At 37.9% G+C, this 261,800-nt stretch overlaps 26 protein-coding genes and 1 non-coding gene across 35 annotated transcripts; 18 read left to right on the forward strand and 9 right to left on the reverse strand.

The window, feature by feature from the left end:
* Positions 1–17,267: 17,267 nt before the first annotated feature.
* Positions 17,268–28,264, forward strand: LOC126792855 (alpha-glucan water dikinase 1, chloroplastic). Of its 2 annotated transcripts, none has more exons than XM_050519345.1 (33): positions 17,268–17,426; positions 17,934–18,212; positions 18,313–18,357; positions 18,503–18,612; positions 18,714–18,792; positions 18,896–18,987; positions 19,081–19,234; positions 19,784–20,176; positions 20,262–20,372; positions 20,530–20,625; positions 20,730–20,870; positions 20,964–21,052; positions 21,361–21,495; positions 21,686–21,848; positions 21,959–22,048; positions 22,128–22,313; positions 22,678–22,740; positions 22,821–22,883; positions 23,008–23,067; positions 23,160–23,312; positions 23,465–23,548; positions 23,658–23,834; positions 23,939–24,045; positions 24,247–24,460; positions 24,537–24,640; positions 24,730–24,862; positions 24,978–25,103; positions 25,972–26,079; positions 26,556–26,654; positions 27,019–27,192; positions 27,265–27,357; positions 27,742–27,857; positions 27,985–28,264. In XM_050519345.1, exons 2-33 carry the CDS (start codon positions 17,964–17,966, stop codon positions 28,187–28,189), a joined length of 4,212 nt encoding a protein of 1,403 aa, XP_050375302.1. In that variant the 5' UTR covers positions 17,268–17,426; positions 17,934–17,963; the 3' UTR covers positions 28,190–28,264. The 2 variants fall into 2 exon arrangements, with proteins under 2 accessions (XP_050375302.1, XP_050375303.1); XM_050519346.1 differs by having other exon boundaries at positions 18,316–18,357.
* A 109-nt stretch (positions 28,265–28,373) lies between these two features.
* LOC126792856 (uncharacterized) lies at positions 28,374–29,390 on the reverse strand. The gene is made up of 2 exons (XM_050519347.1): positions 28,903–29,390; positions 28,374–28,829 (listed from the first exon to the last, which is right to left on the reverse strand). Exons 1-2 carry the CDS (start codon positions 29,139–29,141, stop codon positions 28,412–28,414), a joined length of 657 nt encoding a protein of 218 aa, XP_050375304.1. The 5' UTR covers positions 29,142–29,390; the 3' UTR covers positions 28,374–28,411.
* Positions 29,391–40,947: 11,557 nt separating this feature from the next.
* On the forward strand, positions 40,948–44,450 carry LOC126790591 (uncharacterized). Its single transcript, XM_050516893.1, has 7 exons — positions 40,948–41,491; positions 41,616–41,702; positions 41,792–42,004; positions 42,433–42,597; positions 42,839–42,892; positions 42,985–43,131; positions 43,803–44,450. The coding sequence occupies exons 1-7, from the start codon at positions 41,159–41,161 to the stop codon at positions 44,178–44,180; spliced, it is 1,377 nt and encodes a 458-aa protein (XP_050372850.1). The 5' UTR covers positions 40,948–41,158; the 3' UTR covers positions 44,181–44,450.
* Positions 44,451–52,472: 8,022 nt separating this feature from the next.
* On the forward strand, positions 52,473–55,610 carry LOC126790812 (uncharacterized). Its single transcript, XM_050517160.1, has 8 exons — positions 52,473–53,145; positions 53,236–53,330; positions 53,444–53,547; positions 53,653–53,753; positions 53,860–53,963; positions 54,403–54,840; positions 54,933–55,064; positions 55,172–55,610. Exons 1-8 carry the CDS (start codon positions 52,891–52,893, stop codon positions 55,329–55,331), a joined length of 1,389 nt encoding a protein of 462 aa, XP_050373117.1. The 5' UTR covers positions 52,473–52,890; the 3' UTR covers positions 55,332–55,610.
* Positions 55,611–59,132: 3,522 nt separating this feature from the next.
* LOC126791764 (L-tryptophan--pyruvate aminotransferase 1) lies at positions 59,133–61,485 on the forward strand. The gene is made up of 5 exons (XM_050518238.1): positions 59,133–59,263; positions 59,514–59,817; positions 60,464–60,765; positions 60,891–61,192; positions 61,286–61,485. Exons 1-5 carry the CDS (start codon positions 59,148–59,150, stop codon positions 61,483–61,485), a joined length of 1,224 nt encoding a protein of 407 aa, XP_050374195.1. The 5' UTR covers positions 59,133–59,147.
* Positions 61,486–63,966: 2,481 nt separating this feature from the next.
* On the reverse strand, positions 63,967–68,186 carry LOC126790294 (AP-1 complex subunit mu-2). Its single transcript, XM_050516483.1, has 11 exons — positions 67,837–68,186; positions 67,526–67,672; positions 67,370–67,432; positions 67,096–67,272; positions 66,900–67,003; positions 65,645–65,752; positions 65,450–65,546; positions 65,250–65,347; positions 64,941–65,082; positions 64,706–64,828; positions 63,967–64,353 (listed from the first exon to the last, which is right to left on the reverse strand). Exons 1-11 carry the CDS (start codon positions 67,963–67,965, stop codon positions 64,255–64,257), a joined length of 1,287 nt encoding a protein of 428 aa, XP_050372440.1. The 5' UTR covers positions 67,966–68,186; the 3' UTR covers positions 63,967–64,254.
* A 454-nt stretch (positions 68,187–68,640) lies between these two features.
* LOC126790191 (lysM domain receptor-like kinase 3) lies at positions 68,641–72,462 on the reverse strand. The gene is made up of 10 exons (XM_050516346.1): positions 71,558–72,462; positions 70,901–71,104; positions 70,637–70,776; positions 70,431–70,520; positions 70,248–70,353; positions 69,996–70,147; positions 69,721–69,818; positions 69,475–69,613; positions 69,089–69,187; positions 68,641–68,921 (listed from the first exon to the last, which is right to left on the reverse strand). Exons 1-10 carry the CDS (start codon positions 72,204–72,206, stop codon positions 68,757–68,759), a joined length of 1,842 nt encoding a protein of 613 aa, XP_050372303.1. The 5' UTR covers positions 72,207–72,462; the 3' UTR covers positions 68,641–68,756.
* Positions 72,463–75,116: 2,654 nt separating this feature from the next.
* On the forward strand, positions 75,117–76,436 carry LOC126792395 (peroxidase 66-like). The gene is made up of 2 exons (XM_050518824.1): positions 75,117–75,509; positions 75,654–76,436. The coding sequence occupies exons 1-2, from the start codon at positions 75,117–75,119 to the stop codon at positions 76,434–76,436; spliced, it is 1,176 nt and encodes a 391-aa protein (XP_050374781.1).
* A 696-nt stretch (positions 76,437–77,132) lies between these two features.
* Positions 77,133–78,240, forward strand: LOC126791882 (peroxidase 5-like). Its single transcript, XM_050518380.1, has 2 exons — positions 77,133–77,369; positions 77,455–78,240. Exons 1-2 carry the CDS (start codon positions 77,133–77,135, stop codon positions 78,238–78,240), a joined length of 1,023 nt encoding a protein of 340 aa, XP_050374337.1.
* An 86-nt stretch (positions 78,241–78,326) lies between these two features.
* LOC126791413 (protein POOR HOMOLOGOUS SYNAPSIS 1) lies at positions 78,327–81,173 on the reverse strand. Of its 3 annotated transcripts, XM_050517864.1 has the most exons (8): positions 80,847–81,173; positions 79,999–80,115; positions 79,809–79,874; positions 79,581–79,684; positions 79,212–79,480; positions 79,063–79,115; positions 78,846–78,873; positions 78,327–78,595 (listed from the first exon to the last, which is right to left on the reverse strand). In XM_050517864.1, the coding sequence occupies exons 1-8, from the start codon at positions 81,123–81,125 to the stop codon at positions 78,537–78,539; spliced, it is 975 nt and encodes a 324-aa protein (XP_050373821.1). In that variant the 5' UTR covers positions 81,126–81,173; the 3' UTR covers positions 78,327–78,536. The 3 variants fall into 3 exon arrangements, with proteins under 3 accessions (XP_050373821.1, XP_050373822.1, XP_050373820.1); XM_050517865.1 differs by lacking the exon at positions 78,846–78,873; XM_050517863.1 differs by having other exon boundaries at positions 78,327–78,873.
* Positions 81,174–83,030: 1,857 nt separating this feature from the next.
* Positions 83,031–86,356, forward strand: LOC126791726 (uncharacterized). The gene is made up of 9 exons (XM_050518194.1): positions 83,031–83,990; positions 84,096–84,253; positions 84,330–84,413; positions 84,503–84,555; positions 84,649–84,730; positions 84,980–85,087; positions 85,237–85,360; positions 85,488–85,573; positions 85,704–86,356. Exons 1-9 carry the CDS (start codon positions 83,132–83,134, stop codon positions 85,944–85,946), a joined length of 1,797 nt encoding a protein of 598 aa, XP_050374151.1. The 5' UTR covers positions 83,031–83,131; the 3' UTR covers positions 85,947–86,356.
* Positions 86,357–86,471: 115 nt separating this feature from the next.
* LOC126791744 (ribose-phosphate pyrophosphokinase 4) lies at positions 86,472–89,158 on the reverse strand. Of its 2 annotated transcripts, none has more exons than XM_050518217.1 (7): positions 88,709–89,158; positions 88,307–88,622; positions 88,112–88,207; positions 87,919–87,987; positions 87,493–87,621; positions 87,051–87,150; positions 86,472–86,910 (listed from the first exon to the last, which is right to left on the reverse strand). In XM_050518217.1, exons 1-7 carry the CDS (start codon positions 89,059–89,061, stop codon positions 86,777–86,779), a joined length of 1,197 nt encoding a protein of 398 aa, XP_050374174.1. In that variant the 5' UTR covers positions 89,062–89,158; the 3' UTR covers positions 86,472–86,776. The 2 variants fall into 2 exon arrangements, with proteins under 2 accessions (XP_050374174.1, XP_050374173.1); XM_050518216.1 differs by having other exon boundaries at positions 86,472–86,913.
* Positions 89,159–93,600: 4,442 nt separating this feature from the next.
* Positions 93,601–97,698, forward strand: LOC126791727 (protein PECTIC ARABINOGALACTAN SYNTHESIS-RELATED). The gene is made up of 11 exons (XM_050518195.1): positions 93,601–93,915; positions 94,006–94,056; positions 94,134–94,224; positions 94,333–94,409; positions 95,077–95,165; positions 95,435–95,554; positions 95,815–95,931; positions 96,135–96,278; positions 96,356–96,479; positions 96,582–96,773; positions 96,997–97,698. Exons 1-11 carry the CDS (start codon positions 93,601–93,603, stop codon positions 97,354–97,356), a joined length of 1,680 nt encoding a protein of 559 aa, XP_050374152.1. The 3' UTR covers positions 97,357–97,698.
* A 432-nt stretch (positions 97,699–98,130) lies between these two features.
* Positions 98,131–102,409, forward strand: LOC126791724 (uncharacterized). The gene is made up of 14 exons (XM_050518192.1): positions 98,131–98,301; positions 98,738–98,876; positions 98,981–99,238; positions 99,520–99,694; positions 99,869–99,930; positions 100,051–100,214; positions 100,317–100,414; positions 100,670–100,728; positions 100,820–100,954; positions 101,044–101,309; positions 101,405–101,564; positions 101,718–101,793; positions 101,936–101,986; positions 102,117–102,409. Exons 1-14 carry the CDS (start codon positions 98,243–98,245, stop codon positions 102,335–102,337), a joined length of 1,923 nt encoding a protein of 640 aa, XP_050374149.1. The 5' UTR covers positions 98,131–98,242; the 3' UTR covers positions 102,338–102,409.
* A 1,095-nt stretch (positions 102,410–103,504) lies between these two features.
* Positions 103,505–105,523, forward strand: LOC126791758 (sufE-like protein 2, chloroplastic). The gene is made up of 2 exons (XM_050518231.1): positions 103,505–104,504; positions 105,070–105,523. Exon 1 carries the CDS (start codon positions 103,772–103,774, stop codon positions 104,465–104,467), a length of 696 nt encoding a protein of 231 aa, XP_050374188.1. The 5' UTR covers positions 103,505–103,771; the 3' UTR covers positions 104,468–104,504; positions 105,070–105,523.
* Positions 105,524–107,343: 1,820 nt separating this feature from the next.
* On the forward strand, positions 107,344–110,855 carry LOC126791730 (eukaryotic translation initiation factor 4B2-like). The gene is made up of 3 exons (XM_050518197.1): positions 107,344–108,526; positions 109,930–110,445; positions 110,542–110,855. The coding sequence occupies exons 1-3, from the start codon at positions 107,406–107,408 to the stop codon at positions 110,564–110,566; spliced, it is 1,662 nt and encodes a 553-aa protein (XP_050374154.1). The 5' UTR covers positions 107,344–107,405; the 3' UTR covers positions 110,567–110,855.
* Positions 110,856–111,340: 485 nt separating this feature from the next.
* On the forward strand, positions 111,341–113,711 carry LOC126791745 (GDSL esterase/lipase At5g14450-like). Its single transcript, XM_050518218.1, has 5 exons — positions 111,341–111,935; positions 112,260–112,469; positions 112,561–112,733; positions 112,996–113,266; positions 113,369–113,711. The coding sequence occupies exons 1-5, from the start codon at positions 111,653–111,655 to the stop codon at positions 113,626–113,628; spliced, it is 1,197 nt and encodes a 398-aa protein (XP_050374175.1). The 5' UTR covers positions 111,341–111,652; the 3' UTR covers positions 113,629–113,711.
* A 40-nt stretch (positions 113,712–113,751) lies between these two features.
* TRNAR-ACG (transfer RNA arginine (anticodon ACG)) lies at positions 113,752–113,824 on the reverse strand. The gene has a single exon. It is a non-coding gene; the product is annotated as a tRNA-Arg (tRNA).
* Positions 113,825–115,287: 1,463 nt separating this feature from the next.
* LOC126791749 (GDSL esterase/lipase At3g26430-like) lies at positions 115,288–117,419 on the forward strand. Its single transcript, XM_050518221.1, has 5 exons — positions 115,288–115,599; positions 115,981–116,190; positions 116,318–116,487; positions 116,623–116,893; positions 116,985–117,419. The coding sequence occupies exons 1-5, from the start codon at positions 115,362–115,364 to the stop codon at positions 117,245–117,247; spliced, it is 1,152 nt and encodes a 383-aa protein (XP_050374178.1). The 5' UTR covers positions 115,288–115,361; the 3' UTR covers positions 117,248–117,419.
* Positions 117,420–117,640: 221 nt separating this feature from the next.
* LOC126791748 (GDSL esterase/lipase At3g26430-like) lies at positions 117,641–119,663 on the forward strand. The gene is made up of 5 exons (XM_050518220.1): positions 117,641–117,884; positions 118,342–118,548; positions 118,642–118,811; positions 118,941–119,211; positions 119,328–119,663. Exons 1-5 carry the CDS (start codon positions 117,641–117,643, stop codon positions 119,603–119,605), a joined length of 1,170 nt encoding a protein of 389 aa, XP_050374177.1. The 3' UTR covers positions 119,606–119,663.
* A 1,035-nt stretch (positions 119,664–120,698) lies between these two features.
* Positions 120,699–122,834, reverse strand: LOC126791740 (polygalacturonase At1g48100). The gene is made up of 7 exons (XM_050518209.1): positions 122,583–122,834; positions 122,361–122,489; positions 122,063–122,281; positions 121,753–121,960; positions 121,406–121,487; positions 121,182–121,290; positions 120,699–121,106 (listed from the first exon to the last, which is right to left on the reverse strand). Exons 1-7 carry the CDS (start codon positions 122,832–122,834, stop codon positions 120,699–120,701), a joined length of 1,407 nt encoding a protein of 468 aa, XP_050374166.1.
* A 4,668-nt stretch (positions 122,835–127,502) lies between these two features.
* Positions 127,503–130,358, forward strand: LOC126791722 (cysteine-rich receptor-like protein kinase 3). Its single transcript, XM_050518188.1, has 7 exons — positions 127,503–128,349; positions 128,436–128,549; positions 128,637–128,776; positions 128,868–129,078; positions 129,186–129,420; positions 129,508–129,652; positions 129,759–130,358. The coding sequence occupies exons 1-7, from the start codon at positions 127,578–127,580 to the stop codon at positions 130,089–130,091; spliced, it is 1,950 nt and encodes a 649-aa protein (XP_050374145.1). The 5' UTR covers positions 127,503–127,577; the 3' UTR covers positions 130,092–130,358.
* A 10,434-nt stretch (positions 130,359–140,792) lies between these two features.
* On the forward strand, positions 140,793–144,779 carry LOC126791723 (cysteine-rich receptor-like protein kinase 2). 3 transcript variants are annotated; one of them, XM_050518189.1, is made up of 8 exons: positions 140,793–140,976; positions 141,159–142,869; positions 142,961–143,074; positions 143,207–143,346; positions 143,436–143,646; positions 143,736–143,970; positions 144,050–144,200; positions 144,291–144,779. In XM_050518189.1, exons 2-8 carry the CDS (start codon positions 142,122–142,124, stop codon positions 144,630–144,632), a joined length of 1,941 nt encoding a protein of 646 aa, XP_050374146.1. In that variant the 5' UTR covers positions 140,793–140,976; positions 141,159–142,121; the 3' UTR covers positions 144,633–144,779. The 3 variants fall into 3 exon arrangements, with proteins under 3 accessions (XP_050374146.1, XP_050374147.1, XP_050374148.1); XM_050518190.1 differs by having other exon boundaries at positions 142,061–142,869; XM_050518191.1 differs by lacking the exon at positions 140,793–140,976 and having other exon boundaries at positions 141,027–142,869.
* A 37-nt stretch (positions 144,780–144,816) lies between these two features.
* LOC126791755 (2-phytyl-1,4-beta-naphthoquinone methyltransferase, chloroplastic) lies at positions 144,817–146,613 on the reverse strand. The gene is made up of 8 exons (XM_050518228.1): positions 146,412–146,613; positions 146,268–146,332; positions 146,075–146,165; positions 145,874–145,962; positions 145,633–145,766; positions 145,485–145,546; positions 145,275–145,374; positions 144,817–145,103 (listed from the first exon to the last, which is right to left on the reverse strand). Exons 1-8 carry the CDS (start codon positions 146,544–146,546, stop codon positions 145,003–145,005), a joined length of 777 nt encoding a protein of 258 aa, XP_050374185.1. The 5' UTR covers positions 146,547–146,613; the 3' UTR covers positions 144,817–145,002.
* A 589-nt stretch (positions 146,614–147,202) lies between these two features.
* Positions 147,203–156,435, reverse strand: LOC126791752 (homeobox protein knotted-1-like 6). Its single transcript, XM_050518224.1, has 5 exons — positions 156,062–156,435; positions 155,787–155,915; positions 155,526–155,649; positions 147,727–147,965; positions 147,203–147,607 (listed from the first exon to the last, which is right to left on the reverse strand). The coding sequence occupies exons 1-5, from the start codon at positions 156,374–156,376 to the stop codon at positions 147,449–147,451; spliced, it is 966 nt and encodes a 321-aa protein (XP_050374181.1). The 5' UTR covers positions 156,377–156,435; the 3' UTR covers positions 147,203–147,448.
* A 50,984-nt stretch (positions 156,436–207,419) lies between these two features.
* LOC126791739 (type IV inositol polyphosphate 5-phosphatase 9) lies at positions 207,420–210,521 on the forward strand. The gene is made up of 8 exons (XM_050518208.1): positions 207,420–207,686; positions 207,788–207,996; positions 208,160–208,261; positions 208,366–208,693; positions 208,809–208,993; positions 209,579–209,687; positions 209,787–209,941; positions 210,049–210,521. The coding sequence occupies exons 1-8, from the start codon at positions 207,663–207,665 to the stop codon at positions 210,305–210,307; spliced, it is 1,371 nt and encodes a 456-aa protein (XP_050374165.1). The 5' UTR covers positions 207,420–207,662; the 3' UTR covers positions 210,308–210,521.
* A 6,306-nt stretch (positions 210,522–216,827) lies between these two features.
* Positions 216,828–220,280, forward strand: LOC126791756 (cyclin-J18). 3 transcript variants are annotated; one of them, XM_050518229.1, is made up of 9 exons: positions 216,828–216,934; positions 217,034–217,113; positions 217,194–217,293; positions 217,384–217,482; positions 217,587–217,604; positions 217,696–217,766; positions 217,860–217,986; positions 218,125–218,185; positions 219,799–220,280. In XM_050518229.1, exons 1-9 carry the CDS (start codon positions 216,863–216,865, stop codon positions 219,918–219,920), a joined length of 750 nt encoding a protein of 249 aa, XP_050374186.1. In that variant the 5' UTR covers positions 216,828–216,862; the 3' UTR covers positions 219,921–220,280. The 3 variants fall into 3 exon arrangements, 2 of the variants coding, with proteins under 2 accessions (XP_050374186.1, XP_050374187.1); XM_050518230.1 differs by lacking the exon at positions 219,799–220,280 and adding an exon at positions 218,345–218,953; XR_007671851.1 differs by lacking the exon at positions 219,799–220,280 and adding an exon at positions 218,345–218,416 and having other exon boundaries at positions 217,860–218,185.
* The last annotated feature ends 41,520 nt before the right edge of the window (positions 220,281–261,800 follow it).

The following is a 261,800-nucleotide window of genomic DNA, read 5'->3' on the forward strand; positions in this document are numbered from 1 at the left end:
CTCATTTATGGTTGCTTTTCCTTCTAAATATGACATTGCAACTTTTGCATCCTTTTCAAGTATAAGCTTTCGGCGTCTTGAGTTCAACTTATTGTACAAACCTTTGATTGTGAAACCGACTTTTGGATGGCCTCCCGCTCTATCAACCATGTATTGGAATGTATGACATACTCTAATAGGTACTCTTTGCATAGAAGTAGCCAATGATAAATCACCTTCTGGGACAAATCTATGTGACTTGAGAAAATGTGACTCATGTGGTCGTGCAAGACAATGAGAATGCTCTGTTTTGAAATCAACCACGACATCTAAGTATCTTATCTTAAACAAACATTGACATTGGCATCTTGTCAGCTTTCTGGGCGTACGTACCTTGTTATTATTATTCACTCGTCTTTTTCCTTGTGCAGAACAAACCCATTTCCTAATAGTCACTCTCCCAATTCTAGTACTGATTCTCTTGTCATCTTTTCTGACATCAAACCCCATTGCTTTTGCATATGCATAGTAAAACGTATGTGTAGCCTCAACTGTTTCAAACATCTCGCCTATAAGGTCTCCTGAAGATAACTGGTCGAATCTAATGTCATTATATTTGGAACTCACTAATGTCACTTTGGGTTTTTTGGGAACTAACTTGAGGCTGAAGTTCGTTTACTAAGTCTTCACTTGACATCTGAAAATGATATAATAAAATACATTCCATCAAATAAATGTGAGTGTGTTATGACTTTGAACATTTAAGATCAATAATGAAATGTCACTTCTACAATGCAACAATTAGTACCTCAAAACAATACATTCTATAGGCCTTTTGTATATTATAAATTAAACTCTTTTGTGTCATATAAGCCAATACAATCATGAATAGATATATAGACTCATAGATACCCCCAAAACAATTTATACCATATATTCCTTTGACACCCCAAAACAAAGCACACAAGCTACATCCACCATTGTTGAGGAAAAAGATGATACAAATTTCCTTCAATTATGTTTATACTATAATTGTGCCATATCCTTGATATTCATACTTCAGTTGTTATAGGTTATAGTAATAGAGTTCATTCTCTAACTAGCTATATCTGATGACTTATTTTTCTCCTCCAATGCATGTCATTTTGTTGGGAATTAATGTTCTTGATATAGCTATATTCATGCAATATATTCACAAACATGAAGTCAAATACAAAGATCATGAAGTGCATAGCCCATTCCTCTTCTCTGACCAACTGATAGCAGGCTAACAACTATCTACCCCAAGTCCTGGATTAGTATATCATATATGTAAACATGAGGAAAGATGCTTCCTTCTGTCTCCAAATCAACAATTTATAAAATTCAACTTCTTAGGTTTCTCAGAGATCAAAGGGTATTGGGGACAATGTAATAAAAGAACATTTTCTTTTTTCCTACTAATGTAAAATAGACATGAAATCAAGCACAAAGAACCCGGCCAACAACCATTAACCTAGCTACAATCGTGAGAGAATGCTATTTAAAAATCAAAGCCTCTAACACCCAAACACCCAGTACATATGCTGCAATTTCCAATCTCTACCACTCATATCTATAAAATCCATAAAGAAATTCTTCTCAAAATTTATCAAAATCCAAATCAAAGAAAATAAAAATGAATACCCTGAATCAAATCACCAAAGACCTAGTTTTGCATTTGGAATTCGAAATTAGGAGTGGTGGTACCTAAAGCTTATCAAACTTTAATCAATCAATTCAACCACTGCTGAATTTTTGTTTCTTTCTCCAACAATCAAAAGTCGTCGACGGTATCATTTGTCGTTCGGGTTCTGAATCCGATGGGGGAGGGAAAGATGGAGGTTGGGATGGTACTGAGACGGGGTGGAGGAGGTGAGCCAAAGTCAAGGCCGATCTCAGATACAATTTCGGAGAAGAGCGATTGTATTATGTTTTCTTTTTTATGGGTGAGTAACCGGGTCATTAGGTCACAACTCTTCCAATATTTATGACTGTTAGATATATTAGCAATCCAATTGACAAAAATATTTTAAAAAGCCACAGTATCATATACCCACCAGTATTGTAGAAAATTCCTGAATAACGATCAAGACCACCTAGCCTGCATGTATACTAGCTACCGTGTGCTCTCCCCATCTCCATTGAGTTGAAATGTCCTCCACTTAATTAGTTGGTACGTACGTACGTAATTGGAAATGGTAAACACATGCATATATATATATATATATATATATATATATATATATAGGCCGGATCAAGAGCGGACGTCTGTATGGTGCAAATTCGCCCGTTCCGGCAACCGGTGACGCGCAACTACAGCACGGATGGTGTCGACCGTGCTCCCACTTCCGGCGCTCCTGTTTGTGTCGACGGGAGCTCTATCGCCGGCTCACGGCGGCCGAAATCTACAAATCGCCGATGTCCGTACTCGATCCTCTTCCTATATATATATATATATATATATATATAATTTAGTTGCATATATGATTTATCTCTGTACTCAAGGTACTCGGAATAAATTATGAAAAGGACAACAGTGAAGACTGAAGTACGTCGATAGTCGATAGAGGTCATAGATTCATAGAGCTTCCATTTTTACCTCACAAACTGGTTAAACTTTTCCACCAAGAAGATATTACTCGCGAGCAGTAAGAGGTGAATGTCATAGGATTTCCTTGATTTCATTTTTGACTATGCATTAGCAGAAGATGGGGCTCCTCCTTCCGGCCTGGAGCGAAAATTCGGGCTTAGCAATATATTGACGGCCTGCTTTGCCAAATGATAAGGCCGGTGTCCAATCAATATCCTTTAGTTTCCACTTCTTTGGCAGTATAATCAAGAAGACATGTAACATGTTACACAAGAAGAGCAGACCAACCTTGCATCAAATCGATCCATGGTGTATTTCAACCTTGCATCAAATCGATTCTTCGACTCTTCAAGTTATATGTTAACGATACATGTATTTTGCATTGATGATCTAGTATACATACAAGTACACTGTGAGAGCAAGACAATATTGATACCCAGCAATAAAAATGAAGTAAATACATCGAGTAAAGATAGATTAAGTGTGAGTAATTGTTGCGGTGAAATGATTATGACAATGAATGTAACAATGAATGAGGTGGTTGATTGAGACTTAAATGACAATCATAATTCAATTAATGGATCATAAAAGCTATTTAGTGACAATGGAAGAGCTCCACTACATAAAGGAGGGGATAGACAAGAGGTAGGAGATCTGATTCTAATTACTTGAATTGAGAACATCTAAGATAAACACTGACTTTGACATTAGAGGGTTTTCTGCAGGTACACCCCTCCTTGCCAAAAGACGATTGTCCAAGTCAAGTGAAGAGCAAGACAAACGACAATCCACGTCATTTTCCTCCCACTAATATTTAGTTTGGTGAGTCAAAGGCCCTTAAGGAATTTTTCATCACCAACAATTGGCGCCGTCTATGGGAACCTGCTTCTCCCTAAAAAGCGATGTCGGGGGCTGATCAAGATGGATTCATGTTTCAATTGCTCAGCTTGAGAGGTAGTTAAGGCATCAATGATATTGGTGAATTTAATCTACCTCTCCCTGACGAAACTCAAAGCATGAGACAAGAATTGGAGCAACCCGAAAGGAGAAACAAGACCGAGAAGAACGACGACAAAATAAAGTTGATTGTATTCTACACATGGTTAGCGAATTGTCAGATGACGAAGCAGAAGCACGTCAATTAGATAGCATGACGAACGTCGAGATCAACCATAGAGTCACTAGCGAAATCCTACATTAAGGTACGGTTGGAACGCATCATGGAGGAAAAATTAGCGGGAAGGAGACGCATCGATCCAAGATAGCACGGAGAGAAGAGTGGCGCTAGAAGATGATCAAGGAATGCAAATGTAAGAAAAAAGATGAAGGTGCGTAACAAGATTACTAAAAGCATGTTCAAACCCAGACAATGGTTTAAAAAAAAAGAATAGAGAAGGGGTGGATAATTATTCTTGACGCATTACGAATATTGTCATATTGATCTTAAAACAGAGATAAATTTCAACAATAAAGTTGTGACGTGATCGCAATTATCAATACGGTAATAATGCGTTTAATGGCTATTTATAACGTACTCTAGTATTACTTGTTTTAAGTGCAACAATATGGTTGCAACAAAATTTGAATAAATTTATGTTTATGTGATACACATTTCCTTTCAAACGGTGTAAGTATCTTCTATGATTTTAACCTAAAAATGGAGGAGGTAACGAATCCTTAATTTCAATGGTAAAAGTATGGAAACCCTACTCTGTATAGGTAGGGGTTGAGAAAACTTTACTTTTAAGGATAAAGTGTGTGGAAACCCTACTGTGAATGGTATGGGATTGAGAAAATTTTACTTTCATTGGTAAAATATGTGGAAACTCTATTCTGAATGGGTAGGGGATTGAGGAAACTTTACTTTCACTGGTAAAGTGTGTGGAAACCCTACTGTGAATGGTAGGGGATTGATATGACGTTACTTTTCAATGGTAAAGTGTATGTAAACTTTACTCTCAATGGAAGGAGGAAATGATTCTTTTCCTTTTCAAACGTTATAAACGGCGCATGTTACAACGTTATGAACGATTGAAATATGTGGCACGTTCTAAACGGTTCATGTGGTAACGTTATGAACGAAACAGTGAATGCGAAAATGGTTCAAGCTTAAACAGGTGGCTCGGGGGAAATTCCGAAGGTAACGTAGTTAGAATCATGGCGTTCATACTATTTTTGTGAATGTTGATAGAGAGAGATAAGGGGACAAACGAGAGTTAAAAAAAAAAGATAATCAAAACAATCGAAGTCTTGTTTAAACGAGAGAGGAAACAAAGAAAAAAACGAGAAAGTATTTTAAGAGAGGAAAAAAGAGATAACGGGTAAAGGAGATGAATGCAAAATACTTCGCGAGGAAAGACAAATGCAAGGAGACGAAACACCTCTTCACGAGAGACGACGAAAGGGAGGAGAGGAAGCGCCACCATCTCAGGAAAGACGATCGCAAGGGGATGAAGTACCTTCTTCTCGCATAAAAAGACATATGTGATGGAGACGATGCAACTCATTCTTGTAGAGATTAACGTTAGCAAGTAGATGGCTCATCTCATCCTCATAAGAAAAAAAGAATAAGAAGAAGAAGAAGAAGAAGAAGAAAAAGAAATGATCGTCTAAAAAAAGAGACGTTCTTCTAAAAACAGAGATAATCGTTTAAAAAAAAATACGTTCGTCTAAAAAAAAGAGACGATCGTCTAAAAAAAAGAGATGGTCGTACAAAAAGAGACGTTTGTCTAAAAAAACAGAGAGGATCGTTTAAAAAAACTGAGACGTTCTCCTTAAAAACTAAAACAGAGCGTTTGTTTAAAAAAGAAGATCATCTAAAAAAAGGACTTTCGTCTACATAAAAGAGAGATGATCGTCTAAAAAAAAGCCTTCGTCTAAAGAAAAGACAATCATCTAAACTGTCTAAACCACCTATAAAAAAGAACGTTTTCGGAGAGATGGAGAGGTGAAGATCGCTCAGCTTAATTTATAAATGTTCAAACCATTCGCAAATATAAGATGATCATATGTTTTGCAAACAATGTTCTTTCGCGAAAAGGGAGATAGTGAATTTAACAAAAAATATTACATGCCTCCTCTTGGCAAGAAAAGATGATCGTATTTAGACCAAGTGTTTCCACGCGCCTCTTCATAAGAATAAAAGGAACGTGAGGAGACGATGTATCTCCTCGTAGTGAAAAGACAATGAGACTACACGCTACTTCCTTGAGCAGAAAGTTATGAGTGCTTCTTCTTCACGTAGAAAGGCAAAGATGAGACTCTTCCCCGTTGAGAGAGACTATCGCGAGGAAGCGATGCACCACCTAGGAGGAACACACGAACGTGGAGAAGGACATGCATAATCCATTGAGGGATAAGAGGAATTTAATCAAGCACAGGCGCATGGCCGACACAAGGAACATGGCAAATCAAGGAGAGCATGCGTCTACGTGAGAACTAGAACGTGGAAAAGTGCAAATATAAAGTGTGCATGTCACTTTGGAAATTTCCCTTTGGACAAGTGTCCGAAAGAGAAATTAGAGGGCATTATGGGAGCAAGAAAATATTAGTACCCAACAATAAAAATGAAGTAAATACATCAAGTAAAGATAGATTAAGTGTGAGTAATTGTTGCGGTGAAATGATTATGACAATAAAAGAGGTGGTTGATTGAGACTTGAATGACAATCATAATTCAGTCGGTTGTAACGACTAATGAATGCTCGGTGTGAAACCGACACATTAAGGAGATATGAATGTTGTAACCAACGGTAGAATGAATGTGCATTGATGGAAAACAAACATAAGTGCACATGAATGTCTCAATTAATGGTGATCATAAAAGCTATTTAGTGACAAAGGAAGAGCTCCACTATATAAAAGAGGGGATATATAAGAGGTAGGAGATCTTATTCTAATTGCTTGAATTGAGAACATCTAAGATAAACACTGACTTTGGCATAAGAGGGTTTTCTGCAGGTACCCCCCCCCCTCCTTATCAAAAGACGATTGTCCAAATTGAGCGAAGAGCAAGACAAACGATGATCCACGTCAGTTCCTTCCCAAGAATATTTAGTTTAGTAAGTCAAAGGCCCTTGAGGAATTTTTCATCACCATCATACACCAACATTGCATCAAGTTGATTCATATATAAGAGGACGTCCGTACAGCCCTTAAAGTGCGGACGTTTCAGTTTTTTTCGACGATCACGCGCCAGTGACGAAGATTCTACTGGTGTACGGAGTCCAAGCCTCTACTTGGATCCGTCGCCGACTAGTTTTTATTCTATTTCGACGAACTAGTAATTTCAAGTGAGACAGTTGCTCATAAACTTCAAACTTGCTCTCCTTGGGCCATCATCTTCATGGTAACGATGTCTAGGATGCATCTGCAGTTGCTCCAGTAATAAAAACGTCGTCGCTGGCGTGTGATCATGGAAAAAACTGAGATGTCCGCACTTTAGGGGCTGTGCAGACGTCCGTCTTGGATCAGGCCTATATATATATAATATTATATATATATGGCCCTTATACTGTGGAATCCTTCTTTTTTTTTTGTTTAAAATGAATAGGTCACTTGATCAACTTCTCGATTATATTTTCACATCTCCACCGTTCAATTTGTAGAGTCTAATAAATAGATCACCTCTGTACAATTTCAGCCAAAATGAAGGTGTTTAAGGCATTCAAAACTGGAATTTAAACTTATAAACATGAACGGTTCCGATTTGACAGATTTGTTGTATCCATTGTTTTCACTAAATTTGATATCTTAACGATCACCATTTTGGCTGAAATTTTACAGAGGTGATCTACACATTAGACTCTAAAAGTTGAACGGTGGAGATGTGAAAATGTAATCGAAAAGTTGGTGAATGAGCTATGCCTTTAAAATACCCAAAAAATAGATCCCTTAATAGAAGGGTCATGTATATATATATAAACTTCCCAATCATAATGCTTGTGACATATTAAAATTTATAATCATAGACGTAGTTTCTTTTTCCTAAGTTACTTCATTCTCCGTCATTATTATTATTAATAATAAGCTTAAGTGCTTAACCTTCCTCTAGACAGGGACACGAGGAAAGAAGGCACCCCTTCACAAATGGGAGACAAACTAATCCCATATGCTATTCTTCTGACTTGTATGGAAAATTGAACAATCAATGTATGCACATGAATCTCAGTATCAGAAAATGTAAGCACATGAATCATAAGCTTCCCTCCAGGAAAGGAAGTAACACCAATCCCCCCAAAAGTGATCAAACTGCTTGCGTGCATCAGGTGCATGGTTGGTTAGCTGTCTTCCCCCTTCACATGAATCGAACACGCCAATTTCTATCCCTAACCAAACTTTCATTCATTGGTGATCAAAGTTTTGACTTAGTTTAGTTCTAAGCGATCCCTTCCGTTATCCTCACACTAACGTGTTGTGTATGTGATATGTTCATAATGTGCTATGTTTTTATGCCTCTTAATTGTGATAATCATGTCTAGTTCTTCTTATTTTTAGTTATTTTACTTAGTTTAATGTTTTATAGGTGTGAAGAGCAAATTTGAGGAGAAAGTATCAGAACAAGAGGAAGTACATTGAAGAGTAATTTATAATGCTGAAACAGTAGCAGTCTCTACAAAACTGCCAACTTTGAGGATTGAACTGTACTGATCCAGGAGGAACCAGAGAACGTGTCTTATATCAAAAGAAAGCCCTGTATATCTACCTTACGTAGACTTTTATAGTTCATGATAATTTAAGTACGAGCAGCTCAGTTTACATGCGAATTTGTTATCTGTTACATTAACTCGAGTTTTGAAGGCTTGAATGACTTGGCAAAGTTCCAAGATAATTAAGACATCATTGTGGACTGTCTAATAGTCCAATCCATACTATCTTGGAGGTTGACCCGTGTTGCAATACCTTACTGGAGTCTATCTTCTCAAAGCCTAAAGTAAGAAGGAAATGATGCATATACATAGTCAAATCTTCAAGGCACAAAGGGGAACCATTCGATACCAACAGGGACCAAGGGCTACTGCCATCACATCATTCCTCCATCTTCATTCAATTAGTGTGTTTATGTTTTTGATTATATTAGCTATATTTTCGAGTAACATGAGTAGCTAAACTCCTTTTTAGGGCTAGAATGAGGTCCTAGCATGATTGTCTACATGTTTTGATATTCAATTGATGGATTGCTAGTTTTTAAAGATAAATTCTTAATCTCTGCATGATTTTTTGCTTATGTTAAAGTTTTATAGATTCGCAACCTTTAGGTTTTGCATCTAGCTATCAAAAGAAGAATATGAGGCGTATCTGCAATATAATTCTATTTAGCTTTTTGAGATTAAGTATTGTGAATTATATTATTGTCGTAACTGGAGTAGTGGTTTGCATGATTCCCTTGTTTTCTAAACTTAATGAATCTTATGTGTTAAATTTATGTCGTACCTAGATAGACTGCATGTTAGGATATACGACTTTTGTATCATACACTTGAGGAAAAAATTGGTCTAGGTGTCGTACCTAAACTTAGATACATGAATTGTTATCTTTAGAATCAAAAGAATCCATTAGTTGTGTCAAATAGTATATAAGATTGTTTGTGGTTGATTACGACACCCTAGGCTCATCATCATCATCATATACTTATTTGTAATCTTTAGACTTATCGTGTTATCGATTGTTGACTTTATTTTCTAGTTATTTTCTTCTTATATTAAAGTCTTTCGAAATCCCAAAATCATAAGAACAATTTTATTTCGAGTCATTTTGTAAGCCTCATCATTTAGCCTGCGGATTCGAAAATCCCGCGGAGGCCCACAAGTCCGATGGGCTTTTACCCGACCCGGCCTGCGAAAAAACCCGCTTCCGTGGGTAGATGGCCGGGCTTAGTTTAGAAGTGTTAAACCCGACCCGGCCCGTGAGCTTGGCCCGCCAAAAGCTCGCAAAGCCTAGGCCGCCAAAATCCCTCAAGCCCGGCCTGTAAAAACCCGCCAAATAATAAAATATTATACATACATATTCAATTAGTTTTATAATAAAACTATCGCATTATAAAGCAACTATATGAAGGAAACTTATTGGGATTAATCGACATCAGCCGATATGATCGGTATATATATCTAGTGACCCTGTAAAAATTTCATCTAATTTGGACCTCGTTTGACCATCGGAATTTCCGGTAAACCAAAAACACTGCTAATATGCCCTAAGGGAGAACCCATTACCAAGATGCGAATGCCGAAATCTGTTTACATATTTGAAATCACCTAATTTTTGTCACCGATCATGAATGGTCGCAACGAGGAAACTCATTTGGCAAAGCCCCGGTCAATGAGGGTTTTAATATGTTAAAACACCTTTTTTTTTGTTAATCATAAGTACGAACGGTCAAACCATGTCCAAAATAGACGAAATTTTTATGGGATCCATAAATATATGTATCGATCACATATGCTGGTGTCGCTCGACCATATTTCGAACTGGAGTTGTCAATCACCAAAGTGTCCACTAATGTATCATAACCTTTATATTAGGTTTAAAATAAAACGATCGCATTATGAAGCAACTATATGAAAGAAACTTCTCGAGATCGATCTACACCAGCTGATGTGATCGGTATATATATTTAGAGATCTTATAAAAATTTCATCTAATTCAGACCTCGTTTAACTATCGGAGTTTACGGTAAACCAAAATCACCACTATTATGCCCTAAGGGAGGACCAATTACCAAGATGCGAATGCCGAAAGTTGTTTACATATTTGAAATCATCTAATTTTTGTTACCGATCGTGTGTGGTCGCAACGAGAAAACCATTTGGTAAAGCCCCGGTTAATGGGGTTTTAAATATGTCAAAATGCCTCTTTAACGCCTCTTTTCTGGTTGACCCTAGGTACGGACTGTCAAACCATGTCTAAAATGGACGAAATTTTTACGAGATCCCTAAATATATATACCGATCACATCTGCTGGTGTCGATCGACCATATTTCGAACTGGAGTTGTCGATTACCAAAGTGTCCACTAATGTATCATAACTTTTATATTAGATTTAGAATAAAACTATAGCATTATGAATCAACTATATGAAAAGAAACTTCTCGAGATCGATCAAGACTAGCTAATGTGATCGGTATATATATTTAGTGATCATGTAAAAATTTCATCCAATTCAGACCTCGTTTAACCGTCGAAAATTATGGTAAACTAAAATCACCACTAATATGTCATAAGGGATGACCCATTACCAAGATGCGAATGGTGAAAGTTGTTTATATATTTGAAATCACCTAATTTGTGTCACCAATCGTGTGTTGTTGCAATTAGGAAACCCATTTGGCAAAGCATTGGTCAATATGAGTTTTAATATGTCAAAACGCATCTTTTTTGATACGGACGGTCAAACCATGTCCAAAACGGATGAATTTTTTACAAGATCCCTAAATATATATACCGATCACATCTGTTTGTGTCGATTGACCATATTTCGAACTGGAGTTGTCAATCGCCGAAGTGTCCACTAATGTATCATAACCTTTATATTAGGTTTAGAATAAAACGATTGCATTTTAAAACAACTATATGAAGGAAACTTATCGGGATCGATCGACACCAGCCGATGTGATCGGTATATATATTTAGTGATCCTGTAAAAATTTCATCTAATTCAGACCTCGTTTGACCGTCAGAATTTCCGGTAAACCAAAAACACCACTAATATGCCCTAAGGGATGATCCATTACCAAGATACGAATGCCGAAAGCTGTTTACATATTTGAAAATCACCTAATTTTTATCACCGATCGTGCGTGGTCACAACGAGGAAACTCAGTTGGTAAAGTCCCGATCAATGGAGTTTTAATATGTCAAAACGCATTTTTTTTGTTGACCATAGGTACGGACGGTCAAACCATATTCAAAACGGACGAAATTTTGACAGGGTTCCTAAATATATATATATCGATCACATCTACTGGTATCGATCGATAATATTTCGAAACTAGAATTTATTTGTGATTTTTTTTTATGTTTTCTAATATTTTTTTTATTATTACAAACCCTAAAATAATAGTATAATATTTTTTTCTAATACAAGCCGGCAAGGCCTGGCCCGCAAAAGCCCGCAAGGCTCGCTTTAAGTGGGCGGGTTTGGATCTTTATATTTGTGAAAATAACCAGCCTGACCCGGTCCATCACTTTTTTAAATATACTTAGGCACGGCCCGTTAACGAGTCATATCGTTTTGTTTGTTGTAGTTACTGTGTGTTTCTTGTTTTGTGTTTTTTTTAATCGTGAATAATTTATTTTTTCATACTTTGAATTACACTGATATCCATGTAGAAAAGACAACCTCTCTCTTCCATATATTATATTACATCCACTATGTATACTTGTGGGAATTACATCACATGCCATTTTCCTTTTCTTTTTTTACTGAAAGTGACTGATTTGTTTTCGATGTCCGACTTGTTATTTTTGGACCTGATTATTGCCAAAATCTAAACTAATCGAGAAACAGAGAAAGGAGAAAAGTAGTGCATGGTAGATTGGTAGAGATTGATGACCGACTTGGTCCTTAGAATAATGGATTCCAGCGAAGAGAAGATATTGTATTGTATAATATCTGTCCCTCATAATAAATATCTTAGTAATCTTGTATCCATCAATGAGCGCAGGGACTGAATCTAAGAGAGTAATGCTGTGCATTTTTCAGTATTGAGAAATGGCAATTCTTGCAACTTGACAATAGATAGCGATAGTAAGATACAATAAATTATCTTACGCTGAAGGCTGAATCTGCCTAGCCTCAATAATATGGTCTAAATTCTACAACCCCATGAGAGACACGAGTTAGTGCATTCGACGGTTCTACCTGTATGATGAAATTATGACAAGTAAAATCAATGTTCTACAGGGATGGAGCCGGGATTTTAAAATAATTTGGGCTAAATTTTCATTTAATAAAATTTTAATGATATACATTTTGTGTCATTTATGGGATCACAAACGAAAATGTATATAGTTGGCTTAATTGTGAAATATGAAAATTTTGAGAGTTTAGGATTGGGGTAAGCACCATGAATTGAGTTAAAATGGCTTGATTTACTCTTGAATAAAACATAAACTTTCCAAATCTTTCTTTGTCCAAGATAAGATGCTCATGATATATATATGGTTAATTATATATGTCATTGACTACTAATCTTTCTACACGCGCATAGAAAGATATATGAGAAAACTGCTTATGCACCGTGCGTCGTTTATTCACCAGTATATAAGTAATCTTTATATCAGTCATCTAAAGCATAAATGTTGGCATAAGCTTATGTCCAGCCATAATCAGTGTGACTGTTAACACACTAAGGCTAAAAAATAACCCAATCCCGCAGTATCAGTAGAAAACCAGCCACATTAGCCCTGTAACGAGCCGCCTCGCGGCTCGAACCGACTACGAATGTGTCCTCACGCGCATCTCAAATAGAGCTCAAGAAAACACTTTAACTGGACTTAGTCCCACATCGGAGGATGAGTGAATAATCTACCTCAACTCAACCATAAAAGGTCAAACTCTTGACCTCATAAGGTAGGCAAATTGATCCACCTATTGTTACTCTGCATAAATTACTACCTACCTGACTTAAACATCGGAGAGTTGAAGACCACGTTGCCGTGGTCTCGACTCTAACGAGTTGTGCTACTTGTGACAGGAACGAGAACAAGGAGCACGACATATTCAGTAAACGGATAATGGAGCGTATTGCCATAGCGCAGTACACTACATTACCAATAAATAAACTCGAAATTAAGCCTCACTCCTCTGATTAATTACTTATAATGCACACTCACTTCAATTGAAAAAAAAAACTGAAAAGTCTTATCGAAATTGCAAACTCCATGTGACGTACGTATATGTTCAACATTCAATCTAATTCTAAAGAAGAACTATGATTAGGGATGGGGAAAGAGAAAAATAGAGAAGTTGATTAAAGATCAGTGGTTTAATACATTCTAAATTTCTAATGGTTTAGATTCGCAACAGAGACTGTGAAAGAGAGAGATTAGGTTTCTTTCATCATCTAGTGAACAACATAAGGATTTCATACCTGAATTTAATTTTCCTCTAGCAACTCTTTCTGTTGTCTTTCTGGATTGCGTTCTTCTACTAGGAAACCATGTTTACCTGCTCCAAAATTACCAGAGCGCAAAAGTCCTTTTATGATTGTGCATCTGACTATTTGCATATATTGTGGAAGTTTATTTGGAACAGTTATCTCATCCTTAGCCAATTTTCTTTCTTCTTTTTTTTTCTTTTTTTTTTCATATTTACTATATTACCCATGCAATATGATAAAACATATATTTGAATAAGGGCAATACGGGTATTAGGTGCAAGACAGTTCCATAAGGACTGTTTGCTTAATTAATACCGATGACAATTTGATTCGGCTAAAAATCATTGTGAATATGTGAGGTTTTAAAGATAATTAAGCATATTCAATGAAGGGCGTGTTCTTTCAAAAAAAAAAATGAAGAGCGTGTAACGAACTCAAAATTTTTACTGGGCTGTAATTGCAAGGTATAGGATAATCGAGTGGTTTAATTAGACAAAACTCAAAAAGTCACATGTGCTACAACCATTGGTGGAGGAAGTATATGACGCCGGGGGGGGGGGGTGGGAAAGCCGTCCCTGAGTATATAATTTTGGTGCGTTTGGACACAAGCCCTCCCAGTGATTACAATGTTTTACCCATATATGTTGTAATGCCCTCCCAGTGATTACAATGTTTTACCCATATATGTTGTAATTCATGTTTAACCAAAGTGAAAAATTGAACAACCCAATATCTATTTCTAAGAAAATTACAAACTAAAACCACGGATACAACTCATACAAATCATATAACCATATAATAAGAAATCAAAAAGAAAACATTTTGTGCAACATGAGGTGTCCATAAGTAGCCAAACAACCCAATATCTATTGTGAAGCTTCTTGTGGATTCCAACTAATAAATAATTAAAAGGCCCACTTTCCCTCAAGTGCAATTGTTTCACGCCCTCCTTCAGTATTCCAAAAACTTCTTTGTGTGCCTGTTTCTCAATTCAACCCTCAAACATCAATCTTTCCATATCAACAAGACAACAAGTCCTTCCAGTTGGGGCAAAAAAGCATTAGACTTATCAATATGTATATCTACTCATTGCAACAACCACATTTAAAATGACTTTCTCTGCAAAATCAAATGCTTAATCAAATGGGAGATCTAGTAGTTGAACAGTAGCTTAATAGTGTACATTGTGAAAAATACGTTCAATGTCATTGACAATAATTCAATGATTTCAAAATGTAGCCCTTCGTCGAGGACAACTACGGATTACTTGACCAATATTTTTTTATGAATTTTGGTTATCTTTTGCGTTGGAAATATTTTGTGTGTGGTATATGGATTAATAAGAATTCATTGGGATATATTGATTTAAATTGAGTTGGAGCATTTTCAATGTTATAAATCTATATGGCGTATGTATCAATTTGTTAAGGAATTTTTGTGAGAACAAAAAAGTGTACCACAATCAAATTTTTTTTCTCCCTCTGCCACTGGCTACAACAAGAAATAAAATATCGGTAATTACGGAAATATCGAGAGTCTAAAAAATAGAAATTTCGACGGAAATTTCGGGGAAATATCGATTCTCAAAAATAATTGAGAAAATTAATGGAAATTTGAATAAAAACATGGAAATTTTGAATAGAATTTTAAGTGATGTTACTTTAATCAATTATCTACTATATTTCATAAGAAAATATCATATAACTATTAGTCTATAATGAGTTACAGTAATTTAAGGTGAAACAGTCGTCCAGAATTATGAAAAATTGACACTTTAAAGTTTAAACATCTAAATTTTTTATGATTGAGAACCCAAAGAAAGACTAGGTCATCACATCTTATATACATATGAATATGATACATTGAGCATGAAATTACATGGGCGATTTATATCAACGTAGAAGATATGTGAGATATAAAATTTTAAATTATTAGGCCTTTGTACAAAATTTTAATTATTAGAACCTTATACCACATAGAGAATATGATATAAATATTAATTTATAGTTATAGTGAGTTGTATTATAAGTTAACATGATACGGTACATACTTAACTATTGAGAATTAACAATATTTTACTTTATGACCAATAAGACATGAAAAATAGGATAATGATCATGAAATGTGTAACTAAGAATGTAGTGACATTGAATTTAATTATATATAAACTATATTAAAAGGTACAAAAAAATTTAAATTTATTGCAAATATCGGAAAATATCGAGGAAATATCAAAAATATCAGGAAATATCGGTAGTGAAATTGAATTGAATTTAAATTTATTAGAAATATCGAAAATATCGGGAAATATAGGAAAATTTCAAAAAATTCGGACAAAATTAATTTGGTATGACAAATATATATTCTTACTCGAAAAAATAAAATTATCGGCGAAATATCGACGATAATTTTGATTTTTTAGTATATGAAGATCCGTCACTGATGTTCTACTTATCTAAATGCCAGCTAATTCTTCAAGTATATGTACATTCTTGTAGAGTAACCGCTTGAGAAAGAGAAATGAACTCACATTAGACTAGTTATTAGGGGTGGGCACGAGACGGGACATAGCTCATCCCACGTCCCGTCACACTCTTTTGAATCGGGACGGGATCGGGAAGGAACGAGGATTTTTAAGAATGCATCACATTCGGGATTAATCCCGGTTGGGACGGGACGAGACAAATCTCACCTTCATATGAAGTTAAATAAAAACCTATATTTTTACTTTTTTATTAACAAAGTAACATTCAATAATGAAATTTTAACAAAAAAACATATTATGTTCACAATATTATAATTTACCATTATTATTTGAGTTGATATAATTTTGGAGTTATTAAGAACATAAATTAGTTTCATTTTGATACAAATATATAATAATTTTTAAGTTTTTATTAAAGGTGGGACGGGACGGGACAAAGCGGGATATAAATTATTCGTCCCACGTCCCATCCCACTGTTATGAAACGGGACGGGATCGGGACAAACATTTTTAGACCTCCGTCTCGTTCCGTCCCTATAAATTTCGGGACGGGATCAAAATTTCCGTTTTTTATGCCCATCCGTACTAGTTACTGTGATAATTGATAAAGAACAACCTTCTTCAAGTAGTTTCCCTACCAGCTGAAAGTAGCGAACGTATTTGATGATTTTGCCTCAGAATGCAATATGGTTATTTCTTTTTTAACCATAATATCGAGGTAATTGCAGTCATTTTCGCTTCGTGTACATACGAGGAGCTCAAAGGAACCAAGCGATCCAAATATCAGAGGGGAGAAAAGGGAGACCATTATTGAAAATACGTCTCACAATGAAGAGCAAACGAAACATTTTGCAATTAAATATCCAGTGTAATGAGAGAACCGTACACCTCTCTGGTTTTCCGGTGAGGTCAGGAGACTCAGGACGACCGCAGACATCTCTTTCAGGCCGGGGTCAGCAGCTCCTCAAGTCGCACGTGAGAATCTCTCCAATTTGGAAATCACAGCCACGCGTCGTCACCTTGACGGAGATAAAAAACGCCATGTCACTCGCTTAGACTCGCTCTCTGATTTCCAGAACTGGTGGGAAAACGCATGTGATTCATGATCTCCCGAAACTGCCTCACTCACTGAGACTCTCTCTCTCTCTCTCTCTCTCTCTCTCTCTCTCTCTCACAACATTCATCTTTTCTCTCTCATAGAATCTCATCGGATATTCATCAGAATCCAGAGCTCCAATCACACAATTCCCAGGTACTTCTTTTCCTGCAGTTTCCGGATCCAACTGGTTTAACTGTCTAGAGCTTTTGTCTCTGCAACTCAACCGTTTACAGTCTCTTCCTCGTTTTCTCTTTGTTTTTCAATTCTGCCGAGAGTTTCAGAGAAAAAAAAACGAAACTTTGATTCCTATCTGCGTAAAGGATGCGCCTTTATTCAGCGTAACAGATGTAATTGGATATCACTTTCACCTGTTACAATCCTGTTGTTGTTTACTTTTGATTTTCAATCTTACCCAGCAAGAAAATGTACCCAACAAGGGAGAGAACGAAGCTTTGATTTCGGATGATTATACTAAAGCAACTTCCTTTTTCTTTTTATGTTGCTCAGCTTTTTGGTGACTTAAGCAAATACATAATTAGTATGGACTAATTTACTCAGTTACTTGATATAGAATGATTCTTGATCCTGTTTCTAGCTGACTATGATTCTTTTCTTTTTCATGGAGTCTTACTTTGTTTCAATTCTATATGGTATCTTCAGAACTACTACTGTAAAAGTGTATCGAATAATATGAGCAACTCGGTGAGCCATAATTTGCTCCAGCAGAATCTGCTTCAGAGCAAAATCAATTCTTCAGGCATTCCTGCCAACACCTTGTTACGGCCCAAGTGTGTACACCAAGTGCAGCCGCCGCGCAAGTCTTCTATATCCAAGAAGTTTTGTGGCAACAGTTTGCAGAAGACTAAGCTCGCCATGGGGTCTCGTCCGCCTGCTACATTTGTTCCTTGTGCTGTGCTAACCACGGATCAGCATTCTGATGTAATGTGTTCACATAGCTTGAAATGTCTTTTCATGGTGTTGTTGTTGGTATGGAGTATGGACCATGTCTTAATGCTGATTAAGTCTTTCCTTGTTGCAGCAGCTTGCCGGGAAATACAACCTTGATGGCAACATTGAATTGCAGGTACATGTAGTGGAAATGTTGGACACTTACTGATCCGAGCCAATGTTACTGCTTAGAAAATGGATTTATTGAATTTAACATTACCAAATATATGATACAAGAGTCTATGTTAAGTTGTTTACAGAAGCTGTATATATATGAGCAGGTTTATGTAGATGCTTCCTCTCCAGGATCTGCCACTAAAGTAGATATTCAGGTTTCATATGGTGGTGATTCTTTGGTTCTGCATTGGGGTGGATTACAAGATAGAAAAGAGTGAGTTAATCTGCATTTACTTCATTCAATGAGTACTACACTCGAGATATCAACCTTGCAATTTGATCAGTCTACTTTTGTTTGGTCATTTGCGTTTTCAGTAACTGGGTGCTTCCTTCTCGTCGCCCAGATGGAACCATAGTATATAAGAACACAGCTCTTAGAACTCCTTTTGCAAAAGTAAGTTCTTAAAGTAGCACAGATGTGCCTTACCATATGTCTCTCATTTGATTTGATTCTGCTGCTAATTTAAAGATTTTTTGTTTATCCATTTTGTCTCTAGTCTGGTTCCAATTCCTTACTTAAAATTGAGATTGATGATCCTGCAATACAAGCTATAGAGTTTCTCATAGTTGATGAAAGCCAGAACAGATGGTAATCTATTTATTGGGTTTTTTTTTTACCTTGAATATTTTCTATGAGGAAACAATATAGGTTTTATTTTCTTTATATATTCTCTCTTCACAGGCTTAAGAACAATGGTGGCAACTTTCATGTTAAGTTACCTTTGAAAGAAAAGTCGATATCCAATGTTTCAGTTCCTGAAGATTTAGTGCAAATTCAAGCCTATCTAAGGTGGGAGCGAAAGGGTAAACAGATGTATACACCAAAGCAAGAGAAGGCATGTGAACTATACTCTATACAAATTCCCAACTGTCGTTTCTTTTACATTTCCAATTATAGTGTATCTCCTTTTCTTACTGTGGGGAGAAAGAAACACTAGCAGAAGAGAATGCATAATGCATGTGAAAAGCTACAATGTTTGCCTTCATTCTTACTCATTTCCAACTGCAATTTTTTTTATTTCATGTTTTGCTGGGACAAAGAAATTCATTTCTATTAGAGAGTTTCTTATAGTGTTAGAAACCCATTATTGTCCTTCTTCTTGTTAAATTTTCTTTGCGGCCTGCCAGACTAAAAGAAGTCTTTGTTACCAGTCCTCTTTGAGTTCCAGATGGAACTTTTCCAGAGATGATTACTCATAAGAGCTCTATTTTCATGCTGTCAAAAGTCTGGGCAACGGAAATTGACTAGGCTTAAGAGAATAAAAGAAAGTTAGGTTGATTTATAGACTTGTATGTTTTTTTTTCTTGGAAAAAAAAAGCAGAGAAAGATTTGTATGTTTCTTTTGCTTACTGTCGAGTGTTAATGAATATATCTTGTCATATAGGTTGAGTACGAAGCAGCACGAACTGAGCTATTGGAGGAAGTAGCCAGGGGTGCATCCGTACAAGAGCTCCATGCAAGGCTGACTAAGAAAGATTCTGATAACAGTCATGAATCATCTCAAGCCAGTAACAAAGAGGTTTCCAAGGCCGCAAAGAAACAAGAGAGTAAACAAGTTTACAGAAACAGAAGAATTAGTCGGAAGCAACGAGACTTAATGAAGATTCTCAACAAACATGCTACTAAACCTGTTGATGAAGCTAAACTCAGAAGTGAAGAATCAGCGCAACCAAAAGCTTTGAAACCAGTTGAGCTTTTTGCCCAGGAAAAAGAAGAACAAGATGGTGCTTCCATTCTGAACAAAAAAATCTACAGGCTTGGTGATAAGGATCTGCTGGTGAGGGATTCCTTCTTATTTTGTCAGTCTACAATACGATCTTGTAGGATCAAACTAATTTTTTGCATCCTGAAATGTTCACAAGGTACTTGTGACTAAGATCGCTGACAAGACAAAGGTTCATCTGGCCACAGACATCAGAGAGCCAATTAACCTTCATTGGGCTCTCTCTGTAAACAGGGCTGGAGAGTGGTTGGTAATTTTTTGGACCTATTAACTGAAAAGCGTACATGACTGCTAAATATTTGACCAATTATCATTTCTTACATTTATATGTCTCTTCGGTAGTTCTATTAACATGTATTGATTGTTAAGAACACAACATTAACAAGTAAACTATATTGCAATTTCAGGAACCACCTCCAAATGTACTGCCCCAGGGTTCAGTTTCTCTAAACGGGGCTGTTGAAACACAATTTGTATCTGGTTCTGTTGATTCTACTTATGAGGTATGCCCAGGGGAACATGCATGTTTTGTTGGCTTGGAACTTAATCTGGCCTATATTTCCAAATCCCTCAGACAATAGTCTTGATATTCACAATCATTGTACAGGTTCAATCTATAGAAATAGAAGTGCAAGAGGAAAGTTTCAAAGGAATGCCCTTTGTCCTTTGTTCTTCTGGAAACTGGATTAAGAACCAAGGGTCAGATTTCTATGCTGACTTTAGTGCTGCAGTCAAGAAAATTCAGAAGGTTGCTCCTTTTCGTTGGTCATAATATGTGTATCTTAGACTTCGGATTCAATTACCTTAAAAAAATTCTGTCACTGAATTTCTCCCTTTGAAGGATGCTGGTGAGGGAAACGGTACTGCAAAGGCTTTATTGGATAATATAGCAGATCTGGAGAGTAAGGCGCAAAAATCCTTTATGCATAGGTCTGTATTCTGTTGGGAATCAGACAACCAAAACCTTTGATGATGAGCTATATTTTGTTCCACTTTATGCGATTCTGCTGTATTTGTACCCAAATATTTCAGGGTTGTTATAATGAGTTCTATATAATTAACTAGAAAGTTTAGAGCTTGAAAAATGGTTTCGGTTGCTTTACTTGGGTATTTTAAACGGTTTGGTCATGACGATCAAAACTGGAACTACATTTCAAACAAAAGACGTTTTATTCCTTGATATAAGTCCAACATATTTCATCTGATTCTTTATAATTCATTTGTTCTTTTCATTTCAGGTTTAACATTGCAGCAGACTTGATAAGCCAAGCCAAAGATGCTGGTGAATTAGGTCTTGCAGGTATTCTGGTGTGGATGAGGTTTATGGCTACAAGGCAGCTCATTTGGAATAAAAATTACAACGTCAAACCACGGTAAAGTTCTTTTCATTTCAAGAATAGGATTCTTTAAAATATTGATATCTTTTTGGCTTCTGGACACTAAAATATGTGGATATTTTCTTAAATGTCCCATGTAGCATCACTTACAATTTCCACGCACCATATCACTCATATCAGCTTATTTAACCCATTAATAATTCTTACTCTTACTCCTTAAATGCAGTGAGATTAGTAGAGCACAAGACAGACTCACAGGCTTGCTCCAGAACATTTACACAAGCCATCCACAGTATCGAGAGCTTCTACGGATGATGTTGTCAGCTGTAGGACGAGGAGGAGAAGGAGATGTGGGACAGCGAATTCGAGATGAGATCCTTGTCATCCAGGTGGAGAGACTTCATTGATATATTGGCCATTCTTTAAGAGGTTTTTAATCAACTCCCCTCATGTATGGGCATGTTCAGAGTTGCTCATATAAGAATTTTGTTGGTGACAGGGAAACTGTGATTGTAAGGGTGCAATGATGGAGGAATGGCATCAAAAGTTGCATAATAACACTAGCCCAGATGACGTTGTTATATGTCAGGTACTGGACTCATGAGCTGGTGAAGATCTATTTAATGTCTTCCTTTGTTTGAAGTTTTCTCACATAAATGTCACTGCAGGCACTAATTGATTACGTCAAAAGTGACTTTGATATTGGTGCTTACTGGAAAACTTTGAATGATAATGGAATTACAAAAGAACGTCTTCTAAGCTATGACCGGGCAATCCATAATGAACCAAGTTTCAGGGCAGATCAGAAAGACCGTCTTCTGCATGATCTGGGGAACTACATGAGAACGTTAAAGGTTGTGATCCCTAAACCTCCAATTTTAAGTTTTATATTTGACCTGGTTTTCTTCTTTATATGCATATCGGCATCATATTTTCGCACATGAGTTATTTCAATGAGCAGGAAGATTTGTTGGGTTGTGAATCTCATGATATTGTGTGTTCATTCATGCTGTTTTTTTTCTTATACTAAATGATGGGTTGTGACAAATGCATGTCATCATAGGATTCATGATACATTTTTCCATTTTTATTATGAGAAGGGATATATCCAAGTTCAGATACTTAAAATGTGGACATGCTTTGACTCCTATTGCTTCCTTCGTATTATGTTACTACTTGTTTGCGTGATAAATTGTACACATAAATGTTGCATTGCAGGCAGTTCACTCAGGTGCAGATCTTGAATCAGCCATCACAAATTGTTTGGGTTATAGTGCTGAGGTAGTTTGTTAACTAATTGCAATAGCTCAACACATTGACAATGTGTTTTTAGCATTTGATTGGACTTTAATTCTCTATAGGGTCAAGGCTTCATGGTTGGAGTACAAATAAATCCTGTATCTGGCTTGCCCTCTGAAGTTCCAGTAAGATTCTTAACTTCATAATTTGTAGTTGTTCAGTTCTAAAAGTTCTTGATGCTTTAATTGTATTGAGATAAGTTGGATAATTATTAGGAAGTTTCACACTGACATTTTTTTTTTCAAACAGGGGCTGCTGCAATTTGTAATGGAACATGTTGAGGACAAGAATGTGGAAGTTCTTCTTGAGGTTTTGCAAAATTTTGTAATTTGACATTATATTCCAAACTTTCTCTTGCGCTTCCCATCTGATTGTGAATGCTCTTTTGAACTTTCATGTAGGGTTTGCTTGAGGCTCGTCAGGAGTTGTGGCCATTACTCTCTAAGCCTAATGATCGCCTGAAGGATCTCTTATTTTTGGACATTGCCCTTGATTCTACTGTGAGAACTGCCATTGAGAGAGGATATGAAGAATTGAACAATGCTGGGCCAGAGGTATCTTTTTGTTTATGCTCTCTACACCTTTCTTCCTAGCTTTCTTCTTCTCCATAGATGCGTCAGTTTTGAGTCTAATTTGAATAGCTGCAATGACATACTCCCAACTTAAAAACACATTATCTTGATCATCTGATTTATGTGTTATGCAGAAAATAATGTACTTCATCTCAATGGTTCTAGAAAATCTGGCATTATCATCTGATGATAATGAGGACCTCCTCTACTGTTTGAAGGTAAGTCAACCACTACATATTTATCCTGGTAGAGATGAGGTGTAACATGTCTCAGAAGTTAAACATGGTCAGAGTTTTTGTTGACTGACTTCTTTCATTGTTCATGAAGGGATGGAATCATGCTTTACACATGTTAAAGAATAATACCGATCACTGGGCGTTATATGCGAAATCAATTCTGGACAGAACCCGCTTGGCACTTGCAAACAAAGCAGAGTCATATCACCGTATATTACAGCCATCAGCAGAGTACCTTGGATCAAAGCTTGGAGTGGACGAATGGGCCGTATGCTTTTTAGCCATTTTCTTCACTTGTGCCTTCACTTCAAAATTTTCACGTGTTGTATGAGATAGATTCCTTGTTTCTGTCCTCATGATTTCTTCTTGCAGTTGAGCATATTCACTGAAGAAGTTATCCGTGCTGGATCAGCTGCCTGTTTATCAGCACTCATCAATCGACTTGATCCGGTTCTTCGAAAGACTGCTAATTTGGGAAGGTTGATTGCATTGCCATTTCTTAGCCAATCATATCATTTTTATCTTGATATCAATTAGTTAGAGAATTTGGAATGGCAAATAAAGAGAAGACAATGATGTTTTAGAGCTAAGAAGTTCAACATGTCCAATGTCTGCATCAATCTCTTAAATGCTATGAGCCTAGGATATGTGTTTAATGTTACTCTGGTTGGTCTGGACAGTTGGCAGGTTATCAGCCCAGTTGAAGTGGTTGGTTATGTTGTAGTTGTGGACGAGTTGCTCACTGTCCAGAATAAAGTATACGATAAGCCAACAATTTTGGTGGCAAGAAGTGTGAGAGGCGAGGAAGAAATTCCAGATGGCACAGTTGCTGTGCTAACACCTGATATGCCAGACGTCCTATCTCATGTATCTGTCCGAGCAAGAAATAGCAAGGTCATTTGTTCAATAATTATAGTTTATTTCCTCTATAATTGATGTGCTTGGTGAAATAACAAACTATCATTTACAGGTTTGTTTTGCCACATGTTTTGACTCCGATATTCTAGCTGACCTCCAAGCTTGTGAAGGGAAATTATTGTGTGTAAAGCCAACTTCTGTTGATGTAGTTTATAGGTATTAGCCTCTGTTTTTTTATGTTGAAAGATGTTCAAATGTTTGATGAGGGTGAGCTGGTAACAATTTATCTGCATATATAACTGCAGTGAGGTTAATGAGAGTGAGCTAGGAGATGCAAGTTCAACTAATTTAATTGAAGACATCCCAGCTCTGACATTAGTGAAAAAACAGTTTACGGGTAGATATGCGATATCGTCTGATGAGTTCACAAGTGAAATGGTAAGGCTTAAAAAGGTTTTATCATACTGCCAGCAAAAGAAAAAAATATATTTGCCTTAAAAACAGGCTTCTTAAATTCTGACAGATATCTATAACATATATTGTCATATGGCAGGTGGGAGCTAAATCACGTAACATTTCTTATATAAAAGGAAAACTTCCCTCTTGGGTTGGAATTCCTACATCTATTGCCTTACCATTTGGAGTTTTCGAAAAAGTTCTCTCTGAAGATTCAAATAAGGTTGTTCACCCTAAACTTTGGTATAAATTTTCTGCATATATATAGCTCATGCAGCTGTCATTTTCTACTAATACGTTTACCAGAAACAGTCTGAAATATTGATTTAAATTGTTTGGATTTGTGTTTTTAATAGTTAACCTGTCATTTTCTACTATTACCTATTTACCTTAAATTGTCATTTTTTTAGTTGACCAAAAAAAAAACTGTCATTTTAACTATGTTAACAATAGAAATTTAATTTTCATAATAACGTTACCAATGTGATTGCTTCTTTTTAGTGCTAATGTTCAAATTTACTATGGAAGTCCTCCAAATATGTAAAAAGACAAATGTACTTTCTAATAAATATATATATGAAATCAAGTTGAATCTTAATAAGGTGGAACTTTATTAATCTTAAATATTTGAGTGTAGTAGATACAATAGAAATGCAGCTATTCGCAGTGCAGCTTCACTGTTGTATCTTTGCCACATGCTCAATTGTTAAAGCATTTGTAGTTTAAAATTATTGAATTAAATGCACCAATGTCTTGATTAAGCTGAAACTCCTGAAAGAGCTGCGTTTTACTAGTCAATTGAAAAAACAAAAGAACTTAGGGAATTTGCCTTATGACTGGAAACTGTACTACAAATGGCTCTGGTTCTGTGCCTGTGATCATTCTTATCTACTCGTTCTACAGTATCATAAGGGGACAACAGAGATTTCATTTAATCTGCATGTACATGCATAATGTAGGCATGCTCTCTTCATGGATCTATTTGCTAATTAAAACCCATGTTCTATTTGTAATTTATTGTGTATCCAGGGTGTCATAGCCTGACTTAATCTGTGTGTGCACTTGTGTGCACATGGTTATTTATTTTATAGGCTGTTGCTGACAAGTTGGAAATTCTGAAGAAAAAGTTAAAAGGAGATTTTGGTTCGCTAGGGGAGATTCGAGAGACAGTTTTACAGTTGACAGCCCCACCCCCATTGGTATGAATTTATTATTATTATTATTTTTCCATTGAAGGCTTTACTGTTGAAATTTGATTTCATAACAGATGATACCTTACAAATGCATCAATTTTTAGTTCATAGCCTGCACTACTGCAATTGCATGTTCTTATGGAAATGTGTTTTTTAATCATTCATTTTCCAACATAAATTGTTACTTCCCGTCCCAAAAAAAAAACATCATTTGTTACTAAAGCAGACAAAATAATGACTTCTCTAACTTGGGCTTCAATCAAGAACTAAAGATTTGTATTGGTTTTATAAAATTCTTAACTTTTTCAAATGAAAGTTTGGAAGTTCAGTCGTTGTTTTTATTGAATCATTATTGTCTTCAGTCATTCCTTTTCTTGATATCATATATAACCAGTAGTTGTACCTGTATGTAAAAGAACCCTAGAGCTCAGCACGCAGAACGAGCAATTTAAGTGAAATCTGATGTTGTGAGTTATTTTCAGGTGCAAGAGCTGAAGAGTAAGATGCAAAGTTCAGGCATGCCTTGGCCTGGTGATGAGGGTGAACAGAGATGGGAACAAGCATGGCTGGCTATAAAAAAGGTAAGAGCATTTTGCTGCATGTGCCCATTTGAAGTTACATAGATCTAGGAATCATGTGTTCTTAAATCCTTCAATGCTTGAATTCCATGTCTCAAATCAAACTTTTTACATTCTAAGAATCTTTAACGTTCCTACTGTACTCTTTTTAATTGATTGTATATTCTCTTTGTTTCCTATTGATGCTTCAGTGCAGTATGAATTTTTTGGCTTTCGTTACATGGCTAAAGCTTTCTGAAACCAGTAGAACTCACAAACATCAGGACTTGATTTCATGGCTCAAGATGCATATCAATTTAATGCTGATCAATTTGTTTATCTTAAAGTTTTCTGATACACTGGGACATGCTCAACTCTTATAATACAGGTCTGGGCTTCGAAATGGAATGAGAGAGCATACTTCAGCACAAGAAGAGTAAAATTAGAGCATGATTATCTTTGCATGGCTGTCCTTGTTCAAGAAATAATAAACGCCGACTATGCATTTGTTATTCACACAACCAACCCATCTTCAGGAGACTCATCAGAAATATATGCTGAGGTACTTAAATATAGATATAAGATATAATTTCTATTTAAAGAGCCTTTGATTTGGGTTGTTTGGCTGTAATAGGTTGTCAAAGGACTTGGAGAAACCTTAGTCGGAGCTTATCCTGGACGTGCTTTAAGTTTTATTAGCAAGAAAAATGCTCTGGACTCTCCTCAGGTAATGCATTTCAATGTCCATTTGCCAACATAAGAGTGACGGACCATGTTTGTAATGGATTGCATTGATAACTCCCACATTAGTAGCTATCAAATTACCTAAGATGGTCATTGGCTTTCACAGGCGATATGATCAGTGAACTGCAAATATCTACACTATTATCTGCATTTACACGTGGATTTTTTCATCCACACTCCTTTCACCTTTAAGTAATTAAAATTTTGCTTTTAGTAACATGTGTTGGGGAGTGTGGACTGTAAAATGGGCAGTGCACATACGAGTGCCCTCTCCAATTTATTTATAGTTTATCAGTGATAAAACTTTCTTTACCGCAGAATAAATTGCTACTATTGTTTGCACTCATGAATATGTGGATATTTTCAGCTGTTAGGTTACCCTAGCAAACCGATTGGCCTCTTTATCAGACGGTCCATAATCTTCCGTTCTGATTCCAATGGTGAAGATCTTGAAGGTTATGCTGGTGCAGGCCTTTATGACAGGTAACTTACTATACAGCTGATCCAGGTGATATGCCTCAATCAATAAATGATATACGATCGCCATAAACTCTCTTTTATATTATAATCATCTAATCTAGTGTTGTTTTATGGTCATGAATCATGATAGTGTGCCTATGGACGCGGAAGAGGAAGTCGTGCTCGACTATTCATCTGACCCACTCGTTACTGATGCAAACTTCCAAAAAACTATTCTGTCAAGCATTGCTCGTGCAGGAAGTGCAATTGAGGAGCTATATGGTTCGGCACAAGATATTGAAGGTGTGATCAGAGATGGAAAACTGTATGTTGTCCAGACAAGACCCCAGATGTGATTTTTCTTTTTATTCTCGGATTCTTTTATAGGATTTTCAGTATAGACTATCCTCTTTTATAATAAGGAGAAGAGGAGAAACAAATAATAAGGACCTGTGAGAAACTTGCATCCATTTGTATTTTACAAGGTGGTCCAGTTTACATGAAGCAATGAGCAATATGTCCATTGATTTGACTAGGACCCCGTAACTCTAGGACGTTATTTTACCATTATGCATTCCTCAGCAGTTGATAGTAAACCCCGAAAGATCCATCCAAACTTCATTCAAGCGCCCAGAAAGGTGATACGAAGCATTGTACTGAGCGACTGCATAAGCATTCTTTTCTTTCAGGATTCCTGGTTTTCCACTCAAGTGTTTTTTTAGGCTGCTCATAAGAGTTTCAAGTTCTTCATTAATGTCATCATCCTTAGCGAACCCTGGAAACTTTCTGACTGCTATGCAGTGGCTTCTCCGCTTATCTAACTGCAAGTTCAGTTCAGTGAAAGGCTGCGGTGGTGTTCTTTCGAATTTGGCAGGCAGATACAACCTTACATAGTACTCAGGTCCATGAACAGATGGCACAATGCTTGTTAACACCGGAGCCGTGATGGTAATCTGAGACGAGTTCAGGTTGTCACCATGAATGTACTGATACAACCTGTGAAAAGCAGAAGTGAGAAGAAAACATGGAATCAACTAACGAAAGAAAACGTAAAACGGAGTTTGAGAACCTGTGAAAGCCATCTTTAGTGGCTTTTTCGAATGAAGTTGTTTCTCGGACTTGAGCTGACATCCATGCGGATTCTCTATAGAGCCTGACCTCAAAATCCGATTCTGAAAGCACCACTGTGTACTGAGGCGACTCAACAGCTTCACCAGAGAGTTCAACTATACAACCACAGAGGTAGCATATTGCTATGGTCATCATGAGTAGCCTCTCCATTATTTGATAATTAGTGGTATGTCCCATGAACGGACCTCTGCGTCTATAAGTAGCCGGCCAAGGCAAATCTTATTTTGTGATCAACTAGTACGCGACTGAAGTCAGTGGCTTCAGTTCCACCACCATTTTCTTTAATCTATTTCCCACTTATGCACGACTTGAACCAAAAATATTCCTCATACCACTATAGATTAGAGCCAATACCAAATATATTTGTATGGAAATCATAAGTGCGCCATATATGAGAGCAGTGGAAGCGTGCGTACATTTGAATTTGAAAACAAAAGCAACATTTATATTCTTTTAGAAAGACACTATTGAACAAAAGCTTGAAAATCGACTATAGAAGGAGACTACCATACCTAAGTCTTTGTTTAGATGGGTTAGTGATAATTGATGAAGATGAGGAATACCATCCAAGAACCAAAGCTGAGGCTTATGTTGACGGTTCAGAGGTAGAAGTTCATAAACTACACGCGGCTAACAGTAAATATACTCCAATCTTCACGTCAACTAAGCTGATATTGATGCTTCCGAATGTACGTGAGATGATGGCATCTTACTGTTCATGTCATATAAGGCTTTAAACCTTCTACCCATTACTTCTTTAACTGTGCGTGAAGCCTAACATGTTGAAAGTTTTGATGCCTTCACTACAAGTTGATCGCGGTATAAGCTAGAAATCTATGCACGCAATTTGTCATGTTTCTCTATCTCAAGTTCTCAACATTGTTTAGTTATGATATGATGTTTACAACAACAAGTTGATGGAAAATCGAAGAGTAACAAGAATCAACTAGGGAAAGTCCCATTAGAAAGTGCAAGGGGCACCGCAGATGACTTCCTTAGTCTAGTTCCGTGCTGTTCTCATTAATAAAAAGAAGAATGGCAGGAAGAGCGGTTAAGCTTCGTCAAAACCTTTTAAGGGGCGTGAGGTCATTTCATTAGGTGAGTTTTCTCTTAGTATAAAAGCAAAATTCATTAAACAATTAAACCGTTTTCTTTTCGATTAAACAAAACCGTTTGACGTATTGGTGTTCTGCAAATTCTGGCATATTCTAAAATTCATGTTTTACACAATTAAGTTCAAGAGACATGTGATGGAGTTTTAACGTAACACATGGAATTTGTAAGATAATTAACCCCATGAGGCCATGACACGAACGATCTGAACGAACATGCCATTTGGCAATTGCCAAACCATTTTGCAATAAGCATCTTCGCTAGTAGCATTTGCTGAGTCTTTGATGCAACTTTAAATCCTTTAATACTTAGGTCATACAATTGGCTTCATTTGAAGAAATTGATAGTAATTAATCGAATGTACTTTAAAAAAAATCTCAAACCGCAAAGAAGTGCACGTCCTGATTTGAAGAATTCTCATAACCCTGCATGTTAATTTGATAATGATCAGGATCAAACTTCCTGCATGTGCCGGTGAATCGAACATATATAGGATTGATCATCATCCTTGTGTTCTCTCCTTAGCGAGCAATGCGACGAGACTCTTAAAGACTATGCACTTGGTTGGAGTGACATAATGATGATGTACGTATTAGAGAGACCTAGATGCCAATGTCCGCATGATGAAGATGATTGCCAAATTAAGCATGCAAAATAGTAGTGGGTAGAGAATTATATTAAACACACATTATTCTCTTACAAATCCCACCTCCTAAGTTAATTAAATTAATCATGGTTTTATTCAGCTCTATTCAGCTCATTAATGGCTGTGTTTCTTTGTTGTATTAAGTAGTATTAAGCTCTAGGATTAACTTGAAGCATTCTTATCTATGATTATATCTCGAAAGCTAGCTAGGTCATGACCATGCATACTTGTTAGACAAAATCATTGCTCAACAACACTGTTCCACTCTTTGGTTAGCTTTATATATCTTCGTTTTTCCCACTTTCAAAGTCCCCTTTAAAACTTGTAGAATTCATAATTAAATAACATGCACACAGACCCACTTAGGTATGAGTATCATTGTATAGTATGTATTGTTCTATTGTATTCTACTATATATATACGTATAGTACAATAATACAATAAACATTCAAAGGATCAAAGATACAGAGATCTGCTCACTTCAAAAGAAGTCACGAACGCTCTCATAAGAGTGTTAGTTATCGGTTTCAATATATCGTTCTGAATCTAACAACCACCACCGTTCTTTCTCATGATCGAGTATATTCCATCTTTTCTTTTATGCTCGTATCAGTTCAAAAATAGACCGCTAATTCTTTGCTTGGTTCCTAGGAGGATGGACAAAGATGTTCTTGAAAGGCTTATACGCGCGTACAATACGTATGAAATTGGATGGGGCAAATGCAAGGCATCATTTACATAGAGTTCCAAATCCATTCTTAGGTATTGTAGCTATGTTGGTTCCCAGTCCCAGAATTCCATAATTAGCATGCTCGTTTTCTAGTGGGATCGGATAATTATGCAAAGGTAGTAAATCTTCTGTTGGAGCCCCTTTTAGACTTTGAATTCAACCCCGGCCATTCCACATTCAGAATGAAAGATATAATGTTTTACTATAAACATATAAGCGGCTCACATAAAATAGGTCAAGGAATTACAACTGTGTCATCATGATGATCACAACTAGCTATATGCTATATTCCTTTGTGAGTTTAAGCTTTAATTACAAGCACACAGCAGCTAGGGCAGCCTCCTAGTTCTGTCCGCGAAATGTGGCAATGAACCTAAACCTCTTATTATGTTTCACAATTCCATGCCGCTCATTCTGTTAAAGGTCCTTAATCCAGGAATCGAGACTCGAAAAGCTCACCTTTGATTTCTTGTGGGGTTCTCAATCGGCATGTACACCCTGGTCGATTCACCATAGTAGTCATGTTGTCTCTATTTATTCCCACTTATAGTGATTCCTTCCGTGTTTTTCCATGGTTTTCAGGAAATGAATTTTGGTCAATTCCTGTAAACTTTTGGCCGATGATACTTCTTTTTTTCTTTGTTTTCTACATTGAATGATTGAATCCCATTTATGCAGAAGTTACATATCACACAAAAACTATAGGTAAAGACTAAGGAGTCTCATCATTTGATATATCTGATGAAAAACGACCACTGTACGTACGAGTGAAAATATATATTCGAGGTCTAATGTCTGAACTTCATATACAGTATATCTTCATATCACAATTCTTGGAATTAAATCTCTATTTTGACAATTACCATAAGCAGGTCTGAATTAGTGAATGGATTATGTTTTTAGTACATTTTCAGTTAGTTTTTCGTACATAAAGCTGAAAGCCTGAAATGGTGCTGGTATATGCAGCTTCAAAAAATTATTCAGACATTCGATCAGCATTTGAATTCTGGAGAGATCGAATTAATCTTTATGCTGATATTAAGTTTGACATATGTATCAATGTACATGTGCAAGCTTATTTTTGGAGGTTTAAGGACGTACTATTGCTGGCAGCACTTGATCGAATCATATCAATTAGCATTGAGATGGAGCTATTTTGCTATCAAGTAGTAGATGCATGCCATACACGATGTTGAAAAGATGAGAGATTAACATCGTAAGTAGACCTGGAAGTGACCCTCGTGATCATGTCATATGTTGAACTGGCATGGATCGATTTTCTAGAGTCAATGCAACAAATTATACAGCATTTCTGACCCTGAGACGTCAAAAAGGTTAACTTTGGCTCCTATTCTGAGAGATATATGCAAAAATCATGACCCTACCTTGCTGTTGTTTATGTGAAAACCTAAAACGACATTCCTTTTCCTTTTTCCAGATGACTCCTATACACATGCATGTATAATATAACTATACAGCCACTTATATCATGGCTCGAAGGCATCATTATATCACTGTATCAAAATATCCCAGATTGAAAACTGAGTCTAAATTAGATAAACATATGAATATAAATATATATATATAAGGCTTTTCAGGTGCGGATATCTGAATCAGGTGTCCCGTTTCTGACGACGGCAGACCGCAACGGCACGACGCACCAGCACAGACGCATTACCCACCTCCTGGCGATCTTGTTTGTGTCGGCCGGAGCTTTATCGGCGACCCACGGAGGCCGGAATCGCGAAATCATTGGAATCTGCCCAGAAACTTAATTTTTGCACATTTCGTCCGCTGTGGGTCACTGATGGAGCTCCGACCGGCACAGACAAGATCGCCGAGAGGTGGGTAGTGCACATGTGGTGGTGTGCCGCGCCATTGCGGCCTGTCGTCGCCAAACTCGAACCGGTTCTACTGCCCGTCATTAAACCTTTCTTGTCGGCCGTCACTGCAACCCTCCAGATAGGCCTCCTTTGACCGTTGCAGCGCCTCCGCCCTCTCCTTCTTGAGCTCCTCCACATGATCTTTATCCGCCGCCTGCCGGCGCAGAGCGAAGTCGGCTTCTTTCGCCGCTAGCTTCTTGGTCAGGTTCTCGGTCCACTCTGCATCAAGCTTCTCCTTCCACTCCTTCTTTCGGGCCTCCAAGGCCGCGGCCGCCTGATTCCAGGCCTTCTCCTTCTCCTTCAAGGCCACGAGCTCCTTCTCCCTCTCCACCAGTTGCTATTCCAGCTCGAGAACCATGGTATCGCTCTCCGCGAGAGAATTCTTGCTCTTCTGGAGCTTGCCCCGCAACTCCCCAACCACCATACTGGCCTCGGCCAGTCGGGCGTCGTCGACCACCTGCTTGTCTTCTAACTCCTTCTCCTTGAATGACTCGCTCGTCCTCGGGCGCCTTCGCCTGGAACAAGGCCTCCAAGTAGTCTCGAGCGTCGTGCACCTCGTCCGCCACCTGTAGGTAATTTTAATTAGATCATCACCTCCAACACATCAGAATCATAACTGAGACAACGCTTACCCGCGTGAGCCGCTTCTCCACCTCGTGGAAGTCGAGCCATGCATCATCGATGTGCCGGATCATTGGCCCCTGACACCTATGCCTCATGTGCCCCGCCATCCTCTTCAAATGGGGCGCTAACTCTCCGACCTCGGCCAGGACCCCGGCCCTTGGCGCTTGCTCCGTTACGCAGCAGGCCCCCTCCGGTGGCATGTGAAAAAGCGTTTTTCCTCACGATAATCTCCGCCGGGATGTGGTACACCTCTCGGATGCCCTCCAACTCCTCAACCGTCGCAACGCGACCATGCGGGTCCACATTCTTGTCCCCCAGCCACCATCTGCGGTATTCGCCACTGGTCCCCGCTTCTTGGGCTGCTTTCCCCGCCATTTCAATGCTCTATAACAAAAGACCGTGTGGGTTACTAGATGACCACACATCGCTCATATAAGGCACGCCCCCCAATTCAGACTTTCCCCACCTCACAGCCCGCTTCAGTGTGTTGGTAGCTGGCGAATTTGAGCGCAAATCCTCAGATCCGCAACTCCCAACAACTCCGACCGACTTTCCCATTTTCTACAACTCCCAAATCACCACATATCAACCCCATGCTCCCAAACCCAAAAAAAAAAAAAGTAAAGAAACGAGAGTGATACCTTTGGTAGTTATGGACGAGCGGACGTAATGATTCTCGTGGTTGTAAACGCTGAGATACCTACTCTTTTCCGATCACAATCGCCGGGAATTCTTCTATTGCTCTCTACTTCTACTCTAACACTTTTTTACAAATGAGACCCAACGACTCCACCCCTCTATATATAGCCGCTAGAGATGATCTCGACCGTCGACAAAAAATACCCCCAGCCCTCAGATCATCGCCACGTGCCCCACTACTGTAAAACCGCCTCGGTTGCTCTCCCCACACGCCCCACTCGTGCGTATTTATCTACAACCCATCGATCCTCCCCATATGCCATCATTGCCGCTGACGTCACCGTCGCTTCACGTCCTGGAGGGACCCACGTTTGTCCCCTGTATTGATTGTCCAAGCCCCCGGGACGAGTTGGCCACTCGTGCAGGGGGGCTTCGGCCATTGCAGCGGGGGACATTCCTTGAATTAGGACTGTGGGGACTCGCCACATAACTCCGGAATGAAAAAAAATATCCAACCCTGGCTGATCTCCAGATCCATGAATGCTCTGAGCGTGTTAGTTAACCCGCGAGCCTAACCCCGATATCCTAGGTCACTCAAGGTCTAGTGATGCTCCAATGTTAGTTAACCCACATGCTTAACTGCGTTTGTTAATTAACTCTTGTATAACATTGAGGTCCTGGCCACTCTCTAAGCCTTAGGCCACACTCCAGGTCGACGATGCTCGCGCACTTGGTTAACCCATTCGTCTTATGCAAAGGTCCTTGACCAGAGCCATGTGTGCCCTATACGGTCGGCACCCGACCGAGTGGTCGGTACCTAACCTAACAGTTATAACCTGACCCTGGCATATCTAGGTCACGCCAGATCAACAGACGCCCTTAACACACTAGCTAACCCATGTGCCTAGCCCCGAGGTTCTAGATCACTCTCCATGGCCACATATAGGCCGGTCCAGGTCCCGAGCAATTTGAATTCAGATATTTGCACTAGAGATGAAGATATGAAACTCCCCACCCAAGGAATCTCCTCGATTGGGGACTTGGGGACTTATTAACGCCACCCCATGAATGGGGTGATCTACGGCTTAATCTCCTCTTACCCCGGTCACCGGACCGGTTGGCGGAGACTTGGAAAACCAGCAGGCAGACATGCCGATTCGGCAACCCCTCTGCTTGCTCGGGTATCGCCACTAACGCCGCCCACGGTGGTTCGCCTCCAGAGATAAATACAACGTACTGGCATATATTCCCACATCGAGGGAATGACCAAACACATTCCCAAGTGCACCTATAAATAGGCTGCTAGTGACACCTAAAAGATGTAACGTATTCCTAAGTCCTTAACTCCCGAACTTATTCCGCTCCGGATATTAACTTAAGCTTCGGAGGGTCGAAGGCTGGCGCACCGCTGGTCCTTTGACTTTTGATTTGTTGTGTGCAGGTCCCATTTAGCTGACACATCGGAATACAATGATACGAGAAGCTCGGTGCCCCGAATTTAGCTCTCGTAACAATCACCATCAGCTTAATCAGCAATTCAGACACGAGGGTTTAATATTTTGACTAATATCAATTAGTTTCCTTTAATTTGTATGGTGAGTGGCAACGAGAATGAGACCGGTGGGCCATTTCCTAGTTCTATATACATCAAGTTTTCAATATATAGGATTTTTCTAAGCTAAGGAGGTCTGCACCAATGGTTTTGGTGCGAATATCCATTTTTCTACAACTTTTCAATCGAATTTTCTTATTTCCACCTTTTAGTATCTAGATAATATTGTGTATATCATATCTGCAAAATTTCAGCCAATTTGGTGATCGTTAAGACCCTTAAAATTGAAAAACAAATGGACTGACTGAATTCTGTCAAACATGAATCGTTCATATTTTTAACATAAAAATGCATTTTTGAGAGCCTTAACGATCACCAAATTGGCTGAAAATTTGCAAAGATGATCTACACAATATTATTTAGATACTAAATGGTGGAGATGAGGAAATTTGATCGAAAAATGATGAAAAAATTGAAATCCGCACCAAAATATTGGCGCGGACCTCCGTAGCCAAGAAGGGCTTTATATATATTAATTAGGTATATAAGGGCTTCTTATAAAAAAAAGCTATTTTGATATATGTACTTATACAAAATTCAAGCAAGGTTTAAAAATTATAAGAAAGTCATTTAAAAAAAATACTTAAGTCGTTGGCCCAAAGTTTCACAAAAATTACAAAAGATGCCACTGGATCTTCTCTCTCTCTCTCTCTCTCTCTCTCTCTCTCTCTCTCTCTCTCTCTCTCTCTCTCTCTCTCTCTCTCTCTCTCTCTAATCGATCTCCCAATTGAATAACCAAGTTCAAGTTTGCATTTTTAGTTGATTTTAGTATTTGACCGCTAGCAATAACACCGACCGGAAAAATGAGGGTTGTATGGGCTTACGTCATCTTCAGTTCATGCGTAGCGGCGGCGATGGGTCTTCATCGATCTAGTATGTAGTAGCGCGCTGGGCTGGGTCGTCATCGAAGCTGGCGGTGGCGGTAGCTCAAAAGGTTGTCTCGGCTCAAAAGCTTGGGTCTGCAACTTCACCGTGCATGTTGTCTGCAACTTCGTCGACTTCGGCACTGCCAGTAAGAATCTAAAGCACAAAGACGTGCCATAGGACCGTGGGATTCATATTGGGGTAGGAGCTTGCGGCGAGAAAGGAAAGGAGGTTGATGGAATTGAAGTTGTATGAGGCTTTGAGTAGTCGGAGGTTGATGACATGGGTGCCCAAAGCAGTTTTTGGGCGCCAATAACAATTTCTTCTTCTTCGACTTTTTGTTGTGGGAATAATCACATAAAACAGTGATAGGTAGTGTGATATGAGTTGTGATAGAGGGCGTGACAGTTAGTGTGATAGATAGTGTGACAGATGTTGTGACAGAGGGTGTGATAGGTAGTGTGACAAGGGTTATGACTGATAATTTGACATGAGGTGTGACAGCATGTGTGACAGAGGGTGTGATAGGTAGTGTGACATCGGATGTAACAGTGTGACATGTAGTATGACTGGGGGTGTGACAGTTAGTGTGATAGGTAGTGTGACAGCGGGTGTGACATTGGGTGTGACAACGGGTGTGACATTGGGTGTGACAACGGGTGTGATAGGTAGTGTGACAATATGTGTGACATGTAGTGTGATAGTAGATATGATACTAGTTGTGACAACATGTGTGACAGTAGTTGTGAGAGGTAGTGTGACAACAAGTGTGACAATAGTTGTGATAGGTAGTGTGACATCAGGTGTGACATCGATTGTGATAAGTAGTGTGACAACATGTGTGACAACGACTGTGATAGGTAGTGTGACAGCATGTGTGACAACGATTGTGGTAGGTAGTGCAGTAGCATGTGTGACAGTGGCTGTGATAGGTAGTGTGACAGCATGTGTGACAGCGACTGTGATAGGTAGTGTGACAGCGAGTGTGACATGCCAAGAGAAAATGTCTAAATATGTGAAATTATGTTAAAATTCAAAGCAAATTGGTATTAGTATACTCAGAATGAAGATAATAACTAGAAGTATGGAACTTTGAACTTTGGTTTTGCCGGAATTGCTTAGAGCATCGCTATTAACGACGGAAACCTTTTGTGAGGGTTGCTACACCTTGTACGATTGGCAGTTCGAAGTGAGTAGTGTATCAAATAAAACAGGGGAGATATTTTTCCAATGGTACCAACCACTCTCAAATTTATCACCGGACGATAAAGTTATGGCCAAAATTAAAAGAAGAAAAATATGAATAAGAAATGGTAAGAGTGTCTGAAAAATATTTTAAAAGTGACTATTTTCTAATTTTGTTTTGATCTTTTTTATTATTTTTTAATTTATGATTAATTAAGATGATTTTTATAATTGAAAAGTAAGTGGGGATATTTTTTTAATATATATTTAAAAATAGTACTATTTATAATTTGTCATATTAAGAGGGCGACCGGTTAAGTAGGGGCGAAGGACTGGTATAAAGGTATAGCTGGGAGAAGCGGCGAGCATCATCATTACCAGAGCCCTAAAAAGAGAGCCTAACTAGGGATTTCTGGAGGAAGCTACCCCAGCCTTGGTCCTTATTCCTTCATTTATCTCCCGTAATGTTACAATTGTTTCAATTGTTTCAATTTTATCTACACATTATATATATATATATTTTTTTTTTTAGAATATGTTATCTAACTTTACTGCAACGTATACCTCATTGTTCCATCTATTATGTATAAGCCGGTTACTGGCTCTCCGCGCCGGTTACATTCTCCCCCCAAAAAAGGAGGAATTATCAAAGATGGTATTGATTAGGACCAAATAATCAAGTGCACGATTAATTGAACAATCTGATTCATCGATCGATAGATGCATAAAACAGATAGAATTCCAAGTCCATGCTGATCGATTAGTACTGTAGTTGACGTCGTTACTAATTAATTCGTGACTTCGACCTAGGCTGTTATGCATGGCCGGCCTGCATATCAGAATCTATTATTAATTCCCACAGCTAAGTTAATTTAAATTATATTCTAGTTAAACAAAGAAATATATGCATGGTTGATTCAGGACTAGATTGATCTGATCACGACAAGATGCTTACGAACTTGCTGATATCTTCTCTCATACTAGAACATATATACCATCTCTGGGAATTGAATTTTGATCAGTGGAAGTTGGGGGGTCTTTGTTGCTCATTTGTTTCTTGTGGCTTTGTATTCCAGCAATAGTATTTTTGGATAATAAGCTAGAAAATGAAGGTCGAGCTAGCTGGAACGTGGGATCCTTCCATTTAAAGGTGATATATAATTAGCAAGAACTTATATATATATATATATAAGTAACACCCCACGTCTCTATCATTTAGTTGAGTGACTTAAGTCAACTATCTAGTTAACATTAATTATATTGTCCATGACTTAAAGAAACGATTTGATAATTGTTACAGTAATCTACTACAACCTAATTACAGAACTGATCAATTGTTTAATTATAATGCAGATGGAAGCTAAGCCAGTAAACAATAGGAAGTGACGAGTAAGATTAGGAATAACGCATATATATCTCTGTTTAAGGAAGAACGAAGGGGAAAATGAAATTTAATTAGACAATAACTCGTATCTACAATCGACATCAATAATTGCTAGCTAGATTATATATATACAACCATTGATTAATAATGAAATAAACTCAATTGGACATTGCAAAGTTGTATAAATCGAAGCACCGACAAATAGATATTAATCATAATATGAACTTGCGGTTGCGGATGAGAATCAAGGGTTTAATTCGTACAAGCTGTACAACTAAATCAAGATTGAGCCCCTAAACGCTAAATCGCTAATTACGTAATTTGAAGCATAATAATACATAATTAATCAGGTTAATTGCATGGGATTTGTACATTCACAATAAGCATGCAGAATCGCTGCACAAGACCAAGTACGCATGCCGACTGCCACCGCCACCTCAGCATTCCCAACACAATGTCACCATGACGTACGCCATTCTCTCCTACCTTCTCTCAAATCGACGTCGACACCTTCAAAAAGCCAAAGCACGGCTAGCTAGCTACTTACATTAGATTGTGAAAATCACCTTGATTGATATTGCACTATCTCATTTATCTTTTCCCCTAATTATCCAACCTAATATAATATACTAATTCTCAATTTTTCAAATACTTAAAATTTAAAAACTCTAATATAGAGATATTGATTAGGAATGCGTTAACATCTACAATGTATTATTTGTCAAAATGAATGGTATACGATTCTTTATTACGATATGATAAATTAATTCTCATTTATTAAATACACTGAAATTTTATAAGTTCTAAAAATTAATATAGAAATACGGCCAGTCGGAATAGAAACTCATTAGCATCTACAATTACTTGTTCAAAATGAAGAACTCAAAAACTACTTAATTAGATAATGAAAAATTAGAGTAAATTAGGAACTTAATAGGAGTAATATAGTAACAGAACTACAGAAGTGGCACAAAGAACATCTAGGGAAGTGAGAAAGGAAAACCCCCAAAAGCAGAGGACTTTGGAAAACCAGACTCAAGTGAAATTCCCACATCTCTCTCTTTCTCTCATATCCACAGAGCAAGAAGTAAAGAATAACAGAAATATATCAGTAGCATTTTCCCCTATAAAATTAGCAAAAAAGCTAAAGTTTCAGTCATTGTATTGGAGACTGGAAACACTACCCTCTCTCTCTCTCACTTCTTTTTCTTTTTTTTTCTTTCTTTTTCATTTTCTCCAAAAAAGAAGAAGTATGAAGCATGATTTTATCACTGCCCAGTACCCAGCATATATAACTCTACTCCCACATTGCCAAAACTTTAACTAAACATAACCTCCTATTTCCCATTTGTATCTCTCTCTTTTATTTTAATCAGGGTCGTGCTCGGAAGCTCAAATTCTCAGAACATAAACCCCAAGAAGCCTCTTAGAATAGAATAGAAGCTAACTTTCTCTTATTCTGGGGCTCAAAATTCTTGAGAATGGCGAGGGAGTGAGAGTTGGTGTTTCTTAGAATGGTCGTCATGTGTTGGAAGAGCAATAGATTGTGTTATTTTGATGACACAAGAAGACAACTTCATCATCGACGTAAACAACAAAGGGATTCAACACAAGAAACAGGACAAGAAGTTTTCACAGCCATGGCTTCTAGCAGCTGGTCTAAGATTTCCTCCCCAATCATTTCTCTTCTTGTTTGCTTCCTTCTTGTTTCTTCTTCAATGTGTTCGGTAGCCCACGCCTCCGAAATGGCTAATCAGACTTTTAATCCGGAGCAGCAGTTAAAGAAGTTGAAGAACATGAAGGCTCGTCTCAGAAGAATCAACAAGCCTGCCTTCAAGACATTTCAGGCATATTTTTTACCTTCACTTCCTCTGTTTTTCCTCTGTTTCTGTCTCTGTATTTATCTGTTTCTGGCTCTGTTCCTGCTCTTCTGTTCTTGAATTGTGCTCCTTTGTTTGTTGATGAGTGCAGAGTCCAGATGGTGATCTCATAGATTGTGTTCACTCTCATCTGCAACCAGCTTTTGATCATCCTCGATTAAAGGGACAGAAGCCATTGGTATGTAACCCGGAGCTCTCTCCAAAATTGTTAATCCGAGCTCAGAAGTGATGGAAGACTGAACTTCTCTTTGTACTTCTAATCTGCAGGATCCACCGGAGAGACCAAAAGGGCTTAATCCCACTAGCATGATCCATGAAAATTTTCAGCTGTGGAGCTTATCAGGCAACATATGCCCCGATGGAACAATTCCGATTCGAAGAACAAGAGAGCAAGACGTGCTCAGAGCTAGCTCGGTTCAAAGATACGGAAGAAAATCAGTAAGGCATGTTCGAAGAGATTCATCAAGCAATGGCCACGAGGTTAGTAAATAGTAATTGTTAGAATACTAGGATGAATGTACAAAACATGTAGCAGAGAAAATCCCAGAATTTGTTGGAAAGGTCGCAATCATGTTATACAGTTCAGTCAATTTAGACCTTATTATTGAAATGAGAATGGAAGAGTGTCGGAACAGAAACCTGCTTTACTAATGTTCATTGTGTAGTCATCTTCGTTCTTTTATAGCCATGGGAACAAAGTCAGTGATTTTTACTGCTTTTGTTGTCCACCACTTTGTTTTTGTATTTTTCTGGTTTGAAACTTTGAAATTGAGACACAAATAACAAATTAATTTAATTACAAAACAAACAAAAACAAATACAAGTAGCATGAATTTCCATACATGATGCAGACTTTCATGGTTCTTCTACTAATTTAATTCTGGGTTTTTATTTTCATTTGGTTACAGCATGCAGTTGGGTATGTGAGTGGAGATCAATACTATGGAGCAAAAGCAAGCATCAATGTCTGGGCACCAAAGGTTTTGAATCAATATGAATTCAGTTTATCTCAAATGTGGGTCATTTCTGGTTCGTTTGGCAACGACTTGAACACCATTGAAGCTGGCTGGCAGGTATCATTGAAGTTAGCTTGTAAAATTTCTCTATTCCATTCTTCATTAAGGACCATTCAAATAATGTAAGCCCATGAAAGCTACACTCTAACGCGTAATTCCATGGTTGCCGAGATGCACCAGAAATCGCGATTTCACATTTAAAGCAGTAGTAATCACTAATCACAGCTCAACCACCTTGCTCTGATTTTCTTTAGCGTATAGTAGCCATGTAAGCTAATATCATTTAATTTTTCTGCAGGTTAGCCCAGAGCTATATGGGGACAACTATCCTAGATTCTTTACTTACTGGACTGTAAGTCTTTGAAGAATAATTTCTCGTTTTCATACTGTTAATATTAATCACCGGACCAAACGTAATGTTTTCGAAATGTTGTAAATTTCCAGACAGATGCATATCAAGCAACTGGGTGCTACAATCTGCTGTGTTCGGGTTTTGTTCAGACGAATACTCGAATCGCCATTGGAGCTGCAATTTCCCCAACTTCTGGTTACAATGGTGGACAGTTTGATATCAGCTTATTGATTTGGAAGGTAAATAACTAACCCTTAATTAACCTTTATTCTTTCTGCTATATTTAGACTCCAATTAGCTAGCTAGGACATTGCCACATTGGCCTATGGTTGATTCTGCAACAAGCCAAAACCAAATGCTAACAACACACAAAACCCAGAAAGGAAAACACATATATGAATGTGCGTTGAAGCATAGATTTTCAGATTTTCACTATACAAGCGTGCAGGAGAGCATTGGAAAATTTCCCAAAAGATGAGAAATGGGCTGTAATTCCCTTGTGCTTTCAGATTCCTTTCTTTATTAGAGATAAAGCTTTTTGGCTATACCTCTACCACTAAACACCATTCAAGTTGGCCGGTGGTTTAGTGGTACTTAACAATGTTTCTCGTTACGCTACAGTCATTATAATTAATTATGTCTCATGAAATTAAAGTTAATCCATACATTGTTACAATTACGTGATAGTGTCGAGTTAATGGAGTTATAGAACAAGTTAGTTTTAAGATTACATGTCTACTCGAAACAAAACTTAAGTAATCATAATCGTCTAGTCTTGACTGAACTGTTCTGTTAGTCAACATTGCTGCTGAACATAAACAACCTACTGATCAATGTTACTGATGAGTAATGATTTTCAAAGGTGAGTGAGAGTAAAGAGGACATAAAGTGAAAGTGTATTGTTTTGTAGGATCCAAAGCATGGAAATTGGTGGCTGGAATTTGGGAATGGGGTTCTAGTAGGATACTGGCCATCATTCTTGTTCACTCATCTTCAGAACCACGCAAGCATGGTACAATTTGGTGGAGAAGTTGTAAACTCAAGACCTTCTGGATCTCACACTGCAACACAAATGGGAAGTGGCCATTTTGCAGGAGAAGGTTTTGGCAAAGCTTCTTACTTTAGAAACTTGCAAGTTGTGGATTGGGACAACAGCCTAATCCCATTATCAAACCTCAAAGTGTTAGCAGATCATCCAAATTGCTATGACATCCAAGGAGGGATTAACAATTTTTGGGGAAATTACTTTTACTATGGTGGTCCTGGAAGAAATGTGAGGTGTCCCTAAGGGAAAAGAAAAGGTATAGAGCTAGGGTTTTATATTCATTTTTTTTACATAATATTAAATTTTCTCGTTTTCATTTTCTTCTCTTGGGTTGATTTGGGTTTCTCTTGGAAATCCATTAGCAATTGAGTTTGGGGTATTCTTGTATTTGTTTTCCTTCCCTTTTTTTCTCCCAACTAACAGGTGATCCATTAATCACACCACCCTTAGGGACTCATGTAAATTTGGAGGAAAACAAAAGGTAATAGTGATTATTCTATGGCTTGTGATTTTCATTTCCCCTCTTCATACTTTCTTGCAAAATAGTGAAAATACAAATCATAATTGTTGCAAAATAAGGTGGAAAATGCCTCTGAAGTTTGAAGCCTTAAAATTATATTGTGACTCTGGTATATATAATGATATATCATTAGGCTTTTCTTGCCTTTGAAGACAGCACTGTTTCACACACACAGAAAAGCAATAAACAAACCCCATTTGAGTATTCATCTAGCTAGCACCCCAAAGAAAGATAAATTATTCAATCATAATGACTATCTACATGAATATGATAGTAACAGCTCACACTTTGCGTTACCACATGAACTTGTCGAAATGGCCTCCTCTTGATGCATAATTTGGGTTATAGTCTTTTTCTTAAAGTTTACTTTAGCTCTTAATTGTCATGATTAAACTTCATGCAGTAGGGAAAAAAAGCGTCGACAGTATCATATTGCCCAGATTCGTTTACAATGAGAATCAATCGATCTCTTGAACTCATTCTTTCTTATACCCCAGACCAATGTTGGTGGTAAACGAAGGGAAATATCCTCTGTAATCTATAAGTGGAGTGTCCATTTTTCCTTGTACTCTAGAAAAGTGAAGCTCACCAAGTCACCATATATAGAAGCCAAAGTCGGTGGTTAAGAGTTGAAGACAAACAAAGTGAAGACGTGGAATATGATCAATTAGGTATTTGAGAAAATCGCATGATATATATATCACATGGGATATGGTATTCCATATTTGCAGTAGTGGATCGAGTATTGACTTTGGAATTGAATGACGACTGCATTCCATCATACTCGTGAGTGCAAATATGTAAGGTCAATCGATCGCGATGATATGCATGGCCCAAGTACGAATGCCTCCTGGCTCCTGCTCTTCCGCAAACATCTTAATCCGATCACCGACTATACAGCAGGTGGCTCAGCTCAAGGGCTTTCAATTCCAACATCATCTGAAATCACGTATCATGATTCAGAACTCTATCGAAATTAAATGGGTGATCGAACCCGCACGTACTATATATGAAATTAAGAACATTAATTAAGTTGACAAAGACATCTTTCAGTCTTTTCTGGTATATATATACAAGCTAGTTAGCTAAGCTCACTTCAGAAAGGTTATTTTCCTGTGTGCATGCAGTTAACTGAAGATTATGGAAATGGGCCGGGGCGATCTTCACGTCTAGATTCCTAAAAAGGGTGAAACCATCTCAGCATACATTCCTTCATCTTACAAGGTGAAGAGCTAGCTGATCACCTTCTTCGATAGGTCATCATTTCCCTACAGTAACACTTCAGCTGGCCACTACTGTTAGTCTGTAACTTAGATCGAGATGTATAGCCTTCATCAGGAACAGTCTAAGCTACAGTTCAAAGAGCTGTTCGTAAACCAAAGACATGTCTCGCAACTAGGGGTGGGTATAAAAAGCCTAAATTCCGATCCCGTCCTGAAATTTATAGGAACGGGATGTGATTCAAGTTTAAAAACGTATGTCATGTCTCGATCCGGTCTCGTTTCGTAATAGTGGGATGAGACGTAGGATGAATAGTTTATATCCCGCTTTGTTCCGTCACATCTCACTTCAAATTTCATTTGAATTTAACCATCAAATATTTCATCATCATCATACATTTATAATTTATGAGAACACCTTAGATGCATTTAATAAGGAAATGACTAACTTCAAAGAATGAATCTTGAACATTGACTCATTTTCTAAAGATAAACAAGTCCCGGTTAATTTTCTCATTAATATATGGTTCGAGTTATATGATATAAATAAAGACGATTTGTATATTGCAAATTTCTATAAACTTAGCAATCAGAACCTATATAATCTTATAAACAATATATAATTACATATGTTTCTCTTTTATGATAACACTAGAATTTTTATGTATAATATCTATAACGCTATAATTCGAATGATTAATTTAATTTTATAATAATTAAACTCATGATATCGAAGTAGATGATGAAAACAATTTGGAATAATCTATATGTTTCTTCTATTACAATTTTATTTATTAAATTAAGTATTTATTATTTAAAGTCTGAGAATGTGGGATAGGCCCGGTCTCATCCCAATCCCGTCCCGATTCTGACGGGATTGATCTCGGGTGGGACGAACTTTTAAAAATACAAATCTCGTCCCAAATATAATTAGTGGGACGGGACGCGAGATTAGTCTCATCTCGTCTCATGCTCACCCCTACTCGCAACCTTGTTGCAATATCTTAGGGTTTACTTTGGGCCTAAAGTCAAGTTTCACAACAACATTGGTGTTGGTCTACGCCCAATATTGTTCATACAGTAACAGGTTCAAGTGGTTTCTTGCGAAATAAGTCACGCAACTCGATCATCGATCATCTGCAATAATAGGTTTAGGACTTCGGGCTATGTAGGAATCCTCAAAAACACATAAGAGCGTGACATTGATGACGACAAACTCAGTTGAACCAAAGCAAAGACCTGAAGAAGAAGAAAGATATGAACTCTGTTGGGAACTTGGGAAAAGTTGAACCCAGTATGAACTTTGGAAAATAAGAAAACTCTGGAACAAAGGAGATCAATCATGAATTACGTCACGGACGAGTGGTGATAGACAATTCTCTATCGAAACTAGAAGCTTCCAATTCCATATATGATGGATTTGATTTTCCACCTTCTCAGATCTGCTCTGTGGCTTGACGTGGCACAAAGCATCCGACGACGTCGTTTTCCGCTTACCCAATTATTCCATTTTCGTGTAATCTCTCGTCCACATAATCCAAATCTTCCATTTCAGACTTATTGCTTGAATGAATGAAATGAAAACAACAAAAATTAATCTTAGTTCATTAAGGACATGTGAAGAACGATCGCGAAAAATTTGACTTTTCGGCGGCATGTTTAAAAATTAAAATGCAGTCATGAGCTTTACTCTATGAAAAAGAAATAACAAACAGACAATTTAAACTAATGAATAAAACTTTAAAATATTATTAGATATACTTGTAAAAGATGCTAAATATTCAATACAAAGTTAACGTAATTACAAAAAGACATTTCAATGATTTCATTGAAAATCTCTTACATTCTATATCTCTTTGCCTTCTTAGAGCATCTCCAACCGAGGAGTCAAATCCACGGTGGAGGCTCCAACGGTATTAATTTGCTATAATAGAGCCTTCCAGTAGAATAGCCAATGCTGATAAGGATTTGACATATTGATCAGGTTAGTCAAATTTGTCATTACCAAAAGTTAATGTCAATTTGTTTTATCATTTGTTTCTCTCTCTTTTTCCTTCCCGGCTTCTCGTCTCTCTTCTTCTTCTTCTTCTTCTTCTTCTTCTTCTTCTTCTTCTGTTTTAGTAAATTCAACTGATCTACTCTTGGTCATCACTATCACCAAAAAATTCTAGTCAATTCAACTGATCTACTCTTGGTCATCACTATCACCAAAAAATTCAAATGATCTACTTCTCTTCTACAAACTCAACTTCTCCTCTTTTATCTTTCAACAACAAAACTCATGAATAAATCAAAGTTCTACAAAACCCCAGAAGTTCCAAGCTTTACTCAAAAACAACCAAAACGAACCCACCCTTGATTTTCCTCCTTATTCTGATCCAATTTCTAGAAGGAAGATCTCATAATTGAACCCATCTTCAAATCACCTATCCTCTACAGAGACTCATTCACCAAACAAGAAAAACGTGCATATTTGAGTTCATATGGTTTTTAGCTTTGGACAATCAATTCCCATTGCTTCAATTTGAAAATGAAGAAGATAGATCGATAAAGAATGAAAGAGAACATAAGAAACAGAAGGACGAAATGAAGAAGAAGATGAAACAACAATTCGGCAAATAAATGAAAAGAAATCATTCTATATCAATTGTGAATGAAAATGGAATATAATAAGGTTTGGAATTTGACAATTCGGTTGGAGCATGAATTTGTTAAAACTGACTAGTCCACGTCATGTGTCAAATTTAAAGTTGACAATTTTTTTTTGACAATTTTTTTTTGCCAAACCACTGGAGATGCTCTTAGCAGAAAAATCATCAATAAGTTTATCATAATTGAATTTCCCAAGATAATCATTTTTAATTGAAATCAAAACAAGAGAAGAGAACAAAAGACTTATGAAAAGAAGAAGATGAACTAAGGAAGCAATAAAAAAAATTATGTTGTATGTTATTGGCGTCCACTAGTCAACTACTTTAAATATAGTTCTTTATTCAATTGGACAATTAATCCATAAAAGAAACTGAGAGATTACCCATTTTTTTATTTTGCATGGTCAAACTTGATAGAAGAGAGACCTCATATATTGCACTTCTTAGTACTAGCCTTCCTGCACGCGCATGCGTTTATAGGGTTATCTATGACTTTGGATATGTCATTCACTCTTAATACTAACTACAAAAATAACAGATTTCTCTTAAATGCGATCGTGTGTGGAAGAGCCACACTCTTGAGTATAAATAAACTACGCCAGCGGAGGTTATTAAATCATGTTTCTTACTATGTTCAGTCACTAAGAAATAATCATAGAATGCAACTGGTATGCTTTCTACATAATCGACATGAAGGGCGATATATATGCAGAGGCTTACAGTAGGGCAAGGAAAAGGAAGCGCTGATAACATTTCCTGCACACGTAGAATCCAACAAACATAGTCAATCAACTTCTCCTAGCCATTATCAGAATCTGGTCTAACTATCATATATATTAGTCATGAAAGGACAAAAGTAAATGAATAATCCCATGTAGAGAAATAATCTCAATCAATTTGTTAGCAAACCTTATAATTCAAAGAAAATGTCCAGTTAAGCTCAATGGTTCCTCTAAATTATTGTCATCATAGAAGGGACCTGCTGCAGTTGTTGTGGTTCGCAAAGGAAGGATTGTACTGAGAAAGAATAAAAGTAAATGAATAGAAACCCTTCAATTGCAAAACCACATCACAATTGGTACTAACCCAGAACAACAATGATGTCTGGAAACAATAAGAAATAAGAATTAAGTTCTCACCCAAAATGTTTTGTCGGCCTAGGCTCCTTCTCCTTCCTTTTTGGCCTCGCATTGCCGCCTTCTAACTCATACGATGACGTCGGCAGGTCACGGTGGGTCCAATCCTCCTCCTCGTCGATGAAGTCGCCGAAATCCTTGTGATGCTGGCAGCAATCGCGTCGTACTCGTCGTCGTCGACACGTCGTAGATCGACTTTTACTTCTTATCTTGATCTGGAACCCGTCGTCAGCGTTTTCTGAGTGGCGGCCACCTTGCCGGCGAGTCCGTAGATGCTCCAAGGCGCTAACCCGTGCGTCCGCCTTGACTTCGCCGCCTCCCAGTCCTGGTCCGATCGGCCATGGCTTTCTCTATCCTCTGGATTTGAAAGTGTTTCTCTCTCTATGGGATGGATCAAGAGAAGCGTATGATGATGATTCAATCCTAAAGAGGTGATCATCTTTCGCTCAGTCTATAGAACGCGGGAGTTGTAGTTTTTGACGTAAGATAATCAGTTTTTGATAAGAGGAGAGAACGTGCAACGTTAGTATATTACTTTTTGTCCTTCATTTTATGCATTTATGTATGTGGAGTTTTATTTGAAGAATATAAATTTTAGGTATTTTCGGCAATTTAAAGATTTAACCATATCTATTTTCTTCTGACTTTATTAATAGTATATTATTTAATTTTTATTCAATAAAAAAAATTTTGCGGCCCTAAAAATTTTGAGCTGTCGGTCGAGCTCCTGGCACGTGTGCAGAGACTCTCAGAACGATGGGTGAATAACAGTAATTAAAGGGAATCAAGGGAGAGGGGTTGGTGGATAATCCTACTTAACAAAGGTGGCGTATCTAATTGTAGTCAAAATGTCACCCATTTTGAACAAACAAAAGACAGCGCGAAATGGCTCACCGTCCACCAAACAAGAGAGTTTTCTATTCCTTGTTTCATTTCAACTTGTAGTGTTTTATTCTCTGTGGCTGAGAGAGCACACCGCTGCCCGCACGTTTCTTTCTTTTTCTTTATTTCCATTTTTTGGAAAATGGTTTTGAGTTTTATTCACACCTAACAATGAATTGCATGTGCAATAAACCACTTGGTATGAGATGGAAAATGATCAATCCTTCCCCACCACGGTTTTGCTCTTGCGTGTAAGCCACATTTCATTATTGCCTTGATAAATCAATACATCATTTCATTAATTCAAGACAAAAATTGTATTATTATTTCATGCTATACAACGAGTGAGGGGTTCTCTTAGAGCATCCGCACCGGCGAGCAAATGTGCCGGCGTGCTCGAGCAGGAGGAGGGACCAGTCGGAGGAGCTCGAGCAGGAGAAGGGGAGGCTCGCACCGGTGAGCAGGAGGAGGCGAGCTGCTCGCCCAGTCAACCCAGCCGCGGTGCTCGTCCGATCGCTCGAGCATATTTTGCTCCGACGTTTGCTCGTTCGTCTGGCGGAGCCCACCGCCCGTGGGTGACGTCAGGCATGGGCAAATTTTGATTGGCTGACACGTGTCTCTTTGATTGGCCAACGGTCCAATACATATGGGCCTTCTATTTTGAATCAGAAATTTCGATCCAACGGCCAGAATTAATTGGCAACGGCTACTATTTGATCATAACGGAAATAAACCCAAAAAATTGTAAAAAAATCCCAAAAATTTCAAAATTCTCCCAAAAAATTGCCTATAAATACTACTTCAATTTGTTATGAACTCACACCAATTTGTGCACAACAAATTTCACATCTTCCTACATCTCCTCTCTCATTTCGTTTAGCATTTTTTTCCAAAACAATGGGCACCCATTGGCTTCCTTCCGAATATTTACAAATGTGCATTTCTTTTGTCCGTCATAGCATTGATGAATATGACGGTAACAAACAAAAGAAGGACAAATTGTGGGAGACAATTCATGGCGATTATATGCAAAATTGGGTGCTAGCACCGGGTGAGAAACCTCTGAAGGAGCCGAGAACCCGAATCGCGCTCGCTTCTCACTATAATAAGTTCAAGCTACTCTTGCAAAAATGGGGCGAATGTTTGGCGGCATCACGAGGGGTGAATTTCAGAGTGAAGTTCCAATTTTGGAACACTTTTCGGTCAAATTTTTTCAGCATAAGCGATTCAATATTTAGGTATGCTATTCAAGATCATCTCTACAAAATTTCATCTAATTCGGACATCGTTAAGGTATTGAAATTAGATTAAATCAATGAATGAATTAAAACTGTTCAACGTGAACCGTTCGTGTAAATCTCAATTTTGAAAGCTCAAATCATTATCAAATTGGATGAAACTTTATAGAGATGATCTTGAATAACATATCTAAATATTGAATCTCTTATGGTGAAAACATTTGACCGAAAAGTGTGCCAAAATTGGAACTTCACTCTGGATAGGGACTATATATATATATATATATATATATATATATATGAACCTAGTGTGGGAAGATCGATCGCTCTGACTATTGTATTAAGATTCTCAACTTGCATCAACACATGCTAATTTGATTCAAATATCTGCTATCATTACAACAAACCCTCGTCTCTAGCGTTCAATTCCTAAAACTAAATGATTTGAAATTACTCAATTTGAATGGCATATTTTTGTGTCTTCGTGAGAGTTGGTCTTGGTCTGATTTTACTTCGATATTTATATAAAATGTAGTTTAAAAAATGACTGAATCGGTGTGATATATTAATGATTTTGGGCCTGAGCACTCTTATAAATCATAAGTCCGTAATAGTGACGGGATTGACGTACTGCTAACTTGCCAAAGTAACCGAGTAACTGAGTTTACCTCACCCGCAATTTAACACAAAATACAAAATAATTAAAGAAAAATATAAAAAAGTTATCCAAAAATCCGAATCTTTGGAATTTTTCCAGCCTATAGCCAAACCAGGGGTCCCCACCGGAGGGTTTATAATTTCTGGAAGCGTACTTTCCAAGGGGCACGTTGCACCAATCGCAGCCAGCGTTTTTTTACCTCTCTTCCGTTTCGCAGTTTTTTTTACCTATTCTGGCTTCTTCTTCTCCTTCTCCTTCTCTATTCTTCTCTCGCTCGTATGAACAGAGAGCGAGCCAAACAAGAGAGAAGGAGAAGTCTTATTTTTGGGGAGTAGCCTTGTTTGTGTGAGAGAGAATATAGTTGGGCAACGAGAAATTTGTGGGGTTGGAACATAAACAAACCCATTTCCCCTAGAACACCCCGCATTCGTCTATCTCTTTTCTTCTCTTCTGATTCTTGTTCCTCTCTTCGGTTTGAGAAAGACAAAACAGGCCCGCGGAGTTTCAGAGAGGCAGCTTGTTGTCCCCTTCTCTTTGAAGGAGGGGGTTTCAAGTGTTTAGTGTTTCAATATAAAGAGGCCTTCTTTTGCGTTTTGGTGAAGAACGATAAACAAAAGAAGGCTCTGAAGGCTCCGGTGTGGCGGTAAGATGATCAGGTTATGGATTGCCGCACTTCAGTTATCGGAGCTTTTCGTGAGCACCATGGTTCATGTGCTTTACGGGTTTTACATATTCAGCTCCGCCGTCGCCGGCGACCTCTCGCTGGCATTGAATGAGCTCTTGTTTAGGCCCAGCGCTAATGCTGAGTTGGTGCCGAGTGAGACATCGGCGACGGTGGCTACGGCCAATGGGACTCTGCCTCCTATTGTTCTGGTTCATGGGATTTTTGGCTTTGGCAAAGGGGTATGTTTGTCATCATTGTTTCGATGTAATTAGTTCTGTAGTTTTGGATTGTTTCGATTGGTTTGTGTAAATGGGGATTCGATTTTGCAGAGGTTAGGAGGTTTGTCGTATTTCGCTGGAGCTGAGAAGAAAGACGAGAGGGTTCTGGTGCCGGATTTGGGATCTCTGACCAGCGTTTACGACAGGTTTGTGACTTCCTCCTTAAAAATTGGTTCATTGTCCACAATCGTTGTTGTTATATGTTTTGTTGATATTTGGGGTGTTGGTGGGATTTATGGGTTTTCTTGGTGGTTTATAGGGCTCGTGAGTTGTTCTACTATTTGAAAGGTGGGCGGGTCGATTATGGTGAAGAACACAGCAAAGCTTGTGGGCATTCCCAGTTTGGCCGTCTATATGAACAGGGTCGGATTCTCTTTTTCATCATGTTTCAGTGTTTTGTTGTGTTGTTTGATGAAAAAGCTAGAAATGAAATTGGGGCTCAAGGTTTAGGTTGTGGTTGAATTGCAGGGCACTACCCTGAATGGGATGATGATCATCCTATTCACTTTGTAGGCCATTCCGCCGGAGCTCAGGTCGTCCGTGTTCTGCAGCAAATGCTTGCTGATAAGGTGAGGACAAATCTGCAGAACCAAATTTGTGTGGAAAGAGTGAAAGGAACTGTGCAATTGTTTACATTGGATTAGGAATTAATTGTTTCGTTGATTTTGTTTTCAGGCTTTTGAGGGCTATAAGAATACTAATGAGAATTGGGTATTGAGCATCACATCATTGTCTGGAGCGTTCAATGGGACTACAAGAACTTACTTGGATGGAATGCAGTGAGTTTCATTTCTTCAGCTTATTCTTTTTCCTGTAGTTGAATCCTTCAACTTTGTTTTTCTCAAGTCTCAAGTCTGACCGATGAAATGCTTAAAAGAAAAAAAAAAAAAAAAGGATAAAATTTCTGACTACAGAAAAAAATAGAAACTTCTTTGTGACCTCAGATGTACTGTCTTTTTCCATAGTAACCCTTTGCACAGATTCAAGAGAAAGAGTAGAATCAAAGCAACAAAAATTGAAATAAAACCTGTAACTTGCTGATCGCTCTCAAGAGGCACTTACACCTGAAATATTCATTAGAGTGATCTTTTGGATTTCCTAATGGGGGAGTTTATCATGTCCTAGAAGTAAAACCAGTCATATGCTACAAATGATAGTAAATTTATCATTTACTAAATGAGTGCTAAAACACTAAATGTGGTTTTCATGCTTCATTAGGTCTGAGGATGGCAAAACTTTGAAGCCTATATGTCTGCTGCAACTATGTCGCATAGGAGTGATTATTTATGACTGGCTAGACATTTCCTGGCTGAAGGAATACTACAACTTTGGGTTTGATCACTACAATATCACATGGAAGAAAGTCGGTGTTTGGGGTCTCATTGATTGCCTCTTGGGAAATTCGGGACCATTCGCATCTGGTGATTGGATCCTCCCTGACCTTACAATTCAAGGTTCCATTAGACTCAACAGCCATCTACAGTCTTTTCCAAATACATACTACTTCAGCTATGCCACAAAGCGTACTAAGAAGGTATGGGGTGTCACACTTCCTTCTACCATATTTGGAATCCACCCCCTGCTTTTCATCAGAGTACTGCAGATGAGCCAATGGTGTCATCCTCCTGATGCCTCTCCCCCGTATAAGGGATACAAGTATGTTTTCAACTGCACATTATGCTATGGTTTGTTATGCATCAATGTAAAGAGCATTTTGTGACTCAATCCTTGTGTAATTTAATGTGCAGAGATGAGGATTGGCAAGAAAATGATGGGGCGCTCAATCTCATCTCCATGACTCATCCTCGTCTCCCTGTTGAGCACCCAAGCCGTTTTGTGAAAGATGATTCAGAGTGTCAACCCTTGCAACCAGGCATCTGGTTAGTATTGCTTCTTATTTGAGCATCATTTCCTATCTTCTTATAAATGAAAATGAAATGATAAATGTTGCTAGGAACATTAATCATGATGGGTTTGCTAAATGCAGGTACTACAAGATTGTGGAAGCTGATCACATATTCTTCATTGTAAATCGGGAGAGAGCTGGTGTTCAGTTTGATCTGATATATGACAGCATTTTTGAAAGGTGCAGAAAGCATGTATATAGGAAAACCCCACCAACATTACCCAACCAAACTCAACATTAGTTCAGCAGCCATTGCTCTCACTCATAACTAGTCTAGAAGCACAAAGCAAGTACTAGTGAATTGTACCCTTTCTTTTTCCGTCTTCATGTAAATATCCATTTTCTATCTTATTCTTTCCCCTGTAGTCCATCCTGCGGGTACATGTTGTCTAGCTTGTAGGTGATGTAGTGAGAGATGTTAGAGATTTAGCTTATACATCAGATTTCTTTGATCTTTCCAACGTTAAATGATGTATTTTCGAGACAGTCATTTTCACATAAGCATAAGTATCAAATTCCTTGGTTATGAAATCGAACCTCAACTTGTGATTTTCATGTATGAATTGGGAAAAGATGGCGCACCTTGATTAAAATTACTCAACTTGGCACTGTTTTCGTGATTTCTATATCTGAATTCATTGGTAGGTTAGTTCCATAGTTGGATCACTGGTTACACACTTACACCGTTACATGCAACTTAACAATGTACAGTATATTGAAAAAAAAAACGATGGACTTCGATCCACGATTGGAATTCTGAGTGGTTACTATGAAATGATAGCAAAATAATACAGATAATATGAGGGACGAACTACTGAATTCTCCTCTCTATTACACCAACACTAATTCAGTTTATACAGTAGAAGAGAATAACCAAATGAAAACATGGATTCATCTTGATTATAAAGCAATGCCTGTCAAGTACGATCTGCATTAGTTGTTCTCAAATCTGATTGCAACGAAATCTGATCGCAATGAATATTCCATGTAGATTGTAGAACATAACAGACGCTGAATGCCTGAATCTTATGTACAAGATGGTATTTTCCTTATTATGGGCTTAGGTACGAACTTAAGTCGGGCTCCAAACTGGGTTTTGGTTAGGCCTTCTGGCCTTGGACGGAACCGAAAGGTTCACTTAATTTTTTTTTTGAGCCTCTGATCATGTTGCCAAGTTTGTGCCTGAGTTTGTGGTACCAATTGACCCAAAAAAAAAAAAGAGTTTGTGGTACCTTGTTCACTTGTTCTGTTGTTCATTACATGATCATATTATCTTCGACATGCTTTAAGGAATCTTATGTAAATGAGATCGGCTGATGTTTTCTCATCGATAAGAATTAGAGAGCGTTATATAATTATTGATAGTGTTTCACATTTAACTCGACACATTTAGATAAATCTCGTCTTTAAATAAAAACACAGTTGCATAACAAGAGTAATGTAAATAAGACACCGATCAGTCACAGTTGGGATGATCTCATGGAGCATAAGTCGGTTTAACGAAGGGGTGGAATAGTTGGACTTCTATGAGCTCCTTTGGTTCTCCTCACTTTCAGGTTTGCAGTCGATTAAAAGTTTGGAACCATGCCTATTACCAAACAACAAATTTCGTAAACTATATACATTCTAGAGTACTCCACTGTGCTCTAATTCGATCGACACAAATAGGGTCATCATGTTAATGTGAAGCTCGTTCAATGAACAAGAGCACAATCTCTATTACAGCTACAATTATGAATACTTTGAGTACATTACTCAATGTGATTCAAAGTGCAGTGGAATTAATGATGCAGATCAAAGGATTATCGAGCATGAATCATGCTCAATCACGTTGTAACTATGATCAGTTAGCACATGAATCATCACTCGTGGCATATGGGGACATCCGTTTTAAACAGTGACAAGCATGGCTCGTGGACCAACTGTACTGATACTGTCTCAACTTAGTCACTTTACATGTGTTGAGTTTTAATCACAAAAGGCCTCGATACAATTGAGTATTATTCACTCACTTATAATCTCTATTTTATTTGTCATTTCTTAGATGTGGGATATCTCATCTCCAACACGCCCCCTCACGTGCAACCTAATTTTTAGGTCTGCATGTGACAGATTAACATCCCACATACTGGGACGAAATAAACTAAGGTCCAGTAACCAACGACACTTAGTGACTATCCAATCGGAAACCCTCCGATGACATGATAATGACACCCATCTTGGGACCATGACAAAGTGGCACCCAACTCGGGCCTACGACAGATTGGAGGCGCGACTGGAGAGTGATCCGCTCTGATACCATGTTAAACAGTGACAAGCGTGGTTCGTAGACCAACTGTACCGATACTGTCCTAACTTAGTCACCTCACATGTGTTGGGTTTTAATCACAAAATGTCTCGATACAATTGGGTATTATCCACCCACTTATAATTTCTATTTTATTTGTCACTTCTTAGATGTGCGATTTATTCTCTCCAACAATCCGATGTCGATGTAACACAAATATGTCGGAACCAGACATGTTTCTTGAACCAAATTTACGTTTAATTGAAAATTTAGGAGACTTGCTCCAAAAGTGTACATATTTTGATTATTTTCCATGATTAATCCACGTAGTTAATTTGCTGTCTCTTAAAGACCAACAAAGCTCCCAGATGAACGATTTCATGTAGCCTGCAGGTCTTACAGACCGATGATATAAACATAAGGTGACTTGTGTCAAGAAAATTAATGTAAGATCGGCCGACCAAGTATATATCTAAGCATGAGCACCATGGCAAAACAAATTAAGAGTCGATCATTGGAAGGTTTATAACCCATGGAAGACCGAATATATAGATAATATATCCCATGTTTTGAAAAAATCAAACCAGTAGATCGGAATGTTAACAACTTAAGCTCCGGTCCTCCGGATCTACAATTGCCAGAACTCTTTGTGCAAACTTCCGACTATGATGTAAGAACATGTAGACTAACCCGGGAACCACGGCCTTTATCTAACACTGCAACTCTGCTATCATTATAATATTTGAAGTATATATGAAGATTTCATCCTAGCTCAGTACGTTTTTCTTTGATGTGACAGTAAATGCTAAACACTTTTTTTCTCAAAAATAAAATAAAATGCTAAACACTTTATTCTTTCAGGGTTAATTTGGTCAATTTATTTGATGATTCGAAGTTCTCCGACAAATGTTTGCTTCCAGCTTAAATGCTTGTACCAGCTTTATTGCTTGTAATGATATTTCTCGATCAGACGACCTGTTATGTTTCATTTTTTTTTTCACGAAGGAAATAGCCTTGCTCAATAGCCCGTAGCCACAATGCATCAGTGGTCAGATTGAGTCCGAAATTAATTTCGTAACCAATTTTGTTTTGTAGGGAGGGTATAGTTTGGACACCTCCAAGTTTGTTATTTTAATATATTGCAAAGATCGGAGGTTACTTTTAAATTAGATATCAGAGTTTACAAGATCAAAAATAAGTGTCGCAGACGCTTTCTTTGGGAGTTGGGACACAATGATCTCGCCTAACGGTATCAGTTATTGAATAACCAAGATTAGTCGATCTATCAGCAACGAAATTCGCCTCTCTAAACACAAAGATTGGAGGCTGTTGCAAAGTTGACCAGATTGTTGTGTCTCCAAACACAACAACGCATTAATGAAACAGATTAAGAAAAATAATAAGCAGAAAAAAATCTACCCATGTTGTACATCTCAATGATCTCATTATACACCGAATTCATGTATGATAAAATTGTTCATTGATAGATTCATACCAGATTTGCTATTATTAGATACTGCCAGATTTGCTGCCAATTGTTAAATGTATAGTTACCGGCTTTGACATATTATTATCCTATTATGGTCAGAACTCCTTCTTTATTATGGAATAAAACCAACCATAGAAGCAACCAAAACAAGTAAGTTTGATGCACCCCTCCACACACTCGACTGCTATATAATAGAGAAGCATGAACGAGGAGAAGTAACATTGAGAGCCTTTTCAATTCAAAATCATCAGCCTATTCGTGTTCTTAGAGAAAGAGACAAAATGTGCGGCACTGATCAAAACCCTAATTCTGCAAGCGCTAACAAAACGCCAACAGCTAATGGCAATGGCTTTAGAGGGTCTAGCGTTTCACCAGACACTGTCCTGAATCTCGAACAGTACGTCGTTCTTTTTCTTTCATCGTTCACTATGCATGTATTTTGTTCTTTTGGAAAGCTGTCATTAGGTTCAGATTCATCGAGCATTAGATACACATCTCATCGATTTCTATTGTCTCATGCTGAATGCAATGAGAGCCGATTTGTGGACAATGAAAGAGAACAAGTTTCACGATTATTATCACACAACATGGGGCATGTGATTCAACATTGTAGGATGATGTTTAATATATGATATTTTTGACGGCAGGGGCGACCCAACAGTGTTCGAACCATACTGGAAAAAGATGGGAGACAAGTGTTCTCTGGTGATATCCGGCGGCCAATGGATGAGCTATGTCAGCGATTTCACCAACGTCTGCTTTTTTCTGGAGCCACAATTTGAGGATGCGGTTAGAAGACTTCACCGGACGGTTGGGAATGCGGTGGTGGACGGTCGTCATATTGTGGTGGGCACAGGCTCCACACAGCTTTACCAGGCGGCACTGTATGCTCTCACTTCTCCTGGTGGGGCTGAGCCGATCAGTGTCGTGTCTGCCGCTCCTTACTACTCGGTAAGCCTCATTGACCCCTTCCTTAATCGATCGTCAATATATATTTAGATAAGTACGTTCTTGAATAATTATATCCTACATCTATATATTTTTCCATATTAAAGTCAACTGACCAATAAAAGCAAGGGAGGGCCTCTGGAACCCTAATCTGTTTTTTTTTCCTGAATTTTTTCTAATTCTGTCGTATTACGAATACTGTATATATTTATTCAATTATATACCAAGGTTTGTCACCCTATATAAATGCACCAACTAAGCACAGCTCAAAACTTTTATTGGAATTGGATTTATTCATATCGAAATTCAATCCTTGGTGGGGTGACATTACGAGAAGACTGTCAATGGAACATGCAGATGTTTGCATGGAAGGAGAGACAAAGCGGCAAATATGTCTTCTGGGAAACACAATCTTGCTTCGTAACATGCGGCAAATTCTAACCTGTGTTTCGAGTACGTCCTTAGCCATTTTGAATATAGTAACATGGGCATGTCTGGCTAGTTTGCTTGACAATTAACCAGCTAGCTGTTAGGTCAAGGTCAACCTTAATTAGATTCTCCTAGCAATTGTTTTCTGTTTAATTTTCATGGATCCATTCCCTTGTGTTGATTCAAACTAGCTTGCTGACTATTCTTGCTTCCATTGCAGTCATATCCAGATGAGACAGACTATCTCCGTTCAGGGCTTTACAGATGGGCAGGTGATGCATATGCCTTTGATAAGAAGGAACATGGAGACTACATTGAGGTGGTGAACACTCCAAACAACCCAGATGGAACTAATCGAAAAGCCGTGGTGAGAAACAGACCAGATGATCAAGTTAAAGGGAAGCTTATTCATGACCTTGCCTACTACTGGCCTCAATACACTCCTATTACTGCTCCTGTCGATGAAGACATTATGTATTTCACATTTTCCAAAAGCACGGGACATGCTGGTTCCCGCATTGGGTAAGTTTGTTGTTCTTTGGTCTGCTAGAGGTTAAACCCTTTTAGTTTATGTTGTACGTTAAGCGTTAAATAATGGTACTCTTATGAATAAATGTGACTTCAACTTTGTTGTTGCGTTCTTTCAGATGGGCAATTGTGAAGGACAAAGAGATTGCTAAGAAGATGGCTAAATTTGTAGAGCTGAGTTCGCTTGGTGTGTCCAAGGATTCTCAGCATCGAGCTGCAAAGATAATGGGCGTGATTTGTGATGGCTATCAGAACTGCAAGGCCAAAAACCCTGAGCTCTTCTTTGAGCAATGCCAGAACCTCATGACTCAAAGGTGGAAGAGGCTGAGAGAAGTGGTCAATCGCAATGAAATTTTCAGTCTGCCAAAGTATCAGGAAGAGTACTGCCTCTTTTCTGGTGGACTCTATGAACCACAACCAGGTTAGGATGGCATATTTATATGACTTTGTAAGCAGCAAATTGATATTAAAGATACTAATGCATTACTTGGTTCACTTTGATCTGTAAATGCAGCGTTCGCCTGGTTGAAGTGCAAGGAAGACATAGACGCGGAGAAGTTTATAAGAGGATGCATCAAAGTGCAAGGAAGAACTGGGAGAAAGTTTGGGACTGATCAAAAATATTTAAGGATCAGCATGCTGAGCAAGGATGAGGTGTTCGACCAGTTCTTGGAGAGATTGTCAACTATTAAGGCCATTAGTAATGGGTATTAATCTCAAGCGTTATTCTACAGTAACCCTGAGATGATAAGATCATAAGAGTAATATGTATGGACGTATGGTGCATGATCTTGAGCAAGGATTAGGTTTTTTAATGGTTCTTGAAGAGATTATCAACTCTTTCTAGTGCCATTAGTTATGGCCATTACCACAGTATTTTTTTCTACCTATTCATAATATAAAGTCTAAACTTTATTTCCGCGTGTTTTATATGCTTCTTTTAATCAAAATGTCAACCATATATATTCAGTAAGCAAATCAAGATAGCACACCCCTAAAGGCCAACAAAAAGAGTTATCTCTTAACTCTAAAGTCTAGACAAAACTAGCTAATATGACCACGACTTACATACTTTTTCAGCACTATTTATAACACTTTAAATAGCAAGCCTAAACCAATATATATAAAAATTAAAAGGTACCAATCACACCAAGTTCGGCAGAAATAGGTTGCCCCATCTCTATTGTATTTCTTCGCATGGATGAATCTCCACATGCTGCACTTTAACCACTGTCCCATCAAGGTCCAGTAATTCTTTCCTGAGTACAAGCCCCACCACCAAACTCCAAGGAGTCCAGAAGAGCCCACTAGAATTCTAGTCAAATCCAGATCTACTCAGCCCCAAAAGGACCGACCAAAAACCAAAGAAGTGCACTGGTGCCATTGCCTGCCTCAAGCGTCATAAGGCCTCAAGTTGCCTAAATGATGCCTCACTTCTCCAACATCACCATCAAGATCTTTTCCCATCCCGAAAAAAAGATCGAAACTTATCGAGCCCCGACCAAAGCAGACCACCATCACCAACGTCCCAGATAATGCCATGAGAGCCACCAAGACAAGCCGGAGGCATCTTTTTCCGGAGAACCTTGCCAATGATGTGAGGAACAAATCCTCTCCACCGCCACAGTTCCACATCACTAACACCAAAACTCCCACACGGGTCCGAATCTCGTAGAGTCCCATTGTCAAGGCCAACCTGACCAGAAACACTGCGGCCAGAGGACGAACCACCGTGGTCAAAGGAAGAAACAAAGTGGCCAGAGAAGCCACCGCTTAAAAAACTTTTCTACGACCAACTAGGTAGAAATGCCGGTTTTGGTGACCCAAGGACCGCACGCGTCGATCTAGAAGACCTAACGAAGGTGCTATCACGGACATAGGTACCAGCAGGAGAATAGGATTGATCGGCCATGGCAATCAATCAGAGATGTGGTCGTACTCGCATAAACCCTAGCGGCTAGGGCTGAGAGAATACGTTAAAAACTGCTGCAATTATATGCACTTAATTAAATCCTAAACAAAAGACAAAATATTATTTGTGTGTGTTTTACATGCTTCATCAACTTTAATAGGATATGTTTACATAATCACATACACATTAAACGTTCTTCACGAAGTGAGGTTCAAGGTAGAGCACCTTAATGACTTCCCCATTATTTCCGGTTTTCTCTCTAAACTGATGAGCAAATTTATATCTTTACTTTTTACACGGTAAATTCCTTTAGTTCGTTTAAAGTTCAACCTCGACTACCGGAACTTGTTCATCGGTTCATCGCGGTAATGATCACGTAGATTCACGTGATCAAAGTCATGAAGCTGTTACCAATCAAAGACCCAAAGTGATGTTTGGGCTCTGTCAACAGTGTTTTGGAGGAAACAGTCGCATCACAAAACCAAGTTTAATCCCAACAATTTGGAAGAGCCCCGATCTAATTTAATATATGCCCAGACTGAGAGGGTGAAGCAACTCTAGAAGATGAGAATTTTCGTAGAAACATCTCCAACAATATCTCTAAATCCAAATAATTTCTATTATAAATGAAAAATATCAATTTTTAACTCAAATAATCATGCAAACCATCTTCTATAATAGAGTAAGTGTGAAGAAAGAGAAATAAAATCTCTAAATTTGTAGAATTTATATAATTTTAAAAACAATTTATAAATTTTATTTCTTACAAAAACAAAAAATTCACCCTCCATTCCTACAAAATAACCAAAGAAAAAAATCTTTATCTCATTTCTATGTCTTGATATAAATTATAGCATTACTGGATTTAATTTGATTTGCATATAATTACACAGATTTACATTTAATTTTCTACAATAGAATAGAGGAATTGGAGTTGAGGTCTTTTTTTTGTTTGTTAGAGATTTGGTGTTTTCATCATTTATAATATAGAGAATTTAAGAGGAATTGTTGGAGATGTTCTAAATTTATCAAAGTCTCAATTGACTCTCAAAGAAAAAATAAAGAAAAAGAAAACAAAAGGGATAACCAACATATGTAGCTCGTTCAAAATATTTAGTATATGTATGAACACATCCATCCAGAAGAAAAATTATGAATTTGGTAAAACTTGAACACAAAATAATCTTGATTGATGAAGTCGTACAGGAGTATCTAGTCAATATTATTGACATCTTTGGGAAAAAGAAAATGATGTAGACTAATGATGACTACTAAAAAAATAGTGAGCAGAAACAAACAAGAATTTAAGCAAACAAAATCCATAATAACATGGCTCGGTTCTTAATTCCATATATAGAAAAACCCTATCTTCTGGTAACCATAACTCACAACACTGGTGGACAAACATTCACACTGCATGGACAAAATCAAAGAGAAAACTCAATGTTTACTGATCCCAGGCAACTGGCTATCCAATTAAGGTCTTTAACTTATCCAGCAGTCTTACTTTAAAACCATTCAATATCATACATGAATATTCTTGATCCGAAAACATCAACCACTTGCAGATTTCATATAAGCCTTAATTCATACTCGCCTGCCATGGTTATGTATCTCACCCATGGAAGAGCTTGGTATCCACTCTTTTCAATAATCTTCAGGTAACGAACCTACAAAACCCAGCACTTACATAAATTAAAACTACTTTGGTTTTGATTCTCCGTGTTTCAACATAATCATGGCAGTGTTATTAGAAGACAATTTTTTTTCTTAATAAGTAGCTTGTCTACTCTATGGCTGCTTACTATATCAACTTGACATCCTAATATTGCACAGCACACTTAAGTTGTCTCTGTTGCATACTAACAGCCGGTTGAGAATACTTTGAATCAAACAAACCTTAAACCACCACCTTGAAATTTTATCCTCTTTTCTGCCTAGGAGTCCTTAGCAAAAATGGTGGTCTAATAGAGATCTAGACGTTCTAAATGTAGCAAAGCAATCATGTCCTTAGAAGAGTACCTGTATTCCGGAAACAGTAAAATAAGGTATCTCAAACTTCACACGTATAGGAGCTTTTCTTTCAGGAGTAGATTCTTCAGCAGTTACACTTGGAAGGTGAAACTCTGCTCTCAACAGATACTCCTATAACATTCCAATTAAGAGCCGGATTATTGAAAAACTGAAGTATGCCGCACAAGAAACAATAGCTACAACTCCTGAAGTGAATGCGGAGATATATAAATAATTCTGTTACCTTGCCACCAGGAAAAGATCGTATCTTCCATATTAGTGCATCATTTTCAGGTGCATATGTTGCAGATCCTAATGATGTCCGAATATTTGGGTTAGTGGCATCCGTTTGCACAGGTACCTCAATCTCAACATTCGTTGCAGTGCTGTGCATTTAGATTTTCATAAGTACTATGGAATCTCAGACATTAGGGTTCCAATAGCACAGAGCAATTGACTTGACAAAAGGCACAATTAATGCAGCAATAAGTTATTGCCAATAACTAGACCCCAAACCCTCCCAAATCCAGATAATAAATGAAAAAAAATTTACCTGCGCTCCTTGAACTGGCTACGAGCTTTTACCAGGATCTCAATGCGACTTTTTGAATGCCTTTCAATTTGAGCTTCAACCCAAATTAGAGGCTTAACCTGAAAGAGATACAATGAAACTCCTTAGAATTAGAAATCCATAGAAAACTGCCAAAACAAAAAGGAAACCAAGAAAAGTGCTGTAACAGAGCATGAGGTTACCTGCGTACTCAGTCTATAAGTCATGAGATCAAAAGCTCCATCAGGTGGAACAAAGGATATTGTCCTATCATTTTCAAACCGGGCCAAACGCACACACCTAAGCAGATTTTAATATTTAGTGTGAGGTTGTAGGAATTTTGGTCGGGTAACCTCTCAAACAGAAATAAAAGTAGCACAAACATTAAAACGACATACTGATGAAATTTGATGTCTTCCAAATCAATGGCCTTTCCCTTTGTTGTTCTCCCTTGTGCCTCCAATAACACTCTATCATTTAAGCCCAGTTTACATTCAGGCATACCACTGCAGCAAGAATAAGTATATACACCCAAGTCATTATATGAGAACACAAGATACTTGAGCATGCAATTATAATTAGCAAAGACTACTATATATTATTATTTTAAATAATAGACACTGCAACAGTAATTACACCAAAGTTATCAGATGTGAAGACTGAAGACTATATACTCACATTAAGGTCTACACGATATATTAGGGAAAAGAAAAAGGAATGGTTAGCATTTAGCAGAGACATTTAGCAGAGACTACATGCACCAATAAATGGCTTTTTGGCCAGGAAAAGTAATAAACAGGAAAGTGATCAAAAGCATATGTGTACCTTAAGCCTGGAATAAGAAAATTACGAAAGAGTACATTTGTGCATAACCAGTGCTAGAACATCACAGTGAATTGATGCTACATGCTAGGAAGTCCCAAAATACCAAAGGAATTCAACATTTACATGTGCAGAGGGGACAAGCATTTTAAAATTGTTACAGCCACACGTCAAATTGAGAAAATCTGCAGCTATTCAATTAAAGGCAGTCCTCGATAAAAGAGTAAGTAAAAAAATCCAATGGGTAATTAGAAAATTTTATTAATCTGAATTGCCCTTTACTGTCAAATTTTTGTACAGATTTATACAAAGACCTCCACATTTTCTCTCCTGACGTCCGTGTGTGTATATATATATATATATATATATATATAGAATGCATGATATAATTCATTTTACTTGAGGTAAAATAAGGAAAATTCTGGGTTTTAAAATTACGTGGGAGGTCTATCAATGGATTTGGAGGTTACAACAGACTTCTTTATCTATAATAAACCAAGGGTTTACTAACCGGCTTTTACAACAACAACTGATTGTTTATTTCAGAGAGCAGCATTTACCAGGATTTAAGATTTAATCACTGTCCTCTAAACATGAGTTTCACCTCAAAATGGATTTGTGCACTAGCATACGGCAAACAAACTATAAGATCCTGAAATATTATCTCACACTAAATATTTATGTTTACAAAGAATCCAGTAAGAAACTAAGAACATAATCTACCAATATGTCCATTTACACAAATAGGAATTAGACTACTAAACACACTGGTTAAAAAAACTAAATAGAATACACATATTTGCTAGATAAAACATCAAAGCGAAAACACACCTCAAATAAGTCCTCATCTTTAAAGCTCCAACAACATCAGACCTAATGATTTGTCCATTGCTGTTGACGAGTATGTTAACACTCTCCACCACATCAAGAAAAACCTGCAATAATCAACAAAAACACCAAAAGAAAGTCATCCACTGTCTATTTCTACAAAGAAAGATAAATTTCTTCCTTTTTCCAGTGTAAGCACCTCATTTTTCTTGTAACGTATTCCTTCACTGCGCCAAGACACTGCATTTGTTACGGCCATTGGGGGCCTCTGATTAACTTCCATCCTGTAAGCATCCGTCTTAATAAATTCACTCAGAATCTTCGCCTCAGTAAACTGGGGGTATCCAAAGTCCATCATTTCATCAAGCAACTCATACTACAAGAAATGACACGGAAAAAAAAAAACACATCAAACCACAAAAACATCCGAGAATCAAAACTGAGCAAAACAAACACCACAAACATCTCCTCACCACAACGACAAAGTTATCCCTAAGTGACTCCTCCTCTAACTCTTCGAAATAATGCTTGAACACCTGCCAATCACATCACCAATTTACGCAAAGTTCATACCCTAAACCAAAATGACAATGCAGGCACGAAGCTCATATTTTAAGAATGGATCATACATCAACAATGCGGTGCAAAAAGAAGAGAATGCTGGCAGCATTGCAGTTCTGCCTCGATGCCGCCATCAGGTACACATTGTTATGCTGCAGAAACATGTAGCTCACGCCATTATCGTGCACTACCGGATCGTGTGACTCTGCATCAGCCTGAACCAACCAGAGATTGCCATCCAGAATTCCAGATCAATATAAACCACAATTACCAATCCACTAATTAATCACAGCTAACTCTGAGATTCTAATCACAATTAGCAAAAGCAAAGCAGCTGAAGAATTTGTGAAATTGAGAAAGTGAGAAGGAAGAAGAGGACCTCTTTGTCGATGAGCTTAGTGAAGAAGCGCTCGGCCTGGACGGCGGAGACGTCGCCGCGATAGTCGCGCCAGATGAGAACGCGGCCTTTGATGTCTAGGAGGAACAGCGCCGAGACTGCCCCTGCCATTAGGTTTCCGGCGAGGCGGCTCAGATCGGGAAAACACAGTGGATGCGATCTGTGATTTCTGGATTGGTAGTAAGCTTCAGCAAGAAGAAAGAAGAAGAAGAGCTCAGGTTTAGATCTGTGATTTCTACGACGTCGTTTCTGCCATGAAAGGTTCAGTCTTTCACCGTGAACCGGCTCCCTCCTCCGTCCTCGGTCTGAGTTTTGGGAATGAAGGTGAACATTTTTGCTTCTTTCAGACGTTAGAAGCCAGCGAGTGCTGCGAGTCAGTCTATGTTGCGACGTCGTTTTGGGTTAGTTAGTTAATAAAGACTTGACACTGTGAATGATAATTACCACCCAAGAATTCCATTTCTTGATATTAATTGGAAAATGGAATTTGTGATACTACAATGTGGCAACAAGGCATATACATTTGTGATTTGTCCAAGGGTTCAATTCTCAAATGAATCTCGCAATAAATATTCAAATTTCATTGTTAATGTGTGTAATATTTAAATCTAATCAAGCCGTTTTTTTTTAATTATCAGTATTCACTATATATTTTTCTTTTTATTTGCACTCAAATAATTAGATCATTATCACCTTAATGACTAACAAGAGTAGATAAAGTCTATAACGATGTAGTTGATTATTCACAAGGAAGTCCAAAAAATATGTGCGTACTAATGTACTATATAGGAGTTTCTATGTACTACGAAATACAGATGTGACCAAAATTCCAGAAGTTGCGAAACTGCAGTGATCATTGAGCATGCGAACATGCTGTGTAAAGTATTAGGTCCTTTTGATCATCATCTTCCATTAAATAGGCCACTGAAAACCTGACTGTTACCGCCAAGCTGAGCTTCCCATTCAATTGAAGCCGTCGCAATTTGAGAGAGGAGCACTACAATCTCTCTCATCTCTGGCCTCCCCACCGCTTCTTCACTCAAACACCACTCTGATATTTCTGCCATCTGCAACACTCATCAATTTCACATCTATATCAGAAACTGATATCCCAAAGGTAATCAACAATACCCTTTTTGATCTACTCTATAGAACTGTATGTCTGTATATAAGATTGAAGATAATCCCTGAACTGCAAATGGATGTGTGTTTGTATGTCCCTGAAATTAGATACCTTGTATATCTCTTGTATGGGATAGCTGTCCTGGAGATTAGGGTCTATGACAGCTTCCAAAGCTGATACTGGGTCACCATCTTGGAACACCTTCTTTATCTGTCGATGTGAAAGATATCAAATTTTGATTTGCAGTGAGTGAGCAACCAAGTACAAAGATAGATACTTTGATTACATTTATGCATCTATGTTCATGTTCACTTATGCATTGATTGGCATTTTTACCTCAGGGGTTGGGGTGTTTGAGGTTTGAAAGTTTGGCATTTGGGGATTAGGGTTTTCTTTGATTCAGGATTTAAGATATTGGGTTTATGGGGGTGGGTTTTTGGAGTCTGGGACATTGTAGCTTAGATTTCTGTGCTGTTGAAGACTTAGTTAAAACTTACAACTGTGATCAAAGATTTCAGTTTTGCAGGCTCCCAGTTGTCACGGAACAGCGCACGCTGCCCTGTAATCAGTTCTGCAACTACCACTCCAAATGCAAATACATCAGTCTTGTGAGTCACCTGGAGCTCCTGCACTGATCTTTCACAGTAATGAAAGGTAAGCCGCATATACTTGGAAAAATTAATATTTTCTCTAGTGTCATTTGCTAGTAGTATAAAGTAATAAACCAAAGATATTAATCTTACTCTGGGGGGAGATATCCCGGTGTTCCAACCAGTCGTGTGGCTATAATATCCTCTTCATTGGTTCTTCCAACAAGCTTTGCCAAACCAAAATCTGCTACCTATGGATATGCAATTAAAATTAACTAAAGAACTAACCATGTATGGTAACAAGTTGCAGATAAGATGGTTTCAGTAAAGCATATTGTCTTCAAATAAGTTATTGAATATAGATAACTTAGTCAAAGCCTACAATAGCGATGGACTAGATCATGTTTAATAAGTCATGGATTTGGTACCTTTGCTCTGAGACCCTCATCAAGTAGTATGTTACTTGACTTTATATCACGGTGCACATATCGGGCTTTTGTGTGGTCATGAATGTATTCAATACCTTTTGCAGTATCCAGTGCAATTTGTGTTCTTGCAGTCCAGGAGAGAGGCCGATGACCTGATTTAATGAGATTGTAGTGTCTTTCAACAATGCATTGTATGAAATTCCTTGTGTTAAGCAATGTATTTCTGTACATGTGTATCCGTGATTTGAGTACCTTTAAGCAATGGATCATGAAGATGTTCACTCAGTGATCCATTCTGAACATACTCATACACCAGGTAGAGGTGGTCTTCTCCACTGGCATACCCCAAAAGCTCCACCTATAACAACAATTTTACGAATGAATGTACAAAAGTCTACCATATCGGAGAACATTTATTTAGAATTGGTGTCTCACCACATTAATGTGATGGATCTTGCATAAGACCTTCAGCTCTGCAAAGAATTCTTTGCACTTATTAGATCTCATTTTCTTTATGGCGACCTCCTGAAAGTTGAAAGAAGGGTGTTATCTTCTGAAACTTGGTGTAGGAAGATACAGATAGCCTAGTTTTATGGCTCTGTTGGGTAGAACTATAGAAAATTTGTGGGGTTTAGCCATACCTTTTCCCCTAGTACTCCGAAGTATACTTTACCATATCCACCCTCTCCAATGATCTTATGTTCATCGAAATAACTAGTAGCCTCTTCAATCTCCTCAAGAGGAAATACTACCGGTCCATCTGACTCAAAAACTGCCGCATCTGTAAATTAACAATGTAGTTTACTACAATGAGCAAGTTGTCCATGTTTATGTTTTCAGGCTTTTTGTGATTCAACATGCATAAAGTAGTATATTTCAGTGAGTAATTTGAAGTTATATCTGACCTTCCATGTATTGCTGATGAAGTAACTGATTACGCAATGAAAAAGATTTATTGGCTGACAGAGTTTTGGAAACAACTTTTGGATCTTCAATATTTTCTTTGGCAGCAGCTTTTCTCCTAAACAGTAGGAGGACAAATATGCTTAGTGAAAGCAATGTCACACCTGATAGTATGCCAACCACAATTTCCCACTTGTGTCTGTTTCCTGGTGATGAAAACAAGGTATGGTCAAGCTCTTACAGAAAATTACCTGTGAATTTTTGAAATCCTGTATCTGATGCTTTTCTATTGTCAAAATACAGCTCTGATTATTGGTATATAGGCATTTAACTACAAAATTGTTGGGTCCATGTAACTCAATAATCTCTAGGATGTTGATCTCAAACTATATGTAGTATATAAAGATCAGCAACCGAGAGAATAAAAAAGCATTACTAGATTGTAGTTATCTCATTCTTGTAGATTGGCTCTTGATGATTCAGATAGTCATTTTATAAAAATTGCTGACCAACAAATTCATGATACACCAGCATGCAACAAACATCTCTATATTGAGCTGAACATAAAGCAAATGTAAATCTCTCTATCTTCTAAACTGTGGATAGACTCCAGACAATATCAAATAAGTATGAGTCAATTGATCTGAAATAGAGCTCACCTGGCTTTTTTAGTCCATTCTTTTCCGAGGGCACAAACAGCACCCAACCAAGAACAATGAATGACGGGTTCACAAGCAGTTTCTTGTTCATAGTTTCTATATTTTCTATCTTGGCAGACAGCAGATTGTCAATATCTGTCAGTGTATCTTTCTCTTGAACTGTGTATGTTACCACAATCTGAGAATCAGTATCTACACACCCACAAGGAAGATGAATGGGAAAATCAGCTCCTATAACAAAGTTCTTCTGTTCTTCTATGACAGATAAAGCTTGTCCACTGTAGACTTTATCGGAAACATCATAAAAAGTGTCTGACAATTTCACTTGGTAGATTGCATCATAGAAATAACCAGTAGTGCCAGATATGTTTTTGCAAGAACAAGGTACACTTATGAGATAATCTTCTCTGTTGCTATACTTTATTGGTTTGAGTTGAGATGGATTGACAGAGTAATAAGATGCAATTTCTTCTTTCGGAAAACCTCTGTTGATGTGGTATAGTGAGGCATTACATGTAGCGATTGTCGCAGAGCATTGGAAAGGAACTATGACAGAAGTTGTGGGCGATACAGCAAGCGAAGGAGCTTGAGGATACAGACTAAAAATTAGGGTGACAATCAGACAATGAAGGAGATAAACCGATGCCATGGTTGTTCAATATGGAACCTCTCCCTATGCAGGAAAGAAAGAACAGAAATATAGGAGACTCTCAAACCATACCCTTCTTAATTTGTCATTAGCCTTTTGTTTTTCATTCAACACTAATGGAGACAATTGGTTGCAACGTCATTTCTTTTGATTTGTTAACTGCTTGGTTTTCTCACAGGTTTATAATAGAGTTGAATTCATGTATACAGTTCTATGTAGATGAGTTTATGAGAACTACACCTTTTGTAAGCATCGACGATTACTTAATATACAATTTACTGGTCATTGTCATATATTTGTCTGACTCTATCAGAGGCTTTTCATGGTATCAGGACTGCCAGATCATTTCATTCAAGTGATTCAACTATAGTGTTCATAACTGGTTACTAGTTTATATATTTGCACACCAGCTGTTCATTGAAAATATGTAGAAAATATGAAATATATAAACAGATTACTGGTTTTACATGTAGTTGCAGAAATGAATATGATTCTTGTATGAGTTTTTATTCTTTCACAATTTTACTACTGCATTACAGCTAATGGTCTAAATAGCGGTTATCGGTATCGTATCGGTTTTGTAAAATAAAGATATAACGGAGATATATCGAGATATATCGAATTATATCAGATTTATCGTTTTTGTTAATTTTTAATTTAAATTTAATATATTTATAAACATATATTTCAAAATATTCAAAATATACTAAATAATATTAACTACTACGTACTAATTGAACAAAAATAGGTGCACAAAACATAGATTGAGATATTGATTATGCATTCATGCATTATAAATTCTCTCATTATCAGAATCAAAGTCAAACTCATCTTCTCCATTATCTTCATCCTCATCTTTTAAGATAAAATCATCTTCTGCCTATTTACGTTGAAATTCCTCAAAACGACATCATCTCCTTAAAAAAAATCACCGAAAAAAAAGTCCACCAAAAAAAAGTCAAATGAAAAAAAAAGTTCACCGAAATATCGGGTCAAACTCGATATATCGCATGTTGACCCGATATTTTGAGTTGACCGATATATTGAGGCGATATGACATTTATCCTATCGGTTTTTAAATATTGCCGATATTTAGAACACTGATTATAGCCAATATGAAATGATAATTGACATGGCGTAGGCATACCTCATGCACATATATGAGAGCGTTGTATTGACCGTTTTGTACAGCATGTTTGGATGTTTCGAGCTTGTTTCTTTAATTAGTCCTTGAATGGATGGCCGGCTGTCTCTTTGGTCTGCTACCGAATAACATTTTTTCTTTCTTCTAAATCAGATATATCCAAATTTTGCTTTCATTCATCATTGAGATTCACACCTTCAAGAAATATGCCTTTAACAGCTCTGCTAAGGGCCCTCACGCTCCTGTTATTCTCTAGTACTAAAAACTATTTTTATTGGGAGCTAGGTAGAAGAATTTTGCATATGTTCTTCTCTGCATGAATAGAATGCTCCTCAAACTCTTCTGCCAAGAAATAATCTTTGGAAGCAATTAGTGTAATACCGACCTCCATCTTTGTTTAAGTGAAATAAAGAGGAAAAATTAGCGGTGTAATACCGACCGGCAGATAACATCTAACCGGACACAACATCATAAACTCAGGCCGAAAAGTGGTGTCTGAACACTGAAACGTTATGGTCTGTGATTTCCTTTCCGGCCAAGAAGCGGAGTTGAGAGTAGTCAGAGTACGAGTCAAAGGTACTATACTCCATGACTTTGGGATAAAGCCGGCTAAGACATGGCCTATAGAAGATAGCAATTTACTGTCAACATTAGAATTGCATAGGAAAGCTACTTGCTTGGAGCATACTCCGGTTTACTTCTCAGGTCTCTGAAGCTTTGATTCTACAATGCCTAGTTATTGGAATCTAGTGTGACATCCAGTTATATAGACGAAAATCTGCTGTACTCAAGTAAGCATGTTAATCCAAAAATAACTAGCTACCACTCTTGGATGAGATTTTTAGTTGTTAATTTGTTACAAATGATACCGGAGCACATCCCTATATGTAAGAGTCCAGTAGAGATAAATCGCTCGTTTCACATAGGATCAGACTCATCGGAGAAGCTAGCTCGTCCGGCCGCTACTGGCCACCCCATCCTTAGTTCGCCTGCTGGATTTTATGAAGTATTCATGTACTAACTTATTCATCAACTTTAACTTGTACTGCTTATGAAATTGATGACGATATTCTTGATTCTTCAAAAAAAAAAACTAATTTATTACCATCCTCATCTCCAAACAAAAACTTATCCATTACTATCCTGAGTACTCATCCATATCTAATTACTTCCGGACTGGCCAACTTATCCATTACTTTCCTCTTCGATCTCTAACACAAGTGGCAGTGTCGCCAAAGACCTCAATAGTGAGCAGTATTTGGTATTTCATTAACAGTCTACCTATCTAGCTTGCTAAATTGTACATGATCTAGTATGCAACTGTTCTTAAAATATTTTTGTACGACATAGTTTAATACCAACTGAAAAGGGATTCTCAAACTCAAAAAAAAAAAATATATTAAGAGATCCAAGTTTAGAACGTACAATTATTATCTGTTTCATCTTTAGGCTCATGGCTAACCTCACTACTACCAGGAATCTCCAAACTTGAGTTCCAAAATAGAACAGTAGCTTTACAAATTTAGAAAACCCCATCGTTTTTCTATTTTTGAATGGAAGAGACTAGACCACAAACTAGTAAGAAAGAAAAAATGGATCTGGCAGCCAAATTCGGCTGTTGCATTCTTTTCTGTGAAGACGCAGTCAAGCAATTTGTGATGGTATATAAGGAAGTCTACACATGATTCAAGTGGGTATCATAGGAAGAAAAGCAGGTGACCTCAATCAAAATACATCGATCCCAGTACTATTGACATAGCTCAGAGATGGGTTGGCGCCAATATAGCACACCTATCCTCACCTTCACCTTGTTCACCATCCTCATCATCCTTCCCTCCGAGGCCCAGCCGAAGCCGAAACCACAGCAACCGGGGCCTCAACCGCAGCAGCCGAAACCCCAACAACCGGGACCCCTGCCGCAGCAACCGAAACCCCAGCAACCGGGACCCTTACCACAGCAGCCGGCAGCCGTATTGCAGCAGCCGGGGCCTCAGCAACCAGGTCCGCAGCAGGATGATGGCTTAACTCTAGGGTTTTACGCAAAGACTTGCCCCAAGGTTGAGAACATTGTCGCTGATACTGTGAAACGTGCTCAGCAGAAAGATCCCAAGCTTCCTGCTGCCTTCATCCGCCTCTTGTTCCATGATTGTTGGATCAAGGTGAGAACATTACATGTATCTGGAAAGTTCGTACTATATACGTACGTTCAATAGCATGCGATGCGTTATAAAACGTATGTACTCATTCTTATTGAGATCATGAGATGTTAGTTATAATTAGGGTTTCATGTGTACGTGCAACAGGGTTGTGATGCCTCAATCCTATTGGATTCCTCACTGAATGGTAAGGGGGCTACAGAGAAAATGAATGATGCCAATGGTTTAACAATAAGAGGTCTTGAGGTTATTGATGAGATCAAGACCCAGCTCGAGAAGGAATGCCCAAAAACTGTGACATGCGCTGACATAATTGCATTTGCTGCTCGGGAAGCCGTTATACTTGCCGGCTTACCACGTTATGATGTCGTTGCCGGTCGCTATGACAGTCCGTATTCACGTGCACCTGATGCCGATAATCTCCCTGTTCCTAAGGATAAACTTGATGACATTATACACGAGTTTGCTGTGAGAAAATTATCATTAGAAGATCTGGTTGTCTTGTCTGGTGCACACTCCATCGGACGATCACAATGTACCAGATTTTCAGAAAGACTATACACGTTTAAGCCAGGTGTGCCCAGAGACCCTGACATGGACCCAGCCTTTGCTGATGAGCTAGCCAAAAAGTGCCCGGCACAGGTGCCTAAGGGGAAAGAAATAGAATTCATGGTGGACTTTGATCCCACATCACCTCTGAAACTCGACGTTCAGTACTATTTGAACCTGCAGAAAAAGAAGGGCTTGCTTGCAACGGATCAGGTGCTGGCCACTGATCCCCGCACCTCAGGGATTGTGAACAAAATGGCTGCTGATCCTCAAGGTTGGGGAAAGAAGTTTATCGATGCCATGGCCAGGTTGGGGAGAGTAAATACTCTCAAAAAAGATGAAGGACAGATAAGGGTAAACTGTCGGGCGCCCATTGGATAAGAGTCATAACTCATAAGACTATAGCTTGATGTAATTTGATTTTTCGCAGAAACATTTGAACGTACTTTTTACATTGACATTTACCCAAGTTTTTCGTTTCTCACATTGATGGTCCAAGACCTTGCTCTACCTTATAAGATGTAAATTGTAAATTTTCCTTAAATTGCCGACTTCTTGTAGTTCATTCACTTCATTGTCAGAAAACATGAAAAATTAGGATGTCACACTGCAAATTAATAATGCTCAAAAGTACAGTATTACATTAAGCCGCAAGGCATGATGTGGCGATTGGTAGTCGTTACCTCTCTCTAGCTATGTCCGCAAAAGGCAACTATATTGATACTTTGCTCATTTGTTTATTTTGTTATATTACCAATTCCAAACTTGAGTTTTAAAACAGAATAATACCCGAACAAGCTCTACGTTAGGAAGAAGATTACCAACTTTTGGAAACCAAAAACGGAAGAAACAGATTTGGCAATTGGTCAATAGGATAACGAATTTCACAGTTCCTTTCTGTTATATGAAGATCATTACCACCTCCAAAACCAAAAGCTTAAGAACTTCCAATAACCACGCGGTTTGTTATATATGAGCATATAAAAGAATCCCGCACAATGTCTAAGTTGTAACATTTCAAGAAGAAGACGAGCAGTAGTCACTGATCAATATAACCAAAAATTAATCGACCCAGATATGGGTCGTCGCCTAATTGCCGTAGCTATCCTCATCTTCACCTTGTTCACCATCTGCAACCTTCTCGCCGAAGGCAAGGGAGAAGGCCAAGGAAACGGCTTACATGTCGGGTTTTATGCTTCTAGTTGCCCTAAGGTTGAAGACATTGTTGCTGAGGTTGTGGCTCGTTTTCATGAGCAAGAACCCAAGCTCCCTCCTGCCCTCCTCCGCCTATTCTTCCATGATTGCTTTGTTAAGGTAAGAATAATTCCCTAAGAAATATTCATGCATCTGTTTTAATTATGCTGTCTAAATGAGGTTTAACAATTAATGTACGAAACAGGGTTGTGATGCCTCGATCCTATTGGACGCAACACCATCTGGTGAGCCTGTAGAGAAAGAATCACCAGCCAATGGTGAAACACTCGGAGGTCTTGAGGTTATTGATGCGATCAAGGCCAGGGTCGAGCAAGAGTGCCCGCAAACTGTATCTTGCGCTGACTTATTAGCATTTGCTGCTCGGGAAGCCGTTCATCTCGCCGGCCTACCCCGTCATGAAGTCCCAGCCGGTCGCCGCGACAGTAAGACTTCGCGTGCCACTGATGTCAATTTCAACCTCGCTGCACCTGAAACTACTCTGGATGAAATTATACACATCTTCGCCATAAGAAACTTGTCATTAGAAGATATGGTTGTCTTATTCGGTGCACACTCCATTGGTGAAGCACAATGCACCCAAGTTACAGACAGACTATACAAATATAGCAAAGATAGTCCCCGAGACCCTTCCCTGGACCCAACCTATGCTGATGAGTTGGCCGGAAAGTGCCCCGCACCGGAAGCAAGGCCTGCGGAGCAAGCATTACGGACCATGGTGGAGTTTGATCCGACAACACCACTTGACCTCGACAATCAGTATTATGTTAACCTGTTGAGAGGGAGAGGCTTGCTTCAATCGGATCAAGTACTCACTACTGATGCCCGCACTGGAGCAATTGTGTACAGAATGGCTGCTAGCCCTGAAACTTGGAGCAAAATGTTTCTCAAGGCCATGATCAAGATGGGGAGAATAAATGTTCTCACCGAAAATGAAGGAGAGATAAGGACAAACTGCCGGGCATATCTCTAAAGAATACGAGTCATTTGTTCCTGGGCAAAGCTTATACTAGCTACCATATATTATATTTTCTATTACGATTGAACAAAATGGTACCATTAACTGACAGAGCTATTAAACGCCAGGAGTCTGCTTGGCTATGATACCCTAATATAAGGATTTAACTATAACATGTACGAAATAAGAGAGATGGGGAACAATTCAGGATGAACAAGTTATGGGACGTAGGTTGCTAAACTAGCTCATGGCTGTGAGGTTGGAACAATAGGAATGCTGTTGACTGCCATAGATAATTCAGGTACAGATAACTACAGCCTCAAATCTGCCCCCATTTCGCTCATAACTATCTCGACTTGGTTCAATATATCTGGAGAGAAGAAAGAAAGAAGTAGAAACAAATTAGCATTATAAGCAGTAGTGGAACTTGAACTACTTTTACCATGTACATTAGCGGCTTCTGAACCTAATGTTCTTCAAGTTGTTACTGTTAAATTTTATCCGTACCATATACACTTACATCACATCAAAGATAGGTTAGAATCAAGACTTGGCAACAATTAAACTTGAACATGAATTTTGAAGGTGTGCATGCCGTGAGATATCAAACAGTAAATTACCTTGAAAGGAAGTGTCCTCCATACATCTCTGCAGCGCAACAATGGTTAGAAAATCAGCATTGCTGACAAAATGTCAATAACTCTTGTGATGTTAAACAGTTGCAGTGTTTACCAAAGCATATATTGAACAATTTTATGTACTCTCAAACAATGATAACAATACATTACTGACCAAGACTACACCCTAAGCCTTCAAAGAAAGCAGAGAAAAAGGTACCGCAATTAAGGCCTTCATATCGACTTTCTTTGATGCAGTTGACTGGACTGGAGCTACATCGAATTAAGGAACATGGGTCATGGCATGGAATCAGAAAACAGATTTCTGAGACAAAAAAGTTAACAAATGTCTTGAATAAATAAATCTACCTTGTTCAACCACAGGTTGACAGTTGGACACTAATGAGCTGAAACTAGGAGGAAAGGCAGCAAAGTTGCTCTGAAAGTTCTGAATAGGTGACATTTGCTGAGTCTGTCTGTGTTGAACTGCTTCAGTATTCCATCTTGGTGACAATTGAGGTGTATAATCATTCATCAAGCTTGGTGACGTTTGAGGAGTATGAGCCTTCATTAAGCTTGGTGAGATTTGAGGAGAATGAGTGTGACCAGGAGTCATGACAACCAAGTCCTTGGAAGTTCTGAAACACATAAACGAACAATTTTATTACTTCTCATTGCCATTGAAATCCCTGCAAGGGGGAATCAAGTATCTAAGGAGATAGGAAGTAATGGGTTTACCCGTGCAAAGGTCTATTAGAAGACATGAACTCAGAATGTGATGAAATTTCAGATCCATAGTCAGTAGTAAGAGGTTGAATATCCCTCCCTTCCTTGAGAATCTCCTGAAGAACAAAAACAATTAACCATAAGACCCCCCGTTGCATAGCAAAGGACAAAGTCTTGCACCACAGTATGAACGAAATCTATATCATGGTTTGACATTCTAGATTGTTGGCAGTAAATCACCTTCATAAGTTTCATGAACTTCTCTGCTTCATTAGCTGACAAAAACCGAAACGCAAATTTCTGAATCTGCAAAGGTACAACCAAAGACATTGTGAGCAAATATTGTCTCATGTAGCCCAAAGTGACTGTTACTGCCTCTTACATTCACCACACATATTACAGCTTAAAACTAACTCATAGAGCAGCTTACCTGGCCCAAAGAATCTCTGTAGCTGGCCAAAACGGATCTACTCCCCCTGGCAGGAAATCCAGACATGCATGCAACTTGAGGCCAGGCAAAGAGTAGCTTCGACACATAGTGCTCCTCCTGAAATATGTTAACAATAAAAATTCAAAGGACTTTAAAAAGCAGAATGAAACTTCCTATGAAATGTTGAACAATGGGGCGAAAAATTGAAACCAGAGCTCAGTTACCGCACAACACAGCATGGTATTCATTCTTCACACAAGTGAGAGTCTGAAACTCACTAAAAAAAAAAAGCCATCACAACAAGGCCTCGAAAGTACGAGTATCTTGTATCCAGATTGGGAATAATCATGACATTCCAACCACTATCTTTGCCAATACACAAAATTACAATAAAATTATGAATTGAAGCCAATACAGCTTCTGAGTTGCGACATTAATTTAAGCCTTTGGCCGTGAAGTATTAAATGGAAGTCCACACAGATTTAATACTTCACGGCCAAAGGCTTAAATTAATGTCGCAACCCACAACTATGGAGCTGATCATTCTCGCCGAAACGACGTCACACTGTCTCAAAGTAATCTCTCGCAAAAGCTTTCTACATCATGTCACGCACCTCGCCGTTAAATTTCAAAGAATATCTAATCTCCGGTGCCGTTTGGTCACCGTGAAATTGTACATTTACGGAAAACTATACTTAATAATTTCATTTCATGCTAATTCAAGTCCGATTTCGCATGGATTTCTCAGCAAACGAACGGAATCAATAGTCGGAAACCACATAGCTTTTGAAGTCTTTAACCACAACAACAATTCTATAAGGCAAAGGAGAAGGTTCTAGAGGAGTGACCTGGATCTTTCCGCTGCAGCAGACAGTGAGGATGACGTCGGAGCTGGCGTGATCGGAGATGAGCTGAAGCATGGCGGCGGAGGTGGCAGAGATCCAGGTACCACCGGGGCGTCGATTCCTGACCTTCATAGGCAGAGGGACGAGATCCGGACACGTGGAGGTGAGCGGAGGGTAGCCGAAGAAGCGAGAGAAGTCGACCTCCCAGCGCTCTCGGACGGAGCACAGAGACGATGACGTCACCTGAGGATTGCTAGGTAGCAGAGCTAGAGTGCCCGCCATTTTTGTTTTGTTTTCAGGGTTTGCGCTTTCTCTGGAATTTTTGGAGAAAACGAAAATGGGATTGAAATGGTGGGGAAAATTCGCTTAAAAAGCGACTGAGAGAGTGAGAGCTGCGGATCGCATGACTAGACCGGGCCGCCACGTCCCCTGCACTTTCTATAAAGTAATAAAACCATGGTCCATCATGATCGCGTGACAAATCTTGGTTGATGTAAAATGGTAAGAATTACGATTAGAAAAAAAAGTAAGAATTACTGCATGGTAAAAAGTATTTGAGCAGTGTAATTCTTGTGCGAGAGGCTTGATTTGGGCGGTCAGAAATGAAACCTTCATATTTTGGATGGTGTAAAACAAATTGGTGCTCATAATTCATAGAGAGAGGAAAAGTGTGAAGCTTGGCTTACTGATTTGGGACTTAGAACTAAATGACCTACCAAAACCATAGTCATGAAATATTAAAAATACATGACAACGCGAAAATTACAATTGCTTGCTATATATAAAGTAGTCTCTGTATTCTCTATTTGCATTTTATTGCAGTTTTCCATTGTTGTATTGGTGCTCTGGTTTGTAATATCATTCACGTTGCTAATTCATTTGTCTCACATTGCTTCACTTTCGTCAAGAGCAGCATTGGCAATGTAGGCGCGGTGGTGCAAGTGAAAGCAGTGGGGATGGGGGACATGTGTCATAGGGGAAGTCAAAACCATGCCGTCCTTACGGTGTGGAACCAGTATGTATGAGTCTATTAGTACTGTAAAATGCTCATATGATCACGATCACCAACAGTTTACTCTTTATCGTGTTTTTGAGTTTAAGTTATACTTACATAATATTAGGGCGGTTATGATACAAAATTTAATTCCAACCACATAATATTAGGGCGGTTATGATACAAAATTTAATTCCAACCAATTCATATACCAATCGTGTCAAATATATTGGTATATCATCAAGTCGTACCATGGTACACAATACAGTATACCGTATCATACTTTAAAATATGGTTGGTAGGTGGTATAAATTTTTTGTGTACCATGTTATGCCATACCAACCAAAATATGAGCTTTATGAAAAAACTCCAATATATGCATTTATGGTGAGTTGAACTTGCTCTTTCTCTATGCAAGTTGGAGTCAACTACCACTAGGTTATCATTACAATTACAACAACTAATGCAAAACAATATATATATTAATAAAAACTATATATATCCATAAATGTTTCAACCGTAAATTTAGTGAAAAAGAAGTCTCAATCGTAGATTTTTGTTAAATTTATTATTTTTGGACTTCGACATATTTAGTTTATGACTTTGTATTTGGTAATTTGGTTGAAGTTGTATACAATTTTGTATTTGTGTTGTTATTTGTTATTACTTATTTGAATTGAACCTTTAAATTTTCAAGCCATAAACATGTTGGTAAAAGCTCATTACCAACCGTACAAATTAATTGGTATACCAACTTGATTGGTTGGTAAAAATAGTGGAATTTTATATGTTGGTTAGTATGCAGTATTAAGAAAATGATATTGGTATACCTACCAATCCACCCCTATATAATATAAAGGGTGATATAGTTATTTAATTATAGTGATAAAATAATGATTGTACCACTGTAGCTTGATTCAGTTCATTATATACGTGTAATAGTATTGTTTATCAAAAATTTAAAATTATTAAGACATTCATAATTAAATAAGTATTTGAACGGCTCAAATTTGATTATTTAAATTTAGATTCGTTCATCAATTTCATGTATTTAACATTCTAATTATCATAGATTTAATTGAAAGTTTAGATTTGAATAAAAACTTATAGAATATATATACTTAAATAAATTTAAAATCTAAATGAGGGTATAAAAATGCTCGAAGCATCACCGCATCACGTTGGCACCAGTACTGCTGCGAGCTTCCCAGAGCACCAGCCCAGAAGTCTCTCCTCAACAACTACACTATAGAGAAATCGAATCCACCATCACCTCTTCGATTTCTTCACAACAATGAAATCTCTTCTCTATCCCCTCCCTCTTCCTCTCACCTCCTTCTCTTCCTCCACCTCCACCTCCACCGTTAAATCTCGCCACCTCACTCCATCTTTCCTCAAACTCCCCGCCAATCACGCCGACTCTCCCGCCCTCAAAACCCCCACTCTAACCGTCCGAGCCGCACTCGACTCCGTCACCGTTAACGGAATCTCATTCCCTGATACCAGAAACCCAACCGTTTCATCTTCGTACCGGAGCTCTAGTCTCTCGAAGCCGAATCCGACGGTGCTGGAGGCTCAGACTAGAGTCTGCACCGGGCCTACTCAGACTAAACCTCTCGGCGAGGACCAGGCCTTGAAGGTGCTTGACACGATTCTCCGATCCGCCACCGGGGAGCTGAAAGACGATGAGGAGCCAGTCTCACGCGCGCAGCTCGGCGCGTTCTTCGCCGCCATGACGATCCGAGCCAACTGCTTCCCGGAGGCGACGCAGTGGAGCGAAGGCGAGACGCGAGCGATGAACAAGTACTGGCCGCTTCTGGTCCGGGCGCTCCCGCCGGACGTGGTGTTCGTCGCCGACCCCGAGGGGTCGTTGATGGGGATTGGGAGCTCGATCGGGCCGCAATTCGTCGGGAACGGGACGAGTGAGATGAGATTGGTCGGCGCTCTCAGGGAGGTCTTGGCCGGCGGCCACCTAGGGTTTGAAGAAGTGCAGGGGTGTTTGAGAGACGTTCTGCCGTTGAAGTCGACGGAGGATGGGACGGCCACCGGAGTAAGTGAGTCATTGCTTTCGGCATTGTTAATAGGTCAGCGTATGAACAGAGAAACCGACCGTGAATTAAAAGCTTACTGCCTTGCATTTGATGATGAACTTGGTAATAGCTCTAGTTTAATTGCATTTGCTTTAGTTTTTTTTTTACTGTTTTTTTTTACTTTCATGTGGATGATTTTTGTTGTGTATTGAACTATTGATTGATTAGGTGAAACTCCGATTGCTGATGTGAAATCACTGACTCACTATGGTGAACCTTATGATGGGAATACTAGGTTCTTTCGTAGCACATTGTTTGTTGCTGCAGTTAGGTCCTGTTATGCTGAATCTTCCCTGCTTCATGGTGCTGAATGGATGCCACCCAAGGTAAGGTTTTGGCTGTTCGAACATTATTGATGATGGAAATCGGTGAGCTCTGGTTGATCAGGTTTATGTTTTTCAGGGAGGTGTTACTGAAGAACAAATGCTCAAGTTCATGGGAGCAGATACGAGCTTAACCCCGTCACAGGCAAAAGTACTTCTAGAGGTCTCCTTTATTCCCAGATACTATTTTCTACACTTTCTCAGTTCCTTTTTGTTTTGCTATGTTTACATTCTCTGAACTTCTTATTTCAGGATGAAGGAGTTGGGTTTGCCTATATAAGTCATCGTGAAGCCCGCCCATCTCTGTGTGAATCTCAGTCTTTTGCCAATTTGTGAATTAGTTAGGAATGTAATATAATCTGGGTGAAACTGATAACAAAACTCACATACATTTGCAGATATTCATTGGTAAAGTTAAGGGAGCATATCAAGAAACGGCCCCCACTGGCAACATCTGAAAAGGTTCAGCAATTCGTGAAGGTATCAAATAAACGTCTAAATTCCATTTTGGAGAGAGAGAGAGGAGCTGTGATATATCTCATAAATAATAGAATTTCTCTGGAGAACTTTTCGTCTATTGGTGTTTTAATTACTAGTAGGGTAATTAATTTACCATAATAACAAGATTGTCATCCCTTCTCATGGTGTCTAAAAGAGCAAATACCAATAGTTAGCATGTAAGTTTGGTTCCACTATACATAATGTGAATATGTATCTATGTGTTGACAGGCCCGGGGGAAGGAAGCAATTGTCACTGGATTTTATCATGAAGGTTATGAAGATCCACTCTTAATGCTTATGAAAAGAAGAGGTGTTCATTCTGGCTTGGTTGTGAAGGTTGGAACTTTGCCAATTGTGACCTTAATCTTATATTCTTATGAAATGCAAAATATTAAATTGAAATATATATACATCAAAACTTCTAAAAGAATTTCAGAAATTTTTCTGATTCAAAGAAACTAAATTTTGATTTATTGTTGATGCAGGGTGAGGAAGGGGCCCTCTCAATGACAACAAGATTGCGGGCAGCAACTTCATCAAAAGGGATTCCTGTAAACTACTGTTCAGGGTTCCGTTCACTTAGCATGGCGTCTGCTTGTGAAATCGATGGTTTGTCTCTATACTATCTCACTCCTTTGTTCACTCAAGTAGATGTAGATTCAAGTTTCCAGATCTATAGGGGTTTATGAAGCAATTTTCTGTCATGAAAACTGAAGTTGGTAACTTTGGTTTTTAGGGGTTTCACGTGAGAGTTTTAAGCTGGAGGTTAATGCCGTTGACTATGGTTTCGAATCCACTGATACCCCAAGAACTGACAGATCGGTAAGGAACTTGAAGTTCTTAGTTATCCCTTTTGCTCCCTCTTCTCTGTGTGTGAGGTTGTGTATTCTTGTGGCCCATGAATATGATGCTCATATTTTTTCATCACATGTATTCCTTTTGTTCAATTTAGGTCTTGAAGAATATAGAGTTGGGTTTAAATGCTCTTCATGGTCAAAAGGGACCGGCTTATGATCGAATAGTCTTGAATGCTGGAATGGTTGATCACTTGCTCGGATGTGATGGTGCAGAAGACATATCTGTGGCCCTGGATAGAGCCAGAGAGGCTATTGACAGTGGCAAGGCCCTAGAAAGGCTCTGGAATTACATAAAGGCATCCAAACAAGTGAGACACCGGCATGTCCTGTGTGTTTAATAGATGAGTAGATGAGATAAAGGAATAGAGGAGGGATATGGTTTAGCATATCTCCAAATACAGGTGTAGCATACAGATCATACGTTTGTTCCTCATATTTCTACAGTAGGTGGCATCAAAGCGTTATTGGTTTTTGTAAGTATCTCCTCCAGGATATCAATGAAATATCAGTTTTGGATTCAATACATATCACATTGGAGAAAGTCTCTTATCGAATTATGATGGACTCGTAAGGACAGTATGCATACCAAGTCGGAGAAAGTCACCTGAGATCTCGAATTCCCAATACAAGAGTATGGTCAAGAAGCAGTGACAATAGTGCAAATTCCATTTGCAAAATCCAGATGACTAATATGAAATTTGATGTAAACCTTTCCATTGATCATTAATGTTTTTAAGTCATTCATACAGATCAAGTATAGTTCTATTTCATCTTTTTAAGTCTGCTTTTTTATATACAGATGTATAGGTTTGGTTAATGTTCAAAACTTATATGGTTGGATGTTCAGAACTCAACACCAAAGCAATAGGCGACTGTATTCAGTCATTTATTAACTCCCAGTAATTAAAACCGACACTTAGTGTCATAAAAGTGCAACAGTTTGTACAGCGAAGGACAAAAAAAAAAGTGTTACTTGCACAACAGTTTTCAAGTGCCGCAGATAGTTGGCATCATTTTGGTCATCTAATTGCTGCAAGTGAAAAATTCTCAGCCGCATAACTACTCAGCCGCATGCGTTCTCTAGTTAATGACTCCAAAATTCATCGAACACTAAAAAACAGGAAGGAGTTGGGGGTGGTAAAGGACATTTATCCACTGGTTGTTTCACCTACTTTTGCAAAGTAGTTGCTATGGAACCGGCAAGGCTAAGAACTTCGAATGGTGGATTGTACATCACATCTCTCACTGTTGTGGGACATGAATCTGTAATCCAGAAGTATGTGAGGCCCTGCTCAGGGTTCCCTGCTTGCAACAAGAAAAATAGCACACATTGACAAAATGATCAAAATAGCTACTTTGAGAGTTAAAACCAAATTCGCACCAAAACTACTGATCTAAACTTCAGTGAGATTATATAAGGAGCAAAGTAAAGATTGTAATACCTCCTTTATCACTTCCGAAGCGTTCCCATGATCTATTAGGGAAAATCCCGTGTGTTACATAAGCGCTTATCTTTGCTGCTCCATGGGCGGCTAATACTTTCTAAAACAATACAAGGTAATAAAGCATCTCAGATGACCTTATTAAAAAGTGGACTGATTTTTTTCATCAGAAAATGAACCTAAAGCAGGAGTATGTGTCAACTAGCAAGAAGGAGCAAATGTGTAACATCCATTTTAGTCTGAAGTTCCAACCTTATTGACCATACTGATTCTTTTTCCTGAACTGAATTGTTCAGTTTCTTATGTCCAAAGTTACAGGATGAATGATTAGGCATTAGGCAGCCAATTAGGCAAACTAATTATTTTCCCACCTTTTCATCTTCTTTTCAGAATTATGAACACAAGGAAGCACGCAAGAAGTTCATTTCAGGATAGGGATTACCTGACATTCAATCAGTGTGCCACCAGACTGAACCAAATCATCAACAATCACAACATGCCGTCCTTTAGGATCTCCTTCTTTAATACGCACAATCCGTTGGTCACCTTCTCGAACTTTAGCACAAACGATCTGCATTTCAAAAGATGACAGGTTAAGTATTTAACATATAAGGGAGCCCTTGTGCAGTAGGTGTACAACTACAAACAGTTGGCTAATGAATACGGCAGTAAAAGACTTTTGATTGCGTCTTAAGATGAGATCAAAGGACAGAATGTGACTAGTGTATCTTGCAAAGAGAAACTTACTGGCATAGATTTCTTTAACAAAACAAATTCAGATACCAAAACAATCAGACCCTTCAAAGTCCAAACAATCAGACAAGAAGTAACAGATCCTCAATGATATACAAAAAGTGAAAACACATACCGTTGGGAAGTGCTGCAGCTGCTTATTAAATCGCTTCCATGCACCATCATCAGGAAAACAAATGGATATCTGAACAATGGAAAACCAGCACATCATGTTAAGGATAAAACATCTTCCAAAATTTGTTCTTCTTATAAAACATCCAGACTCCAAAACTCAACAAATCAGGAAGGAAAAGAAAAGGAAAAACCACATTGTCGGAATCACGGAGCTGTTGAAGTCTAGCTTTAAGCAACGGGATACCACTCTCAAAGCACGGCAATATATTATCACCAAAGTAAAACCTTTCCTACATATGCACAAAACAATAGCAACAATCCAGTCACATTTTCATCGAAAAAAATTATCAACTAAAGTTATCAACAATGCATTTCTAAAGTACAGAAACCTGCAAGGCATGGATATCATAGATAACCAAACTAGTAGGCCCTCCCATCGAAATCGGAATATTCGACAATGCCCTGGCCAGTGTGAAAGCAGTGGCCACATCTCCCTCATCCTCCATACGCTCCGACGTCCCCGTCGGAAAAAACGGAAGCACAAGCGTGAACGAGGCTATGAACAGCTTAGGCAACGCGTAGATCACAGACAGCTGCTCGAAAATCACCGACGGCGAGTTGAACGACGCCAGGAACGCCACGTGTTGGCCGCGAATCGCATGAGCATTGGGTATGAAAATGTTAGGAAATCCATCAGCAAATTTCCTGATTAAGGAAAATCAAACACCAACATTTAACGAGTAATTGATTTGAATTGCGAAATGCAGGGGTTTAGAGAATGAGAGATGAACCTCCAGGTGATGCTCCGGAGCTCAATTCCGTCGGACTCGGCGGCGACTTTCTGAGCGAGCTCTTTGGTCTCGGCGCAGTAGAAGAGGCAGACTCGCTTGGCCGTCTTGACGGCCGATTCGGAAGCCATTGGGACCGTAAGATGCTCCGGCGGGAAGAAATGGACCTTGGGGTCCGGCTCGGCGGTCCAATTGTTGGTGCTGGTGATGTCGCACCTGATGCTGTTGGCGTACTGGTTCTTCTTCCTCGGTGGTTTGAGGATGACGAAAGCGGTGGAGGAGGAGGATTTGAGCGAGGGTGGGAGGTTAGGGTTTAGGTAGGAGGAAGAAGAAGGAAGAGCTCGAGTGGCCGCCATGTGGCGGTCACAGCGTACGTGGTGGCTTCTTCAAGACTCCAAAGGCTGCTTTGCTATCCTTGCTAGGCGCTCTCTCTCATGCCATTTCGGTTAGTTTTACCCGTACATGAACCTTTTGAAACTCCAAAACTGCCCGTTCCCTACTCTTAAACGCAGCCGTTTTGGCCATAGAGTTTTGGTTTTTCTATTTTGGTTCTTTGATGATTTTTGAACTATTGTCATATGAGTCGAAACAAACTGATACTTCTAGTGTTACAACTAGTCTCGATATTCTCTTGGATTTTTATAAGTTTGAAACTATTATATGAGTTGAAACGAAACTGCTACTTCTAGAGTTACAACGTACTACTGTAGTATCGAGATTCTTTTGATCTTTGATAATTTTGGAACTATTTTTATATATATGAGTCGAAACAAACGGCTACTTCTAGAGTTACAACTCGTATCGAGATTCTTCTATATACTTGAAATTTGTTTAATTACAATATGTTTCAACATCGAGATTCTCGAAATAGATTTAGTTATACAACTGAGCCATATTGATTTATGATGTTGCAAGGGCTGGTTTTTATTGATGGTATGAGTTAACACTAGTGGCGGAGCAATAAAATCCAATTTACTAGTGTACAAAATCTCAATTGTTACAAAAGTTTGTAAATTTTAATTATTAATGATTACATCTTCTTTAATTGTAAAATTCCACGGAATATATAGTCTAATATTTAATGTGAAAGTAAGGCAAAAAAAAAAACAAGTTGGTGTTCTTGTGACTAGGAAAAAACTTTAGAGTAGCTCACCACTATACCAAGGAGGCGGCTATTCTGGTATCAAGTGAAACCAACGGTCTAAATATCGTTTATCGGTATCGTATCGGTCGAGAGGTAAAACGATATATCGAAGATATATCGGTTTTATCGGATTTGCTTATTTCAATAAAATTTATAAAACTATACTTCAATATGTACCAAATAAACTAAAAACGATACTAAGTAAACTAATAAAAATAAATACTTGATTTTGTGACAATTAAAGTACACGAACGACATCTAATAATAAAAATAGGTATTTAAGAATGATTATTTAGACTTGAAATTCATCATATATATTTAAAATATATATAAATTAAAAATATATATGAAAAATGAAGAAAAATATATATAAGTTTTTCAAAAAAAAAGGAAATAAATATTAAAAAATTAAATAAAAAAATCAAAATTTAACCGATATTTTACCGTTGACCATTATTTATGCGTTGACCGATAAATTTTAACCAATATGCCTTTATTGTATTAGATTCAAAATATCGGCCGATATATCCGATATTTCGAAAACTTACGGAAACCATGTGTATTTTAACCTTGCTGGTGCACGAGTAGGAGTCTAGTAGGGGTCTAACGTGGCTTGAGCAAATAAGATACAATATATCTAGAGATTGTGAAGTACTTCTCAAAAAGAACTTTATTAGCTGATAAACTGTGGTATTCGAATCATTACATCATGACCTCAGTAAAAGGCTCAAAAAATGAGTTTTTCTAATCCTGAAGAACTAATAATAAAGAGAAAATTAAAAATATACCCAATATTGGAGACCCAGTTTTATATCAAATCCACACTCAAATGTTTTTTCAATCTAAATCCAAATTCTTTTTCTACAACCCTATTTTGCCATTTTGATCATTTTAGTTTCCTTAATTGTAGCATCTATTTATTGTACATGTTTAATTCAATCTTACCATTGATTTTTCACTACTTTAAATTGCTGAAAGATTTAATTTCAAATTTTTTTAAGAAAAAATTCTTTATATAGCTCATATGAGAGTTTCAGAATACAAACACTACTCCAGTTTTTATAGATCGTGCGAGAGAACTCAAAGGTTGTTGTGTACTTGTATCATTTGTCATTTTTTTCAATCTTTTAAATCTATCAATAAGGTACGTATGTTATTCATTATATATATATATGTTTTCTCAAATCTTTTCTTTTCGTATCATTGTACCATGAATATTTTTCGTGTGATGAATCTTTTGTTCTAGGTTTCAACCTTCATATTTTTTCACCCTATGTTGTTACCTAATAGATAGAAACATGCATATTAATATAAATATTCAACCTATCGAAGAAATCTTTAAAATTAGAGAATCTCTAATAACCAGGTTGATGTAAAAATTACCTAATAGATAGATACATGCATATTAGTATAAATTTCAAATTCAACCTATAAAAGATATATTTGGAATGATAAAATACCTAACAAAAGGTTGATGTAAAAATTCCTATAAGAGATGTTAGTTTTAAAGATAAATACCTAATTTTTAGGTTGTAATTAAAAATAAAAACCTACTAAATAGGAATTAAAAAAACTTATCTCTACCTCAAACTAAGATTGTAAATAAATGATTGAAATGAACTAAATTACCTATGAAATTTTAAATTTTAAATTATTCAACAAAAAGAAAAAAGGAAAGTTCAAATCACCATAAAGTGATTTTGATTTTGAATTGATTTAAATTTAAAAAACTTATGAATTCTAGATATGTCAAAAAGAAAATGCTTCATTATTTCTAAATTTGTGATGAGTAAAAGAAAATCTATAATTAAGGTAGTTAATGAGAGCACAATTTATTGATTGACTAATCACTAATTTTTATCAGATTTTAATAGTAACATTTTGTAATTTAGATTTAAACGAATGGTTATAATTCAGTGTATAATGAAAAAAATAAGTGGGTTTCTTTTAAAAGAACTTCTAAAAATTGGGTATACATTAAAATACTCCATTAATAAAACATATCAACAAGCTTAAGAAATTTAAACCAGATCAAATTGCATTTTTCGGCTCGACTTGATGAAAGATTAACGTGCAATTGGAAATCATCGCACCCTGTAACTTCTTAATGATATCATCAATTTGATTGGGAAATCAATATACGTTCATCCGCCGCAACTTCGGAGCATGTTTGAGGATATACCTCACCAATTCGAAAGCTAATCCATTATGCACCAAAATTTTTACTTTCTTGAGGTGTATCACGAAAGCAAGGTTTTGTAGTTTCCAGAACTCCATATCAAATCCTTCAAATCCACCAAGATTCAATGAAGATTGACATGCATACGGGCCAGAAAGTAATCGCAAATACTTCAAACTAGGTGTTCTTCGGAGAAGAGAGATCAGCCCAGAGACATGACGATTTCTTAAATAACATGCCACATCCAAGTAACGAACTTGCTTAAATGAGGTAAACATGAAACCATCTCTTGATAGAGTCGTGAGAATACGCTGATCGATACTTAACCCAGCGCATGCTACAAAGAACATCAACCAAGGTAGCAAACTCAGTTACTCGACCAGGGCTACTGAGGGTTGAGAACTTTAGGCACCTCATTTCTCCAAATTTTTGGTGACTCGAAAAAGTCCCATCTAGTTCGAGAAATCTAGCATTTGGAGTTGAAATGTGCGGTGAATTGTTGCTTGGAGTATAATCCAACTTGATTATTATCTTTTCAAGTCTGTTACCGCAGATGCTATGATTCCAAATCAGCCTCATACTGAAAAATCTGAACTGTTTTCAACGACGGGCTTTCGATTACTATATTCTTCGACCCATGAGTGCTTACAACAACCAAGGTCTCAAGGTGTTTGCACGAACTGGAAACCCACTTCCAGAAGCTCTCATCTGTATCAAAAACACTTGACAGATGCAACGTTGTAAGATTAGACATGGAAGGGAAAGACGATACTTCATCAATCACGCATTTCAAGTCCACATAGAGATACCTCATACATCCACAGCCAAAAACAGCATCAAATGGGAACGAAAACAAAGTTGTAGAATCAGGTGGTGATTTTACTACAACATAAAGCTCTTCAACGTCATACCTCACAGCACTGTTAATCCAGCCACTCAATCGCAATGACAACTCTAATTCCTCGTCGTCATGATTATCATTGCGATTGTCATCCAGTCGCAAATCTGACAGTTTCTTCTCGACATCATCATCAGTGCCATTTCCTAGATTGAACCGAAATTTCTCTATCCTATTTTCGGCGTGCTGAATCATGAAATTGTTGAAAGAATCCAACATCTTTCCTACATTATCATCGCTTCTAAATCCATCAAACTTGGCGAACGGAGCTGAGAGTTTTAGATCTTTGCATCTTTTGGACACACAACCAAAACAAGTGAGGTCTTTGAAGGAGAGGCGATGGAGAATCTCATACCCAACGTCATCAGGAAGATTACTAAGTCTATCAGCTTCACAGGAATCACAACTAATTATTGAAACAAAAACGAACTAACCTCCTCTGATATAGCCGGCTATGTTTCATGCATGTTTTTCACCCTCTTGAAGCTGCATGTAGGCTATTTATACAGCGCGGGGCCGCTTCTACAAAAAAAAAGTTTTTATTTACTATTATACCCTTTCTTTGGTTGCTGACACACGGAAAGAATCGTGCTCTTGCCCGCACTGGATCACTGTGAGTTCTTTCACGTTTGTTTGCCTTATGCCCCACTCGGGTGTGGAAAAGCCCACAAAGCATGACTTACAGTCCGAAGCGAGCAATGGCGGAGCTCCGCCACACCATCTCCTTCGGCCCGCGCGCCACTTCCTCTCCGATGAAGCGCGACGAAGACTCCTCCCCCTTGGTTGCCGACGCTCAGCCGCACCAGGACGACGACGACGGCCGCGGTCGCCCTCCTTACAAAGATCGCGACCGTCCGTTCTGGTCTCATCTCCAATCCCTCTGCCCCTTCCTCGGCGACGACGCCAAGAACTCGAAGATCTCAATCTTCGTCCTCATCGTAGTCGCGCTCCTCGGTTTGCTCTCCATTTTCGCAATCGTGAAAAGAGTGGTAATCGATTCTTCTTCTTCTTCTTGAAATTTCATAGCTTAGGATTTGGATTCGGTGTTTGACTTTGCTTTGTTGTGTGTTGACTTGTAGAATGCTCCTTACTTGTGTAAAAAGGATGGCATTACTCTCCACTGTCCTCATGTAAGTGTTTTGATTCTGCTAATTTCGAATGCGTGTAATGAAGTGGAAATGTTGAGTGGTTTTGGTTACTGTTTTAGGTCAAGGAAGCGCCGTCGCTGTGGGAGAATCCATATTCGGCAACCACATCCTGGAAGCCCTGTGCCGAGCGTCGCGCCGGTGGGATTTCAGGTGAGCTGAGCTGAGCTAGCTAGTTTTTCTTGCTCAAAATTACAATGTGCACTAGATCTATGATGGTTCTTTAATATTGTTCGAGTGTGTAATGCTGGTTATGTGCAGATCTTCCGCCGGAAAATGAAACGACTGGCTACATATTTATTCATGCAGAGGGTGGTCTAAATCAGCAGAGGATTGCTGTAAGTGAAACTTGTTTACTTGGACGTTGATAAGAAAGCTTACGCTCTTTCATTTTTCGCTTTTCGCAGTGTTAAGATGAAGTAGATATAAGTTAGATACTTGGTAACTGTGCCTCTAAGCCGACAGAGTAGCCTGTTAGTTTATTGATGGTTAAGGATGATTAGTTGGAAGTAAATAGGTTTGACCGTCAGTCATTTACAGCCTGAATGTTAATATGATTTTCAGCTTATGTTCTGCTGGATGGCTTGGATAGATGTGGGGATAGATAATCACTCTGTCTCTTTTATCAGCTTTTCTCACTTTCTGTGCTGTAATCTCATTTGTTTGCTCCTCCCTCTGTGATGAGGAGAGGTCCCTTGGTCTTTGCTTTTAACGTTGTAGCTTGTCTGACCTCTCTTACTCACAAACCGTTCACTAGTTATATTTTCAATTTTGCATTGCATTGATTATTTTTGATCTAGAAGGATATGGGGAAAGCATCTAACTTCCTTAGGAGTAGGATAAGGGTGGAAATGTGTTCTAGTCTGGTTGGTTATTTGCATATTGGTATGAGTCCTGTTATTGGATTTTATAAATTATCTCTGGATGATTCTGCTTTATTGTTGAGTGTAAACTTGTAGGCCATGTCTTGCAACGTTTGACCATTGTGCAAATCCTTTGATGCAGATCTGCAATGCGGTAGGTGTGGCCAAAATAATGAATGCCACCCTTATTTTGCCAGTATTGAAGCAAGACCAGATTTGGAAAGACACAACGTGAGTTGACTGTCTTTTTCTTATTAATTACTGGGATGGGTGTGCTAAAACAGTGTTTACAGAATAAAACAACACGAGGGCATCATTATTGATAGTGTCTCTGTTACTAATCTTGAAAAATTGTAATGATCCGCCTCTAAAGTTTTGCCCTTTCTGGTTAGAAGACTTTTGCCGAGATGGATCAAGAAAGGATTATGTTGCCTACATTTATTTTTAATTGTTTATGGTGTACTGTTTTGGAATTCATTAAAATTTCATGATATTTGCAGGAAATTTGAAGATATCTTTGATGTTGACCATTTCATTGATTACCTGAAGGATGATGTACGAATTGTTCGTGACATTCCAGAATGGTTTACTGACAGAACTGAGCTCTTCTCTAGTATAAGGTTAATTACTTTGATCTCTCTCTAATGGCGTGACAGCCTTTTACTAAAAATGGAGAAGACGTGTAGTAATGAAAGGTGTATTCTTTACATTGTACTTCTCCATAGTAATACTCATCCTAAGCAACACCACTATGAATCTCAGTAAACCAACCCATACTGTGATACTGACAGTACTTATTACCTCTTCTAGAATATCTTTTTGTGTATGTAATTTATTGCTGCTGCAACTGACATTTATCTGTGAAATGTTTTTCTTTTAGGCGAACAGTTAAGAACATTCCAAAATATGCACCAGCGCAATTTTATATCGACAATGTTCTGCCTCGTATCAAGGAGAAGAAGATAATGGCCCTGAAGCCTTTTGTTGATAGACTCGGGTTAGTCACGAATTTTATACAAGTGTGGCTGACCTGAACTATAGTTATGTGTTACTTTTAGAAAAAAAAATTACATGCTACTTTTCTATTATGAATTTTGATTATTGATTGGTTAAAGCTGTTATATTTCCTTCAGATATAAGTTATTAGGTAATAACCTAACTATATTTAAACCTTACAATTTCATTCCACTTTTGTTTCAGGTATGACAATGTTCCTCAAGAAATCAACAGGCTGAGGTGCAGGGTGAACTATCATGCTCTTAAGTTCCTTCCTGAGATAGAGCAGATGGCTGATTTATTGGCATCAAGGATGAGAAACCGCACTGGAAGTTCCAATCCTTATATGTATGTACATTTCCACTTAATAGGAAAAGCTGCTCAAACCCATTGTAGGATCTCACTAACAGCTTTCCATTCGGCAGGGCCCTGCATCTTAGGTTTGAGAAGGGGATGGTAGGTCTATCCTTTTGTGATTTTGTGGGGACAAGGGAAGAGAAAGCTTTAATGGCAAAGTACAGAGAAAAAGAATGGCCGAGACGATATAAGGTACGTAGCATATGCAGTTGGCTGACCTTTTGGCATCAGTTGGAAGCTTAAAGTACTTCGTTTCCATTTTTTAAAACTCGTCTTGATGATTTCGGTATGCAGAATGGTACCCATCTCTGGCAATTAGCCCTTCAGAAGCGGAAGGAAGGGAGATGTCCCCTTGAGCCCGAGGAAGTAGCTGTCATTCTTCGAGCAATGGGGTATCCTAAAGAAACACAAATTTATGTTGCTTCAGGGCAGGTCTATGGTGGCCACAACCGAATGGCTCCACTGAGAAACATGTTTCCGAATCTGGTATGTACGTTTAAGGAAGCTTTACTAGGTGATCTTTTCTTCTGTAGACACAGTTCATGGCTTTTGAAGAAACTATATCTTTTGAAGTGCTGTTTCCACTGTTTTGAAAGTGACTTGTCAATATTGAAATCTTTGCTGAAAAATGTAGCTGGGTTTGTTTTGGATCACCACATAAGCCTATGGAAGTTGAAAATTAGCTGATAAACATAATCGTTCATAATAGGTAACCAAGGAGGAGTTGGCAACCAAACAAGAGTTGGATCACTTCAGGAAGCATGTGACTAGCTTGGCAGCACTTGATTTCCTGGTCTGCTTGAAGTCTGATGTATTTGTAATGACCCATGGAGGAAACTTTGCCAAGCTGATCATTGGAGCGCGCAGGTACATGGGTCACCGGCTCAAATCCATAAAACCAGACAAGGGGCTGATGTCTAAATCCTTTGGAGATCCTTACATGGGGTGGGCAACCTTTGCCGAGGAGGTGGTGATCACCCATGAAACACGGACTGGATTACCAGAAGAAACCTTCCCTAACTATGACTTGTGGGAGAATCCTCTAACTCCTTGCATGTGCAAAGCTTGAAGAACAAAGTATTAAATGGAAAAAAAAAGTCAAAAAATCCACACTGATTATTAGAAGCACCTCCCCCAAGAGCTCGGATAGACGGATACCATGGATACCATATTATGAGATGAAATGTGTCCTGGACAATTACGGAGGAAAGATTAGGGTATACAAAGCATTTTGGTCCGTGTTGAGAAATTCAGATAGCTTCAATGTATCATCATAAGTTCATAACTGTGTAAATTATTGGAGGAATGTGAAAGGTGTCTGCATCAGTCCTTTGTTGAATCATCCAAAGAAGGATAAAGCCTACACAGAAGACAATGTATAAACCAACATTGAACATTGTAGACTCATCTTCAAGTTCGATTTTTCGATTGTAAGAATCAGTCCACTTCCGCATAGCACAGCCGGCGCTGGCAGGCTGTGTTTATTGCCAATGCGTGAAGGAATCGGCATCACAAACCAAGCTTATTACTGCCTCAATAGAATGAGATAAATCAGATAATGATGTTTCTATGACAGAGAGATTACACGATTGCTGGCACAGAAAAGGAAATGCATCAAGAGTTGAAGACAGACCCAGTACTCGATAACAAATCCAAATTTCCCTTCTGCATATATTTTTCCTGGCGATAACGAATCAGACTTTCGTTTCTGTATAAGTAGTTATATCATAAATAAGTAATAAACTTGGTCATTCTCAATTATTACATATTTTAAATTCGGATAGGACCAAATAAAATAGACAAGCTGAGCCAGTAACTTGTCAGCATCGGAGTTTGCCTCCATTTAACTGCCCTCGTCTGATACTTTGGTTTCTCTCAACCCTCTTCTGTTCTTGGTTTCTTCTCCTCAAATCAGATTCCCAACACTCCCACTGAGCTCAGCTCAGTGTTCAGTCATGAAGATAATCTTGGTCTTCAGCTCTCTTTGCTTGTTCCTCGGTTTACACAGCCAGAGGTAATCTATTCACTTGTATCCTTTCAATAGTCATCTTCATCTTGCTCAGTTTTTAGTGCTTTGATCGATGATCACTGAGCCTTTCTGTTCATGATCACGATGAGAATCTACTTCAAAATTGTCAACTCCATTTGTTTATTGTATAATGTGCATCTGGGTGATATATTGCTGTCTAAATATTTTATCTTTTGGAATTTTGAGCTCAAATTGTTGTCCTTGTGATACCCAGTTTCCAAAACTTTGTTTCCAGATTCCATGGAACTGGGAATCAATGCTCTGTGTTGGAAACATTAAATGTTTTTCTTTATTTGTACTTATTTTTATACCATTTTTAATGAATTCACACATTAGTACTGTATCATTGTTTGTGTTGATGCATTTAAATGAATGATTCCATGATGCAACATATGTTTGTTGAATGGTGTTGTTAATCTAGGGTATCATCACAAGGACATGCTAGCACCCCACCCAGAGGTTGGAATTCCTATGACTCCTTCTGTTGGACTATTTCCGAAGAAGAGTACTTGGAAAGTGTTGATGTCATAGCTAAGCAGCTACGTCCATATGGATATGAGGTGCTCATTCAATTCTTGTGAATTACATTTGCTTTTGTTTTGCTTCATTTGTCTAAAGTATGAGTGTTATAACTTCTGATGTAATTTTTTCTTCTTCAATGTAGTATGCTGTTGTGGATTACCTGTGGTATAGGAAAAAGGTTCCAGGTGCCTATGTTGATTCTCTTGGATTTGATGTAATCGATAAATGGGGGAGGCCTATACCTGACCCAGGTAGGTGGCCTTCGTCCAGAGGTGGGAATGGGTTCACTGAAGTGGCATCAAAAGTACATCAGTTGGGTTTGAAGTTCGGGATTCATCTTATGAGAGGAATTAGTACACAGGCAGTAAACGCGAATACCCCTATCTTGGATGTCACCAAGGTATTGCTCCCTAATTCTACAAAGGAAGCCTTCAATTTATGAATCTATGATCCCACTTTGTATTGTCATTATATTTTGCATTAGTTTCGAGTTACATCTTTCATTGTAGCCATTATGTGTGATGAGGAAACTGAAAGCACACACTATGAATACTGCATGTCATATGGAGCATAAGTAATCCAACAAGAGGATTTTAAGACTAGTTATAAGAATTGATCTAACTGCTCCGAGTAATTTTTATTCAGAACGACGTTGTAATATTTATTTTGTTATCTTATCAGGGGACTGCTTATAAAGAAGCTGGAAGAATATGGACTGCAAAAGACATAGCAATTCAAGCACGGCGTTGTGCCTGGATGCAAAATGGTTTCATGAGTGTCAATACTACATTGGGTGCTGGGAAGGCCTTCTTAAAATCTCTTTATCTACAGTATGACGAGTGGGGTGTTGATTTTGGTGAGTAGGTTGTCATGAGTGGAAACTATTGTGCTTGGTACAATATTGTCGTTGCTTCTGTTATTTTTCATCACCTAACATTTAATTGATATTTTTCTCCTTACATGGTTGCTAAGACCATACTGTATATGTGAACCTTGTTAGTGATTTGCTTCTTCCTTCTCCCTCTTGCAGTGAAAAATGACTGTGTGTTTGGTGAAGACTTTGATGTTGGTGAAATAACCGTTGTGTCGGAGGTATGGTACCCCATCTCTCACACACTCTCCCACAAACATCCTAATGATCCTATAACCTCCACACTATTATGGTGGATAGTGATGCTTAAGATTGATAAATAATGCATGTTTTTCTCCCAGGTTCTAAAGCAACTTAACCATCCTGTGGTGTATTCTCTCTCACCTGGAACCCAAGCATCACCTGCTCTGGCCAAAGGTATAACTGGTATAGTCAATATGTATCGTATAACAGGGGATGATTGGGACACATGGGACGATGTTGGAGCTCATTTTGATGTTACCAGGTGAACAGCATGTGGTTTTCAGTCAAGGCTTAAATTCACACAATTCATTTATCTTTCATGTTTAGTAACCTGTGATCATCACACTGTACATTGGAATATCAGGGATTTTGCTGCTGCAAATTTGATAGGAGCAGACGGCTTGCTGGGAAAATCATGGCCCGACTTAGACATGCTTCCCCTGGGATGGCTCACTGATCCAGGTAATAGAACTCAAAAGTTATTCCTTTCTTTAGTAATGGATGTCCTTTCAGAATCTTCAAATAGATGAAGGATATTAGTTTATTTATGCCGTGCGCCAGTCAATAAATAAATAAGACTAAGGTTTCATCGTATGGCTTTATATGGGTTATAATGCAAGGTTGTTCAGTTGTTCACCTTAGTTTGAACTGTTTCAATTGGGGATTTACTTCTAATGGATGAGAACCATAACCTCTCTTTGATTTATGTACTATTAGGTTCAAATGATGGCCCACATAGACAATCAAAACTCACTTTAGATGAGCAAAGAACTCAGGTATTTACTATAGGAGGACAATCAAGTCTTGTAAGTCCTTACAATTGGCTGTGGAATCTGAGTCTCTAACCAAGTGTCATTATTTTCACAGATGACTTTGTGGTCTATTGCCAAATCTCCTCTGATGTATGGAGGAGATGTGAGAAAGCTTGATGATGCCACAATTAGTCTCCTCACAAATCCTACCTTGCTGGAGATTAATTCCTTTAGCTCCAACAATAAGGAGGTGTGCACCACCATTTTCTCAAGAACCCCAAGATATACAAAATTCTTACTAATGGTAACAACAGGAAGCTCATTGTGTTGCATATACAGTTTCCATTGATTTCAGGTAGTTCGAGTAAAGGTGACATCAAGAATGCTGATCTGGGTAACACCTGGAAATCAAGAAGACAATTAAAAAGTTTGCAGACTTCAGATTCACAGGTTCTTCATCTCACTAGCTGTGCAGATGAGAAAGCAATTGGGTGGTCCACTAAAGCTCTAGACCAAGATCTTGAACACATCTGCTGGAAAGAACACTCGAGAAAGAAATATCAGACACCTTTTTGCTTAAACAAGAGAGAATCTCTTTTGGCAATGTAAGACTGCTTCATCTATCCTTCATCCAATTGTCTTGCATTATAGTAACCTTCTCTGTTACAAGTTGATGGTTCTTATTAAAATGCTTATATAGGAAAGAGGACATAATGTACAAACAGCAATACCAGGGGAAGGTCAATTTGTTAGCTAGTGACAGGGAGGACATGTGCTTGCATGGTTCTCCAAAACGGAAGCTTACTTCAAACGAGCTAAAGACAAGCTTCTTTTCACCTTGCGAATGGGATGCAAATCAGGTAACTCGAGTCCTGATCCATATATATATACAAATGTGATATCTCTCGACTCTTGCACACACGGCTGACTGCTGAGGGTTAAATGCTTTGTATATATTAGCTTCTTGAACTTAAATTAGCTCAAATGGAACCTGATATACTTAATATTAACAGATGTGGGAGTTGAACCCCAATGGAACCTTGGCAAATAGCTATTCTGGCTTGTGTGCGACAGTAAATTCGGTTAAAGGTAGTGATTATTTTTGGAAACTGAGCGTCTTTATCTATGTGATTTTGTAGTGAACTTGAAGCTTGTTTTTTTTTTCTTTTGGCCAATTGAAGCTTGTTGTTTATATGATGGTTCTAACTTGCAAGTTTCATCCTCTGTTCAGGTAAAGCCAATCCTGTTGGAGTTCGTTCTTGGATAGCCACCGGAAGACAAGGTAGTCATTTTCTAAACTTGATTCAACAAAGATTCTTAGCCAGTAGGAGTCCACTACCGGATCCACCTGGACTTTCACGTGCACATATCTCAGTTGGAAAATCTAACTGAATCTCTTTCTGGAACTACAGGAGAAATATATGTAGCTTTCTTCAATCTGAACTCAGCAAAAACTACCATAACTGCAAATAAATCAAACTTGGCAAAAGCACTTCCGGGCTCGAGAGTAAGTGCAGGTTCCTGCAGAGCCAAAGAAGTATGGAGCGGACAAGACTTGGGGATCATAGACAAGGCCATATCATTTGGTGTTGAATCTCATGGAACTGCCCTAATTGTCCTATCTTGTAGTTAGTGACGATAAACCTGATAGGGGTTTAGGGAGATATATGGATGAGAAATGAAATAAAAAAGAAAATTTGTTTTAGCTTTACCAAATTGTTATCCTAGTGTTCATTTCACATGTCTTGCATACTATTCACATCTCTCGATATTATCACAACAATTGAAGAGGCTCCTGTTTGAATTGAGAATTCCCCATTATTTAGAACCCAGTAAGTTGCAAATAGAATCATGACCGGCCAAAGTGGTGCCAAAGTTTTAATCTTAAGTGTCATGGATTACAAGAGCAAGTGGATTAACAAAGAGGATTTAAAGAAATAAAGAGGCTTTTCCACCCACAATTTGATCTATTTGTCCTTAGTGGTTTGGCTACGTAAGCGCTTACTTGAACTAATACTGTATGATATGATCTGTATTAAGTTCACTACATACCAATTTCGTTTTGGTTTAAAATAAGTGAATTCTTGCCTCTTTCATGAGTGATAGGACCGGCGGCTGGAGGCGTAAGGCTATGAATCTAATAGAAAACCCCAAAGTATAATAACTTCTTTATATGAATATGTGATGAAAAATTTACAACTTTTAAGCTATCATCATATATCACGATCGAACACAACAGATATTTAGAACTATTAAAAAAAACAGATATTTAGAAACAGATATTTGAGTAACCATAGACATTTTGTAAGGTTTACTGCCGTGCAAAAGCATGAGTTTATAACAGATGAAATGCGAATGTATATAGCTAATGAATTTTGTCACCACTGCATGTCCATTTCTTTCCTCTAATATTTTCTAAATCTGCAAAAGTCTAGTGTCTGTCTTCAGTCCACAGTGCCAAGCAATTTTGGTTACTCCAATCCAAAAATCTATGAATTGCGTACTCAATGTAAATACACTATTCAAACAAAGACGGTACTTCCATCGCTTTAAACTTGGTCTTGTTTGATACAAGTTCTTTGTCCACACGAAAATACCATTCAAGCTGGTTATATCTTTCACCCAAAAAAAATTGCGGCGAGGAACAAACTACATATTCATCCACATAACTAGAGTATTTTCATACTCTAGTTATGTGCATCGCATGACGATGCCTGATGCTACCATGCAATGCGTTTACATTTCGTCTTCATGATTTGATATCTCTACGGATCAAAACCACGGCTTCAGATAATTCTTCAATATATGATTTTCTTTTTGGCGCCTCCAACTATGCTCATACGTGGCACTCTCTGTTTGCTATTAATACTCCCATTGAAATCTTCAGCTCTGCAAAAGCTTAGCAGATCGAGAGACTAAACAGACGGTGCGCGCTTCAAGGATCCATCTCCAATTTTCTTGCTCTGTCTTCCCCTTCCCTCTTCCTTCTCTTCCTCAACTAACTAACTAACTTTGCTCCTCTCTCTAGCTCTCAACATCTCCTCCCCCCTCTCCATTTCACACAGCCATGAACTCCACCACCACCCAATTTGCATTATCACCAACACTCCTCCCTAATTTCTCTCCCCCCTCCTCCTTCACTCACTCCTTAAACCCTAAAACCAAACCGAACCTCAAATCCAAACCAATCAAATGCGTCCGCAACAGCGGTGGGGCTTTCAGTTCTAACTCTCCTCATTGCAAACCTAGTACTATTCAAAACCCTTGCGCCATGACGTCGTCTTGCTTTATGGAGGCTCCAGCGCCACCGTGTTTCACGGAGCCTCGACCGCCGCCGGTCGTTGCGGACAAAGTGAAACGACTGGTTTTGGAATTTAAGGCCTTGCCGGAGCCGATAGATCGGGTGAAGAGGCTGTTACACTACGCGGCGAACCTGCCGCCGTGTAGTGAGTTGGCTAGGGCGCCGGAGAACCGGGTCCCGGGGTGCACGACGCAGGTGTGGCTGGCGGCAGAGGTGGACGAGCTGGGGCGGATGAGGTTCTGTGCGGATAGCGACTCGGAGATATCGAAAGGGTTCTGCTCGTGTTTGATATGGATGCTCGACGGCGCAGAGCCGAGGGAGGTGTTGGAAATAAGAGGGAAAGATTTGGAGGACGTGAACGTGGGACTGTACGGCAAGGCCAATTCCAGAGTGAACACGTGGCACAACGTGTTGTTGGCGATGCAGAGGAAGACTCGGGATTTGGTTTCGGCGGAGGAGTGATCGGAGCGGCCGTCTGCCTTCTCTGGTTGTGAATGAGGTTAGCAGTTTTACTCTCTCTCTCTCTCTCTCTCTCTCTCTCTCTCTCTGTGACTCGATCTGTGTGTCATGTTAGCAACCTAATTAATCAACCTTTCAAAAGCTTGGAAATTGATGAATGTGGCCTTGATTTTTATATGTGCCACTGGTTTTGGAGCTAAATGGTCTAAGATGGGGATGGCTGAGTTTGGCTCCAGTGTTATGGGGAAGATTTGAGTGCTGTGTTTGTGATATAAAAATAGGAGAAAGGTGAAGTGGAACTAGTTCGGTAGAACAATGCACAGGAAAGTAGATATTATTGTGATCGAAATTGATGTTGTAGAAGAAAAGTGATATATATACTACTGATCGATCTAAAAGAGAAATAAGAGCTCTGATCGATTTCTTTCTTTGCATAATCGATCTATTCCTGCAAATGGTTTTGTGCGAGTATATGTTCTACTTCTTCTGGCCTCTGAAACTACTATATATATGTTTGCAGATAGTCACCTATATACAGAAATTAATATCGATGCTCGGGTGTGTAGGATAACAATGTGCCTTTAACTCTATTGATCAATGTACAGGTCACCAGGACAGTAAAAGGGTTAATTGATTCGGTTGCCAGTATCAATAGTTGTTGAACGTGACAAACATTGATTTGGCCGGTTAGGTCACCGATCGCGATATATGATGCCAGATGAACGTTCAGTGCGTGATTAGCTGGGTTTACCAAGAGTGAAGGATGCTCCGGCATCATTATTTGTGTATTTGAGAGTTGAGACGCTCTAGGCTTCATGCTTCTTTTTGGTCATGAATCCAGTTCCCGTCTTAGACTAGTCCTTCTGGCTTTGAATTGGCTTGGTGCCGTCCTTGGTCAGCAAACAATTGTTCTTCAACACTAATTAGTACAGATATTGATAGAATGTCTTTGACGCCCTAGCTATTTACGATTTTCTTTTAGATTATGTGATTAAGCTCTGCAATGTACAGAGGGGATGTGATAAGTTCGTCGATATGACAGATTCAATTTGCTCTTCAGGCGAAAATTGCGCTAAGCATAGAAGTTCCTTGTTTAGTAAGAACATATGTGGACTTTTGGACAGTAATAAGATCTGATCATGATGCTTATGAGTTATAAGATGGGCATCAGCTCGATCATGTCCCTTATTTCATTTTATAGATTATGCCAGTATAGCTTTTTCTTCTTTTATCAAGAGAGCTGCAATATTTCTGTACTGGAAATTGATTGAAACATAACCCTGCTTCCCCTGCCCGTAGAAAAATCAATTCCTAGGGAAATCATTCGGGGTCATTTTCTTCTTATGAATACCTGTAATAGACTCAAACAAGCTAGATATGGTCTCCCTTGCTCCCCATAATTTCAATTTTCAGAGCCATCAAGTATATTGGACTGAATTATAGATTGCTCTCCATGCTGCTTTGTCCAGTGGATCTGTGACTACCGAGGCCCTAGGCCTTGATCTAATCATGTATAGTTCTTTAGCCCATATCGATCATTAAACTACTACATTAACTGTCTTTAAATATTTAAAATTACTTGGCCCAAACACATTTACACCTGAATTGTCAATTGGTCCCTGACTCCTAGTAGCGGGATGAAATCTAAAATTACCAAGTTTTATATTCAATGACAATATGGTGAGGAAATTATTTATATCATAATTTTTGGGTTTCGAGTGAGCATTATCTTTGACGACATACTAAAATAGTTAAACATATGAAGTTGTCAATGTCACCCTCTTTACTAATTGGTATTTGATATGATAAATAAGTTGGTTAGTTGAGATTGTATTTTGGGGTTTTGATTATGTATTATCCTCTTATATTTTGTGTTTTTTTAATGGTTATTGCTTATGACTTACAAGCTACATTTTTGGATTTACTTAAAAAATATCGAATAAGAGAAGAACATGTATTCCACTTGTGCGAATTGTGTTATAAGTGAATATTGGATATTAGAAGAGCATATATTCTGATGTGTATTGTGCCATTTGTGCGAATTGCGTGATTCATGACTATATCAATTCACTAAATCGATAACTAGAAAAAAAACATCATAACCATTGACCATGATGTATCAATAACCATTTACCATAAGCATATCGATTAGAATGAATCGAGCTTGATTGAGTTGAACCATGTGGTTGATTCTTGTAAGACAATCTCAATAATTTCTCAATTTCTCTTTTTAAATTACAAAAGATGACGGAGTGAGTGTGAGTGGTCTAAATATGACGGCCCACATACAATGTTTTCCACAAGCTAAAATTCAAATAAAAAAAACCTCTTATTATCAAACAAAGTTCAATTGTTACACCGTATCAACCTCATTAAATTTATTTTCTCATTTTGTTTTACTTAAGGAAGAACAAATTTTTCACCTAAAGAAATTAAGAAAAATAAGTTCAACCTACAGAAAACAGTTCCAGCAGATTTCAATGAAAGAAAGCAGGTGGCATAAACCTAAAAAATGAAAGAAAACGAAGAAAACGAGGGTAAATGCATTAACCAATCAGAAAATGGCTGTCCCGAGTGTACTCTACAATGACACAACAAAATGAAGAACGAGGGCATCACAACCGTCAACAACCGAGAAGTCAAAAAAGCATCAGGTTCCCCAATGTGGGCCCAAAGGTCCTCATGATCAACGGTCCACAAGTGAAGCATCGGGGTTGAAAGGGAGTGGGACACGCGCACAGAGAGGTTTCTCTTAGCCACGAAGTCACGAACTCCCCTTTCCCCTCTTATTTTCGGAGCCCCGACCCGTTTTAATATTTGAATATTCTCAATTTATAAAAGTCCGTATCGTTTTTTTTTGTTTCGCTGTTCAAATTTTTCTGGTCCATTTTGCAGTGGTTGTTCTCACACACAAACACACAGATCTCGCAAACCGTCGAACATGTCCAAACCCTGGGGTGTTATCGGCGCCTGGGCCGCCGAGGCCGAGCGCGCTGAGGCTGAGGAGCTCGCGGCAGCCCAAGCCGCCGAGTCCCAGAGCTTCCCGAGCCTCAAGGAAGCCGTCACCGCCAAGCCCAAGAAGAAGAAGACCACCCTCTCCCTCTCCGAATTCACCCTCGGCTCCGCTTACTCCTCCGCCGCCCCCACCTCCGGCTCCACCCGCCTCACCCCCGACGAGATGCTCCGCCTCCCCACCGGCCCCAAGGAGCGCACCCCCGAGGAAATGCAGTACGGCAGCCGCGGCTTCTCCTCCTACGGCCGCCCCGGCCCCAATCCGGGTCGGGGAAGGGACCGCGACGACTCCGACGGGTCCTGGGGCGGAGGTGGTGGCGGCGGCAGAAGACCCTACGGCGGATTCGACGACGACCGGAGGGGCCCGCCTTCTAGGGCTTCAGATTTGGATTTGCCGTCTAGGGCTGACGAGGTCGACAATTGGGCCTCCGCTAAGAAGCCTCTTCAGTCTTTCGATTCGGGTCGGCAGAACCGCTACGGCGGTGGCGGAGGAGGCGCGATCGGCGGAGGGTTCTCTAGGGCTGACGAAGTTGATAACTGGGGCGCTGGGAAAAGGCCTGTCCAGCAGCCAGCTAGATCATCCACATTCGGGTCCGGGTTTCGCGATTCGGGCCCTGAACCCGATCGCTGGGCTAGAGGCGTACCTGTTAGTGGTGGTGAGAGAGAGCGGCCTAGGTTGGTTTTGGATCCCCGGAAAGACGTAAATGACCCTGCAGTTCAGGTGGTGAAGAGCAATAAGCCGAGCCCTTTCGGCGCGGCGAGGCCGAGAGAGGAGATTCTAGCTGAGAAGGGATTGGATTGGAAGAAGCTGGACTCAGATATTGAGGCCAAGAAGACGAGTAGGCCGTCCAGTGGGCATTCGAGCCGGCCCACGAGTGCTCAGTCGAGCCGGTCTGAGGGTGTGGGGGTGCATGGGACTGACAATGTGGTGAAGCCGAGGCCGAAAGTGAACCCGTTTGGGGATGCCAAGCCGAGGGAAGTGTTGCTGGAGGAGCAAGGTAAGGATTGGAGGAAGATTGATCAGCAGTTTGAGCATCGCGTGATTGACAGGTATGTTGTGCTTGTATATTTGTTCATTTGCATTCCTTATGTATATCTTGTGCAATGATATTAATGTTGTATAGTGGTATGAGATTAAGAAGAAATAATGTGTAGTGTATTAGTGGACCTGATCTGTGTAGTTTTGGGCTTAAGTGAACTGTAAATGAACCCTTTAGTGAAACTTGAGTTGCTTTCTAAAACTGGAAAAGCTCTCACGAAGCTGTTATTAGCTTAACGTATGCGATATTCTGTTAATACAAATTTTGACTTATCATGCCGTTTAATTGTCAGCAATAATATTTTTCTTTTCCCTTTCCTCAAGTAGTGTTTCCAATCCTGCTTATATATTTACTGAGTTTAGTTGTTACTTAGTGTTGTATTAAAGGTTTACAATAGGCTGTTGTAATAGTTATTAGGGGGAGGATATTGGACCAGTTTGAATTTATGTATATCAGATTCTGCTGGACTTCAAATGTACGGGCATAATTATTGTGCACTGAGATGTTAACTTATAACTTGGTGTTGGAGTTGATTCCACTAGCCTGTGCCTAGCCAACACTGAGACGGAAGACCTAGAGGCGATTTATCTCAACTTGGGAAGAATGTACATGATGAAATACTTGTCCTAGGGATCTCAACCTCCTATGACATTTTGGCCATTGCATATTATTAAGTGACATTTCCCTTAATATGCTTACTTGAAAAAAAAAAAACAAAAAAACTAGTTATTATACCCCTCCCACTCTTCGTGACATATACACATAGATTGTTTGTGGTGTTTTCTTTGTCTTGCCATTTGTGGTGACTGATATCACAGAGCACTGTGCAAAGAAATGTCAAGGGGAATATCCTCTGTTTTCTTGTAACAAATGTGATTTCATGATTAGGAATTATCAGGATGTTGGTTTGTGTAGCTTGGTGTCCTTTCTATGTCAAGATTTTATATTATAATAAGATGCTTGTTTTTTGAATTATTCAGAGCTCTGAGCTTTTATAAGTATTCCCTTTTCGTTCTTAAATGGTAACATAGGAGATTTACGTAGTGTGAAAAGAATACTCGACTTAGTAAGGTCAACTTGCATCATGATCTGGGAATTGGTTTCCGAGGTAAACATAATTGCCAATAATTTCTTGGGTACTAGAGATGTCACTTAGATTGACTGGTAGGCAATTTGCACCTGGATTTGAGATCAACTTTATGTGCCAACAATCACACTTTACATCATGGTCAAGTACATTAATGCATTAAAATCCTGGGAGTAAGTGAACTAGCAAGTTATTTCCTTTTAGGCTGCTGCATTTTACTTTTAATTTGTCTTTTCTTCGTTTTTGTTTGGAGGTTTGCGTGCTCATATGTGACCTTTGGTTTATGGAAGTTTATGTTCTTGAGCTCTTACGGAAAAATCTTTCAGGATTGAAACTGAGGAGGAAAAAGATTTAAAGGAAGAAATAGAAGGTTTAAAGAAGGAGCTTCAATCAACAAATAACGTGAACAATGAAACTGTGCAAGATTCTAGTGCCACCCAGCCAAGTTTACATGATATAGTACGTCAAAAGGAAAGGGATTTAGAGTTGCTGATCCGTGATTTAGATGATAAAGTCCGATTTGGGCAGAAAGCTATTGACAGGCCTGGGTCTGGAGCAGGAAGGCCTGGGTCTGGAGCAGGCAGGGCTGGCAGCTTTCTTGACAGAACTCCTTTTCAGTCTGGATCGTATGAAGATTCTAGAAATATGGAATATATGGATAGACCACGTTCACATGGCAAAGGAGATGCATGGGGAAGGCCGTCTGATGACAGAAGGGGATTCCAAGGTAACAGGGAAAGGGGATTTCAAGGTAATCGAGAAGGGGCATACCAGAGTAGCAGGGAAGGAGGATACCAGGGTGGCAGGGAAGGAGGATTTCTAGGGAACAGAGACTTCCACAGGTCAGGATTCCTTAGTATGTGTGTGGTTAGCCTTTTAGGAGCTTGATTGTGGATGTCTCAAATGGGACATGATATTTGAACCTTGTTATTTTGCAGGTCAAGTTCAAGAGAGAGATGGTGAACAACGAAACTGTGCCTAATGGATTCATTGAATTTATCTTCTACCTTTGACAAGCAGAATCAAATAATTTTGGCGTCTCTCTTTTTGTTTTCTTCATTTTGCTCCGGAAAATGGAGCAAGCATTATTGATTACTGGCACCGGGAGAAAGTCTTGCGTTGATCTATTGTTACTGCTCGAACCCATGTAAAATTGCGATTTTCCCTACCTTTTTATTTGTCTGTTCTATATCAGGGAGCCTGTATTGATCTTAGGATCCAATTTTACTAAACACTGGGACTTGCTAGACTATTTCTGTGACTATAAACTCTGTCTTATACATATTATTTGATTCTTACTGTTCTGGAAAATCTTGCACTCATTCTCATTTTCGTTTTCATTCTCTTCCTTTGTTGCCTACTGGCTTAACTTTTGCAGTACAGAAAGATAAACAGGTTGCAGTTCTCATATTTCAACACTTCGCCAACGTGTCTAGTGCACCAAGCCCTGGTAATTGTTTGTATGCGTTCAATTTTACCCAAAACCAATTTAATCACTTCTGTTTATACGGATTCGTTATTTGAAGCTGTTACCTACAAGGGCATTTAAGTTGAACAGAACTGTTCTTTGTCCTAGGTAACGCACAAGGGCATTCAAGTTCAAGGAAGCTATGATTAATACAAAAAAAAAAGACAATTTCTTATAAAATGGAAAGTGAAGCCTAACGCTCTGTAAGGAAACTGCTCTGTATGTCAGTAACGATTACGACACTGGTATTTGGTACACAGTATATATGATGTCGGAGATTGACCAACTCAACGAGGCAAGCATTGACTTAAAACAAATGAAACCTGAATATTGTAATGACGATGAGATCACCTTGGCTTTTTTGCTTTTTATTGTTTACGTTTACATCTACTACCAGGTGACCTTAAGCCCAAGACTCTCTCTTCAGATTTTATGAACATTCCATGTCAGTTTCTTCAACCTCTTGATCAAGCTAACTTCTCAGCCTCAGATCTGTAAAAAATTGTACGAACTGATTCTGTGATTCTCAGAATTGTACTGCACATACATATATTTCTTGTTTGCTGAAAGATCTGATATATATGGACCCTGTGAGAAGGCAACGGGGATTGAAGAGGAGTGTTGAAGCAGTAACAGTTGGAGTTGTTTTAGTTGGTCTGGTTTTAGCTTTTCTGGGCCTTAGACCCCAAAAGATTCAATCAAGTGGTTGTCACATTCCGGCAATCTATAACTTTGGCGATTCAAATTCCGACACAGGAGGTCTATCAGCTGTGTTTCATCAGCTTCCTTCTCCCTATGGCAATACATTCTTTGGCAAACCTTCGGGAAGATTCTCCGATGGGCGTCTCATGATCGATTTCATAGGTTTGTAACTTTGTATGTCAACTTTGCTTATATGACTATTGCAGTTGCAAGTAGTTTATAAAAATCTTGGATGCTTTTCTTTCTCTCCTGTGAATTTTCATATAGTGACTGATGTATGTAATGATCCTTAGTGTCTTATAAGCATGATTGTTTTCATTTAGCTATAAAGACAATGTATTTCATGGCCTATTTAAAGTTATAACTCAGAATCCTACGTAAATAGGTCTAAGCTTGTGTTGCTATAACCTTTGCAGTATGTTTTCATTGTGTTTCTTGTATCAAGGATAATTGGGGATCTAAATATTCTATTTGGCAATCTTGCAGCTCAGAAGTTAGGTTTGCCGTATTTGAGTGCGTATCTTGATTCTTTTGGAGCAAACTTCCATCATGGAGTAAATTTTGCAACTGGAGGATCTACAATTATGCCAATAGATGGAAGATTGTTTGAAGGAATATTTAGTCCCATTTCTCTGAACATACAGTTTTCACAGTTTGTGCAGCTTAAATCTCGTGTAAATGAGGTTCTAAGTCAAGGTTAGAGACATTTTCTGAAAATGATCCTGTTGTGATAGGGAGTTGGGGGAGTTACCTCAATATGTTGCACTCAATTGTGGTTGATTTTCAGATAAAAACTCATATGTCAGCGCCACCATCCCAACACCAGAGGACTTCTCGAAGGCATTGTACACCATAGACATAGGACAAAACGATATTCATGCTGGACTAAGGTGGAAAACGTTAGAACAAGTCCTGGAATCCATTTCAGACATGACTGCCAAGTTAGCTTTGACAATAGAGGTAAAAGTTTCATGAGCATATAGTGTTATTTCAGGATTGCCTCTTTGGGGTATACATTGTAGTTTATCTTAGTATTAAAATAAAGAAAGAAGTTCTAAGTACTAGATTCTTTTCAAAGTCATTTGTCACATGAATTCACCAAATATGTACCGTTAAATAATGCAGTTCAGTCAGAAGAGAGCCTAGCTATATTTCTGTTTTAACTTTGATGTACTCAATAAATTATGTTCTTAAACAGCATAATGAGATTGTATTTTTGCAGCAACTATACCAGCAAGGCAGTAGAATATTTTGGATCCATAACACAGGTCCACTCGGCTGCTTGCCTTTGTGTCTTGCACATTCGCAGCCAGGAGACAGTGACCTGGATCAGAATGGCTGTTTGAAGACTTACAATGAGGTGGCCCAAGAATTTAACAGACTGCTCAAAGAGAGAGTGCTTGATCTTAGAGCCAAGCTATCGGATGCAGTTCTTATTTATATCGATATCTATACAGCAAAATACACACTCATTAGTGAAGCAGAGAAGTATGGTAAGCTTCTTCCTCTTTATGCCTAGAACAAATTGAAAGTAGCATTTCTGTATGTCATTCTTTGGCATGTCCAAACCTCTCTTGTTTGGACATATATTTCAGGTTTTAGTGATCCTCTAGGCCAATGCTGCGGAGGCCAAGGTGATTCTCCTTTCCATTGTGGGGTTAATACTACTACTAGTGCCAATGGCACTCAAGTATTTGGTGGCTCCTGTAGCAATCCTTCAAAGTACATTAACTGGGATAGTGTGCACTATACAGATGCTGCAAACGAATGGATAGCCAAACGAGTACTAGACGGCTCATTCTCAGACCCTCCAGTTTCAATCACTGAAGTGTGTCGAAAACCTCCACAACTTTGATTCCTCCTGTGTTGTATTTTGGCATCAGATTTATGTTGTACATGGATTAATGCACATGCATGAATAAACGACCATTTCTGACTTCTGAGTTCTTTTTTCCCATAAAAAAATAGTGACTAAAATCGACTTCACTGGGGATCGAACCCAGAATCTCTGGTTTCGTAGACCAGCGCCTTATCCATTGGGCCATGAAGTCATGTTGCTGGTTTGCATCCACTTTTTATTTTTCAACACTTGCCTTCTTCTTGTCAAAGGAAACCTAAAGATTCCCTCATGAAAAAAGCTGGACTGCTTTGTGTCAAAACGCTAAAAGTGGCTCAAGAAATTTCAAAAGGTGCCAAATTTGGTCACAAAAGTTGTTCTAACAGTCTAACAAAAAAAAAAAGTTGTTCTAGCAGCAATTTCAAGTGAAAAAAAGCTGCGGAGAGATTAGTTCCACCAATTTGAGTTTTTTTCACCAACAGTCCCTCAACTCTGGTGTACCTACCAATGTGATACCTCAACTCTTAATCGTACCAATGTGATACCCAGACTCTAGTATTGCTATCATTGAAGTACTTCCGTTAGTTTTTTTTAACTTTTTCGTTATCTTAGTGACGTGGCAGGTACGTCAGGCCCACAAAGAGGGTTAAAAGACAAAATTAACCTCATCTGAGAGGAGCAATGTTTTTCCCGCCCTTTACCTTGAGAAAGACACCCAACAATTCCAATTTTGGCGCCAATTTTCCCTCTCTACTCCTTAATTTGTGTCTCTTATCTAAACTAAAGAACTACCGCCAACCAGTCGACCACAATCTGATAAAACCTAGATCAATCTCATTTTCTATTTTTACCCTAGCACTTGTTAAACTAACAAAATAAATATAGAAATTTATATGGAACATCTCATTTCCACAATCTCATAAGAATATAAAAACACATAACTTAACGAAATTCAAATACATGTTTAAGTACCATTAGTTGCCACATTTTATGTTGATCTGTCATGATTTTTGCTTGTAAGAACTAATGGTACATGTAGTTGAATTTCGTTAAGTTATGTGTTTCTATATTCTTATGAGATTGTGGAAATGAGATGTTCCATATAAATTTCTATATTTATTCTGTTAGTTTAACAAGTGCTAGGGTAAAAATAGAAAATGAGATTGATCTAGGTTTTATCAGATTGTGGTCGACTGGTTGGCGGTAGTTCTTTAGTTTAGATAAGAGACACAAATTAAGGAGTATGGAGGGAAAATTGGCGCCAAAATTAGAATTGTTGGGTGTCTTTCTCAAGGTAAAGGGCGGGAAAAACATTGCTCCTCTCAGATAAGGTTAATTTTGTCTTTTAACCCTCTTTGTGGGCCTGACGTACCTGCCACGTCACTAAGATAACGGAAAAGTTAAAAAAAACTAACGGAAGTACTTCAATGATAGCAATACTAGAGTCTGGGTATCACATTGGTACGATTAAGAGTTGAGGTATCACATTGGTAGGTACACCAGAATTGAGGGACTGTTGGTGAAAAAAACTCTACCAATTTAAAGAGTTGAGTTACAAATTATTAATTACCTGATGTAGCAGAGCTTAACCCTATCCCAGCCCATCATACACCTCACCCTTGGTTGGTGCAGTTCTCATCTATAAAAGTAGTGTACTATCACTCCCTTTTGTCAGTTCTCACTAGTCGGTAGTGTGCATCAGTGCATCACTGCCTCAGCTCTCTTCTTCATTATCTCTACCTCTCTGAAATATGGAATCACATTCTTCAGCAATCCTAGTAGTCCTCGCTCTTCTGGTGTCACTGTCTCCGGTGAGCTTGGCCCCAGCTTCATGTGACTTCCCAGCTATATTCAACTTCGGCGACTCAAACTCCGACACCGGTGGCTTGTCTGCAGTCTTCGGCCAGGCACGTTCACCTGAGGGCATGACCTTCTTCCACGCCCCGGCTGGCCGCTACTGTGACGGCCGCCTCCTTATTGACTTCATAGGTACCTCATTCTACGAGACTTTACCAATAATTTCTCTTCTAAAATCCACCGACATGATCATATACAACTATGTACGTCTTTATCTTTCTCATTATTTCCGTTTTAACTATACATTTCCAAGACGAGTTGTTGCAGACTTGCAGCCTTGAAATAAACTAAGACGTCTGCACTCTCAGCTGCTGGTCCTACTTTGTTACAGTTACATTTTTTTCTTGATAGCTAACACACGTTTTATATAATTGAAGCTGATCTGGAAGCTCCCAAATGCCAAAATTATTGATAATTATGATAAGTAATCACATGCATAATGCATTAAGCAAAAATAACAAATCATAGTGTTTAGTAATTAAGGGTTTTGATTGATTGAATGCTCTGTTTCAGCTGAGAGCCTCGGACTACCATTTCTTAGCGCATATCTCGACTCCGTGGGAAGCAACTTCACTCACGGAGCCAACTTCGCGACGGCCGGATCGACCATCCGGCCTCAGAACACGACTCTTCAGCAGAGTGGGTTTAGTCCCATCTCCGTGAACGTTCAGTACAACGAGTTCTATGATTTTCGTCCTAGGTCTCAAGTGGCTCGTGCTCGAGGTCATAACACTTTTTACTTCCCTAGTTCTATTTATTTGGACTTTCGAGTGAATTACTACAATATATGATTATTACTTTTCTTAGTTGAATCTGAAGCAGAGGATTATTACTTGTTATTCAAATGTAGGTGGTGTTTTTGCACAGCTGATGCCTAAAGCTGAAGATTTCTCTCGTGCATTGTACACCTTTGATATTGGTCAGAACGACTTGACAGCCGCTTTGTTCTTGAACATGTCCGTCGCCCAAGTTAAAGCAATTGTTCCTGATGTGCTCGATCAGTTCAAACAAGTCGTCAAGGTAATTCAGTAGCACTAATGTTAGAATATCATGATGAATATGCAAGTGCTTCCTAATAAGTGCTACGCTTTTGATAGTTCTGAAAGCAATGTTAAGCTTTAGAAGTATTCACTAATTTCTGGTATGTGTGAGTAGTGGGTACACAGTCAAGGAGGTAGAAACTTTTGGATACACAATACCGGACCGGTGGGTTGTCTGCCGTATGTACTGGACCGCCTACCGGTCTTAGTCTCGGAGATGGACCGTTACGGTTGCGCCACTCCTTTTAATGAACTAGCTCAGTTATTCAACCGTGGATTGAAGCACGCTGTGGTCCAGTTAAGGAAAGAGCTACATTCCTCTGCAATCACTTATGTTGATGTTTACAAGGCCAAGTTCAACCTTATTAGCCAACCACAAAAGCATGGCAAGTCCTTGGACCCCGGCACTTTCAATTTTTGGATGAACCAGCACTTAGTGAATGAACTTGTTTATCTTATATGAACATTATAATGCAGGAATTGAAGAGCCGATAAAAGCATGTTGTGGCCACGGTGGGAAGTACAATTTCAATATTCATCTTGGATGTGGAGGAAGAAAGAAGGTTCATGGCAAAGAAACATTAGTGGCGAAGGCATGTAAAGACCCATCGGTTCACGTAAATTGGGATGGGGTGCATTACTCCGAAGCTTCTAACAAGAAGATCTTCGATCAGATTGTAGATGGTTCACTTTCGGACCCTCCGGTCCCTTTGAAAATGGCTTGCCACAAGCACCATTGAATCGCATAACCGCATGCGCGACTATTTTTCAGTATCGTTCCAATTTTATCAGATGTCTTATTCCCAAAAGTATCAATCGGGTGTATCCAAACAAAAAGAATCAAATGGGACACTCTTTCCATTGTTCAAATTAATAATTTTATTACATGCAAAGCGCAATCTCCTTTGTTTATGTTTGAACGCTTGAAATCAGGAGGATCAGTCATGTATTCTAGTTATGAAAGAGGCAGGTCCATGCAACAATCGAGCAACAATCATAGGAAAAGGATAAGAAAGACCCAAGTGGACACTGCTCTCTTTTTTCTATCTTCTCTAAACAATTCACGATCCCATTGATCTTGACCTCTCTCTCTCTCTCTCTCTCTCTCTCCGACACACACAACTGTTAGACATATGGAAATTCAGTTTCAAAGACATGTCATCTTTGGGGCTGTGATTTGGGCAACAACGCTTCTGAGTCCTAGCACTTGTTCAAAACCATGTTATTTTCCGGCCATATTCAACTTCGGAGACTCAAACTCAGACACCGGAGGCCTGTCCGCGGCGTTCGGGCAAGCCCCTTACCCCAATGGAGAGACATATTTTCGAACACCTTCCGGGCGTTATTCCGATGGTCGTCTTATAATTGATTTCATAGGTATTTCTCCAACACCAGTTTCTTACATCTTCTTGTTTAATTCTGTTCAATTTGGGGTTTTTACTAGCATCAAATCTGGAACTGTTATACATGTGAGTGAAGTAACTGCCATTTTATGAAGGGTTTGGATCAGTTCAACTTGATCTGGTCGTGTATGTATAAAGTTGAAAAACAGGACCAGTTGTTCTGCTTTTGCATATGCATTATTTAACAGCAATGCCAATGCCAGACATGTATGCCAAAAAAATTGGGTTCTTTCTTATCCTATACTTACTAGGAACACACTACAATGCCACTCGTGACCTGAGGCATTGTAACTTTGAACTATTTTGCTACAGAATCATAGGTTTATTCTAGGGTGAATTCTTCTAACTTTAGATCTATTTACATGACTAACATGAGCAAAAAAAAAAACTTACTGAAGTATATGCATCTTATTGCTCTCGTTGTTTTGAAGCTGAAAGCTTGAGACTACCTCATCTGAGTGCATTTTTAGACTCGGTTGGATCAAACTTCAGCCACGGAGCGAATTTTGCGACTGCAGGATCAACCATTAGACCCCCAAACATGACCATCCAATATGGACCTAGTCCTGTTTCCTTAGATGTGCAGTCTGTCGAGTTCTCAGACTTCCATAGAAGATCGCAAATTTATCGCAAAAAAGGTTACTCATTTTCACTTCTACATCTGTTCTAGAATAAACTGTTGCATTCTAACTGTTGTTGATGAAGTTGGGATTGTTTGTAAACTGGTGTAGGGGAGATTTTTGAGAAAATGCTTCCCAGAGAAGAGTTCTTTTCTCAAGCACTATATACATTTGACATTGGCCAAAACGATCTCACTGCTGGTTACAAGCTTAACATGACAATTGAACAAATCAAGGCCTATGTTCCAGATGTGCTAGTCCAGTTCTCAAATGTCATCAAGGTTCGTTTTTTCTTTTCTTTTGGTTTTACATCAAGGGAACCTAAAGAATGAATGATCTTGAATCAATGGATGTTGCATATAGACATCACTGATCACTCCATAAGCTTGACATGTTGTTATGTGATACAGAATGTGTATAATCAAGGAGGAAGGACATTTTGGATCCACAACACAGGCCCAGTGGGCTGCTTACCCTATATTCTGGATCGCTTCTTTGTAAACCCGGCCGAATATAACAAGTACGGATGTGCAAGTCCGTTCAATGATGTCGCCCAATTCTTCAACCAAAGATTAAAGGAAGCTGTGGTTCAGCTTGAGAAAGAACTTCCCATGGCTGCAATCACCTATGTAGATATCTACTCAGTGAAGTACACCCTCATTACTCGTGCCAAGAAATATGGTACTAGTAATTCACATTCCTTAATCACGTAATGAGTTTTCTATATATTTTGAATTTAAGATGAATTTGTATGTGTAAATTCACAAATGAAGTCATGAATTTGAATGAACTTGTAGGATTCGAGAAGCCGCTTGTAGCGTGTTGTGGTCATGGTGGGAAATACAATTACAACCTACATGAGAAGTGTGGGGCGAAGAAGACTATCAACGGCAAAGAGGTTGTAATTGCTAACTCATGCAATGATCCAACGACTAAGATTAATTGGGACGGGACGCATTTCACCGAGGCCGCCAACAAATGGATTTTCCGACAAATTGTTAACGGAGCTTTTTCCGATCCACCAAACCCTTTGGATATGGCTTGTCAAAGAAGAAACATAAAGAATCGTGTTTAGACAGTGGATATGAGTTCGAGTTGTTTCTTCTTGGTTTTCAAATATTATGCAGAGTTGTTTTACAATTCATAGTATGTGATCTTCTGATGCCACAAAACATGATCCTAGTGCTCATTAAAAACATTATTACACCAAACTCCACACATTCGTTTGGTACTTCTACTTTTCATGTTGGATAAGTGATCGCAAACATGTGTGTGTGAAAATACTTCAACATGATCAGAGATAATAAAATGCTAAAGCAACATTACGGTATAGAAATTAATTTGCAAGCAACTGTTAACATTTGAAATAAGATGTTGGCGGATACTAAAATCACATCATCTTCATCGATGTATCTCTACGCATCTAAGATCAATTTGAAAGTGTAAATTTGAAACATTAGAGGACAATTCATTATAAGCATCAACACGTCTACTGAAGTCAAGAACATATAATTATAGAAAGACAACTATATATATAATTAGAACTTGATGTATATATTTATATAACTACTAGAACAAAATCTTCTATACGCCTCTTTCGAATGCAATCTTTCGATGAGCAAGAACCGACTTGCTGGTGACGAGAAGAGTACAGAGACCAGGTATTTATAGTGAAAGCATCATAATATACAAAACCCTCTCGTAGAAGGTGTTAATATCTCACATAGCTGAAATAACTATGTTTCGTTTGAGTCATGTTCTTTAGTTATTCTCACTATATTCATACAGTAAATGCATAACAATAACTATTGTACTATATATTTAGTAATAATAACTTGTAATTGTTCAACTTCAGTCTACACAATTTCCTCAAATATGCTCATCGCAAGTGTGCAATGATTCCAAATGAGTTGATAACATTTTCTCTCTGTGAAGTTGCCTGTTACTCGTACTTACAAACACTTCTCTACAGTACTATCTAAAACATGCATTACAACTAAACTGGATGCTCTAAACTTGGTCTGAACTCAACTACTCAAGTACATTACAGATATAAGATTGATCAGAAAAAATACATGTATACCATCACCTTCCAACTGTGGAAAAATATTATCGAAGGGAAGCTCATGAATCAAATACAAGGAGTTTAATCAGAGAAGCCAAAGTTGCTAGCATAGATGCTGATGGTCATGTGATTTTGCTATTCTCTTGACTGGGTTTGCATCTCTTCTCAAGCAGTAGTCTATGCTCGACGGAACCAAAGGAGCTTGTGATTTTCCATAAGAGTTCCAACACAGAGCGTGCTGAAATCTCTGATACACTGCTGAAGGCTTGAGCTGAATATCAATAAGATCAATATCTATGCATGGAACGTCGCTGCTGCAAGCAAGATGTACAGGCTGCACTGAAAAAGTGCCAATTATTTGGTCATATTTCACACCTGAGATTGCTACCGCTCCTGTTTGGTTCTTGCAAGACTTCTTGTCACAGTAGTACTGGTCTATCATCATAGGAACCTTCACATTCAAAACTTGGATATTGGAAAACGATACGTTCTTCACAGACCCAATGCCTCCCTGCGGAAGGGTTTAATCAGAAAAATGAGCTGGCGGTTAAGGTGTTTATATATTTGTAAATTTGGTGGTTAGTACCTGCCAAGTTTTGATCCTGACTCCTGAAAGAGTGTTCTGAAATGAAATGTCATTGACAATTATATCTGAGACACAAGCAACACTTCTGTCTTTTCCTAGTCCTCCTAGACTGTGAAATGAGAAGAAAATTTGTAGAGTTTCAGAATCAGAGATAACATGAAATATATACCAAGAATTAGAAATACCATGATCGTTTCAAAATTTAGTATTCTATGTGAATGTACCTTATGCCATGGCCAGGGCCACAACTGATATGGTGAACATGAACGTTGGAGCAACCAGTTTGTATGGATATACAGTCATCTCCTGTTAGAAAGAGAAACAACTTTAGAGTTTAATAATCTGGATTCTAAGAGTTGCAATGTAAGTTTGGCAAATTGTATTTGTTTTTTCTCTGCTTACTTTACAGAAGTTATGTTTCAATGATACTTTACTGTCAAAAAGAGTTTCAGATATATGTTTCTGTAATCTTTACAGGTCCAAGTGCGCAACACAATATATAGGCACTCTCTATAGTTTAACTGGCACTGACAACTTTAAAGGTGAAAGTTACTGCCTGATCGATTCTTACCACAACCAATAGTAGAATGATGAATTTCGACGTTTTGGGTGTTCTGCAAGTGAATTCCATCAGTATTTGGGCTATTTTCTGGTGAAGATATGGTAATGTTGTCAACTTTGATCCCGCTAGAGCTGTCAAATTTCAAATGGCACTGAGGGCTGTTTATGATTCTAATATCTCGTACCGTCACATCATAGCTTGAAAAGAATCTTAAAGCCTGCATTTAAATGTGTACAAGTGAGCAAATTATCATAAAATCATTAAGTTGAAAGTAATATTTTGTATTTTTTTGGAACTAGGTAAAATAAAGAAGATTTACAGTCGGTTTGGATTTAGGGATATGCTTATTGGACTTCTTCTGCAAGTAATAGACTTTAGAGGAAGAGGAACTACTAGTCCACCAGTCAGAGCCCTGGCCATCAACAACGCCGGTGCCCTGAATGGTGAAGTTATGAACCCATTTGAAGTTTATCCACTGGAACAGACTGGACTTTGACCATAAACCAACTTTTGGAGGAGCCATTAGAGTTCCATCTATCTGTTTAGTACAAACTCACATTAATACTCAGTTAATTGTTAATTCAGCAACAGAGTTAAAGAGATGAATGTAAATTAACCTGAAGAACAAGGTCAGGCATACAAGGGCCTTGAAGAGTTACTGGCTTGATGAGGAACTTGAGTCCTGAAGGGATTTCTACAGTAGCCCCATTCACTTTGCAGGCAGCTTTCCATGCCGCTATGAGCGCCTGGTTTCATCTCAAGACTATTTAGAAGATATTCTACCAGAAAACACACAAAGATGAATGCAAATTAACACATACAAGTATCCGTTCTTTTACCTTAGAATCGTCGGAGACACCATCGCCCTTGGCTCCAAATGACAAGACAGAAAAGGAACCATATTGAGGAACTGGAGTTGGAGAAGGACAAGGCAAATGTGAATCATGAGTGTTATTACCACCTTTTTGATGTTTATGAGGTTTGCTCTTCTTAGTTTGGTGCTTTCTCGCCTCAACTGAAGTTATGGAAAATGTGACAAGAACAAACAAGAAAAATAGTAGTAGAGTAGATGAAATTATGCTTCTCTTCATCTGCATTATGTGCTTCTGCTTAAAGTCGAGAACTGCACGTTCTTGTTTTCGAGTTTCAGGACGCTAGAAGTAGTCTGCCTCTTGAAGCAGAATGGAAGTTAAGGCAGTTATAAACTTATAAACAGTTTATATAGGGGTCACTGGCCTTGCTTGGATTCTAATTAATAGTTGATACTGATCATAAATAAATAGAAATACCCTTCATTTCTAGTAGTACTTTCTAGACTGCTAGCTTTTTCTTCAATGAGCATGCCTTTAAATCCGTTTAACTCTAACTGATCATGGCACTTCTTGGCCGGCTGCCTGGAATATACACTGTACTACACTAGCAATGAGATGCTCGCTCACTTTTTAATTTTTATACAATATGAAGAAATCCGAAATATATTCATAATATCAATATCTGAGCTCTGAGTCACACCAAATTACCTCTACCAAGATTATACAATGATTTTGAACTGTATAAGCCATTTCTGTCTGTCTCTGAATGACTAGCTATTCTCATGTAACATCAGAGCTTAGTCCGATCTTCATGCAGCATTAAGCATTGTGCTTTCCCATTCACCATACCTTCTTAATTGATATAAATAGTAATCATGAACATGTGCAAATTAACCAATGCCTTCGATCATCTGTTTAGCTATAAGCTAGGTGCATATAAACCATCGATGATCGATGAGGTAGTCTGTTCCCTAGCCTCCATCTAAGTTAATCGTGACAAACCATTATTTTCTGTAGTGGAAGCTGGATGAGGAACAATTATGCTTGAGTGAATATATAGGATATTGGATAACATTCTTCAGCCTTAATGACCTGGTATCATAGTATATATGAAAGTGCTGCAATCTAAATGTTCAGTGATCTGGATTCCTGCACTAATTCTCGTCTTGTATGCGAAAGATGACAATTATTATTTTGGCTTCACCGATTAAAGACAAACATATATCATTATTGAAGAACAACATTGCCATTTCAAGTCGATTAGGAGTTCTTCTACCATTTAATAAGGGGTGGCACTATAACCTAACTTGTATAATAAAATCAGTGTCATCACGAAGTGCATGTTTTACTTTCCAGTAGAAGTTTGATGTAAATTGAGAAGGATAGTAGTTGGTGGTCCTAGGTTTTGAGTTAAAAACTGCAAGCAGACAAATGAGAGTTGGTGACTCGAGAACTGACCAATTCCTGCTGCGAGTGTCCTATATAATAGTTACAATGTTAGAAACCAACTTAGCCGGAGAAGAATAATGCTGCACAGGAATGGCAAAAAGGTTGAACAAGAAGACTACTGATGCAGTAGAGAAAGTGGTGAATCTCTCTGTTCTTTTTGTTTGGAGCATGAACAAAAGGAGTGGCAGGTATTTTAGTTACAAGTTGGAGAAGCCATTAGAAAATTACTCCCGGTTCGGTGGTGCTTTTATTTTAGTACAGCCGGCCGGCCTGGAGCTCCTTTTTTCTGGTGAAAAGAGAGAAGAGACCATGGTGGTTCACACGTTCAGGCAAAGCTAGGTTAAGCAAGTGTGATTATTGGAAAAGGGAAAAAGGAAGCAAAAAATGATTCGGGGTTTTCTAGTTCTTGTTTGTCTGTGTCTTCTTGTTCTCGCACGCCGAGGGCCACAGGTGTGTGGGTCACTGGTCGGTGCCATTATGCAGCGCAGCATCATCTTCATCAAGTTCTGCCCTTCTGCATGAACAAGTCAGTCATGAGTTCATGAATCATGAACCTATGGTTACGAACTTACGGGTGTGCCAATGTTATGCTGTAGAGATGCAGGTACTTTCAATATAACACACCAAGTGACACAACTATATATGAGAAAATCTAGCACCGAAAGTGTAGTGTTATGTATTGTTGGAAAATAGGGTGTCATCTTGCAATAAGGTGTTGGAGTGAATTAAATTTGCCCTCCCTAAGACTCTAAACACAATTATTAAAAATTTACTATGAGATTTCCAAACTTTTATACAAAAATAAAAATTCCCACCGTTGTTTTTGTTGTAGAGATATTCGTAATTTCGTTACTAATTAATTTAAAATCTATAACAAGTTTGATATATTATAATATGATTTTGAATCAGAACTAAATGTAAATTTAAATCTTAAATTAAAGCTCCACTAACAGTCTAGCATTAAGCAGCAGATTGGAGATTACAATTATTGTAATAGCAGTCAATCAATTAAATATGTTTAGTACGAGATGGACTCACAACATCACGGTGCTTACACTTTTTGGTACAGGAACATTGTTTATTACAGGTGATCAATAATGTTCTACTAGCAAGCTGATATATATATATATACAGGCCTTCTTGGCTGCGGAGGTCCATATCAAGATTTTGGTGCGGATTTCCATCTTTTTATCACTTTTTAATTGACTTTTCTCATCTCCACCGTCTAGTATGTAGATAATATTGTGTAGATCATCTATGCAAAATTTCAGCCAATTTGGTAATCGTTAAGGCACTCAAAATTGTGTTTTTATGTTAAAAATATGAACGGTAACGGTTCGACAGAATTCGGTCCGTCCATTTGTTATTCGATTTTGAGGGCCTTAACGATTACCAAATTGGCTGAAATTTTGCACAGATGATCTACACAATATTATCTAGATACTAGACGGTAGAGATGAGAAAATTCGATCAAAAAGTGGTAAAAAGATGGAAATCCGCACCAAAATCATTGGTGCAGACCTCCTTAGCTGAAAAAATCCGTATATATATATATATATATATATAAAGTTTTTCACATAAGGAGGTCTTTATCTTAGCTTAAGGTATGAATTTTCATTTTTGACCAACTTCTCAATCGAGTTTTCACATCTTCACCGTCCAATATCTAGATTATAACGTATAGATCATCTCTACAAAATTTCAGCCGATTTCATGACCGTTAAGGTATCGAACTACTCAAAACAATGGACATATTGAATTTGCCGAACCTGAACCATTCATATTTTGAGTAGAAAATCGAAGTTATAAGTAACTTAACGGTTATGGAATCGGTTGAAATTTTGTGGAGATGATCTATACGTTATTACCTAGATATTTGACGGTGGAGATGTGAAAACTAGATCGAAAAATTGGTCAAAAATAAAAATACGTACCTTAAGCTAAGATAAATACCTCCTTACTTTAAAAGCTCTGATATATAAAGACCTCCTTATGTCAAATTAGATGAAATTTTGTAGAGATAATCCTGAATAACATACATAAATATAGAATTGCTTATAGTGTGTATATATATATATATACAGTCCTTATCCAGAGTGAAGTTCCAATTTTGACACATTTTTCGATCAAATTTTTTCACCATAAGCGATTCAATATTTAGGTATGCTATTCAAGATCATCTCTACAAAATTTCATCTAATTTGACAATGGTTTGAGTTTTCAAAATTGATATTTACACGAACGGTTCACGTTGAACATTTTTAATTCATTCATTGATTTAATCTAATTTCAATACATTAACGATGTCCGAATTAGAAGAAATTTTATAGAGATGATCTTAAATAGCATACCTAAATATTGAATCGCTTATGGTGAAAAAAATTGACCAAAAAATGTGCTAAAATTGGAACTTCACTCTCAATAGGAACTATATATATATATATACGGATTTTCTCAAATGCGGAGGTCCGCACCAATGGTTTTGGTGCGGATTTCCATTTTTTTACCACGTTTTGATCGAATTTTCTCATCTTCACCGTCTAGTATCTAGATAATATTGTGTAGATCATCTCTGCAAAATTGCAGCCAATTTGGTGATCATTAAGGCTCTCAAAATCGAATAACAAATGGACGGACCGAATTTTGTCGAACATGAACCGTTCATATTGTTAACCGAAAAACGCAATTTTGAGGGCCTTAACGATTACCAAATTTGCTAAAATTGTGCAGAGATGATCTACACAATATTATCTAGATACTAAACGGTGGAGATGAAAAAATTCGATCAAAAAATGGTAAAAAGATGGAAATCCGCACCAAAATCTTGGTGCGGACCTCCGCACCAAAATCTTGGTGCGGACCTCCGCAGCCAAGAAGGGCTATATATATATATATATATATATATATATATATATATATATATATATATATATATATATATATATATCTCTCTCTCTCTATCTGCACGTCACAAAAATGTATTAATTGTTCCTCCCTACGAGCTTCCAGTGCACTTGGGCTAATGGGCCTTGTATTGGTGGCATTGTCCCTGCTCATAGTGCTCAGCCTAGTCTCACTGCAAGCGCACAAGTACCCACGACATGTCGTACATTCCACACACCACGGCGAGTCGCCGCGTGACAGTTAACAGTAGTAAAGCCCCCACATGGCTCCTCCCCACCATTTTTCCCGGTCAAACAAATCAGCAAGCTCTACTTACTGTTTTCCTGATCATTCTTTACACGCTCACACCTTCCGTCTCCGTCACGGCGTCACTCCCAGCCGTTGACGCTTTACTTTGACTTTCTCTGCAAAACTAAGTATCTAACCCATCCCATCGATCATCATCAATAAATCTTTGCCCTTATCACACTACTATATTAATTACCTGCAGGGTACGTAACCGAGTCAACCCAAGTACCCAACCACCATTCGTCCATCCGGCCCTGTTCTCACCACCACCACCACCATCATCATCTAAGCTATGCTAGTAATTAATCATATCCAGCAACCCATAATTACCTACAGAGATTGAACCAATCAAGCCTTTAGAAGCTTGACTGCAACTTCAGAATGTTCAACTGCTCCCCTGTTCTTCTCGTTTTGTCTCTGTTTCTGGTCCTCATCAACTCCGCTATCGCTGATCCACGAGCCACTGAGGCAGCTCTGATATGCACAAACGACACCGCTTTGATCATACAGAGACAGTCCTTCATAGCCAACTTCCTGGCAGCCCTAGACACGCTGACACCTCTCATTTCCCGCCAAAAATACGCTGCCGTCGTCAACGGCACCGGGAACACCACCGTCTACGCTTTCGGCGAGTGCATGAGAGATCTTTCCCAAATAGACTGCAACCTCTGCTTTGCTCAGTGCAAGACGCAGATTCTGAGGTGCCTTCCTTTTCAGAAGGCCACTCTTGGAGGTAGGCTTTTCTACGACGGGTGTTATCTCCGGTACGACAACTTTGATTTCTTTAACCACAGCTTGAGCGCCGAAGACAAGAGTGTCTGCGGGGCTGAAAGTTTTGGTGGGAATCAAAGAGTTTTCAAAGCTAATGCTTTGGAGTTGGTGAGGAATTTGAGCTTGGAAGCTGCGAAGAATGATGGGTTCTTTGTTGGGTCCATGGATCGGGAGAATGTGACGGTTTATGGGTTGGCTCAGTGTTGGGAATTAGTTAATGGATTTGCTTGTGAGAAGTGTTTGAGTGACGCGGTCGTTAGAATAGGGTCGTGTCCTCCTAAAGACGAAGGGAGGGTTTTGAATGCAGGCTGTTACTTGAGGTATTCGACCCAGAAGTTTTATTACAACAATACTAAGACGGATGATGGGGGAGGAGTTGGAGGTTGGTTGGTTCTAGATTTGATCTTGTTAGTCCTATTTTATGTTTCTGAATTTCTGGATGGTGATTTCATTGTGTAATTGTTGCAGGACGCCATGACTTGGCTATGATTTTGGCTGTAACATCTGCTGCATTGGCTCTTGTCCTAGCTGTTTCCGCCTTTGCTTTCTTGACAAGGAAGAAATCGTTGAAGAGGAGGAAAGGTACAAGGTCTTACCTTGAAATTAATTGTAGTATCATCTGTCTCTAAACATGGAACTTTGAAGTGATACCATTTCTTCTATTTTCAGAGAGAGAGCAATTCGGTGCTCTGTTGTCCATTGTGAACAAGTCCCGACTCAATTATTCATATGAAGTTCTGGAAAATGCCACCAATTACTTCCATGATTCTAACAAGCTTGGACAAGGAGGATCTGGTTCCGTTTACAAAGTAAGTTTACATTTCAGTGATATCTTTCCTACTCTTATATGATTCATTATGTGGAATTTTGATTAGGTGAATCATCCCATTGTCAATGCAGGGAGTTCTGTCAGATGGAAAGGTTGTTGCCATAAAGAGGTTGTTCTTCAATACAAGGCAATGGGTGGATCATTTCTTCAATGAAGTAAATCTGATCAGTGGAATCCATCACAGGAATCTTGTTAAGCTATTGGGATGCAGCATTACAGGCCCTGAAAGCCTTCTTGTTTATGAGTATGTCCCAAATCAAAGCCTTCATGATTATTTTAGTGGTAATAATCTCTTCCTATGTCATGTTTTTATTAAGACTATATTGGTTTACATCATCAGTCCATTAACTTATTATCAGTTTGACACTAATTTTTTCTTTAATTTATAGTGAAACATGATCTTGAACCACTAAGTTGGGAACTGAGGTATAAGATCATATTGGGGACAGCTGAGGGCTTGTCCTATCTTCATGAAGAATCCAAAGTGAGAATTATTCATAGGGATATAAAGTTGAGTAATATTCTGCTTGATGAGGACTTCATGCCAAAGATTGCAGACTTTGGACTTGCTAGATTGTTTCCTGATAATAAAACCCACGTTAGTACTGCCATTGCTGGCACATTGTAAGTTCCAACAACTGCTTCTGTTTTGTTTCATAGATGTCTTTGCTGTTATACAATGTAGAGAAAATGATGTAGTTGCTTCTTTAGAGGTTACATGGCTCCTGAGTATGTCACTCGTGGCAAGTTGACAGAGAAGGCAGACGTTTACAGTTTTGGTGTTCTTGTCATTGAAATCATAACTGGAAAGAGGGTCAATAGCTTTGCATCTAATTCTGTTCCGATCCTACAGACGGTAAGTGAAATATCATAGTCATGCTTCATTACAATTTTTTCTGACTACGTTCAGTTTAGCATACCTTAACCTTGATTATGCTTGATTATGGTTTCATATCATACAGGTTTGGGACCTGTATGGAACAGATCAGCTATGCAATGCAGTTGATCCAATTCTAGTGGGTAACTTCATAAATTCTGAAGCATCTCAATTGCTTCAAGTTGGACTACTTTGTGTACAAGCCTCTGCAGAGTTACGACCATCAATGTCATTAGTAGTGAAAATGCTCACTAATCAGAATCTTGAAATTCCTCAGCCTACACAACCACCATTTCTTAATACCGGTAGTGCAGAATACAGCAAACGTACTACTTCTGGGACTTCTAATTTGCATCTCGATTCTCGCACACATTCTGAAAGGAATAGTATGACACAAAGCTGGATTGAGCCTAGATGAGCTACATATAGGACCTGCATCAAAACAATCGTTTCTAAATTCTATCTCCCCAAACTCTTGAGGAAGAGATGGTTCAACTCAAGTAATGCACTTGCTGCAACAATCAGATGATGACTGATACAACCCTGCAGCTTTTGAGTTTGTTAAATTCTGGATTAGGATATATCAAATTTTCTGTAGACACTTTCGATAGGGCAGGAAAAATATGCCTACACCATGTATCTTTTATGTGAATATGTTTCAGTATATATTCTCAGAGTAAAATTTCATGTATATACTTTTGTCTTAATCAAATCAGCAATTAATTCAAGTAGGCGAATGATCAAAGAATTTGACTTTGTTGAAAGATACGTACACAGTTGCAGTCAGCAGTCAGCAAAAGCAATTGGTCGTTTTCTTATTGCAAATTGCAAAGAAATTTCAAGAGTATCATGTTAAGAATTGCGTGGCTTTCGTGTAAACGAAACTCAAATTAGCTCACAGTTGATTATAGCTGTAACGACCCCAAAATTTCGAGCTTAAAAACTCAAAATTCTAAAGTCGTTAAACACAGAATAATCTCAATAAAATCGAAATCATTTAAGTGCACATCGGATCATCACTGAGTTATCAATACAACTCAGAAAACCAATTATTACAACCCAAATTTATAATTTACATTACGTAAGTTGGAATGTAATAATCCTCACAATCTCTCGCAAAATAGTCACACAAAATCCTCACACAGGCTGGAGGTAAATCACTTCAAGTCCTCTGAGCGGTCCGTTAATTCCCGCTAATCTACACCTGCGGAGTCATCCACTACACCATCGAATTGGTGCACCGGGATTGTAAACACAAACCCGGTAAGCTTTACAGCTCGTATGAGTAAAATCAAAATATAATTCGCATATCAAAATATACGAAAGATCACAAAACAACAAATATAAATGCCCTCATGAGTCACTCGTCAGCCCATCTGGTTGACCCAAGAAATATGTAATAAAACGCTCATGAGGAAATTAAGTAACCCTTCTGGTTACCCAATGCATTTATAATACGGGTACCAAGAACGCTGGTACACATCTGTTACCCCTCTCGTAATACACCGTTGATATTGGATAGCCACCCGCTACCCAACATCCAAAATACACCGAGTACCCATGAGCAGATAACCACCCGTTACCTCGCATGCAGTACTAAGGCAGACAGACTAGAGCTCTAACTGTATCGTAACTTTCGCCCGGCCAAAGGCTAGGTTCCGACTTGCCTCACATGTACAATAATCTCACATCATATTGTACCACACATCACGTCCGAAGACAAATCACAATATTTCACATTTTCCGTGATAAAATCACATGTACAATAATCACTCATCATATTGTACGTTTTAAAACTTTCACAATATATCATAATAGAAATCATAACAGTATATTATATAGCAAACTATATATATTTGTATTTATTTACCATTTATACAATATATACATAGTCCACTATATCATATACATGTCATATTTCATAAACACCTGAAAAATTACGTACGATAATCTCACATCATATCGTACCATTAAAATCACACATGCACAATTTTTCTGTCACCGAAATGACTATTTTTAATGAATTAATAACAGTATGTAATTTAATGAACTATATATATATATATGTATTTATTACCATTATACTATATATATACGTAGTCCACTAAGTTATATACATGTTGTAATTCATTAAATAAACACACTTGCAAAAATGTTGAATCACCGCGAGGGTAGATTCGTAATTCAGTGAGATTTTACTCACCTTATTGACTTGAGCGTAATTCCTCAATTCGCGATGCTAATTCCTTTCCTCGATTTAACGATCACCTTAAAAGAATAAGAAAAGAATTTAGAATCGTTTCGTAAACCTTTAAATGCCAAAACAGTAATATACGGTACTGTTCAGCAATTTTGGTTATACGAAGTTACTGTTCACTGTTCACTATTCACGGTTACTGTACAATACTCCATTAATACGTATTTCTGTACGTATAAATATTATATACGTATTTCTGTACGTATAAATATTAAATACGTATTTCCTGTACGTATAAATATTAAATACGTATTATCTGTACGTATAAATATTAATACGTATTTCTGTACGTATAATATTAATACGTATTTCTGTACGTATAAATATTAATACGTATTTCTGTACGTATAAATATTATATACGTATTTCTGTACGTATAAATATTATATACGTATTTCTGTACGTATACGTACGATTTAAAGTAAATACAAATTCAGTAAATAAAATTTACTAAATTACCCTTTTTACAAAATTACTTTTTACAATTACTGAAAGTAATTTATAATTACATTTACCGTAGGTAAAACTTAATTACATTTACCGCAGTAAATAAAAATTACATTTACTTTTACCGTACACAGTAAATTACCAAAATACCCTTCTGTCAAAACTGTCCCACCTCCACATGTGGCGGCGCGTGTGGCACACGCGCCACCTCCGGCGGCCGCGCGTGGGGCCCACGCGCCGAGGCTAACCACGGCGCGTATCACGCCACCGCCGCCTCCAAAACCACCCTCTCCCTTCCCTCTATCCTCCTACGGTCCAAGGCAGCCCCTCCGCCACCTCAGACCTCCCCACGCGCCGCCTAAAGCGGCGGTGTCTCCAAATCGCCTCCACCCCGATTCTTCCCCAAATCTTCAACAATCAAATCCCAATCCATCCACACACATCACAACATCAATTTGAATGTATTCTTACCCAGATTAGTGCTCTAAACGCGTCAGGAATGGTAGATCGTCGACAAGCTCCTCGCTGGATCTTCAATAGTCGACCCGGCTTCTTGGCGGCGGAAACGAAGCACGGCGTGCTTGCGGGTGGCAGCTGAGGGTCGTGCGGTATCCTAGTGGGCGGCGGTGAACGTCTCCGCAGCTTGGAGGCAGCGAGCAAGGGGCGAGGCAGAGGGAGGCTCGGGGACGAGTGAAGCCTCTCGGCGGCGAGGCAGCGCCGCTAGCTCGGGTTGCTTGCGAGGTTGTAGGGTGCGGTGGTGCTAGCCACGATGGGCTGGGGGCGGCAGATCGGCGAGGGAATTCGAAGGGGGAGAAAGGAGGGTCGGGCCGAGAGAGAGAGAGAGAGAGAGAGAGAGAGAGCGGCGAACGAAAGGAGAGAGGGAGGGTTTCTGAATAAGGAAACCCTAATCCCCTAAATGTCTATTTATATTAGTTTCCAAATCGGAAACTAACTTCCGGCGTTAATAACTTTTACGTACGTCGTCCGATTAGAACGCGTCACATATCCACGAACTCGTAACGACGAGCTCTACAACTTTCATGAAGGAAGTTTTTGCAACCGAGCGACGGAATAAAAGTCGATAATTTAGTTCGGAAACGTAACGTTTTTCTTAATAAACGTTCCGAAAACGTTTCCGTTTTTTCGTTTCAAAACCTCGCAAACAATCACATTCGATAAAAATCAACTTCACGACTTAATAGAATTCAAAACAAATCACACATTGTTTTTGAAAATCTAGGGTTATTACAATCTATCCCCCTTAAAGGAATTTCGCCCCGAAATTCAAGCTCACTCAACAAATAACTGTGGATATCTGGTCATCATGTCTGACTCTAGCTCCCAAGATGCATCACCCTCATCATGGTGACTCCACAGCACCTTGACTAGCTCAACTTCTCTCCTCCGAAGCTTCTTTGTGGATCTATCCAGAATACGAACCGGCTCGACAACAAATGGTATTTTCCTTCACCTCAATGGTATTATGATCGATCACATATGCGACACATCAGGATCATACTTCCTCAACATGGAAATGTAGACGACATTGTGAACGTCCGACATGCTAGTAGGCAACGCTAGTTTTCCCACCTTCTCGAGAATCTCAAAGGCCCAACATACCTCGGCCAACTTTTCTTTCTTGTCAAATCTCACTACACCCAACTTTGGCCCAATAGATAGATGATCGACATGGTCTACCTTAAGTGTCTCATAGTGTACCATGTCGATGCTGGAATGGTAACTGTCGTTGTAGGCGAACTCAATCATTCTCAATGATTTCACAGCTACCTTAAAATCCAGCATACAAGCTCCCAACCTATCTTCCGTTACCTCAAACTTCCTCCATCAGACAATTTGTCACATGTCCTAACAATAATAGTCGCATGTGAGCTACTCCAAATATAATTATCCTCCCGAACATAATGATGTTTTCAGCATGGAGGCGTCGACGCCCTCTTTTGTCTAGTTCACCACTCTCTTGCGATTTGACATACTATCCTCACGTCAAGAGTTAGCTCCTACCACTGAGCGTGGTCAAAACTCTCAACATCTAACATGAGTCAAATCAATGATTAACACATGCCTACTACTTACATTACACATAGTGGTTTTCAAATAAACATGCTTTATCACGACAATAACTTCATGACTTCACCACAATGCATCGCTAGAATAACGAACCTACCATTCCTTCCAATCAACAAAATAATCTCATTTCAAGATCATCTTATTGTAACCATAAAAAGTTGTCGTGCATGATACTCACCCAAGTACCCTATTTGTATTGGTAACACGATAAGGAAATCTTAGCTCATCGAGTTCACAACCACCACAGCACACCACCTTGGATTAAGAATTACTCTCCAAAAATTTCACCAGAGAATCGACTAATATACGCACAAGGCAGTAGAGAACCTCTACCGCCACCACAAGAGCGACACATCACGCATCCCATCATACTCACCAAACTTACCGTCGAAAATTAATTACAACTTCTTGCTTCCATGAGTGGTATGCCACAATTTGGGGTTCAGACAAGAAGGTGATTATCTCACATCGGTGGAACGTGAAAATCAGGCGAACTTTACAGCGCGAAATCCAACACGACCACAACTGAGACATACTTTACCCCCTGGTTCATACATGCCTCAAATGCAAGACATATGGTCCACACAAATGCACCAGTGGCATCATCTAACATATTTATTTCCCCCACCGTCGTAGTACTAATAAATTCTGCAATTAATTCAACAACAGAAGTTGGTTATTGGGTCTATTGTCTCCTCAAAATCAACCCAAAAATGGTTGCTACACCACCACTCTAAACAGTTGTTTCTTTACTTTCATTAAGAACTCTCATGGCCGACACATTCGGCCAACATAACTTCTCTGCAAACATCAATATAATTGATTACTCTTTATCGTAGAATTATCCCTTGTTGAACACTTCAGTCAACTTCGCCTTATCCAACAATAATAATCTGATGCACAGAGGGAAGAAGAGCATCTAAGTCCCCCCATACTAACACCACTTGCACTTGAAAAGAAAATTTGATTCTCAACCATTTCTTTACCGGTTGGAAGGTGCTTGTCACGAAAAATTCGTCAAAACACCTATAAGCTAAGGTCATCTCATACCTTACCTTCAATAGAGTTACTTCACCGCCATTGCGTCTCATTTGGACCAGTGGCATTGTGAAGTTCCAATCCCTAACACCAAAATAAATAAATCCTGAAAGATCAGCGTTCTCATTTAAATGCTCATCTAGCGAATAATTAATTCATATCGCCACATTGAGATTTCTCCATCACCTTATATTTCTTGCTCAGCCAAGAACAATGCGTAACATCAATTGTCTATAGTTGAACCAAAACAAGTTTGGAATGTCACGTCGACAAAATGTGAATCTCAATTCAATAATTGTATTACCACTTTATGGACGTATCATACGCCCCACCACTCTGTTACCAATAGCGTTAGAGATGCTAGTCACTAAAATTTTCGTTAACCACCTCCAACCTATGGTCTACACATCTCTTACCTGAACATAATATCTCAACCTTGTTAGGCTTCAACTTAGACTAGTTGCATAACTAAAATCTAGTCCTTAACATTTAAACACTGAACATCCCTCAACATAGGGTCAACGCTCTCTATCAAGACTCCTCGACAGTTCTCTGCCCTGATAGGGAACTATATACTCAGACATGTTAGCATTCCAGTATCTGGATCGCATGTCAAACTCAGAGAGTATTGTAGCCTCTCTAAACCGATCGCACCAGTCAATTAAGTCTTTGAATTCATTTGTCTCATCCATACGTCGTCTTCGTTATAGGTGTTATAACACAGTATCTCCGGAAACGTCTCACTTTACTCAGACATCACAACTATGTCTGTGATAGCTACTTCATATCCACATACACAACATATGTTATGACTCAAGCTCTCATGGCATTATCCGACTCGAGTCAGCGACACGAAACTCTGGTTCCCTGGGTCTACGAAAGAACCCACCATGTCAAAACAATCAACCACCGCGTACTGCGGCCTCAACTAATCGATTCCTCAGATCACATCATAGTGTGGTCCGGAATCACTATCAAATAAGCAGAGAACTCTCTACTCCCAATCACAATAGGATAGCCTTTCATTGTCTCCAATTCGAGGAACACTCCAAATGCGAAGTGACACATAAAGAGTTTCTCATAGATGTAGGAGTCAATCCTACCATCTCTTCTACCGAACTATCACTAATAAGTGTCGATATCATCTTCTTCTCTCTCAGGGTACTCAATCATCTCAAAGTAGATTATGATGTCCTCGATCCAGTGGTCCACTACCATATGATCCAGGCCTCTATGAAATAAGACGTTGACAGACGATTAAAGTCCTTGATCAACTTAACACATGACTATCGTCGTCTCTAACGACAGTAGCACGGTCAACCTGTTCTGCCCGTGGAGCAGCCTCCTCGTAAAGGTTCTCCACATTGCGGACTCGGCCTGCAACCCTACCTCGGCCGCGACCTATCGTCCGTCCTCGACCCTGTCCACGACCATTTTCCAAATTCATCACCATTCAACAATTAACACTCAGTCATACATGTGAAGTCTCGAATTCGACAAAATAGATCCAACCAATATCAATCATAAAACTTCAGAAGAAGGTGAATCATCGGAGTATCGTCACAATACTCTCTACAGGACCAAACCATAAGGTATGGCTCCTAACACTCTCGCGTACCCGACAACATATCTATACCGAGGAGCATGTGATGGGAGCCCGCCTGCAGTCGGATCATCGCTCCTGGATGGTATTGATAATCGCCAAATACGCACTTAGGCTCTGATACCAACTGTAACGACCCCAAAATTTCGAGCTTAAAAACTCAAAATTCTAAAGTCGTTAAACACAGAATAATCTCAATAAAATCGAAATCATTTAAGTGCACATCGGATCATCACTGAGTTATCAATACAACTCAGAAAACCAATTATTACAACCCAAATTTATAATTTACATTACGTAAGTTGGAATGTAATAATCCTCACAATCTCTCGCAAAATAGTCACACAAAATCCTCACACAGGCTGGAGGTAAATCACTTCAAGTCCTCTGAGCGGTCCGTTAATTCCCGCTAATCTACACCTGCGGAGTCATCCACTACACCATCGAATTGGTGCACCGGGATTGTAAACACAAACCCGGTAAGCTTTACAGCTCGTATGAGTAAAATCAAAATATAATTCGCATATCAAAATATACGAAAGATCACAAAACAACAAATATAAATGCCCTCATGAGTCACTCGTCAGCCCATCTGGTTGACCCAAGAAATATGTAATAAAACGCTCATGAGGAAATTAAGTAACCCTTCTGGTTACCCAATGCATTTATAATACGGGTACCAAGAACGCTGGTACACATCTGTTACCCCTCTCGTAATACACCGTTGATATTGGATAGCCACCCGCTACCCAACATCCAAAATACACCGAGTACCCATGAGCAGATAACCACCCGTTACCTCGCATGCAGTACTAAGGCAGACAGACTAGAGCTCTAACTGTATCGTAACTTTCGCCCGGCCAAAGGCTAGGTTCCGACTTGCCTCACATGTACAATAATCTCACATCATATTGTACCACACATCACGTCCGAAGACAAATCACAATATTTCACATTTTCCGTGATAAAATCACATGTACAATAATCACTCATCATATTGTACGTTTTAAAACTTTCACAATATATCATAATAGAAATCATAACAGTATATTATATAGCAAACTATATATATTTGTATTTATTTACCATTTATACAATATATACATAGTCCACTATATCATATACATGTCATATTTCATAAACACCTGAAAAATTACGTACGATAATCTCACATCATATCGTACCATTAAAATCACACATGCACAATTTTTCTGTCACCGAAATGACTATTTTTAATGAATTAATAACAGTATGTAATTTAATGAACTATATATATATATATATGTATTTATTACCATTATACTATATATATACGTAGTCCACTAAGTTATATACATGTTGTAATTCATTAAATAAACACACTTGCAAAAATGTTGAATCACCGCGAGGGTAGATTCGTAATTCAGTGAGATTTTACTCACCTTATTGACTTGAGCGTAATTCCTCAATTCGCGATGCTAATTCCTTTCCTCGATTTAACGATCACCTTAAAAGAATAAGAAAAGAATTTAGAATCGTTTCGTAAACCTTTAAATGCCAAAACAGTAATATACGGTACTGTTCAGCAATTTTGGTTATACGAAGTTACTGTTCACTGTTCACTATTCACGGTTACTGTACAATACTCCATTAATACGTATTTCTGTACGTATAAATATTAAATACGTATTTCTGTACGTATAAATATTAAATACGTATTTCCTGTACGTATAAATATTAAATACGTATTATCTGTACGTATAAATATTAATACGTATTTCTGTACGTATAATATTAATACGTATTTCTGTACGTATAAATATTAATACGTATTTCTGTACGTATAAATATTATATACGTATTTCTGTACGTATAAATATTATATACGTATTTCTGTACGTATACGTACGATTTAAAGTAAATACAAATTCAGTAAATAAAATTTACTAAATTACCCTTTTTACAAAATTACTTTTTACAATTACTGAAAGTAATTTATAATTACATTTACCGTAGGTAAAACTTAATTACATTTACCGCAGTAAATAAAAATTACATTTACTTTTACCGTACACAGTAAATTACCAAAATACCCTTCTGTCAAAACTGTCCCACCTCCACATGTGGCGGCGCGTGTGGCACACGCGCCACCTCCGGCGGCCGCGCGTGGGGCCCACGCGCCGAGGCTAACCACGGCGCGTATCACGCCACCGCCGCCTCCAAAACCACCCTCTCCCTTCCCTCTATCCTCCTACGGTCCAAGGCAGCCCCTCCGCCACCTCAGACCTCCCCACGCGCCGCCTAAAGCGGCGGTGTCTCCAAATCGCCTCCACCCCGATTCTTCCCCAAATCTTCAACAATCAAATCCCAATCCATCCACACACATCACAACATCAATTTGAATGTATTCTTACCCAGATTAGTGCTCTAAACGCGTCAGGAATGGTAGATCGTCGACAAGCTCCTCGCTGGATCTTCAATAGTCGACCCGGCTTCTTGGCGGCGGAAACGAAGCACGGCGTGCTTGCGGGTGGCAGCTGAGGGTCGTGCGGTATCCTAGTGGGCGGCGGTGAAGGTCTCCGCAGCTTGGAGGCAGCGAGCAAGGGGCGAGGCAGAGGGAGGCTCGGGGACGAGTGAAGCCTCTCGGCGGCGAGGCAGCGCCGCTAGCTCGGGTTGCTTGCGAGGTTGTAGGGTGCGGTGGTGCTAGCCACGATGGGCTGGGGGCGGCAGATCGGCGAGGGAATTCGAAGGGGGAGAAAGGAGGGTCGGGCCGAGAGAGAGAGAGAGAGAGAGAGAGAGAGCGGCGAACGAAAGGAGAGAGGGAGGGTTTCTGAATAAGGAAACCCTAATCCCCTAAATGTCTATTTATATTAGTTTCCAAATCGGAAACTAACTTCCGGCGTTAATAACTTTTACGTACGTCGTCCGATTAGAACGCGTCACATATCCACGAACTCGTAACGACGAGCTCTACAACTTTCATGAAGGAAGTTTTTGCAACCGAGCGACGGAATAAAAGTCGATAATTTAGTTCGGAAACGTAACGTTTTTCTTAATAAACGTTCCGAAAACGTTTCCGTTTTTTCGTTTCAAAACCTCGCAAACAATCACATTCGGTAAAAATCAACTTCACGACTTAATAGAATTCAAAACAAATCACACATTGTTTTTGAAAATCTAGGGTTATTACAATAGCTGGTGGGATTCAACATTATCAAATGGCGGTGAAAATTTCTGCATAATAAAGCATTTCTTAAATCATACTTAACATGAACACAGATGGCCTATCAAATGAACGAGGAGCCATCACTGAGGATCTGGACTGTGCCCTGTATAATATACATGCACATATATTTTGTAGTATATAATTTTCCGCACTTGAATTAGGAAATGTTTTTAGTAACGTTTGATCTTATGAGGGTGAAACCAATACAGTACTACTTCACCTAATCCCTTATGAAGATCAGTCAATTGGCTAAGCTATACTAATTACTTGCATTGTTGCGTAGTAGTCACGGGTAGAACTTTCATAATCACAAGTTATCAAATTTCAAAGTCAATAACGCACCCAGTTTGTCATATGATGTTGGATTTCTGGTCGCCCCGTTGTTTCCAGTATCTTTCTTGTTCTTATCAGTGGTAGTTAGTCTTGCTTTGAAGTTGAACAAAGAGGAGACTAATCATATTTAGTACATTCCAAACAATGTCTCTTCCAATTTTCAATATCTGCTGCTTGTTTCGCTCTCGGTTTCTATAGCGATTAGTTGCTGGTTTCTTTTCACAACATCTACAGCGGATAAATGCAGAAGATAGCTTAAACTGCTTCACCTCGTGATCATATCAGCTCGATCATAGTCCCACCAAATCCAATGCAAAAACAAAACTCCGAAGGTAAGTGTTTCATACATTCAGATAGACCTTTGAGTTTCATATATGATAGCCGTGATTACGATAAATATATCCACCATCAAGGTCATAGTTATCGATGATATATGATGTTCTGGGATTGAACAGAATCTTACATAAATGAAAATAATTTATATATTTAGGCTAATTAGTCTGTTTCTCTGAAGTCTGTATTACAAGTCTGGCTAGCTACCCGACGTGGTTCATCCTCTAAGAGAGAGTAGATGCGGATCGAAGATCTTCGCGAGACGGCCCAAGCGAAGATCGGCACTCGAAGGCTTGAGGAGGTCTTCAACCTATATGTGGTTACAGAACTAGATTAGTCATGTAGAAGCTGCCTCTTTCGATTTCTTTTCCTTAATTTGATACCCTGCATCCTAACTTAGCTAGATACTTGACAAGTTGGTGATAATGGTGAGCAGGACCTCATGGTTTCGGTATTGAATGCTGGGGTCTCATATTGTTGGATCTTTATGGGGGGCTTGAATCATTTTTAGATCAATAGACTAAATTAACCGCACAGTGTGGAGTCTTCGTTTTCACATTCATAGTCGACGTCCTCTAGAACTCTAGATGCAGACCACTCGTACATGTAGATGTCCCCTTACTTCCAATCCCATACAACTCTTCGCATTTGTTTGCTGTACTAACAATATTATGCAATATGAACCCACATCAAAGCTCTGGTCTTTAACCATTTCTATGCATGCATAACCACAAAACCAGTTAGTCAACCCTTTGTGACTTTGGAATTTATACATTCCACCAACCACATGATCCAACTTCAAAGCCGGTGCCTACATATGAATGCTAACAATTTACCCTTTTTCCAATATTTGAGCAAAGCTATATGCTTCAAGATCAAAACTTGATTGGAGCAAAGAATGTCCAAGTGAATCCAAGAATGATGCTTTAACTTTATATTTGTATACTGAAAGTCTGAAACTGTGCAATTGCTGGTTTGGTTCTTCATATTCTCTCTGCCTACCCAATAATGTCCTCCTACACCTGTCCCCATAAACAATTTAGTTCAAGCATCACTAAAAATGTCTTATTCCTCGTCAAACAGCCTCATCATATAAATTGGAGATAGCTGACAAGTTAACCGAAGTCTCCATTCATCACCAGAAATGATGAACTCCATCAAGTTATTCATTGCTCTCATCAACACCCTGCTACTGCTGGAAATTTCTCTGGCAGATCCAAGAACACAAACAGTCCAAATAACCTGTGGCAACCAACTTGAGCATAACTCCAGCGTCTTTGTTCCAAATTTCGTTGCTACAATGGCAAAAATCAGTGAGCAAATGACAGCTTCTGGGTTTGGGGTGGCAGTCACTGGTTCAGGTCCTGACATTAACTACGGCCTGGCTCAATGCTATGGAGATCTTTCTCTACAAGACTGCACGCTGTGTTACGCTGAGGCTCGCACAGTGCTACCCAAATGCTACCCTTATAATGGTGGTAGGATATTCTTTGATGGTTGCTTCATGAGGTCCGAGAATTACAGCTTTTATGAGGAGTTTAAAGGGCCAAATGACACGGCTTTGTGTGGGAACACGACTAGAAAGAGTTCGTTGTTTCAAGCTTCGGCTAGGCAGGCTGTGATGAATATTGTTCAATCTGCGCCGAGCAACCGAGGGTATGCAAGGGCTCAGGTTGGTGTCAGTGGGAATTCGAATGAAACAGTTTATGTTCTGAGTGATTGTTGGAAGAGTTTGAATGAGAGTTCTTGCAAACAATGTTTGGAAAATGCTTCTGACTCAATATTGGGTTGCTTGCCTTGGTCTGAGGGGAGGGCATTAAACACTGGCTGCTTCATGAGGTATTCAGATACAGATTTTCTCAACGAGGAATTGGGAAGTGGAAGTTCTAGAGGTAAATGAATTACTAATCTGTTTTTTTTTTCTGAATGAATTGTAGTAATAAGTTTGGCTTGATCACACATTTGCATATATGAATTTTGCAGGTACCATAGTTGTGATAGTGGTCTCAGTTGTCAGTTCCCTGGTGGTTTTAGCAGTTGGAGGAGTTATTGGATTCTATATCTGGAAACACAGATACATACAAAAGAGAAGAAGAGGTAATTAGCATGTTCTTTTACAGTTGATTATGGATAAGGTTATCCCAAACCCCATCCTCATTCACTCATGAGTAACTAGTAGTATCCCTGATATGTTGTCGTAATGTATTGATCCTTGGCTTCTTTTTTTAGGTTCCAATGATGCTGAAAAGATGGCGAAAACCCTAAATGACAGTAGCTTAAACTTCAAGTACTCTACAATTGACAAGGCCACAGAATCTTTTGCAAATGATAACAAGCTCGGACAAGGAGGATTTGGAACAGTTTATAAGGTTAGATTTTCTCCATATGCCTCTCTTGCAGCGGAACAGATCATGGTATTGGGAATGCAGTAACTAAATGGATAATTTCATCTTTGCAGGGAGCTTTGCCTGATGGGAGAGAGATTGCAGTGAAGAGGCTTTTCTTTAACAATAGGCATAGAGCAGCAGATTTCTATAATGAAATCAACATTATAAGCAGCGTGGAACACAAAAATTTGGTTAGATTGTTGGGTTGCAGTTGCTCAGGACCTGAAAGCCTCCTTGTCTATGAATACCTAGCCAACAAGAGTCTTGACCGCTTCATTTTCGGTAATTTACTTCACTTTCATGTTTAAGCATGAGTTTGCGGGTCCTTTTCTATATGTTGGATCTTTAATCAACATCTTCACTTTCCCCAGATGATACAAAAGGTAAAACACTGAACTGGGAGAAGAGATATAAGATCATTACTGGAACAGCAGAAGGTTTAGTCCATCTTCATGACAACTCTAAAACACGGATTATCCACAGAGACATAAAAGCCAGCAACATCCTTTTGGATTCACGCCTTCGTGCTAAGATTGCAGATTTTGGGTTAGCTAGGTCTTTTGAGGAAGATAAGAGTCACATTAGCACAGCTATTGCAGGAACATTGTAAGTATGCTAACACATTTGGGATCTTAAAGTGAAGGTTGTAGGTTTAGTCTAATTCATATCTTTTATGGACACTTAGGGGGTATATGGCTCCAGAGTACCTAGCTCATGGCCAGTTGACAGAAAAGGCAGATGTCTACAGTTTTGGGGTACTGATAATGGAAATCATAACTGGGAGGCAGAATAACAGAAGCAAATCAGCAGAATACTCAGACGGCCTAGTTACAATTGTAAGAGTTTACAAATAATTTCTTACTAAGTAGTAGCTTATGTACTTTCATCCTCTTACTTTGTTGTTGATGTGCAATTCGGTCAAACAGACATGGAGGCATTTTCAAGCAGGGGCTGCGGAAAAAATATACGACCCAAATTTGATGTTGCAGAATGACAACAATGACAATGTTAAGAATGAAATATTGAGAGTAGTACAAATAGGACTGCTATGCACCCAAGAGATCCCTACATTACGACCATCAATGTCAAAGGCACTGGAGATGCTAACAAAGAAAGAGAATAACCTTCCTGCACCCAGCAATCCACCTTTCATAGATGAAAAGACCATGGAACTAAATGACACATACGACAACCCATGTTACCCCTTAAATGCAGATCGTTCTGGTTCTGTTGCTACTGTTTCACACAGTTCTTTCTACCCCAGGTGATGACAACAACAGTTGAAGTGTTTACACACAAACATCATTACAGCAGTGCTTACACCTTGCAAGCACTTCGCTCGGCTTCTAGCAGGCATTTTATAGAGATCAATATTTGTAATGAAGCCATATTTTTGATGCACTGCAAATGGCATTCGAGGATTTGTACATACATTGAGAATGGTTGACCTCTAATTTCCAAATATATTAAGATTTTTTCCTCATTTCTTCAAAGTAACAATGAACACTAGTAATTGTCTTAAATATTGGTACAACCAAAACAAGATAAGTGAAAAAAGAAGTTTGAAGCTCAAGAACTTTCTTATTTATGAAAACACATGCTTAATTGTAAACAGAACACAAAAAGATATCATGAATTTTAGCGGGTGGCTACTAAGTTTCCCATAAGGCCTCCACCAATCTCATAATATCTTGCATCAGAAAACCCTACATCTAAAGCAAGCTTCTCCAATTCCTCCCCTGCATTCACATGAATTTCTTAATCTAAGTACCTTTCCTCTACTCAACTACTGATAAAACAAGCCAAAATGCCAAGGGAAAAGAGAGCTTCAACTAAAAGAAACAATGTTGGATGCAGACGCCTGAAAGTCTGGTAAAAGTTCGCTGATAAAAGAAGACTGAGAAACTTACCTGTCAAAAATTCCCTGATTGATCTCTTTAAGTATTTGTAATCCTCTTCAAGGCCAAAACCAGAAGCCACAGGGACAACAACATTGTCAATAATCATTTCCTAGTGAATTAGAAACATGCAGCGCGTCTAAATCGTCAACTCAATATATATGATAAAACTTTTAATGAGCACAAAAAAGGTGACAGATTAATGTATCAAGTTAAAAGTACCTGAAATGAGGCAGTTACTGGATTGGCACTCTTATTAAAATCAAGAATGGACACTCTTGACCCTGTAAACCCCAAGGACTAATTAGGTAATGCAAACAACCAAAACCTTCAGTTCCATTGGAGTGAGAAATGGCTAGAAAAAAAAAACCTGTTTTCAAAACTCGAAAAATTTCCTGCATTGCCTTGTGTTTGTCTAATACATTGCGTAGCCCGTAACCCATAATTATAGCATCAAACCGATCATTAGGAAATGGCAAATCAAGTGCATCACTTTCAACCCACCTAGTATGCAAATGCAAAAACATTATCAATTATAGTCATTCAATTGATCTGAATAGAACTTCAAAGCTTACTGTGGCTGATTCACCACTAGAATTACCAGTGCTCACTCTATGTTCATGTAGCAGGCTTTGGACTTCAACTTTTGCCGGGAAGATGCAACTGATAACTGTTCCTTCGAAAAATCCAAACCAATCACCTGCCCAATAATACCATCATTAACTCCAGACCCAAACAAAGTTACCATCTTTAACAAATTAAACTCTGGTAAGTGGTAACTTAACAGTACATCACATATTCACATAACAAACCTTGCCATTGACCTCAACTTTCTCAGACAACAGAAACGCTATATCCCCACTTCCACAGCACAAATCCAATACACTATCACCCATCTTTGCACTATCAAACACAAAATTCAAGCACAAACAAAAAAAATTAACTCAGGTAAAGTTTAAAACTTGGAACAAAATGAACAAACTGAGATAAAGTTTAGAACTTTACCCACTCCATGACACAGCCATCCTTTTCCATATTCTGTGCTGACCCAAGCTCAGCAAGTCATTTAACTACAGTGCAAAACATGTTTTTAACAACGTTGATGTTTTCAAAGAACAACTAGAGGAAGGAAGAGGAGAGAAACCGTACGTTGTCGTAGACAGGAGCAATGCGGTTAAAGAGAGCCTGTCGTTCGCTGGAGTATTGGATCGGAGTGCTTCTGAACCGGAAATCGGGTAGAGATGGGCCGGTGGAGAATGGAAGGTTCAGCTGGAGCGAAGCCATTGCTGCTGTTCTCCAGCTTTGAAGCAGGAGCGCAAATTTGACGAACCAAAAGATAGACCCCCGTGATTTTCAAATAAAGAATTAATAGACCCGTGAGGCTATCGGGTCACGGTGACCCAGTGAAACGGAGAAATTATAATGCCCCAATGTGAGTGTGCACTTTTGGTAGCCCACTTTTAGATGTTTTCTAGAGCAAGGCCAATAATGTTTGCTGCATGTAACAAAAACTTTGGAGTCGATTTTGCTTTAGGAAGCCAGAGAAATCATCAATCGTCTTTTTATTTTTAGTTATTAAATCAACATCTTCTTACAAAAATTTATTTTAAAAAAAATGTTACAAAAAAAATCACCATATGAAAATTTAATTCGAAGGCTTGTTGATGCTTCATAGTATCTCACAATTGCACCGTACGGATATAGCTTTCATCGATACGGTGTTCGAAATTTCCACCATCAATTTTTACGCCTAGAATCTGTTCATGATATCCTCTATCACATTAATAATATAACAGTTACAAGTATATAATGATATGATATATAACGGCTGGTATGTCTAAGAGACATCGGTTATTATAATGCATTGGATACAAGTATTGTTAGAAGCTTCTGCCTGGCCGCATAAGCATTTCATTACTTTCCCCAGCGTCAGCCAGGGCTTGAAACTAGAATGACGCAGTAAGCGTTTCTTTATCTTGAACCTTAATCGGTGAAATAGCAGATTACAATAATTAGACCTTCTCCCCTTTTGGTGTAGAGGAAGGAGATCAATGTCGCCAAATAGTTTGCATTTTTAGATCATCACGTACACTAAATTAAGGTAGGACAAACTACTTGTAGCAATATAGATTATGATCATGATAATTCATGGGCAGAGGCATTTGAGAATACATAAATACAGCACCTCAATCATCTGCAAAAAATGCTCCAGAAAGGTTATCCATTGCGGCGAATTGCATGTTTTCGGATGGTCTCCAGTGTCGCTTGCGTTGATTGATGAACCAGTTGTTAATTTGCCTCTGATCGAGCCCCGTCGATTCCGCCAGTGCAATCTTATCAGCCTCCTGAACGCATGAATGAGAGGTTACAGGTTATGTTTATTATTACAATTGGTCATAGAAATTGAAATGTAAAGCAGCAGCTCATATATATCATAAAACAGATCGAGATGATTTAGTAGTACCGTCGGGTATGGCCATTTGTAGTGAACGCTCCACCAATGAAGTAAGGCTTGTCTTGCTTCCTTCGGAAGCTTTCCCTTCTTCTTTTTCTTGGAAAATTCCAGCTTCAAGGTGCCAATGTGACTGCCAAACTTACGTAAAAGTCTGTCTTTGAGATCTCGATCTTCTCCTCTTGCTTGAGCTTCCTGTACCTCCAATTCACCTCCGCTGAACTCCTCCTCTGATGACACAGCACCTTCATCTGCCCACATAAAATTAATTGACAAGTGACTAAAGATGATTGGTAAATTTTTCACTGAGAATATATCTAGCTAGGAACACGGGGATCGTACATACCCAATATACGATACAGTTTTCAACTCTGATACAGTTTTCAACTCTAATATAAACTCACGTCAGATCAAAGTTCAGGATCATCCACCAAACCCTCAATGTATTGAAATTATCATTCCTATGGGCTATGATCCATTAGGTCCCTAATCAAACAAGCAAGACTGAAAAACAAGCAAGACTGAACTCTTGAACATTTAGGACATCTCCAACTCATGGGCTATTATGCCACAATTTCCACATTGTGACACTCTATCTCCAACCCATGGTTCGGACTACTTCTAGCACTTTGAGACACACTAGCACACGTGAATCTCGTATCATAAACTATTTGTATTGTTGTTTTAATAAATAATTTCATAAATATATATCAGCATTGTTTAGTTAATCTACATATTTGATTATTTGAAAAAACAAAAACTATATTTTTCTTTATTGAAATAATATACAACACTAAACTCGAATTAAACTAGTATTTTTTAATGTAATACCTCCTTAAATACACAACACTAACGAAATAAAACTAAAAACATTTAATAGACCAACAAAAATCACTTATTAAAACTAATAACTAAATTACAAATGAAAGCAACAAATAATAATCATTTAAAATATAATAAATAATATCCAACTTTGTTTCCCGAAATAAGTATAATTAAAATACATGCAAATGACTATTATTCTTAGGGGTGGGTGCAGGTCGGGTCAAGTCGGGTTTGACCCAAACCCGTTTTCGACCCGCATCACTCAATTTGCAAAATTTTTGAATCGACAAAAGTTCGGGTCACCCGAATTATCGATTCGGTGCGGGTCGGTGTCGGGGCAATCACCAGAGACGAGATTCTTCTTTCTGGGTTTGAAGATCTTGAGATTTCTGGGTTTACATCATTACATGAGAGGACTGAATGAGGGAGGCTGCAATTGAGTAATGGGTTTTGAAATTGGCAGAAGAAGTAGAGGTGGTTGTGGGTTGCATTGATTTAGGGTCTGATGATTGAAGACTTCTGGTTCTAGATGTGGGTGATGATGGACGAAAGTGACGAGGTTGGTTGTGGCTCTGATTATTGAGGAGGTGGGTGGTAGTGGTGGTGGTGGATGAAGGATGTGAGAAAAGACGAGAACATCATCCATTTTTTGATTGGTGTACACGATTTAAGGATTTATGTACAAAACCCATAAACTCATTGTCATAATTTGATGATAAATCTTAGATTATGGAGGTGATGAGGAAAGAGGCAGCGACAATGTTGATGGAGGATCATGTGAACAAGGTTAATTTTGAGTTGGATAAAGCTCAGCGGGTGAGGATCATGAATTAATTAATAAACCTGCCAAATGTTGAATTATGGTTATGATTTTGAGGAATTTTTGTGGAGGATTCAATTGCATGCTTCTCACACTTAGTGGGGCTCTTTTAGCATGAGCATTCAATTAATCATTTAATCAAGTCCTTAAAATTATGGGTTGGTGCTAGTTGCTTCGTTAGTTTCACATTATATTTCTATGGATCACCATCTTACTTCTCAACTTGTAAAATGGATAACGGGTGTGGTTTGTAATTGCATTACAGTATGGTTGTAAGGTGAATGTAATATTTTTGATATCACACTACTCGTCACACTACCAGCCACACTACCAGTCACACTAACTTTGTGTTGTGTCAGGTGGTGTGACAGGTGGTGTGATAGGTAGTGTGAGTGTGGTGTTATGTACGACAACATAAGTATCGATAGGTGAAGCATATTAGTTGATTTAAGAAGTTGAAGATCACATAGAATAATCAAAAATTCGTTATTTCTAGCAATTTCTTCTTCTTCTTCTTGTCAGAACATAGTCACAGAAAAATATTGCGATAAGGGTTGTGACAACGGGTGTGATAGGCGGAAGACACTTAGTGTGATAGAGGGTGTGACATGAGATGTGACAGTGGGTGTGATAGATAGAGTGACAGAGATTGTGATTGGTAGTGTGACAGGGGATGTGACAGGTAGTGTGACATGTAGTATGACAACGAGTGTGATAGTATAACATGGGGTGTGACAGCATGTGTGACAATGGGTGTGACATGCCGTGAAAAAAGGTCTAAATATGCGAAATGATGTTAAAAATAACAAATATTGGTATAAGTATGCTCAAAATGAAGAGAATAACTAGAATTGGAGCACTGATTTCGCCAAAATAACTTGGAGCACCACCATGGATGGCGGTAACCCCCTCCGAGGTTTTTTGCGCCTTATACGGTAGTCGGTTTGAAATGTGTAGGGTATCAAATGAAAGAGGGAAGAGAGAAATCGATCGTTAGACGGTAAAGTTATTACCGAAATTAGAAGAATAAGGAAAAATAAGAAGAATAGTAGTGTAAGAAAGAGCAAAAATATCCGGAATATATTTTAAAAGTGACTATTTTTTAAGTTGATTCCAAGCTTGTTGACTATTTGCTAATTTCTAATCAATTGAGATAACCTTTTTATGATTGAGAAGTGGTGATTTTTTTTTAATTTATAATGTGAAATAGTACTATTTTATAATTTGACTTATAATTTATGAAATTTAAATTAGTTAAATTGTCATGTAATTTTTTTATGAAATAAGATAAAAAGTAATCGTTCGTTATAAGATAATTTTAATTAATCTTAGTTTTCATAGTCTTTTGTCTATAATTATAAAAAAAATTATTAGAATAAAATTGTAATTAAATGATAGTATATAAATTAAAAAGTACAAAACATATTAAAAAAATATGAAATGGATACATTGTTGCACACTTCAGTTGCATACGGTTGATATCAAATCGATGAACAAGGTCAATTTAGTGTTCTATAACGTAGCCCAAGGACTGCAAATAGCCCTTTCACGCTATTTCTGGCACGTTTTTGTATCACATTAGTCCATGTGGATCCCGTCTTAAAAACTATTTTATACTGTAATTTGGTGAATAATTTAATTGTTTAGTTAATATATATTTCATTATTTAAAAAAGAAAATCGTATTTTTCTTTTTTTAATAATATAATACAACATTAAACTCGAATTAAACTTATATATTTTTAGTGTAATAATTATTTAAATATATAACAACACTACCAATATAAAATTAATAATTTTTAATTAACCAACAAACAATAATCACTAGCATTTTTTAATAATTTAATTATAATTTATGTAACTTAAATTAGTTTAATTTCATGTAATTTTAAATTTTTATGAAATAAAATTTCAAGTTTTAATTTTTCATAATACATTTATTAAATTCATCATTGATAAATATATTGTTATGATTAAATAATAATATAGAAATTAAAAGATATATAACCCATTAAAAATATTAAAGAGCACAATTAAATTGAAAACGTTTGATGTCAAAATGATAAATAGTAGTGATTTAGTGTAGTAGCTTAAATGGGATACAAATAGCGCTACGGGTCTGAGATGACCTTAAGAAAGCTCTAACAATAACTAATACACTAAGTAGTTCTCGGTGACTATCATTATCTTTACCTAGCGCCCCGTAGTTTCCTATCTGAAGTAACAACATTCAGTAAAGGTTAAAAGGTCTGTCTCATCTAATGAGCATATTCGATGATTGCGGATTCGCAGGCTTTGAAATTTCAATACACCCGGAAGAACTGTACACTTTTCAGGAGAGTGAGGAGACCCAGAACTCTTTAATGGAAAAAAAAGACACCAAAGTGCAGACCAGCAAAAGTAGTGGAGTGGTAGTATTGGTTAGGTCAGAGAGGGTGACTCAGACACTCAGAGTAGACAAGACTTGGTAGAGCCCATCAATCAAATCAAAACTGACACAAAGATAACCCCACAACCACCGCAATAAGCTAGCCGTAGTTTCTGGGGTTCAGATACGCAGTCCCACCACCCACCCCAGCACTAGGAGTATCTCCGATTAACTTCCTCGATCTTAAACCCTAATATCATATCAATCATAGAAGGAGAGTATTGGGGACCCGAGTGCACACGCAGGAAGGAGTAGTTAAGAGACACGTGTGATACAGTAATCAGAAACCCAGGCATGAAGAAGAAGAAGCCATGGAAGGACAAGCACAGCAAAGGCACCCAGGTGCATGGTGAAGACTGAAGACACGCAGCGGAAAACGCGGGAGTCCATGTGAATTTGTGTGTGGGAGAAAACTTCGACCACCCGCTCAACCCGGGCTTGGATTAGATTGGATTGAATTGGCTCTTTCGAAAGCTCTCTCTTCCAAAAGCTCTCTCTCTTATCTCCATCTCCAGCACTGTGTGCGTATGTGTATTTTCCACAAGTTCCCAATATGCCCCTGACGATCTCCATCACCATCATGCCCCAGTTTGGCAGCAATGACTTGAATAGAACCCTAGATTTCTTATGAACAAACATGATAGCAAAGACAGATGCATGTGCAGAACCTAAATGCCGTGCGTTCAAGGTATTCAAGCCAAACTAGATTCATATTCATAGAGCAGTACAAAGGTAGTGCATGCCCATATTTGGGATACAAAACAAGAAGGGAACACAGCCATAATACACTGATGCATGTACTATATTACAGACTGTTTCACAAGAAATGTGAGATGAAAAAATTTCTGTACCATCGCCCAACTGCTAGTTGCATAATGTGTATGGTAACTCATGATCATGCAAATGATACCATACGAAATGGAGAGCTATATTGGAATCATATAATCATATATGGTGTTTTTCCCTTCCCGAAAATAATATCTAAGATATATATATATATACATATACATGGAGGAATATATGAGACTTCAACCACACTACATTTCCTACATTAATTACTACTATCTAGTTATTGGAAGAGGGCTTGGCACTCCTGCAGCAAATCAGATGATCACATAAACCACCATAGCACGTGAATATATGCGAAATATTATCCCTAAACTACCATAACATATACACGTGGACGTGTCCTACGGTCGCATGTTATTGTTTTAAGAATGTTCTCTCCTCGCTCTTTCTCTATTTTAAAAACTAGGGTAAGTACATTAAGGAATTCAAGTTAGAAAAAGAGGATTAAGCAGAACCAACTGACACAGCAGTAAACACGAGGCTTAATTGAATACGAAAAACGCATCACTGGAAAGGTATTCTGTACTTCCATTGAAATAACAAATAATAGTACGTTGCCAACCATAACCAACCAGGATTACGATAAGCCTTTACCAGAGGGATAATGATATTCTATAATGATCCATCCCGGCCAGCTATAGCTGCTATTAGATTACATTACAGTTACAACCACCACTCCACGCCTACATATGCAAATGAAGCTTTTCTTTCAAACGAGATGCCTAAATTAACGGACCCTTTTGCTAAAAGAAGTAATGAAACAACAAAAGCAACTGTATATCATCATACCCTTCAAAAAACTGTATATTATCATCCACATGAGATTTTGCCGAGTTTATGTTTGGTGCGCGCTCAACTATTACATAGAAAATACAGCGGTAAAACATATAAACACGTGATTAGCAAGATTCGTAATGTTGAAAATAACTTCAGCTCTATTCTGGCTTAGATCGAAAAACAACTTTCAAGAAGATTTGAATGTAGCACTCTATATTATATTTCTGCAAAAAAGCCAGATACTAGCTACTCAGACAATTTCCTATGACATTTCAGAAACCACCATATGTACAACTCATGATGCACCTTGGAAATTGAAATTAATGAGAATCAATAAAGGATCGAGCCTACACATGATTGCCTTGTCATTACCAAACGTTAAAAAATCACAAGCAGTAAATAACTTCCAACAGCTATTCCTTCAATCAATATATCATCGAATATAAATCTAGCTTTTGAACTTGATCAGAGTAATGGTAACAATAGATGGCTTTGTGTGAAATACACTCCGAATACTAGAATCAGAAATGAAATAAATCTAGAATACACTCCGTATACTAAAATCAGTAATGCGTTAGAAATTAATAAGTTTGTGTTCTTAGGCTAAATAAGGTTAAAATGCTACAAAACATTCACCAACGCACCATGCAACTAAACATTGTGTGCTCGATTATATATTCATCAAACCAAATTAGAAAACTTTTGCGTATGTCTACCGTTGTTTAATATGGATGATAATTATTTACTTTCCCCGAAACATTTCTGTTGTTCAGATAGTTATACATGTCACCTTTAACTGAGTATCTTGGTCTAATAAAACCATTTCGAAATCTAATTCCTGCTCGCCACAGCTTCAACCACATCAGGTGATTCGGGCAATGCAATATGCAACTTTCATAATAGCCATTTAATAAAATGAGTGAACTTCTATGAAAGAGATCACATCCCTCAATCTATCATATACGTTCATACGTATATATGACTGATCAAAACAGGCAATGATGAACTATGTTTTCATGAACTCAAAAAGATTGGCCATACAGCCGACTTGAAAAGCACCAGATGAAGTATTTAAAGTAAATCTTGATAGATCATGGTTTATGCTTAGAAAGCATTAAGATGAAACATCCATCTTCCCTCACGAATTAATGATCCATCAGAACTTAATTTAAATAATACTGCTAATTACTATTTGAAATGTCACTGTATAGAACCAATCAAAACAACTATTTTACATATCTGCAGCAAATCTAGCTATCTCTGAAACGTCAAATCAGAATCTCTTATACAAAAGAAAAGTTTTACTTTCAATCTAGTTCTCCTTATGGCGTGCATTTACTATAATTAAAGATAAAAATAAAGGCAGAAGAACATTGCAAAGAACATGGTAGGTGGACAACTCAACTAAACGTACGTATTAGACTAGTAGTGTAGTACCAAGCTAGCCTGATCATATATCACGTCAAAAACAACTGAAAAACAGAACTCAAAACTGTAACAAAGTTCCTCAATTACTCCACGACCCAGATTACAAATTTTATATATATATAGCACACCGGAGAGAGAGAGAGAGAGAGAGAGAGAGAGATGAATAAGAATGCAGGCGATGGATAATATATATGTACTAGTGTACTACTCGATAAACCATATTTCTTCAGATTAATTCCGAGTAACGACTCAGAGAGCAATAAAGTTTGAAGATGTGTATGTATGTCAATGAAGGGTCTGCGTCATCAGTTTCTAGGGTTTTGTTCGCCTTTGTTTCATGTCTCACTATTGACAGGCCCCTATTATCATGAGAACTAGATAATTATTCCGCAGGTATGTTTTAAGTTTATTCTTATGTAAGTACCCTTCAGGAAGGTTAATCTTAGCCTTGGAAAAAATAAAAAACCAGCTGCTAACTGATAGCTAGTTGCAGCTTATCAATTCTTGTGCGGCCTGGTGGGGTATGATCGAGCCTTACCAAACGCTACTGTGTGTCTTCAACAAAGAGCAAAACTAACAGTTCCCGCCGTTCTCCGACTGATCGCGGCGGCCGATGACGTCACAAAAGAAAAGGAGAGAGAGAGAGAGAGAGAGCAGAGATACGAGAGAGCAGAGAGAGACTGACCGGAGAGAGTTCGAATGCAGAGATTGCTGAGTTGCGTTTCAATCTTGTTCAAGAAGGTGGTGGCTTCATCAAAAGGCCTTGAGAGATCTGATTTGTACTTGACCAGCATATCGCAGTAGGTTTCCTACCATCATAAAATATAAGGGACAATAAAGATGGAGAATTTAACCAGAAACAAATCTAGCAGAGACTAAGCGCCCAAAATCTAAAAAGTAAAGAGAGAGAGATAACTGAAGAGGGGGGGGGACCATACTAACTTACCATGAACTCGTCGAGCTCGGGATCGACTCCTAAACACGTGGGCATAGCTGCGTCTCTTTCCCGCTTACATAGGTCGTTTTCTCGGCGGATTTCCTCCAAGAAGCTCGCTATTTCCGGAGGCGCTCCCACCTACAACACACAAAGTTTTAGTCATCGATCAATCTCTACAAGTCGAGCAGTACTACTGACTCAGTGATCGAGTCCGCTTTTGATTATGAACCGATATAAAAGAAACAAAGTTGTTGAAATCAAACAAGGATGATTTGGTTTTTCACCTTCTGGCAATCGATATAGGCCTCAATGAGTCTAGGGTAGCTTGGATGGGAAGCAATTTTGGCTTTGATTGCACCAAACACGTCTTCCTCTGCGCGTCGAAACTCTGGCGCGGAGGATATGGCCGAGTACAAGTCGCCGACGTCGGATCCGAACATCATCGGCACCCGATGATCGCGGAAAGCTCCTGAGGAGAGCAGACTCTGGTAATCCATTGGTAGCATCAGATTCCCCGGGTTCATAAGGGCCTTGTCGGCGTAGTCCGTCGACTTATCCCCGTAGTCCACCGCGGATTGGAATCCATACATTTCCTCCATGAACAAGGTACACAAGGTTATCTTCACTCGGCTTCTTGGAAAATAATATGAGCCAACAATAAACAATACAACTGCCCGATGGCCGATGACGCTAGAAAACAAATTAACCCTATTGAAAATGATTGTTTTCTTTTATCCAATGAATTTATCAGAAGTTGAATTTTTAACTGAGATTACTGGAGTTGCAGGAGTAAGTACAGATCAAACTTAACGATTATACACATCCCTTTTTCTTCCACCCTTGTTTTTACTTGTCTTTCTTTTCTTTTTTTTCCTTTTTGTTTATAATTTCATTTTACAGCAAAACGGCATTTGAGATGAGAAACCTAGGCTAAATTGTATAGTCACAATAATGTTTTTTTCTTGGGTAAACACTCTATAATGTATATACTGCTGCATAACTAGGTATTTAGGTAAGTTGGAGCTTGCAAGTTGCAAGGTTTTAGGTCAAGAACTCGATTTCTCTCCTTAACCGCTTTTAGCTGATGCATGTGCTTTGATTATAAAACTACTGAGAGTCTTTTGTGGCAATTTGATATTCAGAAAGTAAAACGAATTAGTTTCATCATGATTTCATCGATCCCTCAACATTTTGTAATAATTATCATATAATTTTGTTGATTAATGTTGGAACCTTCATTCTCAAACCGATCTTCTAGATCGTCTAATTACGAGTCTACCGTATTACTGTTGTTGATCATTAGCTTAGCAATGCATGGTAATAAGTAATAACTAATGACGATGGCATGTGTTTTAATGTAGTCAATCGATTTTGTCAAACAATTTCCAGCGGTAGGTCAAGCATTGAGAGAGGCGGCCATCACTTGTGGGACTCTCGCACGTGAAGGACACGCAGTCCTTTTCAGTAAGGGAACCCACCAGATCGATATGCATGGCATCCTATCCTAGTTAATTTACAAACTAATTACTCCTGATATGGTAAAATTGAATAATCAAGGAGAATCCTTAAGATGAGAATATTGAAGAATTCTTATTAATTAGGTTAACTGGATCAGTCGCTGTGTATTTTCCCGGTAATTGAAAGAACAAAAAAAGTTAGCTATTTCATTTTGTACGTATAAAAGTTGATCGGCTCATTAGTGATGAAGTAAACATTGGCGTAAGAAAAAAAAAATTAAAACGACAAGATAAAGGTGACTGTGTCTCCTCAAAGTCCAACTAATAGAAGAGACCAATCTTTAAGGTAACTCAAAAAACGGTACTAAACTTTGTTTTCGATGTTAAAATATAACTTTTCATCTCAAACATCTTGTTTTAAGGAGTTTTCGTTTTCGTTTAATAGGATTTAGATCTAAAATAAGTCTTATATTTAGTGATTTTTCAAGACCAATACTTCAACAGTGCATGAGCCTGTATCAATTCAACTATATCATAACACTTTCATATAACACACATAATCATATTTTAATCAATAATTATGTATATAGCACCTCATATAACACATAATTATTGGAATAATAGTGCAATAAGAGGTGCTAAAATAAAAATAGCACCTCAAATAGAATTCATGGTTGGAGTTACCCTTATGGTCCGGGATAAATAGCACTATTGTCTACGCGTAAGAAATCAGATCAGAAGAGCAAATTTGATACGTTTTAGGTGTTTGTGTGTTTGTGTGTGCATACATCGTTAACGATTGCTACTGACTTGAATACGCAGTTGGCCCCAGAAGCAGGCGCATTTGACTAGTACTCTTAATTACAGACCTGTGTGGTGAGTTTTTCTTCATTATTGGAAAATACGGCAGTGGCATGGTGAGTTGCGTATCTAGCAACCTACGTATATTGGAGACTTGGACCTCTGTTTCCTTAATCTCATACGTTGATTCAACTAAATAGGATTTTAATTATTGTTCATTCTGACTTTTAATAATTCATATTTAAATATTATCGTATTGGTACTTTAAGTCTTTATTTCAACATAATTTTAGTTCATTATGTCAATTAACAGCGTTTTTGGTTTTATCTCCCACTAACTTTTAGGGGCATTTTCATCACTTCATTTTCCACTAATTTAAGTTTTCATTTCACTTCATTTTTGTCACCTAATTGTTATATAACTTTTGCATTAAAAATATTTAAATGTCTATGATAGAGCTTATGAGCATTTTTATTGTAATAATATGGTTATTAGTTAGTTGATGAACATATACAATATGAAATATATGCAAGTTTATTTTGTAATTGCGAACTTTAGCTTGTTTATAATAGTTGTGATAAACTTATCAATTTTGTTAGGAAAAAATGCCAATTTACACCCCAAACTTGGTCATAATTGTCAATTTGCTCCATGAACTTACATTTGAGTCAATTTACCTCTTAAACTTGGTAAAAATTGCCGATTTGCACCATATCCGTTAAATTTAATGTTTTCCATCAAATTTTAAGTCAGATGTCATGCATTTGAGGGACAATATTGTCATTATATATTTATTCATATTTAATAATGAAATAAATTAATAAAATTACTTAAGATTAACTCTTGTTATAATTTTTTTTTTCGAAACATGTTATTGATTGATATATTTATTATTTTACGTGATATAGTATGTTAAAAGATATTAGAACAATATAAATAAATACATTGAAAATTAAAAATAAATATGTGTTATGGGAGAATTACTATTTTACCATTATGTGTGTCTTAGCCTTATTAGGTTTTCTGTTAGAGATAGATTCGCATCTATGTAAATGATTAGGACTCCGTATCCTACGGGATTGTAGTTATGTAATGCCTATATATAGACCACATTATCAATAATTAAATGGTTACGTTTTGTTCCATTACGTCGTTATTATTCTCGTTTCGTTGCTCCTCTAACAATCTGTACATATATATATATATATACGCAACACACTATATTTGAATGAGTGTGTATGTTGAATATATAATTAGAATTAGAATTAAGTATGTAGAAAAAAGATGTAAATAAATATTTTGATTAAAAAATAATCATCCTTTTAAAGAATATTTGTATTTATTTTTAAGAAAAATATAAATAGAAAATGACAACATTACCCCTCATATGCATGACATTTGACGCAAAATTGGATGAAAACAGTTAAATTTAATGGATGTGGTGCAAATCGGCAATTTTCACCAAGTTTAAGAGGTAAATTGACTCAAATACAAATTTGGGGTGCAAATTGACAATTTTAACCAAATTTAGGGTATATTTTGACAATTTTGCCATTTTGTTATAAAATGATATATATAAATCGACTTGTTTTTTTTAAATAGAATTTGACTTTAGAAGGAAATGAAAGATGAAATTGGAGGAAAATACAGTGATGAAAATAACTCTGAAAATTAGTAAGAGATGAACTTACTAACGGTGTTAGACCGAATAAACTAAAATTAGAATAAGATAAAAATTTAAAATATCAATACGATAATTTCAAAATATAAAGTATATAATGAACAGTAAGTTGGTTACTTTGAAGTGAAATCACCCGATCTCGTACGATTGATATGAATATATTATGTAATTGCGTTACATGCTTGAATTAAAGTATTATACTGTCTAAAAGCTCATTATTAGCATCATCATGTTTGAAGCTAGCATCATCGTGGACCAAGCTCATTGGAAACAAACTGTTTGTTTTGCAACCTAGATATTATTTCATTTTTTATGTTTGATTTGATTGATTGATAGATAGATCATCTCGGAGAAGAAAAAGTGACAGGAATGGAGAACCAGCCTCCCCTCACAGACCCCTGAGAGTTCAGTAGTAAAGATAAAAATGAAAGAAACTTTCAGAGAATCCAATGGGCGACTTAGATTTTACACTAGTGAACCCTCAAGTATTCAACTCTCAACAACATCATCCTCTTTTATATCACCTAGATTGCTTGAATTCAGAATTCAGAATTAGCTAATAGCTGGTATGTAAGTAGGTCGATACGCACAGGGTTAAGTTATAGTATGATCTTACTGTCTAACAGGGTTAGATCAGCGGGAAACAATACAGTCTTCTTGCAATCATTGTTGCTCTTTTCTATTTGATCTTTAACCCCCAAAACAAGAGAAAATGTATGCATAAACCATCTCGTTATTACACATTCTACTTAACATATATATATATATATATATATATATATATATATACACTGTGCTTTTCAGGTAAGGATGTCCTTATCTCAGCTTAAGGTACGTATTTTCATTTTTGACCAACTTTTCGATCGAGTTTTCACATCTCCACCATCAAATATATAGGTAATAACGTATAGATCATCTCCACAAAATTTCAGCCGATTCCATAACCGTTAAGTTACTCATAACTTCGATTTTCTACTCAAAATATGAACGGTTTAGGTTTGGCAAATTCAATACATCCATTGGTTTTGATTCGTTCGATACCTTAACGGTCATGAAATCGGCTGCAATTTTGTGGAGATAATCTATACGTTATAACGTAGATATTGGACGGTTGAGATGTGAAAACTCGATCGAAAAGTTGGTAAAAAATGAAAATCCGTATCTTAAGCTAAGATAAAGACATCCTTATGTGAAAAGCCTTATATATATATATATATATATATATATATATATATAACTCAGAGTTTTATATATTGAATTTGCAAAAATCCAAAACTATACGACTAGTTCATAGCATGCGAACCTTTAAACAAGACGCGGTCGCTCTGATTTGTAGCCAAGACTCGAGCTCATTCCATGCTCTACGTAGAAGCAGGGGCGGATCCAAGGCATTGCCTGGTGAGGCTCAAGCCCACCCAAATTTTTTGGGGTTTAAAAAAAACTAGGTATATATCATTATTTTTGTGGTATTTATATTTGTTCTCAGCCAAATTTTTCCTAATTATACTCATTCTACACCTCTGGTCTTTGTTATTTCCCGCAACCCTAACATTCTTGACGCAGTTCACATCATGTTCGTTATTGAACGTGAAGAGAAAATGATATTCCCAGCGCCGTTTTGGTTCTATTATGTCTTATAGTTTCTTATTGATATATATATATATATATATATATATATATATATATATATATATATATGAATATATATATTGTAAAATAATTGTCTTCTTCTTAAATAATCAAAATTTCTTAAGTAAAAACTCTTTTAATTATCTTCCTTCTATCTATTGATTTTGAAATTGTAAATACGAGTTATTGAGGTTCAATCTAATCAATTTGAAAACAAAAAATTAGTGCGCTTTCTAATATCTTTAATTTTTATAATATTCTTCTATTTGTATTCACGCCTATTTTTAATTTAAAAACTCATTTAATATATACTGTTTACATGGTTGTAGCGGTAAAAAAATATTTTCCTTCGCCCAAACTTAAAGCCCACTTCATGTCCAAATCCTGGATACGACACTCCATAGGAGTTTATTCTTAACTATTTATAAGAACAATTTCAATCTATCCACGATAGATCTGAATTCTGAAACGTTGTAAAACTAAGAACTTGACATAAGAAATTGAATGACAAGTGTTAGTTATAACCGATCGAGCACCCTAAAACTTGGACTATGGAATGTAATCAAGTACGTGCCAGATAATTAATAAAATCACCCAAAAGTTGGAGAACCACAACCCTAAATCATCGATGCTTTTCAGAAACTTATCTCGATGATCCCACTGAGTCAAACGATAAAACGTGTTACTTGGTGATAGATTCATGCAGAATGTCAACTCATTTTCAATAGATGCCGGATATAACATGATAAAATCCACACCTTAATCCCATATTGTTTACTAATTGACTTTTGTTAACTGACTGATTTTGGCGAAGTACCTAGTCCCACGTTCAAAGCGGGCTATATATGTGCGTGGAACGATTTATCAAGCTAGATCGATTATATCAAAGCAGGAGAAATTATTATATATTACTGTCATATATCCACGTGACGTACCCTTTAATATTATTGGTCTATTTTTTACTGTGATTAGTTCTGATTGGTTCTTATATATAAATAAACTTTTGTCATTTTCACCGCGTGCATGTTAATTATACCATGGCGTAATATGATTCGTTAAGTACACCACATAGCAGTGTCACGTAGTGTGGCGGGTACACATAATAATTACTCATCAAAGTAGACCAAACGTTGGTGCTTGCATTTTATTAGGATTTGACATGTAACTTATAAAGTGATAATTTAGTTCTTTAATTCGGTAAAATAATTGATTGCTTTTTTAAAATCAAGTGAGATATTGTTTTGAAGAACATTTGAAGCACATCAAACTTCCAGGCCAAATGATATCATCGTATATTGTACTAATTAAAAACAATTGAAACCAAGATTTTCGTTTTCATTTTGGCCAGTACGATCAATTAAACAAGGATCGTCTATGGTACTGGGATGTATCTCGTAATTTCCTTTTCATTATTTTTTATTTTAATAAGTTAATAAATTGGAAACTTATTGAATTGGTTAACAAGTTACTCAATCAAAAGTTGACATGTGTAAATAAAATTTATTATATTAACAACACTTGCGTTGTTAATATGAAAATTTGTTCAAAACCATGTAACATGTATTCTCAAAGAATAAGTTACACTAACTATAACTTAAATTACAACTTAGGATCACACTTAATATGATTATTGTAATTGAGTAGTAAAGATGTAAAAATATAATAATTATAACCTTTTTATTACATAGAGAACTTGTTTATCAAATTGAAAACATATTTACATTATTAAGAACATGTATATATATCATTTAGTCTAATATTAGTTTTATCATTTTCATAACATAAACATCTTGAAATTGTAAAATAGTTGATGATATTGTAAATAATGTAGTTTTAGAAGTAATTACTACAACTACAACAAGTGTCATTGTTTTGACATCAATAGTTGTATATTGTGGTAAATCAGACAGTCATTATAGTAATTTAACATTAATGATAAAAATTTTTTTTTTTATCACATTGAAAACAAATTGTTGTCACAGCTGTAATATTGTCCACAAACTAGTACATTAGTTCAATTGAAGTAATTAATAAATTAGAAAAATTATCGATTTAACATCAACTGTTGTATTTGTTGTAAGAATCTTAGTTATTAAAGTAATCATTTCATTAATGATAAAAAATGATCTAAAATTTATATTGTCACAAAAAACTTGGTTGCTACACTTGTAAAATTGTCCTAAGAGTAATAAATTTGTTATAGGTGGAGTATATACCACAATTTCAACAATATTTACCACTTTAACATTGATGGTTGTTTTTTGGTAAATTGTGTAGTTACTAAAGTAGTCTTTTTATTAACGAGGAAAACATATAAATTTATAATTCTCATAACAAAATAATTGTCACACCTAAAAAGTTGTTCTTAAATTAGTAAATTAGTTATACTTTGAGTGCATACATTATTTTCAATAACATTACAGTTTTAACATCAATTTTTATGGTTGTGGTATAGTTTATAATTACTAAAATAATCGTTTTATAAATGATAAACATAAATTTTTTTTTTACTGATAACAAATTTGTTGTCATACTTGTTATACCATTCAAAAGCTAGCAAATTGATCATATGTATGGTAGATAATACAAATAGAATAAATATTACACTTTAATTTTTGTAATTTGCGGTAAATTACATTGATTATGTAACACTATGAACTTAGATTTACCGATCAATTGAACTGTAAAAAGTCTTATTGGGCAGCTCCAAAATGAAGTTCTTACGAGAAAGTTGTAGTTTATCAAACTTTTAGTATACTGTTAGAGATTTAGGTACAAAGTTGCGTTGTATCAAAATTAGAACCTTAGAGTTTGTATTCTACGTAAACGAGTAAGTATAGTTTAAAGTCAAGTAAGGGTTTGCCTTTGGTGGTTCAAGTCAGAATACGCTCAAATTTTATATGATCAAGGAATTCAATATCAATATATCATCAATTTTCATAAGCATATTGAATTTTCAGTGGTATAGAGCCGGAAAGTGAAAATATAGTCAAGGATGACTGAAAATAGGCTAGGTGCGTGAGTTAGGCCTGTAAAATGGGCTGGGATGGCCCGGTTTTAAGATATGAAAATCCACATACTTTTTCGACCCATGCATTTTTCAGCCCTAGGTATAAAATGGGCAGGGCATGCCCGACTCTATCAAAATATGTGAAGCCCAAACCCACCTTTTGGGTGGAAAAAAGTTTGGGCTTAAAAAAGCCCGCCCATAGCGTGGCCTACATTTGATCAGTGATTTTTAGATAATAAAATATTTTTATTTTAATTTGAAAATTTTGATTAAGATAGGAGTTGAATTCATAAACTCATTCTTATAAGAATAACACATTTGTCAACCAACATAATTTACTGGTTATATCAATCACTCATAGATTAATAATAAAATTTGACATCGAGAATGAATCGGGCTACGAGCCGGCCCTATAATATACTATATGGGCAGAACTTTGGATCGGTTTAGGACTTGAAAAGTGGTTCCAATACCCTACCCATTTCAAAACAGGCCGAGTAAAGCCCTCCTATTAAATTGGGCCGAGCCGACCCGTAGCTCAATTTTTTGGACTAAGTTTGGGTATGTATGTCGGCCATGTGCTTAATTTACAGGCCTAGCGTGAGTACGCCTAATGATATACTAAATATCATGGTAAAGTGACTTCATTATGATCGTCACACGTTGATGTAGCTAGTATGTACGTTGATATAGTTGTTATCAAAATTATTGTTTTCACCTATCAAACCCGATTGTTGACCAACGTTAATATAAGTTGGAAGAATTTTGATTTCCTAAACCGACGTGGTTAATCAAGATAGTATTTAAGAAAAAATACTAAGAAAATTAATAGGTTATTAAAATAGAAGCAATTAATTGGTCATTAAAAGGAAAAATAAATTAATGATTCAAATATGAAAATCAATTAACAGTTAAAAGGAAAAATTAGAAGAAAATCAAAATTAATTTAAATTTTCTAAAACGACGTAGTTAATTAGGAAAAAATTGAGTTATTAAAATTAAATAATTAATTTATTATTAAAAATATTATTGTGAGTCATCATGTCACTTATGTTATGACATTTATGACTGTTAGATATACTAACAATTTATTAGTTAAAAATACTGTAAAAATTCCCAATTAAAGAAGAATTCACGGTTGTTGGTGATTGAGATGAAGGCTGACCTGGGTTGACAAGGATCTCCATTAGTTTGATTTTTTGTAGTTGCATTCGTCCAGTATCATCATCATCCTCTAGTTTTTAATTGAATTAAGATGGAAGCTTTAGTTTTGTTAAGATTGAGTTCAAGAGATATATTATTATATTTTGATAGAAAAAGAATCTGCAGTTAAGCTCGGAGCATTTTGAGTCATACGATCGGGGCTTTGGAAACCAGCTGGGAACCGGCTTACTTCTGTCTGGTCAAAAGAAGGAAGGATTCTCTTACCTATTTTGGGCAAAAGTATTCTTTTTCTAAAGCCAATTTGGGAGACAAAACTGGAAGATGTTATCTTTATCTTAAAAATATACAAAGGAAAGCAGCCATTATCTTTGCTGGTAACCCCAAGATATATTATATTATTTTTCAGAGTATAATTCCTTTATTATATAGATACAATGCTCCTCTATGATCGGTGCTGCATGAATATCATGATATCATTGCTTCGAAGAAAATAAATTAAAGCTAGTTCATCATAGAAGGTTAGTGGCATTGCTGTTAAGCTCTCTAATAGGATTTACTGAAGTTATTATCATAATGATGGTCTTAGTCTCATCGTAGGCCATTCACGCTCGGCCTAATTGATTATGGGCCTTTGCTCGTGCTACTCAATATAGACCGCAGCCCAATTCTTATTTCCACTCGGTTGATGTTAATGATGAGGGTTTCGTAATCAGGCACAGGCAAAATAGGCTCACTTCATCTGCGATTAACGGGGTTTCATATTTTATTTGCATAAGCGAACCTTTTTATAGCACCATACCTTGCGATTCTGCAAATGGAAGAATGTGAAAAAGTTTTTTGTAATTTGTTAGCGTACATATGTTTAAATAGGTGACCAGAGTTTTCAATTCCTGAAGAACATACATACATTTACAGCTTTCATTTTCGAAGGGTGCTTCAATAATATAGTTTCGTTAAGGATTGGTTATGTTAATCACATCAAAAAGTTCACGAACTCCGGTTCATGTAATTGAGAGGAAAACAGAAAATGTAATACAATATTACTAGCGCACAAATGTGACAACAAAACACATTGTTCTGTAGCTGTAAGGCTGTAATGGATAAACATGCAGATCCTCCTAAGAGTCATGTCGAGATTGATCTACGTTCTTGACTTTTTGTCCATTCATGCATCTAGCCCGAATGGTGAGCTTTCTCTTCAGTCTTTTGTATGCATCAAGAGCTTTTAGCCTCTGGTGCAAATAGTTACCATATTTTTGGTAGTCTAGTCTTTCAGAACCCCATAAATGTTTGAGTTTTTTTCACCAACAGTCCCTCAACTCTGGTGTATCTACCAATGTGATATCTCAACTCTTAATCGTACCAATGTGATACCCAGACTCTAGTATTGCTATCATTGAAGTACTTCCGTTAGTTTTTTTAAACTTTTCCGTTATCTTGGTGACGTGGCAGGTACGTGAGGCCCACAAAGAGGGTTAAAAGACAAAATTAACCTCATCTGAGAGGAGCAATGTTTTTCCCGCCCTTGCCCTTTACCTTGAGAAAGACACCCAACAATTCCAATTTTGGCGCCAATTTTCACTCTCTACTCCTTAATTTGTGTCTAATATCTAAACTAAAGAACTACCGCCAACCAGTCGACCACAATCTGATAAAACCTAGATCAATCTCATTTTCTATTTTTACCCTAGCACTTGTTAAACTACCAGAATAAATATATAAATTTATATGGAACATCTCATTCCCACAATCTCATAAGAATATAAAAACACATAACTTAACGAAATTCAACTACATGTACCATTAGTTCTTACAAGCAAAAATCATGGCAGATCAACATAAAAGGTGGCAACTAATGGTACTTAAACATGTATTTGAATTTCGTTAAGTTATGTGTTTTTATATTCTTATGAGATTGTGGGAATGAGATGTTCCATATAAATTTATATATTTATTCTGGTAGTTTAACAAGTGCTAGGGTAAAAATAGAAAATGAGATTGATCTAGGTTTTATCAGATTGTGGTCGACTGGTTGGCGGTAGTTCTTTAGTTTAGATATTAGACACAAATTAAGGAGTAGAGAGTGAAAATTGGCGCCAAAATTGGAATTGTTGGGTGTCTTTCTCAAGGTAAAGGGCAAGGGCGGGAAAAACATTGCTCCTCTCAGATGAGGTTAATTTTGTCTTTTAACCCTCTTTGTGGGCCTCACGTACCTGCCACGTCACCAAGATAACGGAAAAGTTTAAAAAAAACTAACGGAAGTACTTCAATGATAGCAATACTAGAGTCTGGGTATCACATTGGTACGATTAAGAGTTGAGGTATCACATTGGTAGGTACACCAGAGTTGAGGGACTGTTGGTGAAAAAAACTCTAAATGTTTTAATCAGAATGATTGATTTAGAGAATCTGTAGTTCCTCTTCCGGTTCAATGTTATAATCCGAAACTACAGGGTTTTATATATGCATGCATGAGGATTGATCGAGGAGGCAAGCAGTATAAGAAATTAACTAGCGCGTACTAATCCTCTGGCTGTTTCCCAATTGTGGGCAACGTTGAAAACTATATAGCAGCATCACCATACTTTGATCACTTCGATGTACTTTGGTCCATCAAATCCAGCCTCAAGGTCTCAACTAGCAATATGTAGAACACTAATTAATCCCGTCCCCATTTGAATCAAAGCTACTATCTGAAAACTGTTAGAGAGAGATAGGCTGGAATGATGTATTTCATTGATACTAAATCACATACATGTAGTCACTGAACCATTTATCTCTGATATAATGACAATCAACTTCAATATATCTAGTTCGCTCATAAAAACTGGTCTTGCTGCAACATGTGCAGCTTTGTTGTCACAATATAACAATGCAGACCCTTGATGTGGAATTCTCAAGTCTCTAAGGAGATGTCTCAGCCAAATCAACTCATAACAAGTGCCAGTCATGGCACGATACTCTGCTTCAGCGGAAGAAAGAGACACAATCTTTTGGCGCTTTGATCTCCATGAATCCAATGAAGGACCAAGAAAAACACAATAACCAGTAGTAGACCTCCTGATGAGAGGACAACAACCCAATCAGAGTCACAAAAAGCTCGTAATATGAGATCACTATTTGCTGAAAAGAACAATCCTTGACCAGGTGCGTTTTTGAGATACCGAACAACGCATAGTGCTGCCTCCATATGAAGCTTGCGAGGCTGGTGCATAAATTTGCTTAACACATGCACTGAATATGTAATGTCTGGCCTTGAAATAGTAAGATATATCAACCTACCAACAACCTCCTATAACGGCCCGGATCCTTAAGCAAAACACTATCATGAAACAACTTTAGGTCTTTTTCTATAGGAGTATCAATAGGGGCTACCCCTAACAATCATGCATCCTAAATGATCTTTAAAGCATACTTATGTTGAGAAATAAAATTTTCATTCTCGGAAGAGGACACTTAAGTACCAAGAAAGTATTTTAAATCACCAAGATCCTTAAGGCGAAAATGGCTATGCAAGAATTTCTTAATTGAAGCAATGCTCAAGGGGTCATTTCCAGTGATCAAAATATCATCAACATATATCAAGAGAGCGGTGAAAGACTTGCCTTGTCTCCTTGTGAATAAAGAGTAATCTGCTCGAGATTAGACATAGCCGGCAGTGCGGATAGCTTCTGAAAACTTCGAGAAGCACTGTCGGGAAGCTTGCTTCAAACCATACAAAGACTTATGCAATTTACATACCATGTTATTCTCCCCTTGTCTCTGAAGCCCTGGCGGCAAACACGTGTAAATTTCTTCATGTAGATCACTGTACAGAAAAAGCATCATTAACATCAAGTTGGTGGAGGGACCACCCTCAAGCAGCTGCCAAGGCAAGGAAACACCGAACGATCTTGGTGGTAGGAGAAAAAGTATCATGATAATAAACACCTTCCAATTGGGTGAAACCATTTGCCACTAATCGAGATTTGTACCTCTCGATAGATCCATCAGACTTATGCTTAACTTTATAAATCATTAAATCCAGCGGCAACCAATGGGAGTTTTGCCGGCGGGGAGAGAGGTAATGGTCCAGGTTCCATTAGCTTCCAGAGCTTCAATCTTTGAAGCCATTGTATCTCGCCATTCTGGGACAGCCGCAGCCTCTGAATAACAACTAGGTTATGTAATAGCACTAACATTGGCAATGAAAGAACGATAACAGGCTTAAATCAGTGATAGGAAACATAATTGGCGAGTGGATATTGCGTACCTTTGGACGAACCCGACATGAGAGAAGAAGATTGGTCGAAGTAAACAAGTGAACATACATAATCGTTGAGTTTCGGTAGCGGTCCGGTCACGTAGTTAGAGCGACGGAGTGGAGCGGGCTCAGGCAGAGGATGCATCGTTGGAGGAGCAGGTTCAGGGCTGGGTGGTTGGGCTGCTACAAAGGGAGATGACATTGAAGTTGGATTGGGTAAGGGTGGTGGTGAGGGTGGAGAGGACCGACAGGAGGAGTCAGAATTAGTAGCAAGTGGTGGTGTAAGGTTCGGCGACGGTGAAGGTAGATCGAATTGAGGAGAGGTTGTGAGATCGGGTTCTTGAGATGGGAAAGGATTGGGTATGTCGTCAAAGGTGGAGTCAAGTATAGATGGATAATGGGTCAAAGGTGTTGGGCTAGGTTCATGGGTTGGTGGAGAAATGGGGTAGTTGGGCTGTTTGGAGGAATAAGGAAAAATATCTTCATAAAACCGAACTTCCCAACAACTAAAGATCTTTTTGGTTGACAAATCGTACAACTTAAAAACCTTTTGACCAACTAGATAACCAATGAAGATGGAAGGAATTGCTCGTTGATCAAATTTATGAGAGGGGTGAACATTTGTAGCATAGGCTAAACACCCAAAAACCCAAAGATGAGAAAAAAATGCGGTTTTGAGTAACGAAGCTCAAAGGGGGATTTAAAAGAGAGAATCGACGTAGGTAATCGATTGATGATGTGAACTGCAGTGAGAGCGCACTCCCCCCAAAATTGCCGAGGGAGGTGAGCTTGAAACTTTAAAGCACGAGCCACTTGAAGTATGTGGCAATGTTTGCGTTCCACAACTTCATTTTGTTGAGGCGTGTAAACACAAGAGTGGTGAAAAACGACACTATTTTTTCACAAATATCACAATGAATAATCTCAAAAGGTTTGGTAGAAGAAATATAACTAGTGTCAAAAGGCAAACAAGCCAAGGGACATATGTGGTAAATATTATTAGACTGAATAGAAATATTAAAAAAAGTCTTCGCAATGAAACTTAGATAAGAGGATGAAACATGTTCTAAACGATTGAGCCAAAGGTTGGTGGACGATTGAGCCAAAGGTTGGTGGAGGAGACAGAGAGATTGCAAGTTGAGTGTTTGATGGATGAGGAAGGTTTGGTCATGGATTTTTCCGTCGCTAATGTCACTAAATAGTACATCGTGTCACGCTGTTTACCCAAATCAATCATCCTCCTCGTAGCGAGATCTTGCAAAACACACCAATAAGAAAAAAAAAAGTCACTAAACAACTCAAACCTCTTGTCAATCAACTTACGGACATCAAATCAACCATAAACTTAGGCACAAATAACACATCATGCAAATAATAAACACCGTTTAGAGGCAATGGCCCTTTTGCAGCAATAGGTACTTTTTCTCCAATAGGTAACAAAACCAGCAGTAACAAACAATTATTATTTTTCTGCAATAATTGTGATTAAGCTATAGTATGATTAGGGATGGCAATGAGGGAGGGTAGGGTCAAGGGATTGAAAAACTATACCCATAACCAAGTTTGTTTGTATCCCCGTACCCGCCCCGATCCCCGTAATAGGACACTGGGTATTCCATGTACCCATACTCTTAGGAGATCAAGTTCTCATACCCGCCCCAATACCCATTAATAACAATTTATTTTAATATATATAAAAATTCCAGTAAAGTACACGAAATATAAAAGAATGAAATAAAAATCAAATATCATGATAAAATTATCTCCTTACGTCAAAAATTGTTGTACGTGAAAATAATCACAAAATATATTTTGATATTTTATTTATTTATTTGATTTATATACTAATTTATTATAATAAATATATAATCATTAATTATATTATAAATATAATATATTATTGGGTGGGCATGGGGATGTAGATTAAAATATCATCCCCGCCTCTTACCATTTTCCGCTATCCGTATAGTGGGGATCCCCGTATCCGTTACCCGATTTTCCCGAAACATTCTCCCATTAAGGTCGAATACCCGTGAGTATCTTGCCCGTTGGGTATTTTTGCCATCCCTAAATATGATCAGTAGCTCCGCTGTTGATTATCCAATTATGCAAAGTAATCTTAGACAAACCTGGCTTTGGTTTTGTTACCGCGTTAGCTTTTAGATGATAAATCACACTCTGTTCGACATGCCTGGTTTGCCCTTGAACAACCTCCATGAACTCCTTGAATTGGGCCTCAGATAAAGAGACCAAATGCTTTCCATCATTCCCATCGATCACTTCAGAAACCTAATTTGTTGAAGGTGCATGCTGAAACCTCCTGAATTACCATTAGAGCTCCGATTTGCTTTTGGATGGCATGGTGGATACCCAATCAATTCATAACAGGTTTGAACCCAATGACCTGGATTTCCAAAAAATAAGTACATTGAGGCCTTCCTCTACCAGATCCAAAACGCCGTTCATTGTGAGAGTGACGCCCATCTTGCGACACCATGTGAGAGAGATCTGGATTTGAACGATCGGATCTCTCAAATCTTCCTCCCCTTCTTGAATTTGTGAATTAATTGGTCTTATTGTCGCTGCTTCGCACTGCCATGGCTGCTCCAGAACTTGATTCAGCCGAGGTAGAAGAGAGACTGAGAAGTCACTGCTTCTCCTCTTGAGAAATTGATGCATAAGCTTGGTGGAATGTAGGAAGAAGATTCATCAAGGTTATTTGGCTACGAATAACACTATAAGTGTCATTCAAACCCAATAGAAATTGCATGAGTTTTTGTTGTTCTCCATGTGGCACCTCATAGTAAAACCAATTCATCCTAATAGCTTTTCAGTTTTGTGTAATAGGTTGAGATTGATTATTGTTCTTGCTTATGACAAGCAATGTCTCGCTAAATCTAAAAAAAATGAGAAGCATTGCTTTGAGAAAATCGATCAAACAAGTATTGCCATACCTCTTGAGCCGACGAGTAGTAAGTGAGACTCTCAGCGATGTTTGGAATAACAGTGTTGGTAATCTACTGTTGCACCAAATCGTTGACTCATGTCCATGTATTGTAACCATCTGCATCAATCTTTTCCGAAGGAGGCAAGATTGTGCCATTGATAAATTCAAGTTTGTTCTTGGAATTTAGAGTTCCGAGCATATCCTTTTTTTAACCATTGTAGTTGTTCCCATCCAAGACCTTAGTAATTATAGCAAGACCTAAATGATCAGAGGGATGAGTGTAATAGGGATTTGAGAAGTGAGATTTGGGTTTTGATGATTCTGAAGAATTGATGATAACTACTTTGTCAGAGTCAGGGATAGGAACCTGATCGTCACCAACCATGGCAAATGATGGAGAGGAAAGACTGCACAAGAGATTAAAATGCAGCAAGGAAGAGACAAGTCAGGATCAGACCTACTCTGGTAGCATGAAAAACTATTAGAGAGAGATAGGCTAGAATGATGTATTTCATTGATACCGAATCACATACATATACAAATTGACAGAGAGTCGTATTCCTACAGATCTGCTATGATTTAGGATACAGAGAATGACAGGATAAATACAACTAATAATACATCAATCATCTTTAATATGGAAGATATCAAAGATAACTTTCCTAACACTATCTTTTTGTTGGACACGTTGTTTTGCAACCCAAATTCTAAACAAAAAACTAAAATATCTGCTGAAAACATACAAAGATATGAAAAGAAGTTGAGCCGAAATCAGACCGAGCGTTGAAGGCCTGGTAGAATGGGCGCGCGGGCGGCGATGCATCATCGCCGTGAAGGTTGCACCAGTAGAAGGACCACAGATCCCGTGCTTTTTCGTTTCTCCCCTCGAATTTCCCTTGTTTGAAGTTTGAACCAGTGGCACGTATGTGTACTTTATTATATTAAAGCTTAATATCATTGTATTGTACTACGTAAGTAGGTATTGCAGGGTTCATCAGATAGCAATTGCAACATATATTCCCAGGGTTCATTATCGTGCATACATTTAGAGAAGAGTAGTATATATGTACATATAATTAGAGAAGAGGCTAGGTCTCCCTTCATGTCTCGTTGCACATTCGATTCACCAATAGATTGTTGCACACAACATAAGCATCAGCACACAGCTAACACGGTCGACATCAACCACTGCTTCAGTTTTGACCACAACGCAGTTCAAAAAAACATAAACCACAAATCAATCGATATGCCTTTGCGACCCTTGGTCACGTTAAGTGACACTATTGGACCATTGAAGTGTTTCATGTACGTTTTGTTGTTGTTGGTAAGCGTGGGGAACAAAACTCGTTCCCTACGAAAATTTATTAATAGAAAAAAAAAGTACAAATAAGTTGGAGGACAAAACCAATGCCAACAACAAAAGTCAACTATGACAATTACAAAAATAAATTAGAAAACAATACTAAATGTTAACATATAATGAAACCAAGCAAATAAAAAAATTGCAACCATGAGTTTGAACTCCCAGCTAATCTTCTGCACAATAGAAACCACATCGCAACGAAAAAATCCACCTCATCATCAACATACCACTTGTAGACTCTAATTAAGAAACTCATAATCAAGATGTAAAGCGATAGTTTGGGATGCCCAAAAAATCAACCTGCAAGTACTTGAGCAGCTCTGTCAGAGGCCTAACATACTCTGATACATGTATGTGCATCGTAATATATAGCGGTACATGTGTATAGCCATGCGTACGTACCTTGTACAATGTAGAGAACAATGTCGATCGTGGAGCAGTGAAGGCGGTGCGGCCACACAAGACCTTTCAGGTCAATGGAAAAATAATTTAAGTATATAAATTTGATTCAGTTATAAACAAAAGAAATAGTTTTTTTATATACAATAAATGAAATTACAAACGGAATTCCCTAGGGCATCCAGAATTAATAAGATAAAAAATAAGGGCATTAGAAGCCTCAAAAGGCACTTGATCAATCCATGATCTCGCATGCAATGTATGACCGAGATTCGTGACTGCATCAGCGACGAAATTAGCTTCTCTAAGCAAATATTTGAAGCTAATTTCCCTGAAATCTTTCACAAGAATTTTTTATATCCTCTATGAGCTTCCGAATCCTCCAAATGGGGAGAATGATCCCATTGCTAGCATCCACCACTATCTTTGAGTCACCTTCAACTTCAATCTTCAAGAGATTATTTGACTTCGTAATAGCCAACCCATTTCTGAGAGCCGTAGCCTCTGCAACCGGCACTAAAGTACATCCAACGTGGCAAGTAGCAGCAAACACTGGTCTGCCATCATGATTTCGAATGACACAACCAGAAGCTAGAGATTTTTTTTTTCACAGAACCATCAAAGTTTAGTTTGAAAAAAAGGTTGAACCAGTGCTTGCCACTTAATAGTGGCAGGGTGGTTTGAAAGAGAAGCACCAGGTTGCCTTTTATCAACTATACAACTATAAGGAAATTTAGCAGCTACATGAATAACTGAGAAAGGAGAAGGGTTTATCCCCTAAATACAATATCATTTCTTGCTTTCCAAATGAGCCAACAAGTGGTAATCATTTTTGCAAAAAGCTCACGATCATAGGGTTTATCAATGAAAAGCTTGTTGAAGATATGAATGTATCCTTCAGACCAAATGATTTTCCCGGGGATATTGGAGCCATGCCAAACTTGTTGAGTAAAGTTGCAATCACCAAAAATATGGTAAGCAGTTTCATTGTTCCCATTGCAAAAAGGGCATGAGTTATCAACTCCAGGAATAAATCGTGAAAGTCTTTCCCTAGTTTTCAATCGTCCTCTAATAAGAAGCCAAAGTTAATTTTTGGTTGAACATCTAACTTCCAAAGTTTATTCAAAAGTTTATTGTTCTTGTGTTTTCTCAAATTTTAGTAATAAAGCCAAATGGCAGATTTAATGGAGAATTTACCATTTGAAGCCGGACCCCAAATACAATCATCATCTTGTTGTGAGATGAGAAGAGGGACTCCTAGGATAAAGCTAACAATATCATGGTCTAGAACAACATTAAGCTTGGACAAGTTACAGTTACCATTAGTTATACAATCAGAGATTGTTTCATCCAAGTTTATATTATGTCTTCTATTAAGAGGGATGAAATTTATTAAAGGGCAATCAAAAACCAATTAAAAGTCCAGAAATTAACCTTCCTACCATTTCCAATCATCCATCTCATACATTTAGCAACTAATTCCCTGGCGTCCAAAACACCCTTACAAGTTGAGGAACAAAATTGCTTCTTCCTAGCCTGAAAGAAATAGTTGGTGGATTGGCTAGACGGTGGATTTTAATTGGAGTAGGCAAGGAGGTCGGAGGTATAAAATGAGCTGAGGCTCTTATTATTATTATTTTTTTATCTCTCTTATTTACTAGGTATGTATTCATTTTTCCCCTTACTCTCTTTCGACCTATCTCTCTCATAACTCTCTTTTCGGGTTTTTTTACTCTTCATGATCATCTTTCCCAAAATTCCTTCAATTGTCTTCTACTCTTTCAATATATGCTGCCCAAAGAAACAAAAACAGCTGGTACAATATTAGACTACGTGCAAAAATCGAATTGTTTTCCCAATTCATTTATTGCATACAAGATATTATTGACTATTACAGTGATGGTTGCATCGGCAGAAAGAAGATTTTCTAAATTGAAGTTGTTGAAAACTTATTTTTCATGATCGACCTTCTTTAGGGTAGAGGGTTTCTAGTTTTTAATTATTTTCTCCTTCTTATAGAAGTGATGGCTAGTGTTTTTGAAATCTTAGTTGAGGATGCGTCACCAGTGACATATATGAGATACACACGACATGAATAAGATCAATGCGGTCCTTAATTTCTTGAATACTTTGCAAATAAAATCAATTTGTAAGGTTTAGCATACTTCAAATACCAAAGATCGACTACTGTTTCATTATAATTGAAGGAATGACAATACGTACGTAAACCAATTAAACGTTGCAGACTGATTTACTACTTATTAATTAACGCCTTATGTTCAACATGGAATATCTAGTTTTGTGGATGTATCAGTCAGTCCTTACTGTAATAATGGTCAAAATAATTAGTAAACAATTAGAACCATGAAACCAATTTCATTGGATAAAACTCCATAACAACTGGCATGGGATAGGGATGCAATGACAAATATAAAGAATGAGGCCTTCTCGAATTAGCTAACCTACGCTACGTCCCTAATGTTAACGGGAACAGACAACTTATAAAGTTTAACGTCGAGGATCGGCCAATAATCGTCGCTCTGCGGCAGTTTCTTTAACCTATGAGCATTATGTAATGTACCTTAGGTCTAATATTGTAGAAAGTTACGATATAGTTAGCTTAAATAATATTATCTTCCTTAAATTCGCACCGAAGTCAGTTGTTTGTTCCTCGCGCGCTGAAGTTGCTAAGCCTCATTGTTGCATAGCATTATTTAGATAGTAGTTATAACTTAAGCACTTAACTGGCCATCACTAGCTAGTAATCCGGCCAGTACTAGAATAACTTTTTGATGATCCACACGGTGCTTGGCAGTAATACTGTTTCATTAATCTATTCTCAATCTTAAATCTTAATTGATATCCATGCCCTCAAACCAATACTCTGTTAATTGCGTGTTTAAATAATAAAACACGTTTACAGGGTTAATCAACTTAACGGGAATCAAAACAAATACTATATAGTATATAAGCTTCGATCAAGTCCTTGAGTGTTTTAGTTAATTAGGGCATGTGCCCCATATAATTTATTTATGTCGGTCCTTTAAAATCAGAACCATGCACCAACCTACTAGCTAGCTTTGATTGTAATTGATATATAAGTGTATATCCGCTTCTTTTCCACCAATATTAATTACACAAAATGCTTGAACTGAGCCCGCATTTTACAATTGAACAATGAAATAGTTAGCTAGCTTGCTAGGCCAAATTATCAATTTATAGGTCAATCAATTTGGTAACAATGAGTGAGATGCGATTCATTTGTCCACGTACTACTTGCTATTCTCTCCAACAACTACTCAATATTTGTAAAAATGGAGTTTATTCATGCCACCAAGATCCACTCTCTATTAACACCGGTTTGTGTTTGAAAAATTCAACTGCAGTAAAAATTAGAGTTCTATCGGTTAACTCTCTCTATCTCTCCAAATCTACCCAAATCAAGTCTCTCTCTCTATCGAGACCGACGCTGGAATTTAATTCGCTCCCGTTGAAATTTTGTTGGTGGTGAATGATCGTCTTGGAATTCTGTTGCGGGTGAAGTGCAGTGAGGATGCTGCCGCCGCCACCGACCCGCTTGTAGCCCAAATATTTCAACTCAATTCAAATCGTGATTCATATCCTTGGGGATTACAACAGATCAATATCTTTGTAATTACAAGATCCGGTGAGGATTTGACTAGTATTATGAGGGCGGCGGTGGAGAACGATTTTGTGGCTTCAATCTGGGATATTTGATATATAGAAGACGATTCCATTATATGCGAACAAGGGAATTGAAATTATGGGCTTCTTGAAGGTGATAAGGTATATTAATGAAAAGCTGCATCCAGCATGTCCAATTACCCAATTCATTGAAGGAAGAAATTGTCCCACTTTCGTATTTGCTTTTGATCCCTTCATTAATCCCAGGTCTTGGGTTTCTTTTCGGTTTGAATAACTAATAGTTCAATTTCTATGTGGCATTGATCTGTTGTTTATGATGATGGTTGAGAGTTAGGAAAACTTTCGTGTTGTTTAGGGCAGCTGCAATGGCATTAGAGTGATATCTTTCATCTGATCCTTCATATTGTTCAAGCACTTGCTATTCTATGGTTGCTCTCTGAGCTGCACTTGTTCTTGATTTGGAGAAGTGATGATACATATCATTTGTCTCACCTAGTGAAAGAAGATAATGAGAAAATGAGGAATAGTAGAATAAGACGTTGACTGTTAGATTAAAATAAGGCTAAACCAAAGGACCGATCAATTTAATGGCACAGATTGCAACACGTGTCAATTGTTATTGATGGTCCCCTCGCACCTTGGTGCTCTGAATAAGTTTTGTTGTAAAAATAGTCCTCGGCTGAAAGTCTTCAATTAAGCTAAATAATCAAACGATATTTAAGCTGAGATGCCCTTTAGGCCTTGAATACATTGGCCAATATATATACAAAAACAAAATCAAAATCAAATTAAGAGAGCACAAAATCTGCATGTAAGCATGCATGCATGTAATTTACTTGGTGGTCTCGATAATACCGATGCATGAATGACGAAACTGCATTAGCCAACAGAAATGTAACTTCCATGCATGATGCATCATGCCATCATGCACAGGAAATTGCAGGTCGACTAGCTTGTTATAAACCCTGATGCACAAAACTCTCAGCATCAGTTGACATTATATAATCACGGTAATCACCACCGGTAGCACTCATGCTAAAATTAATTTTCATCATTAGGAATTAATTAATACAAAGTCATGAAGCTACATGAATGAAATGACATGCACAAACGAATATTTAATTTATAATCCCGGATTATGATAAAGATATGCGTGACAGTTCTATTCGATCCAGATTAGAACCGGGATTGGTCGATCTGTTGGTTCCTGTGGCTGTCACTGAGTTTGAGTATGATACTAGTCCGATTGATAGGGACTACTACTATACTAATACAAGCACTATATATATAATGCGTATAAATGTATATGTGTGTATATATTATAGTGGTTAATCAAACAATGTCATTTGATTGGAGGATGTTGAATCAAGGAAATTGGATTCTTGTACCAAGTTGATAGGTAATCGCTGGAAAAAGTATATAATGTTTAAAAGTTGGAAGAGAAGCACTTATTTCTTTCTAGCCCTAGCTGGTTAGGTCTATATACTATTCCATGTTCACGTACCAGTTTCAAAACTCATTGTCCATAACACGACAGAATCCACCGGGACGGGATTAAGTTGCTCATCACTCGTAGAATTTCTTTATACAGCAAGTCAGCAACTTGTGCACTAACTAGTAATACTGTAGTTGTGCCGGCGGCCCTAGTCCCGACATATGGCCTCCGATTCGATCACACACATATCATGTGTGGACGTGTTTGTGTTTATATGAATTGATTATATGCAGTTAATTACCTGGAATACTACATCAGACCATACAGTTAACTGTTCCTTTTATTAGCATTTCTGCCCTTGAGCTGGTGGGCTGTTGGGCTTTCGGGTTTGGATTATGTGACTACATGTGCGTGCCATCTGTATAGCTTTACTAGAAAGACGAGGGAGGGGTAATTTCGTGTGCAATTGCTTCATAACGGAAAGAGAACCGAGAGAGAGCGGGAGAGAGAACCAAGTGCTTTAAATGGAGAACTGATAGATTTCGTTTGTTGCTAAGTTTTATCTAATCGCATTTACGCATCGGGTATGTTGACATAGAATAAGATGGGTATTGGTGATTGGTTTTTTATTCGATTAATAAATCCGTGTTTCCCTTGATTTATAGCTGATTGGAGTTTTTTTTTGTGTTGCAGTTGATGATTAGTAATCGATCGTTTTGATATCTAGTTCATTAGTTGTTTTCAAGTTGGCTTAATGCTTTCAGATCTCTCTCTCTCTCTCTCTCTCTCTCTCTCTGTATATGATCAAATTTTTTACGGTTAATTTGATTTTGATGATGTGTTTTGTTCTGGTGATACTTTTTAGGTCCAAAAAAGTATGTATGGTCATTATAGTGTATGTTGTTGATGCTTGATTCTGATTTCTTTTGGGTAATAAGCACTTGGAACTATCTTCCTTTGTTTGCAAATTTGTTTTCTTTGTGCACGTCTTTAAGAGGAGGAGGATAAAGGTGATTATAGGATTTGATATGCTGGGTTTTCTAATCATCAGTTATAACTGTTCCGGGAGAATTATTATTCTACCATTGTGTGTCTTAGCCTAATAGGTTTCATGTTAGGAGATAGATTAGCATCTCCGTAATAGATTAGGACTCTGAATCCTACGGGATTGTGGTTTTGTAATGCCTATATTATAGGCCCCCATATCATTCAATAATACACAATTATTTCATCATGAAACACGTTATCAGCACGTTGCCCTAAAACCCTGAAAATTTTAGAGCCCTAGAAATTTTTTCTTCTTCTCCTCCGCCGGCCTCCGGCATCTCCTCGCCGGCACGCCTCCTGCACGCACGCAGCCCCTGCACGCACGCTCGCGACACCTGCAAGCCCCGCTCGCGACACCTGCAGCCCCGCTCGCGACACCTGCAGCCCCGCTCGCGACCCCTGCAGCCCCTGCATCCTGCCCTGCAGCCCCTGCATCCTGCCCTGCAGCCCCTGCGACCCCTTGCTGCCCCTGCACACAGCCCCGCAGGGTTTCCTCTGCATTCGCTTTGCAAAAACATCTTTTTGCCCCGCAAGTCCCCGCATCAAAGCATTCAAAATTGCTCCTCCCGCATATTCACGCAAGAAACGTGAACTTCACAAGCAGTCTTCGCTCAAGAGAAGCTACTCCCGTCTTCTCTATCCTTTTGGGCCTATGGCCTGCCAAGCCCAATAGCCCTTTGGGCTTCATATTTTTTTTTCTTTTTCGGTTTTTCCTATTGACTTATTACATCGTTTGTTCGCACGTTTAGTTTCTAACTAATGTTCACATGCTCGTATAGGAAAAATGATCAATTGTCGTACCACTGTGATGACATCCATGCCTGAGACGGACGTTACTCATGCACAATTTATGACATCAGTACGAAGATCGAAAAGGAATTCATCAAGCAACTTCTTGCATGACGATCGATTTGCAGAGCAATTTAATTATATGCGGTCTATTTGGCAGACCAACAAGTATGTTTTTCTTAAAGTTGCTGCTTTTGAACATATATATATAAATTATCGGGCGCTATTAGCCTTTTTCATGTCTTCTTTTCCGGCCTTTCTTATAACGCCGATGAGACCAAAGAGGGATATGATTCCCCTCTTGGTCGACGTTTTTCGTGTGACGGTCATGGGGGAGTCACGTTATTATTTATAGGGAAGAAATCGATTTCGTGTGGTTGTCTGAGTACACTGCTGTTTTGGGTGCGATCATGAGAATCACCGATATGCATCGATTATTTTGTGACTATATACATCACAACCCTTCTAATTCCGGTTACATACTTGAATATTTCGATTATTCGAAACCTATACAACCCTCGTTTGTCATGGATGCGTCGCCATCGCGACTGTTATTTGAATGTTTGAGTTCTCTTAAACTCATGTCTATAAACGATAATCCCAAGGTCTACGTACTCATTTATTTGAGTTGATTCATTACTCTGAAGCAGCACGATTTGCTGACAAAAGATCCCAAAAATAACGAATTATATGGGACACACTTCAAGTGATTTAATGAACGTCTATGACGTTGTATTATCAGAGTTAACCTTGATGCATACTCCACATCCAAGAAACGCGTGCCATTTTTAGCACCTTTATCTATTTCTTGAGGGAATTTTGGAGATGGAAAAGTAACATTCTTCCATTCTCAAGTAAGCAAACATTTTGAGCCTCAGGTTAAGGCTCCGCCCGATCCGATAGGCAAGATTTTGTTGCTACAGACTTTTGATTAGTCAATCTATTTTGACTATGTCTTCTGCTTACTATTTTTCAAGTATGACGTTGCCATGATTATTTCTCGACTTTAGCTTAAGTCGTCTATTCGAATTGGAAGTTTGGTTGTGTTGTATTAAATATTGACATATTCAATAAAATTTCTTGTTTACAAGATGGACTCGTGAGAATTTTATTTCCCTTGGCTTAGCATGCATGGTCAACGTTTGCAACTCACGTGGTTTTTAAATTGGCTGCTTTTGGGTTACATGGGACCCCAATAGCACTACATTGTGATTTTGGACCTTCAAATTTGGAAAACGGACCTCGGAACGTCAAAATTGACGTCATTTTTCCCGGTTACTGTTCCGGCGTTTCCGGAACGTTTTCCGGCATTTTACCGCGTATTCGCCACCTTCCGGCCATATTCCGGCGTTTCCGACACCGCCACCCGGTTCCTACCAGCGTCCCCTGTCGGACCTGAAGTTCCGGCCTCCATACCGGTCAGTTTCCAGCCGCCGCTGGCCAGTTTTCCGGCAATCGGTGCCGCCGGTTTCCGGCGAATTTTTCCAACGATTTTTTCGTCGTTTCTCGTCATTTTTCCGGCCTATTTCCAGCAGTTTTTACTGCCACGTTTTCCCAGTCCAAATTTCACCCGGTTTTGAGTTATTTTGACATGGTTTTCCGGTTAATTTTCCGGTTTTCTCTAAGTCATTTCATGGCTCAAACGATTTTATTATTATTGGTGACCACCCGCACCAATTGGATGGTCTTTACCACCCAAATGTTTTGGTATTCAACTGCTCCAATACCATGTTTTTCCAACTCTTAAGTTGAAGAATGTAGTTCTATTGCCATGTGATACACTCGATGGGATTGCACATTTGTTTCAATCCCCCCTCTTACAATATTCTACGGCGTATTGTTTAGAGACGTTCACCGCGTCGTTGACTCTCTTAATCTTCATTTTGAGAATGTCCCACCGTGAAATCGAATGTCTTGCTAATTGCGTAACCACCCACACTGTCCTACGGCACAGATAGTTGTTTTACGGATCTCGTGAGGAGATTGTGTTCTATATCTTCGTGCCTTGCTAAGTTTTAAAGGCCATACATGCCAATGATGGATTTTCATCTTGATATTTGTGTTAAGAATGGAGAGGAATAAATCTGTCAGATTTCATTGACAATAGCTTTTTCAAGCTTAGACAGTAGCTTTGTTAGCCTGCAGACATAGCTTTGCTTGTCTGCAGCAGTAGCTATAAGTAACTCAAGATTCTTTGAATCATGGGTTCGGTTTTGCTGTCTCCTCGATTTTGACATGATCGTTTTTTGGTCATTTTAAACAAGATATGATGATTCGAGTTATTTGAAATTCACATTATCATCTATTTTTCATGTTCACAAAGCGATTGGAGGACCACCTCACCTGTGCTCCACACGGTGAGGCCGAGCCTATCTGTGCCATGCACGGTGAGGCCGAGCCTCCCTATTTCGGCGGCTCCATGGCATTCAGGCCGTCGGTGGCGGCATCCCCTCCTTCACAGGAGCTTGTGATACCTCCCGTGTTTTTCTAATGCCTCCGATAAGAGCATTTTGTGCGACGTTTTTAACATGTTTTTACCTCAATTTGTACTTTGCTTAGTCCTTATTGTTGTACTATTGAGTCATTGAGTCGTAGTAAGAGTCTTGAGCGGTATTGGATGCATTTTTGTGCTTACATGAGTTAAAACGCATAATTGGTTTAGAGTCCTAGTTTGACTAGGAATCCTTGTTAGGTTTTGAAACTAATTATCTCTTACTTATGATTTTATTTTCTTATTTTCAGATTGGATTGAAGAGATAATTAAAGAAAAAAAGATGGAGCCAAGTCATGCAACAATTAAATAGAAGATGATCATTAAAGGCATAAAACATGGCATGTTTTAGGGAATAAAACATGACATGTTTTAGGGATTAAAGCATGGCATGTTTTAGGGAATAAAACTTTCCATGTTTTAGGGATTAAAGCATGGCATGTTTAGAGGAAGAAAGAAGCAATTTCAAACCCTCCATCTTTCCTCTATATATACATGGCTTCACCTCTCAAATAAGAGGACTTCTCATTTGCATTCAACAGCCAAACCTCTACCAAAATACTACCTCAAACATCCTTCACCAAAACAGCAAACCATTCTCCCCCATATACAAATTCCATCTCCACCGAAATCACCATTGAAGACACACCTCCAAGGTTCCTACAACGTGTGATTCTCGTAACTCTTCTCCACGGGTTTGTTCGTTTTTGATTTTTGTACAATACTTTGTCTATGAAGATTGTAGTATGATGTTTGTGTGGGATTATTGTTTTGTATTAAGAATCGAAATTTTCAGATTGTTTTATTGGATTTTTGGTTCTTTGCCAAATTGATGGTTTCCTATAATTAATGAGTTTGTATTTCTATTATTGTGTTCTAATCATCTTTCTCATACTTTTAGATAATTTTTAGATATGTGCATATGAATTTAGTGCTTGGATGTAGTCCCTAAGATTGTGTTTAAGTGCTAGATTCATCAACCATATTGACACAAATTGAATCATGCCCTAAGTAGGTTCGGTTTGTGTTGATTAAAAGTGGTAAAAATTCTGGAAATTTGCATGTGAAACCATGGTGGGTGACGCCACACATGAAACATGTCTCCAACAAAGATTTGGTGCTTAAATGTAATCTTGTTTGATTTCTACTCTAAGTGTTATTGAATTCGATTGCATGCAAATTTAGATTAGGCCCTAAGTCAATCTAAATGTTAATTGAAATCTTGCATGATTAGATGATCCCCTAAGGCTCTAATTGTATTGGTGTCTAAAAAGTATGTAATTGGTCGAATTAGAATGCATGATAGGTTCGAACTTGTAATTATGTGGTGTAATGGTAAATTTGGTTTAAGTTTGTTAAAGAGAAGTCGATCATGTAAATAGTAATTTAAGTTTTATTTTAGTAGTTAATAATCAATCTCAAACCCCCTATTATTTGTTAACACTAAAAGTTTAGAGTTCCCTTCAATTCCCCGGAAAGAACGATCCCTGCTTATTCTATACTAACGATGATGTTTTACAGGGTTTATTATAGACGTTTTAACAAAACGCTCTATCATTTTGGCGCCGTTGCCGGGGAATTGAGAAAATCTCAATTCTTTAAAGTGTTAATTTTGTACTATATTGTATATTTGTAAAAATAAATTCCTGTGAATAGTACGGTGAATAGTAACATTCAGTAAAAACAATTACAACTTTTTTTTACATCTAAAAAAAAGTAAATCTCTGTAAATTTTTTTTTACTTTTTTTTTTGTAAGTGTAAAAATACTTATAGATTGTAAAAATAAAAAGTAAAAAAAAACTTTATCTTTGTAAAAATAAATTTTGTGTACAATAAATTAAAAAAATTATTAAAAAATAAATGTATGTGAACAGTACTAGGTAACAGTAAAATACGCACAGTAAAAATTAAACTTTAAAAAAAAAATTGTGATAAATGTTTTAATTTTGTTGTAGTATGCATATAGGATACTTGTTACACTTAGATAATTTTTAAGGAAACTAAATGTTTATTTATGCTTAGTTTATTGTAAGTTATAAAGTGAACGGAATAGGTAAAGTCCATTTTGTTAATATTAGCCTTAACCCTCCATTTGTACCTTGCTAAGGTCACTTGGGGTTGAAGGCGGCTTTTATTAACACTTTGCGAGCAGTCTAACACACAAATTTATTCCGAGCTGAGTAAGGGGCATGCTATTTTCATTACCCTGGTTTAAGGTTTACAAAATTGGATCTCAGAGGCCCATAGACTGACATACATCTCGGTGATGGAGTCGATAGTGGAAACATCCTTTCGAGGGTGTAGCCTCCGTGGTGTCCAACAAATGAGTCCTGCCTTGCGACTATCTCTGAATCTAGCTATCCAGCCTTCTGAAACAAAAGAATGAGTTTGTGTCTAGACAACATACTTAGGCCGCATGTCCACCTTGCTTTATAACTTAGAAAATAACTTTGTATAAATAGATGTATATAGTTTCAAAAGAAAATGATATTCTAACTTTTAAGGTATATCGGATAAAGCAAGACCCTTACCTGGGGCTGTTTCAGTCCGTTGCACAGTTAGCTCATCTGCTCCACGTACCTTAAATGTTAGGATTGTGTGTGAATAAAATCAATTAGACTTAGTAATACTTTATGTAGATTTCGTAACATTAAAAATAAAATAAAGTAAAAAATAAAAAAATTAAAAAAGAATAAAAAAACAAAAAAAATGAAAAATAATAACAAAAAAATGATTAGAGGAAAGAAGTTCCAAGTGGGCCAGAAAGTTCTGTTATTCCATTCGAGGCTTATGTTATTTTCAGGGAAACTTCGTTCGCGTTGGGTTGGCCCATTTGTTGTTACTAACGTGTTTGCTCATGGTGCAGTTGAGATTAAAAGTGATACAACAGGGAAGGCATTCAAGGTGAATGGGCATCGACTTAAGCTCTACTATGAGCCATTTGAGGAGCACACGTATGAGGAGACAATTGTGAGAGATGCGCCTAAATGAGAATGAACATGAGAGAGTCTAGGCTGAGAGACTATAAAACTCAAGCGCTGCATGGGAGACAACCCATTTCAACCGTATCTGTGAAGGAGTCGTCTACGGGAGTTCGAATTTTCTAATCCCTTCACTCTTATGGTTGACTTGTATATGTGTTGATATGTGATCTTATTCTATGCTTGTGAATTACATTCTTACTATTGAGCTTACATTGAGGACAATGTAATTTTCTAAGTGTGGGGTAGGGTTGCAAGTTCATTGATTGTTTGTGTCATGATAAAAAAAAATCCAAAAAAAAAAATATTGCTTTATTGAGTCTTAGGAATTAGGATGCCCCTAAAGTCTAGGATGATTATGTCTCTAAAATACATAGATGATGGTTTTGCATTTCATACGAATTGAATTGTAAGTTTCATTGATGATGTGGATTTGGTATGAACATGTGAGATTTGGATTGATTGATTATGACATACATGTTTTGGTCAGTTTAAAGTCCATAACAACCTGTGAGTTTTTGAGCCTATATGTACTTTTTTTTTCATGAGATGTAATTTGAAATTTCGTGATTATTCATGAACCTCACTATTCTTTGCATATTCAATAACTATGTGTCATAGCTTTTAATGGACTCTAGAATTTACTAGAACTCACTTTTGTGATTGTTGAAACATTTAAGTCATAAAATGCTCTGATTTTGAAAATGATTTATGGATCATATCTAGGAATACCACCACTTTAGCCAAATAACCATGTATCCCTATATGTGCCCTGTTTGGGACCCTTTAGTTGAACCACATTTGAGCCTACATTGAGCCTTTTATTCATCACCTATGTTATCACCATGCTTAGTATAGTTACCTCTACCTTGTCCTATAGATTTGGCAGAATTCTTATTGAGATGATGTTGTGATGATACATGAAATAAGTGTGGGGTGGAAGACATTTGAAAAAAAAAATCAACAAGCTTTTAAGCAAGCATTGCCGAAAAAAAAAACAAGAAAAAGAAAGAAAAAAGATAATGATGAACTCGGCAAGAAAAGAAAAAATGTTATGTTGTCTTTCATTTGTGATTTGGAGTTGAGTTGTAATTGAAGGTCTAAAAATTTTTACTTGACCTTTGTCCATGTTCACTTTGTGGTTAGAATGATGATTGTGCCCAACTTGTTATATTCGGCCCCTGATGGTGTGTGGTGTTATAAGGATGATGTTTACTCTGCTGAGTCTATAGGATTACCTTTGTGATTCCTTGATATTCCATGTCTTTAGCTACGCCTAAACATTTACCTTATCTAATGATCCTAATGATTCTTAAAATGAGCAAATCTTGGTTTGTGGAGATGATCACAAGAGTTGAGCATATGGTTTTGGTCCATTTGTGCACTTAGTTGTTAAATGAGGTTTTCCTATGTTATTCACAAAGTGCTTTCATTTGTTGAAATATGCAAGTTATTTGATGCCTTAATATCATTTCTCTTGCATATACTTATGTCTGAATGATAACCATGAATCTGAGTGAAAAGAAGAGAGTATGCCTTGTGAGGAGGATTGGATTGACTAAACATGTTAAATGCTTATTGTCTCGTATCTGACTTATTCATACTATGAAGCATGTTTATGAAACTTGGAATTTATGTGCTTACATTCAAATGCTTAAACTTGAAAACTATGTGTTTTGAGATTCTAAGACAATCATTTAGGGGCAATAGTGTATCATTTAGTTTTATTTTGCTAAGGGACTAGCAAAAGCCAAGTGTGGGGTAGTTGATAAGAGCATTTTGTGCGACGTTTTTAACATGTTTTTACCTCAATTTGTACTTTGCTTAGCCCTTATTGTTGTACTATTGAGTCATTGAGTCGTAGTAAGAGTCTTGAGCGGTATTGGATGCATTTTTGTGCTTACATGAGTTAAAACGCATAATTGGTTTAGAGTCCTAGTTTGACTAGGAATCCTTGTTAGGTTTTGAAACTAATTATCTCTTACTTATGATTTTATTTTCTTATTTTCAGATTGGATTGAAGAGATAATTAAAGAAAAAAAGATGGAGCCAAGTCATGCAACAATTAAATAGAAGATGATCATTAAAGGCATAAAACATGGCATGTTTTAGGGAATAAAACATGACATGTTTTAGGGATTAAAGCATGGCATGTTTTAGGGAATAAAACTTTCCATGTTTTAGGGATTAAAGCATGGCATGTTTAGAGGAAGAAAGAAGCAATTTCAAACCCTCCATCTTTCCTCTATATATACATGGCTTCACCTCTCAAATAAGAGGACTTCTCATTTGCATTCAAGAGCCAAACCTCTACCAAAATACTACCTCAAACATCCTTCACCAAAACAGCAAACCATTCTCCCCCATATACAAATTCCATCTCCACCGAAATCACCATTGAAGACACACCTCCAAGGTTCCTACAACGTGTGATTCTCGTAACTCTTCTCCACGGGTTTGTTCGTTTTTGATTTTTGTACAATACTTTGTCTATGAAGATTGTAGTATGATGTTTGTGTGGGATTATTGTTTTGTATTAAGAATCGAAATTTTCAGATTGTTTTATTGGATTTTTGGTTCTTTGCCAAATTGATGGTTTCCTATAATTAATGAGTTTGTATTTCTATTATTGTGTTCTAATCATCTTTCTCATACTTTTAGATAATTTTTAGATATGTGCATATGAATTTAGTGCTTGGATGTAGTCCCTAAGATTGTGTTTAAGTGCTAGATTCATCAACCATATTGACACAAATTGAATCATGCCCTAAGTAGGTTCGGTTTGTGTTGATTAAAAGTGGTAAAAATTCTGGAAATTTGCATGTGAAACCATGGTGGGTGACGCCACACATGAAACATGTCTCCAACAAAGATTTGGTGCTTAAATGTAATCTTGTTTGATTTCTACTCTAAGTGTTATTGAATTCGATTGCATGCAAATTTAGATTAGGCCCTAAGTCAATCTAAATGTTAATTGAAATCTTGCATGATTAGATGATCCCCTAAGGCTCTAATTGTATTGGTGTCTAAAAAGTATGTAATTGGTCGAATTAGAATGCATGATAGGTTCGAACTTGTAATTATGTGGTGTAATGGTAAATTTGGTTTAAGTTTGTTAAAGAGAAGTCGATCATGTAAATAGTAATTTAAGTTTTATTTTAGTAGTTAATAATCAATCTCAAACCCCCTATTATTTGTTAACACTAAAAGTTTAGAGTTCCCTTCAATTCCCCGGAAAGAACGATCCCTGCTTATTCTATACTAACGATGATGTTTTACAGGGTTTATTATAGACGTTTTAACAAAACGCTCTATCATTTTGGCGCCGTTGCCGGGGAATTGAGAAAATCTCAATTCTTTAAAGTGTTAATTTTGTACTATATTGTATATTTGTAAAAATAAATTCCTGTGAATAGTACGGTGAATAGTAACATTCAGTAAAAACAATTACAACTTTTTTTTACATCTAAAAAAAAGTAAATCTCTGTAAATTTTTTTTTACTTTTTTTTTTGTAAGTGTAAAAATACTTATAGATTGTAAAAATAAAAAGTAAAAAAAAACTTTATCTTTGTAAAAATAAATTTTGTGTACAATAAATTAAAAAAATTATTAAAAAATAAATGTATGTGAACAGTACTAGGTAACAGTAAAATACGCACAGTAAAAATTAAACTTTAAAAAAAAAAATTGTGATAAATGTTTTAATTTTGTTGTAGTATGCATATAGGATACTTGTTACACTTAGATAATTTTTAAGGAAACTAAATGTTTATTTATGCTTAGTTTATTGTAAGTTATAAAGTGAACGGAATAGGTAAAGTCCATTTTGTTAATATTAGCCTTAACCCTCCATTTGTACCTTGCTAAGGTCACTTGGGGTTGAAGGCGGCTTTTATTAACACTTTGCGAGCAGTCTAACACACAAATTTATTCCGAGCTGAGTAAGGGGCATGCTATTTTCATTACCCTGGTTTAAGGTTTACAAAATTGGATCTCAGAGGCCCATAGACTGACATACATCTCGGTGATGGAGTCGATAGTGGAAACATCCTTTCGAGGGTGTAGCCTCCGTGGTGTCCAACAAATGAGTCCTGCCTTGCGACTATCTCTGAATCTAGCTATCCAGCCTTCTGAAACAAAAGAATGAGTTTGTGTCTAGACAACATACTTAGGCCGCATGTCCACCTTGCTTTATAACTTAGAAAATAACTTTGTATAAATAGATGTATATAGTTTCAAAAGAAAATGATATTCTAACTTTTAAGGTATATCGGATAAAGCAAGACCCTTACCTGGGGCTGTTTCAGTCCGTTGCACAGTTAGCTCATCTGCTCCACGTACCTTAAATGTTAGGATTGTGTGTGAATAAAATCAATTAGACTTAGTAATACTTTATGTAGATTTCGTAACATTAAAAATAAAATAAAGTAAAAAATAAAAAAATTAAAAAAGAATAAAAAAACAAAAAAAATGAAAAATAATAACAAAAAAATGATTAGAGGAAAGAAGTTCCAAGTGGGCCAGAAAGTTCTGTTATTCCATTCGAGGCTTATGTTATTTTCAGGGAAACTTCGTTCGCGTTGGGTTGGCCCATTTGTTGTTACTAACGTGTTTGCTCATGGTGCAGTTGAGATTAAAAGTGATACAACAGGGAAGGCATTCAAGGTGAATGGGCATCGACTTAAGCTCTACTATGAGCCATTTGAGGAGCACACGTATGAGGAGACAATTGTGAGAGATGCGCCTAAATGAGAATGAACATGAGAGAGTCTAGGCTGAGAGACTATAAAACTCAAGCGCTGCATGGGAGACAACCCATTTCAACCGTATCTGTGAAGGAGTCGTCTACGGGAGTTCGAATTTTCTAATCCCTTCACTCTTATGGTTGACTTGTATATGTGTTGATATGTGATCTTATTCTATGCTTGTGAATTACATTCTTACTATTGAGCTTACATTGAGGACAATGTAATTTTCTAAGTGTGGGGTAGGGTTGCAAGTTCATTGATTGTTTGTGTCATGATAAAAAAAAATCCAAAAAAAAAAATATTGCTTTATTGAGTCTTAGGAATTAGGATGCCCCTAAAGTCTAGGATGATTATGTCTCTAAAATACATAGATGATGGTTTTGCATTTCATACGAATTGAATTGTAAGTTTCATTGATGATGTGGATTTGGTATGAACATGTGAGATTTGGATTGATTGATTATGACATACATGTTTTGGTCAGTTTAAAGTCCATAACAACCTGTGAGTTTTTGAGCCTATATGTACTTTTTTTTTCATGAGATGTAATTTGAAATTTCGTGATTATTCATGAACCTCACTATTCTTTGCATATTCAATAACTATGTGTCATAGCTTTTAATGGACTCTAGAATTTACTAGAACTCACTTTTGTGATTGTTGAAACATTTAAGTCATAAAATGCTCTGATTTTGAAAATGATTTATGGATCATATCTAGGAATACCACCACTTTAGCCAAATAACCATGTATCCCTATATGTGCCCTGTTTGGGACCCTTTAGTTGAACCACATTTGAGCCTACATTGAGCCTTTTATTCATCACCTATGTTATCACCATGCTTAGTATAGTTACCTCTACCTTGTCCTATAGATTTGGCAGAATTCTTATTGAGATGATGTTGTGATGATACATGAAATAAGTGTGGGGTGGAAGACATTTGAAAAAAAAAATCAACAAGCTTTTAAGCAAGCATTGCCGAAAAAAAAAACAAGAAAAAGAAAGAAAAAAGATAATGATGAACTCGGCAAGAAAAGAAAAAATGTTATGTTGTCTTTCATTTGTGATTTGGAGTTGAGTTGTAATTGAAGGTCTAAAAATTTTTACTTGACCTTTGTCCATGTTCACTTTGTGGTTAGAATGATGATTGTGCCCAACTTGTTATATTCGGCCCCTGATGGTGTGTGGTGTTATAAGGATGATGTTTACTCTGCTGAGTCTATAGGATTACCTTTGTGATTCCTTGATATTCCATGTCTTTAGCTACGCCTAAACATTTACCTTATCTAATGATCCTAATGATTCTTAAAATGAGCAAATCTTGGTTTGTGGAGATGATCACAAGAGTTGAGCATATGGTTTTGGTCCATTTGTGCACTTAGTTGTTAAATGAGGTTTTCCTATGTTATTCACAAAGTGCTTTCATTTGTTGAAATATGCAAGTTATTTGATGCCTTAATATCATTTCTCTTGCATATACTTATGTCTGAATGATAACCATGAATCTGAGTGAAAAGAAGAGAGTATGCCTTGTGAGGAGGATTGGATTGACTAAACATGTTAAATGCTTATTGTCTCGTATCTGACTTATTCATACTATGAAGCATGTTTATGAAACTTGGAATTTATGTGCTTACATTCAAATGCTTAAACTTGAAAACTATGTGTTTTGAGATTCTAAGACAATCATTTAGGGGCAATAGTGTATCATTTAGTTTTATTTTGCTAAGGGACTAGCAAAAGCCAAGTGTGGGGTAGTTGATAAGAGCATTTTGTGCGACGTTTTTAACATGTTTTTACCTCAATTTGTACTTTGCTTAGCCCTTATTGTTGTACTATTGAGTCATTGAGTCGTAGTAAGAGTCTTGAGCGGTATTGGATGCATTTTTGTGCTTACATGAGTTAAAACGCATAATTGGTTTAGAGTCCTAGTTTGACTAGGAATCCTTGTTAGGTTTTGAAACTAATTATCTCTTACTTATGATTTTATTTTCTTATTTTCAGATTGGATTGAAGAGATAATTAAAGAAAAAAAGATGGAGCCAAGTCATGCAACAATTAAATAGAAGATGATCATTAAAGGCATAAAACATGGCATGTTTTAGGGAATAAAACATGACATGTTTTAGGGATTAAAGCATGGCATGTTTTAGGGAATAAAACTTTCCATGTTTTAGGGATTAAAGCATGGCATGTTTAGAGGAAGAAAGAAGCAATTTCAAACCCTCCATCTTTCCTCTATATATACATGGCTTCACCTCTCAAATAAGAGGACTTCTCATTTGCATTCAACAGCCAAACCTCTACCAAAATACTACCTCAAACATCCTTCACCAAAACAGCAAACCATTCTCCCCCATATACAAATTCCATCTCCACCGAAATCACCATTGAAGACACACCTCCAAGGTTCCTACAACGTGTGATTCTCGTAACTCTTCTCCACGGGTTTGTTCGTTTTTGATTTTTGTACAATACTTTGTCTATGAAGATTGTAGTATGATGTTTGTGTGGGATTATTGTTTTGTATTAAGAATCGAAATTTTCAGATTGTTTTATTGGATTTTTGGTTCTTTGCCAAATTGATGGTTTCCTATAATTAATGAGTTTGTATTTCTATTATTGTGTTCTAATCATCTTTCTCATACTTTTAGATAATTTTTAGATATGTGCATATGAATTTAGTGCTTGGATGTAGTCCCTAAGATTGTGTTTAAGTGCTAGATTCATCAACCATATTGACACAAATTGAATCATGCCCTAAGTAGGTTCGGTTTGTGTTGATTAAAAGTGGTAAAAATTCTGGAAATTTGCATGTGAAACCATGGTGGGTGACGCCACACATGAAACATGTCTCCAACAAAGATTTGGTGCTTAAATGTAATCTTGTTTGATTTCTACTCTAAGTGTTATTGAATTCGATTGCATGCAAATTTAGATTAGGCCCTAAGTCAATCTAAATGTTAATTGAAATCTTGCATGATTAGATGATCCCCTAAGGCTCTAATTGTATTGGTGTCTAAAAAGTATGTAATTGGTCGAATTAGAATGCATGATAGGTTCGAACTTGTAATTATGTGGTGTAATGGTAAATTTGGTTTAAGTTTGTTAAAGAGAAGTCGATCATGTAAATAGTAATTTAAGTTTTATTTTAGTAGTTAATAATCAATCTCAAACCCCCTATTATTTGTTAACACTAAAAGTTTAGAGTTCCCTTCAATTCCCCGGAAAGAACGATCCCTGCTTATTCTATACTAACGATGATGTTTTACAGGGTTTATTATAGACGTTTTAACAAAACGCTCTATCAGCCTCCATGGTAATCTCTGATGCCCATCGCTCATTTTGCAAAGCTTGTTCTTTTGCTAGATTTCAAGGAAGTCCTTAGTTGCTAAGGCTCCGACCGAGAACATTCCATTCTTACAAAGTATTTAAGGTGACATTAGTGGACCATATCCAACCGAATGCAGACATTTTTCGGTATTTTTATGGTATAGGTTAAGAGCATCGATGCGTTGGTCACACGTCGCTTTGCTTTCCACAAGGAATGCTGCATTTGCTAAGTTTTTTTGCTATGATCATCATACTAAGGGCTCACCACCCTTTCTATACTCTCAAATCTATTCGATTGGATACCGTTGGAGAGTTCACCTCCACGACTTTGATGATTTCGTTTTGCATATCTACTGGGATTGTCGTTGAACATATTATTCCTCATGTTCATTCATTGCACGATCCAGCAGAGCTCAGACTTGGTTATGGGTACTAACCTGCCGATTTTTGCACGGAGATATGTAATCATATTGCATGCAGCGACACTTATTCGTTTTAGACCCACAACTTGCCAAGCGTTTAGTGCGTACCAGATGGTTACTGGATACGATCCCAACGTTCTTTTCATTAAACGCCTATTTGGTTAAATTTGTTTATGTGCCTCTATTGTAGTTATCTCAATAGGTCTACTTGAAACGATTAAATATTCTTGTTGGTTATGATTTATGAATCACCAACACTTATCCGCTATTTCCAATCTACAACCGTTGATCTCTATCATGCGATATTAGCAGACGGTCACTTTGATGAGACATACTTCCCGTCGTTAGAGGGAGATATGGAATGCTCCCATTCTGGTTTTAACGCCAGGAATTGACGTGGTATGGCACTATGTCTCATTAAGATCCCGCACTACTCAAAGTGAGTAAATGTGCAACGCATTATCTACCTCCAGAAAGTTAAAGATTCGATGCGCAATGACTTTACCGATATTGCATGTATGATCTAAGGATGTGTGGCTAGATTAATGATTAATCATTAGCCCAAGACTACGTTTGAGAAGCATGTAATGAACGTTGTATACGTTGTTCTTTGTACTCCATGATTATGGCACTAATCAGGGGGAGTTGTTTCGTAGACTTCAGGGGGAGTCTAGCTCACATGATGCTATCAAATGTAGACGGTGCGTTGTGCTCTTTTTCCCTTCGATCAAGCTTTTGTTTTTACCCAAGAGGTTTTTATTTTGCTTGACAAGGTTTTTACCGAGGCAACGATGTGTGCACCATGCAACCTAGGCATGCGACACAAGGGGGAGTGTTCCGGGAGAATTATTATTCTACCCTTGTGTGTGTCTTAGCCTAATAGGTTTCATGTTAGGAGATAGATTAGCATGTCCGTAATAGATTAGGACTCCGAATCCTACGGGATTGTGGTTTTGTAATGCTTATATATAGGCCCCCATATCATTCAATAATACACAATTATTTCATCCTGAAACAATAACCAAATTGTTGTTTTCTTGAGCTGGCTACGGTTTTGATTATAACCAAATCGTTGTTCGAGGCCAGGACGATGCCGATCCAGCCGGTAATAAAGACGACGACGTAGATGACGATGGGCAAGAGGAGGCCAAAGAGAAAATTGTTTGCTTGATTTTCTTCAAGGTTGGATAGATTTAAGACTGTCAGTTATTTTCACTGCAGTTTCATTTTTTTTGGGGTCAAAGTTCACTAATCATCGATGAAGCAAACGTTAGTAAAATTCAGTTAGGTCATGTGACTTGCACATAAGTGGTGTAAGTGGACGTTGGTGCTTAAATAAACTCCCGGCCTAAAGCTCTTACGAAAAATTTAATACTACAGTGAAAATAACTTAAAGTCCTAAATCTATCCAACCCTAAAGAAAATCGAGCAAACAATTTGCTCTCTGGCCTCCTCTTGCCCATCCTCATCTGCGTCATCGTCTTTATCGACTGGCTGATTCGGCACCATCCTGGCCTTAAACAACGTCAAATTGGCCAACAATCTCTTCTCCCACCTCTCTCCCACCAGACTCCTCTTCCACTTAATCGTCGCCATCGATCTCGACGGACACTACGGCGACTCTGATGAAGAGATTTGAATTCTACAATTGAAATCCACTATCGCAAAACCGACTTTCATCTTCAATTTGACCTTGGTGAGAGACCATTGGTAAAGATCACTTTTTGGTTCTATCTCCAAGTACTCGGTAGCTACAATTCAACTCAAGTGCCAATCCCACTTTTTGATTTTTAATTCCTTCATCTCTTATCTATCTATCTCTACAACTGCAACATGGGGCGGACATATTCAGTGAGCAGCCTAGGCTGCAACCCAGAGAGATTTGACAAATATGTTTTATTTGTACATTTAGTCATGGTGATTCTGTTTGCTTAGTTGGTTTAGTGTGTTTATATTTGAGAAGCAGCTCCACCACGTCCTGGGTTCGAATTAAGTTCTTCTACTTTTTCTTTTCCCCATAATAGGAAAACTTCTATTAGCATTTATTACCTTCTTGTTTTCTTCATCCCATTTGATATATCTTTTTTGATCATCAAGTAAACACCAAAAACAACATTGGCAAAAAAAAATTCTCATAAAGGAGTAAATTAGCCTAAACAAAATTTAAAACCTGGATCCTCCTTTGACTGCAACGTCTACAAACTCACGACCTGGAATTTAAGATTTTCATATATGCATATCATCCTCTCTCTCCTCTGCTTAATTCTCTTTAAAATCATCAACTTCTTCTCTTCCAATGTCACCGCCTTCTCTAAACTACCACGTGTTCAGATTTGGTGTTGGACCCGACCCGACCCGACCAGGCAGTTGAAGCATAGTCTTAATTTCCTCGGGTCACTGATGACTTACAACCCAATGAGAGTGGTGAGGAGAACAAAGTGAACTCCATTGTGATTTGGACCAAGAACTTGCTGGGTTTCAGATTCAAAAGGATGTGAATTTTCACCTGCAATTCATCAATTTATTATAAGTTCAAATTTGATAAATTAAAATTTACTTTGATGTGTTTTTACTGAGTTTGTCTATATATTTTTTGTTTCAGTTACTTAAAAGTGTTAGTTTTGGGGTTATTGACATAAAAAAGACTAGATTAGATGAACGATTGAGATTGCATGATAGTTGCTAGTGCAAGTAGACCTTAGTGCCCTAAGCAGTTTCCCACTTAGTAAACACTTTCTGTGACAGGGTTGGGCCCGCTTTGTGTACAAGAAACTATGTAGTCTAACTGTGTGTTAATAAATGTATGAATGTTTTATATATAACTGTGTCGTGTGATCAATTTTATAAACAAATGAGAATATCACCAAGTACTAACAAGCTTCTTGTCGAAAAAAAGTTCTAACAAGCTTGAACCCTCAGAGCATCTCAACAATTTTGGCAAAATTTCTTTAAAATAGAGAAGTAAATGCCAAAATCTTTAAAAAAATTATGCTCAAACTCCAACAATTTCTCCATTTTACATATTTATGCATTTATTACAAGTGAATAAAATATTATATAATCTTATTTTTACAACCATAAATTATTTTATATATTTAATTTAGTTTGAAATAAATGATTCTAATTATTTATTGTTTTAATTGGTTGTTTTTTATTTCAAGTTCCAAGACAATTTCTATGTGAGGCCTGAAGACAAACCAAGCGGAGTAAAACCCCCAATGCTCCATGGTGATATACCGTTGCATACCGAAGCAGAGAGGTCATATTAGAAACCGGGCATCAGGGTATCCTCACGACCAAAGATAATTTCTTCGGCATGAGATTAATCTCTAACGGGACACATGTGAAATGGTTCCAACCTGGTAGTCCAAAAATCGAGTGTCCTGGCCAGACTAATGTCTTCAATGCCCCAACTCAAGCCCATTTTTGGCCCAGTTAGAAATAAAGAGGTGTGTAATGCCTCCACAAACGATCGAACTCTTGACCAATGTCACGTTTAAGCCCTAGTTAAAGAGTTGACGCGGTCAGAAACTACTACACCACACCCCGTGGTTTAATTAATTGATTGTTATTAAAGTTTGAGTTATTAGATAAATTGTATGAGCATTAAATGCTGCTTAAAAGTTTGCATGTTGCAACATTTAGACATTATTATGAAACATATACTTGAATCGCCACAAGCCAGCACAAAGCGCAGCCTCTACACTAGTGTTAATTATGAATGACATAATCAACAGTACATTAAGCTAAGTGACATTTTTAGTTAGAATTAGATGTCTTTTGAGGGTCTACATGGGTGATATATATAATCAATCATTTCACAAATTCATATAAAACAATATATATCAATATATGTGATCGATTCTTATAAAAAATATATATATATATATATGTGTGTGTGTGTGTATGGACTATAGTTGATTGTAAATGTATTAGATATCGATCTTCAGAGTATATATGTAACGTGCAGTTATCAATTTTAGTCGCATGATAATCAGGGCTTTGAGATTTCTCAGTGCGGGTGTGCGTATGTTCATGGTACTCTATATCATGAGTATTTTGAGTTTTGTCACACTCTGTATGTTGCTTATGGATTCAGGCATTCAGCTTAATTTGAACTACAATAAATGATTTATGCTTCAAAAGAAATGATTTGGTTGTTTCTTTTCTATTGAATTTTACATAAATGTCACAATAGTTGTATAACTAGCTAAAGATTCTCTTGTATCGCGTATACGTTGGCTTACTTCCTCACATGCGTCATGCATTTGAATTATTGATACATTAATTGACGTCTTTCTCATCAGAAAAGAATATGCATGTAGGGGTTCGATAAGTTCATGCAAAGAGCCACCATATTCACATGAGTAAGCATCACTATGCGCAATAATCAAATGAGCTATTTTCAAATTTTTAAACTTGAAAGTGTAGAAATGCTCGTGAATCATCATATTGAAGACTTGTAGCTCGTAACCTTAAAAAATGTGACCAGCCAATCGATCAGTTAAGGCTCTCTCCATACATTCTTCGATAGGCTGATCATCAGACAGAAATTGACATGGTTGACATGGAAGAGAATAGGATTGGAGAGATAGAGAATATTCTACAGAAGTAAGAGGCCAGGAAAGTTAACATGCATAATGGAGAGTTCTTTTTTTGGAGTTCTAATAGTTATGAGCAATGGTTATCTTTTATGGAAAATTCTAGTATACATCAATGTATACTATACATGCCACATCCGACGGTCGATATTGTTTTATGAGTGGGGTTAAAAAAATAATATATGTTGTCAACCGTTGGATGTGGGATGTATAACATACATTGATGTATACTAGATTAACCCCTTGGTGTCGACAACTTACTAGCTATCCCAATGTCCAAATGAAAAAAGCCACACTTAATTTAATCCCGAGTTCCCGACCACCACTCATCGGGATGCTACTTTCTCCAATGGCTGCATAGATATCATCTGGACCTGGCCTAAATTAGCTAACTTCTTGCTGGTGAAAGAATTTGAAGTTTAATCCAGCCGCGTGTAAAAGATGGGTTAATCTAGTAGATCAATAGGAGTGCAATCCAACATACCTGTCTCCGTTAGTAGATTAAGGATGTACTTCCTCTGACACTGATAGATACCATCACTTTCCCAGGCTACCTCAATGCCCAAGAAGTACTTGAGTGTACTTAGGTCATTCATCTCAAACTCTGTGGCTAGCTGTTTCTCTAATCCATCCACCTCAACAGTAACATTCCCAATAACTATCATATCATCAACATAAATAATTAGGGTTGTTACCTTCCCTTGTTGATGTTTGAGAAATAATGTGTGGTCTGAATTACTCTATTTATAGCCAATTTTCCTCATGAATTGTGAGAATCTTCCAAACCAAGCACGAGGTGACTGTTTAAGACCATACAAAGACTTTCTCAATCTGCATACAAAGTTACTTGGAGAAGCGACCATATATCCAGGCGGAAGATCCATGTACACTTCCTCTGTAAGTTCTCCATGAATGAATGCATTCTTAACATCAAACTGTCTAAGTGACCAGTTTAAGCTAGCAGCAAAAGAGAGCAATACCCGAATAATGTTTATCTTTGCAACATGTGCGAATGTCTCATCATAGTCTATGCCATATGTCTGGGTGAACCTCTTTGCTACTAGGCGTGCTTTATACCGGCTCACTGACCCATCTGGATTATGCTTTACTGTAAACACCCAGCGACATCCCAAAGCCTTCTTGCCATGTGGTGGAGATACAAACTCCCAAGTATTGTTTTTTTGTAATGCTTCCATCTCTTTTTCCATTACTTTCCTCCATTTTGGATGTTTCAATGCATCCTGCACTTTGTTAGGTACTGATAAAATAGATATTTGATTCACAAATGATTCATATGACTTAGACAATCTTTTGGTAGACATAAAATTTCCCACATGATACTTAGCTTTAGCCTGAAGGGTATGTTCATATTTTTTTATTGGCTGACCTCGAGTAGACCTATTTGGTAAGACATATTGTCTACTACTACCCTCACTAGTATTAGCCCCAATAGAATGACTAACGTCAGATGAGTGATCTTCTATACCAGGAGAGCATTGGTCAGGTGTATAAACAATAGTACGGGAGACATGAAGGGCAGTTGTGTTATCATCTTCTGATACCTGATTATCCGGAGTGACTACACCGGAATCATCCGGTGGTGCCTGTGTAGCTGACACATTAGTAATCTCAACGGAACCTATCACCATATCTACTGGCTCACTAGTCTCCCCCTCTCCATGATACAGCTCTTCAAAATATGAATTCTCCATCTGAAAAACAGTATCAGAAAAGGTAAAATAGCTCATATCTTCAAAGAAAGTAACATCCATAGTGCCATAGTACTTCCTGGTAGGTGGATAATAGCACCGGTACCATTTCTGATGTCCTTCATACCCAACAAACACACATTTAACTGCCCGGGTATCCAACTTAGACCTCTGATGTTGTGGAAGATGGACAAAAGCAACACAACCGAAAACACAGGTAATGAGACATGAGATGCAAGCACTTCATATGGAACTTTCTCCTGAAGGACACGAGATGGAAGACGATTAATGAGGTGGGCGGAAGTTATGACAACATCACCCCCAAAGGTATGTAGGCATATGAGCATTAAAAAAAATACACCGAGCCATATCAAGTAAATGACGATTTTTTCATTTCAGAAACCCCATTTTACTCAGGTGTGTAAGGACACGTTGTTTGATAAACAATTCCGTGTGTATTAAAGAACTTCTGAAAGACATGATTCACATATCCCCCTCCCCCTGTTATCAGAACGAAGAACTCTAATGGTGGCATTATATTGTGTTTGGACAGTGGTATAGAAGACTTGAAAAGCCGAAAAAACCTCATCTTTAGTTTTGAGGAGAACAATCCACGAAAGACGGGTGCAATCATCAATAAATGACACATAATACCTCATCCCTGACACAATAGATTCTTTAGAGGGTCGATAAACATCAGAATGAATTAATTCTAAAGGAAGAATACATTTATTAGAAGTACTAGGTGAATAAGTAGATCGATGACTCTTGCCCAAAATACACGTCGCACAACGTAAAAGTGACTCATCCACACTAATAAACAAAGTAGACATAGATTGTTTCATAACACGAAAAGATGGATGCCCTAAGTGACGATGCCATAACCAAACTTCACTTAGCTTGTCAGAAATGAAGATTAAAGCTGAGACGACTCGTCCAAAAAATTAACCTAATTATACGTTAAAACCAAAATTTAAAACCAGTAAACTGAAATCTAATCTAATTTAATTGTGGCTGCAGCCAAACCTTGTTGGGCTGCTACGTACCCTATACGAGGGATCAAGCCATTCGTAGGTCACCTGGTAACTAGGGTCTCTAGTCCGACATAAAAGTCATTAATGACTTGACCACAGTCATATACAATTACGACGACTAATATATCATCTAATCCGATAATTGATCATCATTGACCATATCAAAGTGGAAACACGCTTTTAACGAATACAAATCGATAAAGCAATATCGATCAATACAAATACTGATTCTTATCTTCAAAAGTTGTTGCATAGTAATTATAGAAAATTACTATGGACACCCTTGTTATTATTTACCATTTCTATTTGTACCCATAATTTAATATGGGCACCCATGACATATATTGACTTCATCTTACTACCCAAATGGGCCTGACAATTAAGCACATAGGACCATATCAGATTACTAATTATGGCCTCATAATCCAATTTAATTCAAACTTCTACAGCCATAAGCAATTCACAGTTCTCAGTTCAATAAAGAACAAGAATTTAATCCTATTACAGAAGCTTGACAGTGAAATCCATTTCAACTCCACTCAAATCAAATTATATTTGAAACCTAAAACAATGTCCAAAAGCTTCAACTCACAGAAAAATCAAGAACTATATTCAATTCACAATATAACTAATCCATTCATCCGTAACCAATTCCACCAAAGTATAGTTTCAAAACTCAATTCTCATCTTAATAGGCTCCTTTCTTCTTCTCTATCCAAATTCAATCAACTGGAACAACCAAAGAACTCGTAGTATACAGTTCAAATAAGAATTGAACTAACTCACAGTACACAAGCAAACTGTTACCAGTTTCCATAATTCAACCTTCATGGAAATAACCAATCTTACAAACTCTTTGACAACTACATAATTCCATTCCAAACAGAAAACACAACAGCCCTACAATTCAATTCAAACTGAATTTGAACCTCAAAGCCGTAAGCTACCTTAAAATCCTTCCACTTGACTCAAAGCTTCACCACAGACGTCAAGAAGGTCGGAATCGAGCCAAGGAACACCAAACAGTCCCGAGGTCGAAGAACATGAAGAACAAGAAACCCAGAAATTAAAAGGATTGTCTTAGAACTCATTCCAACATAAACATAGGCTCTAAAACGAGAGAGAAGCAAGAGTTACCTATCAGAAATCGTTTCTGAAAACCTTAGTCACCGTGGGTGGCGGAGCTACAGGCGGAGCTGGACCAATCGAAGGTCAAGGATAGGGGTTTGAATAATTAGGGGCTTCTGACTCCGATTTTGGTAGTGGCTAGGCCGGATCGTCGCCGGAAGTCGGAGATTGCAGAGCCACCGATTGGACTGCGTCGGGACTGCACTCGCCAGGGTTCAATTGACACCCAATCTTCCGGATTTTTCCCTTTTTTAGCTCCAGAGTCGAGCTATAATGGTGATGCGACGAGGTTGTGGCCAGAGAGTGAAGAACTCTCGGTGGTAGGTCGACTAGTGAAGGCAGAGACGAATGGTGATAGGTTACTTCTGATTTCTGGGTTGGTTTTGGTCGGAATGAAGTAGTGAATCGAACGGTGGTGGTGATCCATGGAGATGATGGCCGGAGGTCACCTTATCGGCATCGGCAGAGGAAGAAGAGAAAGGGCTCGGGTAAGAAGAAGGGAAGAAGAAAGAAAATAAAAGGAAAAGAAAAAGGGTGCGGCTGAGGGGGGTGGGAAAAATAGAATAGATTTGTGGAATTACCAATATGCCCTTGTGAACACTTAAAAAATAAATTTCGATTCATAAACTTCGGTTGTTAACAACTTTCACATACCATAACCAATTTAAACGTGTCGCGTGTTTACAAATTCGCATCGACGAGCTCTATGACTTTCATGAAGGACGTTTTTCCGAAAAACTTACATATTGAAAAGTCAACTTTTAGAGTCGTCACATTTGGTACGACTCTCGTTTTGAGTAAAAGATTAAGCTATTATCGCCATGAATCGTAAAAGATTCAAGTCGTAACAAAAGCGGTATGAGACTGTGCCCCTGGTTTTTCCCCTGCATATGTCTGATCCAGATGAAACAACCAGCCCCTCAGATACCCCCGACCAATTAACTCCCCGGTGAGAAGATCCTGAAATATCACATACATAGGAAAAAATGTCACAGAACACTTAGCGTTAGTGTTCAATTGGGGAACATATATCAAATGATGAGATAAAACAGGTACATATAGTACATTGTGAAGCTCTATTGTAGGAGTAATACGAACTGACCATTTTCCTAAGACGAAGAAGGCCTCACCATTAGCATTAGTAATATAGGGTATTGGTGGAGGAGACAATACGGTAAAATAAGATTTGTCATAAGTCATATGATCAGACGCACTAGAATTAATAATCCATGTATCAAAACCAACAAAGTTAGAAATCTTTAAAGCCATACTAATTTTACCACGACCAGCTATGGATGCGGTAGGTATCGCTCTTCCTGTTGTATGATGATCATGTCCAACCACACCATAGATATCTGGTTCTTGGACGAATTGAATAGCTGCTTTCGCCTTGGGACGATAATTAGGCTGCGTGGGCCTAAGGTGTGGATACGGCTTCCAACAGGTTGCCCGAGCATGGTTAGTATCATGACAATAAGAGCAAGGAGGGTGAGACTGATTCCCGAAGACTGGTGGCGGTCCTTGCTGATGAAGTGGAGCTGGAGTTGCCTATGGAAGGGGTGGGGCCAGAGAGCTAGCACGAACAGTAAGGCTGGAAACTTCAACTTATGTATGATGAAGACTCTCTTGTTGAGATTCATCCTTACATATATATATGAAAGCTGTAATCAGGCTAGGGGGTTCGGTCTTTCTGAGCAATTCCACTTTCGCACGGTTATGCTTTGCATCAAGACCTTTCAGGAAATGGTGAACTTGCTCAAGCTCCTTTTCTTGTTGGTACCAAACAATATCCTCCTGATTCTTGATCATGCAAGGACGTTTCACATCAATCTCAACCCAAATATTTTTCAGTTTGGTGAAATAGTGCGCCACTAGTTGCCCATCATGTTACATCGCCAAAGATGTGCACATTAACTCATGAACCTGTATGAAATCAGAGTCATTAGTATATAAGCCTTCTAGTGTCTTCCATATTGTCTGCGCAGTGTCACATGCCTCCACCAGATCAACTATCTCTTCATTCATAGATTTCCACAAGACTGAAATTACAAGACCATCATTGTCGTCCCACTTAGTGTAGGCAACAATATCATCGGCACTAGGAGCCTTAGTTACTTCGGTTACATGCCCCATTTATTGGATTCCTCGAAGATGAGCTGCCATAATTCTATTCCATTTACGGAAATTGGTCCTATTGAGTTTGGTTCTCCCAAAGGAACCACTATCAGAACTCTTGACAGATACTTCAAATGTCGGAACATCATAGATATGAGAACTGTCAACTCCGTCTCCATAACCCATTGAAAAGCAAATTAAAAACCAGGAATTATACAACAGAAACACCAAAAAACGAATATAAACCGGTCTTGGGTGCACGTGAACCGTCGGTGAACCTGCACTGACACTCAAGACCATCAAATCTGGTCCGGGTCGGGTCGGATCTGGTTCGGGTCGGGTCGGAATTGGGCCAGGTCGGGCGGGTCGAATCTGGTCCGTGTCGAATTTGGAGCTCGAATTCGGGCTAAGCGGGTCAGATAGGAGCAGAAAAACGGACAACACATGAGGAGATGACGGCGACGCCTGAGGAGATGTCGGCGACGTCGGTTGAGAATGCCAAGATCGAGAGGACTGACTCGACGAGCAGGCATGGGAGCTGCACCGAGAACGGTGACTCGTCGTTGCTCGCGCGGGTCAGATAGATGACAGCGACGCCTGAGGAGATGACGACGACGTCGGTTGAGCACGCCACGATCGAGAGGTCTGACTCAACGAGCAGGCTAGGGAGCTGCACCGAGAACGGCGAAGTCGCGAGCTGCACCGAGAACGACGACTCGACGTTGCTCGCGCGGGTGATGGCGGATGGCCGCTGGAACCGGGGGTTCGGGTCTTTTTGTTGAAGCCCGAATCCTCCACGAAAAGTTTACCAAATCTTCTGCCGGAAAAAACATAAATCCAGAAAAAAAAAACATAGCAAAAAATCAGCTCTGATACCAAGTTGAATGTATATTGCTTAATGTTTAATTACACAGAATTTGTTCTATATATAATCCAACAAATCACCCCCACAAATTACGCCTGTGATTTTCTCCTTGAATCACGCTAAGTCGGGAACTTCGGATTAAATTGAGTGTGGCTTTCTTCATTCGGACATTGGGATAGCCAGTAAGTTGTCGACACATCAGACACCAAGGGCATGGTTACTTTTCTGTTGTACATCTGTTTTCCAATATGTATATTGTGAGATCGATGGACCACCCCGATCGACCACTTGCATTTAGACAATCGAAGCTAAATGTAAATCACAAGATAGATAGATGCATACGTCCTTCAAAATCACCATCCTTTAAGAAACAGAAATATTCGAGCCTGCAGAGACCATCCCTAGCGCTCTCTCTCTCTCTCTCTCTCTCAGACGAAGCTAGGTCTTATATATATATATATAGTTATTATTTATAGTGATGGAAAATACATATGTATAGTATATACCAAGTGGGAAGACAATGTGGCTCGAGAGCCATTTTTTTTTTTTTTTTTGCGAATGGTTAGCAGTTCTGCATTTCTATCCTTCATGTACATATATACACCATCCACGTCGATCGCTTTAGTTTCGGGAGAGCGAGCAAATTCCCAACGATTCGATCTTTCTCAACTTGCAGTGTGGTCTCACAGCATGAATAATTATTATCTCTGCAATTTCTTTTGATCTCTTTTGGCATTCTCTATCCAACCTTGTCTTATAAGTACAAGTACTCCATATCCATCTGTCCTCATTTGATCCCCACTAATTTTCATCAGTTTCTCTCCATGACCGCAACAAATCAAGGAGAAGTGAGTACCATCTATATTCTTCTGATCTCTCTTCTTTCCCATACCGATCGATTTTCACGCAGATATGCTCAAGTATATGATTGCTTTTCTTGTATCTATAGGTGATCATGTGGCCTAGACTAGTCGCCAACAAGATTCTGAAGAAGCGATTGGGAAGCAACAACTTTGTAACAGATTTCCCAGGCAACTCGGAGGACTCCACCTTGCTGCTGGAAACACCGAGTTTTGATCCAGAGAAACCATTATCTTTAAGCCCGACGACACCAGCTCCGAAAATTTTGAATCATCACAAGACCAGGCACAAATACAAGTATGTGTTTCTTCAAAATAACTCCATAGATCAAATATATAAACTTGCAGGCATGGCATGCCGTCTAGAATTCCAGTTATTCCTAGTTAATTACGTGTACTGCATATTTTCTCGTTTTAATGTAACTAATCAGTTTAGTTTGGTTTTCTTTTCCGTCCTTCAGGATTTTCGTTAGTACATGGAATGTTGGTGGAGTTGAACCACGAGATGATATGAACATGGCGGATTGGATTAATGACACCTCCTGTGACATATATGTTTTAGGGTACGTGAGGCGCTTAATTATCTTCGTACGTAATTTTCATAAAATGGAAACTATTGATTAACTCACCATGCATGCATTCTTTTCGTTTTCAATCCATTCATTAGGTTTCAAGAAATTGTTCCTCTCAAAGCTTCAAATGTTCTCGGATATGAGAATAGTGTGATCTGCTCGAAATGGAACTCTTATATTAGAGAGACTTTGAACAATAAAATGAACTACCCCGGAGACAAGAGTAAAGACAAAAATGGAAAGTCAACTGTTGAGGAAAGCAGCAATAATTCAGAATCACATGATTACTTCCAGTGTATCATAAGTAAGCAAATGGTGGGAATTCTAATTACAGTCTGGGTTCGAAGAAATCTTCGTCCTTTGATTCGGAATCCAAGTGTTTCATGTGTTGGCTGTGGCATCATGGGTTGCCTTGGCAATAAGGTACGTACAATAGTACTCCCAATGTTATAATAAACATTCTGCAGATTGAATCCTCAATTGATAACTATTGATACAGTTAATTACACCACTCAAAGTAATTAATATTTTTATGCAGGGTTCGGTGTCAGTTAGGTTTCTTCTACATGAAACAAGCTTCTGCTTCGTGTGCTGTCATCTAGCTTCAGGAGGAAGACTAGGAGATGAGAAACTCAGAAACTCAAACGTAGCTGAAATCATGAACAGAACAAGTTTCCCTAGAGGTCCTTTGCTTGATTTGCCACGAAAAATCCTGGACCACCAGTATGTTAAGACTAAACTTCAAAACCGTCCAATCTTTTTCGTTTTTCAGTTAATTAATTAACCTGCAGCAAGTAAATTACTTAATTAACCTGCAGCTAGTAAATTACTCTCCTTATTTAATCAAAGATCTTTGTTTAATTTCTTAATATTTTCTTTTCTTCTATTCACTACGTATCGTGAAAATAAGACAGATCGAGATGAACATTATTATTGTTACATCTCCACTTTGAATTTATCAAGAGTCGTGACCGAATAAAAGCCGCCAAACTTGTACTATATGCATTCTTTATAAGGAAGTAGTTGTTAAACATACAAACTTTGTCGTAGTTGGACTCGTTAAGTTGAATGTGGGTTAATATCAGAACCAGGCTGGTTGATTGTTTCTATTACCAGTTTACCACTAAACAGTCCGTTGTTTGGTTTCTTTCTTTGAACAATTAATATGTTGACTTCATATATATTATCATAAGTAATGGCTGATATTATATAGAAGCCATAGCAGAAAGCTAGCTTATGGATTGTACATATCATCTGCATGAATAGCTAGCGGCCACTAATTATGCTTGTTTATGTTGTTTAATGCAGACGAGTTATCTTCCTGGGAGATTTGAATTACAGAATTTCCCTTCCAGAAGCAACCACAAGGACATTAGTGGATAGCAGAGATTGGAATGCCTTGCTAAAAAGAGATCAGGTATTTAATTGTTATATTTTATTACTTTATATAATTATAATTAATTAGTTTACATAATTTGAAACCTGAATTTGACGTCGATTTTGATTGGGAATGAAGCTGAGCGTAGAGCTGAATGATGGTCACGTATTTGAAGGTTGGCTTGAAGGAAGTATCAAATTTGCTCCGACTTACAAATATTTTCCAGATTCAGATAAATATTATGGATCTTATCCTCCTGCAAGAAAAGGTGAAAAGAGGCGCACTCCTGCATGGTAATTAATTTTACTTAATCAATCTTATATACTATCTCAAATTTATTAATCCATTTTATGTCCTGTAATCTACCAAACAAACGTCCTAAATATGTGGGATATTTCAGGTGTGATCGGATAATTTGGTATGGAAATGGTTTGAAGCAACATGTATACGACAGAGGCGAGTCGAAATTGTCTGATCACAGGCCAGTGAAGTCGAAATTTACTGCCCAAGTTGAAGTTTTACCATCGCTATCGCTTATGAGAGGATGCCAAAGTTTATGTCTTTCAGACAAGTATGACAAAATTTCAAACCAGTTTGAGGTACCCTCCACCGACGATCGTTTTCTATGTCAACCACGTTCATCAAGCTTCAGAACTTAAGTATTTTGTTTAGTATATCGTTCTGAGAAGCTTATATATATTGGGGACGATTTCGGCACTTCACTGTGCTTCGTTTCAACTTCAATATTAACGTGAAGCGTGAGAGGAGATCGAAGTGCCAAAATCACCCTCATTATATATCTGGTTATTAGTTGCGTAGTTAATCCGGCGATGATGAATGTACAGTGGCGGGGAATTATATAAAAAAAACTTGTCTGAGGCATCCATTATATCATTTTCGATACATTATAAAAAAAAAAAAAATTTGAGCTCGGTTTGTTACCTTGGTCCGGCCATAAGTATATCTTCTTCGTTTTATTAACATACAATCAGAATTGCAGATACATTAGATATGCTCCCAACAAGGGTGTTGTGTGTTAACCACCATCCAGCCATATGAATCTCATTGGCATATTATAATCACAACTTTGCCAATGATTAGTGCACTCCAAGAATCAAATTTGTAATTGACGATCATTTGTCGGGGACAAATTAAGAACCTAAATAAATCCCTAAATTAAGACTAAGACATTTGGATTGATAAATTAAAATTGTTAACTTCTTGCTAGTGGGAGCACTATTTTCTCTAACTTGCTCATCTTCGATATACATCATAAAATATATGGTTCGTTACGCAGATATGCTTAATAACTACAAGTTGTTCATCTAGCTAGTTAAAGAAACTACAATCTGTTCTTAAAAAATAGCTATCTATATCTATCGATGAGTCGATCAGTATATTCCAACTCCAGCAGTACGATTTTATGTGGAGGACAAAAATTTGGAGTTAGAAAAATAAAGGGAAAGCTAATATACATGAGCTCTGCCTCACCAGCCTCACCGCCCTAACCATAAACAATTCACCATAATTGCAAAAAAATCCAGACTATCATAATTTACGTTATTTTTTCATGATCATTAGACATTGTGTGACAATTTATTCAAATTCCAGAGCGTGTTTCACACCTTGTATGAGTGATGTTCCATCCGCACTACCTATGGGCGGCGTAGTTGGACGGACATGTGTTGGTTCAAAGATGACCGACGAGACTCTCATGTAATGGAGCTATGTGTTAGCATGAGTCAACAAACAACAAACAGATCTCACAAACCAAATCTATAGCCGTACTAATTGACAAATATATATTTGGTTTCATACTTGATAAATAGTAGTTTAGATTTCTATAAATACCTTGTAAATGTTCATATCAATTAAGCAAGAATATATACCTTTCTTCTTGGTATCAGAGCCTCTGTGCTCTGTTTTTCTGGGCATTTTTCCCCCTATTTTTCCCGGCAGGCTGCCTTCGTGCTCGCCGCTGCCTCCTCCCCTCCGGCGCTCCCTCACCGCTGTCCCCCGGCGCTCTCCGACGTCGCCCTTCACCTGAGCCAAGCCCGACGTCGCCGACACTCCTTCAGCGCTCCCGCTGATTCCCCTCGGCCCGACGCCGTCCACTCCGCACTCAAGCCGACGTCGTCCTCTCGTTGCCGCTGCACCGCTGTTGCTGTCTCCGCGCCCCCCGCTTCGACGTCGCTCGCCGCTCCTCAGTCGCTGCTCCTCAGTCGCCGCTCTTCACCTGACGTCGTTCTCCTCCAATCACAGAAAGTCTCCCAAAATTAACCCTAAATCGACATAAATCGACATCTCCCGACCCGGTTCAATAAAGCCCGGCCCGAACTCGACCCGGCCCAGCCCAGAAACTGTGCGGCCCAGCCCACTCGATCCGACCCGGATTTATGGCGGCTCATCTTCGCGGCATGCACAAGATGGGGCATGTAACCGGAGTCACTCAGGCTCCTAGTAAAGATGATATTACTACCTACACTAAATGGGACGATGATGATGACCTTGTGATGTCCGTCTTGTGGAAAGCTATGAATGACAAAATAATTGATCTGGTGAAGGCATGTGACACTGCGCAAGCAATATGGCTGCCACTTGAAGGCTAATACACTAATGATTCTGATTTCGTACAGGTTCGTGAGTTAATGTGCACCGCTTTGGCGATGCAACAAGATGGGCAACCGGTGGCGCAATATTTCACCAAACTAAGAAATATTTGGGCAGAGATTGATGTGAAACGTCCTTGCATGATCAAACATCAGGAGGATATTGTTTGGTACCAACGTGAGAAGGAGCTTGAGCGAGTTCACCATTTTCTGAAAGGTCTTGATACTAAACATAATAGTGCGAAATGGGAATTACTCCGCCAGACCGAACCCCCTAGTTTAATTACAGCTTTCACCTATATCCGTAAGGATGAATCTCACCAGGAAGGCCTTCATCAGACACAAGTTGAAGTTTCCAGCCTTACTATTCATGCTTGATCTTCAGCACCACCCCTTCAGCAGGCCACTTCATCTCCACTTCATCACCGATGACCACCACCAGGTTTCGGGAATTAGCCCCGCCCTCCTTGTTCTTATTGCCATGATACAAACCATGCTCGTGCAACCTGTTGGAAGTTGTATCCACACCTTAGGCCCCAAAGGCCTAATTATCGTCCTAAGGCAAAAGCAGCTATTCAACTGGTCCAGGAACCAGATATTTATGGTGTGGTTGGACATGATCATCATACAGCAGGAGGAGCAACACCCATAGCATCAATAGCTGGTCATGGTAAGATTGGTATGGCTTTACATATTTCTCACTTTGATGGTTTTGATACATGGATTATTGATTATGGTGCGTCTGATCATATGACTTATGACAAATCTTATTTTACTATATTATCTCCTCCACCAGTACTATATATTACTAATGCTAATGGTGAGGCCTTCCCCGTATTAGGGAAAGGATCAGTTCGTATTACTCCCACAATAGAGCTTCACAATGTCTTATATGTACCTGCTTTATCTCATCATTTGATATCTGTCCCACAAATGAACACTGAAGCTAAGTGCTCTGTGACATTTTTTCCTATGTATGTGATATTTCAGGATCTTCTCACCGGGGAGTTAATTGGTCGGGGGTATCTACGGGGCAGGTTGTTTCATCTGAATCAGACATATGCGGGGGAAAAACCAGGGGCACAGTCCCGGATCGCTTTGCTCTCCACTTCTGATAAGCTAAGTGAAGTTTGGTTATGACATCGTCGCTTGGGGCATCCTTCATTTAGTGTTATGAAAAAATCCATGCCTACTTTGTTTATTGGTGTGGATGAGTCAGTTTTTCGTTGTGAAACATGTGTTTTGGGCAAAAGTCATCGGTCTACTTATTCCCCTAGTACTTCTAATAAAAGTATTCTTCCTTTTGAATTAATTCATTCTGATATTTGGGGACCTTCCAAAGAATCTACTGTGTTGAGAATGCGGTATTATGTGTCATTTATTGATGATTGCACACGTCTTTCATGGATTGTTCTTATAAAAACCAAAAATGAGGTTTTTCCAGCTTTTCAAGCCTTCTATACCACTGTCCAAACACAATATAATGCCACAATTAAAATTCTTCGTTCTGATAATGGGGGGGGGGGGAATATGTGAATCGTGTCTTTCAGGAGTTTTTTAACACACACTGAATTGTTCATCAAACAACGTGTCCTTACACACCTGAGCAGAATGGAGTTTCCGAAAGGAAAAATCGTCATTTACTTGATATGGCTCGGTGTATTCTCTTTAGTGCCCATATGCCTAAATACCTTTGGGGTGATGCTATCATAACTTCCGCTCACCTCATTAATTGTCTTCCATCTCGTGTCCTTGAAGGCAGAGTTCCATATGAGGTGCTTGCTTCCCATGTTTCCTTACCCTCTTTTCATAATCTTCCAGCCCGTGTTTTCGGTTGTGTTGCTTTTGTCCATCTTCTAAAACATCAGAGGTCTAAGTTGGATGCCCGAGCGGTTAAATGTGTGTTCGTTGGATACGGAGGACATCAGAAAGGGTACAGGTGCTTTCATCCACCTACCAGACAGTATTATGTCACTCTGGATGTTTCTTTCTTTGAGGACATGAGCTATTTTACGTCTTCTGATACTGCTCTTCACGGGGAGAATTCATATTTTGAAGAACTGTATTATGGAAAGGGGGAGACAAGTCAGCCAGGAGATATGGTGCCAGGTTCGGTTGGGATTACTGATGTGTCAGCTACACATGCACCACCAGATGATTCTGGTATAATCACTCCAGAGATTCAGGTACCGGAAGCTGACAACACAACTGTCTCCCATACTGTTATTTATACCCCTGACCAACGTTCCCCTGGTACAGAAGATCACTCATCTGAGGTTAGTAATTCTATTGGGACTAGTACTAGTGAAGCTAATAGTAGACAATATATCTTGCCAAATATGTCTACTCAGGGTCAGCCAACAAAAAAATATGAACCTACCCTTCATGCTAAAGCTAAGTATCATGTGGCAAATTTTATGTCTACTAAAAGATTGTCTAAGTCATATGAATCATTTGTGAATCAAATTTCTGCTGTATCAATACCTAACAAAGTGCAGGATGCATTAGGAGATCCAAAATGGAGGAAAACGATGGAGGAAGAGATGAAAACATTACATAAGAACAATACGTGGGAGCTTGTATCTCCACCACATGGCAAGAAGACAGTGGGATGTCGTTGGGTGTTTACAGTAAAACATAATCCAGATGGGTCAGTGAGCCGGTATAAAGCACGCCTAGTAGCAAAATGGTTCACCCAAATATATGGCATAGACTATGATGAGACTTTTGCACCTGTTGCAAAAATGAACACTATTCGGGTATTACTCTCTTTTGCTGCTACCTTAAACTGGCCGCTTAGACAATTTGATGTTAAGAATGCATTCCTTCATGGAGAACTTACAGAGGAAGTGTATATGGATCTTCCTCTTGGATATGTGGCAGCTTCTCCAGATAACTGTATATGCAGGTTGAGAAAGTCTTTGTATGGTCTTAAACAGTCTCCTCGTGCTTGGTTTGGAAGATTTTCACAATTCATGAGGAAAATTGGCTACAGACAGAGTAATTCAGACCACACATTATTTCTCAAACATCAACAAGGGAAGGTAACAGCCCTAATTATATATGTTGATGATATGGTAGTTACTGGTAATGATACTATTGTGGTGGACAGATTACAAAAACAGCTAGTCACAGAATTCGAGATGAATGACCTAGGTACACTCAAGTACTTCTTGGGCATTGAGGTAGCCCGGGGAAGTGATGGTATCTATCTGTGTCAGAGGAAGTACATCCTTGATCTATTAACAGAGACAGGTATGTTGGATTGCACTCAAATTGATATTCCTATTGAGCAAAACCATCGATTAGCAGAGCACCTAAATCAGGTACCTACTGACAAAACTCGTTATCAAAGGCTAGTTGGACGCCTGATTTATTTGTCACATACCAGACCAGATCTTGCGTATGCAGTAAGTGTAGTAAGTCAATTCATGCATAATCCCAGTATGGATCACATGGATGCTGTTGTGAGGATTTTGAGGTGTTTGAAGTCAGCTCCAGGAAGAGGAGTAATGTTTTCTAATCACAACAATATCATTGAGGTTTGTGGTTTCACAGATGCAGACTGGGCTGAAAATATTACAGATCGGAGGTCCACATCAGGGTACTTTACTTTTGTTGGGGGTAATCTTGTTACTTGGAAGAGTAAGAAACAAAAGGTGGTAGCTCGATCTAGTGCTGAAGCAGAATACAGAGGTATGACTCAGGGAGTATGCGAGTTGTTATGGCTTAGAAATTTGCTACAAGATTTGGGTGTTAAGCCTAAGAATGTTATGTAGTTGTACTGTGACAACAAGGCAGCTGTTGATATTTCACATAATCCTGTACAACATGATCGTACAAAGCATGTGGAGGTTGATCGTCACTTTATAAAGGAGAAGCTAGATGCTAAGATCATTAGCTTTCCTTTTGTTCCTTCGGAAGAGCAACTTGCAGATATACTCACAAAAGGAGTATCTAAGAAGGTTTTTTATGACTCACTTAGCAAGTTGGGCATGGTCGATATGTATGCACCAACTTGAGGGAGAGTGTTAGCATGAGTCAACAAACAACAAACAGATCTCACCAACCAAATCTATAGCCGTACTAATTGACAAATCTATATTTGGTTTCATACTTGATAAATAGTAGTTTAGATTTCTATAAATACCTTGTAAATGTTCATATCAATTAAGCAAGAATATATACCTTTCTTCTCTATGTACTTACTATTAACACATCATTTTTCTCTATCCCCACATATCTTTATCATGTAGGATATTATTACTAACACACAATTTTTCTCTATTCACACACCCAATTTAAAGCATGAAGTGTTAATAGAGATTATAGATGTATTAATAACAATTCCCATTAAGAATTCGAAAGATCGTTGAAATTGTTCGCGGCTTCACGCTAATCAAACATTAGTCTGCAATGGATCTCTTTCTCTCTTTAATTGAAGTGGATTTTTGGAAGATCTGGAAAGCCCACATAAACTGAAATGCTCGAAGCCCAAAAGAAAAGAGAGAGGAACTGAGGGTTTTTAGTTATAAAATCTCCCAAATTTCAAAAACTCGCGCAAAAAAAGAAAAATAGAGATTGAAATTGTGGTGAACCGCAGAGATGCAAAGAGAAGCGGCTTCGGATCTGCCGCTCCGGTCAAGACTCATCGACTTCCTCATCCAATCTTCTCTGGTCAGTCCTATTTTTTACTTTGACTTCAATTCTGATTATTACTGTTTTATTTTAACTCTCATTTTCAATTTTTCCGGTGACCTAATTTGGCTAATTTAGCGGCTCCAACTTTCTCCGACTGAGAAGTACACCGCCTTGTCAATCTTCGCTCATAGATTCTATCCGCGGTTTATGTGCAAGTAACTTTATGAATTACTTTTGTATGTTTCTGTGGTAATTTTTCATAGAAGGATACTGTAAAACTGTAAGTGTGAATTAGGTTGGAACAGGGAAATGACATGGGGAGCTGGCTATTGCAGCCCTTGAGAGAGAGCAATTTGCAGCTTTTCGCGCTTGTTTCACTATGGATTTCAAACAAAGTATGGTTTTGATGCTATTTTTCTGTGAGTTTTCGCTTACTTTTCGGTATAATCTTTGTGCATTTGTGTGTGTATGCTATTGCTTTGTAGATGCACTCTTCTCCTGCATTGTCAGTGAAGATATTCAAGTCGTTGGGAGACAAAAGTATCAGTGAGCAACACTTCACCATTCGAGATTACTCCGAGGCGGTAAGCCTATTCTCGAATTGAAGGGGCCTTTTTAAATAGCTTATAGATGTGTTCGTTTAGAAGCTAATATATACTTTAAATTTTGGTTTGTTGATGTCTTGTAGGAAGTGGTCTTAATGCAGGTAAATTTGAAAGCTCTAAAGTTCTGTTTCTTTCGTTGTTTAGCTATTACACTGCTGAGAGTCTGAGATCAAATGAGTTTTCTTCTTTAAGGTGGTGAATTTTGAGATTTGTGTGGAAAATATTGCATTCGTGTACTTTGAAGAGCTTTTACTACAATTCAAGTTAGTTTTCACCATTTTCATTGGACTGTTAGTTTCTTTCCAGTAAACCATTTGTTTCGTTTTTATGCATCCCTTGTGGTTTGTTGAATTCAGGGGAGTGGCGAAAGTTGGAGAACTAGTGAACTTTGAAGCGGGCATGGATATCATGGACCTACTTTATGAAAAGGAGGAGACAACGATGCTCTATGCTAATCCTCGTTTTCTTGCTGCATCAGTCTTGGCATGTTTGATAACATTGAATTTTGATCTACTGAAATACTGTGCAGAAACAACTTTGTTATCAGAAAAGTATACACAGCTAGTTTTGATAGTTTTCAGATCTGAAAACTAGTGTGCTTTTCTATTTGTTGCTTTGCAGGTTGCTTCATATGTGACTACAGTTCCTAAACAGAAGTTGGAATTTCCGGTTCTTCCCTGGGGTAAGATTTCATATGCCTTTTCCTTTGTTATGTGCTTTAACTGAATCTATCTGTGCCTGAATGCTAGGATCAATACTTCTTGAGAATGCAAGTTAGTTTCCACAAGAAAGATCCAATGTGTTGTTACTGGCTTTTGTTGATTGAATCACTTGAATGTAGACAGAACAATTTGCCTCAGGAAGATCAAGAGTAGTGATTCTTCACTCATAGAGGATATAAAATCTTGGCGGGAAATTAGCAGGTTACTGAGAATCTGGTGATCCGAGACTTGGATAGTTGGAGTCACTTTACTGGGACCCCAACTCTGGTGAGAAAAACGCATATAAAGATGCAAATTGACGTCTTCCTGCCTTTTTGCTCTAAGTGTCCCTTCACATTCTGGCAATCTTCCTTCCGGCAGCCTTGTTTGATCTTTGATCACCGGCCATATCTGATCATCAATTTGGTCATTTGGTGGTCCTTTCTTCATACGTAGCTCTAACCAACTCTTTGGTCCACCGTACCATTCGTACAGCAACATAGAACTAGAATCCTTGCTGAAAAATTCTTCTAAACTAGTCTCACATTTTAGAGGCAACACTGCCTATCCTTCTCATAGTTTTTTTTTTAAATTCTCTTCTAGATAGACTAATGAGTTGCGTCCTGAGAATCAGCTTGTGGCCTCACTCCGACTTTTTTATTTTCTCTTGGTAATATATGTGTCACTGATGTTATCTAAACACTATAGCTATTAATGGAACATTTGGAAGATTAAGCTCAAAAAGCTGAGAAAAATATTCCTTTTCCAAGCATGACATTGGTCTGTGATCATGCGGTGTCGTATCCGTTACAAGGAAAAAGGGGTTAAACGTCCACCTCTATTTCAAACAAAACCGATTTGATAGGTTCTATTTGTACACCCTCTACTTGAACAATGTAATTTGATGGTACCTATCTCACTGATGCCATAACAAGGTGGCTTTAGTTGTAAATGCCACGAACTAGGAAGTGTACTGTAGAATTTTAACCATATGATTAATTGGAGTGATGGTCTGGAGCCTCTCTGTGCTGGCCCTTATCCAAAAGACAAAGTGTTCTTGATCATCATCCATGGCCAAGTGCTTGGGGGTCCATTTGCACCCACCTTTTTTTTCCCAAGTTTTATTTAGCTTGCTTTCATGGAAGTTCAACGCTCTTCGTACACTATTATCTACCCGCCTGCTGTCTGTTAGGCCATCCCTAAGTCCCTTCTTGAATTGATGATGCCTTTACTTCTCGTTTGGTGGTTCTGTACTTCCATGGTTTTTGTGTTTTATACCGTTGCAAATTTTCAGTTTTTTGGTACTGCCTTTACTTAAACCTTATCAGTTTAGGCGTGCTTAACTGCTTATGTGCCTATCAAGTATGTGCTTGTTTAACTGTACATACATTGGGAAAACTCTGCCATAGGTGTCCCAGTCAGTAATAAGTAAAAAAATCTCCAAGATCGTGGCATGCTAATTTAAGATCATCAATAATTCAATATAGTGATGAACATGAGATCAGACGGGGATTTGTCTTTCCGAGCTTAGTCTGTGCTGAACAGATACAGATTAGCATTCTTACTAAATTGAATTACATTTTAGTGTCTGCAGTGAAGTTTGTAACCGGATGCGAAGAAGTGGATGTTGCAGAGATGGTCAGAGAAATTCTCAAGCATGTATTTCATCTTTCTTGTTGGAATCTGAAGTCTGGAGAGGGCAACAGTTATCAGTAGGATGGGACACAGGTTTTGTCTTCTCCCTTAATAACAATATGCAAAGCTACTTTGGATGCAATTATTCTCTTACAAATTATAAAGATCTCAGTCATATTGATAAACTAGCTGGGGGAAAATGTAAAGAGGCTGTTGGGGGCCATCGATCATAACACACAAGAAAGTACTTTTAAGCTCTGTATGTGATCTGTGGGTTCTACCAGACACGGCCATTGATTTCAATCGGGAAGTTGCCTATACTTTTTCATGCTTTAACTTTGTTTGGGCCATTTGAAAACAAGTGTTAGATGCCAATCTAGTGTGTGATTAGTGTTCACTTTGATGTTGTGTGGCCTTGTCCCCTTGTGGAATATATCTTTTTTAACAGACATTCCTTATAATCTCTCCCTTATCAACACTAATTTTAACCAAAAAAATTTTTTTTAACCAAAAAAAAAAAATCAACACTAATTTTAGGGTTCATGGTTTTTAGGGTTTACAAATTACAAGAGGTTGGTAACCCATGAGTTGTTGGTCCGGAGATAGCGTAGTAGTCAAGAAAATCAAGATGATTGTTATAACTAGTGCAAGAAAGAACACAGATTTACGTGGTTCACTAACGATGTGTTAGCTACGTCCACGGACAGAAGAAGAACAGTTTTATTATGTTGAGGAAAAAAAACAGAACAACCTATACACAACACACAATAGGTTGTTTATATACAACCCTAAACCCGATATACTAGTCTTAATAGGAAACCATAACCTAGTATATCCCGATATACTAGTCCTAATAGGAAACCATAACCTGGTATAACCCTATATACAGATTAGCCGTCAGAACAGATTGGATGATTCAAGGCATATATTAACAAATCTCCACCTTGACTTAAATCCTCTCACAAATAACAGATGTACCAGACGCACCATAGTGATGCCAGATGTACAGATAACTCCTTCTGCCCCAGATGTCGCCCCCAAAGGGCAACTAACAGCTTGTAACATTTAGCAAGTCCAAACAATGTTGGAACTTGCTGTGTGGAACCGACTTGGTGAACATATCAGCGGGATTGTCAGCAGTGCCCACCTTCTTCATCTTAATTCTGCTCTCATCTCTCAGAAAATGATACCTGACATCAATGTGCTTACTCCTCTCATGATGAACTTGATCCTTAGCTAAACATATTGCACTCAAACTGTCGCAATATACTATAGCCTGATCATGATGCAAACCAAGACTACTGACCAGTCCACTCAACCATATGTCTTCCTTTGCAACGGCTGTCAGAGCCATGTACTCTGCTTCAGTAGTAGACAAAGTCACTGTAGGCTGCAAAGTAGCTTTCCAGCTAACAACAGAGCCACCAAGAGTAAAGACATAACTAGTCATAGATCTCCTAGTGTCAACATCTCCAGCATAATCGCTATCTGAATAGCCAGTTACCAAACAGTTTGTATCATTTGTATTACCTCCATAAATGAGACCAACATCAGACGTACCTTTGAGATACCGAAAAATTCTCTTCACAGCCTGCCAATGCTCCTTCCCAGGATCGCCCATAAATCTGCTGACAACACTAACAGCGTGTGCAAGATCATGCCTAGTGCAAACCATAGCATACATCAAGCTTCCTACTGCACTAGCATAAGGAACTCGAGACATGTATTCCTTCTCCTTAGCAGATTTAGGTGCAAACGCAGTAGACAGATGAATATTTACAGCACTTGGAGTATCTAAAGATCTGGATGTAGACATACCAAACCTGGATAATATTTTCTGGATGTAGCCTTTCTGTGATAAGAAAAGCTTCTTCTGACTTCTATCCCTGTAAATCTCCATTCCCAAAATTTTTCGGGCTGCTCCCAAATCCTTCATCTCAAACTCTGCACTGAGGAGACCCTTCAACTTCTGAATATCAGACTTGTCTTTTGCAGCTATCAGCATATCATCTACATACAGGACCAGATAAATGAGGGAACCATTTGTTAACTTGTTGTAGTAGACACAACAATCATACGGACTCCTGATGTAGCCGATCTCTATCATATAGCTATCAAACCTCTTGTACCACTGTCTAGGGGACTGCTTTAGTCCATACAAGGACTTCTTCAACTTGCAAACATAGTCTTCCTTTCCGGGGACTTGAAAACCATCTGGCTGAGTCATGTAAATCTCTTCTTCCAATTCTCCATGTAAGAACGCTGGCTTCACATCTAATTGCTCAAGCTCCAGATTCTGATGTGCAACTATGGCTAGTAGCACCCTGATAGAAGTATGTCTGACCACAGGTGAGAAAATCTCATTGTAGTCAACTCCCTCTTACTGATGGAACCCTCTTGCAACTACTCGAGCTTTATACTTGATGCCCTCAGCAGATGACAACCCTTCTTTCTTCTTGAAAACCCATTTGCAAGTAATAACCTTTCTCCCCTGATCAGGTCGTTTGGTCAATTCCCAAGTCTGATTTTTCTGAAGTGATTCCATTTCATCTCCCATTGCAGCAAGCCATTGAGCTGACTCTGTACATGTAACTGCTTCCTTGTAGGTGGACGGCTCATGAGGATCCACCTCTTCAGCAACCTGTAGTGCATAAGCCACCATGTCCTCAAAACCATACCTTGTAGGTGGTTTCCCAAAGTTTGGTCTCCTAGATCGCTCATGAGCCAAACCATGCTGATTAACAACCATTTGTTCTGATTCTGAATGTAGGTGTTGATCTTCTTGTTGTGGTTCACTCACATCTTCAGTGACTTGTTGCTCCACCTGTTTCTCAACACTACAATTTTCTGATACAACCACAGACTTCATAGTAGGGTTAAACATAGAATTTTCATCAAATACTACATTCCTACTCAGTATAACCCTCCTTTCAGATGGAGACCAGATTCTGAAACCTTTAACCCCATCTCCATAGCCTACAAACACTCCTTTTTTAGCTCTTGGTTCTAACTTACCCTCACTTACATGATAGTAAGCAGAGCACCCAAAAACCCTCAGATTGGAGTAATCAGCAGACTTACCAGACCACATCTCATAAGGTGTTTTGAGATGTATACCTGTGTGTGGTCCACGATTTATCAGATAACAAGCAATATTCACCGCTTCTGCCCAGAACCTTCTTTCTAATCCAGCATTAGAGAGCATGCACCTAGCTCTCTCCAGAAGTGTCTGATTCATACGTTCTGCTACACCATTTTGCTGTGGTGTATTCCGGACTGTATGGTGCCTTGCAATACCTTCAGTCTTGCAGAAATCATCAAATTCAGCAGAACAGAATTCCAGACCATTATCAGTTCGCAGCCTCTTAATCTTCTTCCCTGTTTGATTTTCAACTAATGCCTTCCACTGCTTGAAATTCTTGAAGGCGTCACTTTTATGCTTCATCATGAACACCCAAGTCATTCTTGAGTAGTCATCAATCATAGACACAAAATATTTGTGACCTCTCAAAGAGTCAACGCGAGAGGGACCCCAACAATCAGAATAGATATAATCAAGCGTGCCTTTAGTTCTATGAATCACTTTAGGAAATCTTCTGCGATGTAGCTTCCCAAAGATACAATGTTCACAGAAACTAAAATCCTTGACCTTGTGGCCACCAAGAAGATCATTCTTTGACAGAATTTGCATCCCTCTTTCACTCATATGACCAAGCCTCATGTGCCATAGCTTGGTCATATCATCCTTGTGAACCTCTGATGATGCAACAGCAGCCGAGCCTGACAACGTTGAACCTTGCAGAATATATAAAGTACCTCGCTTGACACCTTTCAGAACCACATTGGTACCTTTGTAGACATTTAAAATTCCACATGAGCCTTTGTACTTGAAACCTTTGCTATCTAGAAGACCCAAAGAAATCAGGTTTTTCGTCATGTGTGGAGCATGCCTAACATCATTCAATGTACAGAATTTACCATCATGTGTCCGTATTTTTATTGAGCCAATTCCAACCACTTTACTTGCAGAACTGTTTGCCATAGAAATATTGCCTCCATCTATCTGCTCATAGGTTGAAAACCACTCTCTGCGTGGACATATATGATAAGACGCCCCGGTATCCAAAATCCACACATCCCTGTGATGTATGTGTGCATCTGCAACCAAGGCCAGATCTTCTTCCGAAGTGGTGTCAACTTCTGCTACAACATCAGTACCTGATGCTTTCTCAGACTGCTTCTTCTTCTTTGGACATTCGTTTTTCCAATGTCCCTTCTCTTTACAGTAGTTACAGACATCATTGGATTTGGAACCCTTTGAAACTGAATTCTTATATTTCTTCTTCCCCGAACCTTTCTGTCCCAAACTTCCACTAGCTACCAACCCTGCAGCCTGACTGTCTGAACTAGTACCGGTCGCCTTATGACGCATATCTCTAGTATGTAAAGATGATCTAACATCCTCCAGAGTCAGAGTATCTCTCCCACCAATAAAAGAATCCACAAAATTCTCATACGACGAAGGTAGAGATACCAACAGAATTAGAGCAGCATCCTCATCATCAATTTTAACATCGATATTACGCAAATCTAATAGAACAGTGTTTAACTGATCTAAGTGATCTCTTAGAGATGTTCCTTCTTCCATACGCAGACCGAACAGATGTCGCTTTAGAAGCAACTTGTTGGTTAAAGACTTCGTCATGTATAGACTCTCAAGCTTCAACCACAGACCAGCCGCAGATTCCTCCTCTGCGACTTCGGTGATTATATCATCTGCAAGGCACAACAGAATTGTCGAGGGTGCCTTCTCTTCCAGACTGGCCATCTCAGCAATTTCTTGATCCCCTGACTTCTTAACCAGCGGCGCCCACATCCCTTGTTGTTTTAACAAGGCTCGCATCTTGATCTGCCATAAACTGAAGTTGTTCCTCCCTGTGAATTTATCAATCTTCACATTCAAATCAGACATCTTTCTTGGCGGAAATCACAACCAGGCCAGCTGGCTCTGATACCAGTTTGTTATAACTAGTGCAAGAAAGAACACAGATTTACGTGGTTCACTAACGATGTGTTAGCTACGTCCATAGACAGAAGAAGAATAGTTTTATTATGTTGAGGAAAAAAAACAGAACAACCTATACACAACACACAATAGGTTGTTTATATACAACCCTAAACCCGATATACTAGTCCTAATAGGAAACCATAACCTAGTATATCCCGATATACTAGTCCTAATAGGAAACCATAACCTGGTATAACCCTATATACAGATTAGCCGTCAGAACAGATTGGATGATTCAAGGCATATATTAACAATGATATTGCACTACAGTGGTAGTGTCACGTATCTACATCCACTTACATGACATCCAACTAAAGGAACTCGAGAAAGTAGTTCATGATCTAGCTAAGTTCATTTTGAATAAAAAGTGATGCTTTCTATTATATGGATCATGTTTTGGGCGAATGACTTCTATCGACTAAGGATATCGACATTGATAGTTGGATGATTATATTTTCAATCAAAGAAGAAAGGGCTTAATGCATTAAGCCGAGGATAGTTTGTATCTAGTTCTTGGTGGAAGTATATACAATGTCATGCTGAAGTGAACAATTGAACCACCTCAAAGCTAAAGTCTAACCAATTTGGCTTTGCCTCATCACCGTAGGGCCTCTATCAGTGTTGTTGTTGGAGGTCAAGTTTGGTGAGCTAGTCTTTTATACTCATATTTAGTTTAGTCCGGTCTTTGTTGAATACTTGAAAGATGTTTTTTTTTTTCTACTCTTGGTATGTTTTGTATAATGAACACACGTACAATACATGCATTCGATTTGTTGGGGTGGTGACGCAGCCGCAAAGAATACTACATGTCATATCCATCTTCCGACCTTAAGGAGAAAGGAGTTGGACTCCGATAGTAACTTGCAAGGAAACCCTCTAAAAATTTCCATGCTTTCATTTGCTTTGTTTGCCGTTGCTTGCCTCATTGGCTTTGTTTGCGTCTTCATTTGTCTTATTTAATTCTATTTTAAGTAAACAAAAGTATTACGTATGAAGATCGGGCTCAGTATTTCATTTTAAGTAAACATATCTATGTGCGACTCGTTCACCTGAACCTTCGACCAGAGTCACCAGACGAAGGGCTTCAAGTCAATCTCATTGAATATAATGATCTGATTAGAGAACTTTAAAGGAGGTGCTTAACATAGACTCCTTAGCATTGCCCTCCCTAATAGGCTGTTTACTTGGCGCATTTGCTTAATTGTGTCGGCTGATGAATGATCCAACTATCCAAGCAGGCAAGCAAACCAAACCCCACTAACCCGTACCTATATAAATAGTCGTCTAGTCCCAACAAACCAATATGATATACAATATTTTTGTTCTTATTCTTCCCTCTTCAGGGTTAGGTTGCATACATATCCGCTATATATATTAGAGGGTCTTCATCAGCTTTGGTTGGACAATGTATGAGTTTCTACCCTTTACTCCTAACTAGTGGTCCGATTTTGGTGTTTTTTTTTTCTAGGAACTTCCGGTGAAAATGCCAGAGAAAAGAATCCTAGGCTCTTTTCCGGCCTTCCTGCTTCTGAAGGCACCACCAAAGTATGATTACCAGGCTTGCAACTCCATTAGTACGGGCAGATCCAGCCCTGGCTTGTCTGGGCTGGAGCCCAGGTGAAAATGAAGCCCAGAAAAAAAAAACTCAACTCTATTAAAAAAAATTAAAACATCAGCACGGGTCTCTCTCTGTCTCTCACACTTTCGCGTCTTCTTCTTTTCAATCTCTGAAGACTTTCTCGTCTGCTTCTGCTGATATGGTCTTCAGCCTCTTTTTCTAATCATCTTCTCGAGTTCCCGTTCAAACTTGTATGTCACCACTCACCACTCGCCATTGCCCTTCACCATTCTCCACTTCCCGGTGCACGCCGCTGAAGCTCTGGACCAGTCCACATGTTTAGCTTTTTTCCTCTAATCTCTTTCAAAATTGAATCAAATTTTAGCTTATGGAATGATTGATTTGATTTGGAATGATTTGGGATTTTGGATATATGGGTTTGTTGGTTAAAGTATTGATATAGAATTATTGGAAATTTAGAATCGAAATTGAGTGTTAGTATGTACTGTCTGTTACAGAATGGCTGGTGACTATGATCAGAGATTGAGTATTTTATTTGTTTATTTGGAAATTAGAATCAAAGTAGTGAAGTTTATTAATTAACATCAGGCGAGATAGATACATAATGAAAGATAAAACAGAGGTGTGTAGAGATTAATTTGAAACTGCTTCATTCTGATGACAAATATCGACATACCTAATATAAGGAGAAATTTTTTTGTGCTTCGCGCAAATAAAAATAATTTTACGCTTTGCATAAAGTTAGCCCTAATGTCATTTCAATCCTAGATCTGCCACTAAGTACATAGCATAAAATCCTACCCCAAGTCCTTAACCTTCCAAGTGAAGAAGGTAAAGTAATTCATACACTGCCCCAGTGGCGTAGCTAGAACTTTTACTTAGGAGGGTCAAATTTTATTAACTAAAAAATAGAATCGCTTTCTCATTGTCTAGCAATGAAACGATTCTAGTAGTGATCGATTCTGTGTGTAGTCTTTCTTGTGTTAGTATCGAATCGATCGTTAAATTATTATGATTAAATTTTTGAAACTCAAGAGACTGATATATAGCAAATTTTGATCCATTTGCCTTATAAAACAATAAAAAATGGTAATGAAAACATATATAAAGTAAGGTTAGAAATCCATGAATTTATATTGTTAATTGGATTAAGCATAGTATGGTGTAAATTCTATTTCATTTTATTAATGTGTAAAGATATTAAAGCTAATCAAGAATTTATCTAGACTGAGAGGGTCAAATGTATAATTCAATTCATAATTGCTCCTTAGTTATTAAAATCCATTAAACATGATTCAAACATGAGATGGGTCAATTGACCCCTCTTGCCCTATACTAGCTACGCCCATGCACTGCCCTGTACTTCTTCCTCAAACCCTATTTGATCATTTAGGACCATGGCACAGATTTCTTCAATGTATGTTCTTCCTTTCTCTGTTTCCTACTGGCAGTGAAAATTTATTTTATCTCGGCCAGTAACACCAGAGGTCGGTAGGAATTCCATAACATAATATTCCTTTTCAGGTAAAGGTCACATTCTCACTCTCTTGAAAGATGATTATGAAAAACTAAAACTTTCTTAGTATTGACAAGACAAGAGATTTGTTATCCCTATCAATCTCAAATTCCCAATAGTACTTAATATGATTTAGAATTATAAGCTAAATTAATGTGACCGTTTAACATCAGTAACAAGTAAACTAATAAAGTAATAATGATCGACGTACCAATATAGAAATACGCACTCAAACACCCTATTATTTTCTTCTGATGTTAAAAAACTAGCTCGCTCTCAATTCCGATGGTGACACTCATTTAAAAACAGTTACTTTACTCGTTCTTGACTTTTCTATTTGATTAGTGATCGACATACGATTCGAGTTATCAAATTTTGTTACAGTACGTATAGGACCAAACACTGTAATGTAGTAGCGGAGTATGATGCATTAGCTACATCTCCTCTTACTGTACATAATGACAAAAGTTTGGTTTAGGCGTGAATAAATTAGGTGGTTTTATTCATAATTTCATATGATTGAGTGGTGGAAATAATGGTAGTAATCAGCCAGTGTAGAATAATATATATATCAGTCCCTATCCAGAGTGAAGGTTCACTCTGAAGTTTCAGAGTGAAGTTCCAATTTTGACACACTTTTCGGTAAAAAAATTTTACCATAAGCGATTCAATATTTAGGTATGCTATTCAAGATCATTTCTACAAAATTTCATCTAATTCGGACATCGTTAAGGTATTGAAATTAGATTAAATTAAAACTGTTCAACGTGAACCGTTCGTGTAAATCTCAATTTTGAAAGCTCAAATCACTGTCAGATTGTATGAAAGTTTATAGAGATGATCTTGAATAGCATAACTAAATATTGAATCGCTTATGGTGAAAAAAATTGACCGAAAAGTATGCCAAAATTGGAACTTCACTCTGAAACTTCAGAGTGAACCTTCACTCTGGATAGAGACTATATATATATATATATATATATATATATATATACTTAATCGATTACTAAACAAGAAGGTAGGGCCCAAATTTATAGTTTGAGAATGGGAATTTTCCAGCTTTTGGTGGAAGAATTAGATGGATCGAATTGGCATCTTCTTTTTAGGATATTAAGGAGTATAGGACTTGTTATTATCGATATTGGAAAACGCATACACTGATGGGTCCGTTCTCATCATCTTTTGTAATTCACATATGGATATTAGGATATATAAACCTCCATGGCCAGCTAGTTATAGCTCCTTTGTCTTTGCACCATCACCACTCTTGAGTCTTGACCTAGCTAATCACTATTGCCAGCTACGTACGTTGAGCTCCTTCATCACCATACCAGCAGCTGCAACTACAACTCTCTCTCTCTCTCTCGATGAAAGAAAGTTATTTCTCTGTGTTTGTTTTGTGTGTGTACGTATATGCAGCCAATAGTTCTTGTTGCGGTCCTCATTTCTTCGTATTTGGTAGCGACCATAATGTCCAGCAAACCGTCACACAGAAGAACTGCATGATATCACTACGACAAACAAAATTATAATATCACACGTCCAGTGTTTCTCTGCTAACAATACTACAGAAAACCCCTTTGGAGACGCAGTAGCATTAATCTTCATTTTTATGGACTAATTGTCAATGTATTTTTCAATATATGAATTTGTTAATTACCTGGGATTTCATTAAGTTCTTATAGCATAATTAGTGTTAATGTATCATTGAAAATGTGAATGTGTTATTTGGACTTTCATCAAGTTATGTGCAGCTTCTTAAAGGAGCTTGATTTTGATGGAGCGCGAGACTAGGAAGGACATGGATATTAAGGAAATGACCTGCACCTCACCTTCTTCAATTTCCAGAGTTCTTCAAGTATTCATCTAGTCTATAGTAATGTTCTAGACTTCTAGTTTATGCTTAGTGTTTTGGCATTTTTATTAGTCATCAGAAGTTTCTTTTGAAGAATATCGTGTGACTACTTCTCAAATCAATGAACCATAGGGGCTCCCCTTTTGATTGTTATTATATACATAATATCTGTTCAGGAAAATTTTCTCTTATTTAAGTTTATTTTTTCTTCTTTAGGTGGATCCTTTTTCTGGTGAATTAATAGTATTATACATGTTTGCTTCATGCATGATTAACAGATCGAGTCTATGAGATATCTATTATAAATAACTATGATGCAGGGCTGGTCCGTCGTTTTGTGAGGTCTTGTGCGGCTTACGTATTGAGGTATTTCTGCCATAATATATAGAAAAAAAAATAAACAAACAAACAATAAACTAAATCTTCCAACAAAAGGGGTATTCTCATATCCTCTGTTTACAAAGTCCATCTATTAAACTCTATTTACAAAATGACTGTATTAGAAGTCGAGAGAGTCTTAGATGCAAAATCATCTATTAAACTCTCATAATCAAATTTTTCTAATGAGAGGAGACTGTATCAGAAGTCAAAAAGGTTTTTTTTCAGTAGATATGAGATATTTTTGAGTGTTGAAATCGCGGAAATAATAAAAAATTGATTAATGAGATGATATTTTATTAGAAGTCGAGAGGGTTTTTTTCCGGTAGATATGAGATTTTTTTAGTGTTAAAATCGCATAAATAAGGGATGAAAGACAAAAAATTCAAGGGTTTATAAGATGATTCGAATTATAATCACATGGTTTGGACAATGCACGATTTAATCAACTGAATTATCAATTGACTTAGTAATAAATGACTTTTTTAATTATAAATAAGCTTAAATAATTTTGTTTGAGGCCATGTGCTTTTGCACAATTAGAACACTCCAGGAGCCGCCCTTGCTTTGATGATTACTGGTAGCTTTTAAATATACTTCTACAAGATTACACGATAGTTAAGTAATAAGTACTCTACAATTTTTTATTGTGTCATTTAGATTCAAAATGGTTTCGCTTATAACCATTGCAAGTTGGTGTAGTGGTCTTGTCTTGTCGGGTTTACTCCCCGGTCTTGGTTCGACTCACGAAGCCAGCAAAAATGGCTAGGCGCCCTGCTGCAATGCGGGGTTGGATCATTTCACATGAGCCGGCGGATTAATCTTTTGAGCCTAGAAAATCTTTCGGAAATCGTGACTCTGTACAAAAAAAAAAAAGTTTCGCTTATAATAGTTGCTTTGTATAATGGAATGAGAAAAAGCTTAATTTAGCTTCCTATTTGTGGCCTTTTGGTACTTGCAGATTTGAGTATCGCCTATTTTTTGCTATGATTGCAGACAACTTGGAGATGGCTTATTAGGTAAGAATGCTTTAGGTGAATATAATGAGCGGTTGCTAGTAGTTATTTACTAATATAAATCAGTGAGTTGTTTTTTATGTTTAGGTGATGGAAAAAGTATTCAAGATGATACACTAGTTCTGAGTTTTTTGTAAATGAAAATGATTTTGACTGTGCTGGACTTGTACCAATTGTTTTATGGAACATGCAGTTCATAACTTCATATAAGTTCTACAGGGGGAATTAAATGTCGTTGAAAAGGACAAGGATGCATTCATTCAAGACTTTCTATTGTGAGTTTCATCCTCGTTTTCTTTGGGCATTTTATATGTTATATAGTTCTATGCATTCATAAAATTGTTTCAATGCAATTAAATTATTTTCCAGGAGACATTGATGGATCGAAGGGAAAGCTGGTTGGAACTTGGAACTAAGTCAACTAACAATGAAGAGCAGAAGTGGGCCATTTCTTTGACAAGATTAAATGGTCTTGATACCTCTAGTTTTGCAAATTCAATATTCTACCCGACCTATCTGCATTTCAGATAAATATTGTGTTCAGTTTATGTATTGTGTTATAGACAGGATCTTAAACTATAATGTTCTAGTAGCCTTTGAACTTTTGCCGCATGCGATAATGGAATTGGGATTGTCTTTGCTTATTCGTATATGAATCTGTGTCAAATTTAGTTTTCGCCGAATTTGGAAATGCAACATTGTACTCGAGTTAAATGTGCCATGAAATTTAAAAATAATTAAAATTCAAAATAAATATTTTTAAATGTGAAAATATTTTTTCTTATTTGAAAGTAACAGCGGCGAAATACGTTATGTCCCTAATCCATACGAAACTTGTCGGTCCTTGCCTTCAACTATTAGGGACGAATTTTAGGAGATGACTTTAGCCACAAAATGAATTTGTCTCCGATATTTTTCTGAGGCAAATTCTCATCTTTTAAAGACAAATTGATTTCATCCCTAAATTAGTTCTCTCTAGTAGTGTAAGGACGTCCGTTTCAACCCAATTATACAGAAGTAACGTCTTTAGAAGTGAAACATTGTATATAAATGAAAAGATATCTTAATTTGGCTCAACTCTAGATCATATTTTTCTAACATAGCCATTCGGTAGTTGGATACATATGAAAAGATAATCTCCGTAAATTTCAATTAATCTAATGAATATTAAAGTATCAAAACTATAATTTTAATCAATGAATAAGTCGAATCTCATCAACCTGAACCGACTTGGCTGCAAATTTACATGTATTATCAACTCATATATGCGGATGCCTAAGTATTGAACGGTTATGATAAAAAAAATGATTAAAAAGTGGGTATATTAAAGATATTAGTGTCAACGTGAGTCATTTAATGTAATTTAGGGATGTACATCATGCAGTTAGTACTTACCTATTATGTATATGGTAGTACGTAGTACATAGAGTTGTAGTACAATGTATTCTCTATATATAGCTCCCAATGTGAGATGAATATATATCAGAAAATTCATTCTCTGTTGAAGGAAAAACATCATTAGTGTGCTTTCGTCAAAGCAAATAAAGGAATGCGTTAATGACGTTTATGGTCAACGGATGTAACGGATCAATCACCATTATGTAGCCTTAATTACCATTGTAATTACTATTGACTTCTATTATAATCTTGACCCCTATATAAAGGGGATTATCAATGAGATGAATATATCATTCTATTTTCCCTACAACACGTTATCAGCACGTTTGCTTTGGATTTGAGTTTTAGCCAAAGAAAATAACAGGAAAACCTATAAATCATAGTTTCTGCCGAAATTTTTTTTTTGTAGAAGAAGATGAAGAAGGCAGAAAAGCACCTAGATTTCTTATCTGGGCACCCACCTCCATCTTTGTTCTCACCGTCGGCACCCTTCCACCGCCGCTCCCCTCCATCGACTAAACGCCACTGCAGCATAGTTTTTGCAGATCGATGAACTTGACCCGACCTGGTCCGCTGGTCGCCCCGAATCTGACCCAAGAACATAAAGAAATATGTTTACCTCTTTCTGGTATAATTGACAAGGTAATTTTAATTATTACACTCAATGAATCATATTTTCTATTCACTTAATTTAAATGGAAATTATGATTAAATGTGACCTAATCATTTAATTTACTATTTAACTATTTACTACTCTTTGTGGTGAATTAGTAAATTAGTATTCGTTATATTATTAAATGTGACCTAATCATATAATTCTAATTTTTTGTATGTAACGTATCACTTACACTACAACGATTAATGTGAGAAATGCGATAATTCAATCGAACGTTAAAAGCAACCACAGTTACAGGCAGTTATTTGGCAAATTTACAAATCTGACGATGCTTTACTCAGATCTGCGGTTGCAGATCTTGATCCGGCAACTCCTAAATCAGATCCGTTGACCCGCCCCGACCCGACCCATGAAAAAAGAGGTTTTTACCCCTAGTTATTAAAAAAAATTAATTACCTCTTATGGAAAAACAGTCAAAGGTAATTATTTTGTTACTTTTTCCGCTCAGTGAATTATATTTACTATTCACTGTTACTGATCTCAATTTAACAACTACCTTGTAAATAGTAAATGTGCAATACACTTTACTTTTTATATATTATTTATTACCTTTATTGAATAAAGTAAATTAAAATCAAATGGAATTTCATTACATATGATTAAAGTGACTAATCATACAAGTATTGTCGTTTTTTGCATGTGATTTATTTATAACCATGTGACGAGTAACATGGAATCATGAGATCAAGAATCGCTTAAATATGCAGTTTATTTGGTAAACTGACAAGTAAGATCTAAATTAGTATTGTCGGTTTTATTGCATTTTATTCATATAAATGAAATTATATATGTTATGTGAGCAAAGTACTCTCTAAATATTATTCATGTTATGTTATGCTTTTTATCAAAATTTAATTACTTAGCATGTCATTAAATCGTGATGCTATGATTTAAATTTTTAAGCATTATATATTTATACATGGTCATTGGCATGTATCATGAATACGATAATTGCCTAAGTTTTGTAAATACTTAACCATGTTAAATGATATGCTCTATTTGTTGTTGTTTCTATCATTTTTATAATTAGGTTATTTAGCATATGATATGAGCATTGTCATGATAACGAAATTTTATGATAATTTTATAATTCAAAACAAAGAGAAGAAAAACATATTCTTGTCATAAAGTATTTTCATGAAGCATCGAAAAATACGACAATTTCAATTCTTGGTCTTGCAATCCGATTTGTATTTCTTGTAAATTAATTAAATTGCATATCTTTACTGTGATAAAGAAACTTCATAAAGCTCCAAAGTGACCATAATGTATTTTGGTATGTTTAATTTTCGTGTAAGTCTATTTAGACTTTTACACTACGGAACTAATAAGTCCCGTACCCTATTTACAGTTGGTTAAACCAACACAATATATATTGGACTCTAAAGAATTTGAGTAGGGGCCTTCCCTACAAGCCAACCAAGGCTCAACCATGATTAAATTATGCAAACATATTTTTCTGCACGTAACTTGGAAACATATTTAAAATCTTGAATGACAAAGAAATGTCTTTCAGAAAAAAAAGAGGAAAAAAATTCTCTGAACGAACTATGGATAATAATGAAGAAATAACCCTAAAGCAAATGACAAATATTATAAACATGTAGGTTCATACAAACCGATCCATGACAATTAATAACAATGTACCGTTTGAAAAATGTATAGGGGATATGATATGAGCAATGGAATGCCATCTTACAAAAAGAGTATAGAATAATGAGAATACGACAATTTGAACAAGTATATTCAATATCAAATTACGAGAAGAAAGTTCCTTAATTTTAAGAGCGATACAAATCTATATCAATTCAAAATATTTCAGACTTCGATTACAGTCTGCCACTAATTTTCTAAGATATAATTTTAATGGCTATTATATATGCCTAAAATTTCATAAAACTTCGGTATTGAAGTACATTTGAATTGGACAAGACCTTGATGCAATCGTTGACATACAACCAAGGTTATGAATTTTCTCAATGAATTGAGAATATTTGAATATTAATATACATGGTTCGATTTTTAATATTTTGACTTTACGAAGTACCGCATAAAATAAAGCAATTTTACAAAATATTAGTATGACATGAATAATTGAATACCAAGAAATGCATCATGAGATCCCCACAGTAGTATTACTGAAAAATAATGGTACTATATCCGTGGATATATATAATAATATCAATAATGATCGCTAATGTATAAATCCTTCGAAATTCAAAATGTACATGTATTATGAGATATAGATATCGTTTTACGATTCCATCATATTACTCTAAAGAATTTGGGTCTATATTTTATTTCACGTCTTACTTATATACTTCGTTTGAACTTTATGTAACAAGGGTCAACAAGAGACAATCAACCCCTCATACGTTTTAAATATTTATGTCGACGACTTTCCATGTGAAAAGAATAAGTGAGATTACGATTGACATCATTTGCATTATCTCTAATGATTACGGATGTAACCGAGTATTAGAGAAGTGTATAAGTCCATTTAGCAAGTATATAAGAAATTGCTTAATGAATCCAACAACGTCAAAAGAAATTGACAGTCGGGATTTTAACATATTTGAGTTTTGACACGATTTACTGGGATACCCAGGTCGTGATATGTGTGTCTTTATATTATAGGAGTTATACTAGGACACTAATATTTTGAATAAATAGAAGCAAGAAAAAAATAAACAAAGAACTGTGAAAATCCTTAAAGTATAATTTTATAGAGGAATTGAAGATGTGATTTCATTCTCATATTTCGTCGCTCCCCTCAGACGGAACCGTGAAATGTTTGATGCATAAATATATGTATTAACACCATATTATGCTTCTTCAATCCATTGTGATTAGGTATGTAAAGCTAATCATTCAAAGCTTATCGATCTATTAAAGAAATTTGGATTGAGATCATCCTATGCAAAGGACATGTATTCTCACAATGATCTCTACCAGATACAAACCACATGAGGATGTAGGATATTGAGTCTTCATATCGAACCATACTTCGTTGAGAAATAAAAAAACGTAGTAATGTTGGCCCAATGGAAAGAAGCGATCCAGCATGAACTAAAGTTCACTAACAAAGAGATAGGTATTTTGGCAGGTGAAGCCGACACCGCAAGTGTAAACCCTATCATATATCTTTGTTAGGATTCGTATGAGAATTAAGAGTATAGACTCACCTTATGACACAAAGTTTCTCACAAACGCACTGGAATCGACTACGAGGAAATATTCTTTTGTAATGGACCATAAAAGAGATATTCTCGTAATGGATGTCATTGCTCTCCACTACCTTATCAGTTTGGTGGTTTCCGAAAAACTGACAAATGCAGCTTATGGTAAAATAAGGTATCTCTATGGGGATCGAAATTAATAGATATACATGAAAGTCATAGAACATACTTTATCCACCCAAGAAATGGTTCTAGATCACGTAGTGTGACAAAAGAAATTGAAACGTTCACGAAGTAAAATACTTAATTATGAATAAGGATCAGATGTGTTATGTAATTGCGTATTCAATATGGATTTATAGAGTTTTTTTATTAACTAAAAAGATGTCGCCATTACAAATCCTAAGTCGAGAATGAAAAAGATCATTGGGAAGACACAGTCTCAAAATGGATCTTGAGGACTGTAATATTGATGATTAAACCATCAATCGGCTTTTTAGCACTCTAAAGGTTAAAAGTAAGGCTTCCATAGCTCCCATGATCAGTCGAAGTCTTTAAAGATAGATTCGTTTTCGTCTAATTGAAAGATGACGAATAAGTGTTGGGAAATGAGATTCCATATACAAGTGCAAAGACGCATTATTGCATTTAACACAATATACTTGACTCGACCTCTCATTCGTTGTATAGCTTAGCGCCCATGCAACAACAATACCTAAAGTTTTAGGTTTATTGTCCTTATAAAGAAAAGTGAAAACGACATGATGAAAATGAATACTATCCACGTCATTGCATTTTTTACGTAAAAAAATATGTACCAAATAAAACACATAATTAAATATGAAAAAGTTATCAAAGCTCTCATGATTAATGTAAAAGATCAGGGGGAGGTGCAGACATCAGAGGGAAGCTAGCACATATATTGTATTCTCAAATGTCATAGGTGCGTTGTGCTCTTTTCCCATTCGAACAAGGTTTTATTTCTTCCCATTGGGTTTTGTTACTTGGCAAGGTTTTTAATGAGGCAACACTTTATGCACCATTATATCTTTAAACTCGGCACAAGGGGGAGTGTTGAAGGAAAAACACCATTAGTGTGCATTCGTTAAAGCAAATAAAGGAATAAGTTAATGACGTTTATGGTCAACAGATGTAACGGATCAATCACTATTATGTAGCCTTCACTACCATTGTAATTACTATTAACTTCTATTGTAATCTTGACTTCTATATAAAGGGGATTATCAATGAGATGAATATATCATTCTATTTTCCCTACAACATTCTCCAAATTGGGTCATATTTGACTTGGTGCAGAGCAAAGATCCGAAAGGACTTTGTCTCTTTATTTTTTCCGCTGCGATTTATTCGTGAAATTAAACCCTATTGTTAGGGTTTTATTTCCTCTTAATTTAGTCGAAGCCGTCGTCTTCAGTTTTAGTCTGTTTAGAGAAGTTTGCTTTGGGCACCCAACTCGGTTGACTCCAGCACTTTACCCGTCAGTCTGTCGCTTTATCTTCTTCAGCATCATCGGTCCGACGTTGTCACCTATGTCAATATCTTCTCCGACCGACGACGTTGTTGCCTCATTAGTCCATCTTCTTGGAGCTTCTTTCTCGTCCCGGCATTGTTAAATCCCAGATCGGCAGTCCAAATCGGACTCGCTGCTCCAGTCGATCAACATCTTCTTTCCGGATATGTCTAACCCGCTCTAGACTAGTCTGGTCACCATTCATCCCCACCGGCGTTGATAGTCCATTGTTGTCGACACTGTCACCATATCGAGCTCTTCCTCGATGTAGCTACAATCTTTTTTCAGTTTTAGTCTGACCAAGAACAAGTCCGACCCAGTTTCAGTTCGACCTTGTTTTGCTTGACCCAGTTTCAGTCTAAGCCAGTTCATCAGGCCTAATTCCCCTTGGCCCAGTCCAGTTCTTTTTCTCTCTGCCAATATCAGTACACCGACAGTAGAGATACATCTGCCGCAGGTTCAACTCAGTGCACCTGATAAAAAGATGAATTATCGGGTATATGTTGGCAATCTTGATTCTCGGGTTTCAGCGGGAGAGATTGAAATTGAGTTGTTTAACTTCAGAACTATTAGAAGAATATGGGTTGTAAGGAGACCACCGGGTTACGCTTTCATTGATTTTGCTCATATGCGATATGCCATGAATGTTATTTGAGAACTAGATGGCAAGAATGGTTGGAGAGTTGAGTTCTCACATCACTCTAGACATGCTATGGGGCAATTTTACACTAATGGTAACATCTCTATGACTACAGAACCTCGGGCTGGTGGTAAGATTTGTATGACTTTGAAAGTTTCTAATTTTGTTGATTCTGATACTTGAATTATTGATTTTGGTGTCTCTGATCATATGACTTATGATAAATCTTACTATAATACTGAGTTATCTCCTCTGCCTGTGTCCTATGTCACTAATGCTAATAGTGAGCCTTTTCCTGTGTTGGGGAGAGGGTTAGTTCGTATCACTCCTACTTTAGAACTTCATAATGTTTTATCTGTACCTGATTTGTCACATCACTTGTTATCTGTTCCCCAGTTGAACACTGAGTCTCGATGCTCTGTAACTTATTTCCTTATGTATGTGACTTTTTCAGGATCTTCTCACCAAGGAGATACTCGGTCGGGGGGATTTAAGAGGCATATTGTTTCATCTGGATCAGACATATGCATGACATAAATCAGGAGCACAACCACCTACCGCTATGACAACAAGTTCTAATCAGCTAAGTGAAATTTGATTGTGGCATCGTCGATGAGGCATTCATCTTTCCATGTTTTGAAAAAACATATGTCTTCTTTGTTTATTGGTGTGGATGACTCATCTTTGCATTGTGATACATGTGTCCTTGCTAAGAGTCATCATTCTATCTATTCTCTGATTTTTTTTCTAAGAGTCATACTCCTTTTGAATTAATTCATTCTGATGTTTGGAGACATTCCAAAGAGCCTACGTTCACGGGTATGCGGTACTAGGTGTCTTTTATTGATGATTGCACTAGGTCGTCATAGGTTGTTCTTCTTCAAACTAGAGATGTGGTTTTTTCTGCTTTTCACACCTTTCACACACATGTCCAAACACAATATAATAGTAATATTATGATTTTTCTTTCTGATAATGGAGGGGGTGGAGTATGTTAGTCATGTCTTTCGGTAGTTTTTGAAAGATCATGAGATTATTCGCCAAACCACATGTCCACGCACACCAGAGCAAAATGAGGTGTTTGAAAGGAAAAACCGTCATTTCCTTGATAGGCTTGTTCTATTCTTTTTAGTGCTCATATGCCTAAGTCCTTGTGGGGTGATGTTGTAGCAGTTTCAGCTCATCTTATCAATCGTCTTCCATCTAGTGTCTTTTAGGAAAACGTTTATCTTCATGTTCTTGCATATCATGTGTCCATTCCCTCTTTTCACAATATACCTACCCGTGTTTTTGGTTGTGTGGCTTTTGTTCATGCCCCTAAAAGCCAGAGAAAGTCGAAGTTGGATCCCCAACAATTAAGTGTGTTTGTTAGATATGGAAGCAATAAAAAAGAATATATGTGTTACCATCACCCACCATAAAGTACTGTCATTATGGATGTTATATTCATTGAGGACATGAGTTATTTTACCTCTTTTGATCCAGCCCTTCAGGGGGAGAATTCAATTTTTAAAGAGTTGTATCATGGCGAGGGGGAGGAATCAGAAAGAGTCATTGTTAGAGATACCTTGACCTCCAGTAGCAGAACTTCATTCTGAGGTGGAACTTCAGATAATCAGGTACCAACAATAGCATGAGCTTATTATACGGTAGAAACTTCAGATAATCATGTACCAGCAGTGGCAGAAGCTCCACCAGAGATAAAAGCATTAGCCACCCAGGTTCTAGAAGGAGAACCAATAGTTGAGAGAACAACTGCCCCTCCCGCCAACACTTATACTCCCGACCAACAACTTACTGGTGTAGAAGATCACTCATCTTAGGTATGTCCATCCACTAGTACTAGTAGTGAGTCTGATAGTGGGCAATATGTGTTACCAAATAGGTCTACTAGATGTCAACCCCCCAAAAGATATGAACCTAGTTTACAAGCCAAATCAAAATTTCCAGTAGCCAACTATATGTTCACTAGGAGATTATCAAAATCATATGAATCTTTTGTGAATCAAATATTTGTTGTATCAATACCTAACAAAGTGTATGATGCATTTGAGGATCCAAAATGGAAGAAAGCAATGGAAGAAAAGATGGAGGCATTGCAGAAAAATGGTACTTGAGAACTTGTGCCTCCACCATGGTAAGAAGGTTGTAGGGTGTCATTGGGTGTTCACTGTAAAGCATAATGCTGATGGATCAATAAGCAGTCATAAAGCACGACTTGTTGCGAAAGGGTTTACTCATACATATGGTATTGATTATGATGAGACTTTTGCTAATGTTGCAAAGATGAACACTATCCGAGTTCTCCTTTCATTTGTTGCTAGTTTGAATTGGCCACTCCGACATTTTGGTGTCAAGAATGCATTTTTTCATGGAGAGTTAGCTTAAGAGGTGTATAAGAGTCTCCCTCCAGGGTACGCAAGTACTTCTTCTGGTGATTTTGTGTGCAAATTGAGAACTTTATATGGTCTTAAATAGTCACTCTGTGCTTGGTTTGAGAAGTTCTCACAGTTTATGCGGAAGATTAGTTACAAACAGAGTAATTCAAATCATACCTTGTTTCTTAAACACCAGCAAGGGAATGCATTAGCTTTGATTATATATGTTGATGATATGGTGATTACTAGCAATGATACTATAGAGAAAGATCGGTTGTAGAGGCAATTGTCTTCTGAGTTTGAGATGAAGGATTTGGGTGATCTCAAATCTTTCTTAGGGATTGAGGTAGCAAGGGGGAGAGACAGGATCTACTTGTGCCAGAGGAAGTACATACTTGATTTCTTAACAGAGACAAGTATGTTAGATTGCACACCTATCGACACCCCTATTGAGCAAAACCATCATCTAGTAGAGTATCCATACCAAATACTGACTGATCGAGTTTGTTATGAGAGATTAGTTGGGCGCTTGATTTATTTGACCCATACTAGACCAGATATTGCTTATGCAGTGAGTGTAGTAAGTCAATTCATGCATAATCCAAGTGAGAATCACATAGATGCTGTTGTGAGAATTTTGAGGTACTTGAAGTCAGATTCAAGCATAGGAGTGATGTCTCTAAACACAATAACATTCTTGAGGTTAGTACTAGGCTGGAAATATTACAGACATAAGGTCAACATCATGTTACTTTACTTTTGTGGGAGGTAATTTGGTCACATGGAAGAGTAAGAAACAGAAAGTTGTGGCCAGATCGAGTGTTGAGGCTGAGAATAGAGGTATGGTTCATGGAGTGTGTGAATTATTATGGCTGAGAAATCTACCACGTGATTTGAGTGTTAAGTTAAAATGTGCTATGCAATTGTATTGTGACAATAAAGCAACAATTGATATATCACAAAATCCAGTACAACATGATCGTACTAAACACGTAGAAGTGGATCGTCACTTCATAAAAGAGAAGTTAGATGCAAAGACTATTAGCTTTTATTTTGTCTATACTGAAGAGCAGCTTGCAAATTTACTCACTAAATGAGTTTCTAAGAAAATATTTTATGACTCACTTAACAAGTTTGACATGGTTGATGTGTATGCGCCAGCTTGAGGAGGAGTGTCAGTGTGAGTCATATGATGTAATTTAATGATGTACAACATGTAATTAGTACTTACATATTATGTATATGGTACTACGTAGTACATATAGTTGTAGTACTATGTATTCTTTATATATAACCTCAAGTGTGAGATGAATAGATATCAAAAAATTAATACTCCAAATTGTGGTTGACTATTAGCACCGTTGAAATATAGACAAGATCAGTTCATTAGAAGAGAAGAACTATGTATGTGCATCCTAATCGAAGATATATATAATTGTTCCGGAAGAATTACTATTCTACCCTTGTGTGTGTCTCAGCCTAATAGGTTTCATGTTAGGAGATAGATTAGCATTTCCGAAATAGATTAGGACTACGAATCCTACGGGATTGTGGTTTTATAATGCCTATATATAGGCCCCCATATCATTCAATAATACACAATTATTTCATCCTGAAACGCGTTATCACGCACTTTAGTCTAAAATCCTGAACTTTTAGAGCCATACAAATTTTTCTCTTCTCCACCGTCGGCCGCGGTCGTCTCCGGCCTCCAGCATCTTCTCATCGGCGCAGCTCCTGCTCGTCGTCGCTGCAGCCCCGCTGCCTCTGCACGCAGGCACGCAGCCCCGCTGCCCCTGCAACACCCCAGCACGCAGCCCTGCCTGCTGCCCTGCAGCCCCTACGACCCCCCCTGCCGCTCCTGCACGCAGCCCCGCATGGTCTCTTCCGCATTCGCTCCGCAAAAAATATCTTTTTGCCCCGCAGGACCCCGCATCAAAGGATTTAAAATTGCTCCTCCCGCATATCTACGCAAGAAACACGAACTGCACAAGCAAACTTTTCACTCAAGAGAAGCTACTCCTGTCTTCTCTACCCTTTTGGGCCTATGGCCTGCCGAGCACAATAGCCCTTTGGGCTTCATACTATATTTTCTTTTCCTTTTTCCTATTTCATTATTTAAATGTTCATTGGCACGTTTTTATTTCTAATGATATTTCACGTGCTCGTATAGGTAAAATCATTGCTCGTCGTACTATGGTGATGACATTCATGCCGAGATGGACGATACTTTTGGCATCTACATACGATTTCGGTCGTATCCTCCCAAGATTTTTATGTCATCGGACGAAGATCGAAAAGGAATTCATCATGCAACTTCATGCATAACGATCGATTTGCAGAGCACTTTAATTATATGCGGTCTATTTGGCAGACCAACAAGTATGTTTTTCTTAAAGTTGCTGCTTTTGAACATATATATAAAAATTATCGGGCGCTATTAGTCTTTTTCATGTCTTCTTTTCCGGCTTTTCTTATAATGCCGATGAGACCAAATAGGGATATGATTCCCCTCTTGGTCGACGTTTTTTCGTGTGACGGTCCTGGGGGAGTCACATTATTATTTAAAGGGAAGAAATCGATTTCGTTTGGTTGTCTGAGTACACCGCTGTTTTGGGTGCGATCATGAGAATCGCTGATATGCATCGATTATTTTGTGACCATATACATCACAACCATTCTAATTCCGGTTACATACTTGAATAGTTTTGATTATTCGAAACCTATACAACCCTCGTTTCTCATGGATGCGTCGCCATCGTGACTGTTATTTGAATATTTGAGTTTTCTTAAACTCATGTCTATAAATGATAATCCCAAGGTCTACGTACTCATTTATTTGAGTTTATTCATTACTCTGATGCAACACTATTTGTTGACAAACGATCCCACAAATAACACATTTTATGGGACACACTTAAAGTGATTTAATAAACGTCTATGACGTTGTATTACCAGAGTTGACCTTGAAGCATGCTCCACATCCGAGAAACACATGTCATTTTTGGCACTCGTATCTATTTCTTGAGGAAATTTTAGAGATAGAAACATAACATTCTTCCATTCTCAAGTAAGCACATTTTTTAGCCTCAGGCTAAGGCTCCGCCCAATCCGATATGCAAAATTTTGTTGCTACGGACTTTTGATTAGTCAATCTATTTTGACTATGTCTTCTGCTTACTATTTTTCAAATATGACGTTGGCATTGCCATGATTATTGCTCGACTTTAGCTTAAGTCGTCTATTGGAATTGGAAGCTTGTTTGTGTTGTATTAAATATTGGCATATTCAATAAAATTTCTCGTAGTTCTTGTTTATAAGATGGAATCGTGAGAATTTTATTTGCATTGGCTTAGCATGCATGGTTAACGTTTGCAACTCACGTGGTTTTTAAATTGGCCGCTTTTGGGTTTCATGAGACCCCAATAGCACTACATTGTGATTTTGGACCTTAAAATTTGGAAAACGGACCTCGGAACATCAAAATTAACGTCGTTTTTCCCGGTTACTGTTCCGGTGTTTCCGAAACGTTTTCCGGCGTTTTACCGGCGTATTCTCCGCCTTCCGGCCATATTCTGGCGTTTCCGGCACCGCCACCCGGTTCTTACCGGCGTCTCCTGTCGGACCTGAAGTTCCGGCCTCCATACCGGTCAGTTTCCGGCCGCCGCTAGCCGGTGAGTTTTTCCGATGCTTTTTTCATCGTTTCTCGTCATTTTTCTGGCCTATTTCCAGCAGTTTTTACTGCCACGTTTTCCCAGTCCAAATTTCACCCAGTTTTGAGTTATTTTGACATGGTTTTCCGATTAATTTTCCGGTTTTCTCCAAGTCGTTTCATAACTCAAACGATTTTATTATTATTGGTGATCACCCGCACCAATTGGATGGTCTTTACCACCCAAATTGTTTGGTATTCAACTGCTCCAAAACCATGTTTTTTCCAACTCTTAAGTTGAAGAATGCAGTTCTATTGTCATGTGATACACTCGATGGGATTGCACATTTGTTTCAATCCCCCCTCTTACAATATCCTACGGCATATTGTCTAGAGAAGTTCATTGCGTTTTTAACTCTCTTAATTTTATTTTGAGCATGTCCCGCTGTGAAATCGAGTGTCTTGCTAATTGCGTAACCACCCACACTGTCCTACGGCACATGCAGTTGTTTTACGGATCTCGTGCGGAGATTGTGTTCTATATCTTCGTGCATTGCTAAGTTTTAAAGGCCATACATGCCAATGATGGATTTTTATCTTGATATTTGTGTTAAGAATGGAATAAATCTGTCAAATTTCATTGATAGTAGCTTTTTCAAGCTTAGACAGTAGCTTTGTTAGCCTGTGGACATAGCTTTGCTTGCCTGCAGCAGTAACTTTATGTAACTCAAGATTCTTTGAATCATGGGTATAGTTTTGCTGTCTCCTCGGTTTTGACATGATCATTTTTTTTGGTCATTTTGAACAAGATCTGATGATTCGAGTTCTTTACAATTCACATGATCATCTATTTTTCATGTTCACGAAGCGATTGGAGGATCACCTCACCCGTGCTTCACACGGTGAGGCCGTGCCTATCCGTGCCATGCACGATGAGGCCGAGCCTACCCTTCTCAGTGGCTCCATGGCATTTAGGCCGTCGGTGGCGGCATCCCATCCTTCACAGGAGCTTGTGATGTCTTCCATGTTTTCTAATGCCTCCATGACAATCTCTGATGCCCACCGCTCATTTTGCAAAGCTTGTTCTTTTGCTAGATTTCAAGAAAGTCCTTATTTGCTAAGGCTCCAACCGAGAACATTCCATTCTTACAAAGTATTTAAGGTGACATTAGTGGACCCTATCCAACCGAATACGGACATTTTTTTCGGTATTTTTATGGTATAGGTTAAGAGCATCGACGCATTGGTCACACGTCGCTTTGCTTTCCATAAGAAAAATACTGCATTCGCTAAAGTTTTTAGCTATGATCATCATCCTAAGGGCTCACCATCTTTCCTATCCTCTCAAATCTATTTGATTGGATACCGTTGGAGAGTTCACCTCCACGACTTTGATGATTTCGTTTTGCATGTCTACTGGGATCGTCGTTGAACATATTATTCCTCATGTTCATTCACTGTACAATCCAATAGAGCTCGGACTTGGTTATGGCCTTATGGGTACTAACCTGCCGATTTTTGCATAGGGATATGTAATGATATTGCATGCAGTGACACTTATTCATTTCAGACCCACAACTTGCCAAGAGTTTAGTGCGTACCAGATGGTTACTGGATACGATCCCAACGTTCTTTTTATTAAACGCCTATTTGGTTAAAGTTTTTTATGTGTCTCCATTGTAGTTATCTCAATGGGTCTACTTGAAATGATTAAGTATTCTGGTTGGTTATGATTTATGAATCACCAACACTTGTCCGCTATTTCCAATCTACAATCGTTGATCTCTATCCTGCGATATTAGCAGACGGTCATTTTGATGAGACATACTTCCCGTCATAAAGGGGAGATATGAAATGCTCCCATTCCGATTTTAACGCCAGGAATTAACGTGTGTGGCACTATGTCTCATTAAGATCTCGCACTACTCAAAGTGAGTAAATGTGCAACGCATTATCTACCTCCAGAAAGTCAAAGATTCGATGCTTAATGACTTTACCAATATTGCGAAAGTGACGAGATCGGACATAAATGCTAAGATGTGCCGGTAAGCTTGGAACTCTCAGAATATGAGAGAATTTCATATGGCCTGGTCCTAGCACCGTTGGCACCATCCCTGACAGTGGGAAGGAAGCCGACGATGGCACCATCGTACGCTGTAGTGTTGTCGGCGCCCGTGGTATTGCACCACAAAACAAGGGCGGCAAACGCAAAGATGGACTAGTAAGGGTCATAGCTTCGGTCTTGGCTCCTACCTAGATGAGGGGGAGACCATTATTCTCTGGAATCAAAACCAGAAAGAAGCGAAGTGCGTAGGCACAAGTATTTCGCCCATCATCAAGAGATATTCTCTAAACATGTGTATCAACTAAGTTTCTGTGGGACGTTACAGACTCCTTTTGTTGATGTTAGAGAAGAATAGAATTCTCACAAATTGATCGTATACATCGCGCGCATGTGTTTAATGGATTGATCTCCCATGATTGATGATGTATTCGCTTATGCTCTTATTCAGTTGTAAAGCATCAACGATGAGCAACTTGACCGAAGTGGAAAGAATCAATACAAGCTGAACTAGACTTGTTATGTTGGTTGTTGTTCGTAAGTGTAATGAGAAAGATGAAGTCATGCGATATATGCAGGACTTATGGCGCAAAGATTGTCTCATTATCCTAGTATTGACTACGATGAGTTATATGCTCTCGTTATGGACATAATTGTTTTCCGCTACTTGATCAGTAGTAGTGTCCATGAAAACTGATTTGCAGCATATGATAGTGGTCATCGAATATCTGTGAAGGGATCTTGACGCAGATATGAGATTGCCCGAGGGACTTAAATGCCTCCAGACCACGGAGAACTTATGTAATCAGATTGTGACGTTCGAGAGAACGTAGTACAATCGGTTGCAAGAACTCATACCCATATGTGTTCATATGAAAGCTGATTCTTGATTCTCTATTCCGTCTAAGTATAGATGATGAAGAGATTCAATGAGCTATACATTCATATATGTAAGTGTTGTTGGGACACTATTGCTTTCATTATGACGTGATTAACTCTGCGCCTATGCATTATCGTTAGACTTGGATTGCTCCTTTGACATGGGTTTAGTTCTACACTTAGTGAACCAACACAAATCCTATCCACACCAACGCCGCCAGCAGCTCCAGCAACATCAACGTACGCCTTGGTGTAGTAGTCGACACTTGTAGCGTAGAGGATGCGTACGGTTCCGCTTCGGACCAAAATTAGTCCTTCATTGGTCCATTCCCCCATTCCTTTTGCGAAAGACACATTGAATGTGACAAATCAGATGCTGTCTAGTTTCGTAGGCCAACTTCAACGAGACCTACAAGACAGCTCACTTGATGAAATATGGTGAAATTGGTACCGTTGGAAAGCACTATGTGTCTACTTTCCAAGGACACCAACTATTCGTTCATAACTACCATATTGAGTGAGTTATAGACGTTTTAGTAAAGTAGGACAGTTATGTCTAGAAATTTGCAAGTCAGTCAACTTCGACAGAACATTGTGAACTGCTCCGATCGGATTAGGTTGTGACTGGAAAGCCACGGATGTCTACTTTTCAGAACATTTTACGGTTCGATGATACCTATTTTGACGAAGAAGTTATGGTCATTTAAGTGAGTGAAGGTCATTCTACCTGAAAATCTGATTTTCATTGCAAACTCTTGTTTTGAGTTGTTATGCAATCTTATTTTCTAAGATCTAAGTTTGGCTAAGTATAGCATGTATGATCTAAGGATGTGTGGCTAGATTAATGATTAATCATTAGCCCAAGACTACGTTTGAGAAGCATGTAATGAACGTTGTATACGTTGTTCTTTGTACTCCATGATTATGGCACTAATCAGGGGGAGTTGTTTCGTAGACTTCAGGGGGAGTCTAGCTCACATGATGCTATCAAATGTAGATGGTGCGTTGTGCTCTTTTTCCCTTCGATCAAGCTTTTGTTTTTACCCAAGAGGTTTTTATTTTGCTTGACAAGGTTTTTACCGAGGCAACGATGTGTGCACTATGCAACCTAGGCATGCGACACAAGGGGGAGTGTTCCGGGAGAATTACTATTCTACCCTTGTGTGTGTCTTAGCCTAATAGGTTTCCTGTTAGGAGATAGATTAGCATCTCCGTAATAGATTAGGACTACGAATCCTACGGGATTGTGGTTTTGTAATGCTTATATATAGGCCCCCATATCATTCAATAATACACAATTATTTCATCCTGAAACAATAATATAATTTTTTGAATTATGGTTTAAATTTGGACTAGATGTGTTATTGTGACCTAATCCGTCGACCCAAGCTGACTAGTTATTCTTAGCAATGCAATATGCATGTGATAATTTTGTTTATCCGTATATTATTGGAATATTATATGCAGTTAGGTCGAGCGTCAATCATACTTCACACAGAATAGATTATAGATAAGACCATATGTATGTGACAGCATTAGAGGCCGACCTACGGGATCAGTGTGACGACGTAGTACCAATATTATGGGAAACACTGAAACCGAGATTATAGAAATACATGAGCAATGCATTTTATGAACCAACAAGTTAAATTACACCTTTTTTTTTTTTGCTCTTGAAAATTATACCATTCATGAACAAGAAAATGAGAAAACAGACAAGCCACAATGTCTTTTTGCTGGATTTCAATGCAATTTATAGTATGTCCGATACATCGTATCTCTGATAAGTTTTACTTATAGCAAATTGTTATAACTTCTTTGGTTCATCCACCCACTGGAGCAATAGAGTTCTTCTTCAAGTCAATATGGTTCTATTGTCTCATTTTATACTCATGCGCATGTAATTAATTTTTCTCTTAAAAAAATGTTTTTATTCCTTCACTTTTAAAACAATAATAAAACAATTAGTGTTAGAGTGAGTTGGAATAGCTGTGTTGGAAGCATAAGCATGTTACTCATGGTGGAGTTAACAGCTATGCTTAAACATTAGAATTAGTGTTAAACAGCAGTAAAATATTCTCTCATCTTTCTTATAAATAGATAGGTTAGTCTTGTATCAATTCATAAGAGAAAATATCAATATACAAACCTCTATATTTAAGTTGGTATCAGAGCATTGCTCTGTTTTTTCCTGGGTTTTTTTAGTTTTTTCTGTTTGGGTGCGAACTCGGCTGGTATCCTCAGTTTTTTGGTCAGTAGCCAATTTTCTTATTTCCGAGAGATTCTTGCATTGTGTGACCATCCCTCAGCGTGTAGTCTTGTAGAACCGCATCACTCCAAAAACCTCCACGTTCGCATCCTGACATCTCCTTCACAAACCTCCACAGACCCGCGCCGGTAACACCGCATCACTCCAGTCGGAACCGCACCTCTGCATGGTCCTCCACTGCATTGTATCAGACTTCCGACCCCTAAACGACGCCGTCTCCGTCATATTCCTCTCCTCAACGGCCGTCTCCTCCCGGTCCGAGAATACCCCGGCGATTCCCTTGGTCTGCCGCCGCTGAGAAGACCTCCACCGCTTCCGCCGCTGCCACCGGTCTTGAAATGGACTCCACATCGCCGCTGCAAGTCGTGGATCGCCGCTGCAAATCGACGATGCAAATCGCTGCAAATCTTGACCTGAAACGGCCCGGATTCGACCCGCCCAGCTCGGCTTACATTCGACCCGTCCGGGCCATCTAGACCCGACCCGACCAGATCCGACCCGGTCAAATCCGACCCGGCCACCTTTGTCAGTGCTGGTGCACCTACGATAGGTTCATTTCAGTTTTTTTTTTTTGTGTTTCCGCTGTATAATTCCTGATTTTTTCAATTTCTTTTTCAATGAGTTCTGGAGACGAAGCTGATATTCCAAAATTTGAAGTATATGTCAAGAGTTCTGACAGTGGGTCCTTTGGAGGAACTAAACTCAATGGAACCAATTTCCGTAAATGGAAACGACTTATGACGGCTCATCTTCGAGGCATGCACAAGATGGGGCATGTAACCGGCGTAACTAAAGCTCCTAGTCCCGATGATATTATTGCCTACACTAAGTGGGATGACGATGATGGCCTTGTCATGTCCATCTTGTGGAAAGCTATGAATGACGAGATCATTGATCTGGTGGAGGCATGCGACACTGCGCAGGCAATATGGCTGACACTTGAAGGCTTATATACTAATGACTCTGATTTCATACAGGTTCATGAGTTAATGTGCACCGCTTTAGCAATGCAACAAGATGGGCAACCGGTGGCACAATATTTCACCAAACTTAAAAATATTTGGGCTGAGATTGATATGAAACGTCCTTGCATCATCAAACATCAAGAGGATATTGTTTGGTACCAACGTGAGAAGGAGCTTGAACGAGTTCACCATTTCTTGAAAGGTCTTGATGCAAAATATAACAGTGCGAAAAAGGAATTGCTCCGGCAGACCGAACCCCCTAGCCTAATTACAGCTTTCACATATATCCGTAAGGATGAATCTCACCAGGAAAGCCTTCATCAGACACAAATTGACGTTTCCAATCTTACTATTCGCGCTAGATCTTCAGCACCACCCCTTCAACAGGCCATTTCAGCTCCACCTCATCAACGAGGACCACCACCAGGCTTCGAAAATCAGCCCCGCCCTCCTTGCTCTTATTGTCATGATACTAACCATGCTCGTGCAACCTGTTGGAAGTTGTATCCTCACCTTCGGCCTAAGAGGCCTCATTCTCATCCTCAGGCGAAGGCATCTATTCAGCTTGTCCAGGAACCTGATATCTATGGTGTGGTGGGACATGATCATCATACAGCCGGCGGCACAATACCTTCTGCATCCATCGCTGGCCGTGGCAAAATTGGTATGGCTTTAAATATTTCTAACTTTGTTGGTTTTGATACTTGAATTATTGATTCGGGTGCGTCTGATCATATGACTTATGACAAATCTTATTTTACCACATTGTCTCCTCCACCAGTACCCTATGTGACTAATGCTAATGGTGAGGTCTTCTCAGTATTAGGGAAAGGGTCTGTTCGTATTACTCCCACAATAGAGCTTCACAATGTGCTCTATGTACCTGCTTTATCTCATCATTTGATATCTGTTCCCCAATTGAACAATGACGCTAAGTGCTCTGTGACATTTTTTCCTATGTATGTGATATTTCAGGATCTTCTCACCGGGGAGTTAATTGGTCGGGGGTATCTGAGGGGCCGGTTGTTTCATCTGGATCAGACATATGCTAGGGAAAAACCAGGGGCACAGTCTCGGACCTCTTTAATCTCCACTTCTGACAAGCTAAGTGAAGTTTGGTTATGGCATCGGCGCTTAGGGCATCCATCTTTTAGGGTTATGAAAAAATCTATGTCTACTTTGTTTATTAGTGTGGATGAGTCACTTTTACGATGCGAGACATGTGTTTTAGGCAAGAGTCATCGGTCTACTTATTCCCCTAGTACTTCTAATAAACATATTCTTCCTTTCGAATTAATTCACTCTGATGTTTGGGGACCCTCCAAAGAGTCTACTGTGTCAGGGATGCGGTATTATGTGTCCTTCATTGATGATTGCACCCGTCTTTCATGGATTGTTCTCCTCAAAACTAAAAATGAGGTTTTTCCAGCTTTTCAAGCCTTCTATAACATTGTCCAAACACAATATAATGCCAATGTTCGAATTCTTCATTCTGATAATGGAGGGAATATGTGAACCATGTCTTTCAGGAGTTCTTTACCAAATACAGAATTGTTTATCAAACGACGTGTCCTTACACACCTGAGCAAAATGGAGTTTCTGAAAGGAAAAATCGTCATTTACTTGATATGGCTCGGTGTTTTCTTTTTAGTGCCCATATGCCTCAGTACCTTTGGGGTGATGTTGTCATCACTGCCGCCCACCTCATTAATCGCCTTCCCTCTCGTGTCCTTCAGGGAAAGTTCTCATACGAGGTACTTGCATCCCATGTCTCCTTACCCTCTTTCCATACTCTTCCTGCTCGTGTTTTTGGTTGTGTTGCTTTTGTCCACCTTCCAAAACACCAGAGGTCTAAGTTGGATGCTCGGGCCGTTAAATGTGTGTTTGTTGGGTATGGCGGACATCAGAAAGGGTACCGATGCTATCATCCGCCTACCAAGAAGTATTATGTCACTATGGATGTTACTTTCTTTGAGGACATGAGTTATTTTTCCTCTTCCTATACTGCTCTTCAGAGGGAGAATTCCTATTTTGAAGAGCTGTATCATGGAAAGGGGGAGACAAGTCAGCCAGAAGATATGGTGACAGGTTCGATTGAGATTACTGATGTATCAGCTACATATGCACTACCAAATGATTCTGGTATAGTCACTCCAAAGATTCAGGTACTAGAAGCTGACAGCACAACTGCCCCTCCTGCCTCCCCTGACCAACGTTTCTCTGGTACAGAAGATCACTCATTTGAAGTTAGTCATTCTATTGGGGATAATACTGGTGAAACTAATAGTAGACAATATGTCTTGCCAAATAGGTCTACTCGAGGTCAGCCAACAAAAAAATATGAACCTACCCTTCAGGCTAAAGCTAAGTATCATGTGGCCAATTTTATGTCTACCAAAAGATTGTCTAAGTCATATGAATCATTTGTGAATCAAATTTCTGCTGTATCAATACCTAACAAAGTGCATGATGCATTGGGAGATTCAAAATGGAGGAAAGCGATGGGGAAAGAGATGGAAGCATTACAGAAGAACAATACTTGGGAGCTTGTATCTCCACCACATGGTAAGAAGGCAGTGGGATGTCGTTGGGTGTTTACAGTGAAACATAATCCAGATGGGTCAGTGATCCGGTATAAAGCACGCCTAGTAGCAAAAGGGTTCACCTAGACATATGATATAGACTATGATGAGACATTTGCACCTGTTGCAAAGATGAACACTATTCGGGTATTGCTCTCTTTTGCTGCTACCTTAAACTGGCCACTTAGACAGTTTGATGTTAAGAATGCATTCCTTCATGGAGAACTTACAGAGGAAGTGTATATGGATCTTCCTCCTGGATATGTGGCAGCTTCTCCCGATAACTTTATATGCATATTGAGGAAGTCTTTGTATGGTCTTAAACAGTCTCCTCGTGCTTGGTTTGGAAGATTTTCACAATTCATGAGGAAAATTGACTACAAGCAGAGTAATTCAGACCACACATTATTTCTCAAACACCAACAAGGGAAGGTAACAGCCTTAATTATATATGTTGACGATATGATAGTGACTGGCAATGATACTATTGAGGTGGATAGATTACAGAAGCAGCTAGTCACAGAGTTTAAGATGAAAGACCTAGGTACACTCAAGTACTTCTTGGACATTGAGGTAGCCCAGGGAAGTGATGGTATCTATTTGTGTCAGAGGAAGTACATCTTTGATCTACTAACAAAGACATGTATGTTAGATTGCACTCCAATTGATACTCCTATTGAGCAGAACCATCGGTTAGCAGAGTACCCAGATCAAGTGCCCACTGACAAAACTCGTTACGAGAGGCTAGTTGGATGCCTGATTTATTTGTCACATACCAAACCAGATGTTGCATATGCAGTAAGTGTAGTGAGTCAGTTCATGCATAATCCCAGTGTGGATCACATGGATGCTGTTGTGAGAATTTTGAGGTACTTGAAGTCAGCTCCAGGGAGAGGAGTAATGTTTTCTAATCACAACAATATCCTTGAGATTTGTGGCTTCACAGATGCAGACTGGGCTGGAAATATTACGGATCAGAGGTCCACATCAGGGTACTTTACCTTTGTTGGAGGTAATCTTGTTACGTGGAGGAGTAAGAAACAAAATGTGGTAGCTCGATCTAGTGCTGAAGCAGAATACAGAGGAATGGCTCATGGAGTGTGCGAGTTGTTATGGCTTAGGAATTTGCTACAAGATTTGGGTGTTAAGTCTAAGTGTGCTATACAGTTGTACTGTGACAACAAGGCAGCTATTGATATTTCACAAAATCATGTGCAGCATGATCGTACAAAACATGTAGAGGTTGATCGTCACTTTATAAAGGAGAAACTAGACGCTAAGATCATTTGTTTTCTGTTTGTTCCTACAGAAGAGCAACTTGCGGATATACTCACAAAAGGAGTGTCTAAGAATGTCTTTTATGACTCACTTAGCAAGTTGGGCATGGTTGATATGTATGCGCCAACTTGAGGGGGGTGTTAGAGTGAGCTGGAACAGCTGTGTTGGAAGCATGAGCATGTTACTCATGGTGGAGTTAACAGCTATGCTTAATCATTAGAATTAGTGTTAAACAGTAGTACAATATTCTCTCATCTTCCATATAAATAGATAGGTTAGTCTTGTATCAATTCATAAGAGAAAATATCAATATAAAAACCTCTATATTTAAGTATTAGTACATACCAAATATTGTTCTCATCAATCAACATCGCTTTTTTTTTCATCAGATAAACGATGTTATTGACAGCCTTGATGACTTAATCTGTAGACGTACACGTACTTCCCACCTTCAGAGTATTAACTGGCCGGAGGATCAGTTTTTAATTCTCCCGCCCCTTTAAAGCGCGTACTCGCTTCCATATATGTTGCATCTATATCCTACAGTGATCCTTCTCAGTCGATCAGTAGCAATTTTTCAGTTCTTCTCGTTTTGTTTTTTTTTTCTCTTGTAATCTCGAATTGTAATTAATTGAATCTTCATTACCTAAAAACAGAACAACCGAGTTCCATACGCAAGACATAGCTCGATCATGGTCATGCACATTCAACTCAGAATGAACGTGTATTCTCTTGGTTTAATTATATAATGGAAATGAATGCATGGCAGACTAGCTTCTACTTCTATATATATTGGTTTAGACTCCAAGTAACTATAATGCCATTGCACATGAACGTTATTATTTAGAGTTTTTTTCACCAACAGTCCCTCAATTCTGGTGTACCTACCAATGTGATACCTCAACTCTTAATCGTACCAATGTGATACCCAGACTCTAGTATTGCTATCATTGAAGTACTTCCGTTAGTTTTTTTCAACTTTTCCGTTATCTTGGTGACATGGCAAGTACGTGAGGCCCACAAAGAGGGTTAAAAGACAAAATTAACCTCATCTGAGAGGAGCAATGTTTTTCCCGCCCTTTACCTTGAGAAAGACACCCAACAATTCCAATTTTGGCGCCAATTTTCCCTCCATACTCCTTAATTTGTGTCTCTTATCTAAACTAAAGAACTACCGCCAACCAGTCGACCACAATCTGATAAAACCTAGATCAATCTCATTTTCTATTTTTACCCTAGCACTTGTTAAACTAACAGAATAAATATAGAAATTTATATGGAACATCTCATTTCCACAATCTCATAAGAATATAGAAACACATAACTTAACGAAATTCAACTACATGTACCATTAGTTCTTACAAGCAAAAATCATGGCAGATCAACATAAAAGGTGGCAACTAATGGTACTTAAACATGGCCTCACGTACTTGCCACGTCACCAAGATAACGGAAAAGTTGAAAAAAACTAACGGAAGTACTTCAATGATAGCAATACTAGAGTCTGGGTATCACATTGGTACGATTAAGAGTTGAGGTATCACATTGGTAGGTACACCAGAATTAAGGGACTGTTGGTGAAAAAAACTCTATTATTTAATGGTTCAGAGGCTTCTGCGTGCAGAAAAATGCTTGATTGTACCGTTGAGGAAGTCAGTCCATGTCAAATATTGCGTTCATATGAGTATGATTACAAAACTTATAATATTTCGATCAAGTGTCCATCTCACAACAATAATGTAACACACGTCATTTCCCTAGTGTTTCTGACATACCAACCATATATACTCGATCCAGCTAGTTGTTACTTTCTACAAGCAACCAATATCATTCATATGATGATATGATAAGTGATATATCTATACATGCTAGAATTTAAAGTACATTGCATAGGTTAATTAGTACTTGAAATCTAGGGTTTAAAAGAGTGACCCATGTATTCACACTTTCGACTAATGAAACCCTGATAATCTTTTCCCTATAGACTTTATATTTTAACAAAAGGTCAGCTAGCTAGCTAGCTTGTTCCAAAATTTTGTTTAGGTTGTTCTTTGCCTGTCACTCAAGCAATATAAACATGCAGAGTCGACCACTGCTAGCCGCAATAGATGTGAGATATGATGATTATAATTGACATCATGTTAATCATTTAACAATCACCGTCGAATAAACATACAACTTGAATATATGAACAAATTAGATTGAGTTGAAAAATTATAAGACTTGTCATTATAATCGTCATCATATAAAAATAGTTTTTTTGTTGAACTATCTCTATATTTGAATGAACACGTGGTAAGTTATGAGCATTTAATCGTGTATAAGACTATAGGTAGAAGAAATAACTTTTTTTTAATCGTTGGTTAAATTATATTTATGCTACTAAGTAGTATAAGAGAAAACTCATTCGAATACCGACAAATAGAGAAATCTCTTAAGACTCTCAAATTATGGATCCACAAATCTAAAGTATACTCACATTCTAAACCATGAAATAACTGAGTCATACCGTGCTAGAAAAATTAGAAGCAGACAATAAAAAGAAGAACCAATATCTCTAACACTGTACCCAACACATTCAAGCCATTTTAACTCGAGGAGACAAAAACTCCCCTCCCATCAGAAAATCAAGAATTCCATCCTTCAGCCAAAATAGGGGCTACCAGTTAAGCCCACCCCAAATCACAGTCCAAGAAGATGAACGTCCAGCCCGAGCCCAAACTGAAAATGATTTGGGCACCTTGCTCACCGACCACACAACAACGCCGTTGTCAAATGCCTTGCCACCACCATCAGAGTCTCCCCCAACAACTAATGGAAGATCAGACATCAAAATAAGAGGCTTCCCTAGCAATATCTCCAACTCCAACTCGGCTTTGAGGCTTGCTGCCAAAGAAGAAGGAAGAACCCAAGAGATCTCCCCAAGATCCAAAGAAGTCGGACACTCCCGATCCTGCAAGAGATTACGTCCTCCTCCAACAATCCCGTCAAAGCCTTGCTAATCCAAGAAAGAACATTATTCGAAAACTCTTATTAAGGTAATATAGAGAAACTTTGAACAACAATTTTTCATATTTATCGGTTATCTTATATTTTGATAGAGAAATTATTAAGTTGGACAAACGTACTTGTCACGTGATATATATATATATATAGTCCATATCTAGAGTGAATGTTCACTCTGAAATTTCAGAGTGAAGTTCCAATTTTGGCACACTTTTCGGTCAAAGTTTTTCAGTATAAGTGATTCAATATTTAGGTATGCTATTCAAGATCATCTTTACAAAATTTCATCCAATTTAACAATGATTTGAGCTTTCAAAATTGAGATTTACACGAACGATTCACGTTGAACAGTTTTAATTCATTCATTGATTTAATCTAATTTCAATACCTTAACGATGTCCGAATCAGATGAAATTTTGTAGAGATGATCTTAAATAGCATGCCTAAATATTGAATCACTTATACTGAAAAAATTTGACCGAAAAGTGTGCTAAAATTGGAACTTCACTCTGAATAGGGACTATATATATATATATATATATATATATATATATATATATATATATTTATCCACTATATAGTACGTTGCTTCAGCAGCTGCCGATAATATGGAGCGGCACATATTCAATACCATTTCATTTTAATTGTACATATTTAGGTTCTATAAGAAAGCTAAATTAAGCATTTACACCAGTAAGGCAATAACCGATCACGTTAATCAATAAAAGTCATCAGTAGCCTAATTATATAGCATGTTACTAGAAGGGAACTAAATGGTTAAATATCACCTTCTTCTTGGATCGTTAGGGCATCTCCAACCCAACTAAATTAAGCGCTAAAAATATCTTATTTAGCACTCTATATCTCCAACTCCCATAAATTAAGGGCTAATGTCATCTCCAACTTGAAAAGCTAAAATAATTTTAGTCCTGAAAAATTAAACTATTAATTGATGTGACATCAACCGTCTCAAACCCATATGACTAAAGTTTTTGCCATAAATTGTATATTTTAATATTCGAGGTTGTTATTATATGTTTAAGTAATATAATTTTGTATCAGATTATTATTTCAAGTAAAGAAATTATTTTCATAATTAAGAAATAAGTTATGACATTTTATTATATATTTTAATTGAAATTATTTTTGTCTCTCACTTCTCTCATTCAACTATATTTGATGTGGTAGTATATATTTAACAAAATAAAAAGAAATGAAGCAATGACATTACGAATTAATCTACCTCTTATGTTGAATAACTTAAAGAGAAGAATGATTAATCAAGTGTGTTGTCAAACAGAGAAATATAGTGAGGTTGATACACACATGGATTATTTTCTTTAATTCATTCATAATTTTAATCCTAAAAATAATAATTGATCATATTAACTAATTAAAAGTAATTGTATTAATCATATAAAATAAAATTAAAATTAATTATACTAATCAATAAAAATTAAAATTAATCGTACTAATTAACAAAACAATAAATTTAATTGTATTAATAATTAAAATTAAAGTTAATTGTATTAATCATCAAATTTTTAATTAATTGTATTAATAAAAACTTATAATTAAAATTAAATGTAGTTGATAATGAGAATTAGATGTGGAGTCCTATTAAATAAACAAATGAAATCAAATTCCTTTGATAAAAAAAACATTGTTAATGGCTATTTTAATATTTAACAATGCCTTTTAGCCCTCTCATTAAGATATTTTAGCCCTTAACTAGATGAGTTGGAGATGGTTAGGGCTAAATTTTAGTTTTTTAGCCCTTAACAAGGATGAATTGGAGATGACCTAAAAGACATTAAGTGAGGGCTAAAAGACATTGTTAATGGCTAAAATCTTTAACCATTTGAGTGAGTTTTGATTTCATTATTTATTCAATAGTTCCTCAACATCTTATTCTCATTATCAACAATATCTAATTATAATTATAATTCTGTATCAATATAATTACATTTAAAATTGGGTGATTAATACATTTATTTTTGATGATTAGTACAATTAATTTTATTTTTTTGTTAATTAATAAAATTAATTTTATTTTTGTTGATTTGTATAATTAATTTTAATTTTTATTGATTAGTATAATTAATTTTAAGTTTGATGATTAATACAATAAATTTTGATTGATATGGTTAATAGAATTAATTTTAATTTTAATTGGTTACTACAATAAAATTTAATTTTGAGGATTAGAATTAGGAATAAATTAAAAATAATAATTTATGTATATATCAACCTCACTATATTTCTCTATTTGAATAAAGTTATCTATACAACCTCACTATATATATATATATATATATATAGTTTCTATCCAGAGTGAAGTTTCAATTTTGGCACACTTTTTGGTCAAATTTTTTCACCATAAATGATTCAATATTTAGGTATTCTATTCAAGATCATCTCTACAAAATTTAAAAAAAAACATCTAATTCGGACATCGTTAAGGTATTGAAATTAGATTAAATCAATGAATGAATTAAAACTGTTCAACGTGAACCGTTCGTGTAAATTTCAATTTTGAAAACTCAAACCATTGTCGAATTAGATGAAATTTTGTATAGATGATCTTGAATAGCATACATAAATATTGAATCGCTTATGGTGAAAAAATTTAACCGAAAAATGTGCCAAAATTGGAACTTCACTATATAATTTCAGAATAAAGCTTCACTCTGGATAAAGAGTATATATATATAGTTATTCAACATAAGAAGTAGATGAATTCGCAATATCATCGCTTCATTTCTTTTTATTTTGTTAAATATATATTATCACGTCAAATATGGCTGAATGAGAGAAGTATGAGACAATAATAATTTAAATTACAATATATAATAACATGTCGAAACTAATTTCTTAATTATGATAATAATTTATTTATTTGAAATAAGAATCGAATATAAATTTATAATACTTAAATATATAATAACAACCTTGTTCCGGGAGAATTATTATTCTACCCTTGTGTGTGTCTTAGCCTAATAGGTTTTTTGTTAGGAGATAAATTAGCATCTCCGTAATATATTAGGACTCAGAATCCTACGGGATTGTGGTTTTGTAATGCATATATATAGGCTCTCATATCATTCAATAATACACAATTTTTTCATCTTGAAACACGTTATCACGCACTTTACCCTAAAACCCTCAACTTTTAGAGCCATCGATTTTTTTTCTCTCTCCACCGCTGTAGACCCCCTGCAGCCACCGCAACCTGCTGCCCCTGCGACCCCCCCTGCTACCTCTGCAACCCCTCCCTGCAGCCCCTGCACGCAGCCTCCGCAACCCCGCAGGGTCTACTCCGCATTCGCTTCGCAAAAACATCGTTTTGCCCCGCAAGACCCCACATCAAAGGATTCAAAATTACTCCTCCCGCATATTCACGCAAGAAACGCGAACTCCACCAGCAAAGTCTTCGCTCAAGAGAAGCTACTCCCGTCTTCTCCAAACCTTCAAAGGTAAATTTTTCATTAACGTTCCCGCTTTTGAACGTATAGATATATTAGCACTATTAGTCTTCTTCTTGTCTTTATTCCGGCCTTTCTTATAATGCCGATGAGACTATAGAGGGATGAACTTCCCCTCTTGGTCAATGTTTTCTGTGTGACGGTCCTGGGAGAGTCACGATTGTTTTGAAAGGGAAAAAATCGATTTCGTGTGATCGCCTGAGTGCACCGCTGTTTTGGGTGTGATCATGAGAATCACCGATATGCATCGATTATTTTGTGACCATATACATCACAACCCTTCTAATTCCGGTTACATACTTGAATAGTTTTGATTATTCGAAACCTATACAACCCTCGTTTCTTATGGATGCGTCGCCATTGCGACTGTTATTTGAATGTTTGAGTTTTCTTAAACTCATGTCTATAAACGATAATCCAAAGGTCTATGTACTCATTTATTTGAGTTGAAATTCATTACTCTGAAGCAGCACTATTTACTGACAAAAGATCCCAAAAATAATGAATTCTATAGGACACACTTAGAGTGATTCAATAAACGTCTATGACGTTGTATTACCAGAGTTGAC

Source organism: Argentina anserina, chromosome 4 (assembly GCF_933775445.1).
Source record: "Argentina anserina chromosome 4, drPotAnse1.1, whole genome shotgun sequence".
Taxonomy (NCBI): domain Eukaryota; kingdom Viridiplantae; phylum Streptophyta; class Magnoliopsida; order Rosales; family Rosaceae; genus Argentina; species Argentina anserina.

Coding starts and splice junctions, on each gene's coding strand:
- LOC126791724 (XM_050518192.1), top strand. CDS start 98,243: ATGAAGATAATCTTGGTCTTCAGCTCTCTTTGCTTGTTCCTCGGTTTA. Junction 99,239..99,519: donor CTATCTTGGATGTCACCAAG/GTATTGCTCCCT, acceptor TTATCTTATCAG/GGGACTGCTTATAAAGAAGC. Junction 101,310..101,404: donor AGAGAATCTCTTTTGGCAAT/GTAAGACTGCTT, acceptor ATGCTTATATAG/GAAAGAGGACATAATGTACA.
- LOC126790294 (XM_050516483.1), bottom strand. CDS start 67,965: ATGGCAGGGGCAGTCTCGGCGCTGTTCCTCCTAGACATCAAAGGCCGC. Junction 67,273..67,369: donor GGGATAACTTTGTCGTTGTG/GTGAGGAGATGT, acceptor CATTTCTTGTAG/TATGAGTTGCTTGATGAAAT. Junction 65,348..65,449: donor CTTATAGACTGAGTACGCAG/GTAACCTCATGC, acceptor TATCTCTTTCAG/GTTAAGCCTCTAATTTGGGT.
- LOC126791749 (XM_050518221.1), top strand. CDS start 115,362: ATGGAATCACATTCTTCAGCAATCCTAGTAGTCCTCGCTCTTCTGGTG. Junction 116,488..116,622: donor AGTTCAAACAAGTCGTCAAG/GTAATTCAGTAG, acceptor ATGTGTGAGTAG/TGGGTACACAGTCAAGGAGG. Junction 116,894..116,984: donor TAGCCAACCACAAAAGCATG/GCAAGTCCTTGG, acceptor ATTATAATGCAG/GAATTGAAGAGCCGATAAAA.
- LOC126791413 (XM_050517863.1), bottom strand. CDS start 81,125: ATGGCGGGCACTCTAGCTCTGCTACCTAGCAATCCTCAGGTGACGTCA. Junction 79,685..79,808: donor AGTTCATGAAACTTATGAAG/GTGATTTACTGC, acceptor TTTGTTCTTCAG/GAGATTCTCAAGGAAGGGAG. Junction 79,116..79,211: donor TCAACCTGTGGTTGAACAAG/GTAGATTTATTT, acceptor AATTCGATGTAG/CTCCAGTCCAGTCAACTGCA.
- LOC126790591 (XM_050516893.1), top strand. CDS start 41,159: ATGGTCGTCATGTGTTGGAAGAGCAATAGATTGTGTTATTTTGATGAC. Junction 41,492..41,615: donor CTGCCTTCAAGACATTTCAG/GCATATTTTTTA, acceptor TGATGAGTGCAG/AGTCCAGATGGTGATCTCAT. Junction 41,703..41,791: donor TAAAGGGACAGAAGCCATTG/GTATGTAACCCG, acceptor TCTAATCTGCAG/GATCCACCGGAGAGACCAAA.
- LOC126792855 (XM_050519345.1), top strand. CDS start 17,964: ATGAGCAACTCGGTGAGCCATAATTTGCTCCAGCAGAATCTGCTTCAG. Junction 20,373..20,529: donor ACAGGGCTGGAGAGTGGTTG/GTAATTTTTTGG, acceptor TTGCAATTTCAG/GAACCACCTCCAAATGTACT. Junction 21,053..21,360: donor CAAAAATCCTTTATGCATAG/GTCTGTATTCTG, acceptor TTTTCATTTCAG/GTTTAACATTGCAGCAGACT.
- LOC126791748 (XM_050518220.1), top strand. CDS start 117,641: ATGGAAATTCAGTTTCAAAGACATGTCATCTTTGGGGCTGTGATTTGG. Junction 117,885..118,341: donor TCTTATAATTGATTTCATAG/GTATTTCTCCAA, acceptor GTTGTTTTGAAG/CTGAAAGCTTGAGACTACCT. Junction 119,212..119,327: donor TACTCGTGCCAAGAAATATG/GTACTAGTAATT, acceptor ATGAACTTGTAG/GATTCGAGAAGCCGCTTGTA.
- LOC126790812 (XM_050517160.1), top strand. CDS start 52,891: ATGATCAGGTTATGGATTGCCGCACTTCAGTTATCGGAGCTTTTCGTG. Junction 53,548..53,652: donor TGGCCGTCTATATGAACAGG/GTCGGATTCTCT, acceptor GTTGAATTGCAG/GGCACTACCCTGAATGGGAT. Junction 53,754..53,859: donor AGCAAATGCTTGCTGATAAG/GTGAGGACAAAT, acceptor TTTTGTTTTCAG/GCTTTTGAGGGCTATAAGAA.
- LOC126791739 (XM_050518208.1), top strand. CDS start 207,663: ATGACCGCAACAAATCAAGGAGAA. Junction 208,262..208,365: donor TGTGACATATATGTTTTAGG/GTACGTGAGGCG, acceptor TCCATTCATTAG/GTTTCAAGAAATTGTTCCTC. Junction 209,942..210,048: donor AAGAGGCGCACTCCTGCATG/GTAATTAATTTT, acceptor GGGATATTTCAG/GTGTGATCGGATAATTTGGT.
- LOC126791745 (XM_050518218.1), top strand. CDS start 111,653: ATGGACCCTGTGAGAAGGCAACGGGGATTGAAGAGGAGTGTTGAAGCA. Junction 112,734..112,995: donor AGTTAGCTTTGACAATAGAG/GTAAAAGTTTCA, acceptor GTATTTTTGCAG/CAACTATACCAGCAAGGCAG. Junction 113,267..113,368: donor TAGTGAAGCAGAGAAGTATG/GTAAGCTTCTTC, acceptor CATATATTTCAG/GTTTTAGTGATCCTCTAGGC.
- LOC126791756 (XM_050518229.1), top strand. CDS start 216,863: ATGCAAAGAGAAGCGGCTTCGGATCTGCCGCTCCGGTCAAGACTCATC. Junction 216,935..217,033: donor TCCTCATCCAATCTTCTCTG/GTCAGTCCTATT, acceptor TGGCTAATTTAG/CGGCTCCAACTTTCTCCGAC. Junction 217,114..217,193: donor TATCCGCGGTTTATGTGCAA/GTAACTTTATGA, acceptor AGTGTGAATTAG/GTTGGAACAGGGAAATGACA.
- LOC126791752 (XM_050518224.1), bottom strand. CDS start 156,376: ATGGAGGAAATGTATGGATTCCAATCCGCGGTGGACTACGGGGATAAG. Junction 155,916..156,061: donor CCTATATCGATTGCCAGAAG/GTGAAAAACCAA, acceptor TGTGTGTTGTAG/GTGGGAGCGCCTCCGGAAAT. Junction 147,608..147,726: donor ACAAATGGCCATACCCGACG/GTACTACTAAAT, acceptor TCATGCGTTCAG/GAGGCTGATAAGATTGCACT.
- LOC126792856 (XM_050519347.1), bottom strand. CDS start 29,141: ATGGGACATACCACTAATTATCAAATAATGGAGAGGCTACTCATGATG. Junction 28,830..28,902: donor ACTAAAGATGGCTTTCACAG/GTTCTCAAACTC, acceptor TGCTTTTCACAG/GTTGTATCAGTACATTCATG.
- LOC126791740 (XM_050518209.1), bottom strand. CDS start 122,834: ATGAAGAGAAGCATAATTTCATCTACTCTACTACTATTTTTCTTGTTT. Junction 121,961..122,062: donor TCCCTAAATCCAAACCGACT/GTAAATCTTCTT, acceptor ATTTAAATGCAG/GCTTTAAGATTCTTTTCAAG. Junction 121,488..121,752: donor TCATTCTACTATTGGTTGTG/GTAAGAATCGAT, acceptor TCTTTCTAACAG/GAGATGACTGTATATCCATA.
- LOC126791730 (XM_050518197.1), top strand. CDS start 107,406: ATGTCCAAACCCTGGGGTGTTATCGGCGCCTGGGCCGCCGAGGCCGAG. Junction 108,527..109,929: donor GAGCATCGCGTGATTGACAG/GTATGTTGTGCT, acceptor AAAATCTTTCAG/GATTGAAACTGAGGAGGAAA. Junction 110,446..110,541: donor GGGAACAGAGACTTCCACAG/GTCAGGATTCCT, acceptor GTTATTTTGCAG/GTCAAGTTCAAGAGAGAGAT.
- LOC126791744 (XM_050518216.1), bottom strand. CDS start 89,061: ATGGCGGCCACTCGAGCTCTTCCTTCTTCTTCCTCCTACCTAAACCCT. Junction 87,988..88,111: donor AGCTCCGTGATTCCGACAAT/GTGGTTTTTCCT, acceptor TCCATTGTTCAG/ATATCCATTTGTTTTCCTGA. Junction 87,151..87,492: donor GCACACTGATTGAATGTCAG/GTAATCCCTATC, acceptor GTATTGTTTTAG/AAAGTATTAGCCGCCCATGG.
- LOC126791726 (XM_050518194.1), top strand. CDS start 83,132: ATGAAATCTCTTCTCTATCCCCTCCCTCTTCCTCTCACCTCCTTCTCT. Junction 83,991..84,095: donor TGCATTTGATGATGAACTTG/GTAATAGCTCTA, acceptor TTGATTGATTAG/GTGAAACTCCGATTGCTGAT. Junction 85,574..85,703: donor CCCCAAGAACTGACAGATCG/GTAAGGAACTTG, acceptor TGTTCAATTTAG/GTCTTGAAGAATATAGAGTT.
- LOC126791723 (XM_050518189.1), top strand. CDS start 142,122: ATGATGAACTCCATCAAGTTATTCATTGCTCTCATCAACACCCTGCTA. Junction 143,347..143,435: donor GATTTGGAACAGTTTATAAG/GTTAGATTTTCT, acceptor TCATCTTTGCAG/GGAGCTTTGCCTGATGGGAG. Junction 143,971..144,049: donor ACAGCTATTGCAGGAACATT/GTAAGTATGCTA, acceptor ATGGACACTTAG/GGGGTATATGGCTCCAGAGT.
- LOC126791727 (XM_050518195.1), top strand. CDS start 93,601: ATGACTTACAGTCCGAAGCGAGCAATGGCGGAGCTCCGCCACACCATC. Junction 96,279..96,355: donor GGAAGTTCCAATCCTTATAT/GTATGTACATTT, acceptor TCCATTCGGCAG/GGCCCTGCATCTTAGGTTTG. Junction 96,774..96,996: donor GAAACATGTTTCCGAATCTG/GTATGTACGTTT, acceptor CGTTCATAATAG/GTAACCAAGGAGGAGTTGGC.
- LOC126791755 (XM_050518228.1), bottom strand. CDS start 146,546: ATGGCTTCGCTCCAGCTGAACCTTCCATTCTCCACCGGCCCATCTCTA. Junction 145,547..145,632: donor TTTTCGAGTTTTGAAAACAG/GTTTTTTTTTTC, acceptor TGGGGTTTACAG/GGTCAAGAGTGTCCATTCTT. Junction 145,104..145,274: donor AATCAGGGAATTTTTGACAG/GTAAGTTTCTCA, acceptor ATGTGAATGCAG/GGGAGGAATTGGAGAAGCTT.
- LOC126790191 (XM_050516346.1), bottom strand. CDS start 72,206: ATGGCATCGGTTTATCTCCTTCATTGTCTGATTGTCACCCTAATTTTT. Junction 70,354..70,430: donor AGATCCATCACATTAATGTG/GTGAGACACCAA, acceptor TTGTTGTTATAG/GTGGAGCTTTTGGGGTATGC. Junction 69,614..69,720: donor CCGGGATATCTCCCCCCAGA/GTAAGATTAATA, acceptor TTACTGTGAAAG/ATCAGTGCAGGAGCTCCAGG.
- LOC126791722 (XM_050518188.1), top strand. CDS start 127,578: ATGTTCAACTGCTCCCCTGTTCTTCTCGTTTTGTCTCTGTTTCTGGTC. Junction 128,350..128,435: donor TGATGGGGGAGGAGTTGGAG/GTTGGTTGGTTC, acceptor TAATTGTTGCAG/GACGCCATGACTTGGCTATG. Junction 128,777..128,867: donor GATCTGGTTCCGTTTACAAA/GTAAGTTTACAT, acceptor TTGTCAATGCAG/GGAGTTCTGTCAGATGGAAA.
- LOC126791758 (XM_050518231.1), top strand. CDS start 103,772: ATGAACTCCACCACCACCCAATTTGCATTATCACCAACACTCCTCCCT.
- LOC126791764 (XM_050518238.1), top strand. CDS start 59,148: ATGTGCGGCACTGATCAAAACCCTAATTCTGCAAGCGCTAACAAAACG. Junction 59,818..60,463: donor CTGCCGCTCCTTACTACTCG/GTAAGCCTCATT, acceptor CTTCCATTGCAG/TCATATCCAGATGAGACAGA. Junction 60,766..60,890: donor CATGCTGGTTCCCGCATTGG/GTAAGTTTGTTG, acceptor GCGTTCTTTCAG/ATGGGCAATTGTGAAGGACA.
- LOC126791882 (XM_050518380.1), top strand. CDS start 77,133: ATGGGTCGTCGCCTAATTGCCGTAGCTATCCTCATCTTCACCTTGTTC. Junction 77,370..77,454: donor TCCATGATTGCTTTGTTAAG/GTAAGAATAATT, acceptor TGTACGAAACAG/GGTTGTGATGCCTCGATCCT.
- LOC126792395 (XM_050518824.1), top strand. CDS start 75,117: ATGGGTTGGCGCCAATATAGCACACCTATCCTCACCTTCACCTTGTTC. Junction 75,510..75,653: donor TCCATGATTGTTGGATCAAG/GTGAGAACATTA, acceptor TACGTGCAACAG/GGTTGTGATGCCTCAATCCT.